General features: G+C 41.5%; 12 protein-coding genes across 23 annotated transcripts; 6 read left to right on the top strand and 6 right to left on the bottom strand.

Moving 5' to 3' along the window:
- Positions 1 to 8,079: 8,079 nt before the first annotated feature.
- pals2b (protein associated with LIN7 2, MAGUK p55 family member b) lies at positions 8,080 to 28,471 on the bottom strand. Its single transcript, XM_061664970.1, is given in 14 exon segments — positions 8,080 to 9,129; positions 9,283 to 9,411; positions 9,809 to 9,892; positions 9,894 to 10,012; positions 10,089 to 10,250; positions 10,321 to 10,389; positions 11,458 to 11,554; positions 11,632 to 11,763; positions 12,994 to 13,221; positions 13,324 to 13,476; positions 14,600 to 14,752; positions 15,207 to 15,307; positions 18,777 to 19,025; positions 28,336 to 28,471. Coding segments are annotated over 13 exon segments (1,734 nt in total). The 5' UTR covers positions 18,907 to 19,025; positions 28,336 to 28,471; the 3' UTR covers positions 8,080 to 8,952.
- Positions 28,472 to 30,001: 1,530 nt separating this feature from the next.
- On the bottom strand, positions 30,002 to 32,062 carry npy (neuropeptide Y). The gene is made up of 4 exons (XM_061664553.1): positions 31,734 to 32,062; positions 31,351 to 31,538; positions 30,453 to 30,542; positions 30,002 to 30,265 (listed from the first exon to the last, which is right to left on the bottom strand). The coding sequence occupies exons 2-4, from the start codon at positions 31,536 to 31,538 to the stop codon at positions 30,244 to 30,246; spliced, it is 300 nt and encodes a 99-aa protein (XP_061520537.1). The 5' UTR covers positions 31,734 to 32,062; the 3' UTR covers positions 30,002 to 30,243.
- A 7,535-nt stretch (positions 32,063 to 39,597) lies between these two features.
- On the bottom strand, positions 39,598 to 42,607 carry fam221a (family with sequence similarity 221 member A). The gene is made up of 6 exons (XM_061664974.1): positions 42,453 to 42,607; positions 41,642 to 41,815; positions 40,564 to 40,754; positions 40,383 to 40,453; positions 40,177 to 40,309; positions 39,598 to 39,798 (listed from the first exon to the last, which is right to left on the bottom strand). The coding sequence occupies exons 1-6, from the start codon at positions 42,515 to 42,517 to the stop codon at positions 39,695 to 39,697; spliced, it is 738 nt and encodes a 245-aa protein (XP_061520958.1). The 5' UTR covers positions 42,518 to 42,607; the 3' UTR covers positions 39,598 to 39,694.
- Positions 42,608 to 42,933: 326 nt separating this feature from the next.
- On the top strand, positions 42,934 to 48,347 carry ccdc126 (coiled-coil domain containing 126). Its single transcript, XM_061664877.1, has 3 exons — positions 42,934 to 43,250; positions 46,489 to 47,034; positions 47,107 to 48,347. Exons 2-3 carry the CDS (start codon positions 46,797 to 46,799, stop codon positions 47,346 to 47,348), a joined length of 480 nt encoding a protein of 159 aa, XP_061520861.1. The 5' UTR covers positions 42,934 to 43,250; positions 46,489 to 46,796; the 3' UTR covers positions 47,349 to 48,347.
- A 1,147-nt stretch (positions 48,348 to 49,494) lies between these two features.
- On the top strand, positions 49,495 to 59,837 carry tra2a (transformer 2 alpha homolog). Of its 3 annotated transcripts, none has more exons than XM_061665202.1 (9): positions 49,495 to 49,644; positions 50,956 to 51,089; positions 51,175 to 51,334; positions 55,689 to 55,736; positions 56,439 to 56,627; positions 57,020 to 57,135; positions 57,227 to 57,481; positions 57,552 to 57,622; positions 57,773 to 59,837. In XM_061665202.1, the coding sequence occupies exons 1-9, from the start codon at positions 49,615 to 49,617 to the stop codon at positions 57,781 to 57,783; spliced, it is 1,014 nt and encodes a 337-aa protein (XP_061521186.1). In that variant the 5' UTR covers positions 49,495 to 49,614; the 3' UTR covers positions 57,784 to 59,837. The 3 variants fall into 3 exon arrangements, with proteins under 3 accessions (XP_061521186.1, XP_061521185.1, XP_061521188.1); XM_061665201.1 differs by having other exon boundaries at positions 57,227 to 57,487; XM_061665204.1 differs by lacking the exon at positions 55,689 to 55,736 and having other exon boundaries at positions 57,227 to 57,487.
- A 5,156-nt stretch (positions 59,838 to 64,993) lies between these two features.
- Positions 64,994 to 81,623, top strand: igf2bp3 (insulin-like growth factor 2 mRNA binding protein 3). 2 transcript variants are annotated; one of them, XM_061664761.1, is made up of 16 exons: positions 64,994 to 65,168; positions 65,945 to 66,005; positions 70,193 to 70,241; positions 73,870 to 73,921; positions 74,088 to 74,151; positions 75,598 to 75,876; positions 75,965 to 76,099; positions 76,327 to 76,449; positions 76,532 to 76,667; positions 76,908 to 77,033; positions 77,201 to 77,269; positions 78,573 to 78,692; positions 78,780 to 78,854; positions 78,935 to 79,066; positions 79,168 to 79,281; positions 81,522 to 81,623. In XM_061664761.1, exons 1-16 carry the CDS (start codon positions 64,994 to 64,996, stop codon positions 81,621 to 81,623), a joined length of 1,812 nt encoding a protein of 603 aa, XP_061520745.1. The 2 variants fall into 2 exon arrangements, with proteins under 2 accessions (XP_061520745.1, XP_061520746.1); XM_061664762.1 differs by lacking the exon at positions 77,201 to 77,269.
- Positions 81,624 to 85,496: 3,873 nt separating this feature from the next.
- On the bottom strand, positions 85,497 to 94,840 carry gpnmb (glycoprotein (transmembrane) nmb). 2 transcript variants are annotated; one of them, XM_061664860.1, is made up of 12 exons: positions 94,611 to 94,840; positions 93,716 to 93,871; positions 92,736 to 92,879; positions 92,255 to 92,428; positions 91,324 to 91,485; positions 89,892 to 90,206; positions 89,234 to 89,275; positions 88,942 to 89,139; positions 87,450 to 87,555; positions 86,842 to 87,062; positions 86,676 to 86,766; positions 85,497 to 85,943 (listed from the first exon to the last, which is right to left on the bottom strand). In XM_061664860.1, exons 1-12 carry the CDS (start codon positions 94,678 to 94,680, stop codon positions 85,790 to 85,792), a joined length of 1,833 nt encoding a protein of 610 aa, XP_061520844.1. In that variant the 5' UTR covers positions 94,681 to 94,840; the 3' UTR covers positions 85,497 to 85,789. The 2 variants fall into 2 exon arrangements, with proteins under 2 accessions (XP_061520844.1, XP_061520845.1); XM_061664861.1 differs by having other exon boundaries at positions 92,736 to 92,876.
- Positions 94,841 to 98,938: 4,098 nt separating this feature from the next.
- On the top strand, positions 98,939 to 106,562 carry LOC133395684 (polypeptide N-acetylgalactosaminyltransferase 15-like). 2 transcript variants are annotated; one of them, XM_061664801.1, is made up of 10 exons: positions 98,939 to 99,461; positions 99,590 to 99,714; positions 99,801 to 100,005; positions 102,038 to 102,205; positions 102,361 to 102,478; positions 102,861 to 103,058; positions 103,142 to 103,273; positions 104,352 to 104,453; positions 104,529 to 104,666; positions 104,919 to 106,562. In XM_061664801.1, exons 1-10 carry the CDS (start codon positions 99,055 to 99,057, stop codon positions 105,102 to 105,104), a joined length of 1,779 nt encoding a protein of 592 aa, XP_061520785.1. In that variant the 5' UTR covers positions 98,939 to 99,054; the 3' UTR covers positions 105,105 to 106,562. The 2 variants fall into 2 exon arrangements, with proteins under 2 accessions (XP_061520785.1, XP_061520784.1); XM_061664800.1 differs by having other exon boundaries at positions 99,548 to 99,714.
- Positions 106,563 to 114,568: 8,006 nt separating this feature from the next.
- On the bottom strand, positions 114,569 to 148,423 carry kcnh8 (potassium voltage-gated channel, subfamily H (eag-related), member 8). Its single transcript, XM_061664458.1, has 13 exons — positions 148,347 to 148,423; positions 137,172 to 137,405; positions 133,872 to 134,003; positions 131,107 to 131,234; positions 129,818 to 130,055; positions 129,370 to 129,527; positions 126,649 to 126,853; positions 124,823 to 125,032; positions 122,524 to 122,723; positions 120,335 to 120,584; positions 118,000 to 118,214; positions 116,686 to 116,724; positions 114,569 to 114,703 (listed from the first exon to the last, which is right to left on the bottom strand). Exons 1-13 carry the CDS (start codon positions 148,420 to 148,422, stop codon positions 114,632 to 114,634), a joined length of 2,157 nt encoding a protein of 718 aa, XP_061520442.1. The 5' UTR covers position 148,423; the 3' UTR covers positions 114,569 to 114,631.
- Positions 148,424 to 154,249: 5,826 nt separating this feature from the next.
- Positions 154,250 to 167,712, top strand: satb1a (SATB homeobox 1a). The gene is made up of 11 exons (XM_061664843.1): positions 154,250 to 154,362; positions 154,900 to 155,129; positions 156,314 to 156,490; positions 156,975 to 157,101; positions 157,352 to 157,475; positions 158,398 to 158,506; positions 159,382 to 159,911; positions 163,511 to 163,708; positions 165,310 to 165,465; positions 166,422 to 166,622; positions 166,837 to 167,712. Exons 2-11 carry the CDS (start codon positions 154,913 to 154,915, stop codon positions 167,710 to 167,712), a joined length of 2,715 nt encoding a protein of 904 aa, XP_061520827.1. The 5' UTR covers positions 154,250 to 154,362; positions 154,900 to 154,912.
- A 2,106-nt stretch (positions 167,713 to 169,818) lies between these two features.
- On the top strand, positions 169,819 to 187,315 carry tbc1d5 (TBC1 domain family, member 5). 6 transcript variants are annotated; one of them, XM_061664855.1, is made up of 23 exons: positions 169,819 to 169,963; positions 175,993 to 176,044; positions 176,358 to 176,465; positions 177,424 to 177,475; positions 177,630 to 177,738; positions 177,882 to 177,971; positions 178,349 to 178,423; positions 178,939 to 179,006; positions 179,090 to 179,192; positions 179,724 to 179,812; positions 180,101 to 180,151; positions 180,679 to 180,748; positions 180,960 to 181,132; positions 181,207 to 181,349; positions 181,532 to 181,638; positions 182,250 to 182,308; positions 182,659 to 182,951; positions 183,038 to 183,088; positions 183,723 to 183,934; positions 184,025 to 184,124; positions 185,110 to 185,189; positions 185,264 to 185,515; positions 186,876 to 187,315. In XM_061664855.1, exons 3-23 carry the CDS (start codon positions 176,366 to 176,368, stop codon positions 187,161 to 187,163), a joined length of 2,565 nt encoding a protein of 854 aa, XP_061520839.1. In that variant the 5' UTR covers positions 169,819 to 169,963; positions 175,993 to 176,044; positions 176,358 to 176,365; the 3' UTR covers positions 187,164 to 187,315. The 6 variants fall into 6 exon arrangements, with proteins under 6 accessions (XP_061520839.1, XP_061520837.1, XP_061520842.1 ...); XM_061664853.1 differs by having other exon boundaries at positions 182,223 to 182,308; XM_061664858.1 differs by having other exon boundaries at positions 182,223 to 182,308; positions 186,857 to 186,997.
- A 3,156-nt stretch (positions 187,316 to 190,471) lies between these two features.
- LOC133395566 (inactive phospholipase C-like protein 2) lies at positions 190,472 to 216,273 on the bottom strand. Of its 2 annotated transcripts, XM_061664587.1 has the most exons (12): positions 215,902 to 216,273; positions 202,804 to 202,905; positions 202,523 to 202,672; positions 202,182 to 202,342; positions 201,078 to 201,543; positions 199,777 to 201,000; positions 199,428 to 199,677; positions 198,749 to 199,035; positions 198,460 to 198,663; positions 195,598 to 195,673; positions 191,539 to 191,648; positions 190,472 to 191,444 (listed from the first exon to the last, which is right to left on the bottom strand). In XM_061664587.1, exons 1-12 carry the CDS (start codon positions 216,157 to 216,159, stop codon positions 191,277 to 191,279), a joined length of 3,456 nt encoding a protein of 1,151 aa, XP_061520571.1. In that variant the 5' UTR covers positions 216,160 to 216,273; the 3' UTR covers positions 190,472 to 191,276. The 2 variants fall into 2 exon arrangements, with proteins under 2 accessions (XP_061520571.1, XP_061520572.1); XM_061664588.1 differs by lacking the exons at positions 190,472 to 191,444; positions 191,539 to 191,648; positions 195,598 to 195,673 and having other exon boundaries at positions 198,522 to 198,643.
- Between the last annotated feature and the right edge of the window lie 3,625 nt (positions 216,274 to 219,898).

Genomic DNA, 219,898 nt, shown 5'->3' with positions numbered 1-219,898 from the left:
TCCACCCTACACAAACTAACCGGATTGTACTACAGCTATGGTACTTCAACTGAAAATTGGTATGGTAGTCGTCGGGTGTGAGACCGCACCATACCAGTAAGATGCTGAATAATTCATTGAACTATGAAAAGGCAAATACAACAGTAGGTAACGTTTACACCTTCCACGAACGTACCACTGCGGCAGGCACCTCAACAGTGAGGGACAAGCGGGACGGAACAGATCAGATGTTTTGGAAATGCCATACCAAAACAGAATTGAACAGAATCGTGCTCTGTGGAAACTGAGCTTATTACCTCGACTTGTTTGAGCTTTGACATGTTAAATAGGGATGGGCATTTCACAAAACCTCCTTGACTGACTATAGGTGAAATCCATCATTATTTGTCTTTATAAAGGGATGGGAGAATCTCTCTGAATGTGTGAACTCCTGTTTTGATGCCGGTATGGGACTGAGTAGAATAGTTTCCGTAGCAGAGATTTGTGTGGATGAGGCTCAATTTGCCATAGCTGAGCCAATGTTATTCTTTAGACTCGTGTTTTCCAACCTTTATTGAGCAGAGGTACATATTGTACATGACACAAATTTTGTGGCACACCACTAAACAAAAATGTCACAAAGGTATATTCTTAAAACAGGTTCATTGTACCTTCTAGCATATAATTGTCCTGCCTGTCATTACGTTGCTGGCATAGCTGAACAAAGATACATGATTTATCGTAAACAACTCATCATTGGCTGGGAATTACTCATCTAGACCACAAATCAGTTGATGAATTAACAACCAATCAAATGATTCTTAGTGAATAATAGATTTATTATGCCCATCCCTAATATTAATATACAGCACGGTGAAGTCCCGTGTTTTTGCTTTTAGGTATTTCCAAATGCACCTTGTGAGGGCCGGGATCTACCCACTCACTTATTCACTGTTAGTGTGCTTAGTCCAAGTCCTGTCTCATATACAGTACAGTTATTGTTTTGGCATTATCTTGGGGCATCTTCATGCCAAGGAGCTATGTTGACATGAGTCGAGGAGCTTCATGTAGTGCTTTGCCACCCACCATCTTGTGGCATCTATAGGCAATTAAAGTATAACCCTTTTAAGGGGGACGTCAATTACTCATGGATTTGGATAAATGTGTTACGAGTTTACCGATGCCCGGGCTGCAGACATCCTATTATTTTTATTTACATTTCACATATTAATTTAAATGCACATATTCACCTTAGTTGGGCTGCTTTGGGTGTCCCTTAACCAGGACAGACCAAGTGGCTTACATAAGCTAATTGAAACATTTCACGATAGCAGCTCTTTGTAAAAATTAGTTCAAGTCGAGAGGAACATTTGTGTTTGGCATTCCATCACACTAGCAGGCAGGTTTCAACTGAAGCTAGAACGTCTAAATATCAATTAGGTCCAAACCATTACCGTTGGATAGTCACATATCTCCTCTCTGTGCTAGCGCTACTATGCTACAACCCATTTTCCTCACTCCAGGTAGCAATGAATGTATTTATAGCTTTTGTGTGGTTTGTAATAATGTCGTTTAGCCACCTTTTTACATTGCTTTTTTTTTGTTATTATTCTTACGTACGGCCTATTTTTTGTACTATTACTTTGGGGATTTTTCTCTTATTTATAGGTGTCGTTGTTGCTTAGCAGTAATATTCATCTATGGTTCTTTGACTAGATTTCCCCCTTACAGAGCTACACCTTTTCACATTGATGTTTCAGTGATCTCCCGCAACTCACAAATGGATTTTTTTTTTTTTTTGTACAAGCAGTTTGTGTATGTTTGATGGTTGTTTTGGTGTGAATCTGATTAGCTCGTGTTAGTTAGCCACCACTCTTGATACTCCTGCCTAGTCAACTTCTTAAGAGCTTTCGCCGACTTCTATTTACTCCCATGCCTGAAACACAGAGGATTGTTTTCGTTCAGGAGTCGCTCTCTTATTGTTGTTGTTGTTATTATTATTATTACATTTGGTGATTGTATAACACCACAGCTTTATTTCCTGTCTGATTCAAACAGCACAACTTCTCAGAAACTTTCCGGAAGCATCATTTTAGCCCACCTAGTTGTCCAAAGCCACATGGTCCTGCTCTGTTCTTCGCGTGGATAAGTTGGTCAGCTATAATGTTCGAAGCAATGAGCACAAATGAAAAAAGTTGCACTCGGGACAGAACTTGCCCAATAAGTGCAAGACTTGCATTTTTTTTTATTTGTATTTGTAAACCATTTTAACAACCGTGTGGCTTCTTCTTACCAGCTTGGGGGGAAAAATAAAAATAAAAAACCTACCTCAGAGCATAGTGCGGTGCTAGCTAACATATTAGCCCTGATTTACAATAACAGAAAGAAAATCACAAATTGTAGTGACCACTAAAAGTTCATATCATGTGCGAGCACTGTAAGACCGAGAAGCAAAGCATCGAATATGCAAAGAGACCAAATTTCAAGGGACAATGTTTCATTGAAGGATGGATTTACACTGCAGGTCCAAGTGCCTAAAACAGAATAATTATTTTTTTCCTTTACAATTTACACAGACATGTCAAGTGACCCTTTATCCAACACGGCTGTGTTTTCACTGACAAAAGACGCCAAATTGTAGAACTCCACAAGCGTCGCTAAATAAGAAAGTAAGCGATAAATAGAACAAATATTAAATGTTATATGGAGTTTAGTTGACATGGGCTGACTTGGCTCCTGTGGCCGCCGTCGACAAATATTTTGCATAATGATCGACTCACCTTTTAATGAACCATTTTTTTAGACCATTTACAGTGCTGTGAATAAGCATTTTCCCCCTTCTCGAATTCTTTTTTTTTTTTTTTTTTTTTTTTCCTTTTGTGCATAGGTTCTCCACTTGGTTTAAGATCAGCAAACATCAGACAAATATAACCCAAGTAACCAAAAACTGCCGTTTTTAAAGTTGATTTACGAAGGAAAAAAGAACTATTCAAAGCTTCTTGGCCCTGTTTGAAACAGTAATTTCCCCCTAAAGCTACTAACACCCTCAGCAGCAACTGAAATCAAGCGTTTTCAATAACTGCCAATGAGTCTTTCACATCGCTGTGAAGATACTTTGGCACACTCTCGCCCTCATCGTTTTAATTCAGCAAACACTGGAAGGTTTTGGAGCATGAACGCCCCTTTTAAGGTCATGCCACAGCATTTCAATCGGATTCAAGTCTGGACTTTGACTCGGCCACTCCAAAACCTTCAGTATTTTTTTTTTTTTTTTTGAAGCCATTCAGAAGTGTGTTTTGGATCGTCGTCTGGCGGCAGAACCCAACTGTGCTTCAGCTTGAAGTCACAAACTGCTTGCCGAACATTCTCCCTCAGGATTTTCTGATAAAGCAGAATCCGGTGTTCCGTCAATCGCAGGTAATCCAGGTCCTGAAGCAGCCCCAGACCATCACGCTACCACCACCACAATTGACTGTTATTATGATGTTCTTTTTCTGAGATGCCGTGTTACATTTACGTCATATGTAATGAGAGACACGCCTTAAAAAAAGTTCCACTTTTGTCTCGTCAGTCCGTAGAATGTTCTCCCAAAGGTCTTTGGAATCATTCAGATGTTTTTTGTAAACATAGAGCCTTTATGTTCTTTTTGGTCAGCAGTGGTGTTCGCTGTGGAACTCTGCCATGGATGCCATTTTTGCCCAGTCTCTTCCTTTTTGTTGCGTCACGAACACTGACCTTAACTGAGGCACGGAAGGCCTGCCGTTCTTCAGATTTTGTCCTGGGTTCCTTTGTTACCTCCTGGATGAGTCGTCGCTGTGCTCTTGGGGTAATTTTTATAGGCTGGCCACTGCTGGGAAGGTTCACCACGATTCCATGTTTTCTCCATTTCTGGATAATTGCGCTCACCATGGTTCGTTGGAGTCCTAAAGCATTACACATGACTTTGTGACGCTTTCCAGACTGATAATTACTTTATTTCTCATCTGCTTTCACATTTCTTTGGATCATGGCATTTTGATGCAGCTTTTGGAGATCTTTTGGCTGACTTCGTTTTGTCAGAAAGGTTCTATTTAAGAGATTTCTTGATTGAACGGGTCTGTAGGTATTCAGGCTTGGGTTCGGTCAGTGAAAATGAACTCGGCTTCCCATTAAATGTGATTAGCCGCAGTTAATTCACGATTTAACAAGGGGGTAATAACTTTTTCACACAGAGCCAGGTAGCTTTGAATAAATTTGTTCCCCTTAATTAATAAAATCACCATTTAAACTCTGCATTTTATGTTTACTTGGGTTATCTTTGTCTGATATTTACATTTGTTTCATGATCTTAAAATGGGGAAACTGCAAAATAAAATAAAAAAGAATTTGAGAACGGGCAAATACCTTTTCACGGCACTGTACTCGCTTACATACACTGGTTCTAGCCGATCTTGCCATTTACGCCGCACTCGCATTGACCGGTACCTGTTAAGTCCTGGTCGCACCCTAAAACCTCAATCGCTATTCGTATTGACGGTTATGAATGACCCGCGAGTCACCAAGCAAATCATTACTCCTTGTACTATTACAAAATAATAGTCCAACAAATGAAAAATCCAATTTGATAATTTGAAAACTGTATTGAACCGCTAAGAGAGAATGCTGGCACGTGTTGACTGACGCGTTTTTATCTGCCACATCTCTGTACAGAAAACTTTTTCTTTTTAGTTTAAAATTGCTTGCTTTAACGAGCATCCTGCGCTGTACCTTGGCCACAGGTAGAATCCAGGATCTATTTGCGCTCTTCGGTGCCATAAATCCTCGCGGACCAGACCAAGCTGCCGCCTTTCCAGCTAGCCTCCTGCTACTTAGCTTGCTGGCTACTTAGCTGCTCGAGCTTCACGCTGTGTCGGATCGACTTTCCCCCATGAAATCTGCCGCCGTGTCGCGATCCCCCTCTCCAGCGATGGCTCCTTTTCTGCTTACGTGGTGGGCCTCCCATGTTATCCGTGCAGCTCATTGGAGCGCTAGGCTAAACGCAAGGCTCCTTCAGCGGAGAGCTGTGCTTTTTATTTTTATTTATTTTTTTAATTTTTATTTTTTTAGATCTCACTGAAGGTACACTGTGTACATCCACAGAAGCGATGCAAACTACGTCAAAATGGCGGCACTTGTGGGCAGCATTGCAGTGTTTGTCAGAATAAAATCCGATTTTGTTTTTGGCTCATGAATCTGATTCAGGATCGTCTTCTCAGTGGGATTTGCGAGTCAATCCACAAATTTGTTCGTAGCTTTACCGATAAGTATTCACTTTGTAACCACGTTTAGGCCTGATTTTGATCCAAAGATATTTAAACCCATGTTTTTATTTTTGTTTCCCAATTTTGCCACTTGAGCAACAAATCAGAATTGTCAATTGAACCACGCAGTGTAAATCCAACCAACTGAACAGAAAGACGTACTATGTGACTATCTGTAAGCAAGCAACACAAATTGCGTAAAATTAAAAAAAAAAAAAAAAACACTTTCCGTTTAGTAATTAAACTACTTAATGTACATTCTATTGCAACACGGAAAAATAACATTCTCTGTCGACCAATCGACACAAACCGCTGAAATGCTACTCCAGCGACTGGTATTCCAGTGAAATGTTGATATTTTGATACCTTTACAATAAAAATTCAATCAGACCAAACCAAACTGACTGCTCGGTGGAATTCACGTTTTCCAGAGAAGAAAAAAAATCTACCAACCTATAGGCGCGTCATCGTTCGTTTATCTTGAGGCTTTTCGCCTCAATACCAGTCAGTGTTGGTAACGGTCTTCTGTATTTGTTACAATATTGAGCTTTCCTGTCATAGTCAAGCCAGTACTGCAATAAAGAAAAAAAACATTGTTTTCTACCCATTACCACTTACAGCAAAGCCGAGCAATCCATTGTAAACGCGACGAAACATCTGCGATGTTGTCGTAAGTAGTCACATCCCCGGCCGGGCCTTTCTCCGACGGTTCCCGCCGCCGGTCTGCCGTTTTTCTTGGAGACGTGGCAACCCGCCCCATAGATGCTGCGTACAGAACGATCAGTATTTGTGTTTTGCACTTTCGAAGCAGTCTCAAACACGGCCCGCTTGAAGTCGGCCGCAAAGTAATGAAAGAACTGACGAGGTATTATACGCTATCAGTAGGAATAAGACCTTTCTTCAAATAAAATAAAAAAGGTTGCGATTATATATACAGTATATATAGCTCTATACATCCATTCATGAAGTACCTCATAAGCCTGATATATGCTGCATTGACTTATTTCTTTAGTGTACTTCATTATGTCCAATAAAATTCAGATTTCATTTTCTTTTTTTTTTTTTTTTTTTTTTTGTTCCCCCCCCCACCCCCGTTGGGAGGTTTGAATTCAACAGGCTGTGCTGTTTTTACCTCACCAGATATTCCTCACTTTTCTGTCTTTGTAGCCCCAAAACTGGGATTTTGTCGGCAAAGAGGCGCAACATTGGCTTAAAATAGCCTCAGATCTCTTTGACAGTTGGTTGGCGTCTACATTTCACTTTCACCAACAATCGTAAGGAGCTCGTGTGTAATTGAGCCACTTTAGAACTACAGTGGGCTAACTCATTTTTTGTCATTTTGCAGGAGTGATTGAATTTTTATGGCTGCCAGAAAAAGTAAAGAAAGTAAACGTTTAGTGCAATAGTGGTCTATGTCCTTAAGTCCATTTTGTCATGTTGCAGGAGTGATTTCACGTTTTATGGCTGCCATCCTATGGCTGTCATAAAGTAAAGAAAGTAAAAGTTTAGTGCAATAGTGGTCTAAGTGCAAACATCCATCAAATCTATCAAGATTGAATTGAAGATGATTTACTTATACTAACATGCAGATGCACTGGCACCCAAGCTTAAAACAGTGCTATAATGGGTTATTTATTGGGGGGGGGGGGGGGGGAAATAGGATTAAACCTTGGTTTAGACCAGTATTCATCTGAAAGGTATGTCCTCTCTCTATTCATTTCTGTACTTTAAGATGACAAAAATAGAGGTAGCCCCCTCGTATTCTGAGTGGCTTAGTTATGGTCCACTATTCAGTCGTGCAGCTGATTCCAGGGAATCCATTTTCCTGTTTGCTCTTGTTATTTGTACATCACCCATAACGAAAGCAACCAAAGTCTCGGCCCGCACAGCCGTGGGAATTCTGACCTCCCTTCATTCTTGTGTTCTATTGTATTCTCTTCCCCCTTATTTAAACCATGACATGTCAAAAGTGAATTTGCAGTCATTCCTATTCTGATATAGGGAGGGGTTGTTCTTGGTGGTGGTGGTGGTGGGGGGGGACGGATGTCTTTATATATTGCTGATTTTGAATTCCTTCATCCACTTGCTAAGCTCCTTTATTTTTTTGGTGTTGTAAAGTTTGTAAAGCTTTTGATTTCTATCCTACGTTTCCCGTTTTTTTTTTTGTTTCGTTGTTGTTGACATTTACGCTTACAGAACACAAGATATGCTGTAAAACCCTGCTAGGACACAATGTGAATACGTATCACTTCATGTAGTTCTTTGGCTCTGGTCTTTTACTGTAAGTTACATTCATTAATAATAAAAAAAAAAATGTTCAAAACAAATTAGTGTTTGGAGTTTTTTAACCCCCCCCTCACTCAACCCCCTATCATTTTGGTACCTGTATTCTTTTAAACGTCTCATGGTTTTGTTTTGTTTTTTTCTCTTTGAATGTGGCCCTAATACTTTGTATTGTATTGGTTTATGTGCTGTGTCGACACAAAAGGGGGCTCCTGCCTCCCAGTACAGGGGTTGGCAAAGTAGGTCTTGCGGGACACACATGGCCCACTGTGTTCTTTAATCCGGCCCACAAATCATTTACTTTATCAAGAGTCACCAAATATTTGTTGCATTATTTTAGCTGTTTTTTTTACCCTTCAAATTGCTTGTTTGTATTTATTTGTTTTGTATGAATTTATCTCATTAAATAATTGGTTAATTGATTTATTGTCATTAATACAATCTTATGAGGCTCGAGCGCCTTGTAGCGACAGCGACATTCCACTCCTCGCCTCCATCACGTGCATGTTTTTATATTAACAGCTTGTAAAACCAACTGTTGCAATCCAATCGGCTTTATTCATCTTAACTTTGCAGATAAAAATTTAGAAACAACTCTTTTAAAATCCGGTGCTTTATGAGAACACTTTCAACAGGCAGCAGGTTTTCTACAATGTGGCACCGGGATTAAAAAGAAAAGGAAAAACATGAAAAATGTTAACTAGTTTTAATAAATAAAGACACATAACTGAAATGAATGATTTTTGTTTTTGCAGTCTAAAAGAACTTTCCCCTTAAGGTTGTAGTGTAGAATTTGTGCGACTTTCACATATATGAAACATACACATTGGCTTTAAGTTGAGGACAGTGTGAAGGTCACGTATTCCAGACAGGCAGGCGGGATCATTGGTAACAAAAAAAGTACACTAGAAACGATAACCACGTAAAACAAAAACTAAAAAAAATGAACAGTGTTTGATCATGAACGAGTGCGACTTTTCCACACACCAAAAAAAAAAAACTCCCACTATAACCACTGATTTGAAAAATTATGCATCCTATGTCAATGTTAACTCACAAGTTGATGCGACACAGACGGGAAGCTGAAACAAAGACATTTAACACAAAAACACACCCAAAAAAAAACCTACAATAAATGAATGCCTCATTTTCTTTTCTTTTTTGCTGCATTTCCACATTGTATAGAAATATCTTTCATAAAAAGTTATAAAATAAATACTAAGCACTCTTTCCCTTTGAGTCGAAGTAGAAAAACGTTGCGTGGCGTGCGTGCTCCAGAGAATGGAGAGCATTCAAATTTAACAGGAATATATATATATATATATATATATATATATTTTTTTTTTTTTAAACAGAAGTAGCTCTTGGTTCTCTTCCTTCTTTTGGGCCCAGGTTGGGGGAGGGAGTGTCCTCAATACACCCAGTTCACGGGAACCCACTGAGATTCAGTGCACAGTTTGTCCACGGCAGCCTGTAACGTGTCGAAGGCTTTGTCCAGGTTGTCGTTGGTGATGGTCAGGTCGAAGTAGTGGCCGTAAGCCCTCTGGATGCGCGCGCTCTCGTCCACTGTCTTCCTCAGGTCCACGTCCTGCCAACATTGACTTGAAGTTAATAAATGTGTTGTTGTAGACCAGGGGTGGGCAAAGGAGGGCCAAGGGATATACCTAACTTTGTGTGAGTATTGTATTTTACACGTTTTAAAACTCAAATGCGATGTAGAGCCAAATGGGGCTCGGTGTACCGTGAGCTGTTTGGTGGTGAGGCCGGCGTCCACGACGGCTTTATGCATGCCCTTGAGGGTGTCGAAGTCGGGCGCCGCAATGAACACCACGTAAGGCATGAACTCTGCCGTTTTCAGGACCTTCAGAGCCTGGAGGGAGAAACAGGAAGTGACGTCACTGTTAAACTGCAAGACCTACTATCTATTTAAAGTGTTTAGAATTTTCACATTGGGGCAGCACGGTGGGTATAGTGGTCAGCATTTGGCTCACAAATCTGATGTTTGGGTTCGAATCTCAGTTCTGGCCAACTTTATACAGCAAAGGTGAGTTTTTCTGCAAATAACGGGTAGGTTTCCCCCAAAAACCTGCAGTTAGATGAATTTGAAAATGCAGAACCACAAATATGCAGAGGTCCACTGTGCTGTATACAGTAAGCAAAATGTTTTTTAAATCAAATATTTATTTGCAATAAATCAATGTACCATAAATGAATACAACATAATTCCTACAGCTTCAATTTTCAATTTCAAACTCTCTTTCTCTCACCTGCGGGTTAACATCGAGGATGCACGTCCGCCCGGCGGCCACCACCTCGTGGATGGACTCGATCTTGGTGCCGTACAGGTTGCCCGTCGTACTCGCCGTGCTCCAGGAAGCGGCCGGCCTTCACGTCCACTTCCATCTCCGCCCTGGAGGTGAAGTGGTACGAGTTGCCGTCCAGCTCCTCGTCGCGGGGACGTCGGGACGTGTCTTAAACAACACGGCGTCAGATCGGTTAGCTCTTCGTACGACGCTGAGCTACAGACGCCGTGTACCGGCGGCTCACATGGTATAGTAGTGCCGAAGCGGGTCGGCTGAAGGACCATCAGCCGGTTCTTGAGGCTACGTCGGCCCACGCCCTGAGCACCGATCAAAACTAACGTCTTTCTCTGGAATGGAGGAACCTTTGCCACTTCTTCGTAGATCTGCAGCTCGTGCCTGTCAAACTCTATTTCACAGCATTCTTGTCAGGGTCAAACAATTAATTATGATTTCAAGAAGGACGCGACAAGCCAGACCTGCATTCTTGGCGGTTAGATACATCATCTTTTTCTTCTTCTTCCCAGCAATGGTGCCACAAAGGATCCCTGAAAAAAACAGATGGAACGCTTGAGCCTCTCACATGACCGTGCTTGTGCAGTAATTGGCCGCTAGGAGGCAAGCTGGACCACTTCAAGTTCCTCAGCGGGCCTAACTTGACTCACCAGATGGCATGCTTCACTAATCCAACTGGAAAAAGGGACAATATAACCGTTTGAAAATGAGTAGTCACTGACACAACATTGGGTCCACCTGCACAATCGTATCTATTCCAAATTCTACCTCTACGAAGAACATAATGTTCAGCCTAACAGTAGATTTATTCTGGTTTGCAGCAGTATGCTGTGGCACTGCATCATACTCAGAGCGGGTTTCTGCTTTGGTCAACTCCTTTTGCAACAGGAAGCCGACAAAATAGAAAGCAATGCAAAAAAAACGTTTGCATTTCCTTTGGGCAGTTTTTTCAATGCATGGAAATACTGCTAGAAAGCATGAACTATTACCATAGTGACTATTTCTATCAACAGGACACCTACAATAGTGTGCAGTAGAGTAGTTGAGCTCTATAACAGCAAAACATGTTATAAATGATAAATCATTCCTTTAAAAAAAAAAAAAGAACTGCTGTAACTCCCAGAAACAAACAAAAAAACTTTGAAAAGATGGTATTCCAAATGGTGATGCTGACATATAGTACAGGGGGTACAAAACTGGATACGCTACGAGGTTACGGCGCATAATGAACTCGTTAAGAAAATATGTCATCATGTGGCACAAGAAGGCACGTGCCGTTATGGCTCGACTTACCGGTTTTCATTTGACCGTTTTATATTTATGGCTTTGAAGTGTTTTTCATACAAATATTGACTGTAATCATGATTTTACTACCGCGTAAGCGAAGATAAATGATAGACGACGATGTGTTCTGACATTCATGGTACGTCGCTGCCTTTTGGAACTGAACTTGGCCATAAACCGGGGACCCGTTGTAATGATTTTGGCTTGTGGTTGCTTCTTGCTTTTGGTCGCGTAGCTCTTCAAAGCATGCTCATCGCTCCTTTTATGAGGAACCACAATCGAATTTGAAGATGAATGAAGCCAAATGTGTTGCCTACCTGATCCATCAAAGTCCCGAGGGACAAAAGCTTTCCTCTTCTCCTCCAAAAACTGACTGGGGATCAGTCCTGTCGCCCCGCCCACCACGTGACAAGCCTACGAGAGGTTACAGAACACACTTTTGTCCCTTGTCATCTTTTTTTGAACACTTTGTTAGGGGAACTGGAGTTCACCTGCCACCAGTTGGGATCTTCTCTGTTGACAATCTGAAGGATGTCACCGCGCTTGAAAGCCATGCCGGCCTCCCGGCAAGGGATCAAGTTGTCGTGGGCCGGGTCGTAGTCAAAGTAGGGCCGCACGTAGACCTGTGAGGGTTGATTACAGGACACTCGGTCGGTCTCGCACGTTGACGCGGTGATGGTCGTCACACTTCACCCGCCATGGATGTTCATCCTACGCTAAGATTTCCTCTTGCCAGGAAGAGCAAGTCCTCTGTCTGATTCAATTAAATCAGCAGCAAGAGGAAGCAGGAAGAACCACCCAGTAAAGAAATCAAATAAAAAATACATTGCCCCAACCTACAGAGCTCTCTCATTGGTTTTTGTTGTTTTTTTAGCCTTCACTGAATGTTCGCGAGGAAGGTGCCAGTGCTGACCACCAATTTACATTTAAATAGGCAAGTTGATTCAAAAATTGACATATGGTGGTAAGTCAGACAAATGTAAGTAAGATCATTAAGGGACTGGCTGATTAATTCAGGATATGGCAAGAAATGAAATGCCTTAACTTTGGTCACTGAGTGGTTCATTTGGTGAGTGATGCTGTTTGACTTACAAGCCGCTAGTCTTTGTAGATGGTCGCTTGAGCTCGACTTTTCTGTTGTTTGCTCGGATTAATGGCACAAACATAGTCTTTTGATGACAGTGAAACAGCTAGCGCGCTGTCGTCGACTCCGCTGGGCGTTCGCTCAAATTAAACGTGCAGTGAGGATGAACCCAACGCGGTACCACACATCGGTCGTCCATCAGCAGTGGCCTACAGCTATGTTTTGCTTTCCCCATTTCTTCCATTGACATTTGATGAGTAGCACACACGACACTGGAAATTCTCACTATGTTTACCGGCAGTTTCAGATCACCAGCGATGGTTTTGACTATTTGCACAGTAGCTGGCTGGATCACTACAGATAGCAGTAGTCACTAGCGTTCTACCCATCTGCTACCCAGAAGAATACTGGCAACCTACTGTTTACAAACACTCTGAAACAACCATTCACACATTTCACATTCACACCTATGGCCAATTTCAAGTCTTCAATTAACCTATCATGCATGTTTTATGAAGGAATGTTTGCATGCAAACGTGCGTTTACCGCTCCTATTAAGTCTTTTTAAGAATTGCTGAGCATCAGTAAAAGAACACAGCAGAATACCAGTGAGTGCAGTGTTCCCAGATGTAAGATCATGTGACCTAGATAGCAAGTGGAGTGTTATTAATAGGGTTCACATTCTGACGTACAAGGGATTGTGGGAATGCTTGCGGGACACAAGTGCGGTATCACTGGCCAACATCTGCCACTCATTACATCGGCGTACCTGCGGGGGCGCAGGAGCGTCACGGTAGCTCGGCAGTATTTTGAGGGTGATCCCGCCGCTGCAGTCCTTGAGCATTTCCTGTAGCTCGGTGGGATTGTTGCCCACGTCCTTGCCGTTCACTTCCTTTATTATGTCGCCCACGTGCAGTAGTCCTTGCCTGTCAATCATGCCGCCATGGAGGATCCTCGCAATGACGAGGTCATCTTTCTCCACGCGAAACGTTACGCCCTGAAAGGCAAGACGAAGGTTCGACTTGATCTTTGCTGACACGCGAAGATTCGGTTGTTCAGCCACACAAGGATGTCGCGAACACACTCAGTCTGGGCTCACCAGAGGCTCCCCGGCCTTTTTTCGGATGCCGATCATGCGCACGGCATCTGCCTGCATAAGCGCGCTGTTCACGGCGGCATCATTGGCCATCTCGGCAGGGGGCGGGACTTCGTAGCATTTGGAGGCCACCATGTCGTGCGCCTCCAGGAGGGACTGAGGAGAAAAGGACAAAGGGACAGTGCTTGAAGGAAAATTATTTAACATTATGTAACCTATAAACACACTTTGGAGTTTTTGGTCTGTGCTTGTGGAAGTCAAGGCTAGTGAAACCTTTAATTTCTTACACCACTGCTACAGGGAGCTTCTTAATAATAACTTCATAATTTAGATCGTCCAAATGAAGCTCGATGTGATGCCAAACGTTTGTGCAGACGTTCAATTGCTTAGATTTATATGTAGAATATAGAGATTTGCCATGTTGAGGCAGCGTGACGTGATGTCTCGTTCAACTGATAATCTAAAACCTCAAGTACTTTAGTATTACGACCAGTTTGAAAGATTAAGTGTGTCATAACAAGCTTCAACACGAGCTCATATTTATGCATTTCCACATAAACGGAGGCTGGGAAGCATTACCGAAGCTAGCAACAAACGCTATGGCTTGCTTATGCAAAATAAATGACTCATGACTGATGAGAATCAGGCTGTTGTTTCGGATGTGCCTTCTCAACACCTTGAAAAACTAATCATGTAATGGCTAAAATCCCAAATATGGATTATCAGCAAATCTATTTGATACATTCTTGGCCCATTTAACGTCCAATCTCAGCAACATTTCTGTCGTAGCCATTCAACATTTGAACAGAATAATTTGTGAAAATAGTGGGGGAAAACGTCAGTTGCCGATATGGCTTCTCTGCCTGCCTTGCTGCCTCTGCTGCTCTCACTCGGTCAACAGGGTCTTATCTTGCAGCTTATGTAACCAACATCTCTTCGTCGCACTTGTTTTGGTCTCGTCGTTGCAGAGCGACTGCTATGACATGGCTCGTGGCAGAATCATTTATCTGATGCAATGATTGGTTCATTGGTTTATTGTAAATAACAAAATAAAAATGTAAAATAAACATCTGTATATATATATATATATATATATATATATATAATGCCTTTATTTATTTATTTATTTTACAAATAAATAATGACCTGGGCCATCCGTCCGCTCGAAAAATCAAATGTGACCCTTAAACACGAGCGTTTACCCCCCCCCCCAGCTCTCTAATCAGGAGCACACTTAGTCGCAAAAAACAGGACTGTGTGTGTGCGTCTCACTGCCCACCTGAAAGTGTGGCTCCTGCAGGATCCTGGACAGTTCGGCCGCGCTGTCGTCTCTAACTTCGAGGCCGCTGATGTCGCCCAGGATCTCCGTCACCAGCTCCACATTGTTGTCCTGCACCGCCTCCAGCTTCACCTCCTCCAGCTGTTCGTGAGCCTGAGAGAAATACGCAAGCTCAGGAATGATTGGCTCTTGTAGAGTTCATGCTCTTGATTTATTGTTGTCAAGTCTTGGAATGTTGCCTGGGAAGAGCAAATGTGAAGCGGTGCATTGGCCACCTTGCGTATGGTGCAGATCAAAAGTACATTTTCAGCATGACTTAATGAATTGCATGAATTGGCTCTTTAAGCCCCGTATGTAAAATATGGCAAGGCTACAGTTTGTTTGTGTGAAGAAGAGCAGCAACCCATAAACAGACGACACGCTTAAGTTGCACACCGGCAGCATGAGTGAACTTGATGAGGCTCCAATCACGGTGCGTTTAGTTGATTAAGCCTTACGCACCTTCAAGCACGTCATTAACCAAAGTGCAGCTGGAAGCGGGCTAGCTTGCGATTTTAGTCTCCTCGCCCTCAGCTACGTGTGTGTGCTACCTTAACAGGGAGCGTACAATCGGGCTTTCCATGATCCCGCGTAGGAAGAGCAGGTCGATGTCCTTGGCGCCCCCGGTGGCGGGAAGTTCACTTAGATTATCCAACACCTCCTGCATGGCTGCTCGTGAGACAAGATAAGGTAAGGAAGAGAGAGAGACAAGTTGCATTAGTTAGGTCTCAAAAGCAAACAAAGCATAATCATCCCGCAAAACTGCCACATCACACAACTGTAACAGAAGAGCCGCAATTAAGCCACCTTTACTTTTGGGCACACAGCGACACAACTTCCCGGAAGCAGACAATTAGATGTGGTACGACGTCGCTTTCAGGCGGGCGTTTCGGTGTCAGTGCCGCTTTATACAGAACAACGGAAAATGTCCCGGCTTGAACAGGCTATATAAAGAGACGTCACTTAAAATCTGAAGGGGAGAAAGGAGCACAACAGCGCATGATTACTTTTATTCAAAATGAAGATCTACTATGTTGCCTTTAAATGTTAAAACTTCATTGTGTAAGTACCGTACAGTATTTGGGTACAGTAGGACTGTATTCTGTCGTCAAAGTGCAATCTCGCTGTCAAGTGAAAATGTAGAACATTTCCGGGTACCACCACAGTGACAATAACTTCTAAACCCTAAAAGTACAGTTAGATACAGTAGTAATAATATTAGTTAGACTTGAGAGAGAGTAAAGGGAGCCGAGGAATGAAGAATAGCATCCGAATGAGTGAAACATCAATCAGCTGATACGCGTAGTCTTGAAGGCCAGCTAAGCCTGTTTCGGATTCTTACAGCTCACGCGTGTGCATCTTGTCTTTATTCAGTTACTGTGTGTGGGAGGTAATCTGTCCATTCAAGTCACACTGTACAAAGTTGCTCCCCTGGCTGTGACACATTTGGAACTAGACTGGGCATGAAACACAAGACATCCGATGAGCAGCATTATGTATCATCTTATTCAGTCACTAAACCAGTTACCGCTGGTGGTGAAACACCATTTCCTATGTTCCTATGTCATAAATTCATACAAGGGAGCAAGCATGATATCCCATTTGAAAATACCTATTATAGTGGTAGTCATTGAATAATATGTCGTTCATTTTTTCTTTTTAAATTGCGATTGTAGTTTGCCCTGCTGTAGAACTACTCTGCATTACAGTGATAAATGTACTGATTTACCTAATATAAAATGGCTTAGAAATGTGTAACAAACATACTGTGTATTCTTGTTAGCATTTGTTAGCCGTTCACATTTCAACAACCCATTGAAATTCAAAGAATGTATTTGACAAACACAAAAAAAGCTTGACAGATAATATAGACGCATGCTAGTTATTCATACAAACAAAAAGCCACACTTGATGAAAGAGTTGTGGATTGTTAGGGGAAATTTTTTTTTTTACTGTGCACCCAGAGAACGCAATAAAGCAAAAGAAACATGATCTAACACTAGATTCCACACTCCAACTTCCTTCAGCTTTCCAATATTGATATTGAGTTGTTGTTTTTTTTTGTCAGACCCTTTCACAGGCCAGGATAAACACGGCGCAAACACAACACATAAAACAATCATTATAGTGCAAGCCACTCATTCACTCACAATTACCCAGGGTACGACCAGTAATTTGCTACCCCATTCTGCAAAAGTTTACTTATGAATAAAGTTGGAGATGAATCATTGAGCTTAAAATTACATATAACTTTGAAATTAACACACCTCAAATATAAAACATCAAATTCAACCGATCGCCACACGAAGGATCCCACTTTGTATTGGTAGTATTTGTGTAAACTGTTTTGACCTTTATCCACTGGGTCAGCGTCAGTGTGTCCTTGACCACGGGAATGTTTGCTGGTTTAATCCTGTCCTCTGCCTTGCTGCCACGTGGACTCTAGAGTTCACTTCTCACCCTAACGGGAAGTCACTGGATGCTTTTGTATCCAGTAAGAGATGGGAGTGAGCTAGCTAGCCTTGGCTCTCAACCACCCTCAACAATCTATTCAATTTGGCCTGAATAAGACGCTAGATAAATTACAATGGGGATGACCCCTGTCGTAGATTCATCCGGTTTACTTGGTTTTCAGTTCCGTCTCTGTAGTCTGCTTGTGGTCAAAGCAGTGCGACACCTTCCAGGAACAGTTCTGGAGAAAGCCCTTTTCTATCCCAGAGAAGGTCCACCATGGCACGCTTGATGTTTTGTGTGGATGCATTTGTCCTCGATCCCATTAGACATGTTTGGGATAAACGCTACATAAGAAAATGATTGCAAGCCAACCCCTCTCAAATAGACAATATTTCCTACCGACACACTGTCGAATATTGTAGAAAGTCTTCCACAAACAGAGTTGTAGCTGCGGGGACTGAGTCCATATTTACTTCCATTTTCATTTCCCGTAGGTATGAGGCCGTTGTGTCCAAGTACTTATAGTGTATTCAATACCAATTTAGATGCTCCACGGTAAGGAACTAGTTAAGGTGAGTGTGATAAATCCCAGTAGAACAGACCAAGAAACCTGATTATTGTGTGGTGTCGCTCTGGTTTCTCACCAAATATGGTAGAACCTCGGTTTTCGTGATTAACGCGTCACAAAAAAAACAACAACATTTGACTCAAAATTGATTCCTACGTCAACTGAAGCGATATTTCCCGATAATTCATCCATTCTAGACACCCAAAAATACATTTTATAGCGAATAACTATAGTTTAACATACAGAAAACAATGTGAAATAAATGACTGATCAAATGAATAAATTAACATTAAACATCACTTGGCGACACGGTGACCGACTGGTTAGCACATCTGCCTCACAGTTCTGAGGACCCGGGGTTCAAATCCCGGCCCCGCCTGTGTGGAATTTGCATGTTCTCCCCGTGCCTGCGTGGGTTTTCTCCCACAGCCCAAAAACATGGATGCTAGGTTAATTGAGGACTCTAAATTGCCCGTAAGTGCGAATGGTTGTTTGTTTCTATGTGCCCTGCGATTGGCTTGCGACCAGTTCAGGGTGTACCCCGCCTCTCGCCCGAAGATTGCTGGGATGGACTCTAGCACGCCTGCGACCCTTGTGAGGATGAGCGGAATGGAAGAGGAATGAATGAATGTATGAATAAACATCACTTTTACCTTTTATTGAAAAGTCTTAATGACGTATGAAAGACAGTGAGGAGGGGACAGAGGATTGTTCTCTTTTTGTTTGGAAGGGGAATCTGCCATTTTTGTACTTTACTATGAGTTATTTCTTGAATTATATGGAGTTTCCAGTCTTCTTTGTCAGAGGGAACTTCCTCCGGCGACATCGTGTCTTATTGAAGCACAAAAAACTGAACTGCGTCCGATGAACGTGCGGGGTGACACTCACCTCAGCAAGAAAACACTCAATTAACGTTGCCATTTTGGACTGTACCAAAACCAGCGGATGTACAAAAACTGGGAAAAAATAATTGAAAACCGAATCATACGGAAATTTAGGAAAACCAGGGTGTCATTGTACATATATCAGATTAGAGTCCATCATAAGTAACACAACCCGTAAATGTCCAGAGGAGCGTCTGTAGATGATTTTATAACCCCCTCAAAACCTTCTCACCTCCAGATGTAACTGCTTCCTGGTTGGCCTGGCTGACCACCGCAGGCACGTCCACCCCAGGCGGGGGTGTCACCTCTTGCGCCTCCTCCTCTGTCCGAGCCACATTGGCATCCTCCATGGCCGTGACCATCGCTGAGCCCTCCTTTCTTCTTCCTCCTCCCCGCTGGCAGACGTATGCGAACCACCAGCAGTTGTGCAACTACTGTACGCCTCTCCTCTGGTCCGTTTGCCTGGTTTTGACTACTCCGCCTCTTTGTGCCAAAAAGAAGGGAGGAAGAGAGCGAGGCAAAGAGAGCAACAATAGAGCGGGATTAATATGGGTTGGATATCAAGAGGTGAGAGAGGACAAATTACATTTTTTTTTTTGTAAACATAAATTGTGAGAGACAGGCATGAAAGCTGCAAAGAGGCTGAAAAGGCTGGATGGCGTACACAGATGTGCTCAATGCTTGTCAGTCTCCTCCCTCCACCTCTTTAATTCCCAAAACCCTCCGCCCCACGCACTCATACGCATTTATAATCCCCCAATCTTCTCCTAGTGCTGAGGGGTTGCTTGAGTATCCCTCCTCCTCTTTGCCCTTACGACCCCACCCAAAGTTCAGGTGCTGTGCCCACTTGTCTAGACATAGTGACACAGTGTTTTTATGTAAGTAATCTTACATAAGTGCTACAGAAGGGGGGGGGGGCTTGACCCTACATTCCTAGTCTCTTCCACTTTTCTTCCATGCATGTTCCATTGGGAGCCCCGCAGACCAAACTATGTGTACAGATTGTGTTTATGGGTCTTTAAACAGCAGTCATGAGTCTTGTTTTTCCCATTTACATGTCATATCAATGTGCCTCTTGCTATGTCAGGAGCTGCTGACTGGATTATGAGGTTGCAATTGAACATGCTCTTGGGGTCTGTGGGAGGACATCGAGGGGTAAAATTCCAGGCAGTGCGTCCATGTCATCTTGTCGTTCATCTATTTATTTATGCGCTCAAATTATTGAAAATTGTCCAAAAGAAGGATATCCACTTCTCATTTGATACATTCAGCTATCTAAGATTTCAAAGCGTCAACGTTGTTATTACTCACAATCCTGAGCGATGTGGACCTTCTCTATCACTCTGACAATGATCTTATGTTTTAACTGATATTTATATATGGGTAGGTATGCAGGTTTTCAATAAATGCCATTTAACATGTAAAATCCTCTGGAATTTGTACATACTGTACACTTCTATTTCAATGAAATCTCATCCATCCATCCGTTTTCTGTACCGCTTATCCATCTAATCTGATTGTAATTTGTTATGCTTTTGGAAGCCTTTTTATATGAGGCTCGTGCTATTACTGCAAGCGGCAGTGCTGGGACATCAAAACAAACTAACAACGGGTTGTACTGAGAAGAATTCTTAGCATGCCATTACTTTACTATTTGGATACCATGCATGCCCATTCATTATTTTCTTCTGTCGTCTCGTATATTAGCGAGGCTGTGTCATCCCAATACAGCCTGGGACAATTTTAGAGCCTCTCCCATACAGACACAGCTGTGCAAGAAGCACAGCCACAGGCTTTGATAGAACCTCAACTTGACCAGTCCCTCCCCCAACCTCAACGTCGGATTTTAATCCGACCACAAAAGCGCAGGATTACAAATCTCTGTTTGCCTTGCTCGCTCGCTATCGCCAATGTTCAATCACTACACTGCTGGCAGTGTTTGCTTTGACCACGTCTGGTATTTACTTCATAAGATTTAAGGCTCGATGTCGTTGTTAAAAGGGAAATGAACATCATGTGCGGTCTCCGAAGCAAACCCCGCAACACTACTTTATTGCTAATATTCACACTAAACACATCAAATAAATCTGTCAGGCAGTTCTCCCACTAAGTGCATAAAACCATGTCTGTATATAGAAACATTTTCCTGAAAATCTGCCATGTGCAGTAGTAGCATTAGAGAGGCAGATGCAGTTGTATTTTTTCCAGAAACACCCTTAGCGTCGAAGCCTGCGCAAAGAAGTGGAGCAAGAGAAAGGTTTAGTGGCTCCATACTAATAGAATCCATAAAACCTAATTGTCCTCTCTCCTCACATCCACTTGTTTCATTCGCCCTATAGATGACTCTTTCATCTCCGTGTCTCCCAGCCACGGTTTATTGCAGGACACCACAGACTCAAGGCTGCTCTTATTGCACCCAACCATTCAGTTTCATTGAGCCTTTGCGTTTTTTTGTTGGGTTTTTTTTGAGAATCTTGCATCACCAGTTGGCAAGCCACTAGAGACGTATGTGATCACTTATATTGGAATGCCAGGAAAACAGCAGTATGCATTCCTTTTGTCCTATTTGATCATGATTTGGATGTGTATAAGCACACATATACACTACCGTTAGGTAAGCCTGCACAAGATAAGGACATCCAATATTAAAATTGTTGTGACTGTGAAATAATAATGCTCAGTTTTGCGTGAATCAAAGAGCTGTTCATTTAAAACACAGGGTGTCCCAAAATTCACGATACATCTTTTTTTCCATTCCTTTCATTTCGGGTATCATTTGGACAGACGTGAACCCTTTAGCATTGGACAGCTTATGCTTTACGGTTTTTGTAAGCATACCCTTGACCATGGCTCGGGCAGTAGCCATGGTAGCCCGACAAGAAGTTTTTTACAATCCCCGAATGCAGTTTAGCACCAGTTTGAGATGTATTACAGCTGACACACTGCTACAACGTGTAGAACAATGTACGTTATTCATGGCAAGTTTCTCTGTTGTTAACAAACCACGCAGTGGAAAGCCTGCTACTACCACCACTGATGGAAACATCAAACACCGAGAGCAGGCGTTTGAAGCAAAGTCAGGAAAATTCTAACTGACGGACTGGAACCAGTCATTCAAAAAATTGTGATTCAGCGGATTCTCTGAAAAAGATGAAGCTTTGGCCGTACCGATTTCATGTTGTTGAGGATGATAAACTTTCGCTGGAAGCCTTTGAACATGCCAACGCCACACACGAAGGCTCGGGCCGACATTCAAAGCCAGGACCTCTCGTCTGCAAGGCAGACAGATTATCTAAGCCTATCTCAATTTGGACAAGAGCTGGGGTACAGTTTGGACGGTTTCCAGTCAATCTCAGGGCACATATAGACAAAAAAAAACATTCACTCCCATGGAGAATATAGTATTCAATTAACCTACTGTACCATGTATGTTTTTAGAATGCGGTATACAAACTGCACAAAGGAAGACTAGAGCTGAGATTCTAACAAAACCATAGAACTATGAGACAGACATACTGATCACTAGTTCAGTGCTGCCTGTCAAAATATTATATGATGTAAAAACAACGCTCTATAATGCAGAGGAATACATCACTGCAAACTGCATTCACAAGACTGTAATAAACACATTTCCAACTTAATTTCAAAAGGGATTATTTACTTAATTCACCTCCCATGAGGGAAATTAAATCAACATTAGGAAGCAAAGCCACATTTCGTAGGCTATTTCTCCACATACCTCATCACTGCTTTTAAAAAAAAAAAAAAAAAAAAAAAAAAAAAAAAAAAAAAAAAAAAAGCTGCTCTCTCATTCTTGCTGCTCTTAAGAGACACAGTGAAACAGACCATTACAAAAGTGATTATCCTCTTGACATGCTTCATTAATTTCAAACACCTTCTCTTTCTACTTTGACAGTCCAAGCAGTCACAGGTGGTATAAATGCTGAAGAGGAGATGACACTGGCATTGTTCTCCTCGCGTTTGACTCTAAACAAGTCCAGGTCAAGTCAAGGCTTGTCAACATCCTGCACTTTCCAGGCTTACATGTGATTACTTCACACAGAAGGAGCTCTCTCCTCTACTTGCACCATGCTGTCTCTTCATATTGGAGATCATGACTCCTTCGCTGAGTATTGCTGTAAGGGAGAGAGTGAGAGGTCGATTCATTACGCAACGATCAGGCTCGCCACACTTGCTGGAAGTGAAAGATAGCCCCTGGAAGAATGTTAATGGAGGGAAAAGCTACCAAGGGTTAATTCTTTGCCAAGTCATCCGCACCGAAAAGCAGCAGTGGAACCAACCACAAGGCCTGACAATAAGGAAGAGCAGACAAAGGAGGTGAAACGCCGAGAAGCATAAGGAGGGTTTGCAATCTTATGTCCGAGGAATGTATGAAAGGGGAAGGGAAGGAAACGTTCAGAGGATCTAAAATTTTATCCAAAACTGATTCATGATGAGAGAATAAGACCAAGTTATGCCGAAATGCTTGAAAAGATATTTGTCGTCATCTATGATGCTGATGATGCTTTGGAATAAGTGTCGCAAAAAAAAGCCCAACAACAATTATAACACAAGCCAAGGCAATCCTTTGATGCTTTTTGCGCCGTCTTGCGAGATTTAAAAACAAAGGCGAATTTTGCCAGAAAATGTCATACGAATTCCAACGTCTAAGATGTTACTGGGATGCGACTCCAGAGCTTCTGTTTGCAAAATACATCAGTGTCTGGTATGCTGAACCCTAATCTTCTTCTAGAAACAACACAATTACATCACAATATGTATGTATACATTCCAAGAGCTTATAAATGAGATGTGGGGTGAAAACACAGCAAATGATAGAACTAAAGCCGTTGCGTCATGTATTCATATTGCATCAACAAAGGGTGCTTAAGAGTCACAGGACTCCTTTTTGTCCTGTCACAAACTCACCTCCTGCTCCCCCACCCTTGGACAGGAAGTGGTCACTCAAACGCTAGCTGCTATTGGCCGGCCCAGTGGGAAGGAGGAGCCACAAAAGCACCCAGGAAGCAGTCAGATGATAGACAGGTCATGGATGGGGGATTATAAAGGCTCGCAGGGCTTTTTTCCCCCCAAATTCATTTTTGATACTTAGGTCCCACACATGTAAAATTTAAAAGCAGGGACTGACATCACCAGGCAGTGTCTTTTGTATTCCTCCCCAGTTTTGCTCTTAAATCAACATCTCAAGCTCACATTTTTGGGACTTTTAAGATGTCAACTGGAGAACAGTATTAGATCCAGCTTTCCTCTTTTTTTTCCCCCCACAGCCTGACACCATCTTATATTTTCCTTAAGCCTGCGCACATCGTAGAGCTGTGGGTTCAACGGGCTCTCAAAGCATCTGTCACTCCCGCTTCCTCGCAATGACGTGACAATCACAAAGAAGGTCAGGGAGCTCTGTGCATCCCGGGAGTCCAGATGTCGCTTGAGGGGGCTTGGTCCAGGAGAAGCAATTATAAACTTCCCTGTGTCGAGCCAGTCCGCGGAGAAATACAGTGCTCTTTGCTGATGTGTGCCTTCATGCACATTTACATACGTTCCGTAGGATACTTCACTCGAAGGGTGTTGACCGTATTTCTTCATTTTCTTTATGTATGATTACATCCTTTCACTGGGCCACAACAGGTGCACCATTGACAGTGTCAGTCAAGCCTGAGTATTGTCATCTTAATAACGGCAGATGTGTTTTCAGCTCTTGTCCTGGATCACATCAGATTACACGGCTGAACCTATGCTATATACTGTACAATATAGTAGATGATTTTTGAAACTGATTCCTACCCGACCACGGTTTCCCGCCTCTTGCCCATCTATCTCCTTCAGTCTCCACACTAACCCTATGTAGGTCACTCCACGAGTTAACGCAGCCGCACAGTAAGAGGATTACGCCGTCACCCCTAAGATGGCCGACATTGCAAATGATGGTATAATAATACTGTAACCATAACTATGCGCGTTGACCGGTTATCGCCATTGCATCAGTGTTAATGGAATTATGTTATACAATGAAACAATGGAGTTATGTTTTTTTTTTGTTAATTCATGTTATGAAAACATGACAAAATGTGATACAAAAGCCAAACCACCAAACTAATTTGAAATTATGACAAAAAAAATTGTGTTCTGGTTCGTGCTCTGTTTGTGGAGTGCATTGCTCATGCCTGTGAACATATGCAGGCGTAGTAATGCACGTCAATGAGAAACAGTCCAATTTGAGCATGAAAGCTGTGCAGACATTTTCCCCACTACATTTTTAGTCGTGCATCAGTGCGGTTCCTTCAACATAAGTGAATATGACCTCATTCTCCTTGTTCACATTCATGCCGGTGGAGAGTGTGTGTGCTCTGTCATGCAGCTTCGTGAGGATCGAATCACATGACACTCCACTACTACTTTGGCACGAAAACCACACTGAGCCTCTTGTCAGGTTGTATACATCAAAATAGGAATGAACCTAAGAGGTGTGTAAAACTCCGTGCATAAAGCACATCATAGAGGCTTACCAAACAAAGATATTCCTTAGAAGTAGCTGGATATGCGTCATATTTATTTGCAGTGGCCCTTTAAGACCACGGCCATGTATGGAACCTGGTGAATCAGCAAAATAGGTTGCAGCAATTTTCAGAAGGGTATTATCACTTTACTCACATTTTCAGTCAACGCTCGTCATCGTCACTTGACAAATTCACTCTGAGCGCGGCTTCGCTATTCAGTTGTGTTTTCTAGCAGTTTCAGACACTCCATAATTACCACTATGGGGAGTCGCTGATGTGTTAACAGGATAGGGAGGAGCCGGGCAGGGAGGGCTGATGATACATGTTGTTTGCTGGCAAGGTTGAATCACTCCTTTTATGCCTCTGTGTTTTGGGCCTTCTATCTGGGTCGATATCAGTGTAAAGTGCCTTTGGTGTCCTCATCAGAATCACTCAGTCATTATGAAAATGTAGCAGAATAATTCAACTCTGAGGTCCTTTTATAAGTGGTCAAACATCTGAACACATACCAACCAGTACAATGAAAGGTCTCCTTCGTTTTGTACCATTTTGTTATTGGATGTTTATGATTTTGGCGTGTCTCACACACAGTGTGTGTTTATAAGTGGTTAAATGATACCAAATTATTTTTTTTTAATTGTCCACAAAAAGTTATTTGACAAAATTAGTCATTTTCAATTCAATTCTCTTTTAAGATACAATGCTGCTGTCCATCCATTTTCTGGACCGCTTATCCTCATTCGGGTCGCCATTTAGAGCTAAATATAAGCTTAACTTCATCCACTCCATCCATCCATTTTCTGTAATGCTCATTAGGGTGACGGGTGAGCTGGACCATATCCGGGCTGACTTTGGGCGAGAGGTGGTGCACACCGTGGACTAGTCTCCAGCCAATCGCAGGGCACATAACCCTTCACGCCTAAGGACCATTTTAAACGTTTTTGGAATGTGAGAGGACACTCGAGTACCTGAAGAAAAGCCACACCAACATGGGGGAGAACACACCTGGATTTGAACCTCCAACCTCAGGACTGTGATGTGGCGGATGTGCTAACACCTCCTCCACTGTGCTGCCCTGAGTTTAAATCAGGCACATTTTCTAGGGAGCCAGTGCTGTAAAGCTAGTACAGGAGACATGATCTCCTTTCCTAGTTCTAGTCGGCACTCGGGCAGGAGACTCTAGCCCAGTGTGAGATTTTAGAAACTTTTTATGCAGCAGCCTGTCAAAAGAGAGTTACAATACGCCATCTGAGGTCGCATTGCCGCGAACTAATATGCAAAGTGCATGTGGGCTGAGATGTCTGGAAATGGGTCTTATTCCACCCCTGCAGAGCAATAAAGGTCATGCTGGATCCTGGCATAGGTCATTACGGGCTTCCCTGTCCAGAGACTCATATACCCTAATGCACTGTCTACACTCCTTCCTCCACTCTATTAGATTCAGCTCATCTGATTAGACTATTGTAAGATCGAAGGGAAGACGAGAAGCCCCATATACTGGAGAATATAAGTGCGCCCCCCCTCCCTTCTAGTGTGGCCTGGTGGCCCCTCCCAAGAAGGATCCCCAAGGAGGTTGCATCTGTAAATGGGCTTCCCTCGTCACATGAGGCCGGGCTAAACAGCTTATAAAAAGGCTGCCAATTGCTCATTTGCCACCCACATACCACAGCGGACCGTTTCCTGTATGCTCATATGAATTAGACCTGACATCGTGTTAGTCAATTATTATGGGTCGGCCCTTTCAGGGGAGAGTGCAACAAAAGAATCAATAGGGTCTCCTTGTTCACTGGACAAGCCAGAGCGGGAACTAAGCGACTGCTTGCCAGCTGCACGCAGGATTATTTTTAACACATTAAACAGATTGAGGAAATACCAAAATTTATAGTGGTCCCTTGACTTACGAGTGCCCCAACTTGCGGGTTTTTCAAGTTATGAGCCGTCACTTGGTCGATTTTTGTATTTTTTTTTTGCTTTGTGTTGCGAGCTTCAGATATGGCGCCGCTCGAGTTAAGTGAAGCGACACTCACCGATGCGCTTTCAGCCATTTATTGAACAGTACGAACAGTCAAACACACAAAGACGAAATGAGAACACTCACAAGGAGCGACAGTAGGCCAAAACTCACAATCAGAGCTCACGAAGAGACAAATTGCCTGTTTTTATGGCATACGGCATTTTGACTATGGCCCTCTACCGAGATCTCCGCGGAAGGAGGCGTCCAATAACCGAGCCTGAGGAGCTGCGTGGTTGTTCATGGCAGCGCCACAGAGGAGGTCGGAGGCGAACGGCGACCGCGGCAGATGACGAGCCAGCTAACTGCAAGTTAGCTAGTGAGAAAGGAGGCAGTTGGTTCCAGTCAGTGAGGATTTACGGCAACAAGAAGCGCAAAACCAATCCGGGTTCTACCTTTGGCCCCGGTATGGCAGGAGACCCTGCTTAAAGTATCCCATTTTAAACTTAAAAACAAAAACTTTTCCAGAGGTAGAAGCGAAGCTTAAACGAGCCAGCGTTCTCTCTTTCGGGTTCAATTGATAGTTTTCAAATAATCAGTTTGGATTTTTATTTCGGAATAGTACAAGGAGTAACGATTCGATTCTGATTCGGAAGTCATTCCTTACTGTCAACGTGAACAACGAATCGGGATTAAGAGGGTGAGTCCGAGCCCTACATTAATTCTCTGTTTTTATGTTTTATACAATTCTGTATGATTTTTCTTGATGAAAAATACATTTTAAAATTGCTGTGGTTTTTGGGGGTGGGGGGGGGGGCTGAAACAGACTCATGTAATTTCAATTCATCTCAATGGGGAAAATTGATTTGATATTATTATGACTAGTGCATGCAAGCCAAATCCTCGCAATTCAACTTGGACTAGTTGGAAACTTTGAAAAGGTCATAATGCAAAAAGCGCATGCATTTCCGTGATTATGTCGACTCAAAAGTCTTTAAAAGTTATTTTTGTATTAATTTTTTTGGGTGTCACAGCTGTACATTCTCCCAAATCTTGCCATACGTGCGGCCATTTTTTTTTTTTTTTACTCATCCATCCGGACAGCCTTTGTGGCGCGCACGCGTACCAACTACGACCCACAGTCACCGCGTTTCACCCCACGGACTAAAAAGACACACATCCATCCGAGCCCGCGTGCCGCATAATGACAGCTACCCTGCTCACGTGACCAACCAACCCGCCCCTCAAACTCTTCACACGGCCACAAACTGTCCGCGTTATTCCCATTCAATGGACGGTATGATACAAAATGAACTCGGTCTTACCTTTAACAGGCGTGTGAGTTCACGATAGCTCGCCAAAAGGTCCCGGGTGGACACTCAGACGAGTCAGAGCCCCCTTGTGCTGCCTCCGTCCTCGTCCCGCAACAGACTGGCAAGAGAACGCGGTGCCAATCACACATATAGGCCACGCCTTTGCAGTGACGTCACAGGGAGCACGGGCCAATAGCGGCCGAGGCTCCACCTTCACTCAGTCTCGTTCATTCAACATATGCGCGAAAAATCGTTTGAATTCGAGCATGCAACAACGTTGAGCAAAGCTAATATGACAATAAGTGTGAACAGGAAAGCTCAGGACTCTTTTGTACCTTGTATATATCTCTTTACCTTTGTCGTCGTCTATGAAAGTGCATCACAGTCATCCGTCCATTTAAAGATCTGATAAATATTTTATATCCAGCTCATCGACGCATATATTCGTGCCTCATTATGCATTATATTTGCGTAATTCATTTTGCACTGTAAGCCTTTAGCCAATGCCTAGTTGTTGTATGTAATATCAGATTTTTTTATTCTAATTCATTTCAATTATCGCTGTATAAATGGCACACAAATTCAAAGCTATTAACTACAAATATCACAGTAGCATAATTACATTAACTACCATACATTCCTTTTTGTTTGGATTACATTTAAATGTATTTCCATCCCTCTTCAATGCTGCTCTTTGTTTTTACCTACTTATACTACATTACTAATACAAGTGTGAATTTTGTAATCTATCTATCTATCTATCTATCTATCTATCTATCTATCTATCTATCTATCTATCTATCTATCTATCTATCTATCTATCTATCTATCTATCTATCTATCTATCTATCATCTCTACGCGTGTCTATCTATCTACCACCAGAGGGAGCCATACACTAAATTGTCGCTTAGAGCAACAGAAACAGTATGGGTACGACAATAACGGGAGCAAGAGTACACTACACTTCAAACAGATAGAGGGTACAACTTGAAGTTACAATGTGTCCCAACTTGGTTTGATGTGAATTATGTACTGTCGGCTGTGTGCGGAGTATTTGGGTTGCTTGCATCTTCCTCAGCCTCTGGCACTAAGAACCAGTCAATGTTGGAACAGTGGTTGAAATATTTTGATTGAGATTGACTGGCGATCAGTCCAGGGTGCACCCTGCCTCAGCTGTGATTGGCTCCAGCTCGCCCGTGACCCTAAGTGAGGACAAGCGCGATACAAAATGGATTGGATCACTTCCTCAGTTCAACTTTGAAATAAAAATTGCTTGATTAGATTTTTACCAAAGGGATTGGCCACACTGTTGTAATTGGCTGGTGACCGGTCCGGGGTGTTCTCTGCTTCCTACTCCAAATTAGCTGGGATAGGCTTCAGGTCACCTGTGACCCTAATAATAATGAATGGTGTAGACTGATGGTGACCACTTTCAAATATGTATTTATGTCTAAACAATTTAAAATGTCCCTCGGCACTGAAGGCGTGTTTATTTTTCTAGGATATTGTGGACATGTGAAACGAATATTGTGCAGCCTTTCTGAAATTATGATGAGTCTAGAAGAAATACATTGTTGAATGAACTGCAAATTATTTCGAACTGTGTTAAGGATTATTATCATTTCATGACCCTGCACCAGACAAAACAACACATTTTTCAAATAATGACTCTTTAATTGCACAAATATACAATACAATTGACAAACCTCGCCCCCCAGTTTACTTTCAACATTCACAGATGATGACTGTGGGTCAACTATTTACAATTTGATGGCACAACGCAGCAGAACGGTAGCAGATGGGCAAGGAGGGGAAGCGGTTGCTCCTCTGAGGAATGTGGCGGAGGCAGGGTGGTCCTTTTGGTACGTGTACGATGACATGAAGTTTAGACGTGGAGGTCAGAGCGGCTGATGACCTTTTCACCACAATGATGGGTCGTATCTGGTAAGAAACACAAAGGTCATCTTTCTGCGAGAATAACTGACACACTGACGGGACAAAAACATTAAGGACACGTGCACAAAATTGAATGACATCAAATAGAGCTTGCTTTGGATTTTAATAGATTGTGCAGGGGTACCTAATGATTTGACCAGTGAGTGTAGTTATCTTACTGCTCAACACGGACCTTGACTGTGGAAGAGCGTCTGTGCTCTCCTTCAATAACAGCTCTGACACCAGTGTGTCCAGTATCTCGGGATTGGACCTCTTGCCATACCTTGGGAAACAAAGAGAGCAGAATGAGATGGTATTAAGGAAGAATTAAGCAAGGATTATTTCGGCGAGGACATCTTTGCTCAACTTTGCTTCGTTGTGCATCTTATTCCTGACAAATAACAACACAATGAGATAAAACTGTCTTTCGCAGGAACAATTGCAACTCTTTTTATGTCATTGTATGGAATGCATCTTGTGTCCAGGCAGGAGCTTGAGTAAAATAGTTAGACCAACCCAGCATGCATGGATTAATCCATCCATGCAGGGTTCCATGATTCCTTGCCTGCTCCTCCAATGATAAGACTGTGGCACTGAATTTAACCCTAGCTGCCTGCAGAAGCAACTAACCAACACACACACACAATCTAATGAGATGCATTCTAAAATATTTAGAATGATAATGTAACATGCTTACTATTGAAGTTTGAAGTTATGTACATTTGCAAAATATCAAATTCAGCACATTTATTTACAATATTTTGGTTACCCACAGGTATTATATTTTCTATAACCCATAATTACACAGTGCCCATGACAATAAAAACATAAATATTAGAAACAGCTGTCAATGTGATGCAGTACAGTCTTACACAGCTACAAACGACAACCACAATAAATATATCAAATTATCTCTGAGAGTGTCAATCATAACGGAGCATTATTATATTTTTGATACATTTTTGTGTGAATAGGCGCTCCTGTGCAATCTATTACATGTGTAGTGTATGGTTGTTTGTATACTCTTTGCAACAGAATTGAATTCAATTACTCCATTAAATTACAAGTGCACACTTCATCCTCCTACCCACCTCTGTCTTGTGATGAGATTGATGTAGTGTCTCAGGGCTGAGTAGTACTTGGCCAGGTCCTCAGCAGGGGCGTCGTCCCCAGGATTCTCTGGTTTCACCGGGTAGCCGTTTGTCAGGGTGCCCAGGCACAGCAGTGCCCACAGCAGGAACCCCAGGGTCCCCACCCAACTGACGAAGTTAGAACGCATCTGATGGAGTGGAAAACAAGAAACCAATTCGTCCATTCTCTGGAGCCATAACAGAAGATTAACACAAGACGGAATCATCTAGTGACTTTACGCACAGTAAAGTCAGGTTAAAAAAAAACAAACAAAAAAGTCAGTATTTATGGTGTTCACTTAATTATAGTCCAGGTTTAAAGACTGTAATAGCAATATACTTACAATTTCCAGGGTGTTCTCGGGGTGTCTGTGCGCAATGCCGCTGCGTCTCCTCTGATCTGAAGTGCGCCTGGTGCGCACTGGGCTTTATACGTGTGCACCAGACGCGCCGCTGAGCCAAGCGCGTCAGAGCTGCGTTCAGTGCTGCTTTGCTTCACGCCAGCGTCACCGCCGATGCTGTCATTGCTCGTGTGTTTTCTTTCTCAGCTGTCCCAAGTCATTAAAACAACCAAGAATAGTCAATAGTCTGTTTCCAGAGAGATGTTTTTCTGCCCGGGATCTTATGAAGCGTAAAATACGACAACGGAGACCCCGGACTGTTGAACAGCTGAAGCTGTACATCAAGCGAGAATGGGAAAGAATTCCACCTACAAAGCGTCAACAATTTTTGTCCTCAGTTCCCAAACGTTTATTGAATGTTGTTAAAAGAAAAGGTGATGTAACACAGTGGTAAACATGACCATTTCCCAGCTTTTTTGGAACGTGTTGCAGCCAAAAAAATTCCAAGTTAATGATTATTTGCTAAAAACAATCAAGGTCATCAGTTTGAACATTAAATATTTTGTCTTTGTGGTGTATTCCATTAAATATAGGTTGAACATGATTTGCAAATCATTGTATTCTGTTCTTATTGATGTTTAACACAACGTCCCAACTTGTTGCGCTTGTTGTAACATTGTTTATGATTGTAGTGTTGTTTGCTGAGGTGTAAAACTGCACTACCTCCATACTAAGAGGTATTCTAACATCTTACAATCTTTTGCTACTTCTTATGTCATCTGTGATGGCAATAACAAGATTTTACAATCAACGTGATAGTGAGTCTTCCTCACAACAAAATAATGGTATTCTATAAAAAAGTCATAAAAGTGATGTTAATACACGACACTTCACATGAGGCCTCTCACCAGAAACGCTCCTGTTGGCGCCTGAATAATAAGAACATTTGAAACAGGCTCCCATGCGGATGAATGTTCTTTTTCAATCACTTGTCAATGAAATGTTCTCATATAGCTCCTCCCATCTGTTAGAAGGAGCAACAGGCACAAAGGACCTGCAGGCGTGCGCATCAAGCCAAAGAAGAGCCGATCTCAAGGGAGCACCCTTAGTATGCACACCCAAATAGGACTTAAATGGCTGTGTATCAGCAAGTGCTTCATTTACCTCCCATTCATCATTCTTTTGTATGTCAGCTCCCAGCCATATTATCTAACAAATCAGTCGTCTATCTGCAAAAGTGCTCCTTAAGTTGCGCAGAGGATGCTGTGAGGGCCTTTTGTGTCATACAGGATGCTCCAAGCGAGCTGGGGAATGAGACACAAGTGAGAGAACATGTCTCACAAAGTCGCAACCCCAATCATGACGATTACCGGCAGGAATTAGACTTTGCAGTCCTCTTCAGGAAGTCACGTCAATGGGCTCGACACCTTTTTTTTCTACGACAACAGCTTGGGTCTGAGTAACTGTCAAAACGTGTGAAAATGCAGCAGGATGTACAAAATATTGCATGTCGGAGAAAGCTGAAAGGTGAACTGATGTTTGCCTAAATATTGGAGGAGATGCTAGCGTGAAAAATATGTTAAGATGATTGGACAACTTATAGTCAACCTTGACGTGGACTTGCGAAAGCAAAATATAAACTATGAAACAGCACAATACCAGTGAGCCGTTATAGGACAAGAAGTGATGGTCTGTTGGCAACACTATTGTACTATGGTCCCAAAGGGTTACTTGCAAGTAAGCTCTGCTATTATTTTGAGCCTCTGCAGCCAACTTTGGCATGTTTCAAACCAAGGTGCAATATAGTGCACAGGTCCTCCTGTCAGGCTCGTATTGAGGCATGATTCACAGTGGAGGGAAGTATTTGCTTTGCAAGTGAGGACTTATTTCTACATTACTGCAGAAAACACAGGCAATCACAATTTTAACAAGCCCTCTTTTTTTCAGTTTAAAGTCATGTATTCTGCTGTCAATATTATGATCTGTGTAGGGTTTCCCCCCCCCCCCGCTGCGTTGCTCAGGTGAATGCAGTGCACGATAAGGTCTTCTGATAGCAAGCCAAGCAGCAGGTCAAGCCACATTGTAAGTGACATATTTTCTCGGCTCGGGTGTGACGTGCTTACGTCCTCATTGGAGGACACCTGATGGATGTCACCAGCTTTTTGATGTCCAGGTGAGACAGCTGTAGACAAGACATGCGATAGAAAAAGGTCATCGGTGTCAGAAATTTGATTTCACTGTCCAAATAAAGGAGAATCTTAAATTTGCTGCCACTTCATGGAGCAAATATACAGTCGATCACTTTTTGAATAAATGTCAATGCAATTCCTGCGAATAATTATCAGTTTCATGTCGCGTCATGTGCTTAAATGCATTGATGGAGCAAAACGAAGCAAAACATGAGGTATAGTTGTCCAATAATATCCAATGCAAATGTCTTCCTTGTCCAAAATAGCCATGCTCATTTTCACTGACACCGCCCAAAAAGTATCAAGTTAACAATGTAATTATCATATTGTAATTGTTTGCACCTGTGTAGACTTGCACTGCATCACTGGTGACACAAAGTATTGGAAACGCCTCTCAGTTTAATGCTGTGTTACAACCACAATAATAAACATCTGAAGTAGCTCATTATGTTGCGTTAATGTTCATGTCGCAAGTGAAGGTGTGCATAATGCTGATTCATTTATCAATGTGTGTGAGGCAGCAACCAAACTTGCAGGTACATTTTAGATTTACTGCGACTTTCTGTTGTAGACATCACTCGCCTAATCCAATCAAATTGAGTGCAAAAGTAAACCCAGCACAAACATATCACAAGGATAATATCAAGTTTTGATTTGACACTGTTCATTTAATAGTATGTGTTTTGCTATGGTCGTCTTGTGACATTCGTTTTTTTTTTCCTTTATGTAAAAATTGTCTCATAGCAACAACCACACCTTGTCAATATTATTATGCAATGGCAGAACTTATTATACTGTATAACATAAAACGGATCAGGCGCCAAATAAATAAATAAATGCTGCATTATTTCTTGATAATCTACGATAAAAATACAATAAACGAATTCATATGAATACAATTAAACTAATAATAACAATTAAAAATGTCTACTCCTGATTTCGCATGTTAACCTTGAACTTTTCACAGCTTGCCTGCCTCGCACGCACGCACCCACTTGCAGTGTTGCTGACTAAACCATTGGATGATAACAACGGACGAAATACCCCTTGTATGTTTTTTCAGATGAGACAGAATTTTTGAACACCAAAAGCTTGTAGTTTTTAGGCTAGCACAAGACACAGTGCATTTGCCATAAATCAGCCTCTTGACAACAACATCAATCAATTCTCTTAAATGAGGCTATAGGTGGGTAATGTTTTGCTTGTGTGAATCTCTTGCGTCGTCGTCGTTAATGTTCTCTCCAGCAAGTTGCTACTGTCCCTGTTTTCATTGACCAGAAGTTATTACAAGTATCAGAATCAGTTTAACTCTTGTGGTTACATTTGTCTTAGTCATGCACATGACACTGCATGAAATATTCACAACCTCTTAAGCACCCGTGCTATGGTCTCATTGCTTCACCACATAAGGGACGTAGCTTTCCTCAAACCCATTTCTCACAACTCATTCCAGATCCTCCTCCTCGTGTCAACCAACACAGGAGGGGATTGAATCTCAGCTTCCATGAAGTCGCTGCACTGTCATGCACTGTCAATTCGCTACTGTTCCTACCACAAAAGAGATGTTCACACAGCTAATGTGTCAGCATCATGTGATTGTGTGTGGTTTTTGTTCTGCTACGGAACACGCTGTACAGAAACTGACAATTTATGATTAAAAATCATTATTGTTGGAGACAAAAGAAAGGCTGGTACCAGTGTTGTGGTAGGCGAACTCTGATCTACTAATCTCCAGACCACCTTTGGGACTCTGACATGGGATTCAACTCAAACTCTAACCCAAAATCAAAACTGCAATGCTTCATCACATACACTATATAAAAAGACACACACTTTTTTTCCCCCTCACTGTCTGACATTAAGTCAGACAAAGCCTTTGCTGTTTGAGGTCAATTAGGATTATCAAAATTAATTCTATTTGCTTTCTGTCAGAATAACGAGGGAAGGATTTTGGGGAGGATTTTTTTCATTGCTTTTGTCAAAGTCAAAAGTTAATATCCATTTCATTAGTATTTCGTACCACTGTCTTGAAACTGTGTAACTTGGGTCAAATGTTTTGAATATCCTTCCACAAGCTTCTCACAATAGGCAGGGTTTCCCATAAATTTTCAATAGGATTGAGATCAGGGCTTTGGGATGGCCACTCCAAAACATTTACTTTTTTATCCTAAAACCACTTTGTAACCAGTTTGGCAGTATGTTTCGGGTCATTGTCCATTTGGAAGACCCATTTTCGCCCAAACCTTTAACTCCCTGGCTGATGTCTTGAGTTGTTGCTTCAGTGTTTCCACATAATGTTCTTTCCTCATGGTTCCATCTAGTTTGTAAAGTGCACCACAAAACAAACAACCCCACCCACAATGAACGTGGCAATTTCATGCATCTAGAAATTGCACCCAAGGATGAACCAGAGTTGTGTAAGTTCACAATTCTCTTCCTGACAGCTTGGCTGATTGCTTTTGACTTTCCCATGATGTTGCACAAAGAAGAAGCGTGTTTCAGGTGTGCCTAGTTCAAACACAGCCACAGGTGTGTCTGTAACTCCAAGGCTGTCAACAAACCTATCAGAAGCATCCAACGAAATGATCCCAAATTGTACTATATTAACATTATTGTAGGTAAACTTCTGACTTTGAATAAAGTAATGAAAAATGGCCTAAAAATTAGCGATTATTATTTTTTAAAATTATTATTCGCTCATTATCCTGACATTTAGCAAATAGAAATAATGATGGCAATCCTGATTGACCTAAAACAGGAAAAGTGTCATCTGATTTCATGTCAGACGGTGAGGGGGGGAAAAGTATTTTATATAGTTTATGCAAACATCTGGTTTCAATTGTATTTATTCTATGAATTAATTTGTCATTGCCATATTAAGACGCCGTGATAGGTAGCTACCCATTCATGTTAATACTTTGTGGTGCACTTGGGTTTACAGGGAAGTGTACGTCATCATATACATCACATCATAATTTCTGAAAAGCATTTAATGAAATTGGTTATGCTGATTTTCAGATGCTTAAAATACCGTTTATTTATTAAAACCATTTTCCTCAGTTTTTATTTTAATTCGGTATTTCTTTGAATAATAATTGCCAATTTAATCTTCAGTGCTGCGTCTCCTGATTTTTTAGCGCTTGGCCTGTCAGTCAAGCTTAGGTGTGGTCTCCATGGGGATCAGGCAGGGCTGGGTAGTAATTTCCTTCAGCCAAAAGTAAACTGTTGTTTCCTCCTAAATGGGGTTGCTACGCAGAGGCGATTATTTTTAATTATATGGTGTGACGACTAAATTATTTTGGGTTTCTATCGTTTCTCATGCTGCACCTCAACCTGCTGCCACTAGCGTGTGGCATAAAAGGGGTAACTTGTCTTTTTTTTCCAGTGGTGGGAAGTAACAAAGAACAAATATGTCCCTAGTGTACTTATGTAGATTTTTTTAACTATCTGTACTTTACTTGAGTATTGCTTTTCTTACGTCTTTTCTACTCCTTTGTCAAAATAAGCTTGTTACTTTTTTCAACCTCCATGGCTGATGGCATAACGTAAAAAAAAGATCTTTGACGTCCTTTTTTGAGAGAGGTAAAGTCAACTATGATTGAGATCTTGACTTATCTCGAGGTCTAATAAGGCCAAAAAACAGGAACAGCAGGGACATGGAGCAAGCACAACCAGAGAGCATTAACGACAACTGCAACACATTCGGAGAAGCAAGATAATCCCCAGCTATGGCCATATTAAGAGAAAAAGAGAAAGGCGAAATAGCAAAGGGGTGGGCGGGGTGGTCCTGACAGCCTGACGTAACAGTCGGCGCGTGGACAGGCCGGCTGGTTTAGAGTGCCTCGTTGTTGCAGTGCAGAAAAGCCCCACGACGGCCTGGTGGAATTACGCTCCAGCTACCGGAGGCTTTAAGCGGATATATTTTCACAGCTCAAACATGTAGTTATGTGTAGGCATAAGAAAGATGCTAGATGTAGCATCCATTTTTCCAGGTTGACAGCATGCCGTGGTTTGAGCGCATCCAGTGGACACACCCACAGCGTTCGAGAGCAGTTTGTTTTTTCATGATTTTAAAGCCTAATTTTATATACTTGATTTTTTTTAAATCAAACTTTGAAGGGTTGTTAACAACACTCATCTCTGTGGAGTATCAAATTTAGAAGACATTTATTTTCACTTCAGTGAGACTTAAAAGTACATTTCAGAGTTATTGGTTTCTAGTTTTTACTTTTACTCGAGTACGGGAGTTGAATCAGCCATTTTTTATTTTTACTCCAGTATCTGCACTTCTACTTGCTGCAAGTACAGTGTGTGTGTGTGTGCTTGCCACATTTTCTTTTTCAATGTAATAGTCAATGAATCTTGTCTGTATGTGTGTATAATGTCCGAGTATAGTCCATTGGTATTCATTGAAGATACACACTGGAATTGTCAGCTTTCACATGGGATCCCTTCCACTCACTTCCCCCTGAGCACTGGGCTGCAGAGACCCAGGTGCACCCATGACGTCTTTCACGCGCAACCCAAATTCCTTCCACTAAACACCACCTGTTCACCACCATCACGACACAGGTGAATCGAGATGCACCGGCCAGCATCGATGTGGACACTGATTGAGTATGACTGCGACATTATCGCAGTAGGTCCACTTAAGGGGGATAGGAACCTCATTTAGAGCCTGTGAAGTCTTTTTTTTTTTTTTTCTTTTAGGATAAGTGGGCCACCAATAGAGTAAGCAAACTCGCCTTACTCTCCATTCACAGTGCGGATTAAATCAGCAGTCGTCGCTGCTGATCTGCCGTGAGGAATAGGATTAATCAATGGCACACAGTACATCTATGCAGGAATTAAACACTAAACGCAGCACTGTGGTTCTGCTGTTATTTTTGGTGACAGTTTGAGTGGGCGGCTTTCTCTCCACAAGAACATCAGTCGCGCAAACCTTTAAATGTTTATACTGACCACTAATAGAACAAGTTGTATATTTTGGGCTTTCCTAGTATAGTAAACAAGCAAAATAAAAAATAAAAGACCATTGGTAGTGTCGTGGTTCACAATGGATGTGATGGCTGGCTGGAAGGTAGAAATTAAAACCGAAACATGCTTTTTGATGGTGTGTTTCACCTTTTTGCATTGGCTCAAATTGAAATGATCTGAATTAAAATTTCAAGCTTGGTTGTAGCTGTTCAATCGCCTGACTTCCGTGTAGGCAGTGTGGGTTCAGTGTAAACGTGAAGAGGTTTGTTACTTTTTTCAACCTCTCTCTCTGCATGTGCGGCTCTGTGATTGACTGGCAACCAATCCAGGGTGTAGTCCACCTTTCACGTAGTCAACTGGGTTAGGCTCCAGCTCCCCTTAACCCTGAAGCGGTATCGAAAATGAATGGATGGATGAGGTCAAATGTATTAATTCTCTTCTTCAGATTTAACAGGGCAAACTGTGGATTTGAATTTGCAAAGCATTTTTTTGAATCCAATTTATCACTATGTCGCTGATAATGTCTGGAACTTCAAAATCTCCATTATTTCATCCAAAGAGCATTCATGTGATTTGACATGCTGTCAAATTGTGATTTGTTCAGGCGTTGCTCATGTGTCATTGCATCGCATCCACTGATAACAATAAATGTTGACTGGCTGTGGCATATAATCACTATGTGACAAGACATCTTTTTAAAGATAAGCACATTCTCTGAATTTATTTGAAATGGCAACTCAACTGTTTTCCCATTAGTATTCAATGAACAGGTAATGCTGGGAACAATGACATCCCCTTTTATTTGGTCTTCTTCTTACAAATGGAACTGGAAGCTTCAGGAGATGCTTGTTTGATCCTTGATGCTGTGCATCTTTCTTGGCAATCATCATTTGACTCATTACCTGAAGAATACAACATACAGTACTCATAAAATGCTAGGATGTTCGGCTTCTAGGTGATATTTCAGGATGAACTTAAAATGCAATGTAACCTTTACAGGTGACCTTAATTTGACTTTCTCTAAACTTTTGAATGCACACGCCCAAACGTTCCATCTTTTTGCACAGCTTGCTGTTGTAACAAGGAGCTGAATGGCCAAATTCAACAGTTGTTTGACCCACGAATCGACCAATGAACAAGACCACGATTATCGTGAATTTTAAGTTCCTCCTTAAAATTAACCCGAAAGACATATATCCCTACCGTATTGTGAGTAGTTTTCAATGATGGACATTAGGTGGTCAATCCAAGAGATTCAAGATGCATAAAAGATTACTCACTTGACCCACTGGCTTCCAAAGCAATGTAACCATCCAACAAGGAGCTAAAACCAGTCAGACCTCCCATTGCAGCATAAGGGACATCTTGGCCCACCGGGCGACCCCGTGCCTCCCTCTCGGACTTTGTCTCAACCTGAGAGGATTGGTAAAGTACTGGTGATTGTGTCACTGAAATTCCATGTAGTGTTTTACAAGGCACGGCTGACCAGGGTCTGGTGATTAAAGCTGGGCTGGCCACACCCACACGTGTACGGACTCCTGAACCCAGAACAGTCACCTGAAAAGGAAACTTTTGTGTGACGTGTATTTTCTGCAGTCTACACCTGTATTGGTTGAACTACAAAATGGGTATACGTCGATCATTAAGGCTGGGGACTTTTGACTCACACGTTTTGCACAAATGTCCGTCAGTTTCGTTGTGATGCTCAGGTAAATGTTTACACTGGCAGCGGATGGGTATTGTCCCGATGTGGGGAAGATACTCATAGGTAGAACAAAGACATTCCTTCATTCGGCATGGTAGGAGCAAAGGTCTCTCAGAAGGAATTATCTCAAAGTCTGTCTTATGTAGCTTGTATCTGGAAGAGATCAGCCTTTTCATCAAGCCCACCTGCACAATCAAATTGATAAATGGTTACACTACACGACTCACAAAAGAAATAGACATAATCAGATTTTAGGTGTTGGGATGTGGGAGGAACCGGAGTGCCCGGAGAAATCCCACGCAGGCACGGCGAGAACATGCAAACTCCACACAGTCGGGGCCGGGGATTGACTAAAGTACATTTTAGGTACATGTTGAAATTTCACCAGATAGCTTACTACTGTATCCCTAAATGTGAGTAACGAGCAGAATGGCAGACACGGGTGGAACCAGATGTAGATAAAAACAATCAGGAGAAAAACAATCATTGTGCTCGAAATTCGTCACTTAATAAGCACTGGAGGAAGAGCGCTCCAAAAATTCTAAACTCATATACACAGGAAAGCACAACAAGGAACCGTACAAAACCATGAGCTTAAACAAGACTAACTAATGGCACAATGAGGGACAGCTGGGGGAAGACGCATGGAAAAGGAACGAGTCGATTGGCTGACACAGCGGGACGAGATGACAGAACTCGATGAAACTAATGAGACCAACGCATGGGGTCCACAGATAAATACTTTACCTCAACCTGAATTTCTGTGACTACAACGGAAAATTTTACATGATAAAGAACTGCACTGCATATAACCTTAGAGGTGTTTCTAATATTTTGCTTAGTGTTTATAGCTTTATAATAGAAAGAAATGCGGTCCCTTATACAAACAATACATTTATAAACAAAAGTGTGAATGCATACCTCTTTATTATAATTGATTGAAATGGATCGCTCTGTATTGGATCCTATAGTGCAGGTGCACCTACTTGGTCAGTGACTATTGTATCAAGTAAAATGGAGCATGATTAATTATATACCACCTATGCGCACAGAAGCACGGTGTCTCTGGACCAACTAGTTTGCAGTCGATACCTCCTGGTACGCCAAAGCTCACATACAGTCTGTTTTTCGCTCGCTGTGGGACCATTTTCCTCTTATACTCCTCATATTGCTCAGGAGTAAACAGTACGCCTCTGTCATCAACGCCGACAATCCTACAAAATACAACAACAAAGAAGAGCTTTCTTTCAATTAAAAATATGTCATTTAGATAATTATGTGTTAGTGAGCAGGAGTAAATGTTTCAAGCCATTATAACATATTTCTGTCTTTGCCTATTTCTACCTGTGTGATGACATAATTGTGGTGACGTGTGGTGTTATTTGTGCTGAAAATGGCGCTGATTTCCACTGAATGATTTAATCAAACACTTTCAGTTGTTGATTTAATTATGATTGTGTACATTAATATCCATACTTCTGTCGAGACGAACACAATTTGCTATCTTAATGCTCAAGTTGATTAATTCAAACTCATTAAAGCCACTCAACGAGGCACTTCATTGGTGGTGTGGTATGGTATGTGAGAGAACATGACCTCTTCTGTTTAATCAGATGTAGATATGATGCCAGCCTTACCAGGTCCATAACTTAAAAGAAACCATTGTATTAATTGATTGTAATATTTGATTATTTTTATGATTTGATTGATTATCAAAACCTTAAAAAATTTGTTTGACATGATATTGTTTATAGATACATATTTGAAGCATTGCTAATCCGAATTAGATTTTATTCAAAAGTATCAAGGCTTTATTTAATACATATACCAAAAAAAATGAAAGCAACAAACCGTCTGTACTCGCAATAGTCATCCGCTGCTTTTAAGGCTGATCTATCCAATAATTCAGAGTTCATAATTAAAGTGGTGAATCCAAACTTGAAGACTGTTTCTTTATATAACTGGCCTTGACTTGTATAAGAGACCAACGTACGGTATTGTATAAGAATTATCCCACGAGTGTTATTGTCATGTTGCTAGGGAAATGACCCAGGGTCCATCTAACGGCCGGAAAATGTACTGCAAATGTCACACAAAAAGACTGCACTAACGTAAACCACCCGAGATAATCTTATTAATAAAGTTAAAATCAATATATCGTAACGTTTTCATGTTTTAAACTCCTATTGAAGAGTTAAATGAGTTATGTATCTGTTGTTTTACAGCTGGGGGGCGAGAGAAAGGCAATACGACTACAAGTCCCACGATGCCTTGCGATGACGCACAGCGAACCATCAAGGGACCCATGACGGTCAGCCCAGTTGCATCTACATTCTATTCTGGCTGTGCACTTTCGTATACTGAGCTGCCTACAGTTTAACGGAGCTCAGCAGAAGAACAAAAGTATCCGACTGACGGCTTATACTCAAAAGAAAGGGTGGAAGACACAGCTGCTTTTTTCCTCCTTTTTTTAAAAATGTATTTTCATTTACTCATTTATTTATTTTTTTACACCCGGCGACAGAACCAATTATTTCACGTCACATTTTAAGCCGTCATTCTGCGTTTGGAGCCCTCATACGTGGTTTGGCTGCAACATGGCTATCGTAGCTTCAACTTCAACATAACCTCAGATGCAGGAACACTGAGGTAAATTCGCAGACTGCTTCGAGGTCACGTTTGAATCTGTTCATTTGTATCGTGTTGTTAGCGAGCTAACGTATGGAGCTAACAATGAGTTGTAAAAACTTCCCCTTTTGCAACTGTAATAATATTCTTTTAAAGTACTAAAAAAAAGGCCCTACTATATATCCCCCCCCTGCCCCCCTTCTTGTGTCGACCTTGACATCAACATTGCGTGGTAGAAAAGTTAAGTGATCGATCCTCGATCATGTTTGCCAAGGGGCAGTTGATTTGTTATGCTAGGTCAACTTTACAGTAATACTTTGCACTCTTCTCGTTTTGTTAACGATCTGCTAGTGGTATGACTTCACAGTGTGTATGGCAGCACTCTGCAAGGTGTCAATGTTTAACCTCAGTATTAGCTCCTGTGTGTGTGTGTGTGTGTGTGTGTGTGTGTGTGCGTGTGTGTGCGCCTTAATCACTATCCATCATCTCATCTGGTGTACACTTAAATTAAAAACCTAGTGGTGCGTTCAGTCATACCAAATCAAGTGAGATCTAAAATAGGAACATACAATTATGCAGATCACGCGTTCTTTGGTTCAGTGTCGTTGTCAGACAGAAAATAATTCTGTAGTCTTTGGGATTCTAAAACAGGGATACAATAGCTCATCCTACTTGTAAAATTAAATATAACTCTGCCTATATGGCCACCAAGTTAGGAGATGGTTAGATATTATTTGCAGAATTTTAATTTTTTTGTAATTTTTCTGATGTTTGACCTTGGAAAGTGATGGCATAGATCGCATGGGCTGACTATGAAAGAATAGCATACAGTGTGACTTAAATAAGCCAGATGTATTTCTTGGAATGAAATAAGAAAAAATGCAAAGCGGTCCTTGGCTCCTTCCGTTGTATAAAAAAACAAACCTATGCGATTTAAAATCTTTAACAGATTGTATTATATCCTATCACAGCAACTAAAAATTAGCTTGAAAGTTGTTGGTAAATGTATTCAATGCAGTGCGGTACTGCGCTGAAAAAAACAGCAATGACGTCACCAATTAATCGACTTTCATCACATGATAGTCGACTACAAGAAACTTTAGTCGTTCAACTCAAGTCGTTCAAGTTGAAACTTGCGACTCCTGTGACTGCAGACTTGATAGTTATGCGGCCATCGGACTCCACAAATGGGAGTAACACTATACTGCATAGCGATTGGCTTGGGCACTTGTGTGGGGCATGGGCACGCTTCCCAAAGCGGGGTCCATGTAACAAAGTATGCCATCATTTTTGCTGCGTGTGCAGTTTGGCTGCCATGCCGACCAACTTTGCTCTGTAACATCGTGGACAGTGCACAGTCCAAAAAGTGTCGGTCCATGGCTACTTTAAAATTCACTTTTTTTCCCCCCGGAAAGTCTAAGATTTGGATTACTTGAAAATGCTGTGGTAATGCACAATTGCTTGTGTTTTTTCGAGTACCTGCACCAGCTTGACCAGTTTTTCTTCCTGATGCATTGCACCATTATGTGGGTTTTGGGATGATCGGCTTGACTGTATTTGTGTTTATTAAATGGTTAACTATAAGACATTTGTCTAACGTTGGGCCATTTGTTGACAAAGCTTGCTGTTGGAGCCGGTGAAGCTGAGGTGCAGGAAGGATGATGTTTATGCCATACAGCTCTTCTTATCATTGTGACTCAGCCCCCTCTAAAACAGACACACTTTATTGGCTTGTGTTGCTAATATTGGCGTAATAATTGCAGAAGCAGGGAGCGTGGTTCGCTGATTCTGCTGTGTTTTTGTTTCATTGGCATTTTGTGCTTGTTGTTGATTAAAATGTGCTAATTAAAAAGGTCTGACGAAAGGTCATGGACCCTCTCTTAACACTTCATAGTCTCCACCTGCATAATCTAAGCCTGAAAACAAAAGATTTTGCCTTTACAAAGATTGTATTCACCTTGTCAGAGAGATATTAATTTAATAGTCTTTTAGTTTTTAGGGATGTAAAACTGAGAAGTGTTTTCTACAGTCGTATTGTGCCCCTGATATATATCTAAATAAATTTTCCCTGTCAGTAGTTTGTGCAGATGTACCTAAAGTCTCATGAATGTATGACTATGTCATCAAAAGATGCTGGCACCGAGCACAATGGATTATGTTACTGTTTCTGTTGTGACAGTGGCACACCCAACGCAGAACGTAGAGAATGGACCTGTTGACAAAGATGTAAAAAGCGAAAGATGATCGCCTAATTTTCCCTGGGTATGTGCACCCGCAAGCAGTTTGTCCATTGACCGACCATAGTGAAGGTGGGATTAGAAAGTGAATGTCCTCAATGGTTGTGACTGCTTCTGTGAATCCTATCAGGAGCAGCAAAGTGGGTCCAGTTACAGCTAAACTGGTAATTAGGTTTCTGGGCTGAAATGTCACAATGTGTGAGAGAGAATGGACGCCGGGTACAAATTGACCAAGGAAGTCTGTTTTGATGTAGGGCTGCAGCTATGTCATGTTTTTAAAATTGAGTGTTCTACTGATTATCCCTATCAATTAATCGGGGTCGGCATCCTCACGTGCGACGCTGCGGTTATCTGTGAGTTTGAGTCTGATCCATGACCACTTGCAGGGACAATACAATACGGTGTAACTATCTGTGGCAGGCTATATTAAATGAGATAATAATAGTTTACCTTGTGTCAGCTATCGGAGACACACTGTTGTGGCAGTAGACACATTACATTTTATCTTCTTTTTTTAAGTTTGAAATGATCCCAAACTTTGGGAAAATCTTTGTCTTTTACAGACTGTTGCATCCTGACTCGCCTCCATCAGGCCAATTTACAACTACATGCAGCGGAGCCTGCGTCCGAAGTAACATTAGTCTGTAGAAAAATGACGAGGGATCATTTCCACACAGATGATCCCTGCTGCAAGGGAGAGATTTTGTGTTCGCCTTTTTTTGAAATCTCCCCATTCGATTAATCGTTTCTGCCCTATTTTGATGTCTTCATCAGCAACTTCCTCATTCGCTGCAACTATCGACTATTTTAATAATCGATTAATCTGTTGATTATTTTTTCAAGTAATGGATGAATCAAATTAAAACAAAAATCAAAATTTCCATTCCATTATTAAAAAACTAGACAGAAAACAAACATAAATTCCCTATTATTCAGTTACTGATTTCCTTCTGAGGCAAGTCTGATTCTTTTATTTTTGGTGATAATTTATTTTCTCTATCTCTTTATTTTGTTCTGTATAGGTTTGTCAACAATGTGTGCGGACTTCCTATCTGAGCCCGCATTCTGCTATAGTAGATTACCAACCGCCTGTCTCTGAGGATCACCTGACCTAGGAGAATCTGAGTGGCGAGCATTCTTCTGTTCTGTTGCTATAAAAAGACTGCTTCATATTGCACCGTTGTGAACGCTGACTTCTCTTTGTGGATGTCAACAGCAAAATGTAGCAACTATCACAATGAACCAACATTATTGAGACTATTCACATCCAACAGCAGTAAGTCTCTGTCAGTGCTTTCCATTTTCTTGCTCCTTCACCATCCCCAGTACCATGCTGGGCACAGTCCTGAAACGCAACATGTCCCAGAAGCTGAGTGTGCTGCTCTTAGTCTTTGGCCTGGCGTGGGGACTCATGTTGCTACGCTATACTGTGCAGCAACCTCGCCACCAAAGCAGCGCTGAGCTACGCAAGCAGATCCTGGAGCTCAGTCGGCGATACGTCAAGGTCCTGACTGAGGAGAACCAGAACGTACCCGGTGGGCCACAGGGGACCACCATGGCGGGTTACGGTAACTACTTCACAAGAATTCCTTACTTTGCACACATGTAAGTTACGTGATGATTTATATTTATTCACACAGCGGATTTGAAGAGGACGATAGCGGTGCTGCTGGACGACATTCTGGAGAGACTGGTCAAACTAGAGGGAAAACTTGAGTGGGCTGCCAATGTTTCGGTCACCAACACCTCCCACGGGAGCGTCCTCGCTTCCACTCCCACTGCCTTGCAAAGAGCCACCAAGCAGGGTGGCTCTTTGCAAGAGATCTTTGGGAGATCACGCTTCAACCCACAAACCCTCAACAGGCGTCAGCCACATCTATGAGCTTTGTTTTAGTAGATGTATTGACTGTTCTCTTAGCACATCCCACTTTTCCTGAATTTATCCCAGGACATCCACAGACTTGAAGTAACTGATGCTTCTGGGAAAGCCAGCTCAAAAAGAAGGAGACCTTTTTGCCTTTTCACTTTTTTTGCCATTGTATTTATTTTGTTTGATCAAGATTGTAGAGTGTGTTTTTATATTTCAATTTTGCATTTTTATACAATGGCATATGTGAATTGTAGGACAATTATTGGCTGAAAACAATGTATCAACCTTTGTAGAACTGCAGTACAACACATTTAGGCTCACAATATTCACGTACAACGTATCAATATTACATCAACCTGCTGAACTAAACAGATAGCTCACAATATGAATTGCTGTATTTGGGGTGTGATCTTGCTAGATACAAAATAATATTAAAATCTGTCTCTTAGGTAACTTGTAGTGATGTGTGTAAATAATCCAAAGAATGTGCAGCCTCAGTGTAAGGCTAGCGACACATCTGCTGAATCCTCTTTTCCACTGAACTTGTGTTCGTCTGCGTTGTCTCAGCTGAAAACCAATGGTTTTGTTCCCTTCCCTTCCCTTCACTTGCCTTGCCTTGGATGTTATTTCACTCTCAATGTAGAATGGAATGAATGTACGGCAAAGTCAGTATCTTTGGTGCTGTGAAGACGACTGACCATCTGCTAACACACGTTCAGGGTTCATATTGCACTGTGACTGTGGAGATTTTCTAAAAATAATGGGAGTAATCCACTTTTGGTAGTGGTGTTTTATAGTATGTTGGAGGTGATTGTAACATGCTGGAATAGTATTTCTGCTTGGTAAAATATCTCTTGCTGAAACATTTCAAATGCTCATCATAATGTTGCCAGTTAACCATACCAGACTAACCAACAAATATGGGCAATAGCTGTGATGTCTCATTTATTCTGCTTACATGCCACAGTTGTAACTGTACTTTAAGACCACCAGACTCAATAAACTCTGGTTCAAATATGACTGGTGCAATAAATGTTGTACTCCACTGTATGTATTGTACAGCGAGTAAAACTAAAAAAAAAAAAAAAACAAGTTTAGTGTACAAGCCTGAGCTGAATGGCGAAGCGTGTTGATCAAGACAGTAAATGTTCCATTCGATATTGTAATAACATGCTGTACTGACCCAGTGTGTTGTTAACCTTTGAAACCCCTTTTAACATTACACAGCTCGACTGAATATGTGTTGCTGATATCTGTAATTCAGTTTTGCCTAGTCAAAAAGAAAATTTAAGACTAGACTATTTCTGACTAGAAGTAGTTACATTTTGAATATCATATTTTATTCACGATATATGTACAGTAATTGTGACTCATCAAAATGACATAATCTGTCATTCCGTTTTGCCTAGTCAAAACTGAATTAGATATCTGCAATGTCATTTCGCCGAGGACGAATAATGTCTCTTGCCGTCCATGTGTATGGATTTATCATTACTAATATCTACTATTCAACAGCCAATATCAGATAGTAAGTTACAGATACGTAACTCCTGTTTGAGATATGTACAATTTTGATTTTGTCATAATTACAGTTAGTAATAATAGTTACAAATATAAACATTCATTTCGCCTATAGTTAAAACTTGATTGAAGATATCTGAAAAATAGCCCTCATTCACATGGCAACTGAGTTGTAGACAGCTGTAATTTAAAACAAAATAATTGCATATGAATGGTAAAAGTGACGTTATTATGCGAGGCTCAACGACTGCAACACAGTTTTGCCATCTCCATCTGTCGTTTCGACTGTAGTCAACATTCTGTTAGATATCTTGGATTGAAATTCCAATTACGACTAGACAAACATTGTTGATATCTACATGTATGGTTTGCATTGTTTTTATATAGTCAAATTGACTCAAATATATAGTCTAGTATTTACCGGATAGTCAAACTCAGCTTGTAAATGTTGAATCCGCTTGCCATTATTAACTGCTATTTTCCTATTGATACTGTAATACGTCATTCGTCGCACAACACAAGGTTTGAATGCTTTAACACAAAAAACACATTTAAACGCCATCTTTTATATGCAGGGGGGGGGGGGGGCGTCGTAATGGGAAATGACGTACGATAGTTTCGTACCTGAACGCTCCGCCTTCGCGCGCCATTTTCTCGTCGGAAACCTTTCAAACCACAAAATTTCGCATTTAAACGTTAGCTTGCCTTTTTTTAAAATCAGATACAACTTGGTTATATTAACGTAGATGCCCTGAAAATGAGCGACGAGGGAGATCACATAAGACGGGTGAGTATTGACATTTAATGGTGCGGAACATCTCCTGTACTTTGCTCTTTTGGAAACCGACCACAAATAGTAGCTTGTCCCCAAAGTTAACCCACAATTGAGTTGCCTTGTGTTGACATTTAATAGCTTTTGGCCGAAAATCAGCTCTCCTCAAAGCTACTTGTGGGGTCTCCAGTCCTTTACCAGGAGCTAGTAAACTTAAGTAACTTAACGTTAGCTTGAACTACCTCCATGGTGTTATTCTTCAATAGTGTCTTGTCTTTTATTTCCAGCTATATTTTCTGGCTTTTGAAGCCCAGTGCTCGTTATGTGTTGTCGTAATATGAAAATTCAAGTGCATATGCTGCTCACTTTGCTTAATAAACCTGTAATGTTCGCCTTTAGCTACTTTTCCCTCCTTGCTTTCAAGCTATTATCAACGTGACACATTCTGTAGCCATTTAAAGTCCAGTTGTATTTGATAAATTCAAATGTATCTACGATGCATCCAATACTTTTTAAAATATTTGTCTTATTAAGTATATCTTTTTCATGCATTTAATATCCTGTTATTGGATGTTCTTTTGTTTTGTTTTGATAAAGGTATAATGGTCGTGAAGGATTTGAAGAATTGTATCCAAGAATGATGGAAGAAAGAGCAAAATTCGAAAATAAAAGAAGGCTAATGACAGAGCAAAACTGAAACGTTGGAGACGGAGGAAAATGTGATGAATATTAGCACACTAGCGTCCAAAATTTGGGTTGAAGAAAATCACAGAAAACTGAAAAAAAAGAATAATGAAGAATAGAATGAAAACTTAAAAAGAAACTGGAAGGATGAATGTGTCCCTAGGTTATGTAAATATATTGCTTGTTCCACATGTCTCCTTTCTTTATCATGCTACCTTTTTGTAATGGAAGTTCATGCTTGTTTTGATAGATGTGCAATCTTGCTTATTATATGGTGAATGTTAGGTCACTCTGAATTTAAGATGTTTTTAAATTACAGTTACGAACCCCTTTCTCCACAGTTACACAAGCTCACAAGACATAAAATGGGCTGCAGGTGCACAATCTACAGATATCCAAATGTATACCAGAGAATCACCTCTTAGTATGATGCAAAGTATTTTGAGTCACAACCCTGACAATCAAAACAGCTTTTTTTTTATTTTATTTTTTTTATACCGCAATTATATACTCATTAGCTTGTGTATGTGTACCCAATAAAGTCTCTGGTGAGTGTAATTTGTACAGTGTGTTAAACCCTTGTTATATGTTATAAATACATATGTTTGTAATTAATAAAGTGTTTAACTGCTGTGGCAATAGGGTTCTCGCTCCCCATCTAAATCGGAACATGGCAGTCCAACTCAGGCCAAGTCTGAGAGCAGGTCAGGCTCCCAGAGTGGATCCCGAGCCTCCAAGCATTCCGAATCCAGATCCCGCTCTCGATCAAAATCAGGGTATGTTGTTATTTATGATCATTTGGAGGTTCTCTCCACTTAATGAGAAAATGAATTGCTTTACTGCCTTACACCCTATTTTCAGGTCTCGTTCTAAGCATGACTCTAACCGACATGCTAGCCGTTCACGCTCTCCGTCTCATCGCTGCCGACAGAAGTCTCGTTCTCTTTCCAACAGCCCAGAGTCCCGCCGCAGGAAGAGCACTTCCCCAATGTCAAACCGCAGCCGTCAGGCTGAGCGCAGGGTGAGTGTGAATGGACCTGTACATAGTAAAAAAAAATATATTAAAAAGACGTTTACACAGCTATCTTCTGACATTTTAAATATAGTGTATTCATATTTTTGTATATTGTGTTAGTGGACTTTGTATCGGTCCGTTGTGGTAAAGAAGGAGCGAAGCCCTCAAGTTACCGGTCACCTGTGGGTCGTGACAGAAAGAACGAGATCCCAGATACAAGCAGCGGAAATGAGTTTCCTCTGCAGGGTATCCGGGCTCTCACTTAGAGATAGGATGAGAAACTCGGTCATCCGGGAGGAGCTCAGAGTAGAGCCACTGCTCCTCCACATTGAGAGGAGCCAGATGAGGTCGCTGGGGCATCTGATTCGTATGCCTCCCGGACGTCTCCCTGGTGCGGTGTTCCGGGCACGTCCCACCGGACGGCGACCCCGGGGATGACCCAGGACACTGTGGAGAGACTACGTCTCTCAGCTGGCTGATCTGTTTTTTGCCCATTTATAAAATGGCAACTGGAAGTAAGAAAAGGAAAGTTGATAGCGAGGGCCGACGTTTCCAGGACAAATGGAAGTCTGAATATTTTTTCACTGAGTTTAGAAACAACTGCGTCTGCCTAATTTGCTAAGAGACTGTGGCTGTGTTCAAGGAGTTCAATATAAAGAGGCACGACCAGACGGAACATGCTAATTACGACAAGCTAACTGGGAACGAACGCAGTGAAAAATTGACGCAACTGGAAGCTGGTTTAACGGCACAGCAACACTTTTTCACAAGAGCCAGTGAGTCGAATGAAAATACAACAAAGGCAAGCTATGAGGTGGCAACGCTGATTGCCAAGCACTGCAAACCTTTTACTGAGGGTGAATTTATTAAAGACTGTGTGATGAAAATGGTGGAGAACATTAGTCCTTAGAAACAGCAACAGTTCGCCAATGTTTTCCTGGCTCGTAGCACTGGGTCACGAAGGATCGAAGAAGTTTCTTGTTAAGAGACAGTTGGACGCAAAAGGAGTGGAGTTTGAATTTTTTTCCTGTGACGAAAGCCCGGATGCATCCGACAGCGCTCAGTTACTGATTTTTTTTAGAGGAGTGGACAGTGAAATGAACATGCGTGAAGAGCTACTTGACCTCCAGAGCCTTAAGGACCAAACAAGAGGGAAAGATTTATTTGCTTCTGTTTGTTCCGCCGTACATGACATAAAATTAAAGTGGAATAAAATCACGGGGATTATTACGGATGGCGCACCTGCCATGGTTGGCGAGCACAGTGGATTATCAACCCTAGTGTGTAACAAAGTAAGCGAAGAAGGAGGTAAAGCTACAAAACTCCATTGTATTATTCACCAAAAAGTTCTATGTGCCAAACCGTTTCCGTGGATCTCAGTGACGTTCCAGCCCACCTGCAGCTGGAGCTCATTGAGCTGCAGTGTGACACAGAGTGTCGCAGCCGGTACCAACAACAGCCTCTTGTCAACTTTTACCAGCAGCGGGATAAAGACAGGTTCCAAGAGATTCGTACATTTGCTAAGAAAATGTTGAGCTTGTTTGGCTCGACATACTTGTGTGAGAAGACATTCTCAGTCATGAACACGAATAAGAACCGTGTGAGGACAAGACGAAGTGACTCTCACCTGCGTGACATCTTGCACATTAAAACCACCGCTTTTGAGCCAGACCTGCCCCATTTACTGCAGTCGAGATCTCAGTATCACCCTTCACATTAATGCAAACATGTTGATTCTGATGAATAAAGTTTGAGTCAAATTTCATAAAAATACTTTATTTTGCATTTCATTAATTTTTATTTTAACCTTCATTTATCCAGTTCAGGCAGTTATTAGATCTACCTAGCAGCAGACAGCATAGTAAAACAAAGTAAAATAAAAATACAAAAAAGCATTCCCCTCGTCGGTAGCATGTAAAATTAATGCTGGCCCGCATGACAATTTTTGTACGGCAATGTGGCCCCTGAGCCAAAAAGTTTGGGCACCCCTGCTCTAACCAGTCGCTACTGTGCCGTCTGCTTTTTGTAGTATACTGAATAATATAACTTTCAAGTTAACTGTTCTTCAAACAACTCTGTTGATAATAATAAACTTATTCTTTGACTAATTAGCAGGGGAGCCAAGATAAATGCTCCGTATTGAATTGAATACATTGTTTGGAATAACTTGATACCATTTTCTGGAACAAATGTTAGAACTTAAAGGTCCCATATTTGATCAAACTGACTTTTTCTCGTATTTAAGATGTTATATTGGCTCTGTGATGTCTCAGTAAACGTGAAGTATGAATTAAAATCGTCCACGCATTCCTGAGTACCAGACGTTTTTCTGCCGAGAGGCCTAAAATCAGGTCATTTGAATTTCTCGAGCTTATCTACGTCACTAGCGAAGATCTTTGCCTTACCTCTCCAATCTCGAAAACTGGGTCAAACAGAAATGGCTGTCAGAGGGGCCTTTTCTGGACACTCGTGTGACAAAACCAAGGTGTTTTCTTTTAATTAAATTGACACTTTTATACTAAGTCCATGTTAGTGAGTCACTCGCTGGAGGTCTAAATAGCCCAAATATGGGACCTTTAAGTTGAAAATTTAGGGCACTGCTTCTGATAGTGTTTAGGCCAACAGAGAAGGCCTTGTAAAGCACGCATACAGTATGTAGCCCTTTGCCGAACTTGGCAAGCAAGCCAAGAACCTTGGCAGTACAGTGGACCCCCGCTATTTGTGGGGGATGGGGACCGGGGCTGACCGCAAATAGCAGAAATCCGCAAATAATTGATGCCCCTTATAATTGCATTGACAAAGGGGGGACAATTACAGTGGAATCTCGATAAAACAGACCCCAATATAACGAATATCAGGTAAAACGAACCGTCGGGACTGAACAATGTGTCCAAAAATAGTTTCCATTTGTCACTTAAACTCCCATTGACAAAGTCTGCTGGTTCCAGAATTGGCCGCCGTTGTTTAATGGCGCTGTGGCGCATTGCAGGCAAAGAATGGGACTGGCGTATTTCTGTCTTACAGATATACAACAAAAATTAGATCCAATTCCAAAAGAAGTGCCTCCTGTGCCTACGTGTTTGCCATTTTAAATGTGAGGCATTGACATGGCGGCCATGTTATGATGGATATATTTACTGTCCATTGTACATAGACTCGCAGTGCAGAGAGAGTCTTGAAGACGCTATTTTCCGTACAGGAAAAACATTTTCGTCAAGCCGTTTGCCTTTGGCAACAGATTTGGAGTTAGGAAGCACACTAATTCCTCGCGGCTCATGAAAGCCACTCACTCATGATGAGTACTGTCTGTCAACAATGCCGCCATGACCAAGCACACCGGCGTGATAAGTTTGGATAAAATGTGAAACTTTCAAACATTTTCAAGCTCTTTTTATATTTATTTAAAAGAACTTTGCTACTGTGCTTGGGTGTTTTAGGCCACGAATAAAACCCTACAAAACAATAATTTTGGACTGTACTGTATTATAGGTGCATATGCCCTCAAAAAGTGCTTAAATGTAACGAACAATATAATGCCAATAAGCGTTTTCTACAAAAAATGGGTTGGTTCCAAAAGAAAAAAGTTCCTTAGACAGGTGAACCACGGTTGCCAAACCATCAATATGTAGCGGTCCACTGTACTACAAGATCCAATGTGTCGATATTTATTGGGTGGCATTTATTGCATGCAACTGTCTTTGTTTTTACTAAAGATGAGCCAATTTATATACTGACTGTTCTATGGAGAGGGGAATTTTTTTTTCATTTTGAACATCCATCCATTTTCTGAGCCGCTTCTCCTCACTCGGGTCGCGGGAGTGCTGGAGCCTATCCCAGCTGTCATCGGGCAGGAGGCGGGGTACACCCTGAACTGGTTGCCAGCCAATCGCAGGGCACATACAAACAACAAACAACCATTCGCACTCACATTCACACCTACGGGCAATTTAGAGTTGTCGATTAACCTACCATGCATGTTTTTGGGATGTGGGAGGAAACCGGAGTGCCAGGAGAAAACCCACGCAGGAATGGGGAGAACATGCAAACTCCACACAGGCGGGACTGGGGATTGAACCCGGGTCCTCAGAACTGTGAGGCTGACGCTCTAACCAGTCGTCCACCGTGCCGCCTCATTTTGAACAGTCCATTTAGACTGCTGTGATTTAGTCTAGTGTTTCAAACCTTTTTGAAGTTATCTTGTGACGAATCGTGAAGCTGACATACTTTCTTAGTCTTAAGCACGTGAATGTTTATGAGGCACACAGGATTTTATTTATTTTTTTAAATGTGGTTAATGCTGTGGGAAACCATTCTGACATGACATTTAATAACCTTTCCCCTTATTTCATTATATCAACAGAGCCACGAAACAAAAGAAGTAAACAGTTATGGCAGTGGTGCTGATAGGGTATGTGGACCTTCGGGCATAACATCGTGTAATAATTGTGTATGGATATATGTGATTTCCTGAGGGGAAAGGAAATTTGTATGTTTTTCAGATACAGTATTACAGTAAACCAGGAGTCCTCATTTGTTTGAGTTCTGTGTAATCTTGGGTTAGTCAAAAACTATGCACTTTTCTTCCCCCCTCTACATTCGAACTGCACTGTATTTCCCCTCCTGATTTACCACGATCTTATTTTCATTTCAGATCAAACTCATAATGGTAATCAGGATCCAACCTCTTTTTTTTTTTTTTTCTATACCACTGTAACTGTATTGCACTATTATAACATTTGGACTACTGGAAGTATGCAGGTTCATATGCAGGTTTTCATGTTTTTTGCTATACGATAAACGGCAATTGTTTTTTTGTTGTTTTTGTTGTACTTTTTTTGTGCTGCATTTTATTGTATTTCTAGGAAGTTCTGTAAACAAAGCTAAGGTTTTATTCGATGTGTCAGTCTTGATAAGGTATCGTTTTCTAAATTATTTTCAGGGTTTATTAATCATGTCATAGTTAAGCCTAATTTAAGCATTTACCATTGTGCTTCTAATTATAGTAGGGTCAATGAATAGAATGTAGTAGGTGTACATCTTGGTTTTGTATGCACTGAATAATAACAGGACAGTGTTATCAACCAAAGACCTTTATTGTTGACCCTTGTAGGCAAACCCCGATCCCAGCAAATGTTTGGGAGTATTTGGCCTGAGTTTGGACACCACAGCGCGAGACCTGAGGGAGGTGTTTTCACAATATGGTCCTCTGTCCGGGGTCAATGTGGTGTTCCACCAGCGTTCGGGTCGCTCGCGGGGCTTCGCATTCGTTTACTTTGAGAGACTTGAGGATTCCAAGCAGGTATGTTTGAATTATTTTTACTTAAATGTTGTTGACTTTGTCAGTTTAATTACATGCATCACAATAGAACAAAATTGCTTCTTTACATGACAATAATTACAGTAGTGTAGATGCAGTACAGTGTAATATTGCGAAAAAGAGATAAATTGTGTCATTTTAAGTATAGCTGTGTTCAGATTGTGTTATGTGTTTTACTCTTTCGGTGGCTGTAATTTTTACATGGGAGAAAACAATTTCCACTTGTGCTGTGCGGCTCATTTTTATTTGGCTGTGATTACTCGAGTCCACCACGAGATGGCTGCCTTGTTACAGGCATCTCCGTCTTTAAGCCATCCATTACCTTTGTGTATGTGAGTGATGCTGATCATTGATTTTTCTCGTTTGTTTCTCAGGCTATGGAGCAAGCCAATGGTATGAAGTTAGACGGGAGGCAAATTAGAGTAGATTACTCTATTACCAAGCGTGCCCACTCCCCGACACCTGGAATCTACATGGGTAAAGACATTAGGTAAGAGCCATACCAATGTTAAACCTTTTGTAAGAGAGTACTTAGCAATCAGTTTCATTGCCCTCTTGTTTGTTTCTGTCTTTTTAAATAGAGATGATGGTGGTGGTGGTGGAGGTACCTGGAGGGGAAGAGGCTCATTTTACAACAGAGGTGATGACAGAGGCTACGAGCGAGGCTACGAGCGAAGTTACGAGCGAACCTATGAGCGTAACTACGACCGTGGCTACGACCGGAGCTACGACCGAGGCTACGACCGTGGCTCTGACCGAGGTTATGACAGAGGCTGTGACCGAGGCTACGACCGAGGCTACGACCGATACGACAGATGTGATGAGTACGACTACAGGTACAGGTAAGCCATAATTGTCAATGTCAAAATGTTGCTCTCCATTTCAACTCTTCATGTCATGATGCAGTCGGAGGCACTCCCCATCACCGGACTATGGTAGATACAGATCATCCTCTTGGTCTCGCTCCTACAACCCAAGTAAGTGTAATGCAAACAACATTAATGCCCTTTTACATCGTATGACTTCGACATTCTCGTTAGCGTTTGTCAGAATATTTCGCAGGTGAAAGCACATCTGTTCAATAATGTCATCGACTTGCTTTGACAGTGTGCGTTTTCTTTTTGCAGGGCGCTACTGAGGTGTTGCAGCTGATTTGATCTAGCACATCAACGCTTTGAGTTAAAGGCAGTTGTGTTTACATGCAGAGGGTGTTTTTATTTTTAAATCTTTTCCACTTCCACATTTAGTGTGAGCACTGAACTCAGACTCTTTGTGATGCATCTTCCTTTTCTATAGTTGTAATCCACAAGGTATTTTTTTGCTACTCTGACCTCAAATTTTCAATGTTACTTCTTGTCTTCTGGTAAGTATCATAAAGTTAGTGTGAAGCTCTGTGCTTCCGCTTCTTAATGGAAAGGTCAATAAGGCCATCATTTGAGATTTGTGATCGCATTTTTGTTTTGTTTTTTTTTTGTTTATGTATATGGAAATACAAACATCCACTCTCCAAAGTTTCTCATTCTTCTGGCTCTAATATGCATTAGAATTGAAGTTGGGTTTCACTTCTATGGGTGGAAGTTAAGATGTGTGGGTGAGGTGGGGGAAACAAATTTAAAAAGCAAGTGGTGTTTCCCAGAACAAGCCCGATGCCAGGATGTTGTTCCATGTTCACACACATTTAGGTTAATCTTGGGACCAAGTGCACAATGACTTCTCTAAAAGTTTTAACACTAATTCATTCAGGCAACACCAATAAAACAAAGTGAAAAAGACCCTGAATAGGACTTTATTGATTGCGTCTCATTTCATGAAGTCAAATGTCACAATAGATTAGGCAATATTGCAAATAATTATGTAATCCCGTACCAAACAAGTTAATTAAAAAAAAATTAAAAAAAATTAAAAATAAATACCATGTTAACTGCAATTATGTGAGACACTTCACATGATAACTGCAATGCTTTTTACGTGAACTACCTTAGACAAGGGGGCCAGAAACGTGATCCACTGTCTTTGCATTCATTGTCCTGCACTGAACAAAAGTGGTTCACTTTGTATCAAGTCCCCATACACACAGATGATGATGATGATGATGATGATGATGATGCATCTTCAGAACAAACACAAGTTTGAAAGTCTGGTCATAATCACTGAACTAACCTCAAGCTAACAGTCTGCTTTTAACCCATAAATGCTCTCTCAAATAATGGAGCATCTTATTCTAATGGGGTTGTAATAACTGCTAACATGACATGTCACAGGGCAGTTATGCATCGGTTCACTTGGACACCATGATAAGTTCTAAAGTTCAAGGGTTAAAAGTATGAGACATTTCACCACAAAAATGGAAGTCTCAATGTTGTCTTCATCTATTTTAGCAATTATGAAGTTTATGCTTCCATTAAGTCCTCACTTGGATTAAAATGAACTTTTAAGTGATTTATGAACAGATTGCAGTTCTTTTGTAGCCTAAAATGAGCAGTTTTGTATTTCACACAACTAATACCAGAAAGAAAGCCGATAACATGATTTTATGGTTAGTTATGACATCTAAGGAGCATTCACGCAGGTTCCTTTTCAGGGATCATCTGCTGGTGGGCTGATAAATTGTAGTCAGGATTGATAACAGGGTTAGCTGTCAAAGAAGTGTACTGTATAACCATATACTGAACATATTGTATGTTGGCCACACAGACTTTGCCCTCTTGACAGTGGCCTTGCTTTAGGAGGCTGGATCCATCTAATTGACAAATAATTGTTACGTAGTGTTGTCAGGCACAGGGTGTGATTTATTTCACAGAACTCATCTTTTCTATATGGTCTTGAAATACTGTAGTTTAACATTTCATTTTCTATGGACCAAATTCACCCAAATTGCTGACTCGTAACCTGTAGTTGCAAGGCCTACTTTTAAAGTGAAGTTTAAGAGGGAATGATTACTATTCTTTGTTTTGGATACAATTTGACTATGCTAAACTGCACTACTACTACTATGGCCTGTGTTTACTGTAAATCAGTTATTAAGTCAGCTAGTTATCTGCCATAATATTTAGTTACAGAATACCCTTTTTTGTGACTTTCATCCTATCTGTTTTCTTTTCTGAAAATCATGTATAGAGCTTTTTCTCTATATTTGCATGTAAAAAGTATGGGTGTTTTGTACAAATTGGAAATTTTGAATAAAAAAACAGTTTCAGGTACAGCTGGTCTTACAAAATCATCTTTATGAAACATTGTTCTCATGTGGCATTACAAACAAAGCATTACTACATAAAACAACTTTAAAGGCCAGTTTCAAAATATAATGAAGCAATACAGATTTGAATTACCTAAAAATATATTTAGCCCATTAACAAGTGGCCAGATATTTTTAGAAATCGCTCTTTCTCAATATTCATACAAGAAAACAACTAGAAATAACTTGAATATACAGACATTTAGAGACTTCTCCACGCCACACAATTCCACTTTCAATAAATCCTGCATTTTTATTGCAGTGCTGTAAACAAAAGTACAAGTGTGAAAAGTTGAGGTGCCACAACTCACGTTTTTGTGTTCGTTGGGTTAAATAAGATAATGAAGAAAGTGGTTGCTCACAAAAAAAAAAAAAAAAAGTCATTTTACTAACAGATCACAGTGTGAGTAATAGCTACATTTTTTAAAAGATGCTGAGAAGAATGAAATAGAAAGGACGGTCAAATTACGCCCAAACGTCACGGTTAAATACAAAGTGTAACACGTTTTTGAAAATATTAAAGGAAGTCTGTGAAAATACTTTTAACAAAGTTCTAGTATACAATGGAGGGTTGGCCGGGTTTATTTCATAAGCTGTATAAGAAAATGAAATCTTATTTAACAGAGCAACATAGTGTTGTCAACAGATGTTTATTCACAACCCACGTTTTGGGGAAATGATTTTTAAGAGTGAGTCAAATAAATATTACGTCATATTTCGCTTTCTAAATATGTAATACACTTCAATTAGTAAAGTTGACTTCATAAAACATGCAGAGCTTACGAGTCTGCTATTATGTTATTGTGCTGGGTAACAGAATAACAGCAGCAACATTTCACTATTTAAAAAAATAGACATTATTCATCCTTACCCAACAAGACGGACTGCATGTTTTCGTATGAGTTAAAACATTGGAATTTTGACACAAAAACCATACGAGAGAACAAAAAAAAAAGGGAGGGGGTATTTCCCTTTCCCTGTTAAACATGCGAGAACTATAACCCTTTAATTTGTTATTTGATGTTTCAAACGTATGATTTTACCCCATTTTAAAAGAAAATCTGGCTGTTTGCTGGCATATGTTTGGAGGGGCTACACAATACACACACACACACACACACACACACACACCGCCATTTTACTACTGACATGAGGGTTGTCATCTAGACGCTTAGGAGGAGCAAAAAATGGAGGAAAAAGGCATCCAGTGAGTTTGTTGTTTTTGGAGCTTGCGTGGATCCACTTGACATGCATCGATGCATGTTAAGAGCAAATAGACGTTTTGCATAAAGTGGATCAGGAGGCGTCAGTGAACGTAACCGTCAGGTCTCAACATGGCGTTCGAAACGATCACTCTTCAGTGGAAGCTCTGCTCTACACATTTAAACACTGCACAAAGACTCGGTAATCATGGAAATTGGACCATAAAATAATAAGAGGGAAAGAAATCTCACCGGATGACAGAATCCATAGATTGTGTAGCCTAAGTGGGTTTGTGGGAGAGCGTTGGCGATGACTTAACATGAGCGAGGCCAACAGCAACAACCCAAAATTCAGCTACAACTGCGATTTACACCAACAAGATACCTGAATCTACCCGAAATATCCCCCAAATGTGGAAGTTTTTGCTCGCCACTACTTGCATGAACCGGTCAAATCTGGCCCCCAACATAGGAAGTAATGCACTCTCCAACTTTATGTTACTTCGCCCCCTATAGAAGGAGTCCATGGAGGGGTGGGGGGTGGGGGGGTGGTTGGAGAGATCTGGAAGTGTGGGGGAGGCGTTCTGTACATTCCTCAGCGATACATTCACCCGTCGCGTCCATGGCTGCACGGAGCCTCGCACACACGCACACGCACGCAACACGGCTGCAGCCATGCATGAGCTCATTCAAGCAGACTCGCACGGCCCAAAGAGCTCTCAAAATCTATATGCGGCGCTCCCACAATCCACCTTTTCCAGTGTTTCTTCTCACGCACTCGGGCCTGATAAAATTGTTACAATTTGTGCAAACGTAGCCGCATCAACGGAAAGTGTCATATAAGACAGATATTTATAGTAAATGTACTTATTCAGTCAGCTCGCAAAAACTATTTTTAGAAACTTTTCAAGCGGTAACCAATGTTTTGCATATCAACAGATTAAATGTATGAGACTCTGGCAAGTGGGCGCACTCTTTTTTCAACGACCTATAGGTCCACAATGTTTGTAAACGTAAATCAAGTGAGAGGCAGCCTACAGTCGAGCAAGAACTCGATAAAAAGATGTGGAAAGTGCCTCGTGTTGGTTGGCTGGCTCATATTTCGTTACATCCCTGTAGTGTCAGCCGAAATCCAACAGTCTCAACGTGGATTTAAACGCGTCATTGGCGGGCTTGTTCATATAGAATAGTCGCTCTGCGCCAGCCAACCAACGAGCGCGCCAGCGGCAGTAGTAGGAGCGGCCGTGCTGCCCTCTGATTGGCTTGGAGAGCCGACCAATCAGAGGACAGCGTGTGGTGTGGGGCGGAAACCCTTTGAGGCAGACATGGCCCCGCTCTGATCACTCATTCAAGGGCCCGAAAACTCCTTACAAAAAAAAAAATAAAAAATTAAAAGTAATTGCACCAAGAATATGCACTATATCTTTGTTTTTCCCTCGTCCTGGAAATTGGAAATAGTCCCCATTGTAACAAATTATAGAGTTTTTGATGGCTCACTTTTATGTATCACATTTATACTTGTTTAAAATGCATGGATATGTACCTATAGGAACATACCCTAGCACACTATATAAGCCACATAACAAAAAACATATTGATCACTGATTGCATAACATTGTAAAAAGAGAAATTAAGTTCAACTGAGAACGTATCAATGCAGGATTTCCCGACATACAGGCTAAAAGACCATTTTACACCAGTGCACATTTCCTTACAATAATAATTTTACATTTAGAATTAGTTTGGATTGTAACTGCCATATATATATATGTATACATATATATTCTGGTATTCCGTTACACAGCAGACAAATGAGTAAATATACAAAATATAAAGCAAAAACAATTGAACAACAATTGTTCAGTGACTGTAAAAGGGGGTTTGTGTGAATCTGAGATGAGACAGCTGACCGCATTCGCAGTATATTGACAGAAAATGTAATGTTTACACGAACCTTTGCATACAGTAGCTCGTATGTGTATTAGTGGACGTCTGTCAGGCCAGTCATTATGTACACATGTGCAAGCTAATGAGATAGCACACTGTCAGAGGGTCGTGTTGGTCGTCGCAGCTTTGCGGTGCACTGCATCATGCTCAGAGCTGTCTAACATTTTATCTAAAAAAAAATTACTGGAAAAATCTCAAAAGAGTAAACGTCCAATAAACTTAGTGTTGTCAATCTAAACTAAGTATAGGTAATATAAAGGCAGTACTTTTATACTGGGTCTCATTTGTGTTTTCTAGCTGTTGTGAAATGAGAGGTCATTATCTAATTTCGCTTAATGGTTCCGAAGGTTTTTATTTTCCAAAAATACTGACAGGCAGAATAATGAAATGCTATTTCACTACCCACACACATCATGATCATAATTTCACTATGTATACTTTTTGTGCACTTTGGTGTTAGTGGTGTGCTGTGAGATTTCTCTCATGCAAAATATGTGAGGGAACATTGCATTAGATTGTGCAGGTGTCCCTAATGTTGTGGCCTTTGACTACACCGACCAGATGTGTACATTTTGAAAATGCAAGCCCTTGTGCCTCAGTTGAGCCGTACGTTAGGACGCCATGTTTGAAAACCCCTCCCCCTTGCAGCCAACATGGCAGCCATGAAGGCTCGCCTCCATGTGCGTGGACCACATGGCCGAGCCCAAACTGGTAGCGAAATATAACCGTGGAAGCATTTATACTGAATGAATACAACTAAATATAGCCACGGGGTGGTTATGGCCCACTCGGGCGAGTTGTTTGACTTTGCTTGAGTATTGAGGGAGGGGAGGCGTATGAGGGAAGATGGACGCCCTCATTTGAAAAGCAATACGTGTCATTCCCACGTTGCGCGAGGGCCCAAGTGAGGACTACGGGTCACACTTTTTTTTTTTCTCTCTCCCTGACATATTTGTCTTATTTGAGCAATATAGTAGTGCAACATCATTTATGAATGGCCCCACCCCCCTCCAACCGTGTGTGTGTGTGTGTGTGTGTGAGATCACTCCACTTAAGCGGCGTCTCCAGTGCGCGTGCGCGGCGCGCGCACGTTTTACTATAGCTCCGGCGACCAATGAGAACGAAGCAGTTTTTTTTTTTTTTTAATGCAGAGAAAGGCACACGAATGTGATTGTAGTATAGACACAGCAACTTCTAACGGAACCTCCTTTTTTCCCAACGCTGCTCAGGTTATTTTCCTTTTCACGCCAATCTACTCTTCTTCCCCTCCTTTAGGAAAAAAAAAAAAAAACATTCACTCCCCGTCAGCTGTCCCCACCCCAGATTCCCGAGCAATTTTCCTCAATCCCAAACACTTAATTGAGCAATTGGGTTTCCTCACGTGTCGGCTGATTTGTAGTTTGAACACGTGGCTCATTCAAAAAAAAAAAAAAAAAAAAAAAAAAAAAAAAAAAACCGGAATCGCAGCGGATTTTTTTCCTCCCCTCCTTCTTCTTCGTCGCTTCTTGTTCTTCTTCTTCTTGGTTGTAGTCGACCCAGAGGCGGGTGCCTGCCTTAGCGTGTGTCTGACATTGTCCGTCTCTTCGGAGGAAGACACAAAGTACTTTCTCCTCCTGGTCCCCCCCCCTACCTTCCCTACCCGGTCCATCGTCGTTTGGAAGAACCTGGAAGATTAATAATTAAGCGTTTATTTATTGTGCGGTGAAAGAGGCAGAGAGAAAGCAGCGAGGGAGCGCGAAGCCACTACGAGGCTGCCAGTTTAAATCTATCTGTCCACTCCGTAGTGTACTGAAGGGGATTTCTTGCTTTTTTTTTTTTTTTTTTTTTTTTTTTTTTTTTTTTTGAGGGGGGGGGGTTTGTTTTGGGGCCACTCCAAACGCTGCACACCCGCTGTCGGAGCCGTTAGGTGCTTCTTTTTTTGTTTTTTTTTGTTGTTTTTGTTGTTGTTGTTATTGGTTGTGAACATGAATAAGCTATATATTGGCAACGTGAGCGCCGAGGCCAGCGAGGAGGACTTCGAAACTATCTTTGAGACGTGGAACATTCCTCACAGTGGTCCCTTTCTGGTCAAAACTGGCTATGCCTTCGTGGACTGCCCCGATGAGAAGACTGCAATGAAGGCCATCGATGTTCTTTCAGGTGAGACGTTTGGAGCGGCGTAAAAGTGTGTTTTATGGGTGTGTGTGTTTGGCATTATGAGAAATGCACGAGAACATTGTGTTTGGGATGAATTACTCCATTTATATATGCATGCACCTCATTGTGTGTTTTTACACTGTAATTTAATTGATTAATTAAAATATCTACTGGATTCTGCTCTCGAACCTTGCTGCGGGCCTTCGGGTTAGAGGTCGTCTTCGGCTGTGTGTGTGTGTGTGTGTATGTGTGTGCGTGCGTGCGTGCGTTGCTCCTTTTCGAACCATCCCAAATGGTAGCAAAATGCAAACGTTTTTTTAAATGTATTTTCTTTTTTGGGGAAAAAGCCCACCAAGGCTTGTCCTGTTGCCACAAGTCTCTCGTTGTGTTGCCGTGTAGCCATTTTGCCCATGCTGACACACCAGGTGGTTTAATTGTGTTGCTCAAATGTAGGGCAACGATGAGGCGCATACACTTGCTTTTTTTGTTTTTAAATCGCTTTGGGTACCCGAGTTTTAGAACGATAAATGTTGCAGTTGCTCTTCGTAACGAGGAGTAATGATATTTGAGCAGAATGCCTTTGAATGGAAACGATTTCGTCGTTGCTATGCTCGCCTTTGTAAATTAAGCCATTTGTGGCTACCTGCTAATATATTGCTAATCCACTTCTGTGGATTAATTTTTATTGAATAAAACGAGGAAGCGGAAATGCCTCACAAGCAGCGATTATTGCCTGATTCTTCTTGTCCCTTTTTTGTTTCCTATTTTTTTTTTTTAAGGTAAAGTTGAACTCCATGGGAAACTTCTCGATGTGGAACACTCTGTGCCAAAACGTCAAAGGTAGGTTATGATTTGTAACGTGGTTCCTTTGCAGAAAGTTAGTGTCATTATTTTTAAGTGTGTTTTCTGTCGCCCCCTCCCCCTAAATGTTGTGGGGGGTCAATAAAAAGGGGCGTATGGCTTGTTGTAGCTACTCCCTCCTCTCAGCCGTGACTGTGGGGTGCTGCCTTTTGGGCTCAACCGTCACGTTTTATTAATTTTTTTGGTACTTATGTACTGTTTTAAAATAACTTAACTGGGTTCCCCCCCACCCAAATCCGCTTGACGTGTGAGGGCTGCACAAGATAGTGCGGTTCTTGGAGACTGCAGGCGTACGTACAGGCCTCATGGAGTCGTCCATTTGAAGGATCTGCTCCGTCACTGCTGGCTTCCGCCCTTTTTTTTCTTTTTTTCCTCCTTGCATGAGATGGACGCTAAAAGCGGAATGGGAAGCCTTGGGGCCCCCAAAGTCACGCAAAACCTCGTTGCACAACTGCACACTCGTTGCCACCACCTCCATTGTTATTGTAATTTAAAGATTTGCGGCATGTTCCCTAAAAATGCTTATAGGTTGATTCCTTGTGTGCGTATTTTACAAAGATGGCGCACCCACAGCCTGAGTCACGTTTTTTTTTTTTTTTTTCATCATCATCATTTTGTAAATTGATTGTGTAAACTTAACGTTTGATTTCTCATCATGGCTCCACGTAAATGTGCTCTTTGTGCAAAGTGTTGTCTGTTTGTATTATCTGCCAAGTTAAAATGATTAGTCACGTTGGAAACGTTCAAAAATTAATTTTAACCAAAATAATGTTTGAAAATATTTTTGGGACGTGTATATATTACCTAAAACTAATAGTACATTTCCTCTAAGTTTATGTTCCACCAGAACGACGTGTAACCGTTTTCTGACGTTTTTGTTAAAAAATAAAAATAGAAATCTTGAAATAATTACGTGTGCTAAATTCATAGATTCTTCACGCAAACGTGCCTGTGTCAATTGTCTGCTAAAAAGAGTGGACTTCCAGCCCCCCCATTCCACAAACCTTTACAATGTGAAATAAAACTAGTTTTAATTAGTACAAATGTATTTGTGTATAGTATAGGCAACACACACGCACACACTGGGCCATTCTTTGCATTCTGCTAATATTAGCTGGGGGGAGGGATACGAGGAGGGGGCTGGGCCAATCACCACATCTTTAACCTTTGGACTCCTCAGGAAAAGGGAAATGCTATAAAGTCAGGAAAGATGCAAGCATGTTCAGTGTCCATTTTGGGGTTAATAAAGAACATGGGGTGACAGTCTATTAATTGTTTTTTTAAAATCTAAAAATAATAAAATGTTCATGATATGAATATGAACTATAGTAGTTATTGTGGTAAATATGAGAAATTTGGTCTCTAGCAATACCAAACTTCCAATTAGGGGGGAAAAAAATACACACCTTGTTTTATCAGGGGGGAAATGTGAAAGAGGTTAACCTTTAAGTCTTGTGTTAAATAGAGAGGCATTTTATGACCAATCCTGTGTTTTCAAAATATATATTTTTTTATCTGATCACCATTTAGTTTTAAGATAAATTTTTGTTTTGCTACCAGTTCATTTTAATGTACAAAATGAATTGTATGTAAAACTGTGAGCCGCGAGGTGGTTGAAAATTATTTGTGATTATAGTATACACAGTATGGGTTAACTTCCAGGGTCAGGTTTTTGTCTGGGGGGGGGGGGATAAAAAGTGAAGCAAGCACATAAAAAAAAAAAAAAAACGGTCAGTCACATGTACAGAAGCGGGGGGCGGGGGGGATGGTGTGACTATACGAGGGAAGTGTGTGTGCGTGCGCGTGTATGCGATACTGCTGTTAAACTCACTTTCGGGGTTTTACTCATGCTTTTACTATTTCACTCTTATCACATTTGAGTTCTCGTGCACGACTGTTTAAATAAGTAACAGAAGACAGTGCAAAGATGGTTCTTGGGATTAAGAGGTTTGGGTCACAAGGTCAGCGTGGGGCCCCACCTGCCAAAAAAGAAAAAGAGGGAAGTGAATTTATGGCTCACGTCAACATAGCCTTTGCATTTGACTTTCTCTGTATTTTGTGAATGAGGTTTGGGGGGGGGGACGAAGACTCAAATGTGCAACAGTCTTTTCAGTTGAGTCACCTCATAGTGTCTGGCTGAAGATATTCAACTCATTGGAATGTTCTGAGGGAGCTACAAAGCAAGTCATCCCAAAACTCAAGGCCCTGAATGTATCTCTCTCTTTAGGGGGGTTCCCAGCGAACATTTCAGGCAGTCTGTGTAGAGGAGGCGGCTGGGACGGCAGAACTTGGCCGATGTGGAGCTCAGTCAGTCAGAACTAGTACATACTTGAATAGTGTGGCTTGATGAGCATTGACTTTCCATACTTGTGTCGATTGTAGTCCTTCCATAATGTTGGAGACAAACTGAGGTGGATATAGGTGCCCCCCCCCCTTTTTTTTAAAACAATAAAATAAAAATCTAAATGTTTAGATTATCTTTTTACACCCTTTTGAAAATTTGGGCCCAGTGGTTAGCTTGTACAAAGCTGGTTTATTCAAAAAGTAGATAAGGAGCCTGGCTTGGTCTCGGCCATCACATGACAAACCAGCCCCAGTCACTACTCTCCCTCCCCCTCCCACTTTTAGCCCAGCTCTACATGTTCCTGTCAGTGGACTTGTCCGTGTCCATGGTAACAGGGCCCCACCCCCACCGAGTAGAGTGGGCCCTTGTTACCCTTGCCTGAAACAGGACTAGTCCCCCTCCACCCTACATCACCACACCCCAATCACCCATCCCCAAATCAAAGGCTGCATGGGGACCAGGGAATGTATAGAGAACCCAGCCCCCACGCCACGCCACTCCAACCCACCCCACCCTCCTAACCCTGCCTGACTTCTTCTGTCTGTGGAGCTATAGGTCGGCCCTGGTGCATTTGCACAGTTCACATCGTGTTCCCACTGCAATGCAGAGCATACAGAATGTGTGGGTAGGAGGTGGGAGGGGGTGCTGGTCGTGGGACGGATCAGCCAGGAATGGCACACAGTTGGCCGGAAAGGGCTAGAATTCCTCTTGGAGGTTATCTGTGAATTTTCTTTGCAATTTGCCCGTTTTAGATTCGAGTAGTCGGTGTCGAGTGTGAGTAATGTACATGAAGTTGATGCATACTCCAGGTTGAATTGTTGCGTTACATGTACAATACACTTTTTTTTTTGTTTTTTGTTTTTTAAATAGAAGTGCACAAGCAACTTAAGATGTCTGTTATTTAGCTTAGAAATATACTGCTTTTAATTTTTTCTCAAGCTGGTTTTGGGTCTCTCACATTGTGTGCGCATGAGGCTGCCTCATGTACATTATGGCCCTTCAGGTTTGTCAACAGGCAGCGGACTTTGGAGTGGCCTACCATTTCTATACAACGTCCTCCTACAGGCAAACACTCCAAAGCCTCAAACAACCATTGCTACTCTTTAGTCCAGTGGTCTCCGTGTATCCTTCCTAATTATGCTGCCGTCCCCTGAATGTTTTTAATGACTAACGTGACTTTAGAACCAGTCAGCACTGTTAGTTACGCTCATCTTCGTTGGATGAACAAGTGCACGAATTTCATTCTTCCCCATTTGAGTTGGCACCCCACCCCCTTTTTCCCCTGACACAACAGTTGGGTGATCCTGGAAAAGTGCGAGTCACTCTCTGGGACATCATTGACTCCACTTTTGTTTAGTGCACTGTTCCCAATGCAATCATTTTGAAATTGCCTCCAAACTCTTCCTTTGCTCCCTGTGTGTGTGGTTCTGACCCTAATGGGTGTGGTACAATTTTAGCTTCTGAAAAAAGGAGCACCCTCTTCTCCAATTAAACCACCCTATTGAATTCAGTCTCTCTCTCCTTAACGTGAGGCTCACTGCACCTGCTGATGTCATTCTGGAAAAAATTGCACATCATAGCTGCAGTTTCTCGACTAGATGCCTCGCAAATAATGGCAAAGGCAATTACTTTGCTGTTTTCTCCTTAAAGATGTAAGAGACTTCACAAATGCTGCTGCTCACAGGGCCACTATAGATATATATATATATATATATCCAGATGATTTTTATTGAACACATAAACTGATCAATAAGAACTTGTATCAAGTTGTCTCACCCATTTAGCTATCCTTCACCATCATCTTCCCTTCTTGTCTCCTCAGGAGCTGTAAGTTGCAGATCAGGAACATCCCGCCTGACATGCGGTGGGAGGTGAGTGCTAACAGGCTACTGAATGTTTCTAGGATTTGGTACATCGTGGGGCACCCCAACTGGCCTCGTTCTAATTCAGACGCCTTTTGGAATAGTCTTGCTTTTTTTTTTTTGTGGGGGGGGGGGTCGACATAGCACATGCTTTATTGGTTTACACATGGCTGCAGCTGCTCAGGCCAAGCGAGCTCACCAAGCAGTGGGCCAACTGTGGTTGGAACAAATGATTTGACATTGTGACGCTCAGATATTGAGCCGCAGATTTTTAATGCACAACAAATTTGGAGAGGCAACATGTTGGTTGTACTTGAGGAGAAATGTGCAAAAATGCATCTTGTCAATGGTTCTCAAAACGGATTGGCTCACATTTTTGTATATTTGTGTATTAAATCTGTGTGTCTGTTTCTTGAGCTAATCAGTGTCTTGTCTTTCAAGACAAATGATAGTGCTGTTGTTAAATCTAAAGGTGTGTGCGTACACATGTATACAGTTGAGCAGACGCACAAAAAGCTGCAGTTCAAATAAATTGTCTGAGATTCATGAAAAATTATGATTGACCAGACCAATACAAGAGGGAAAAGTATTTTTTGGGGAAATAACTTTGGCTGTTTTGCTACTTACTCCCCTAATGCATGAATTAATTTAATGTTGAAACATCGGCTGTGTGTGTGTGTGTGTGTGTGTGTGTGTGTGTGAGAGAGAGAGAGAGAGAGAGACACAGACAGTGTGTCTGGGGGTATGTGCATGAGTGAGATTTTAAAAAAAGAAAAAACATATCTACATAGTTTTTGAACCATTACAGGACCATATATAAAACGCTTAACTGCTTTCATGGATACTGGTATAGTCCAAAATTAAAGGGTTCAAGTGTTTGTGGTACTTTGTACTTTACCACTACAAGAGAATTTAAAAATAAGTCTTGGAGTTGCAGCAATATGACAAAAATGTCTGTACACTTATTATAGTGCACCATTCAACATGCTCTGTAGGATCATGTCAAGTGTTTTTAGTCAAATAGAACCCTCAAAATTTCTCCAACAAACTTACCAGAGAGCAGTGTGCGTTAACTGGTGCAAAGGTGTCCTCCACAGCAATGTTAGATTTTAACATGCGTTTTTTAAAATTAATAAATTTATTTAATTCACTATAAAGGGTAGTATGAGTTGAGCAATAGTGTGTGTGTGAACGGAGTATGTATCCTTCTGGGCTCCACTTTCTCATATTTGCTTCACTTAGAAGTTCACAATATACTTACCATGCCTATGTTAAGGTATCTATCTGAAAGTTAAATGTTCAAATAATGTTTTTAATTAAAACATTTTTAAAAAATAAATCCTGTGTATGGCCCGTCTCTTTCAATCTTAAATCACCAACTGTGTCTTTAAACTCCTCACTCTCATTTTCTGTGTACAGAGGTTGGGTTGTGACAGCGTGTGCTTGGAGTATTGTTCCGTTTGGGAAAGAAAAATTCAGAATTTCCTCAATGACACACACTTGTTCATATGGTAACCGTGATGCGATGATTTTACAATTTCAGTCTGCCATCAAATGGCCACAGGCCGACTGGGTGTTTTTTAAAGTATGGGCTGGCGTCTCCTCTACCCATGCCTCTTAAACCGCAGCTCCACACGTGTTACTAGCATGTAGCCCAGGGAGGTGGTTGCCTTCTCCAAAGGTGAGGACGAGGTCTCTCTCTCTCTCCCTTGGGAGGAGGGCGGGAGGGTTAGAAAAAATGGGCTAATCTGGGATCTTCTGATGCCAAGGCCTCATATGCATTTTAACAGGTAGATTAGACAATGGCTCGTGTTTTATGCAGCCCCTTCAGGGTGAGCGTGCTGGTGAGAATAGTGGCGTGTTCACAAGCTGTCGTGGGTGGGTGGGCCTGGACAGTTTCCTTCCCATCCATGTGCTCTGATTCATAGAATGTGTAGCATGAGCTCGCACCCCTCCCCCAGTCACTGCTTCCTGCTGGAATGCACCCCACCCTTTTCCTGAATGGCCTGGATTCCCATTGGCCAGCCCCCGCTGAAGGACGGGCAGGCCAGCCAGCCAGCAGCCAGCGTCAGGCGCCGCATTTTGTTGGAGGAACAGCCAATGACTTGGAGTTGACGCGGCAGAGAGGTGGGAGCCTGCTTGGTTTTGTGGGTTGTCTCGGGTGTGTGTGTGCGTGGGTGCGTGCGTGTGCATGTACGTGGAAGGGTGGGGGGTGGGGAGTTTGGCGGCAGTCTTGTTGGCTAGAAAGTGGGGTTGAGCTCTTTGGGGGTGTGGCCTCAGGTTCAACAGAGCATGGTCAAAGGTCTCGGTGCAGCTTAGATCCTTTGCTCCCCCTCTGCCCACAGTTGACCAAATCAATGAATTCCAATCCTGGGGTCTCCAGGTGGCCAGCTTGATGAGTCGCTCCATATCGGAGATTTTCGTAAAAGGAAGCTCCCACTTCTCCCAGTTGGCGTATTGTGCGAATGAGTCAATTGTCTTAAATTAGCTTTTTTTTTTTTTTATTTAAATTTATTGTAGGATAAATGCAAACAAATTCATCATTCCCAAGCTGTAATGTTAAATACACTTGCCCAATCTAATGAAATGTAATAAAAGTGCTGTATAAAATTTCTGCCTTTTACAAAGATATTGCAAGCTGTATTAATTCAACTGTGGTTGTAGCGTGCAGCAGTGTAGAACACAGATTCTCACTTAGGTGTTTCTAGTATTTTTACACTCTCATGGTTAAGATACAGTACATATCAAAATTGCATGCATTGTACTTCTATACCACTGCAAACATCTACCTGTTCAATCAAATCCAGCTCTCGTATCGTTTGATTAGATTCTGTAAGTGTGATTGGTGCATATAGTCACTCATTTATTGTCTAAAATGGTTTAGAATTCAGCCAATTTACAAAGACTCATTATGGATGTTTTTTTAATGGCATGTTGCATCTATAGGGGTAATTGAAAAGTGGCTCCCTATTTCGAAATGCTCATTATGACTTTTTTAATTTGTGCTTGTTCTTTCTGTAGAAAAAAAAATGGATACGAGAATAAAGCATTTAGCATGGTTTTATTCAAAATGAAATGGGCACCGGAATTAGCTAAAACCAGGAACCCTTGTGGGTTGAAAGCCGTAAGTTCTCGTATTCACCCCTAACGTTTTTCCGAAGTCTTGGTATGGTACGGCAGACTTACTCCTGTAACCGACCTCAAAGACGACCACGCATACGGGCCTCTATCCCATCCATCTCTCCCAAGAAGTGGGCATTAAGCCATTCATGAACAATAGCAAAATGCTGGAAGGGCACCTAATCGTTAACATTCTTCCAAGCGCTGGTAACTCGCATCATGCTAAGGTACCTTTTCATGGTATCGCAAAGACTGAATGGACCCACAATCCGGTCCAAAGTGATCCCACACCACAACTTGCAGTATATTCTCATACATTAAAAAACACAAACACCAAAAAAGAGGAAAAAATAAATAATTCAGTAATCAAAGGTGGGGAGTTATTTTTCCATCACCCTTTATGTAAACCCTGAACTCCAATAGTGTTTAATGTTGTGGCTCATCTGGATGGGCTTTTGCTCAACGACAGTCCCAGTCAAAGCTGACATCCTAATCATGACTAACCTTTTTTCCTTAGGTCTTGGATGGTGTGCTGGCCCAGTATGGTGCCGTAGAATGCTGTGAACAAGGTGAATACATGCTTGGGCTTTAATGGTTGCTGATTATTCAGTGTACATTGCATGCAGATTGTGTAGAACTTCAGAAGGTCCTTTTTATAAATTGAGATTGAGTTCCATGTGGGAATGGTAAATGGTCAATGACGAGTGAATGTCCCTGTTGTGTGCTCCTTTACAGTCAACACTGACACAGAGACTGCAGTTGTCAATGTTCGATATGCAGCCAAGGACCAGGCCAGGCAGTGAGTACGCCTGCACACGCAGTCCCCTCTGAACTTTCCTTCCTTCTTTGCTGGAAATAATTGTCATTGTTTTTACAATACACTTAATTAAAAGTCAACTTGACGTAAGATGCAATGGCAGGAAGGCCAACGTCATGGAACCAAACGGTTAAATTTACCATTTAGTGCCCCCTAGTGTACATAAATCACACTTGCTTGGCAATTAGTTCATGCAACGTTATTATAGTTATTGTAAATTTATTCCATTTGTAAGTATGAGCATCAGCGCAATTAATGTGTATAAATCAAGGTTGTCAAAATTAAGCAGCTTTGATTGATAAAATAGGACCAACTAAAATTCATTTTCAGCCCAGTGGAAACACTGGGGAAAAAATAAAAATAAATGAATCAAAACACACCAAGGCATACATTTACATTACAGAAAATCTCACCAGTTAACAAAAATGCTACAAAGTGGGTACATTGGTTAATGTACCTACTGCCATTCTAGTGGAAGAACATGTAATTGTTCTGCCTGTCCATATACGTCACAGGCATCGTTGAACAAAGATGCATTATTCATCTATCCATTTTATGTACTGCTTATGCTCAATCCACATGTGGGTGTTTTGTTTTTACAAACTGTTGAGCAATCGAAAGTGTTGAAAATGGCTTGCTCTTGTAGACAATGCAATGTTAATGGCGCAACAAACATGTTTTTTTTGGTTTCCTATAAAGTGATGGTTTTGGAGATGCAAGATTTCTGCCCGAAACCAGCAATTTACAAAACCATTCCCACGCACATTTACTCTTACGGACAATTTCGTCTTCAATTAAACTAAGAAATAGTTTTTTGGGAATCTGGGAGGAAGCCGAAGTACCTGAAGACAACCCACACAAGCATAGGCCGAACATGCAAATTCCACACAGGAAGTCCAGAGTGCAGATTTACCCCCCCCCACCCCCAACCTCAGAGCTGTGAGAGCGATGTGCTAACAACTCACTCTCCGGGCCACAAGACACATTCATTATAGTAAATATATAAATTTTCAGGTCACTTTGGTGAAAGCTGCACACCTGATGCTCTCACGGCTCACTGCTATTGAATCACTGTTCTAGCCTATCCAAAGGCTGCATTAGATTTGATCTAGGTGTACCTAATTGGAAAGCTTTATTTTTTTATTTTTATGCATTAGAACATATGACCACTTCAAGCCAGTGTCTCTGACAACACACTGGTCTTAGGATGCTGCTAAGTTGTATTATTTTGTAGCACAAAAGTGAGTGTTTGTTTAGTAAACAAGGCATATGTTGCAGCCTGAGCTTTACATTATTTCTTGGATTCTCTGAGATGTTTATCTTATCTAACCAGGAGCGTTCTAGCCCTACTGTGTAAAAGAAATCCCCGTATGCTTGGTTCATAACCCCTCCAGTGCAAGCAAACGGCAACATCTCTTTGTTTCCTAGGGCGATTGAGAAGCTCAACGGCTCCATGATGGAGAACTGTGCTTTGAAGGTGTCTTACATCCCAGACGAGAACGCAGCACCAGAGGGTCCTCCAGCAGGAGGTCGGAGAGGCTTCAATGCCCGTGGACCGCCGCGGTCGGGGTCTCCGAGCCTCGGCGCCCGGCCCAAAGTGCAATCGGACATCCCGCTGCGCATGCTCGTTCCCACGCAGTTCGTCGGGGCAATCATCGGCAAGGAAGGCGCAACAATCCGTAACGTCACAAAACAGACACACTCAAAGTTAGTCGTGAGAGGCGAAACTTCCTTCTTTTGCTGTGGTGTTAACTCCACAGCTTGGAATCTCATCTCTTTTAATCCTTCGTTTCAGGATTGACATTCATCGGAAAGAGAACGCAGGTGCTGCAGAGAAGCCCATCACAATTCACTCCACAGCTGAAGGTTGTTCGAATGCCTGCAGAACCCTAATGGAGATCATGCAGAAGGAAGCACTAGACACAAAGTTGTGAGTTTGCTACCTCATAAGACACTTGAGTAACTTAAACAGTTGTGCATGTGAAAAGTCAAGCCAAACACACTATTTGACTGTTTCCCCCCCACCTCCCCCCCAGTCATGCTATCCTCTAAGTAAACAAGGCCACTCGTAGCCTAAAAATAGGCAAACAGATCAGTTGAGGTCTCTAGTCATGTCGTATTTAATGTGAAGTTGAATGTATCATGTTTGTCTTGCAGTACTGAGGAGATCCCACTGAAGGTTCTAGTACACAACACCTTTGTAGGAAGATTAATCGGGAAGGAAGGCCGAAACCTGAAGAAGATCGAGCAGGATACGGGGACCAAAATCACAATCTCGCCGTAAGATCTTTATTAATGCTTGCCGTAGAACTTCTGCTGTGTGCTCAATGTTTTCTATTGTCACACTGCTTGTTCTGTCCAGTCTACAGGACCTGACCCTGTACAACCCGGAGCGGACCATCACAGTGAAGGGCTCCATCGAGGCTTGCGCGAGAGCAGAGGAGGAAGTGATGAAGAAGATCAGGGAGTCGTACGAGAGCGACATGGCTGCCATGAACGTGAGTGTTCATGGCTGCTTGTAGTTTGGTCGGAGAATGTTGTGCAAGTTATACCCTGTAGCCAACTACAATTAGAAACCTCGTCAAAGCGGGTTGTTATTAAACTAAACCGGATTTGATAGATCTTTTTTTTTTGCAATATACTTAATGTTGTGACCCGCAAGTTTAATTAGCCAGGCATTGTGTGTTCATAAGACATTCATACTGTTGATTTTGTTAACTGAAAATGTTTCTCTGCAGCTCCAGTCTAACCTAATTCCAGGCTTGAACTTGAACGCTCTGGGTTTGTTCCCTAGTGGCGCACCTGGCATGGGTCCATCCATGTCCCATGTCCCGCCTCCCGGAGCTGGCGGCTCTGCATTTGGAGTAAGTTGACAGCCTGTCAAAAACGGTTTCTTAGTGGGTCTTGTAGACTCTGATCATGCAGTACAAGCAGGTGCTTCAACTCACTTGGGCGTGATTGGGTCAGGCCATTGACATCTCTAATTTGTTAGCTCTTAGCAACCCCGTTTCATGTTTCTCTCTTCCTGTAGTGCAGTCCTTATGGGGGCGAGGGTCCATTTTGGGCTTCTATGATGTCGGCGAGCAGCGAGCCCCTCGCCGTAAGTCACCTGTCCCGAACAGCTTTGCACGGCTTATGGCTGCTCGCTGCGGGATGACTTGACAAGGGTGGCTTGCAGCTAACACGGTCTCTAGCTGCCCAGCGACCGCTGAGCTTTCAGGCCCTCATCTGTGTGCAACCTTTAACCTGCAAGCACAGGCACCAGCAGCTTGGCTACTTAATGTCTTTTAGTGGAGTCAGAGATAAAGGATGGGTCCTTGATATGAAGGCAGTCAAAGCAAGTTGTTGGCCCCGAGCTGGCATATTGATTGGTGTATTGGTCTCAATCCAAAATCAATCATGTTTGACTGTGTGATTGACTTGAGTACTGGGGAAACTTGGTTGTGTCTTTGAGCAGGAGCAAGTGATGTGCTGTGGCATTTTGCATTAGAGCACATGTTGTTGTATTAAAGTGTCAGATTCTCCGGAAGCTTTTTTGCTGATGTTTTTCGCAAATTAAAAACAGTAGTGGTTTCGCATATTTAATTGTAAAGCCATATCGTTAACAAATGAGTGTTCATATAAAAAAAAAAAAAAAAAAAGCTCGTTGTCCACATGCAAACCTTTTAGATGTTATATTGCAGATGGGGAAACAGCTTGCCTCTGTTCTGTTACATTGTAGAGTTTTCTCATTATGGAATTGAGGTCATTTTAAATATTTTTACTTGAATGTTTTGTTTATATTTGTGTGTAATGTTTGGGGTCAGTCCACTGTGTTTAATTTCCGTCATGCTTTTCTTAAGGCTGAAATAAGTTGGGTTTTAGCGCCACCTGTTGCTTTGGCCATGTGCTGAATGGCTTATGAAGTGCATTTTCTCGTGAAGTAACATTACCTTTGAAACTTTGTTTTTTTTTCAGTCTTGAATGTGTGTGCGTGGGGGAGAATGGTTTTGTCTACTCGGGGAACCCCTCTTCTGATAAGTTTCAGTTAAAGATATCCACCAATAAGCTTATACAGGGCTGAAATTCTGAGCGGTTCTCCTAGTTGATGCTTCATTTGTGACAAGACCAGAGTGGGCAATTGGATAGATCATATGCTTTAGTAATCAATTGTTTTCCATCTTGAATTTGTTTGTTATGGAGGATTTAAAAGACGTTTGAGGTGTTTGTTTAAAATTCCACAAAGATGGTGGCCACTTGTGATGTTGCTAATAGAAGTACTGTACTGCAGTAGTGTTTGCAAGCGCAACACAGATGGACTGGTCACACCCTTAATCAGCCAAAAGATGAGCTTGTGTTCCTCAGTGGTGCTTTGAGTGACAGCATCCAGGCTCAATTAACAGTAATATGTTCCCACTCACCAGGTACACCCGGAGTCAGAGACTGTGCACCTGTTCATCCCTGCGCTTGCCGTGGGAGCAATCATTGGAAAACAGGGTCAACACATCAAGCAGCTGTCGCATTTTGCCGGAGCCTCCATCAAAGTGAGTCGGCCGAGAAGCTTAACATAGTCGAGCATTTCCTCAAAACGTTGTCGAAGTGAAGATTGCATAATGTTGCATCTCTTTTAGATTGCCCCCGCAGAAGGAATGGATCCCAAACAGAGGATGGTTATTATTGTCGGACCACCAGAGGCTCAGTTTAAGGTGTTGTACACCCACACAAACCGAGGTCTCTTTAAAACTTACTTCACTGGTTAATTGCTCTTTTCCCTCTTCCGCGGCAGGCTCAGTGTCGCATCTTTGGCAAGCTGAAGGAGGAGAACTTCTTCGGACCCAAGGAGGAGGTAAAGCTGGAAGCCCACATCAAGGTCCCCTCCTTCGCCGCTGGACGAGTCATCGGAAAGGGTGGAAAAACGGTAGATAAAAGGCGTACACTTTAAACTGAAAACATCTTGATAAACTCTCTTCAGTTTGGTTCCACAAAGTTTAATTTAAACGGTTGTTCTGATGGTTGCAGGTAAACGAGTTACAGAACCTGACCTGTGCGGAAGTGGTGGTGCCCAGAGACCAGACTCCCGATGAGAACGATCAGGTCATCGTCAAAATCAGCGGACACTTCTTTGCATGCCAGGTAGGTCTTCTCAAAGTCGTCTTTCATTGCCTTTATTCTGAATAAAGATCAATGTTGGTTAACCCAGTACCCTGTTCAACAGAATGGTTTGCCAAATAACTAAAACACTTCAGAGGATGTAGGGTTTAAACAAATGCTTTATCATGTATGTACACTCATCAGTTACTTTATTAGGTACGCCTGCACCTTTTCATAGTGACGTCAATAACGCTTCGATCAAATAGATGCAGTCCTTGTATTTTACTTGGTTACTTAATGTATTTGGGGGCCGCAGGCTAAGCCGGGAAGCCCAGACTGCCCTGGTGAGGTTCTACAATAGAGTTGTCTACTAGCTGTGAGAGACACACTGAACCCTCGCTATTCGCAAGGGTAAGGGATCCAAGCAAGCCCAGACGCAATTAGTGAAAATTCACAAGCAAAGGAAGCCCCTCCCCATTAAAAATGTTGAATATATTAAACCCCAAATATACCTCAAACTATGATCCCAAAACACAATCATTTCAAATTGTACAACATGACCCTTGGTTATGAATGGTTGACAAATTTCATTAAAAAACAAAATGCACCAGAAGCGTTTTTGTTTCTGCTTCGCAACCTGTGAAAATACCAATCACTACTTTCCTCTTAGCCATTGTATTAAGTTTTTGACTCAGTGACGCAAGGATGCTTTAAAAGTACCTATCGTAAATAACTCTTTAGTTTGACACTTGCTTTAAACTAGCTGTTACCAGACGATCAGCTGTTAATTTACACCACTGTCAACAGTAATCCAGACAATTACCTGCAGCAGGACAGATGGCTGTTAAATTCTACAGGAACAATTTGAGTTGGGGTGTTCGTGAATTGGCCGGTGTTTACCGTAATCCCTCCACCGCGGCTCAACTCTGTTCATAGGCCTTCTCCCAGAATGTCGTACCCAGAGAACTTCACCAGGCAGGCGTCAAGTCTGCATCTGTAGTCTGCAGTTGAGGTGGAGGATCTGTGGCTGCCCATCCTAGCAGAAAGAGCCATACCTTGTGAAGGAAACTAATTTCCTTCAATTGTCACTATGTCCGTTCTTTGCCCTGTTTGACTGGACTTTTTCCTCACCACAATGAGACAGTGACTGCATCATTTATTGGGTCTGTCAAGCCCCAGCCTTCCTCCACTTGTCGATCAGTCTTCAAGATACTAAATCTCATCTGATTGTGGCAGAATTTCTACTCCAGTGCTATCTGTACTTGTCCAACTGAGAACCTTCAGGTTTGGAGGCGCTCATTCTGATCTTTACAGCTTCCCTCTGTGAACTGCCCCAGTGACAGCTGAAACCGATAAGAGTTGGCATGTTAGTGCAAGGCACTTCCAAACAAATTATATGAAAATTCATCTCCTTCCAGCTCCATCTCCTGTAACATTGGAGTTTTTGCTTAAACTAGGGGTGTGCTATTAATCAATATTATGGAGCAATTTGAGTTTATTGCTTGATTTTCTTTCTTTTTTAAATATTTTTTTTTTTAGCATCTTCCATAGTTTAACGCGCTTCCGTAGTTTAATGCGGATCCTCACAGATGTGCACTGCTTGCATTAACATGTCTCCAAGCAGAGAGGAGTTGGTTTACAAAAACAGTCAACATTGCCAAGCTATTGACTTTTCCAACTCCTCAAGGGGCATTTTTTTTTTTTGTCAAAAACAATCATTTTCACATTATTTTTCATATGACGGTAAGCAGCCCGATAGAAGGCAGTCACTCGTTCTTAACATTTGCCAGACATAAGGTCAAATCTCCTCACCTTTATACCGCCTGTCCTTAACCTTTGTGGGAAATTATCATTGGTCAAGGTGAGATGAAAAAACAATGTTTGAAATGAATTCAACTCCACTTTTCCTAACTAACATAATTACGCGACGAACAGTGTTGCTGACGTAAATCTGTAATGTAAAATTACAATTTCGCAAAGATGGACTACAAAAGAACTTTTTGGGGAATATTTTGTGATAAATTGAGAAGGCAAAGCATGCCTTCAAATTAGTAAAACAGTATGTTTATTATTTCTCAGCGTATCTGCTCGACCGTTTGGTTCATCTGCTACTGGGGGAACCCGTTCTCCAATTGGCTGAGAGGTTTCCACCCATAGCTTGTACTGGCCGAAATTCCGAGGGGTTCTCCAAGTTGATCCGTCAATATTATTGTGACGTTTCAAACTGTGTCACTTGCCCTAAAAACTGACCAAGCCGTACATGTGAACTTTTGGTCCTCTAGCTGGCCCAAAGGAAGATTCAGGAGATCCTGGCTCAGGTGAGGAGACAGCAGCAGCCCAAGCCTGCTCCCGGAGCCCAGCCTCCACTGCCCCGCAGGAAGTAACGTCCCAGCGTGCGCTGGAGGAAACGGTGACTGAAGCTGCCTCACTCATGAAGACGGTTGGCTGGACGGATGCAGCGGAGTCCAGGGGTTAGACGACGAGGTGTTACGAACGCTCATCTCAGGGGTCGAAGGTTATTAGAAGCCTACCAAAACATCCAACCCCTCTGTGCCTCACTTGAACGTTCAAGTGTGGCAAAGAGACCAACCCTCCCTTTACTCCTCCTCCTCCTCCTCCTCTTCTCTAAACCTCCACCAACCTCACCTCTTTGCATCACTGTAGGAATGTATCGGAGGGCTCCCATCGACGTCACCTAGCCCTCACATGTACGCACCCCTCGACCGCTCTCCTCCTCCCCCCAAGGGCGTGTCTATCTTTTTTCCTCCTCCCCCATTTTTTTTTTTTTTTTTTTTTTTTTTTTTTTTAAAAACTCTTGCAACACAAAGAAGAAATGAGGATCCCCCTCCTATCACCTCTTTGGTGTGGTACTTTGAACCCGACAAAGATGTTTTGGTTGACTTCAGATTTGGTTGATACTTTTCAGTATTTAATTGGTTAATGAAGCTTTCTCATGAGTTTTCTGGCGAAAAGAAAAAAGGCATTGCTCTTACGGTCCTGGTGGGACCGCCAGAGGTTTATTTGGGGGGAGAGTTGGCTCAAATTGGTAGGGCCGTGTTTAGGGGAAAGATTGTTTGAGGCCAGGACCCCTGAAGGGGTGGATTATAAACTGGGTTTCCTGCCCGTGTAATGAAAGTGGCATTTTATAAATTTGGATGCATTTTATAGATAGTCCTAAATAAATAGATGAATATATATATATATATATATATATATATATATATATATACATAAACACACCACACACATATCTATATCTATCTATCTATATATATCTATATATATATATCTATATGTATATGTATGTATGTGTATATATATGTATGTGTATGTGTATATATATATGTGTATATATATGTATATATATGTATGTGTATGTATGTATGTATATATATGTGTATGTGTATATATATGTATGTATATATATATATATGTGTATGTATATATATATATGTATGTATATGTATATATGTATGTATATATGTATATGTATGTATATGTATGTATATGTATGTATATATGTATATATATATGTATATGTATGTATATATGTATATATATATATGTATATGTATGTATATATGTATATATATATGTATGTATATATGTATATATATATGTATATGTATATATGTATATATATATGTATATGTATATATGTATATATATGTATGTATGTATACATATATATGTATGTATGTATGTATACGTATATATATATGTGTATATATATGTATATATACACGTGTATATATATATATATTAGAGGTGTGGGCAGCGCTGTGACTGACACTTTGGGAAATGGTGCTGAAATGCTGCTGCCCAGGAAAACCAATTTAATATGCATTTTACTTAACTACCTCAGGATCTAGTACCTCAGAAGAGAAAAAAAAATGATTATATATAACTATATAAGAAAAAAATGTTCCTTTCCTTTTTTTATTTTGCTTTTGTGGTATTTTGTATACTTTATAAAGCTGATAGTCTTTGAACATTTTTATTTTTTTAAGAAAAAAATTTAAAATTTTGGTCGGCTGCCAACTGACCCTTGCCTTCAACTCTAGTGCTTTATGGTGGCATTGTACATGTGTGTGAGTGACTAAAATGACCCTGTACATAACGTCTATTTGTACATAGCAGCCCCAGAGCCGGAGTTGGCACGCCTCAGCTGGCGGCTGACACGAGTAACCAGAGAGAATCGCCTCAGTTTTTCCCCTGAGGGTCCAACCATCTCTTTTGAAGAAAATTATAAAACACCATGCGAATCAAAGCCAACCGTACATGACTACAGCAATGCCATTTAGTTTTGGGATTGACCTGATTGGGAATGTTACTTTAATTTGTCCATCAAATACAATTCCTTTCTATGGTGCGGGTTAGATGGAGCAGGGTGGACTCGAATGCTTCTGTGCCCGCCCCCATCTTTACATCAAGGCCCGAACACGACCAGCTCAGCAAACTTAATCAAGTCTACGTTAACGTCGATCACTGCATGGTGAGGGTAGGGGGAGTCGCACTGACGGATGCATTTTTCTTTTTAGTTGCTATAGCGAAACATGATTTGAATATTCTGTGACCCACAAGCGTAACGTTTTTGTTTTAGTGACACAGACTGACTTGGGAGGGATAAGGAAAGCGGAAAGAAAGACAAAACCTGACAAGAAAAATTTTATTTCATTTGTGTCTTCATGCCGAATGTAAATATGTTGATTGTGGTAGAAGTTGAGTGTATCCATGCTTCCACAGTAGAACGCCGTCTACCTCAGCTAAAGGGGGCGGGGTGGGGGTGGCTGTTGTGCTGCCAAGCGCACCCCCCCCCCCCCCCCACCCTGTCCCCACTGAGCGCCAGCGCGCACGTATACCTCAGCCCACCCCTCCGCTTCCAGAACACTTCTTTCCACACGGGCGCGCCATCCTAACATCACGCTTAACTGAGTGGCACAAGTGATACTTAAAATGACCCCCCCCCCCCCCCCATTTTTCTCCGCAGTTTGTTTTGATCTACCTCTTTAGACAAGTATTTGAAGTAGAGGCATTCTATTTGTTAGAATTTAAACCCTCTCCTTTCTTCCTCGCATATGAATGAAAACGTAAAATAAAAATCATGTACTCTTTAGAATTGAGAAAATTTATCGAAAGTGATTAAAAAAAAATTCAGTATTTATATGTACTCTTTTTGGCTTAATTGAACTCCTCCGACCATCACCATGTCTTTCTGCTTTTTCTTTTTGGTGGTGTGGCTTCCTTTTGAAATTTTTGCTTTTTTTTTTGTGGAAAATAGGTCAAATCACCTATTTTGATTTAGCTTTCAATAGTTGATATGAGGAAAATGCAGTTTTTCTAAAGGACCTGCCTTTTTTTCTAACTTGTAAGACTACAAAATAGATACAAGTCCTGTCTTGTTTCCCTTTTGTCTTTCACAAATGCTACTCAATGCTGATAATTTTTTTTTTTCTTGGTAGCTATTTTCTTCTGTTAGCAATTCTTGGCTGTGTAACACTCTTATGGGACTGATTTCAGGGATTGGGGTTCCCCCCCTCCTTTTATTTGGGAAAGTGATCTAACTACAGCATGAAAATCCCTTCTCCCCTGTCTGCAAACATGCTTGTGCCCCTTCACCTCCCCCTCACACAGTTCCACTTGTCAAATGCCTCTGAATAAAGGACAAAAAAAAATAATAATTCTGCCTATCTGCTTTGAGTGACATTTTTGTTTGCTGCCGTTTTATTTTTGCCTAGAGCAGTGATTCCCAACCAGTGTGCTGTGAGAACTCTTCAGGTGTGCTGCGGGAAATGATCAAAATTCATTTAATTGGTCACAAAATTATTTACGAAGAATAATGGATCTTTGTTCATCTATCCATGCAAGCGATGTAGAGTGACAGCCAACAAATGTTCTATAAGATAGCACAAAATACATAATTGAATCCAATTTTTTTGTAGCATTTTAGTTTGTAGGGGTGCTGTGAGATTTTTCAAATATAAAATGTGCCTTGGCCCAATAAAGGTTGAAAATCACTGGCCTCGAGGATTGTTGCATTGTCTATAGAAAGTTTTTGTTCTGGAGATTAGATTTCCCACTTAAAATCGATGCTCTATAGTTACAAGTAATTCCTTTATATATTTTGTCTACTCAAATTTCAGGGGGGTTTGGCAAAAAAGTACCACCGCTCAATGTAAAATTAAATGTACTTTAGGCAACTGGAAAATCTTGGGTTGCTAAATAACTTTCTTCTGGACAAGGGTTTGTTAGTTGACAGCTTTTATTAGAGTCCATGTTCTTTTAACATCGAATTACTAATTCAAGCTTGACCGCTTTACACTTAACGTTAGAAACTGTTTAAACACCATATTGCGTAATATACTTCTGCAAATTGATTACAAAAAAAAAAAGTTGATGTAGACCTTTAGCCAACAGCTCAACACACAATTTCATACGAATAATGTCGTCTTTAGTATTTAATGGCGTTTGATCCTCATTTTCTATATGCAGTGGATTCACCATTCAATGTGTATGACCCTTGGCATTAAGTGCCATGACAGAGGGCCACCTAGACGGGACCCCTCTCTGTCAGCAGGTGGTGACTCTCCTCGCTTGAGGGGAAGAGAGCCTCCCTCAAGCGCATCACGCCTCCTGCAACCCCAGCACGGCTGCCGGCATCCTCCGCCGGTGACCTGCGAATGGGCTGGTACACCTTGTAACGTCTGGAAAGAGAGGTAAGATGTGTGGCGTATCATCACAAGTGCATTATTGGCCGTTGTCATCATTCAAATGTTAACTGTTAGGGGGGAAAAAATCTATATTTTTCAAACTTTTACTGCCAAAATGTCTTTAACTGTTGTGTCCCAAATGAAGTTTCATGATTAGCAATATGTTTTCCGAAGATCATTCTATATATATATATATATATATATATATATATGATTTTTCTCCTATATATTACTTAATATGCCTCTTCCATGAAAACTAACGCAAATGTCTTCAGTTTTTTTTTTTTTTTTTTTTTTGGTTCTTTTACAGTCTGTCAGTTACAGTTTATGCTCCTGCTCCTGCCTGCAATTGGTTGGCGACCGATTCAGGGTGTACCCAACCTCCCGCCCGAAGATAGCTGGGATAGGCTCCAGCAGCCCGTGACCCAAGTGAGGATAAGCGGTAAAGAAAATGGATGGATGTTTGTCTTTACCGTTATGCAAGACGTTTATATCAATGGGCCACCACTATTTGCTCTGTCAATAAAGATTGCCTTTAATATAAATGTCCCAAATAATAATAAAAAAATAAATACAAAAACAATAAAAAACATTGCTAAATTAGATTAAAATATTCTCTGCCCATGTTATTTTGTTACCCAAAAAATATATCTAAGAATTTCTAAGTGACAACAAACCTTTGAACCATATGAAATATTCAGAATTTTTTAAATTGGTTTTACTTACCTGTAAACAACACATGCAATCAATGCAAAGAAGGCTACCAGTACGGCACTTGTAGAAAGGATCACCTCAGTTGTATGAGGGTTTTTAGACTCTAGGGGAATGAAAATTGTCCATCAACTTTCTTCAGTTGAGCACGTTTACTCTCGCACTTTCTGTCTCAACTCACCAGGGGCCACTTGGGACTTGTTGATGGTGATACTGGTGCTGGTCAGGGTCAGGCTACGAGAGTCCTCCAGCGTGATGTTGACGCAGTAGGTCCCCGGCTGTGGAAAAGTTCTCCTCAGGTTCACCGCGCACTCTGCGGACGGAGGAACTTCGTTGCACATGATGCTGTGCACCCAAGTGCACGTGGGGTCCGACACAATGGTGCACGCCGAGGTGGGGATGCTGAAGAGGAGAACATTTACCGATAAGACCTTCTGTATAAGTGATTCTCAAACTTAAAAGAGTATATTTAATGTATTGTAATCCACTGCAACAAATATGCACAGTTTGAACATTAATAAAGCAGCTAAATGTGGGAAAAGTAAAAAAAAAAAAAACATAATGTAAATAATGATTCAATAAAAATGTATTGCGTATAAAAGTCAAACAAAAATTGTACCTAAATGTTTAAAAACCAGACAGTTCTTAAAGATTAAATGCAAATGTTTTTAATTTAAAAGTTAAATACAACTGAACCGTACTGATGCAGGGATGCTTTTGCATAACACTAGAGGGAGCCTGTGTACCACATTTTGAGAATCATATGTAAAGGCAACGTATGGTACATACCTGCCGAGGCATTTCACCAGGAAGCTAATATCAGTCTTGGTAACTCTGGCAGCCAGCACGTCAACAATGCGGCTGTTGGCCTTGCTCTTCACTGGGTGCTTGGGCTCTGTGGAAAATCATGTTATTGTTTGTGCAGAATGAAGCGCTTTGGAGGCGGCACGGTGGCCGACTGGTTAGAGCATCAGCCTCACAGTTCTGAGGACCCGCGTTCAATCCCCGGCCCCGCCTGTGTGGAGTTTGCATGTTCTCCACACCCCTGCGTGGGTTTTCTCCGGGCACTCCGGTTTCCTCCCACATCCCAAAAACATGCATTAATTGGAGACTGTAAATTGCCCGTAGGTGTGAATGTGAGTGCGGATGGTTGTTTGTTTGTATGTGCCCTGCGATTGGCTGGCAACCAGTTCAGGGTGTACCCCGCCTCCTGCCCGATGACAGCTGGGATAGGCTCCAGCACGCCCTAGTGAGGAGAAGCGGCTCAGGAAATGGACGGATGGATGGATGAAACGCTTTGGGTAAATGTCATGTTTTAAGTGTATGGCAGAACGTTGGCTAACAAACGAATAATAGAACAATTCAGTTTGCTCATCTTCGATTTATATTTATCAGTATTTTGTTGTTGTTTGCATGCTTGAAAATGTTAAGAAAGCTAAAGTTGAGTGTACTAGATGGGAAAATTGGGTGATTGTACAATATAGGTTTGAGCACCAGATGGCAGTATTATAAAACTGCCAAAAAGCGCAGCACTGACCCAAAAATTCTCACTGTAATTTGAATATGTTTTAGCCACTGGGAACTTGTGTTGGCTAACTAGATATTTGTCATTTTGCCTGCTAGTGATTTAAAGTTTTATGGCTGCAATAAAATCTTTGATATCTTGGTGACTTATACGGCAATGATTACTTCTGGATACAGAAATTGGGGTTTTCATCAGATTTTGGCATTTTGACAAATAAGAAAATAGTTACAAATTAGTTTAATAATAACAATAATCGATGTAATAGTTGTATATCATAACATCATACATGTGAACAATATTTCATTATTTGTTGAATTTAAAAAGGTTTAGTGCACTAGTGTTCTATGTCCAAACATGTTTCAAACGCAAGATTTCATGGAAGACGATAACATTCATGTATACTAACATGCAGATGCACTGGCACGCAAGCTAAAGCACTACTTACTTTCTAAGTCTTGTATCAGTCTCGGAACCTCACTTTCAGGGATGTTTTTTTTTTCGTGAGAGGCAAAGGCTGGTTTCATGGGTGAGGCCATTTTGGAAATGGGACTTGGCCTGGTGTTGCACCAATGAATCAGGAAAGGTGCTCAACGTGACAGTGGACTGCCCCCAATGTTTCTCAAAATTGGAACTAATTGGGTAAAGATAGGCCTTTTTTCTATTAGCCCACTCTAGCTCCCAGTGTCGCTGACTGTCCTTCAGCTTCCAGATCAGACCACACCAATAAAAAAAAAGAGGCATGTGCCTGACACCTACCGATGATGCTGATGTTCCCCACGAAGATCCCGTGCACGTAGCGGAAACACCTGTTGCCCTCGAGCACACGCTTGCTGCGAAGCAGAGAGTAGGGAGTCGACTCCGGGGTCGTGCTGGATACATCGGACGGGAGGACTTCTGTGATGGTTAAACCCGTTGTCACGGTGACAGGAGATGAGCTGGATATCACTGAGATAGCTGCAGGAAGTGACATGGTAGCATGAACTCATTGGGCAGGCGTGCATGTTTGGGGAACATGCAAATGAGCTGCAATGGGCATTTCCAAGCTCACCTTGGCGGGTGGTCATGATGGCTGGTGGAGACGTGGAACGTTCTAGAGGAGGACACACATCAGGAACATAGTGCACTTTCGTTATTTACGTTTTTATGACATGTTGCGTTATGAGTCAGAGGAGAAAATTTTTTGCAAAAGACAGGAGGAAGCACAGCTGATAGTCAATATGCCAATCAAGTGAGTTGAATTTACCCTTGAGGAATAATGAGTATAATAAATAAATATCCCTATTTAATTGTAAAGTATGAAATATGAAAACTTCCTAAAACGGAACTATAGGAGCGTGCTATACCCAGAACCTTATATTGCTCCTTCACCTTGAAATTATTATATTTAAGTTATTTTAGTCAGAGAGCCACATTATTTTTTAGCTACAATTAATAGCAGAAACAGCATCAAGTAAAAAAAATACATTTAGCGTGTAACCCCGCCTTGCACCCAAAGTCACCTAAAAAAATTTAAAAATTATTTTTATGTATATTATGAATAATAATAAATCAATAGATATTGACAATGGTTTATCTATATTATGCAATATAGTAATAGTAAAAATATGAATTATTCTTATTCTGTTCAAAAATATAACTAATTTGTGATTTTATTTATACATTTTTTTTCCCCATTATTATCATTGTTCTTATTGTGCTCGTATTACCAGTAGGGGACGGTGTCGGTGTGGACGTGGGGGCAGCAGGTGGACACTCCATTGGAAACGCCGCCTCCACCACCAGCTTGACGGTCACGTTGCCCACCTTGCCGTAGGCGTGCGTGGTCACGTCGCGGTGGGTCACCAGCTGGTTGCCGTCCCTGAAGTCCCACATGTAGTCGATGGCCGCTGCGGTCTTGAGGTAACCGCTGGGGTCGTGGAGATGCACTCGAAAGACGACATCCTCATCGCGGAAGAACACGTTGTTGTCAGACTCGTTGAACGCGGCCTTCTGGGAGATGTCCACCACCACTGGGATCATTTCTTAAGCACAGATAAGAACAGACAACATTCATGCACATATTTTACCAATACGAGTTTAAACCAGCAGTGGGAAAACTTTTGTGCTGATTTGATGTTTAAAACCTATACTCAGAGAGGTAATTTTAAGATGGAAAAAAAATAATAAAAAAAAAAATCTTAAAATGAAATGTGGAGGGAGGCCAGAATAGTGTTCCCTCATGCAATGGGCTGGCTGACTCCAAAGTCAAGAGCATTCCATTAATGCAGCCAAAATGTGATGTAGCATTGACTACTGTTTAGTTAAATCAATAAATTAACCAATTATTGAATCAAGAACGGTTCAGGGTGCACCCCGCCTCTTGCCCGGAGTCAGCTGAGCTTGGCGCCAGCACGCCGCGACCCGAGTGAGGATAAGTGGTATGGAAAATGGATGGATTGATGAATGAAGGAATGGTAAATGTGTTTGTATTTTTATCTTTACTAATATTTAAATTTCATTACTTGCAATACATAAAAATAACCAAATATTTAATGAAATAATAAAAACTAATACAATTGCAACATATGTAAATTTTTTATTTTTACTGTACAATTATAATTCAACCTCATGTTTGGATTTTATTAATCTTAATGAATTTAATAACAATTAATTTAAGTATTATTTAAAACAAAAAAATCTGAAATGTACTGCATGTTTTTTTTCACTTATATTTTTCATTCTATTATTTGTAAAAAAACAAAACATTAAAATAATATAAACAAATGAGATAAATGAGTAAATAAATTCATTCATTATAACGAAGTAACCAATTATTTCATAAAATAATTTTAAACATACTTATATGTTTTAAAATGTCATTATTGTTTTTTTTTTGTTTTTTTTTTTACAATAAATAACCATTTATTTAATGAGATAATCAAATAAATAAAATGACATTTTAAACATTGTAGAATATGTACAATTTGTTTTATAGATATATAATAATTCATTCTCGTGTTTTATTTTATTAATCAGCATGAATTAGAATTTTTGAATGAAAAATGGTCAATTCATATTTAATACATTTGAATTGACCAATCTTAGGGGGGGAAACAGGCTAAATGAAGGATAAAAAAATGAAGGAAGAGTGTATTTGACCTGTGACGTAGAAAACTGTGTTGTCAGTACTCAAGGGGCTGTACTTCCCGCGTTCACGTTTACGGTACACCATGACCTCCATGACCTCTGCTCCCAGAGGGATGCTGGAGGTGTTGAGGGTCAGGCTGGACGAGTGGCCGTCACATTTCTCGAAATATTGTCCTAGATCCAGAAAAAAAGTCAATATTAACAAAAACTATAAAAAGCATGTCAGTTATCAGTATAGGCATGATGAGTTTCACAAACTCACAGGCCATAACATTAGGTACAACTGTACAATCTAAAAAAAAAAAAGAAGAAGAAAAACTAAAGTATAAGATGATATCTGGTCATTGTGGTTTATAGATTGTATGAGTAAATAAAATATTAGGAAGACCAAGTAATCAGCTGATCGATTAAATCAACCACGACCAGCCCTTTTCAAATTGACAAAAATCAGGCAATTTTAATTAATTTTTTTAACACATTACAACATGAGCCAAAGACAAAAATTGAAAAAAAAAATCAGCAAAAATCACCTCAATTGTTGTTTTTTTTAAATTATATAGGATTAAATGTTGTTTGTGTCACCTCTTTCATGTGTTGTGTTCAGAATTAACCAATCACATTCAAACTCCTGTTCAGTGGGAGTCAGCACACACTTGCCACAATTAAAGTTCCTCCGATGAACCCCAAATGAAGTTCAGTTGTTCTGGTAGGCGTTTCCTGACATTATTTTTACTTTCTAGCAGAATCCTGAAGGTTTTCTGCTAACTCTAACACATTAATGGTGGATTAAAACTTAAAAAAAAGATGTATCTTGGTCTCATTTATTATATATCATGAAAAGCTAGCATTGGAACTGGGGTGTGTAAACTTTTTATGTCCACTGTATGTTTGAAGTTATAGTTGAATGAATGTGAATGTCATACAGTATGTGAAGGTGTCTCACCCATCGTGTGCCACACGTAGACGTAGTTCTTGCGCCTCCAATCGTTACTCTGGGGGAAGGGCTTCCCATCGGGGAACACGTTACACTTGGTAGGGTCAGTACATTTCCCAAAGCCGTAGTCCTCCCTCAAGGACGTCCAGTTGTACACGTAGCCCGAGCGCACTTGTCCGTTAGCTGCAATAAAGCAAAGTGCGATCTTGTGACTGGGAAAAGTGGTGTCTTTAACATATTGCTCATTTTACAAGCACAGATAGGAGATGTGTCAGAAATGTTCCACGGACTGGTGTCACAAAACATATTTTTCACATGACTTTTGAAAACGTCACCAAATTTCAGTCTGAAGGAATAACATTTTTTTTTTGTTTTTTTTATTATTGCTGTCAAACATCAAAACAGGTCAAATTTGACCTGAACAGTATATAAGGGTAAGGAAGGCCTGGTGCGCCTATTTCGGCAGCACCTGAGGCCTCCAGCTGCGTACCGTCGTCACAGTGTTCATCCCACACCAGTTCCCCGTTGTCGTCTTCCTTCTGGCACGGGGGATACTCCAGCTTGGCCGTGAATGAGATGACGGAGCCGTTGAGAGCGGGGCTGTCGCTGGTGAGGCGCACTGTGGGCTTGCCTTCTGAGACGTACAGTGGGGTCAACAGTTTAACACAGTGTATATAGGCCAGCAATTTCCAATCACATTCGCTTTGTGAACCCACCTATCCCAGCGACATACAGTATAGTGACTGGCACAACAATTAAGCTCTTCCACTAGCACTGGCGGAAGGTACAAATAACCCGTGTATCCACGTGTTGCAATTCATCCAATGAAATAAAAGCTTTTCGTTCAATTGAACTGGCCCAGATGTCACAGTGAGGAAGTACATTTGTGAGTAAATCGAGAAAAGATCATCATTATTTCAGTATACAGTATATACTTTTTGAGTCATCAGTAGATGAGGTAAAAAAAAAAAAAAAGGTTAAATGTGGATAGAAATTGTCTAAAATAGTATATATATATATATATATATATATATATAATATTAATATCAAAATAACAATTCATGCTCATTTTTATTTTATTGTTTTTATTTAATTGAATTATACTTAATTAGTTAATTAATACAATAATATTGTTAATTTTGTTTTATCTAAAAAATAGTTTGATTCATTAATACAACAATAATCCATGCAGATATTTTTTAAGTCTCTAATTCATTTAATTATAATAAATTAGCCAATGATTTAATAACCTACTCCTATTTTACTCCTTTTTATTTGAAATAAGTAATTGAAATAACAACATAATTCGTGCCTATTTTTATTGAATTTATGATAAATTGATTTACACTTAATTAACCAATTAATGTAAAACATTTGAATGTGTATGTTTTTTTTCAAATGTAAAATATGTTACTTGGCCTACTAAACGTTGGGAAACACTGGTAATGCAAGAAGTTGAGCCAAACTCGCCTCGTCTGTGCATGAGCTGCTTGGGCTTTGGTTTAAAGGGCGGGTAGAGGTAATCGTCCCATGGCATGGTGTCAGGATTCCAGACTGGGATGGGTGGGATGGGGAAAGGAGACATTCTTGCTGCGGTGTGCTTGTGGGGGAACATGTCAGCATATGCTGGAGAGACAAACGGCAAGAAGTTGAAAAAAAAGGCAAAAAAAAACCATTCATATTCTGCTTGGCTGTAGTGAAGCTTGACAAACTCATTTCAAAATCATATTCCAAAAGGTGCATTTTATTTTAAAATATTTCCCCCAGTCGTTAAAAAAACCCAACAATAAACATTTTCATTGATTTAAAATCTTTAAATTTGTTGATCCAATGGAAACAAGTAATATCGATACAACTATAATACAGTACTTAGCATTAAGAGAATCTACTACTTCAATGTTGAAAACACACAACACCCCAAAATGTATTTTACTGTATATATGATATACGGTATAATAGACATAACGAACAAAATATACAAATATTCGGCCAAATATTAGGCCAGAAAACCTTTGACAACTTCATCCCGTTGCTTAAAATCATATCTAATGATTACAATTTAATGTAACAACATTAATCCAACATTGGTGATGCTTGACATTGACAGAAATCACATGTTTCTTAGGAGGATGAAACGTATGCAGTAAATTGTCTTCAGCGGAGACTCGGCTAATGAAACTCATGAGACTGACCGCAACAGTGAGATGATGGAGAACGTCATCACAGTGAGTAAAACATTCAACATTTCAAGTACTTATACCATACTCTGGACAATAAAACTATAGGCGTATTCAATAAGTACAGCAACCAATAGAAAGCTTCACTTATCTCACTGACAATCTTATTTTAAAGTTGAACATCTTACTTTTGCGTCCATCCGCTTGGTAAATGAAGGAGATGCAGGCGAGAAGAAAAATATATTTCAAGACTCCCATCTCGAAAATCAGAACCAACAAAGTTACAGTCGTCCCCGCGTGCTTGAGTGGATGTTGAGCTCAGGCGTGATGTTCTCCCACTACTCCGCTCGCCCTGCTGTGATTTGCGTGTTTGTTTGCAATAATTGAATCTAGTGCTGGTGAGCACATAGACATGTGACGTTTGTTAACGAGACGCATCTCATCCCCCATTAGAGCGCATGAGGCAGGGAAGTCATGTGGGGTGAGGTGCATCGGCTTCCTCTTTGCTACTGTCCGCTTCTAAAGAAGGATCAGCAACGTAAAGCCGAGTTATGACGTGATCAGTAGTGCAAGATTATTGGTTAGGAAGTCAAATGCATATAAAGGTTTATATAATAGAACAAAAGTCTGCTATTTCCGTGTAATATCTTTCTCAGAAATGTGATCAAGTCAATTGAATAATACTCAGAATCAGAAATCGCCTGCAACGTGACCCACCAGATGAAGTCACGATAACCCCAAATGGTCCAATTGCTTCAATGTTATTGCATTTTCTCTTGATTCTAGTGAGGCATGTTGGCGATATAACCCCGAGTAGTGATTGGTGTCCAAGGGATTGTGACCTTACCCACACTGACCCACCGATGTGCCCGAGCTTGTTGCGCCACAGTGGGCCAAAAAGCAGAAGGAAAATGTGCAAACTGTTGTTGCGGATTTCAGCGTCAACCCAACATGTGATGGCCGTCGTCGTTTCAGTGCTGCTGCTCCTCCTCACGAGGTTTGCACCCAAATTCCTTTTCATCTTCAAAAGTTAAAGAAAAAGCAGCACAGTGGAATAGCGCTTCGCATGCCTCACAATTCACAAATACACAAAAAAGATAAAACACCCTCAATTTGAATCTTAGGATTCATGTTTTTTTCTCCTTCAGTATTTCGTAACACACGATATGTTATTTCACTAGCCGAATAGCCTAATTGCCCAAGTCATTTTTAACTTACTGTCACTATATCAATTAGAAAATACCAATTTATGTGGTAAACATTTAAAAAAAAAAAAAAAAATAATAATAATAAAAAACCCTGACGCATAATTGCAGAACGATACATGAAAAATCCAACAAATTACAAACCTGCACTTCTAACCAGTGAGACAATATCACCATTTTTTTGGAGCTTTTGTTACTTGACTTTAATAGAACATACAATCCAGCCATTCATTTTCTATACGGCTTGTCCTCATTAGAGTGAGCTGAAGCCTATATCAGCTGATTTTGGGGGAGTGGCAGGTTACACCCTGTACTCGTCATGTAACACAGATTTCCACTATTTCCATTCTACGAATTGATTATCCTTTTCATGCTCATGTTTTCAACAATGTGCTGTGCGCTGCTCGACCGTATACAGTGGTAACACCTCTGTTCCCCCTCTGGGGCTCATTAAAGAACTATCGTATTTTATCTTAAACACTAGGTCCACTGTGCTGCGTATTCGAGTCAATAAAGACGTATTTCTACCATCATAAAGCCCCAAAATATATTATGAATCTGTTCTCTTAGCTTGTAAAGAAGCAGCTACAGCATTCTTCCTGAATATGACAGATTATTTCTACCAATGAATGTATTTCTAAGCATTAGGATATATGCAGCCCTTGCATTAAAAGGCCTCTCTTTTTCTCTCACTGTGCACACACGGTGTTTTTTTTTTTTTCATCGATAGGCGGAATGCAGACACATTCCGTGCGTGCGTGCGTGCGTGCGTGCGCGGCTGCTGCTATGTGCTGGCAAGGGAAACTTGACTTCAGTGTATTTTGGCCCGAGCAGAGGACTTATGGGAGTGTTCGCTTCTGGAAATACATGAGGAACTTTCTTATCCCCATTCGCCCTACGAACATGTTCCCACCAGAACACATTGAACTGACCTTCCACTGACCCCTTGTCATTTTCCACCCAGGCCTCTCATTTGAGGTCCACCCTCTCTTTCTTCTCCCTCACCACATAAGCGTCTCAGAAAAAAGGTCCTGGAAAGAGGTACAAACAATGATCCATATGCACTACATTAGCGTAGACTGCACATTAACACAGAAACGAACGGCTGTTTATCCCAACGGGTGTTTTTCTCAGATGTTCCCTTCCCTCCTCTTCCTCGCTGTAATCACAGCCATGAGAAGACACGCCGCCCTGTCATCCTGGGAGGAGGAGGAGGCAAGTGTGCGTCTTTGTACTTAACGCACGGAAGGTGAGCTGCTCGCTCGTCCCACTCGGCAATGTCTCATCACAGACCCCTCGCACAACTGTCCCGTAACGCAACGTTTGCCGACCTTTATCCGGCCAAAGCACCCGCGTCATATCAAACAAATCTCATGTCACGCCCCGAAACAATAATCGTGAAGTTACACGCAAATTGCATGCAGTCATTGTGAAATGTGGGCCTGCTCGATAGCACAAAGCTATTATTCCGTTGTATGAACGGCAGTAGGTGGATGCAAAGGTTTATTGTAGCTTGCGGTGTCTAATTGAAGAGCATTGAATTGTTCTGAATGTCATGATACGTCATCAGCATACACAGATGAGAAAGGATGCAATTGTAATTAATAAAGCATATATATATATATATATATATATATATATTTGTTTTAGTGGAACTGAATAGTTTCTTGGGGCACCCCTGATGAGCTATCATGGCACGCTCTCGTATTTATTTATTTACACTACATGAACAATGCATCAACACATTTTTGCATGTGTGTTTGAAAAACTAAAATATACACATAACTAACGATAATCATAATAACAGATATTGTATTCAGAAAAAAATGGTGTACGAGTTATTTTAAAAACATCGGGGAAAAAAACATCCTATAGGAATGTCCAGTCTTTCAATGTGTGTCCACTAAGAGGTTAAAAATAAAAATAAGAATTAAAAAAGAAAAAACATACAAATATATTTATGACTGCCACTAGGCAGTGCTATAAACATCTAAATCAGCAACTTCAGGGAAACCCCCCCCCGATTTTTCCTGGTCTTTATCCTCTATCCAGATGAACTCCCAAACTGCCAAGCTTGAGCCATGAGATCCAAGCTGGACTCGATGTTTTCCGGGACTGACAGATGGCCTGCAGCCCTTCAGCATTGCTACCACCAAAACTAAAAGACTGTCATGCACTCGTGTGGCTCGATGCTGGCAAAAATACTCGACTGTTGTCATTGTTCAGTAATGTTAACTCTTTTAAAGACAGGGTTGTAAAAGTTGTCCTCCCCCAAAAAATGGATTCACGGTCTTCTGCTTTTCCATTCAGCCATTTAATACTCTGCTTGTCCGCATTTAGGGTCACAGTTGAGACGAGGCCTAACCCAGCTGAAGGTGTGCAAAAGACTGATCGCCGGCCAATCAACAGCACAAATAAACAAACAAACAAAAAGCATTCACTCTTACTTACTCTTATTTTATTCATTTTAAATGAATGCATCAACAGGAGTGTTTCCTAAAAAAAAAAAAAAAAAAAAAAAAAGATTAAAATCATAGATCATTATTTCGGAATGAACCACATATTTGTTCTTTACAAAAATCATAAACTGATAATAAAACTTTATGAAATGCAAATACACAATAAGAAAATGTGTTTGTTGCATTATATGTATACAGCATGTGGAAAACCACATTCCATGTTGACCTGATGACAAATCGCTTCATGTGACAAACCCGAGAAGTGAATGTTCCAGAAGAAAAGTCCAAAATTAGAAATATGAAACTGTTCAAAGGTCACTGTTCTTTTATGTGTTGAAAAGTGTAATTAACTATTAGTCTAACCTTTTTCAAAATCACAGACCAACTAATAGATTGCACCGCAAGGTGCACCACGTAGAGGTGATATTTGGAAAAAATACGTCACGTTAGAGACTACCGCAACCGTCGGCAGTGATATGAAAAAAAAAATCAATCTGAGATTTTGCAGCTCCTTTTCAAATGTAACCAACATTGCAATCATGCCAATTTCCAAAAGCAACTCATTTCACGACACATTTTCTTCCAGTAGTCGCAATTGCATACATTTTGAAATGAAACGATGTCATTTACGAGCCCCCAAACACTGCCCAGCCATCTCATCTTGTATTGTTCCTTCGAGATTTGTTGCCAGTGAGCAGCAGGTAGATTGTGCACATGTGGAATGTGTTTTTGTTTGGTGTTTTATGTTTTATTTTTTGGGACGCTGCAGGCTTTAGGACCTTGGGGTGCGCTCGACGAGAAGCGACCAAGTCCACTGTTGTGGAGTTTTTGGGGCTCTTGGCAACCCGCTTCTCGGATCTCGTGGAGACAAATGTGCTTGTTGCGTGTATGGTGCAGCCGATCGCGTATGAACGGGCATTATGGAAGTCAGGAGAGAACTGGGCTAAGTTTCGGTGCCTTCCTCCAAAATGGGGAAGTGTGGCGTGCGCAGGAGGATGCTGTGTTTGTGGTTGTCGCTCCTCGGATTCGCCTTGCTTCTGCTGATCGTTTCTGACCTTTTCCACCGAGGGCAATATCACTCTTACCAGACAGTTGGCTCCCGACGCGACCGCCTCCAGCGGACCCAGGCCCCGCCGGACGACTTTGAGCTCATCGGAGACGCAGCGTCCGAGCTCTTGCCCGAACTCGTCCCCATCAACTCGCTTAAAGAGGACCAGCTTTTGTTCGTGGCGTCCACGCGGGGCGCGCGGGACCCTCCGCACAAGAAGTGGAATTACAAGGTGCTCTTGCCCGCGGCGAGGAAGGAACTTGCGGGAGAAGGAGCGCGGGATCGACGAGGCAGCCACGCGTCCCCGCCCGAGGCGCGACACCCCAAGTGAGTGAGCGAGCGAGCGAGCGAGCGCGACCGAACACACTTTGACCGATCAATTGCACAGTGCGAAATGCATTCGTGCGCGACAGGTGCCTCGGCGAGCAGTACAGCGAATCTCTGCCTTCTGCCAGCGTGCTCATCTGCTTTCACAACGAAGCCTGGGCCGCTCTTTTACGCACGCTGCACAGCGTCTTGAACGCAACACCCAGCTCCTTCTTAGCGGAGCTTCTCCTCGTGGACGACCTCAGCACGCACGGTACGCCTACCGCACCCGTATGTACGTGCGCTCGTCCTCTACAGTAGCTCGCCATCCACCTCCAAGTCTCGGCGCCCCCTTTCCAGATCACTTGAAGACAACGCTCAGTGAATACGTGTCCCACCTGGACGGGGTGCGTTTGATTCGCAGCACCGAGCGCCTCGGGGTCGCAGGGTGCCGTAACCTGGCTGCATCCCGAGCTTCGGGGGAGGTGCTGGTGTTCGTGGAGCCGCGCTGTCAATGCCTCGACGGCTGGCTGGAACCGCTCCTGGAGAGGCTGGCCCGGGACAGGCGAGCGCAATCTTCCTCCCGTATCATCGCGTTTCCTTCAGCTTTAGCAACAAACCTTTGAACGTTTATTCCATTTCTCCTCAGAGACAATTGAGACAATTCAGTGCAATAGTAGAAGGACTAAATAAGGTGCGCTCGAGTAGAAGTTTCTTCGACTACTAGACGACTTTCTGGCGCAACTAGACAAGGGCGCACGAGTACAACAACGACAAGTAGAATGACTACATCTTACGTTTGAGGGAAAACTGCACTAGTTTACAGCTACGTGCTACGAGTAGTACTAGTGACATTATTCTACTACTTCTAGTTAGTACTAGTAACTTGCATATGTCAACTCACGCACATTTTATCCTCGCTAGTACCGTAGTTGTTCTACTAGTGTGCCCTCGTCGTTCTACTAGTGCAGCCTTGCCATTCTACTGGTGGGCAGAAAGGTCATAGAGTAGTGAGAGGCAGTAGTGGGGGGGTAGGGGGGGGGGGGGGGGGGTAGGGGGGGGAAACGACAAGACAGTTGCTTTACTAGTGAGCCCTTATTGCATCGTCTATGTACCGGTATGCGCGTTGTCCTCACTCGTAAGACTATTCAGTGCACGAGTATAAATATTGTCTTACGAGTGATGATTTTTTTCCACTACTGTATGACATTTCAGTGCACTAGTAGAATGACTAGGGCGCACCAGCAGAACAACTACATGTTACTAGTCGGGCAAAACTACAGTTTGTGCTCCTAGTAATAGGCGTGACATTACACTGCAAACACTCAAAATGTTACCAATAATATTTGCCTAATTTATTTTATTGATTTGCTTTTTCTATTTACTTGCTTATTTATTTGCCTCTAGTCCAAACTAATCTGATGACACTTAAAATAAGACTAATAACTTGCTTTTAGACCATTTTCACACTTGAAATAAGCAGAGAAATTTGTCATTGTAAAAAGAAAAAAAAAACGGACTCCACTGACAGTTTTTTTGGTTCTAATTATTCATTCATCCATTCATCATCCGTTCCGCTTCTCCTCACAAGGGTCGCGGGAGTGCTGGAGCCTATCCCAGCTATCATCGGGCAGCAGGCGGGGTACACCCTGAACCGGTCGCCAGCCAATCGCAGGACACACAGAAACAAACAACCATTCGCACTCACATTCACACCTGGGGGCAATTTAGAGACTTCAATTAACCTTCCATGCATGTTTTTTTGGGGGGGGGGAGGAAACCGGAGTGCCCGGAGAAAACCCACGCAGGGTTGAACCCCGGTCCTCAGAACTGTGAGGCGGATGTGCTAACCAGTTGTCCACCGTGCCGCTGTTCTAATTAGTTCAAGTAAAAATGAGCTTGAAATAAGGGAAAATGGTCTAAAAGCAAAGTTACTTTTTAGGTGATGAGTCTTAATTGAAGTGTAATCACATTAGTTTTTAGTCGAAATAAGACAAATATTGTTGGTAAGCTTTTGAGTTGTCGCAGTGCATTAGAAGCTAGCATTGACGAGTAGTGCTAATAGTGTGCAGATTTCAACTGGTACACATTTTTGCCTCAATAGTAATATGCAGTTGTTCTACTAGTGCGCTTTAGTCGTTTTATTAGTGCACAGAATTGTCATCGAGTAGTGGGAGGCACTAGTGGAAAAAATGTCACAGGTAAGCCATTCTTGTAGTTCTATTAGTGTGTCCTAGTCGTTCTACTAGCGATGACAAAGCGTGTAGTAGTACGTGGACAGTTCAGCGCACTAGTAGGATCTTAAATAAATGCTTAAAGGGCTTTCTTTAGTAGACTCTCCTGAGCTGTCCCATTTAGTGGTGCTACTCGGTCTCTCGCAGCGCCGCTCCAATTAGAAGTCCAATTAGGCGGCGCTCTTTGGTCTGCAAGTGGTCACATGATAACGTGCGTTTCTGTTTTGCTCTCTGTCAATTCTTAGATTAGACCACGTGATGGGAAAATTTCAAACACATGCTAACCAGAGCCGTGACTAATAAAAGACGTGACGGTTTTAGACACAGGCGCACATGTCACGGATGTGGCGTTCCTTTGTGCAGGACCAGAGTCGTTTCCCCCATCGTGGATGTGATCCACTGGCAGACATTCGAGTACAACGTCACCCAGTGGCCAGTGTGGGGAGTTTTCAACTGGAATCTGGACTTCTCCTGGGAGGCCAAACCGCAACTTCTGGACGAGGACTCAGACTTGGCGATTGAACCTGCACTGTGAGTTTATAGCCTCTGTTATGGCCTTTTTGTGCCATGACGACAGCCCGAAGTTGAACCTCCGCTGTGCAGCCATTTTAACACCGTCGCGGAATGTTTTTCTCAATTCTCTCTGCTGTGATTACTTCCTCCTGTTTTGCTTTTGACTGCAATAGGAGTCCAGCTTTAGGAGGTGGAGTTCTGGCCATTGACAGACATTTCTTCCACAATGTGGGAGCCTTTGATCCTGGTATTCAACTGTGGGGAGGGGAACAAATTGAGCTGTCCATCAGGGTAAAGGAAGTATTATTAGTTTTTGTTTTAAATCCAGCTCAATCAATATATCCTCGTGATGAAATATGATACATATTGTAATCCACACAGTTTTTTTTTAGTGTGCTTGGGTGATCCAGTTGCCTTTTGCCAACTTGTTGGGAATGTTGTGCTCAAGTAATGGTCGAGGAATGTTTTGCTTTCCACCAACGATCAACATAACAAGAAAATATTACTCGACCATTCGAGCCCATTTTGGGGAAATGTGGCTCGTGATGAATTAAGGATGACATTTTGCAGCATGTAGAAGCAAAAGAACACTTTTCGCATTCTGTCAAGTGTTTTTGAGAATAGAACGGGAAAATGAAACCGAATCCTGCTGTTACTGCTGATGCTGTCCAAGGTGTGGTTGTGCGGGGGCTCCATGGAGGTGGTTCCCTGCTCTCGCGTGGCCCACCTAGACCGCGACCCTCGCCTCCCATCCCGCTTCCAAGAGCAGGAGCAGCTCGAGAGGAACAAGATCCGCATAGCTGAGACGTGGATGGATACATACCGCAAAATCTTCTACAGGCGGGACACGCTGGCTCATTTTATTAGGCGGGTGTGTGTGTCAAGTGATATTGTTGAAAGTCAGAAAGTGTACACCCGTATAAAACGTACAAATATGTGCTTTATTACATGCAGTCTGAGACGCCCAATATTACAGAGCGCCTGCAGCTGAAGAAGACTTTGGGCTGTAGGGACTTCCATTGGTACCTGACGAAAATCCATCCCCAACTTTACGTTCCACAGGACAGATCAGGACTCTCAGGCGAGGTAGCAAGGACACGCACGCACACACAAATTGGCCATATTTGGAACTACGTTGGCTCGGTGTTTACTTCCTGTCTAATCTAAACATGTCGGGAAAAAACATTTATAATCATGAGATTGGAAAGAACACACACTGTTTTTGGCCCCTCTTTGTTTCCCAAATACATAACACCCACTCATATATTAAAAAAATATATCAAAATCTTTCAAGTCAAAATAAAGTCATTTTTCTGTCTTAATCCCATGAGATCTGGTTTTAAGTGTAAAAACGGTGAGTCGCAAATGAGTGCGGCATTGTCAACAATCGCTCCACTTTGCCACATTCAGTATGGCGGAACCATCGACATATGACTCAGCGCTCAAGGTGGGGTATATTTACATATGATGTCTGTTTGTGTTCGTGCAGCTAACTCACGCAAGTGCAGATACCGAGTGCAAACTGGCTAATGTGCAAAGAAATGTAACTGAGCAAGACTGTGTGACTTGATTGATGACTTGCTTAATCCAAGCAATGACCTGACTTGACTTGCTTGAAGTTTAGCAGGGATTCAACGTGACCTACTTGATTTGTGCCCTAGTCATTTAGGACTTACGTAATGGACTTACTCGAAATGTGACGGTTCAAACTTCAGACTTACCTGTGACTTGCACATAAGGTATATCGCAAACGTTAGTACACTCACATTTTGGGAAATATTTCTCCTATGTTTTATATGGGACAACACTGAACCAAACTTTGCCACAATGTAAAGTAGTCAGTGTAACAGTGTCATCGTGGAGAAGTGGAAGAGGATTCCAATAGCAACATGCCCGAGAGGATTCAATAGTGTCCCTTTGGCCCAATTTGGGCATTTTCGCTTAGGGGGTTCACTCACTTTTGTTGTGAGTAGTTTTGACATGAATGCATGTGTTTGGAGTTCTTTTGAGGGGATACGAAATGTACACAATTATACAAGCTGTACACTGACTACTTGACATTGTCGCAATGTTTCATGACTTCAGTGTTGTCAGAAAATGACGACAAAACTGTAAGGGGTGTCTCATCTTACTCACCAACTCTGGTGTTTACGTCTCTTTAAAGCTGTACAACGTCGGAGTTGGCGGCTGTGTCGACCGCCTCCCGGGTCAAGGGGTGCCTCTTGGATCCATGATCCTCGCGCCATGCGGCGGCACGGGCAGTCAGGTAACCATGACAACGGTCTTTTCAAGCTCTGAACGAAAGATGCCGGGCACAAAGATGACCCAGGGGTCATTGCAGCACTGCGATCTCAACTCTGACGGGGAAGTGAGATGGGGTCCCGCGGGGGCTTTGTGTTTGGACGCCGTCGGCGAGCGGGTAGTCCTCTCTGAGTGTCAGAAACCGATCAGCGACAGGCTCCAGTGGACGTTCATAAAGGTAAAGCAGCGACGTATTGACGTGGATCAATTCAGGTCAAGCATTCTTGACCTTTTTTTGTTGATTTAAAAAAAAAAAAAAAAAAAAAGTGCTCATACCATGAGGTTACATAAATCCATAATACAGATATAGGTACATATTTACAGAATGCAAAGAAAAAAAAGCCACCACACAGCACATTTGTATATTGATTTATCTTACTGTAACCTCTTGAGATCACTTTCAAGTCTGCAAGGTTGTGTTCCTTTCCAGCCGAGTGGCCAGCTGCTCCATCGACTGTCCCAGTTGTGTATGGAGGCTGTGAAGGACGGACGCCCCCCGCGGAGCTCCCCGTCAAACGAAGTCGGCGCCCGCTCGGGTGCGGGAGAGCTCATCCTGCGGCCCTGTAGGCGTCATCCCACACAGCAGTGGCGCTTTGAGCAGCTCGTGTCACCTTAATTAGCGTGACAAAGAGCAATTATGGACTCACAACATGTCAATGCCAAATATTATTATGACTGCATAGTGGCTCACTGTGTTCATCGCGGAGAATCTATACAGCATGTGGAAAAAAGTTGTTGAACACATCCGTTGTACATTTAATTAATCAATCAGTTGCTGGGTTTGAGCCCTTAGAAGCCCCCTGGATCTTAATTCTACATCTTAGGCACGGTGGGATACATTCGGTGTGGTTCACTAATGTTCTTCTGGATTTATTACCCACTGACACACTCCAAACATCGGAAGCGTGGAGGCTGTTATAGCTGCAAAAACTACTACTAAACCCATATTTTTGTTACTTTTTAATAATACAAAAAACGTATATATATATTTACGGATGTGATGGAAAAAAAGGTTACATTATTTTGTTTCTTCCATAAAATGTTATAATAATGCATCATTTTTTAGGATAATTCCTTCTGGTAACAGGTTTTCAATATTTGTTCCTGTTTTAAGGATTTCTGGTTGTATCCCTATAATTGAATCAACTTGTGAAAGACTATATTATCTCACACCCAAAGAACATGACTGTTCATCAATTCAAGAAGTAGAAAGTACCATTATACAGTGCATCCGCGTCACACCGCGACATTGTCCATGCAAAACAGCACAACATGTGAGCTTTCTGACAGGGTGGACTTTTTTTTGTTTTGTTTAGCTCATGTTAGCATTTAATGAGCACATGGCGGACTTTCACTTAGCACCACGATGCAGTTAGTAAGCTGACTACGTACTGTTGAACAAATACATTTCCAATTTCTGAAAGGGTTTTTATGTCAATTGATATTTGACTACGACAGAGTGGACATGTTTAGTATGACAACATTCAACTTCACACATAATATGATGAAAAGTACGACAAACACAAGTGGAAACATTTATTCTTTAACTATACACTGTTTCAGCCTCCAATGAAGAAACAATTTGCTTGTAGAAATGTCACTGAAAACATCAGTGGGTTTCCTAATTAAACTCTTCGGTCTTATTGTAAGTGGACAAACTTTGGCACGTCGCACACACTGCTCCGCTAACTACAGTGGCTAAATGATATTAAATGGAAAAAAAAGAAATAAAACAAAATTACAGGGTTTTATTGTCCTTTTTTTGGGATGAAAATGAGTCATTCTGATCATGAATATTCTATTTTCATTATCATATTGAACATTTTGCATATGTCCCTGAAATTGAAACTGCCGCAGTGTCATTATGGGTAATAACTGCTACATTTTCTTGACGATTGGGTAATTCTGACTTGGTAACCGGAGGCAATTTCTCGGGATTTTGACCCAAGCTACATTTCCTTTCACCAGCAGCTGTGGACAGCAGAGGGAGTAGTATGTCTTGATATTCTCTCCATTTGATTGCTTTGTTGAACCCACGTGTGTCCTGAGCTGAACTGCACTGTAATGTAATAAAGTCGACCTCCTTGAATAAGTTTCACCTTCAATTTGTTTCTCTGCAAGGTTCCTGCATTACAGATCAGTTTAATAGTTAGCGCTTGAACAATTTTCATCCGAAGCATGCATGTGACAGTGATCCTGCCTATAATGAAATTAGAATCCAGTAAACAGTGTCATGTGACTAGAAAAAGTCAAATAGGGATTTCTAAAAGGTCGGGGACATTGTGGCAATGGGAGAAGACCCTGACACTGTCTGAGGGGGAGTGAAGCTCCCCTTGCCTGGAGATCGAATTGTTGCTTTCACTGTGTCACAATTCAAAGGCTCTTGGCGCACGTAGGCCTGGCGAGTACAGTAGAATGTCTGCAGCTCGGAGGCAAGGAGGTCAAAGACTCAGGCACTTAACGTGATCGGGATTAATACTGTACAGTAGGGTGCAATCGCTCCCCCGAGTTACATAACTATATGAGCTGTGGGGATGCTGTCGAAGATGCTCGGTTACTGATTTGGGTCCTCGAGGGGTCATAGAGAAATATTGTAGTGTAGATTATGGAACTCTGACGAATAATTGTTGGTTATCAATAGGTTCAAACACCAACTGGCCACAACATTAGGTACATCGGGGTGGGGGGGGGGGGGGGGGGGGGAGAGATTGAGTGTGGGACAGAGAGAGAGAGAGAGAGAGCATGTTTAAAGGCACAGCAAATCTACAGTGTGTGTTTGTGTGTGTGAGGCTTTTGGCTTGATTACACCTCAAAAAACCAGTAACCAGCTTTATGTTATCTTCTATTATGTTTTAATAATAATAATAATAATATCAATGATGCAATTGATTCATTGACGTTGACTCGACTTTCATCACATCATAGTCGACTGCAAAAAAATTATTTCGTCATTCAGCCCCTGACATGCAATTGTAGGCAATTAAACCATACAGTAAACTACTGCGCTGCACTAGTAGCAACACTACAAGGCCCAACTATGTAACACACTAGTAGTCTCCAAGACCCTGCTAGCAGCACCAAAATGCTTGCTAATGGTCATGCCTTAGTAATAACATGTAGTTGCCCTACTAGTGTGCAGAAATGTCATACAGTAGTGGGAAAAAAAACGTTATTAGCAAAACACAGTTGTTCTACTAGTGTGCCTTTTTGGTAAGCCGTTTGACATTTATTCAGTATTACTGATATTCAGCTTAAGGTCCATGTACTAGGACCTTATACAGCGCGGTACAAGTACATAAACCTGCAGGTGAATAGCAAGGATATCGAATAAATGCGCAAACCGCTTGCCATTCAACTGCTTTTCGCTCAAATACGCAGATTAATACACAATTTAGGATCATTTCATTGTGGTGATCTTGCTATCCAGCGGCAAAAAAAGAACAGGTCAGTTCCCGTTGGAGGAGAAGCAGACGTGATCATTCGGCAGATGCTCCAGTGTCTTCACTTGACGGCACAGGGAGGGGAGGCCACCGTGAATCTCCGACTTCTGACGTAGCAGAATTGTGCTGCCGCCCTTTGCGGCAGGGCAGCTTGTGCCACAGCACCCGTGGGAGCAACTCAGACTACTTTATCAAACGCGCAAATGTCGTGTGAGCCCCAAAGCAACGTCCACTTTCTCTCCTTTGTCTCCAGTGCAAACACAGCAGCTGGCATCTCGCACTCAAACTGGAAAACACTTACTTAATTGATTTGAGCTTACCACTCAACCAATGGACAAGCATATAAATCTACGAGGTTCCAAATAGGCCAAAAATAAAATCTATCTCTCACACTCACCAAAAACCTCTCACACACATCATAAAAAAACTCTCACACTGCAATAAAACCTCACACTCACTTAAAAACCTCTTATACCCATCTAGAACCTCTCATACACCAAAAAAACACTCATATATCAAATAATCTCTAAAAAAAAAAAAAAACACTCACTCATCCAAAAAACCCTCACACATTGAATAACCTCTCATGCAAAAAAAAAAACAAAAATTCTCCAACAATAAAAAAAAACCTTCCCGCTCACCCCAAAAATATCCCACTGGGTAAAAAAAAAAAAAAAAGCAAAATGATACTGCATTAATATGGATAACAGGATAGCAATGATGCACGGTGTGATAGTTTAACCTTAGTCGTCAACCAAATCCATCTGGGAAGAATCTGATAGAAAGTGCTTGGAAAAGGGGCACATGCTTGGAAGGGGATTCTGTCTTTTAAATCCCACAGTGCTCTCAAACGAAGGAAATGTTGTCCAGATGAAATTCCATGCAGTGGAGAAAACACGCTAAAGTGTGCACTTTTGATGAATATTTTTGTAACGCCGAATAATAATACTAAAAAAACAATAGACTTTGACATAACAGTCATATTTGTCATTTATTAGCATAACAATTCTTGTATACCTAATATCAAAATCGGAAGAGAGGGTAAACAATTCATTCCAGTACATTCCATGTGCAGATTATCTTAATCCAACCAACTGTACATTAATGCAAAACATCAGTAGATCTGCTGGGATGAGAGTCAGGACCTTTTCCCGTTTCGGACCCCGCTGGCGCCGCGAAACACAGCTGGCACTACCTCGTATACAGAACCGCGATCCTAAAACCTTGCATTCTTTGCGGTAAAAAAATACACATTTTGTTTTGATACATTCATATAAATATAAAAACTTAAAGTCTTAAATGTTGTGCATTTATATGGGAATATTGCCTTCGCTCTTCACCTGCGAAAAACTGAATCTCACGCCCTTGATCAGAATCAGGGAAATGGCCTACAACATGGACCAGGAACCAATTTATTATCAGTCTGCTCCAAGCCACTTTACAACAAGGATGCATCTGAATACTTTATGCCTTAAATTACCTGGCTGTTTCAGAGTGAAACCACATCCAATAAATATGCATCAGTAAATGTCAAGGTTGGCGCTTCATTTAACTGGAAGGATAAATGGCGTGCTGGATTTCCACAAAGAGACATGCGGCATGTTAATGTGCATCTACAGGAACTACTCAAAAAGTGCTCGGACAAGCATGCGGAGAGAAGGAAGGAGGGAAGGAAGGAAGGAAGGAAGGACGACTGAGAGCCGGTGATGGTAAAGTGGGGAAATATCAGATAAGAGCCAGAGAGTGTGACAGACGACAGCACGGCCCGAGTTGCTCGAGGCCGACCGTGGCCGGCACCCCCGACCCTTCTCCAACCCACAACCCAACTCCCCCTTCCCTGAGGACCAGTGGTAAAGGGCACGATATGTCCAGCCTCTTGTTCCTCAAACCATCCCTCCAACTCATTGGATAACCACGACCAATCAGGGATGGCGCTTGGAAAAGAGAACAGCAAAAGGCGAGTAAGAACAGGAGGGCTGGGCAAACAAAGGGTTGGGCGGAGATGGCTGTCGTCACCAAAGCCCACCTCCACGACAAAAGACTTCTCATCCTGTGAATGGCTCCTTGTTTTTTCATATCCTTTGGCAACTTACCTGTATCATTTTGGCCCTGAAAAAGCCAAAAATAAATCCCATGCGTACAGTACTAGAAATTGTACTTTTAATAAGATAAAGACTTACTGTGTGTCTATTGCTTTTAAAAATGCTAAGGTGCCTCAGGGGTAGTTGGGTGGCAGAAGGGAGGGATGGGTTTGGCTGTTTGCCAGAAACCTTTCCACCCTGTCTTGATAACTACCAAAATGCTGTAAGGTAACGCTAACACATCTAATTTGTTTTCATGCAATTGAATTTCATTGCGTGTCTCTGAAGCAAGAGTGATCTTGCATCCCTGCAAATATCATCCAATGATGTGATCATTCCCCAAAAAGGTCTATAGCAAAAAAGGCAAGCAGACTTCAGATGCAGGCCTACTACAAAGTTTGGTTCTGGTAGGTCTCCACAAGTCCACACTGAGGGGAGCACCCGGAGCTCCGATGAGGGCTTGCGTCATTCCCGTCCTGCGGAGGTGACCTTGACCTGATGGAGGTAGAAAACCCGTCCTTACATTGGTAAGTCTCTGGTGAGCTGAGGGGCGAGGAAGTCAGGCGAACCTCAGCCATGATGGAAGAGGAAGGTTGCGTTTGAAAGGGGAGGGTGGCGTACTCGAGCTGAAGGTCCCGGGGTCTATGCGCACGGGAGTCCACGTGCTGCGAGGGGGTCATGAACCGAGAGGGGGGCAGCGACATGGGTGCGTCCGTCCAGACGGAGGGAGTCCGACACGCGGGTGGGGAAGGGCGGCACGGAGGCGGGTTAGCGTGGGGTGGGTGAATGCGGAGTGGGGAACGATGTGTGGGGCACACCACTGTTGTTTGGGGCCCGGATAACATTAGGGTCTCCATGAGCTGGGCCATCCTCTTCATCACCTGGCCAAGGTCTGCTACTTCCCTGCCCAGGCTCAGCACCTGTGAATTGAAATGAAGGACATGTATTTAATCACGCAATCAAACATTAGATTGTCTGCCCGTTCATCAGTCGATCCATCTGTCCATCCAACCATCAACTTGTCCGTCCATCCATCCGCCTTTCTGCTACCCAACATGAGTCAATTTTGAAAACTATTAGGCATTAAAATACCACTATCCCATCCTCTTTTTTTAATGAAACAAGCTAGCTAGCTACTAATTACATTAATGATATGTGTGTGGGGAGTGGGGAATTGCCTCGCCCCCAACATGTCGACTGAGGGCCATGAAACCATGCCAACGTGCCATCTGCCTCTGCCAGTGGGAGCACTCATTGGCATTCATCAGGCCAATCATGCACAGCGGCAACCAGGAAGGGAACACCAGGCCCTCCCAGCAGTACCCACCACCGCAGGTGGGAGGTCAGGCGGTCAAGAGATGACCACTTTTTGTGAACGACACTCACCGGCCGCAACATTAAGCACATAAGTATAATGTTACTCTGCCCTTACAAAGATAAAATTGCTCAGTCGCCAGAAAGGCCCCCGGAAAGGGATTAACTGAACAACATGTTCAATATCTTTCGGTGCTAACGCACTCTCCTGGTCTGATCGAAGTGGCTGAAAAAAAAGCGCCATCCAAACTCGGGCTTTGATGAATATAGAAATGGTGAGAGCGGCAGTCCAATCTGACACGCCGTCAACGCGGTGGCAGTTCTGCTTCGAGAGGAATTGTAGGAGGTGGTCAGCCATGCAGCTGCAAGCAAAAACACAATCACATGAGATGCCAAGAGGCACGAGTCACACCATTAGGTACACCTGACCATACTAATGGGCTCGATTACAATGCTCCTTTTTGACACAGAGAGGTATTAATTTCAAGTGTTTGGGTAGTCGGGGTTATCAAGGCTTTCTCTGCTGGCCTAAACACGACCAGAAGTACTGAACTACATTTACAGCCAAAATTCTAATACCTGTTTCATGAAATGATATCCATTTATTCTCAAAAGTCCATATTCTTCATTTCCTAGCATTTCTCGGGGCTGCGCTGCTTCCAGTTTTCTATGTGCCATATAGTCAATGTGTGTCTTCAGCAACATTTTTTTCAAGGTCCACCTCAGGTCATTTAATGCTTTGCAAGCCTATTCTCATCATTACTGTGCAATTATTCAAGCTGCTTTTGACCCGGCCCCTCCGAGGACTCCCAAATGATGTTGTTGTTTTTTATTACGCAGTACGCAGGTCACCATATTAGGCCTTGCATACGCTTTATTAATGCCTTAGTTATAACCCTGCAGAATTAACCTTCAGAGAGATGTATTGTAAAAGAGGAAGTGTATTGATGTCAGTGAAGATCCCAAAGCCCATCATGTTTACATCTTCTCTTTGTCTTTGTGCAACGCACACACAGACACACACGCACAGTCACACGCACACACGCCTACACACACGTACCTGTTGGTTGAGATGCCGGAGTTGTCCTCTGGTCTCCTCCGCTTTTGCCGCTAATTCCGCCGTGCTGATGTGTGGCATGGCTGTGACGAAAATAGGAACGCTACAAATCAGTCCCAGAAGGAAGTGCGGACGTGCATATTAAAAACAGCATCTGGCTTCGAGAGATGTCACATTAATCGTGACTAAACAGGCCAAGGCAAGTGAGCATTTCCACTATATGAGATGCGTTATGTGATGGGAGGACCTGTGGTGGATGCTGAGGCACTGGTGGGATCATTGTCATGGCAACCACAGTTGGAAGAGAAGCCACGGAAGGGTAAAGAACTTTCTGTCTCCCCATTTTCCTCTGTTCCGTCCACTATCCTGCACAGAGGAAATAATGTGTGAGCTTCTGGGCGCCAGCTCAGGCGTGACGCGTGAGCTGGCAAAAAGAAAAAAAAACTACACCAATGATTTGGACAAAACCTTGTGGATAGGTGGTGCATGAGCCCATGAAGATTCCAATAAATTTAGGTGTAAAGCTAGACAAAAGATGTGCATCCCTTATTGTCAATTTTTCTTGTTTGAGTCACACACAAAGTTACAGTCCACCTCAGAATATGTGATCTCCTTACAGATACTGTTTCCTCAATGACAGTTGGTTTGCAAAGCCCTATATTGAACTATGCTCATACCTGGACAAGTTTTCCGGAAATATCTATGATGACATCGCACCACATGATCTCTACGAATAGGCCATAAATCCCTTCAGTATATGTTCAGTAATGCTGTCCTTTCATCCCTTCCGAAGAGATTCAGTAAATTATCCACTAACAAATAACAAATGAACACAGCCGCGTTTGTCCTTCAGGTGCCTCCACGACCGTAATAACTGAATGCAATATTAAAACAACGGTCATTTCCTGGCAGGAAGCCTCTCTCCAATGTGTCTTAGCAACTGTCGTTTTTGCATCCCAAAAGAGTGAAACCATTCTTGGTTGGGGTGTGCCACTAACCTAAGGAAAAATATTTGGGTTTATAGAACAACACTCAGACCAGAGCTGTTCTTGCGAGCCTTGGTCATCCTGACTCTGTCTCCGGTCACGTTTGAACTGATGAAGTCTGCCCAGGTGAGAGGCGAAACATCATCCAAGACGACCAAAAAAGCCCAGTTCCGATCAATTCAATGCCGTGAGAATACAATTGACAATGGATGAGTGGTGCCTTGACTTACGAGTGACCGGATGCACACGTTTTCCGAGAAACGAGCCATCACTCGGACGATTTTTGCTTTAGATACAAGCAATAGATGACAGCGGCAAACTCAACTCAACTCAGTTCACAACAAGAAGCAGGTTGTGAACATTGTGAACAAATCTTTGACAAAAAAAAAGACTTCAAGTTGTTTACTGCCACTTCAAGTTGTCGTTTACTGTGAAACTAAATGCAAAACAAAGAAAACTACACGCAACAACAACCGTACAACTTTGCCTAAGAAAACACTGCTAGTCAAATGACAAGACACAATGCAAAACAGCGTTGACTGGAGAAGGAAACGCAATCAAAGTTGCAGTGTAATAACCCTCTAAGCAAAAGATATTTGAACACAACCGGTTAAGCAACACATGCAGACAGACAATAAAACAATACTTAAAGGCACATATTCTTTATCCTCTGGGGAAAATGATTGCTATTTCTATTACTGCAGCTTTTGGAGTCATTTCGAGTGTGTCTCTGTCTGTATTATACTCCACCCTGCTGTTCAAGGCGCGCACACAAGAAGGAACACAATGCGGGGCTGGAACAGATGAATGGCATTTCCATTCATATGAACGGGGAAAATGATTGGAGACACGAGCGTGGTCAAGGAATGAACAAAACTCCTCACAACCAAGTACTCCAATGCTGAAAGAATATATTTTGTTCAGATCCAGGGCTTAATGTTAAGTAAGTACAGTAAACCAAAAATACGTCTGTTTCCTACAAATTATAGTGGGTTAGATGAGGTACTAAGTCCTACTAAAGTCTCACGAGAGCACATTCTAAAGGCAGCCCAAAGAATAGCTATCCAACTCACCTGGGGCTCAGGTTGGAAGGGTCCAAAGTAACCAGTGTCATATCCTGGCTCATCATGCCACATTTGTCAGAGCTCTGTCCTGTGCTTCCCTGATGGGGTTGGCCTACAGGAGACGACTCGCCGGCGCCCCTGAGGGTCACTGCTCTGTTCTGCTCCGATGACAGACAATCATCATCCTCCCTCCTGTCCTTGTCATGTCCCCCCCTGGGCCTCGGCGAGAGGCGCGCAACCCTGAGCAAGTCGGCCGTTCCTTTTCACACCTGACTGGGGAATGGAGGGAAACAGTAAAGTACCGAACTGTTTACAGCGTAAAGTGTCAATCTTTTGTGGACAGTTGAAGGCAAGGCAAAGTTATTTACATAGCACTTTTCATACACAAGGTAACTCAAAGTGCTTCACATGATTAAACGCATTTGAAAACAAAGAGAAGAAGACATTTAAAAACAAAGTCCAGAAGAATAAAAGACAGTTTACTAAAATTACTAAAAGAACATCCATCCATTTATCCATTTTCCGAACCGCTTCTCCTCACTAGGGTCACCGGCGTGCTGGGGCCTATCCCAGCGGTTTTCGGGCGAGAGACGGAGTACGCCCCGAACTGGTCGCCAGCCAATCGAAGGCCACTTATAATCAAACAACCGTTCGCGCTCACATTCCCACTTACGGGCAATTTTGAGTCTTCAGTCAACCTACCACACATGTTTTTGTGATGTGGGAGGAAAACGGAGTACCCGGAGAAAACCCACGCAGGCACGGGGAGAACATGCAAACTCCACACAGGCGGGGCCGGACTTGAACCCGGGTCCTCAGAACTGTGAGGCAGCTGTACTAACCAGTCGCGCATTGTGTCGCCCTACTAAAAGAACATGCGCTTCAAAAAGACTTAAAAAAAAATACAAATGCTGTAAAACGCTCAATCAATAAGCATGAGAAAAAAAGAATAGTTTGAACCTAGACTTAAAAACATTTACGCTTGGGGCTGACTTCACTTCTGATGGCAAAAAAAAAAAACAAACAAAAAAAAACAGTATATTTTACAAGACTGCATCATCAGTTGATTTCAAATATAATAATTATAATAATAATAATATGATCATATTGAAATAATATAATAATTAATACTACACAACGTACCTTGTATGCTAATAATAATGTATTATGAATAATTCATTATCCACCCCTCCGTCCATTTTCTATTGTGCTTGTACGAAAAGCCATTTGAGCATCTATTCGATATTCTAGATATCAATCTGAAGGTCCGTGTACTAGGACACACATAATTCAGCACACTAATAAACAGCACAGAAAGTGCATAAAGTGTATGGCTCTTCCACACAATACCGAGGTTCCTGATTGTTAAATGAATAAATTGTTAATTGTCATCTGAAGACCAAAGCCCAAATTCTCGCACCGCTCACTGCCAGCAACCTCTCAAAATATCCACACTCTCTCCTTTATTCGCGCCAGTTCCCTCTCTTAGCGACAAGCCCCTTCTTCCATGACAATTGCGCCATGTTTTTGTGGTTCAATACATGACAGTGTATTTTATATGGAATCGCAAAACGCAATACTGGGTCAGAATTTCTCAAATCTGTCAACTGTCAATATAACGTGTCTGCAGGGCATGAATCGATTTTAACCACATAAATATGCATTATAGTAAACTCTTCGTGTGCAGAGGTGTACAGACGTGACCAAAAAAAAGTGCTTATCAAAAGGTACGATAAAACTATGACATGACATTGCAACCGAGGTGAAAGTGCTGTCCTATGTTTCGTCTGCATTTGTACATGATGATGATGCGTACAACACTGTAATAGCAGTTATGGTAAAGGCTCCAATATGGATCGACCTGACTCTCTGAGGAAAAAGTACATAAAAAAGTTCAAGACTGCTGGATGGATTTTCTGGGTGTTAGAAAATCTGCTGATTATATTTGTGTGTTTGTGCAGCCTGACAACATGTGCAGTCGAACTGTTGGAGCCCAGTTTCAGTGAGTGTTAATTGACCCCACATCACAACAGCGAAGTCATTTTGCCCACGCCGATGGAGTCCATCACCAGCAATTGATCAAGAATCAAATGTTTCATATCCTGTTTCGAGCTGACAAAAAAATTCCAGACTGCATACGCTGAGGATAATCTTTTGAATCACGGGACACAAAACTGAGGATATTGCTCTTAGATTGGAAATAATCAGTCAATGTCTGTTTGTTTATGTGTGAGAGATTGTTTGTGGTGTCGTACCTGAGGATCATGCGCTGCTGTGGACAGTCTGGCCTTCACCTGGAAGACAGCCAAAGAGGGAAAATGCCTTCAAAGGAGCAATCTGCTCTCTTCTTTGGTTTAATCAATAAGCAAGCAACACTATCTGGACAAAAGGTCTCGGCACACACCTCTTGTTAGTTAATTAACCCCCCAAACGGATCCTCCCCTAAATCTCAATTCAATCCTCCAACTTTGTGGGAACACGAACCAACTCCTGCCTCCTCATTTAAACTTTGCTCAGTTGTCATACTTGACTTTCAGTGCAAAAGCTTCCTGTTATCCGTTTGCTAGTGTGTGAAAGTGGGCCAGTGTTGTGAGTGTACACAACACACTCTCGCCAGATCGTGATTACAGTAGCAAAACCTTCACGCGAGCCCCGACTCCCACCTGTCTATCATTCTCACACACTTACAGTGTGCCATTTATGGATCACAATATCATGATCCTATCCATATTCTTTGTTTTGATGTTCCTGATTACACATCTTTAGTTGAAACAATATATATATAAATATATATATATATATATATATATATATAAATGTGTTTAAATGATTGTATCCTGTGTTATTTTCAAAGTGCGGTATGCCTACTACTAGTTGTACGTGGGCTCCTTCTAATCATATGCAAAAGAATCGCTAAATTAAATGTTCAAACTTTGCATATTTGCGACAGTGGATTAAACATTTTTAAAAAAAAATCCAATACAGTACATTTGTTTAGTACAGTTCAGTGGCATTTAACTTTTAATTACAATACCTTAGTATTTAATCTTTTAGAATTGTTTGTTTTCAAACATCTATTTATTTTTTACACAATACATTTTAATTACATTTTAACACATTTTACATACATTTCATACATAACACATTTTACATACATTTTAATATAATCATTTTTTAATTTTTTTATTTTGCTATATTTAAGCGCTGTGTTAATGTTCAAATACTGGATAATGTTACAATGACTTACAATAATGTTAAATCTACATTTTAGGAACAAAATCTCATTTTTAGAGGTTCAACTACACTTAAGCCTACTAAGTTAGTCCTTGATGTTGGTCATGACGGTGCTACTTGGAGAGTTAAGTCTTTTTTTAAGGTGGTACTTGATGTAAAAGGTTATTGAAGCACTGGACAATTGGAAAGACGTGAGACGTCACTTCTAATCTAGTTTAAGTTTAAATGACAAAATATGGTTCCTTGCCCCACAAAGGACTCCAAAACAATTTTCAACTAATTCCATTGCGTAAAATCCTACAAAAATGCGTTAAATACAAATAGGGATGACTCACATGTGTTTCTTGTCCCTCCCTCAGGTTGTAGGTGAGATCCTGCTGGATGTCCTGCACAAAGTGATGCGAGTATTCCGGGTAGAGGTCCAGCACCTCATACAGACCCTTCAAGTTGATACACTGCAGGTCGCAGTAGGTCAGCGCTTTCACGTCCGCGTTGGTTTTTATCACTCGGTCGTCTAAGGACACGTTTGCCCCGATCAGGTCCCCTTTACCTGCTCGTGAGACATACGGATCATGCATATCAGAATAGGGGAGGCTGTATGAGGTGACATATAAACATTTGTCTCTCACATGCAGTATGTACACCAACAATCCTCTCACTCATACAAAAAAAAACAACAACAACAACCTCTCATTCACTTGATCTGACCGAGGGAGGGACAGCCAATCAGAATTTGAGATTTACTCAGACAGCTTCTGGTCTCAGTTTTGAGCTTCCTTTCACATTCGCCATTTTTGATTCTCACACAGACAAAGTTTGACTGAAAATCACTCACTGTCTCACTTGGGCAAGAAAGGTCTCACAAAGAGATATATATATATATATATATATATATATATATATATATATATATATATATATATATATATATATAGGTTTATTTCCATGAAAGGAGACAGTATCAAAGTAAAAAAAAAAAAAAAAAAAAAATCAACAACAAACAAACAAACAAACAAAACAAGAATAATTCAATTGTATTGTAATCTTAAGGGTGACTGGTTCATCAATTATTATTGAGCCAAACTGTACAAACAATGCGCTCTTAATGATGTGCAACTGTCACTATTTCGGCATGATTAACATGTTTCATTGTCACGGAATAAGGCAATAAAACAGCGAAACAGTGTTTATCCAAATGCAATAAAAAGGGTTATTATTTATAGTAATAGTGCGTCAGGTAGTGTTTTCTGCCTGCTGTCTCCAAGAAGACCACCACTGCTTACCTAAAATGATGTTTTTCCCCTCCATCTGTTCCCCCCATTTCTTTTTCTTCCTCACTTAATCCTTGTCCTTTACGTAACATAAAACTTCCTCTTACCGGCCGTACGTCGTCTTCTCTAACTTTTACTCTCTTGATGCTTTGCAAATTCTGTCCTCAATTGACTTTGCTCCAACACAATTCAATTATCTTCACTCACGAGGGACTTGCAGGGAATAAACACACACGTCATGCATTATAAACAATATTATTATTGATTCAAGGCGAGATGTTGTTTTCTAGCAGATGTTTGCGTCCAAGGAATCCGGTGGCTTTGGATTATGTTTTAGATTAACTCTGTGAATTGAGATATTTGGTGTAATTACACCGCTTCGCTGTACAAATCATATATTTTGTATATGATCGTTACTTCTGAGTACAAAACGGCATATTTCTCAAATTCCTGGTAATGAAGCACACTATCAGAGTAAAAAAAATACTAAACGTGGATGGTGGATTACAAACTGCAGTTCGTCCTAAACCAAGTGAGTATTATTTGGAGCAGTCTATTAAAGTGCCACATTTTCCCATGCTCTTCTTTGATTTTAATGCGTCGTATAATTTGCTTTTCCTCTCATTAAAACTTCTAAAAATGCTTTGGATAAAAATACATTATCATCATCATTACTTTTCTGTATAAATACACCTTACTTTTAGCAGAATTGCCTCTTTGGCTAATGTTTTGCGCTCATTAATGAGTCGTTGCCATTTTATTGCTAACTGGTTTGTGTATGTTATCAAAAAGGTATTTCATCACGTCCTGAGTGAGCATGTCCTGTAAACATAACTAGTACACATCAAAGCAAATAGACTAAACACTGATGGATGTGAATGTGAGGGTCTGACTCCAGTGAACTGAACAAATGAAATGATGTGGACAGCACAGATTGGATTGGACATGATTGAAGTACATTGCTTTCAAAAATATTATCCAGCAGGACGCGTGGGGCTAAACCCGTGGGAACGCCTTGATCTTGCACCAGCCCAAATAAGTCGCCAACGTAAAAGGAAGTTCATTCTGCAGTGGGCGAAGCGTACGCCATCAAGTAAAAGCATGGCAAAAGTACCACAATGAGCGGATCTTAAAATGGATTTCACAGCCGAAGCGTGTTGAAAAATGACAACTGACTCAATTTGATTTCATGGGAGCTTTCTCTAAACAAAAGGCTAATTTAAAAGGACCCAACTTTATCACAGTGAGGTACTCGGAGCTTCACCATCAAGGCTGCTGCTGCACTTTTCCTTTTAAAGGCCGAATGAAGCCACCGAGGGACGCGTACACCATACATTGCACATGATAGGATATATCGAGTGGACCTAGTACAATATATCTCGTGTATCTAGTATCTTACCAAGAATTGCCAACACCATGCCATCTTTCAGGACCTCCATGCTCCCAGAGCACACAAAGAAGATGGCCTGCAGAGCATCGCCCTCTCGGAGGAGGTACTCTCCGGGAGCGCAGAAGGTGGTCTTGATGTGCAGCGACAGTGAGCGCAGACAGCCCCGGCTGGCGGAGGCGAACAGGGACAGCTCCAGGATCTCCTTGTTAAGGTGCATGGTGATGTCAGAGCGTAGCTCATCCGGGAAGTCCTTTAGCAGCTGGGAAGACCACCGGAAGGAGGGCTTGAAGCTTGGAGTGCATTTCTTTATTTCTGAGCAACCATCTTGTGGTATAACGTCCGTTGTAACTGGAGCATCTCCACATTCTAGCTTACAAAAATGCCAATGTTAATCTTTAATAAACATACAAAAGTGAATGGTGCTTAGAGAAAATATTTATTGAATTAATCATTTATTATTATTATTATTATTATGTATTTATTTATTTAAAAAATATTAATATGGCCATTATATTCTACAATATATTATATATGCATCATTATTTATTATTTATGATAATGTAACTCATTTATACAAAATAAATTATTGGCTTTGAAAATAGTAATTATAGCATAGATTTATATTGGGCCATTCAAGGGAACCCAAGGACAATTTTCCGGTACTATACAAGCATCATTCTAAATAAGTATTATTATTCACTCTACATTTTAGTGTTACTCTTTCTAAGTAGTAGTAGTAGTAGTAGAAGAAGTAGTATTACTTGAGCGAGAGGCTTCTGCCTTGGAGCTCATGAATGAACAACTGCACACTATTTCCACCTACAAAATACAATCCAAAAAAGTCTCTCAATCTTATATAGATTTTAGAAAATGCTAAACATACAGTATGAGTTGTCTGTCTCCTTCCGTGTCTAAAATCCGGAGCTCGGCACCCAGTAAGACTGATCAATGAGCCATCGGAGCCTGGCCGACTGTAATCAAGAGGCTCATCTTTAATTCATCTGTCTGAGATTCATCAGCATCGCTCCATCTCAGCGTCGCTGCGACATCGTGACAGCTGTCTCGCGCGGCCATTTGCAGCCTGGAGCCAAGTGCTGCTATTACACTTACTCTTCGGGGCTCGCTCAAGATGGGAACGAGACACTGTTCCTCACAATTCACGGATGTCCTTAAGAAACCTCTGTAATGATGCTCCACCTTGAAGAAAACAATGTTGACTCCACCAATTCAAATGGGACATATTTGTGTTCATACATGTTTATGCATGATTTTATCACTTCTCCTCAATATTTAGCAGAATTCAAACATTTGGAGAATTAGACCCAAACATTGTTCTCAAAAGGATTAGCTTTTCCCTTTATTTTTAGCGACATAGATAGATACCAAACATGTACTGTAAGTCACTTATCTCCTTTAATCGCTTCCTGCGGCATTAGGATAACATTCGATTGTCCGATTTGTGTAATATGGTGCAGTGCGTAAGAGTAGAACGGAATTGGTTGAACAACTGAAAGAAACAACTGAAAATGAGATAATGCCATCATTGCCATTTCACGGCAATTTTGAAAATAATCCACAAATGCACACGGTTGTGTCAATTTTATAAATTAACAAGTATTTTGCAAAAAAAATAAAATAAAATACAGTGGTTCCTTAACTTACGAGAGCGCTAGACAGAGCGAGAGAGAGAGAGAGAGAGAGAGAGAGAGAGAGAGAGAGAGACAGAGAGAGAGAGAGAGACACAGAGAGAGAGAGAGAGAGAGAGAGAGAGAGAGCGAGCACCAAGGCAGTTTGTAGCACAAATGTACTACATAGAATGTGTGTGACCTTTGGCTTAAATATACTTCATAAAAAATGTTTATTTCTTTACATTCTCTTTTAGGATGATTTTTAGGTTTTAATTTCTATTTTACAATACAGTGCTACTTCTTTTATTAAAAATATGTAATAAAAACATTGTGGTGTTTTGTTGGGGAACTGGAACGAATTAGTGGCATTTCCGTTCATTTCAATGGGGAAACTTGATTTAGGATACTAATGATTCAGCAAATTCAAATTCTTACTGTACAAAACAATTTTTAAAAAATACAAAAGTTATAAAACTTTATGTTTTTCCCAAATGATGGAACTCATTTCATGACAATGACACCTCCAATCCCCTTTGACCAACCAAAGGAGATGGGACCTCTTGTTTGTACCTCATTACAGTCGATGCCGTTGTTGACTGACCAGGTTGTCTGAAAATACTCCAACATTCGCTGCTTCAGGCTGCGCGGCAGATGATGAACTCGGATGAAGTCCTTGAGGTCTTTGGTCCTGGTATGGTACTGGGACCAGCGGGAGTACATCCTCTGGATTATGGCTGTCACATTGCCAAAGACCAATGCGTGCATCAGAGCTGCAGGAAACAGAGGGGGAAAATAACTCATGCATTTGGGTGTCAGTTAAGGAAAGTGAGAGAACCCAACGGGGATCATAAGAATTCCTTTGAAAAGAAAGTGGCGGTGGCTAGTAACTGTGATTTCAGCGGCAGGCAGTGGATTTGGTATTTGGGCCTTCAGTGGGGATTTACCCAACATAATCCAACTCGTAATACCAACACTATCGTCAAAATTACACAAATCATCAATACGACACAACAGAGGTTCGCAAAATCTTTATAACCCCCACCTTAGAACATACTTAGTTGCGTCGGCCAGCACTTCTTTCTGATTACGGAGGCGCAGCGCAGATTTGACTGACAAGGCAGCACATACTCGCTGAAATCTGATTGGACAACAAAATAGCAACACACACGTACTGGAAGCAGTGCAGCAAAGCACCGAAGGGTTTTCTCGACTGACTGGATGTTGTCACTACTTGAGGCAAGACGCATTTTTTATCAGTTTGTGCCTCATAACTCGCAAACGTTACAATTTACGTCCCAAACATGTCCAAAATTTTTACCATTGTCGCTGTGCAGCACAGAGTCATGTACTGCAGCGTGTGTTTCTGTAAAATTGAGTGCTGGTGATTTCAGAAGCCTCCAGGCGTTCGTGAACATTTAACATTTTGCAGGCGAGAGGGTGAAATGTCCACGGGGAACGACCCCGCCACGGTTACCTCTCTATACCCCCTAAATGCAAACGCTGGCTCAACGAGCAGAAACTGGATCAGACTGACCTAATTTGATCTACTTGATTAATGTACCTGCAAAATTAGAGTCAAACTACAGTGCGTGCGTAATTGTGCAGGTTCAGCATTTGTGATGGAGCTACTTGGATTCTTCATTCACTAATTCGATATCCAAAACATTAGGACCGACAAAATCTCACATTTAAGTGGCAATTTTAAATGATACTTTTAGAGCCGTTTGAAGGTTGGCCTTTTCATAGGGAAGGGGACCATATTTGGTCATGTAAGAGGGTGTTTGAAATTGACCCGTCTCACTATAGGAACCATGTCAATAGGCAGCAATAAAGATTCTTAATTGTAAAAACAAAACAATATCAACCTATAAATACATACATTAGAACAGTGTACATATTCTCCATAGTTCAACTATAATGATAATGCAGTAGTATATAAAGTTCAATGTATAAATACCAGATTTTCCATGTTCTTGTGCAACTCCCTATTGTTGAATTTTCTTGTACAGTGGCGCCTTGAAATAGAAGTTGATTTTTTTCTCTTAAGACGCTCGTATTTGAAATCATCTTTCCCCATTGAAATGCCATTAGTCATTTCTAGCCTGCCCTATACAACAACAACAACAACAATTTTGGTAATTTTTTTTTTTTTAATAAGACATTTGTGCATCATGATTAACTCTTTGCAGCTCCTTCTAGTGTCTTGTCAACCTGGCCTCTGGGGAAAGTATATCAAAGTCATGCAGACACAAAAGAAGAGTTTCACAACTACTGTAAGTGACTCAGTAAGCTGCAGTAATACTAGTATTTCTTTGCAGAGGATGAAGAATATATGCTTGTAAGTATTGTTATTTTGTTTGTCTACATGTGTTGATGCACCATTAGTGTTTAAGTGGTATAACTCTTCCGCATAAATGCTATTTGTTAGCATGTCCATGGCGTTTTGCAATGTTAAACTAAGCAGACTTAAGGCAAAGCCATGTGGTTGTTTTAAATCCACGTGTAATTCTCTTTGTTTTGTGTCGTTTTACAGCAAACTTCAACTGGGAGTGTCAATAAACAGCTTGAAACCTCTTTTTTGAAGACTTGTTCACTATCTGTCAAACAGCTGCTTGTTGTCAAGTGAGTTGAGTTGCGTTCACTGCAGCATACAGCACTTGTATTTCAAATTTTTGCTCGCAACTCAGAACAAAGAAATTGGGTTACTCATGCAATACCTCAAGGCACCACTGTATGTGCCCTCAAAGCGTAAACAATGTTTGTTACTGTTTTTGGAATAAACCACAATAATTGTGAAATAAATACCTCTCTGACAGCATCAACCAAAGCTCAGCAAAGGCAATCTTTTTAGATCGTGTCTTTTGCATACCTCCTATAAGCATGACGCAAATGGAAAAGATCTTCTCAACGTCAGTGTTGGCCGACACGTTGCCGAAGCCTACGCTGGTGAGGCTGCTGAGCGTGAAATAGAGAGATGCGACGTAGACGCTGCGGATGGGGGGGCCGCTGGTGGCGTTGTTCACGCTGCCGACGGGGTAGTACGGCGACTCCAGACGCTTTGCCAGCTCGTGCAGCCATCCTGGTTATATTACATAGTGATGGGTACAAAGAAAGCAGACACATTAATATTTATATTTCCAATTAGGGCATCTTTATAAAGGGTCGTTGGCAGTGGCATCGTTAGGCCTATTTTAGGGGGGCTTCAGGGTTAGTTTATTAGTCGTGCCATCGGAGAAGCTTCGGCTTTTGTCACCGGGAAGAACGCGTGCCGTCATGGTGAAATATATTTTACAAGTTCAAACTAGTGTTGTACTTTATAGGACATGTAGTCTGTCCGCAGTGACCAGTACCTGACAGAGATAAATGTGGGCTCACTATTTGTCAAGAAGTAGGTCTCCCCGGCTTTTCTTAGCTAACGCATTGGGGCATTTTATCAAGTGTAAAGATATAATAAAAAAAATAATAACAATTTAAAAATGTTCCACAAGAGTAAACTGATTGTAAACTGGTACTTTCCCTGCGAGGAATACCATGCTGTTTAGTCACAGCATGTAGTTAGACAATAATGCCGACTTCGGTTATTTTCACAATTTTCTGCTGTATTATCGGACTAGTCACATCCCAAATTGTTTAAGTGATTAAACGGGACTTTCCGATATTTTACCACACAGCATGCTCAGATGATCAGTATAAAAGTCAGTATAAAGCCAAAAGCAGCAGGCTCTGGACATCGTGGTAAGCAAAAAAAGCTCCGTCGTGGCTACATCTAGAACAACGGATTCAACAGAAGGGTATCCGATAATTGGAAGCAGAACAAATCCCTGGTCAAGTCAGAGTGGAGACACGCAGCTGATCCCTGGAGAGTCCGCTGCAGACACTGATGAATGGTAATTGGATGGAAGCCCCTCACCGCTGCCTAACTTCAGCACAGGTTCGCCATAAAAAATGCATAATTATGAGACAACACATGAATTCTGCCTCCTGTATTTTATGACACTGAGATGCAGTAATTGCTCAAACGGAAACGGCGTCGTTGTCATGGCCCAGTCAATGCTGATCCGGAACTGCTTGTGAGGACAGCAGGAAGAAGTATTTGCGAACGGCGCACCTCATCGATACTGACCAGAGATCAACCCAGGGGGTCTCATTATATGAGGGACCTGCGTACTGAGGGGAAAGCCTCATTAATTACCAGAGGAATCACACCACTGTCTCACTTTTACCCCACGATCGCCTGTCTACACAAAAACGGAATAAATAAAACTGAAGATTCATCATCATCTAAATGTAGATGCTAAAATGCACCATTAACTGCACATATTTAAGGTTTGCGACCTTTCGTGTGCTCATAATATCATGGCGTGTCCAACCAAAATCGTTGCGATTATATTTTTAGCACTGTACTTCAAATGCAATCCCTGAAGAGAAAAACACATGCTGGTCAACTGATGTGAAAACACTGAGAAATTACACCGCAATGCAATTGATGTTTTTGTGGAGCCCTGGCTATCGAGTGACAGCTGAGATGAAGCTGAAATGAAAGCAAAATGTAGTTAGGAGTCTCCTAACAACATTCTCCTTTTAGTGCATCATTTTGACTTTTGAAGAGTAATTGACTCAGGTTACTGGAAAAGAATCCACTTCAAAGCAAAATATCAATGTTTTTCTCCAAATTCCTCATTTAACATTGCTCACCAATATCCCAGTTGTAGGCGTTGGCCTCCATTTCCATTTTACCGATGATGTACCAGATGCAGGCCATCCAGTGGGCCAGCAAGGCGAACATGGACATGAGCAGGGTCAGAACCACGGTGCTGTGCTGCGAGTAGCGGTCCATTTTCTGGAGGAGGCGAAGCAAACGCAGCAGGCGCACCGTTTTCAACAAGTGCACCACAGACACCTGGTGAAAAAAGATAAATGGCATGAGATCAAGTCGCACATTTGGCAGATGCAGTTGTTGAGATGTTAAGTTTCCCATTTACACCTTTCGCTCGGATGAAATACAAAAGTCATCTAGAGTATTTCGCAGCTGCTCCTCATGCAACGCAGCTATTATTTAGCGGGATGTAGGACAAGGATGATGGGTAACGTTGCGTTGAGGACGTACCGTATGTTCCATGTATATTTGTGTGTGCATACGGGAGCCCGACTGGGGAATGAGCGTGAGAAAGTGGGACATAAATGCTACAGAAGATGTATATACCTGTATAATGTTGCAACTGGGGGGAGTAAAGAAGGAAGAGAGGGCAGATGTGCCTGCGTGAGTGAGTGTGTAATGGAGAGAAATACATGGTGATCGCGTTTGAACAATATTAGGAAGAAAAATGTGTGCTCACTTCTTTTCAGAGTTGCCCCTACGTGCATTGCTTCCCCCCGCCCCCAACACACACTTTCGCTGTGCAGGACGAGGGGTAATGAAGCCTCCTACCGAGCCTTAGGGAGGAGCTTCATCTTCTCACCACCATCTATCACCACCCTGCATCCCTCCTATGTTGAGATCACTTTCCCCTCTCCTCCACGAGTAAACAACGCAAGCGTACATACGTTCTGCCTTCCTCTTTCGTCTCGTCCCTCGTCCATCTCGCCCTTGTCACCGCTTTCCATTGCCTCTCAAATCTACTATTGCAACTTGATTAGTCACCTTTTCTTGGTGGTATTTGTACACGAGAATGTAATGTTAAAAACAACACTCATTTATTTTCCACCTGTCGGCAGCAATGCTTTTTCCCCAGCAACTTTTACAGATCGTTCTTTTACAGATCCCGCACTATCTGCAAATATATCAGCATCATCAACATCAGTTGAGGTACCCAGGCCCAGTTTTCATTATACGGTATTAAGCACCAATCGATGTTAGTCATGGTGCTTCGCGTTTCATTATTAGTATTAAAGCCTTTGTGTCATGTACAGTAAAAACAACATGTGCAGCTGAAATAATGAGATGGAAGGGAATCGATTCAGTATATGAAATCAACATTTCAGCAATTACAGGCCATTTCTAGATTCTGGTCTCCTTTGCGGCAGAAGGCCTCAGGCCCAGTGGCCCTAAACCTAAATTGTGATCTCCTGGGAACGTGTGGTATTTCCATTAATAGAGTCTGGAACCAAACAAGAACCTTTGCCTAGGGGCAGCATGTCAATGTGCCCACTCCTTCCTTCCACTATTAAAGCTATATTTAGTCTTTGCTTGGGAGGTGTGCATTGCCACATTTATAATGGCATCCACCAATAATTGGGACCTGACTTTTTTTGTTGAACAACATTAATGGTGCATATACATATACGGTATCATAAACAGGGCTCTATTTTAATAGACTAGAACTGCGGGGGCAGTATTATACTGTCATGCAGATACAAACGAAGAAGACTTTAACAACTAAAGTAAGTGACTCGGTAACTGCAGTTATATTCGTCATTTTTCACAGAGGATAAAGACTATATGCCTGTGAGTATTGTTGTTTGTCTACATGTGCTATTCCACCATTTGTGTTCAAATATCTGTTGCTTAAAGGGTTATAGCACCGCGACACCAATGATTTGCTAGCATACTATGGTGTTTTGCATTGTTTGTTTGTATCAAGATAGGGGACTTTAAGGCAAAGGCATGTGGTTGTTTTCAATACACAACTTGTAAATCTCTTTGTTTTATGTTTAGTTTGACAGCATATTTCGACTGGGAGTGGCATTAAAGCTTCTTTTTGTTTGAAGAAGAAGAAGAAGAATTGTTCTCTGTCTGCCAAACTGCTGCTTGTTGCGAAGTGAGTCGAGTTGAGCTCACTGCCATCGGACCTCAAATTAAGTGCGAATAAGTGCTGAAGCTGTTTTTACATCCGATCATTAAAACACGTGTGACTGAGATGGCTATATAGTGAACCTGAAGACTCGGAGGATCCTGTAAGTGAAAGCAAACGGCATCGTAAAGCAAAGTATCAGTCGGCGAGGGTCGAGTCATGCAGCTCCACCTAATTGCTCCTCCGCTGGGCTTCCCCTTGCACTGTGCTCTCCTTAAGGGCGTCTTGCGTTTGAGTCAAGCTGTGCAGAAAATGTTTTAATGATGCAATAAAATACAATTGAAAGCATCTGTATGTGCAATCAATAGACAGAATCAAAGAGGCAGCGGAGCAGCAATGGGAACGATCCATGTGAAGTTGCCGTGGCGGAATGTCAGATGTGCTTTCCAATCCACACGCATGTTGACAGGATTAGTGAGGGTCCCTGTTCAACACAACATCAATCAACAGGCTTTGGCATACTCTACTGATGTGTGGGTGTCTTAAAAACTGGTAAACATTCATTCTGTTATATATTTTGTAAATATTATTATAGGCTAATTTTCTAGTTGATCATCGAAGGATGTTTATGTTCTATTTTATTGTAAGCCATGGGGGTTGAGCAAAAGTGCCATAGGCTACTCACCACGCTGACTTTGAAGGCATAGAGCAGGTCAAAGGGCAAGGCGGCCACCAGGTCGATGATGAACCAGGTGGTCAGGTAGTGAAAGCAAATCTGCCGAGCGTCAAAGATCACTTGGCCTGACTTGCTGACGTAGGTGGTGCGGAAATTGAAAACAATATCTGGGGAGAAATACAGCATACATTGATTGAATTGATAACAGCCATACTAAGAAAGTGCCGACCTCAGCTAAACAGTTAAACACACCTAAGCATTTGTCACCTGTGTAATCGATGACTGACCAAACGTTTTTGCACCATGAGGACAAACAGGGATTCCTTTTAAATGTTCATTCATCAATGTGTAGATTCTCATCAATATGTTAGGAAACCATCCACATACCAACGAGCAAAGTCTCAAAGCCACACTAATGAAAACATGGTGGAGGCCAATAAACTCAGGCCCAACTCACCCAGGATAAAGAGAATCTCCACGGCGATGTCACTGACGGTCGTGCTGCGAGTGAGGTCGTCGTCGTCGCCGATGAAGCACACGTTGTACGGCACGGTCACGGCCACGTAGAACGTGGCGAGCAGGATCAACCAGTCCCAGCCGGCCTTGCACGTGCTGTAATGCAGGAGGATGAATTTGGACGTTTTGGCGTCTGCTACCTTGTACTCTGGCAAGGCGGGAGGGTCGCCAAATACATTCTGGATAGGACACATAAGAACATTTAAAAATAAAAACACCTGAAAAATTACAATTACAATTTCTGCTGCTGTGATTTTAAATTATTATAATAATGATCATAAGCCACCACTTCAAGCACGTATGCATCATACTAATTTCCAATAGGGAAACCCTAACTAAGGGTTTATAAATGGTTTGGAAATCAGGTATTAACCCATTATTATGATACAACTCACATTCAGCACATTCATTTGACCTGATTGGAACCTGATCATTTTGATAAAGAAATCATTGACATAAATTAGTGTACCCCTGTTTATGTTCCATATGTTCCAGACCCAACCATAACAAGTCAAAATCTGTAATCTCGAGAAACTTCTTTATATATAGAAGACGCAGTCTTTAAAAACAATTTAACTCATCAAACACACTCTTCAAACTTTCGCTTAGCAGCTCTTCTCACTCTCTCGCTTATACTGTTCTCCAAATGCGTGCTTGCTTCAAGCTGTGTACTGGATTTGTCATTCCCAGTTCACGTTTACTGACAGTTCACGTTTACTGACAACAAAAGAGAATAAAACATTGTATATTTAAACAACAAAATGTTCACCCAAACCATCTAATTTCATATAAAATAGCTTAAAGCTAAAAAGCAGAAATTAGCAATTAGCATCATGGCAATTAAACAAACAACTGCTACTTTTAACACACACATACATTTTTTTTCACATACCAGCAGAGCATACAACAATACTCACAGGCATATATTCTCTCTTCTCTGTGGGAACGACTTTTACTTGCTCATTGCTCAGCACAACACGGGACTAAAGGCGCACAACTCTAACTCTAAATTCGGACTTGCCTCTATACTCAAATAAGCCATAAGAAAGATTGCTTCAAAAAATCTGTGATATAGCAGATGATGAATCACAATTTGGTGGGGGCTATTAAAAAGTGTCTGCTGTTCACATCAGGTTTCGACCTTCCACTTTTTGCTTCAAACACCCTCAAATAGATGGCCTTTTATTACGTCTCCATCTGTCTGGTGGTCTGAAGAGTGTGAAGATATACCTTGTTGAGCTTAATTTTGCTCTTCTCTCTGCTGTGGAGGTGCCCAGAGACGTGGTACAGCACGGTGCTGCTCCGCATACGAGCAGAGCTGAAAGGAGAGCCAGTTTTGATCCTGCCACGCCGCCGCTCTGTGAACACAAATTCAACTCTTGTAAAATTTGTGCACTTATAGAAAACACATCCCAACAAATTCTCTGGCTTTCATTACATCTTGATGATTCCTTTTAGCATGGAGCAAGCATGCAGAGCACATGACAGCAAAATTAGTGCTAACGCCACTCAACGTGAGTGATGTTAAGACAAAAATTGCATCCAGATGAAATTGGTAATATCGTTGAATCTTGAAAATAGTTCTGGGACAACAGTGGCGCGGTAGGGTAGTTAGTACTGTTGGCTAGCTTTATGGATAGTTTTTAAACAGAATTCAGGGAAACATTTTGGTACACTTTCACAGGGGCATCATAAAATGATACGCAGGGTCGGCTCTGGCTCGCGGGCCTTGAGTTTGAAGCATTAAAATGTAAACATCCATCTGTCTTTCCCCACCAAACACTTATCTTAATATGAGCTATTGCATCTTTTGTACTGGCCCAATGTCTTTGTTTCCTATTTTGAATTCAGACAGATTACGCTACCCAAGGTATTGATTGATGAACGCGTTCTCCAACAGGGCAGGGCAATGTTCGGCAGAGGCAGTTAAGTCAACTATGATAGATTTGTTATGGTAAATTGCTGCTGCTGCTGCTGCTGAACTGCTTTCGTGTGTACGTGTACAGTATGTGTGTGTAATAGTCGTACGTGAGATGGATAGTTGAGAGTGACGTGTTGAGAGTGGAACTTGGATAGGCAGTGTTATTGCTGGCGTGCTCTGAACCTACTGGAATGGGTTAAGTCCAGATTGGCTTGAGCGCAGATAAAGGCAATAAAATAGAGGAAGAACTGAAGTGCTAACTGCTTTGCAGTGTCCTTTGGAAAGCGTGTGCATTTTCTGGTGTGTCATTGAGTGCCGACAGACCCCAGATGAGGGGAACAGACAGGGCCCATCCATAAAGAGGCACCGCCACGGCAGGAGTGCGGAGAAGGAGAAATGCTTTATTTTTAGACCTAATGAATATCGCTTTGCTGTTGGAAGCATTCTTGTGGGGGACGTGGGGGTCCAGAGGTGTTGTGGAAACAAAGCTGGAGAACGGAAGCATATGGCTATGTAATAGATGCTAGTGTGGATTAACGATGTAAGAAAAGCAACATTAGGCTAGAAATAGAAATGAGGGAGTTAATAGTGATTCCCAACCAGTGTGCCTTGGCACATTACTATGCTACGAGTGATCATTAGGAGTGCCGTGGGAAATTATCCAATTTCACCTTATTGGTCTGAAAACTATTGTTTACTACAAATAATGTGTCTTTTTTCATCTATCTACTGTATGTCACAATGATTCCCAAAGTGTAGTGGCAGTAGTGTGCGAACGAATCACTGCCTAAGAAGAAGAAGAAGAAGAAGAAGAATCATCTTTTATTGTCATGAACATGCATGCATGCACACGAAATTTGTTCTCTGCATTTAATCCATCACAGTGAACACATACACGTGAGTGGAACACACTGGAGCAGGGGGCAGCTGAAGCGGCCGGGGAGCATTTCGGGGTATCAGTGTCATGCTCAAGGACACCACAGCCGTGAGTCCGGGCGATGTTGGCGGATGGTCCAGTCGGGTACAGTTCGGTTGTATTTAACTTTTAAGTTCAATCCATTTGCATCAGATCATTCAATGGGATGATTACTCGTGTTGATACAGCTGCTGTTGTGCCCATTGGTCTCTCATCCCTTTCCCGGATGCTCAACCCCTCTAATTCTGTTTTCGCTTTCTATCTACCCTTTGTTGCGCCACTCTGTCTCCCCATCTCAAATCAACCAGCCGAGGCAGACGGTCTACTGTATTTCATGTTGGTCACAATAGTGGTACGTGGAGAGCCAAGTATCTTTTAGGTTGTGGTCGAAGTTGAAAAAAGAATAATAACAATTGACCGTGCAAAAAATATATTTGAAGACACGTTTATCATTAGGGTTGTCGTTTTAATCACTGCAAACTATCAATAGAATATAGTTTTTAAATATACAAACGTAGAAGCATGATGCAGCAGATGGGGAAATCAACTTTCTATTACGTTCCAATTTAACAGGTAAAAGTCCCTGCTACATTTCCACATAGGCAGACATCAAAATGCAAATTATCCTTACTGTGCATATTCTAATTTCAGCAAGCTTGTCATACACCGAGTTATTACAGTGGGGTGTTTGTCTCTGTCTGTAGACGCATGCTGTATCAGCCACTTTCATTTTAGGTTGAAAAGCTTTTCATTATGTGAGCAAAAATAACTTTGGGTTGATGCTTCCTGTTCTGTCTTAGCTACGGTAATGAGCGCAATTAGGTAGATGCAGGCGAGGAGCACACAGACACACACATGCGGGCACACATACACAATGACCTCATTGCTAAATAAATAGCTCAATCAATGTCATTCATGTCATCTTTTCTATATGAAAAGTGACTTTAGCAACTAATGTAAATTCCTTCAAAATGTTCAAGGGTAACAGGTGGAAAGGTTCTAGCGACAAAAATGATGATATTGCATGTGTTTTTCCTTCAAGAAAAAGTTCTTGGGTAGGGAAGGGAGAACCTGTATAAGGATGTTTCCTTATCTGGTGTCTTGACCCTTTGAATCCCTTCAGCAGCGGGGAAAGAACACCTCCATGCATTCACTGACCTTCCTTTTTGTCCTCCTGAATGGTTTTGGCTTTAATGTCAGTGATGTCCTTAAATGAAGCCAGAAAGAGCACCACGTCTCCCTTCTCGTTCTTAATTGGTACAATGTCCAACAGGCACCAGAAGAGCACAGCTGAAATGGGAAAACACTCTTATTAACACTGACCATCTTTTAGTCAGAGTGGTTTTATGGTCTGTGAGTGTGTGTGTGTGTTTAGCAGTATAGTGCAACAATGTACTGTACCACAGACTGCCTGACTTATTAGTAAGCCCATCTACAGTTGGGTCCCCTTTGGGAGAAACACAGCCTTTATATTGACCCATGTATGGTTTGTGTTCAAATAGCCGTTGCTTAAAGGGTTATAAACACGATCTATGTTCCTACCCTCACCTTTGGTCACGAGTTGTGGGTCGTGACCGAAAGAACAAGATCCCGGATAGAAGCACCCTTCCTCCGCAGGGTGAGAGATAGAGATAGGGCGAGAAGCTCGGTCATCTACTCTGAGGATCTCAGAGTAGAGCCGCTACTCCTCCACATCGAGAGGAGCCAGATGAGGTGGCTAGGGCATCCGATTCGGATGCCTCCCGGACGCCTCCCCGGTGAGGTGTTCCGGGCACGTCCCACCGAGAGGAGACCCCGGGGACGGCCCGGGACACGCTGGAGAGACTACGTCCTTCGGCTGGCCTGGGAACGCCTCGCGATCCCCCCGGAAGAGCTGGATGAAGTGGCTGGGGAGAGGGAAGTCTGGGCGTCCCTACTAAAGCTACTGCCCCCGCGACCCGACCTTGGCTAAGCGGTAGAAAATGGATGGATGGATGGATGGATGGATGGATGGATAAAGTATGCCAGTGTACAGTATTTAAATATAGTATATTATTACGTTTTGTATTATAGGTTTTGGACAAAAGACTAGAGGTTCATAATATAGAAGAGAACATGAATTTTCCAGCTTTCCTGATAGGACACTATGAATGATGTGGACATAATATGGAAAGCCAATCCAAATGTAAGTTTTTGACCCAAAAGTATTTGTTTTTGTAAAGAAAAAAAAAAAAAAAAACTTACATTCTTTTCTTTTTGTGGTTTTCAGACATGAGTCAGTGACGGCGTCATGGTTCACTCGCTTGACTTCAGTGTAGGCCAAATGAATTCAGTTCCCACTCGGTGGCAGTGTGAAGGCGACTGTGAATGGTTGTTTTTATCTATGTATGTGTTTTGATTGGCTAGTCCAGGGATTGTCAGCTGGGCTAGGCTTGAGCCCCTTGTGACCCTGAACAGGATAAACTGCATTGAAAATCCAAGGATGGATGAGTGCTTTAAAAAAAATAAAAAAACTTTTCATTGGGCAGTGACAATACTAAGCAAGGATCAAAATGTCAGAATATCATACTGACATTTTGACAGTAAGTAAAAAAAGATGATATAAAATCATCATCATCATCTGAATAAATAAACTCATTTTGGAGTGACAATAAGCATGTGTCCCTCTTTTTGAGGAAACTGTATTGCAAATATGACATATTTATTCCATATATATATTATATATTTATTGATATATTATTCCGTCTAGTAATTGTTCCTGTTGTGTTATGCTATGTGTTCATATTTTGTCAGTTCAGTGTGAGTGCGATTAACACAAAGCACCAAACACAACGTTTTGACAGGTGTTGAAAAATGCAAGAGTTTTTCTTTTTCTTTTTTTCTTGTCTTCTCATGGAGTAGCAATGAAATGCAAATGACAAGATTCTCCCATGGAGTTCCCTCCCATCACGCCCACTCATACTCACACTTGCTTCCCTGCTGATGACTCAGGCAGTGTTTGCTTGACGCTGTGTGCAATTGTGCACTAAGGGAGACATTTTACACATCAGACCCATTATTTGTGGAAAGCTTGCGCCTCCATTCAACCATGAATCAATTGAGTGTCACACCTTTTCTTCATTCATTATTCGGTGTTAATTGAAGATAAAAGCAATCTTAGACCTGGAATCCCCAGCTCAGTGAAGCGTTTCAAGATTGCAGCAGTCGGAACAGCAGGGTGTCGTCGGCATAACAATTAGCTGATGTTTTGGTTTCAAGCTGAGACGACAACAAAAAGGACTGAAACGGGGAACGATGTCGTAAACTGAAAAAGGATACTATTTGGAAACAGTGGATGCTCAACTTGGAAAAATACATTTTGAAACAGGAGAAAGTTGAAACACTAAGAGACAGGTGTTAGATACAAGTGAAGGAATAAATTGACATAGCTGTAACAGAAACAAAAGTCATATGACACTATGACTGATTGTTGATTTAGTGGTGAGTATGTTTGTATTTTTAATGATTAGACCCAGTGTGGAGCACAGCCATCTGACAAGTGTATGTGAACTCATCCAAAGTAAATTCTTCTCTTGACTTGACTTGACAACACTTGTCTACGAGTCTACATCCAATACCTCGACTCTTTCCGAGCGGAATGACGTGCCATTGATTATGTTTAATAACCGAATAATGATGGTGGAACAGAAAATGGCACATCATCCCTTTCGTCAGCCTTAATTGGATCCATCCATGGCTGCTGTACATCAATGACAACTAAAATGAAGTCTCGACCAAAATAGACGCTGAGAAATACCATAATTTTATGAATACATATATGTAAAGGAGACATGGTGATTATTCTGAAAGTGCGCTCTTCAATGGATATTACATTTACTGTACTAGACATTATCTTATAAGAATCTTGTAGGATTTTGTACTAACCGTAATGTATTGTATTTGGTACTGTATTTTGCACAGCACTCACAATTGACATTTTTTTTTCACAAGCAGGTCAATATATTTGTATTTTATTCCTTCTGCAATAGCTTTTTGACTTGCTATTATCTTATTTTTGAACTTTTAATATAATGGATGGGGAAAGATCCCATTTCAATCCCTGCATGTCTTGCCCACAGGATTATTTGATGCAGCAAAGCTGCCTGACGAGGGAAAAAATAAATACATCTCAGAAAACTATTAACTATTATTTTATCATACCCATTATTTTATCATACCCCAAAAGGACGAGAGAAACTATTAATCTGCTAATAATAATAAAACAATGTGCTCTTCCGCAAACCCTAAACATACTTCAACATTATAGCAAAATATAGCACATTTGGTGGAATGTGTTGTGATTTTGAGATGACTGTAAGAATTGGACAGGGAGCCCACACAATTGTATTTCCGAGAAAAAGAAACCCTTTTCCGTCTCTTTTGGTACACTTTCCAACAAAAGTCAACAAAATGACAGCCGCTGAACAACTCACACTTTACCTGTCTTGCTGTAAAACATGATCTCGTCCTTAAACTCCTTGCGCCCCTCCAAGGCATCGTCGATGCCGATGATGATACTTTCGCTGGTCTCGGGGCCGTAGAGAAACTTACACACGCAACTCTGTTGCATGACTTCGGCCCTGGAGAAGCCTGTGAGCTCACAGAAGCCATCTGAGCAGTAGACGATGGGGAAGCCCTTGGACACCTGAGCGTTGGCCAGAATGAAGTTGCTGTCTGCGGGAGGAAAGGGATCTGGGGTAAGTGACTGTCTCATCGCTCTTAAGATAATAGGCAGATCGGCCAAATTCATCAGGATAAGTAATACAGATGAGACATTCCAGAGCCAACCACAATTGGTGAAAATCTGCAATTTGTAATATTTGTTTTTAAATTGCATGACTTTAAAAGGGAGCCTCCGCTATGTGGGTAGCAATACGATATTTGGAGATTAATGCTAAACTGTACAGATAAGATATAATAATGATGAATAGTTTCTTATCATAACTGTTATAATGTGGGCGTTGGGACAAGAGTGTGTTAAATACACTCGGAGCAGGTGCTTAATTGCACAATGAATACTCAATCACATACAGTATGGAAAAACCCAACTCACATTCAAAGCTGTTACGTAAATCAGACAAGGGTTCCAACTTGATAATTCATTGCACGAGTCATCCTGCAAAGTGACTTGTTCTCATCATTTGATTACAAAAATCTATTTTCTGCATCAGTAATTTCATTTTTTCCCCCCGGCAGCCCTGGTATTTAATTGTTTTATGTTGCACGTCAGGCTTTGTTGAAGGAATCCACCCAGACTCAAATTACGTGTGGGAATATTGCAAGCTAAGAACAGAGGCCTTGTATATGTCCGTTAAGGTTTTGTGCTCTATCATTTTGGGGCTTTCATTTTACAAGCGAGAGTGACAACTATGTGATATGTTGCAATATAAGTTAGGCTGGTCCCATATTTCTTGTTTTTGATGTGAACAAATACAATGAAAATACACATACAGTATGCCGTTGTAGGCACTCATGTTGTTTTAACAAACTGACCAGACACATCTTTCGGTATAGCTGCACAATGATGATAATGATAACCAGTAAAGGAACTATATGACTAAAGGAGGGACGCACACACAGAGAATGTGTTGTCAGCAGCAATACACGGGTCAGACAGATGGTCAGAAGCGGTCACTGCATTGGGACCAGCTGTCAGTCGTGAGGCCCCTCAGGCCCCTCTTGGTAAGCAAAGACCAACAGGACCGTTGGCCACTCAGTGCCCTGGTACGAAGGCCTGTAGCCTGTCTGATGGCAGCCTCGCGTGCATGAGAGACAGGCCTTGACAGGAAACTGAAATGTTAACAGTAAAATTGCTGCATTACTGTGTTGGACAGTTTAGAATGTTTGGAGAGAACAGACAATGTGGATTGTGGATATTATTGTTTAAAAGTATGCAATATATACACTGTAAAATACATGTATGTGTCCTCAAAAATTTTACGTTATCATTTCTATTATACACAAGTGTATTATTTAAAGGACGACACTCTAGTTTCCAAATCAGTTGTGAAAACCTTGGCTGTTTTCCTTACAAATCAAATGTTTACGATGGCAATGTTTTTTTTTTTTTTGTCTTTCTTGGGGACAATTTGCAATATGTTTAGATGTGGAGGCAGCGGTGAATGGAACTCTTATTCATCAAAGCACATTTCAAGTCCGTCCATTTTATCTACGGTTTATCCTCATTAGGTATGCAGGTGAGCTGGAGCCTTTTCCAAGTGACCTTGAGCAAGAGGCTAGGTCCACCCTGGACTGGCCGCCAGCCAATCACCAGGGCAATCACAGCGTCCAAGGAAACCATTTAAAAGACGTGTCAAACTCAAGGCCTGCGGGCCAGAACAGGCCCACCACGTCTTTTTATGTGACCTGCGAATGCAAAACGTGTGTCAACTTCCATGATTCTTGCTAAGGTCTGTACCATAGTTTCAAATTGCCATATGTAATGAATAATAACTTTGAAATATTGCAAGCAGTTTTTGTTACTAAAACCCTTTTGACTGTAACTTAAACTATAGTTGAACAAACTATTAGCCCTGAGCTCTGATTTCATAACGAGCCTACATGTAATACTATGATGAGGCGATGAAACATATTTACGGTTTCACAGTCTTAACGGCCCTCTGAGGGATACCGTAAATCCAATGTGACCCGCGACAAAAATGAGTTTGACACGCCTGAATTAAAACATCACCTCAGTTGTGCAAAAATTATTATTTTTTGCCCTCTATACAAACAGTTGATAAATAAGAATGCGGATATTTCTTAATCCTTGTACCGACAATATCATCACTTTTACTCCTCCAATGTCTATCACTCCCCACAAAACAACCCACACGCAGCTTCCTGTCCTATTTTCCAGGCCCCCTCCCATTGAAATACCCAATGTTAGACCCCCACCCTCAACTGTAAGCCCCTCAAAGTTTCCTCACGTTCTTACTTTGGCACCCTTTTCCTTCTCTTGATTTCCTTTGCTCTGTCCTGCCTCCTCCTCCCAGCTTCATCCCTCCTACCGTTTTGGATCGCTCTGCCTAATTACTCTTCATTTTCTCTCTACCCTTGGGTAGCCGTCCTCTCCGCTAGCATTTATTTCCCCCCCTCTTTGCACTTACACCTTCTCTCACCACCACCTGAGAGCATTTGCTTTGACCGCTTCCTTTCACCTAGAAAAGGCCTGAATCATCTCTTTACCACACTTTTTTTTCTCCTCTCCTTTCCATTTCAACCTCCTCATCTTCTCCAATTCTCCTCTCTCCCACTCTCTCTCCCCACTCTGAATTTCTTTAGCCTAATGGTTCCTATGTGGAAGCCCATATATCATTTCCTATCATGCTCACAATAGTGCCTGACAGCTGTTGAGGAAACTCCCACAGGACGGACAAAGAAAGTCGGGATGGCGGCAGAAGTGAGAGAGGAAGGAGGGAAGAACAATGTGGAAGGGACAAGTAGAGATTGGCATGGAGGCTTTTTTTAATCAACTTAAATGATGCAATATAAATGCAAAAAAAAAAAAAAAAAAGTGAAACTCACAAGTGGAACGGCCCAAAAGTTGCTTGAATTGGATTTCATCCAAAATGCTCTGGCAAACAAAAACCTGGGCTTCAAAGCATCATCATGCGTGACATTACGTGAGACGTCAGCAAATCTTGTGACTTCTGTACAGTGAGCATGTAAAGGAATAATACCACAAGAAGGTTTTGCTTTTTCTTTAACGCTGATCTTTTTGTGAGACCACCGCCGAAAATACCAACGGTGCATTGAAGATGAAAAGTGGGATTTACTGGTAAACTGGTTACTGGTAACTGGTAAATCCCACTCCAAACTAATAACTCGCTGCAGGAAGGGTCCACATTTGTCTTGTCTCGAGGCTCACTCTATATGCACATTAGGTCACTCCTATTTCAGCATCTAAAGTAACCCAAAGCTATTTAAAGCACCACAATTCACGTGATGCAAGGAAACCGCAAAAGAGCCTTGATGTCAAAGGTGTTAGTCAAACAGCAGGCAGAGCAAAAGATGGATGGTGAGGAAGAAGAGATGCGGTCGGGTAGAGGAGAGACAGACGGATGAGGGCGAGGGAGGGACTGGGTTGACATGAAGGGAGAGCAAAGGTTGGATGTGAGAGAGATGAAGCTTTGAGACAAGCAATAATATAAGACGGAGATGGAGTGTATGTGAAAAATGTTGGGAACAATGGAGTGACGGATGGAAACATATTCTCACTCTTCTGCGAGTTTTCATGACGGCCCCTCAGAAAGTAATACAGAGCAGTCACATATTGTAGCGACCAAAAAAAAAAGAAAAAAAAGAAAATGCCATCCTAGAGTTGCCAAAGTTAATAGTGAGACATAACGTGACACCCAAGGTTACGGCGAGACAGTTTTAGTGGTTGGTGACAAATATCCAGCAGTGTTATAAGGAGCAGCACATGTCCATTGAATTGAAGCAAAACATTGGGCCAAAATTGTTTAATTGTGTACATTCTGTTTAATTATGTCATGACTGTATGTTTTCATGAACTACAATATTATAGAATGCTATATTTGTTATTAAAAATACATCCCAACATTTTTTGCTCTTTTTTGTGTGAGGCTGGATTAATGGCATTTCCATTTCCGTTTGCATTCTGGGATGGGGGAATAAAATCTATGACTCAATGAAGTCTTCTATTCCCATTATTATTCATATCAATAACAACAACTAATTCTCAGTGGGCAACCCTTCACAAGGTTTAATGAAAATTTTGTTTTGTGCTTCTAATAAACAAATCAACAAAAGATGATTAAAACAATACTCCGTGCACTTTTGAGCTTGGAGGAAGTAATAAATTGCGTCTCAAGTACAGCGACGCACACACACACACACTGCTCATTTCCAAAAATGAAAATAGCCAAAGAGAGAAAATCATTCAGCAAAGGCCTAATCGCCTCCATCCTGTGACTAACATTAAGTGAAAAATGACAAAAGTCACTGCATCACAGAAATTAGGGAGCCAAACTTCTTTTGCAATCTTTCTGAGCAAATATTTTCATTGGCAACATATCTGTCATTATTTCTGGCCACCCAAGTCATTTTCTTTCGGGATGTAATTGAGGCTAAAAATGTGCGACTTGCCCCAGAATTCCGCTGGTGAAACCCCCGTTCGTCGATGGTTGCGGACAGGCCATTAGATGTGCTGAATAAGGGTGGAATCTGGCTAATTAGGCAATTTAACAAGCCACGGTGCCCGTGGCGACTGGGGCTGCTCTCATTCCGAAGTTTGTCCATCTTAAGCTGACAGCAATAATTCTGTTTCGTGACCTTATAGTGAGGACAGTGCTGGATGTGATGTATTTTTAAATGAATATTTACTACACACTTGTCATAGGAAGTCAATATCCCCAAACTGCTGTTAAGGACATGTAGGCTCCGTGTCGTAAATTAACAACTTATTTCTAATTATTATTACAAGGTAATGTATGTTGTCTTGAGGCGGTATACTGTAGCTATAATTGCTGGGTTTGTTAATTAAAAACGCTCGATGCCCATGGGCCGATGTACATATATTCTCGATTACACGCGATGTACATTAAATTTCTGTCTCTTTGACAGAGTCGATCAAAATGGAGCATTATTAGCAATATTTTAGAGACAGCTCTTGTATCCGATATCATTGTACAGTGAACGCCCACCACTGTATATCGCGGTTCATCTTTTGCAGCACTTTCTGTGCACAAATACATTTAAAATGTGTTTAAAAGTCAGTATTTTAATATGTTTAAATGTGTTTAAAGTGTGTGAGAAGGGTGAAATTATTTCTTTTTAAAAAATGTTTATATATATACACATATATATATATATATATATATATATATATATATATATATATATATATATATATATGGTCTCACTGTATTATGGATTTTCACCTAATGCAGGTGGGTCTGGAAAGTGTGCCATGTTGCGGGAGGTCTATTATGCTCAAGCACAGCAGAGCATCATTCTCCCATGCCTTCCTTATAAACAAGACCGGCTCAATATTAAGTGGGATGGGAGGGAGGAGCCGAGGTAATCCGCTGGCAGAAAATGAGAGCCCCATGTGCACCCTGCAGCACTAAAGTGTCATGGGTGTGTGTTCCCGTTGTTGTCTTCCCCCTGTCTCGTACACACCTGCTGCTGAGAGCATCTTCACCACCTGTGCCTCGTTCTCCCTAATTACCCCTCGCATTTAACCTCGTGTCTCGTTCTTTCTCGTCGCCAGTTCGTTGTACCTTGTCGTCGCGTTCCAGCATTCCTTGTTTCCACGTCCAAGACCCACAGTAAGACGAGACCCTGTTCCGATTATCGACCTCCCCTTTTGGCCTCCCGTTTTTGGATACTGTTGCCTTTTTTGGATTGCCTGCCTGTGTACTGACCTCTGCCCGTATATTAAACCTCTCATTTGTTTTGGACTCGTGCATTTTTGGGTCCTATCCTCTGTTCCGTTCATGACACTCTTGTCAATTGATTACGCCCTCGCAGGGTCATAAATACACTCATTTCTTCCTTCAGTCGTCACTCTCTGCCTGCAGACAACTTTAGATCTGCTTTCACACAATTTTGCTTAATCCAATTGAAGAACACAAAGACCACAACCGTCCAAAGATGAGAAGAAAGAAAAAAAAAAAAAGATTGATGTCAAAATCCAAAGTGTTACACAATGGAACCTGGGCAACCTTGAAGCAAATCCTGATTAGGGCCTCTTGTTGAATGTTAAAAAAATGGACTAAATTTCACACTTAGTGATGAGTTCCCACTCTTTTTTTCCTGTGGGTCGTAAGGTTACATTTGAGAGTGAGTCAGTGGTACCACAACACCTCAATCTCCGATGGAAGGATGGAAGGATGGAAGGCAGCTGGATTCTTTTATTGTGCGAGATACTCTGATGAGTTTTTACGCAGTCTTCTGAAGGGTTGTAGGAGTGGTCATTATAAAGCGGAATCCCCGCAGAACCTTATTAACAACTTCATTAGAAGTGCTGCATTGAACAAAAGTTCCTCATGGGAGAGTAAAACATGTTCTTCTGTGGCCTTCTATTCAAAGACAGAGACAAATGAGCTTTCGCGCGCACTCAGAGCGAGTTCGATGACGCACGAAAGCAAAGCGCTGAAAATGCATCTCGCTTTACTTTTTGGTCCTCGGTGACTTCGTCTCTCTTTGCACACATGCACTGACTGTTTTTTTTCTGACAAACAAACACCACAACCTCCCCGTAAATGCAAAAGTCTTTTTGTCCGTAATTATAAGGAAAAGTACCTGTAAAAGAGGAAGTGGAGCTCAGAGTGATCAACTAAAGATCTCAACAAGCGGTCCAGTGTGGCATACGCACACACGAGGTGCACTGCAGGAGACGTTACTCAAGCCTCGATTACAATAAAGTGTCAGTTAGATTTGGCTGGAGGGGGGTCTAATATGGACTCCAGCTCTCCAATGAATGACATTATTGCTTCACAGCAAGTAATCTCCGCTGATGCCATTGCAGTGATAACACCAACACAAACACACGGAGAAGCAATTGGAGTCCGTATCGCAAAGAATGAAGACGCAATCATAATTTCAGTGGCCTGACATTTACTCACATTTGCATCCTAACATCTTCCTTTTAGGCCTTTTTTCCCACATTGTCAATGTGCATTTACTTTCTGCTATTGAAACCTCAGATGACATCTATTTGTGACAACTATGAGAGGCACTGTAATATTTTACTTGATAAAAACATAGAAATAACATAATTAAACAGAATGAAAAGAATGACACACTTCATCATAACAAATCCTTTGCGACGCCTTCTGGCGTGTGCAACAGTATCAGACAGTCACGGAGGCGCAAACAAAGAATGGTTTTACAACTCCTGTAACTCTGTAAACTGCAGTGATATTATTAGTTTCTTTGCAGTGGAAAATGAGTGTATGCCTGTGAGTATTGTTATATTGTCTGTCTATGTGTGTTACTGCACCGTTTTTTAAAATATCACTTGCTTACAGCTTTAGACAACCCCCATTCCAATGAAGTTGGGACGTTGTGTGAAACATAAATAAAAACAGCATCCAAACAATCAGTGACCCTGAACAGAAGTGGTATGGAAAATGGATGGATGGGTGCTAAATATTTCTTGTTTTGTCTGGTCATCTTCAAGCTAGAAACACATTCAATTGTACCAAAATAATGATCCTGAAAGTAACTTACAAGGGAATTTGATGATGTATCCATGTATACATACAGTAGCGGACTCATGGCCTTTTGATTAGTGCTAAACTGAGCTGTGATTCTTATCAGAAAAGCATCCTTCAAGGAGTCTAAAGTATCGCTCATTAAAGTGGCTTGCCCAGTCAAACAGCTTATAGATTTCAGCATCAAGCTTCATCAGTGTTATTTCACCGAGCATGTAGTGATCAGTGCCGTTTCACAGCGCTCAATAGAAAATATAATGAGCGTGTGTTTAAAACACTGGCTGTATTGACACTAGTTCCGTTACACCAAACATACTTTAGATGCTGTGAGATTCTAACTCACAGAAACTATCAATTCGTACAGTATACGTGGAAAAACTCTCCAGTTAAAGCCTTGCATCCATTTATCATGTTGTGTCCAAATGTGACCGGCTTGCTTGGGCTTCAGGTGAGGGCGGAGGGGGCTTGCATAACAGTGAACCCCTTTAGATTTGCTCCTGGCAAGGCCATCACGGCCCATTTGTCCCGTCAAGCCCTGCTGCCACTCGCGCATCTTCCAGTTCAAATTCAATGTTAATTTCCTTCCTTTCTACTCAAGGACAACACTTTCCTCACAAACTAATGTGCTATATGGCCAGGAACAATTCCCTAGTGTCAGAATGGAGCTGCTGCTCAGGAAAAGTCACAGTTTCACACGTCGTCTGCTTTAAGTCATTGTATGATGCTGAAGCTGCAGAATGTTAAGGAGATAAAAATAAAGACTAGGTTGGGAATGGTGTCAGAGGTCAGGTGGTGTATCTTTGAATTGGAAATACTGTGGTGACGTGTTTCTTTTCTTACAACTGCAGTTATAGTATTTCAATATTATTTGACATGCAGTATTTAGCATATTCCATCTTACATTCATGTGCAAATTCAGCTTGTAAAACCTTTTAACTGGCCAGATTTCCTAGTTTGTATTCGCTGTAAAAGTGCTAACCTTAGTCTTACTTACACCACATTGTATTTTAGTATTGTGACAGCTTATGTTAGTTTTGCATCTATGAGGCCAAAAAATGATCATCTCTTGTTCACTTACAGGATAGTTTACTCAAGTGAAAAGTGTTAGATCTGAAATGTCAACTCGCAAAGGTTGCGTTGGCATTTTCTTAATTCTAAATGTAAGGGTATTTATACTTGAATGAAAATCCCTTGCCCAGACAGGGACACACAGTTTGCATATGATAGAATGGTCACAAAATTAACAAATTGTACATCATAAGCCTTCCTGACTCAGGCGTCTCAGGGGAAACAGCTGATAAATACATTAAATAATATAACGTGTAGACCGATGTTTATACAAATTCCTCTGTTGCAGTACAATTCATTTTGATAGATGTTCTTGCTTGTTTAAAACCTGCAGGGTCTTTCAGGTAAAAAGGTTCACAAAATAAGTGAAGACCGCTCCAGAAGTGATATTGATTTGTTGTATGATTTACATACAGAAGCCTGTTTGTTTCTGTCCATGGTGCTGAAGGGTAACTATGGGTTATTATACTATGGGTTCGCTTTAGCAGTCTAAACCTAAAGGTAGATGGAGACTGTATTTCCTCCAACAGCTGCCTCCGTTCTAATAGATGCAGCGCTTCAATGAATCACCAAGTTTGTCATCTGACTGAACAAATAAAGGCCTCAGCTCAGATCAACAGCATTTGCAACCGAGTGGCTGTAGTACCTTTACAGCATCAACAAAAGAGCACAGTGATAGACAAGATACTGATTGATTCATTCTGAGCAATTTGTACAAAAACAAACATCCATCCATCCATCCATCCATTTTCTGAGCCGCTTCTCCTCACCGGGGTCGCGGGCGCGCTGCAGCCTATCCCAGCTGTCATCGGGCAGGAGGCGGGGTACACCCTGAACTGGTTGCCAGCCAATCGCAGGGCACATACAAACAAACAACCATGCGCACTCACATTCACACCTACGGGCAATTTAGAGTTGTCAGTTAACCTACCACGGATGTTTTTGGGATGTGGGAGGAAACCGGAGTGCCCGGAGAAAACCCACGCAGGCACGGGGAGCACATGCAAACTCCACACAGGCGGGGCCGGGGATTGAACCCAGGTCCTCAGAACTGTGAGGCAGATACTCTAACCAGTCCTCCACCATGCCAAAAACAAATCATTCTTAGATATTTGTATGCATTCTATCTGATGAATTATTACAATACTGTCCATGGGTATAATGTCATAATATACACGTTTAAGCAAAATTGTTGGTACCCTTACCATTAAAGAAAGACAAATCCCACAATGCTCTCTGAGAGAATTTTAAAATGACAAAAGTACTGCTAAACAAAAATGTACTGAAAACTAACTAATGGAAATCAGACACTACTTTTTTTTCTGGTCCCAAACAAACAACAACAGCAAAATGAAACTGGCCTGGATAAAAATGATGGTCCCCTTAATATTTAGTCGCTCAACCTTTTGAGGCAATCGCTGGACTCCGCAACTCTCAATTATGCTTCTGCACCTTGTCAACAATTTTAGCCCACTCATCGTTTGCAAGCATTTCCTGCTGTCTCATGTTTGATAGGCTGTCTCTTAGCCATTCTTGGGTGTTTTTAGTTGTCTGTTTTGGGTCATTAATTTGGAGGAGCCAAGACCAGATGATGACACCAAACGTTTTAGAATGCCTTCATAGTATTTAGTTTTTAATTGCACCCTGAACAATTTCCGTACACCCTGTGCCAGATGTGACTTGTCAGAAAGGATAAGTTTTGTCTCATCTTTGTACAGGACAGTTTCCTAGAAGCTCCGTGGTTGCTCAATACACCGTTTTGGCAAACTCCAGTCCCCTCAAGTATAAAGTAGTCTCAGTTACCGACCACCCATCTTTTGATTATATGACTAATCTTCACCTCGGACTAATCGCCAGTCCGATCACAAAGCACTTCGAGACAGCCAAACATTCGCACCGTCACTCATTGGGAATTGACTTTGCGTGTGATATTGTTTGTAAATTCTTGTTTAAAAATCTCATACTCATTATATTGCATTTTGTAAACTACTTTTGTTTAATTATTATCTATTTGAGGCAAACTAATAAAATCCACATCAATAATAATTAGGGAAAACAACACTTCCTCCAATAAATGACTGGTGCACTCTGCAGTTGAGTAAATAAACATCCTGGTTATTATTTGAGTAATATGTAGGATGTAATAAGTATTTGCATCATGAACAACACCGAAACATTGACAAAATTCCATAATAAGTCATCATTGAAATGTGAACCACGTCACTATAGTCACTTTCCAGCCAGTATGTTATTAAATTATCCCAGCAAGGATAATTTCCTAACATTCCAAAAGTCACAAGACATCATCTAGCACAGCTAGAATACTCAGGCTGTGTTGGAATATCATTAAAAGGCAACTTACGAGTGCCATCAAAGCGTGTTGCTATAGTGTCCAGAAAGGTGTTCTGCGGTGCTAGTAATCCCTTCATCACAGGCATTTTCCCTGCTCAATGTCGAAGTCCCCATTAAAGTGAATGAAGAGAAGCCGTCTTAACGTGTGAAGTGCGCCCTTTAAAAGGTTGCAGACAGAGCTACATGCACAAGACGCTTTTCCGCTCCACTCAGCGCAATACGCGACGCTCGGCCGAGGAGATGCGCGCGCCAGTGCGTCTGGAGCTTCAATTGCGTGCGTAAATGAAAAGAGGGGGAGAAGCCCACCACAGGTGCGGGACGGGTAATAGCCGGGGACGAAAGCGACAGGGTGAGGCTGCCTGTCAGCGGGCGGCATTATTGTCACTGGCTTCAATGATCGTCTGTCCGCAGCGTGCAATGGCGGGTGACATCCATCACGCTCACTTCTCAGCCTGCGCACACATCTAAAGTCGCAGGCAAAAACTTGTATCGACATTATGGATTTGTACCCTAAAAGCCAATCGTTTAACTTTCTTAACATCACACAATAAAATAATGAAATCGATGGATGCACAGGCCACTTATAGGCACAGTCTACTAAGAGACCACCCAAAGGCTGTGTCAGTATTTATAAAATAGAGCTGAGTAATAACGACACCGCCAGGTGTGCCGAATAAAGTGTTCAGTCAATGCATATATTATGGCAGAAAAGGGTTTCAATAGTCAGGGAGCAGCTCTCGTTAAGCACAATGACAACAGGGTCAATACGCCTGCATATCCTAATGTTATGGCCACTGCATTCAATCTAACCTGCACTCAATCTGTATTTGATTTTTCAATGTCTGTCTACTGCTAATTCGTTCATCACAATGTAACTATTTTAATTAGTTTGAGACTTGTATGGCCATTTGCTGTAAACCGATCATATTTTGTCATATTTCAAAACCAAGAGAACGGATAAGCAGCTTTTCCCCCAATAGCAACATGACCAGAATTTATTCATTAATATTGAAGTCAAAGGTGAACTGGGTTGACCCCACTAATGCACTTCCTTTGGAGACAGATGGATGGCTCCTGAATATGTTTGTGTTGATAGTGGGACTGTTAATCTCTATCTCGCTCTCTCGCTCTCTCAAGCAAACACACCTGTCCTCAGGTGGACAGCTGCTGGACACAGACGCAAATTTTGAGCGTCATCTGGTGGTAAAAAAAAATAACAAAAACAAAAACCCGAACGTGACCAGCAGCGAAACAGCATTAGGCCTTGCGGTGTATAACAGCGTCCTCTTGTGGACATAGAAGAGAGGTTTCCTTAGGCCGTACAATCTGAAAAAGAAACATTATGGAGAGTACAGTACACACCACAGGTGGCAGAGGTACTCACACTTTTAACTTGAAGTACACATACTTGTGGGGGGCAAAAGACTTAAGCAAAAGTAGTGATTCAACTCCTTTATTTCAGTAAAAGTTTTTTTTTTTTTTTTTAAAGTACAGACTCTACAATGTTCTTGAGTACAAAAGTAGAGAGTAAAAATAGTTGTCAATTGCATACAATGCAATTACATTACGATACGAGTTTTGATAATTTGGCACATTGAGAAAAAAAACTCCTTTATTAACTCAGCTTGTATGCTATCAAAACAATACGTTCCCATAGCTTTGCTACCATTGCTAATTCAATAATAATCATAATAAAAAAGTGTAAATGTAAAAACGTATTTGCCACGAATCATTCTTGGAGCCAACAACATCAAAAGGTTTTCTAAAATAAGGCCATGGATGGTGAATATCTTGCTTCTCTGAATCTGTTGCCGTTGTCGTTCATTCTCACTGGTTTACGTTTCTTCATGACCACTGTTGCACCTGTTTTTATTTTTGCCTTGTAAGAGCCCAAGATGAAAATCTCAACCTCAGTTGACTTTGCCTCTCTCTATTTACGTAAAAGGCCCATTTTGAAAAAGTAAGGAGTAGAAAAGTATAGTATATCTGTTTCAAAATGTAACGAGTAAAAGTAAAAAGAAAAATAAATGCTCAAGTAATGTACAGACACCTGAAAAATATACCTAAATACATGCTGTAACAAAGTACTGTTGTCACAGTGTGCCATTTCTTCTGTCACGTCAGCCAGTCGAGCTCTACCAGATAGCTAATCTGTCAACCAATCACGTTCTACTAGTCAGCCAATCTGTCAACTAATCACGTGCTCATAGCAAGAGTCAGTGACACCTCCCTATGATGCAATCGCTGTTAGAGTGTTTGATCAAGATGCAAGCAGGATGCTTGAACTTGAGCCAGTGAGATGTCTGCCTTTTGACATTTGCCTCTTCCTGTCTGTTGGGGATTCTGCTAAGAGTTTGAGTTCCTCATTCTGCTCTCTAAGAATTGTGGATTAAGACAACAGGGAAATTTGAGCATTTCCAGACCTGCTATGTGTGGATTACAAAGTCTTGCATCACTTTGGCCGATCTGGAAGTGTGAATTTGACTGCCCTTAACTGAACTGTATGCTGGCTCTGATTTGACCTGTCACAGTTGATCTCAAATGGATTCTTAAAATCCTTTCCAATTTTCCCAGTGTACTGTATTTGGGTCCAAAATCACAATCGCCCCGTGTCACCTGTATCTGTACTGCGCTACTTCCCACTCCGCACACCTTCATCTCCTTCACAATATCAATTAATTTCTTATGACTGTTGGGTCATTTAGACAAAGTGAAGTCATTGGTGAATGCGGCGCAGTGAAACTCTAACCTAATTTGGAGAGATACACGACTGTGTGAATAGTTGGGTGTCTCCCGAGATGAGGCTTACAGTGCTCTGCGTTCTGTGCCATGCACTGGTAACACGCTCAGCAAGCGTGTAATGGCCTTAATTATCATTTAGCGTGGCAGCCTCATTGACAACGCTTCGAGCCGGCAATAAAATGGCAAGATGATGGAGAAAAGAATGTCGACATATCAAAACTTAAGGTACATTTACACACAAAACACATACTGTACATTTCCACAAAATTAGTGACGTCTTTCTCCATTTTACCCACAATGAATGATGCGTAACCAGCCAAGCCACGTTCTGGCTGGAGAGGTTGCTAATTCACTTTGTTTAATTACTTCATAGTAGTAGAGCATGCTATCTGTTCTTAAGTATCTGTAATTGGTCGTTCATCAAGACACACACAACTGCACGCACACACGCACCTACACGCATACACACACACACACACACAACACACAGTTAAACTGGTATTAATGGAAAGTAAGTCCGTTTCAAGGTACATTTTTGTGTATTTTACTGGTGCAGTTTTGTGGTGTTTAGTAGTGTAATATTGTATCGTTTTGTTTGGTACAGGTCACAGCAGAGACTGAAGAGTAGATAATTGTAGGTAACTACTGTGATACAGCATGGACATGGTACAATATACTCTGGTATATTTTAGTTGTATTACTAGTATAGTATAGTATAGTATAGTATAGTGTAGTATAGTATAGTTTATGCTGACTTTTGTGTCGTACTCTATGAGCATAGTAAATTATAGACAGTTTAGTATAGTATATCATTATATAGCATTGCACCGTAGAGTAAAGTAGAGCAGAGACTGAAAGAGGAGATAATTGAAGGGGACTATTGTGTGATACACTACAGACGTGGTCTAGTATGGTACAGGAAACTGATGTCGTATAATATAATGTAAAGTACAGTGTTATAGTGTCCTTTAGTGTACTGTAGCGTGGTAAACAGGCCACATCATCACATCAACTGCAATATTGTCGAATACTATGCGATAATATTGTTGGTGAAATACAGTGTGAGGAGTGAGCATGTGAACCCTTTGGAATGTCTTGAATTTCTGCATAAATTGGTCAGTCTGATTTTCATCGAAATCACAAGAATAACCAAACCGAGTCTGCAAAAACTAGTAGCACACAAACAATTAAGGAGGAAAAACTAGGTAGTGGATTTAAAACTGGTTGACCTTCCTTTGTCAGCAATAACCTCGACCGAACGTTTCCTGTAGTTGCAGATCAGAAGTGCACAATGATCAGGATGAATTTTGGACATTCGTCTTTCCAAAACTGGTGCAGTTCAGCAGGATTCCTGGGATGTCTGGTGTGAATAGCTCTAACGAGGTCATGCCACAGTATCTCATTCGGGTTTACGTCAGGACTTAGACTGGGCTACTCCAGAACACCTTTTTTCCCTTTCTTCTGAAGCCATTCTCTTGTTGATTTGCTTCCTGTGTTTTGGATGATTGCCCTGTTGCAACACCCATCATCTTCTGGGCTTCACTTGTTGGACAGGTGGCCTCACGTACTTATGCAAAATATCATAACAAACTTGTCAATTCATTTTTCCATTGATGATCGCAAGCTGTCCAGGCCCTGACGTAACAAGCACACCCAATACCATGAGGCTCCCGCGACCGTGCTTCACAGTTGGGATGAGGTTTTGATGTTGGTGTGCTGTGCCCTTTTTTTCTCCACACATGGCGTTTTGTGGTCCTCCCAAACAGTTCAACTTTTGTTTCCATCTGTCCACAGAATATTTTGCCAGTAGTCCTGTGGAGCATCTAAGTGCTCTTTTGCAAACATCAAACATGCAGCAGTGTTTTTTAGACAGCAACAACTTCCTCCTTGGCGTTCTCTCATGAACCCCATTCTTGTTTAATGTTCTTCGGATGGAAGCTTTGTCAACAGAGATGTTGGCATCGGCCAGTGATTTCTGCAAGTATTCAGCTGACAGTCTAGGGTTCTTTTTATTTTAATTTTTTTTTTTTTTTTTTTTTACCTCATTGAGCATTCTGCGCTGTGCTTTTGTAGTCACCTTTACATGCTGGCCAATCCTTGGAAGAGAAACAACAGTGCTGCTCTTTCTCCATTCATAGACAGTTTTTATAACCGTGGACTGATGAACATCAAGACTTTAAGGGATACTTTTGTAATCTTTTCCAACTTTATACAAAGTCAGCAATTCTTAATCGTAGGTCTTCTGAGAGCTCTTTTGGGCACGACATGGTACACATGAGGCAATGCTCCTTGACAAGAAAATTCTAACCTGGTGTGTGTCTTCTAACTTTAAGCCCCACCTCCAATCTTGTCTCATTGACTGCACTCCAGGTTGCCTCACACCTGACTCTGATTAGCACTCGGAGAATCCGTAGCCTGTAGGTTCACTTCAACTTTGCTCCACCATGCCATGTGAATGTTTACATTATTTTCAATCAAAAGATGAACATGTAATTGTTCGTGTGTTGTTAGTTTAAGCAGCCTCTGTTTGTTTATTTTTGTAGTTTAAATGAAAGATCAGCCTCCATTTTATGACCAATTTATGCAGACATTTAAGAAATAACTTCACGTAGGGTTCACATAAGTTTTACTCCCACTGTGCCAGTATTAACACTCATAATATTAAAAGTTCAACAACACCTACTTATAATAATAATAATAATAATAATAATAATAATAATATGGCTGCTTTATAGATAGCAATATCACGTCAGCAATTTAATGACAGTCAACGTTTACTTCTCATCCACTTTGTTACCATGGAGAGCTCCAATAGCCTCAAGCCAATAATAAGTACGAGCGTGCACAGCATGCTGCAGAATTTAATAAATAGATTTATGCGCAATTGTCACATTTAATACATTTACGGGGCGCGCTAGTGAATTCATTATTACACCATATGTTAATGCAGCTGGTGAGTGTGCGTGTGGGTGCATCTCTCTCTCTCTCTCTCTCTCTCTCTCTCTCTCTCTCTCTCTCTCTCTCTCTCTCTCTCTCTCTCTCTCTCTCTCTCTCCCCCCCCCCTCGGGTGTGCACTGTGGTCTTTGGGGGAGAACCAGCAAAACAACTGGCCGTGTGTGCACGCCTATAAATACGATAAGAGGGTGCACACTGCAGGCTGTGCATGCATTACGTATTGTTCTCTGCACGGGAGTGTCCGAGTAGATTCTCATCGCGCTCATTCATCGTCACACCACAACAAGGAGCCGAGCGGCGGAACGGAGCAATGCGGAGGGCATATGGAGGTACAGTAAAACTACTTGGACTGTCAGTGTCTCGATGTTTAATCATACGATCGGTGCTGCTACAACAAGAGGCACGAATCTAGACCGAGAAGTGATTCTACTGATACTGACATGCATTCCGTGAAGCGGTGTGTCGAGCGTGCACGTTGTACGGGCAAAAAAACAGGTTGGTTTCGACTAAACTTTCAGGAATTGCATCGAACACGGGACTATTAAACTGCAGATGATTTGAATTCCCGTCGCTTGCACGACAGCAGGAAAATTGCACTTTTATTGGCTGTGAACCGAACTGATGCATCCGAGAGAAGGTCATAGCCAAGTAGTGTGACTCATTATATGCAATTCTAGTGTTTTCAATGGAAGTCATATCCAATAGCCGGAGATGCAATACAAAAGCTACATCAACAATTTTGCTAAGTTCATAATGCAGGTCTCGTGTTGCATGTGTACCTAATATGGTGTGTATTTGATGGGCATGAACGCTCACCAGCAATACAGTCCTGGTCCACTCAATCCAAATGTCTTGTGTGTATGCAGCGTGACTCCACAGATGGACCCCCTGTGTAATGGAGCCAAGAAACCAGAGGGCGATCCCATTGCAGACCCTAGGCCCCCTCCTGCCAAGATGGCCCGTCTGGAGCAACCCGGAGCTGGATGCTCAGTGCAGGAGAGGAACAAGCAAGGGAGTCCTGGGACTAAAAACCCTTATCTGGTCCAGAAAGCTACCACAGGAAGGGATCAGCACAAGAGCTCTCATCAGCCAAGAGGTATGTGCAAACACATCATGTCATAGAGGCCCATACCATAATACTTTTACGCTTTTTTAAATGTGATAGATCCATAACGTAGTAACTGGCTACTAACGAAATAAAACTCCTGAGCCTATAACGTAATAATTTTGGGCCAGTAAAATATTGGATCGTTATTAAGTTACTGGTCTGATTTAGAAAATAAATAAATAAATAAAAAACCAATCTCTGCAAATGTAATAACTGGGCCCATAAAATAATAATATACTGTACTAATATCACTTTATTGAACTTACCTGTGGAAATGCATATGCTTTCCATCTCTGCCTGTCTCTCTCGCTCTCCCTCTATCCATGTTCAGGACTCGGGTTCAGGACTTTATTACGCTATTGGCCAATTATTACATTATGGGCCGTTATTACGTTACGGGCTCCTACAGACAAATCCATAATGTAATAATGGCCCACAATGTACAATGTAATTATATATATATATATATATATATATATATATATATATATATAGGACATGGCAAAACGTAAAATGACGAAGCAGGAGCGGAGGATTTGAGAGACGAACATTTTAAGGAAACACAAAGAATACAGTGTGACCAAGCTTCTCCTGTGTTCATTTCCTGATATAACATTGCTGGTATAACAGTCGAGTAACTGAAAAAGGTAACCCCAGAGAAACATAAGCGTCTATTGAGTATGCGTTTGAACACACCTACTTATGTGTGTATATACATTATATCCATGTTATTAGGTTATTTATTCTATCAAATTGAAAAAAAAATGGGCATAGACCTTATGACATCCTTGAATTTATTTTAAAATCGAGTGTTTTTGAGGCAACATGTGTTTTTGACATGTGCACGAGGATTGTGGAGTGCGTCGTTGCATGGCATTGTGCCTTATGAACAAAATGCAATGCAGTGCTTAACTTTAAACATGTCTTGTTTTGTATTACCTTTTGGTGAAAATACATATTGTCTAATGCACAGAAGCAAGATGTCAATCATTATTTGACATCCTCATCATAGTTAGAAAAAGGAGTGGTTGCAATTATATTTGAAAACATGTCATTGTCAGTTGAAACCAGTTAATTTTGAGTGCAGTCCAAATATTCAATATTTGTTTTGCAAAGGGTAACTTAAAGGCATATTCATTTCAGTTTCACGATATCCTCTACTTCCACGTCAGGAAGCTCCCTGCCTGTCTTCTGTGTGGTGGAGCACATGGAAAGTCCAGTGGAGGGAGAGAGGAAAGAAGACCATGCTGAATTTGTTCTGATCAAGCGAGATCTGCTCTTCAACCAGCTGATCGAGATGGCCCTGCTGACATTGGGCTACTCACACTGCTCTGCTGCTCAGGCCAGAGGTCCGAAAGACATCTCTTGTTCTACATTCGCTATTACACGCGTTGCAGATTACGGCGGCACAAATCTATGACAAAACTGGGCATCTTTAGCTACAGTATGCGGGTGTAACCAATGACGGGTCTAGAGAGAGTCTTTAGGAAGAAGGCTTTTGCAAAGACAACATTTGGCGACAGTTGGGGTGAAACAGACACTTGTTTTAATCGAACAAATCAGTCTGTGCGGGAGGCTATCTGCTTCATGAGAAAAAAGGCAAGGGGGATAATAATGGTAATAGTAAAAACTATCATTAAAAAGAAGACTTTTGCAGTCGGTGTTTAGCAGTGTCATGGGGCCTGTAAGTGACTTGCAGGCAACAGCAGAGGAATGAGAGGAGATACTGTTAGTCTGGTTGTTTTAATGCACATAGTAGGGATCAGCTTGGTTTTGAAACCTTCAAGCGTTCTCTAAAAGTACTGCTCAGTAGCGCATTTGTGTGTGTGTCAGGTTTGATCCAGGTGGGCAGGTGGAACCCGCTGCCTCTTTCGAGTGTGACGGACGCTCCGGATGCCACGGTGGCGGAGATGCTGCAGGATGTCCACCATGTTATCACGCTTAAAATACAGCTGCAAAGGTACGTTAAACTCCTATTTGTTTACATTCTGCTTGCTTTCTGTTGGCTTTTGCTATTTGCTCATGCAAAGACGTGGCCACAGAGAATTCATATTATAATAATAGTAAAAATGAATTCCTTATAACATTGAATTGACACAAGGAGTGTATGACAACTTTATACTTTTCTTTTGTCATACACTTGGGCAACGTTAATGTATTTTTACTTCCCATCGCAAATTTGATCTATACATCTATCAAAAATGGTCTAGCTGCCCGAAACTGGAGGACTTGCCAGCAGAGCAGTGGACGCACTCCACTGTTCGGAACTCGTTGAAGGAACTTCTCAAGGACATGAACCAGAGTTCATTGGCCAAGGAGTGTCCTCTGTCTCAGGTACTTGCACACGCACACAAACACATACACACTTGTGTGTGTTTGCACCTATCACTGACAAATGAGACTGGCTGTGTGGGCCAGCAGTTAGACAGGAAGTCCAGATGCGGCGCTAGATAAGGTGTGAGGGAGTGTGTGCGTGACTGAAATAGATTGAGATGACTATCTCGAACTTAGCCCGACCATCACGGTGCCGATGCCAGTGCCACCTACTTTTTATTTTTATAACATTCCTCAACTGCAAACATAACTACAAATACCAGCAATTATCAACTGAATCTGTTATTCCCTCAAGGTTTAGGACACCTCAAAGATAAGAGAAATCGCTCACTATCTCCTGTCTTCCTCATATTCCTTCCATCTCAGCTGGCGATAAGATCTAAGATGAGCAAAGTCCTCCCTCCCCCATCTTTTCTCCCACTCTCTCTATCTCCATCGCTTTCTCTTTTGCTCTCTCTCTCACTCGCGCTCTCTCTCACTTCCTTTCCCCCCTGCCTGTTTGCAAGACAGATTAAAATAAATATGAGAAGATGAAAGGTGTAATCAGATGTAAAGATTGCGCAGGATGGTCTTGAGGGAAAATGTGTGTGTGTGTGTGTGAGAGAGAGCGAGAGAGAGAGAGAGATGAGAGAGAGAGAGAGAGAGAAAGACAGAGAGAGCGAGGGATGTACATTGTCTCACGTGACCCCTGATTACATGCACATGTGCAGCAGTAAGCATGAATGCACACATAAGCACCCGTGCACTGCTCACACACACATATCCATCTTTATTATCCCGTTTTTGTCATGTTTTTTTTTTTGAATAACACAGACATGAGTTCATTAATATCAGCTATGTGAACAGCTGAGACACATTGACACAAAGCCACGAGTGCTGCGAATGTGTTGAGCATCTATTTTCCTTTCCTTATCTGTTTCAGAGCATGATATCATCTATAGTCAATTGCACCTACTATGCCAACGTCTCAACCGCCAAATGTCAGGAGTTTGGACGATGGTACAAAAACTTCAAGACATCCAAATGCAACAGTAAGTCATTGCACTGAATCTGTACAGCATATGAAAAACATCTCGGGGAAACACGTCTCAAAATAAATTGATCAACCGATCAGAAGTAGAGACCTCCTTGTTCATTGATAAAGCAAGGTCCAGGCACGGTTGAATGAGTTTCTGTCATGTCCCCGTTCTCTGCCTCTGCTGTTTTTTTCTTTTTCAGTCTCCAGTTTCCTGGCTGACTGCTCGTGGGCGGAGTCTCCTGTTGCACACCTGATGGCAATGATGATCAGTTGGTTATTTGGGTGCAACAGAAACAGAAGGAGGGCGCCGGATTATTGTATTGCATTGCTCTCCCCCATTGGTCCTCGTTGTTCCACACCTATGCGTATTACACTATTGCTTCTTGTACCTTAGTATTAGTTTTGGTACCTTCTGTGTCTGACCCAAACCCTGAGTCACTTCTAATCTGGTGTGGATTAGATTCCCTTTAGTTTTTTTCTTCTTTTCTTGGCGTCATCCTTCTGTTGTGGCTCCGTCCACCGAGTTAGTTTAGAACCGGATAGTTGGTACTTGTTTCCTTTTTGTCAGCGTCTCCTATGGTTTGTACTTCTACTACTTGTACTCGCGTGTTACGTGCACTTTTAGTTCCCCTTTCTCCACGTATGTTATATACAACTTTGGTTATTAAATCGAATGTACGCAACCTAACCACGTGTCTGCTTTTGGGGTCCTAATTCTGTTGATGTTGCGTAACGGTTTAGTGTGTATTAACTTGAGAGACCTAACTTGAAACACATTTGGAATGACTGGAACATACCCTCTTCAAATACTGCACTCATGGTACGAATGTTTACATTTTGTGTTAACAATTGCCCAAATATGTCTGTACTGCATTTTTTCTTCACCAGACATTGACAGCTTCCCAGACCAGTCATCGCACATTTCCAACACTCAGCAGCCCATCACCAGCAGTGCATCTGATCAAAGCTCCAGCCTTCTTTACCTCCATGGAGGGATGGCCAACATGGTGACTGGAGCCTCCCCTCACAGTATTTGCAACTCTGGGTTGCTAACGCAGACTCTCAACAGATCTCAGCAACAAGTCATGACTCAAATTCTAAACCAGCAGTACGCTGTGCGCCTCATGCTAGCAGGACAGGGGCTTTCACCAGCATCTCCACAGTATCTCAACCACCCCTCTGTAGGGAGGTCTCCTGCCAAGGTCTTTGCCCAAGCACCTGATCCCCAAGCCCCTCAGCAGGCCCAATGCGGACCAGATGGATCTCCTACCGCCGGGCTGCAACACCAGACGGCGGCTGCGTCGTGTCTGGGGTTGGTCGATGTGCCGAACGACATCTACCACTGTGTGCGTGAGGAAATGAAGAGAGCCGGAATTTCTCAAGCCATCTTTGCTCGAGTGGCTTTTAACAGGACCCAGGTATGCAAAGAGGGAAAGTGAGTTCACCAACAATTTACTTGTGTTTTAGTACTTTATCTAATCAGCACCAGTTGAATGTGTGTACTCGTTTTGCCCTGTTAATGCCCAGTTGCAGTATCGAAACATTTGTTTCTATTGTCAACAGGCGTAATGGATAGGAAATATACACTCTGACTCAAAAATATCGGAACAGTTTGCCAATTCCTTTATTTCTGCTGTAGATGAATACATTTGCGTTTGACATAAAAATGCAAATGAGACTCAATATCAATATTTCAGCTTTTATTTACAGCGTGGCCCTCATTAGGGTAAGCGGTATAAAGATGGATGGATTCATGTACATTATCTGGAATGAATACACAACTAAGAGGATGGCACCTTTCGTTTGAATCGACCCATTTTTCATGTGGGCAAAAGTATGGAACTGAAGAAGTAAGAAACATGCGAGTTATGCTTAACTGCCCAGATGTGTCCTATTACATCTATTATTCAAACAATAAATAGCACTGAATGTCTATGGTCGTTTTCAGTTAGGGATTTGCCTGTGAAGACATATCAAGTCAAGTCTCATTTATTTAAAGCCCCTAATCACAAGAGTCTCAAAGGGCTTCAATCAACATCATCAACGTCAGGGTTATATCAGACACATTTATACCAGGTAGATGTGTTACCAACATGACAAAAAGAGTTGCTTATGCGTGAAATACAAGCAATTGTAAAGTTGATAGATCAATAAGAGCAATTGCATAAGCTCTGGCCTTAGACAATACAACCATTTATGATGTCCTAACAAAGAAAGAAACCACTATTGTACTACATAACAGACGTCGAATGGGTAGACCAAGGAAAACGACAGCCGCTGACCAAAGAACCTTTGCGAGAGCTGTAAAGGGAGACCCTAAAACAACTATTAGTGACATCAGCAACAACCGCTAAAGGGCAGGAGTGAAAGTAACACAATCTACTGTTTTCAGAAGAAAACTGTAAAAAGGTACAGCAGTTCCACCAGAAGATGCAAGCTACTCATTCACAAAAATAATAAGAAAGCCAGGATGAAATTTTCCAAAGCTACAGAGATGAGCCTCAAAACCTCTGGGACAATGTTTTATGGGTTGATGAGACAAAGATGAACCTTAACCAATGTAATGTAAAGCTCCTTAATCTTCCTGGATGATGTAGGATGGCGGTCTACAGAAACATTTTGTTTGTCAATTTAAAGAAAGATTGGCACATCCTTCCTAATGCAGTAAGATTATGGACCTAAACACACTGCCAAAAATACAGGGAGTTAATCACGGCCAAGAAGCAGACGGTTTTAGACGGGCACAGTCAATCTTCAGACTTAAACCCTAGCAAGTATGTATTTTAGATGTGGATATTTATTTTAGATAAGAGGGCAGTTAAGAGCGGCACGGTGGACGACTGGTTAGAGCGTCTGCCTCACAGTTCTGAGGACCAGGGTTCAATCCCCGGCCCCGCCTGTGTGGAGTTTGCATGTTCTCCCCGTGCCTGCGTGGGTTTTCTCTGGGCACTCCGGTTTCCTCCCACATCCCAAAAACATTGCATGGTAGGTTAATTGACGACTTTAAATTGCCCGTAGGTGTGAATGCGAATGCGAATGGTTGTATGTTTGTATGTGCCCTGTGATTGGCTGGCAACCTGGTCAGGGTGTACCCCGCCTCCCGCCCGATGATAGCCGGGATAGGCGCCAGCACGCCCGCGACCCTAATGAGGAGAAGCGGCTCAGGAAATGGATGGATGGATGGAGGGCAGTTAAGAGAGTAAAAGCGCCAAAGAAGAATGCAAAAGTTTGGTGATGTCATCGGGTCACTGATGTAGTTATTGCTAACGAAGTTAAAAAAATAAAATAAAAAATACATATTATTCTTATATAGTTTTTACTTTTCTGTTCCAAAACTTTTGCTCACCTAAAAAAAATGGTGTCTTGTTACAAATAATAAGTACCTACAATTAAAATCTGGACTGTTGATCCCTTCTCTTCAAAGGGTGTCCAAGTCCAACAGCAATACTCTTCATTCTTCTTCTATAATGATATTTTTATAGTTGACTTCTCATTTTCACTGTCCCGACTTCATAACCTACGGTGAAATGCATGCCAGGTCAAGGTTGGCCAGAGTTAACACTCAACTATACCACTTGGTGTTAACACCGCCGTAGATGGTTGCCACTTTGGTGTGGCATTTGCCGCAATGCCCCCTCCCCCGTTTGCATGTGCAAGCATGGTTGTGCCAGCTCTCTGCAGCAAAAATCTGGTGCCAACACTGAAGCAGCTGCTGGCTACCTAATCACAACCCCTTGGAGAGATCCTTTCTCCTTTTCCACCTCTGATTCCTTTTCACTAGCCCCCCCCCCCCATTTTGTCATCCCTCAATCTGTTTCTATTCATTTGACCTTTTATTGTCAATCTGTTTTCTAATCTTTCTTCCTTTTCTTTTTTCAGTCTCCCTCATTTTCATATCCAAATCTCGTATCGCCTCTAATATTAAAATGCCACATTAGCTGAGGCCACTTTACATTCACAAGCACACCCAGAGAAATGAGGCTCAAAGGAGGCTTGTTAATATTATCATCATCATCATTATCATTTTCATCACAATAAGCAGAGCTAGCTATTATCCATGCCCATGTCTCCCGACTGCCAGCTCCAGGGTTCCCCAGTGTCATCCGTACAAGTTGGCATTATTCCAAGATGCCATCTAGTAGTGGAGGGATCATTTGTCATCTTAAGACTCCACTCTGTTAGGAAGACAGTGGGTTTGTGGGTGAATCTGAGGATAATATGACTTGGAAGTGTGTTTCCTCCCAAGCTTTCTAATGCCTAGCATGAAATGTAATTTATTTTTCAGGAACAAAATCCCTCCACTCTGCACATCATGTTTGATGGTTTACGCATATAGACCCACAAAAGACCCAGAACAATACCAGCATGTAACTGGCTCACAACTATGCGCGGCTTTGAAATACTCAACTGCAGAGGCATGCCTGGCCAAATTAGATTTGGAGATGAATATGGAAGACTTTTGAATATGTCTTATAGACCAAGGAGAAACTTTAAATGTGTCGTATGATGGAATGTTCAAGAAGCCAAGGCAGCCAACTGTGGATGAATATTTTGTCATGTGCCTTTCTACATGCCTGAATATTGATTTGAAGAAACAAAACATGACAAGAAACTCACAATGAACGGCTTTTGAACTTTCCTTATTTTGCTGTCCAAGAATATTACTGGTGTCAACCCAAATATTCAAAAGGTTACTACTTTAGAATTATTATTTTTTGGGTGCACTTAATTGTAGATAAGCATTCTTCAACCTTTTGAGTTAAACAAATGGCCTAATTACAATTAATAATAGAATTATTATTCAAGCATTTGCTTTCCTTGTGTGAATGGACAGGTCCTGTCTTTAAATAAATTATTGGTTGAGGGGTTTATCATCTCACTTACCTCTTGGCAAAAGATTTTGAAATATTTAATTTGAATTCCTAGGTGATTTAAAGGTAGAAAGTAGAGATCAGTAAGCATCGAATATATCGTAACAAATATGTCCCTAAATGAATCTGTCTTGCGTGTTTACTAGGGCCTACTCTCTGAGATTCTACGAAAGGAGGAGGACCCTAAAAATGCCTCCCAGTCTCTCCTGGTCAACCTGCGGGCCATGCACGGCTTCCTGCAGCTGCCCGAGGCAGAAAGAGAACGCTTCTACCAGGAGGAGAAAGAGCGAAGCCTGACTGGATTTACACCGAGCTGCAACAACACTCCACCGAGATGCACTCAGGTCTCACAAACCCGCAGTGAAAGACCTCTGAAATAGTTGCAGTAATTATGCCAATGTTTTGCACAAATATTGCAGTACTGTGGGCTTATTATGTTTATTTATGTGTGCCACTGCAATGCGTATACATTACTATTCTGCAAGCTTAGTTTCATTTATTTAATATTATACTCTATCGCTTATAGGGTAATACAGTTTCTGCCCAAAATGATTTTTTTAAATTTCACACTATAAACAAATAGAGATGACTGTGATATAAATAATACTTTGACATCCTTATTTTATATATATATATATATATATATATATATATATATTTTTTTTTTTTTTTTTTTTTTAAAGAGGTGTATCTCCCTCTCACTTTGGCTCTACCACTATAGCAAACAACAATTACATGTAATATTCATTTGTATCAGCCAAAGGTATGATACTTTTCTGCAGCGTCTCTCACGAATAGAATCCAATAATGAAAATTTTAACTTTCGGTTTGGTAGCTTCCTCTTAAAACAACACCTTGATGCAGACGATCAGCACATTAAAATGCTCACTTTTCCTGATTCATTTGAGCTTGCCCACTCCCTAGCTGCATTACCATGGCAACTGCCAATTACACATATAACAAGTGCTTTTTAAATCAGTGAACAATGCACATACAAATTGCTCTTGTGTAAAATTTGCTGTAGCTATTTTCGGAGACCAAAAGTGAACTCAGTCCATTCACAAACGGTGCTAAAACTAATACTGCACATAAAAAAAAAAAAGAATAAAATAAAAACATGTCATGAATGCAAAATCCATATCAAATAGGTGGCTTTAGTTCAAGCAAAAAATCCCGTCTAATTCCACATCGATCAGAATTAAAGTCACTGCTAGCAAGTAGTGTCGCATAGTCGGATTATCATTTACTAGACGCTTATCATCCACAATATTTGGATTACACCTGCAGAGACCACTGAGACAATTTTGGGCAAAAGACTACAACCCTGGACTAGTCGCCAGTCAATCACAGGTTAACGACAGACAACCATTTATACTCACATTTCCGTCACCGAGTGTGAACTGAACCGACGCTGTCTGCACGGAATTCAGGCGAGTGAACCACTACAATATCAGAAACCATTTTAATTATGCAGGAGGATGAAAGCACAGAGTACAGTTGCGCAACCTAGTGGACAGCTTGATAAAATGCTTTTCATCACACCTTCAACCCCTTCAAAAAATGTCGTGAATGAATAAAAAATTCAACATTATAGATACTATTCACTGCCCAAGGTGAGAACTCGATTTATTGTTATGAGACACAAAATTTAAAAAAAATGTAAACTGCGTTGTCAAGGCTGTTGCAAACAACCAACTTTAAATCCAAAGGGTTTTAAATTAACAATAGAGAGGAAATAACTAGTATTCAACATTGTGTTTTTATAATGTATAAAAATCCATGAGGGTAACAGTGACTTGGCCAAAAGTGGATCCTATTACCATTCTTGTTGCACTTTTTAATTACTTCTATTATATAGTTTGGCCAGCTCCCAGTTTATAACAGCTAATTCCCTTTTCACGTGGCACATATTTAAATACAGTGACATTGTGTTTTCTTCCTGTAGGCCAGACTGTCACCAGTTACAACAGACAGAAGTGTGAGGACAGATAGTTGCATTCTCAATGTCAGCTCCTCTATCTATGAAGAGATTCAGCATGAAATGAGGCGAGCCAAGGTGTCTCAGGCTTTGTTCGCAAAAGTGGCTGCATCCAAGAGTCAGGTACTCACTTGTGTTCTCAATATACTGTGATGGAATTACTCTTTGAAACGCGGCAGCTGTACTCTGCAGCGGACTATCATTAGCACATATGACTGCTATTGTGTCGAAAGTAATGACTGTAATAGTTGCCATTAAAAAAATACCCAAAAAAATAAAATAATCGCAAATGCTCACATATACATTCTATTTATTTACATCCATGTATACAGTACCAGCACATGCATGCACATGCATTCGTGTATGCTGCAAAATACACACAAGCATGATATGAATGTTTATCGTTCTCATATTTTATGGCAGCCGCCATAAGCTTGTTATTGCTTTTGTTTGGAGGATAATTTCCCGGCGTGGATTGGCGGGAATGTTCTTTCCTTCCTTTTTCCACTTCTCTCATTCTCTTCTGCTTGTTGTCTTCTATCATAAAGATGTATAGAGGTCATTCAGCAGTCATCGGGGGGGGGGGGGGGGGAAGCAGGGGAAGCAGGTGGTCCAAAACTCCTTAGTTTTTATTTCTTTTCTTTTCTATGGTTTTAATTCTAATAATACTTTTATTTACCTCGCTATTTCTCTCTCCCTCCCTCTCCTCCTCTCTCTGTATTAACCGGCTGTTTGGCAGGCAGATCCATGCTAGATCTTTTCTGTTATATCTTCCCCTTGCATCTGTATGGCATTGTGTGCTGGTGTTGGGCAAGGGCCATTTTTTGTGTTGCAACGGGGCTATATTATTTGTGAATTGCTTTCAGACCATTTACAAATACAAGCTTGAGAAAGTAATTTTCTAGAATTGCTCATTTCATTAAAACAAATAAAATGGAAAACTCTTACTTACACACGGGCAATGTAAACATTGCATGTATAAGGGTGTGACTAGGCAAAATAGGGATAACTGCACAGAATTTTGGGTTATTTTCCAATGTATTACCAAGCTATAGATTACATGTGGTTCTGGCCCACAGGGTTGGCTGTGTGAGCTGCTTCGTTGGAAGGAAGATCCCAGTCCAGAGAACCGAACCCTGTGGGATAACTTGTGCATGATCCGCCGTTTCTTAAGCCTGCCGCAGACTGAACGAGATGCAATTTACGAGCAGGAGAGCATAAACACCCCCGCACAGAACTGCACTGAGAGACGTACACTTTTCGGCAATGAAAATGTACCGGTAAGGTGGAAAAAAACATGTTGGCTCTATTTTATAATTAGATTTAATCACATCATGGATTCAAACAATCCACCTACGGGTGTGCTTTAGCTATGAATTATTAAATCAAATGAGGTTAAATCCCAGCATTTAGATGAGTTGACAATAAAATCTAACATCTTAAATAAGTCATTGTTTTTCAAATGTAATGACTGATTGTTTCTTCCTCTCCTAGTATCAACGTAACGCTCTGCTGTCTCAGCAACACCATCTACAACCCCACCAACCTTTGCATCCAGAAGCAGGACCTCATTCGTCTCCACGGCAACCATGCACTGCATCACCCGCTGAGCTGGAGACCGGGAGCAACTGGGGGCTTTTGAGAGTCAGTGTGCAGGGCCAGAGCAGTAGCAATAGTGAGGACTCAGTTGAGGGAGGAGGTGAAGGAGACAATGGAAGTTATGGTGTGGACTGGAGTTATCCTATGAAAGTGAAAAATGTTGAAAGCAATGAGCAGGTGACTGAAGTCGATGAAGGCGGAGAAAGCGTAAAGAATGCAACAGTCAAGGAAAAGCTGCAAGTGGAGTGGCCCAGTTTGAAGGATGAAGACGGTGATGGGTTTGGGATTTGTGCACAGGCAGATAATGAAGGTGAAGTCCAACATACGGGATTACGAGTGTCTCATGAAGCCTTGGGCATTTTGCAGAGCTTCATCCAGGATGTGGGCCTCAACCCAGACGAGGATGCGGTCCACACCCTGTCAGCTCAGCTGGACTTGCCCAAACACATCATCCGTAGCTTCTTCAACAGCCAAGACCTCATATCCGGTCGACCCCACGAGCAGCATCAGTGCTGCAGTCAGATCCTAAAACACAAACAAGAGAGCCAGCGTGACTGTGCAGACGGGACCACGTCGGTCAAAAGAACTGAGCAACACGAGGAGGTAAAAAGTGAAACAGAAGAAATGAATGAGGGGAAAAGACTAATGGAGAGAAATGACACAATGAACATTATTACTTTGAAAGGGTTGGATATTAGCACTCAAACCATTTCCACAATGAAGGAAGAAGATGAGAACTACAATATATCAAACCATAATATTAAGCCATAAGATGCTTCTTTTCACTAATGCATCACCTTTGTATGAATCCTTCAAGATCAATTTCATTTTGTTTACTTTTTCTCCTATTCCTCTTGTGGCATATTACACTTACAAAACTGTTGATGTAATTTCAGTCGCATTTTGAATAGAAAAAACTTTGTATGTGCAGTTATTATGACCCACGGTGTAGCTACTTCATCCATGAATGGGACCAATAGAAGAGGCTCACTAAAAGAACTATTGTAGCCGTCATTTAGCTTTTCAAAAATGTTCATACCAGAATAGTGTGTCCCTCTGTTATCGTGTAATCCATATCTCTACTGCATTTGTTAAAATTATACGTAAAACGTGTTGTCCCCCTTTTTTAAATAGTCTTTTTCTGTATGTTTTCCCTTGTTTTAGGTTGAAGTTCTTCGTGTTGTTTTTTGTAAAACATAATAATATACATTAATATCATATAACCGCAACACTGATAGATGGATCAGTGAGGTTTTTGCATTTGGAGCTTAAGCAATGACTCTTGCAACCTGTACTGCCGTGCTTAATAAATAACTTGAATAACTATATAATAATAATAATAATATAACAACTGATCCGAGGAAGAATCATGTTTTGTTAATAATCACAGAATCTATCAGAGATAAAAATGTATTCATGAGTACATTCAGTCCATATTCAGTAAATATTTTGTTGCATGGTTCATCCTCTCTGTCTTGTCATGTATTCTTCTGAGAGTTTGCCTGTGTGCCCCTGACAAGCAGATTATTGCTCGCATACTGACTGAAAGACTTGACCTCCAACATTGAAGCCCCATTTGATTGGTGTAGAATTACAGAGCAGATATTTCCATGGTGATACTTTCATCAGGGCCAGCAAGGGGTCATGAAAGCATCATCATCAATAATATTAGCAACAACAACGATGATGGCACTCGTGAAATGCAGTGTTGGCAAAGGTGATGATCATAACGCGCCCCCTTTCCCCCCAACATTAGCTTTATTGAGTGTTTGTTAAAAGCACCTTGACAAGAAAGTGTTTCTCAAAGCTCATCTTGCTGCAGAAATCGCGATAATTAGGGTCTTCATAAAACTGTCTTGATGAATCCTCACGTAGTAAAGTAGAAGCCCTTATGTCATGTGCACGTCTTTGGCATTTTGCAACAGCAACACTATTGACAAACACACAGGCATATTGTGTTTAATCTACCGTGAGCTCTATTGTACCTTTTTTTTCTTCTTTTTTTTAACACAACGCTGAAAGTCAAGATTTGAGTACCATAAAGTGCAGTGTCCAAAAGGTCTCTTTACAAAAGCTACAACTATTACAAAAAGCAATTGATGAGATAATCAGATTTGTTCTATATATTAAAAATGCTTCCCTTTCCCTTTATTCAACATTGTCCCTGACTTCATAATTTTTTGTGTTGCGCACAAGTTGACGAACGTGTCGGTGGACGTCTTCCATACATAATCCTCCGATGGACGTTTTTGTCCTAAATCCAAATGTCAAGACGGGGTGGGGTGCTGAGGGCACTTTTTGGCGTGCCACCACTGACAAGGACCATTCTAATACTGTATTTGTTCCATATAATCGTATCAGTTTTTAATCCCAAGAGTCTCTTTATTTCGTAGTGTTTGTCTTGGCTGCATTGCATCCACTAATGTGTATGTTAAGTGTTTTTGTCCAATCAGATTTCACCTCCATGTGTTGCCATGTCAATCTCATCTGACAAGGGACTTCAGAACCAGTAGTGCTGGCCGATGTAACTTCAACTACATCAGATTTCAAACTCAAATTCACCTCACAGGGCCAGCTACCTGGCTCACAATAACGTCAACATTTTCCCATTCTCTGATTGGTTGGCCAGATCAAGCCAATTCAGACTAGCAAAACAGATCTGTATTGATCTGCACACATTAATACATTTAATAATCTCTGGTAAGCACACGATATGTCTATTTTCTTTACTCCAAACAAAAAACAAAAAAACATGATTCAGTGATCAAGTGATAGCGTAGTGTAGTTGTAGTAGTTGTAGTCGTAGTATGCGTTGAACTGGCTTTTTATGTTCACCTGCAGTCTCTGCGTCAGCCAGCTGGTCACATGACTGGTCAGCTGGTCTCCCTGCACATCCTGATTTAGCCGCAACTGTTTACAAAGCTTCATCTCTTCCAAACAGCCGAATTCGGAGTCCTGTGTGAACAGAACACCGTCAGAGACATGCTTGCGTACGGACCAGCCTCCGTCTGTTAACACTTGGGTGAGTATTTGCTGTGCACGAGAGAGTTTGTTGCGACTTGTCACGTAGCCCAACGGCAGTGCGTTAGCTAGCCGTGTGTGGCGGAAGTAACTACGGGCCGTACTAATAGACGTGCTAACGTCGCATTAGCTTACGATTTTCTTTTATCGTTAGTCCCTTTCAGACTGCAGTGGCAGGTATATGATGCATTTGTCATTCATTCCAAATAAGGTACGCGTCTTCTGGCGGCGTAAAATTGGTGCTTGTTGTTGGGCGTTTTATCCTGCCGTCAATGTTAGTGCTTGTCACCAATGTTCTATGTGCAGCTAACATTCAAATGTATATCAGTGATCTATGATGACCACGTTATGTATGAGGAAATGCAATTTTCAGGGCGACCTACCGTCTGTTCGTGTTGTGCCATAGAAAGCGATGAATCTATGCGTGACATTGCAGAGTACCTGCCGACATGTATGCACTTTCAAAATCATGGCAACCTATTTACGAATGAGTTTGCGTCTAAAATCTGTGCAGGTAGACTACTCAGTGTTTCCCAACGTTTATTGAGTCAAGGCACATATTTTACAATAGAAAAGTATCACACGCCAGACCACTAAACAAAAAGTCACAAATAGTGGCTACATTGGTTAATTGCCATCGAATGGAAGAGCATTTCATTGTTCTGCCCGTCACTAGATAGATAGATGGACAAGGACACATAATTTGTGGTTTGGCATTCACCTGTTCGCACATTTTTTGAAGTGCAAATGTATTTCTAAATCTATTTATTGTTGTTGCGCTCAGGCCAAAGCAATATATAAGCCTTTTTGAGGGTGAGGGAGAAATTGCAAATTTTCGTTTTTTGCGGCAGCGCTCGGTCCTTATCCCCCACAAATAGGTTAACACTGTATTGTTATAATGTATTGTTAACCACAAATTGAATTTAGAATCAGAAGTTATGCAAATATTTTAATATACAACTATTGTTCAGTTTATGTTAAGAAGGGATTTGATAGGTGGAAAATGCTTGCAATATCTGTTAACAGTGAAGAAAAATTGCAATTTCAGAACAGAAACACAAACCCTGAAGTAGACACACTTAATTTGCTTCAGTGGGCCACACAAAGTGATCCAATGGGCCAGATCTGGTCCCGAGGCCTTGAGTTTGACACCTGTGGTTTAGATGGCTCGACTTGGGCGACTGTTGTGGGTGACAATAGCAGGCTTTTGTGTTCCTGGCGACTTGGAGCTGCTCAGTAAACTGGATCCATTGTATATAAACAAATGAGTAAAGCACTAAAATCATGACAAGGGCTTTGTTGAATCATTTGATCCCACTACTTTGTTTTCTGAGCGCTTAATGCACCACTTCTTAACTTTTTCCTGGACTTCTAGTTGTCAAAATGGAGCAAAATCTCCTTATCCAACTTTTGAGTATGTAGCATGAATAGTCATGCCTGTTCGAGTGGTGTTTGGGCAGCTGAAAAGGTCGAATTAAATGCTAAATGTGTGATTTATTTGGTCCTTTTCCTAATTGATTGATTTTTATCTGCCCCCCCCCCTCCCCTCATGTGATGGATTCACTGCCAATCAGTTGAGATTGAGTAAGTTTATGATATTTTCCAGGCTTAAGGTCCTACACTTGTTCTCAGCTTGTTGTGGAACATGTGACCGGGTGAGAGCTCCTGCATGTGTGGGCTCTTAGCTACGTATTGAAAGAGAGGCATGTGAGTTTGTTTAGCTGGGCTTTCTGCCATGTACCACTCAACTCAATGCTCCTTGCTGCAATTCACATTGAGAAATGTCCAGCTATTTGATGAAACATTTACATCATTACATAAGTATGATGGGGATTCTTCTTAAAGTAGACCTGAATACCTTTCCAGCACTGATTGATGTCTGCATAGTTAATTCTACACTCCTCCTGTTGTAGAAATGTGGTTATCCCTTGAGCAAAACATTCAATGGGATTGATTGAAATGGCATTTTTTTTCTTGGAAATTTAGTACTCGCGCCTTCGAGGCCCAAAGGGATCAGGGCATATTTTTCAGAACAAGCTTTTCCTTGTTCTTAATGATTTAATCAACATTGATCACTGGGTCTTTTTTGTGTGGGCTGCCTGCTTGTAAAAGGGGGGGGGGGAACACCACTTGGAAGAAGTAGTGCTTTTGAATTTGCAATGTACTGAGGTGAAACCCCTGAACCATCAGCTGATCCGTCCGTTCCCAAACATTCTCATGACGCTGAAGATTGTGATGCCGCGACTTTAATCAAGTGGAAACACAAGGTTAGTGTTGGACTGAAATCCATGGGTATTTCTGGCAACTGTCAAACTCAGTAGAGGGATGTGAAAGTTCAGCTATCATGCAGTCGGTGTTAGTTGTTAAGAAAGAAACCAAAGAATCTGTCATGTGTGCAGCCAAAGAGGTTTAACAGCATGTTTAATACGGTGGTTGTCTTATGTGGCGGTGTAGAACCACAATGCATCATCATGTACTATTCTGCAAGGCAAATTTATCTATATAGCGTATTTCACACACAAGTGTGCTTTACATGATTAAAAGTATTTAAGAACAAAAAAGGTAGCCAAAAGATTAGTAATAGGAGCAGCTCTCAGGATGATGGAATGTATTTCTGGACCGCTGCAAGTGAAAACTGCATAAAGTCAGTGCCTCTCAAACAGCGTCAATCAAAACTGATTGATCTAAAAATCTGGGTTTTCAGTTATGTAGAACTCGGTGCAGTGGTCGCTCTTATAATGATGATAATTTGCATTATGTAATCAATGCTCTCTCTCATGTCTGCTCTAAGGAAAATGTAACAAGAAAACAAGATTTGTTCTGTGAATCATCTTTGTGTTGCCCAGGCTGCCAAAGACACAAGCTTCTATTAAGCCTGTATGAAAGAAAAAAAAATAGCAATTAATTTCATCAGAGCACAAGTTGAGAATGACTTTTTACTTTTGGAAATATGGGACAAAGCTTTGTGCGTGTGAGGCCTGTTGGGACAGGTACACGTCAAAATATCTTTTTGGTATTTTAATTTTGGCAGTACTGCTGAATTTATGGAGCTACATGAGAGGGCAAAATATAAGAACCAATGCAATTCCACTCTGCTTTAAACTAATGAACATACAGCGGTGCCTTGATATGTGCGTTTTATTCATTCCATAACCACGCTGAAACACTCAAATTGCAAATCATCTTTTTCCAATGAAATGAATGGAATTCAGTTTCAGTCTCCCAAAAGAAAAACACAAAATGAAATGTAAAGAGAGAAACATTTTTTGCCACATTTTTTGCTTTGGTCCTATGGCCATTGTGCTGCTCCCTCTGGTGTGCATGCCTTGGCCAGCTTGGAGCAGTATAAGACAGACATACTGATATACATGGAGACGGTCGCAGCTCTTCAGTAAGCTGCAGTAATGTTTGTCTTTCTTTGGAGAGGATAAAGAAAATATGCCTCTGAGTATTGTCATAATATCTGTCTACATTTGTTGCTCCCCCGTTTGTGATCTAACATCAGTTTCTTAAAGAGTTATAACACTGCAACACCGATGCTATTAGTTAGCCTCTCTATGCCGTTTTACATTATCTATGAGCATTAAGCTAGCAGACTTAATTAAGTCACAGTTATGTGGTTTGGTTGAATGCACAAAGTATAATTCTTTTTGTTTTATGTTTAATGTGACAGTAAACCTCAACTGGGAGTGGAAAAAAACACATTGAAGCCTCTTTTATAAAGAATTGTTCACTAGCTGCCAAACTGCTGCCTGTTGTAAAGTCATTTGAGCTCATTGCTACCATTATAAAGCTCGAATCTCAAATTTTTGCTCTTCAGTCAAAGCAAAAAAAATCGTCTGAACGATTACTCGCATCTTAAATAAGTTGTAAATCAGGTCACTCGTATCTCAAGGCACCACTGTGTTGTTAAATGAATTCCTCTCACAAAATGGAGCATAATATCTTTTTAAAGTCAACGTTCCCTGCGACTGGAGAAACACATTTTTAATCTAATATTGTCGACCGCATTAATGCCCATCCAAGTGTGTTTTCTACAGTTTTAAATTAATTGCTTTTTATAATTTTCATGGGGGGCGGGGGGGGGGGTTGTTGGTGAACTTTGAGGACCGCATTAGTCTTTGAGGATGCGTCCAAAGACAGCACAAAGGCACATACATTATGCATATACAAATATTTCTATTTTGATGACGCATGTAGCTTGATTTATGGAGCACTGCTCCATTCACATGGTTAATAGGTTTAAGAGATTCCTTTGTTGTCTTATTTCCACAATTAATAAATGGAAAGAGAACATTAGGCTCAGTGGAGGCGCGCTATTCTGTCGGTCCCTGTATTAGGGTAACCATTTTCATAAACGCGCCATAATCCCAAGCCGGATAAAGACTGGAGACAGAATTGGTTAGCCTAGATTGCCTTTGTTCTCAAAGAAAGTTCTCTGAGCCACGTAGATGAGAGTTGGTTTTCTTTTACCCCTTTTTCTTGAGCTTTCAGGATTGGTATTCATCACATATTTCTTTCTTTATCGTTGTTTGTCATCAGATACCATGGTCCAAGACAACATTGTTAATAAGGAGTAATGATTGGTTTGAACGTACCTTTTTTCCGGATCATAATCCTATCACCGCACTTGGCCCATGCAAAGAAAACAGTAGTACTGCCATCAAGCAATAACCCCATCATTTGATACTTCGTGTCTTCATAAGTGTCATCTTCTACTAAAGCTCTGCAAGTTACTGGCACATAACCACCACCATTGTATTGGTAGTGAAATCAACCTGGTATGTAAAAAGAGCCTCAAAAGTTGGTAACAGCAGTTAAATGTATTTGCTCCTGGGCTCCCTTTACAGTTATAAAATGTAACTAAAGTCTGTGTGGTTAAAAATAAATTGACAGGGTGATCATCTGTCAGAATTGTCAGAATTATGAAACGACAGAAATAAACGTCCGTATTAAGAGCTAAAATTAATATTCGTTATGACATGATCAATCTTTGTGTAATAGTTGGGCTGATGCTTGCACAGACAACACAAGAGACTGTTTTGCACCACTAAGGAGACTTGTCTCCTTATTTTAAACTGGTGTACTACTATCATTTTAAAGCTGTCATTGCTTTCAAATAAAAACATAACGCAACATAATGAATGCACCTTTCTGGAACAATCTGCACAAATGTTTTTAGTAAATGGCATACTTCTAAAACTAATTCTGAAGCTATTATTTTAAGGTAAAAGAAAGTCATAGTTTTGCTGTTATAGAATAGAATCATCTTTATTGTCATGAACATGCATGCATGCACACGAAATTTGTTCTCTGCATTTGACCCATCACAGTGAACACACACTTGTTAGAGGAGCACACTGGAGCAGGGGGCAACTTAAGCGCCCGGGGGGGGGAGCAGTTCGGGGTGTCAGTGTCTTGCTCAAGGACACCACTTTCTTATAAAACATGTCTTAGCATATGGTACTATGTAGGAAGATTAACAAATATAGAAAAAGTATAGAATATATTAAAAAAAAAATCAGTTCATGCATGAACCAGTGAACTAACATGCACCAATTGATGCCAAATTCGTAACCTAATAGCATAATTGCCCAAGTCATTTTTAACTTTCTATCACAATATCAATAAAAAAAAAAATAGCAATGCGCTTGCTAAAGATTGTGTTCTTTTGTTAGGTCTGTCTAAAGTCGCAATTATGCAGGTCATGGTAAGCCGCAAAGGTTGAATGGACTGGAGGCAACCGGACTTTTGTTGGCAGAATTTGTTGCGTTTTTCTTGTTTCCCCAAAACAACGAAATGAACAAATGACTAATGTATGAGGCAAAAATTATGTGTTATTTTGGATAATTGTGTCAGGACATATTTTTGAAATCACCATTCACAAAAGCCACAGGTTCAGTCTGCTGAAGCTACAATTATTGTCATGTTATCTTAAATGATCTCAAATGAAGTTCCTTTTTGTATCTCTCTGCTGCCTTCATTTCTTACCTCACTCTGATAGTGTCATTGCTCTCCCACCCCATGCAGACGCATCCTCTTCTTCTGAGTCTTGGCTGAGAGGACTTGCGAGGCTGTGATTGTAAGTCGTGCAAACCGGGACATTTACAGATGGCAGCAGTCTTTGTCCGCACGCTTGCGCTGAGTGTTCAGATGTCGACGTCACTTTCTCAGAACAGTCTTTAATAGATGCTTGGTGAACTTATCTTCTGAAATGTTATTTGGCCACTGCGCTTTATCACTGCGGCTTTTTAGGAGGTCTAAACTAAAGTTGGACGTTTTGAGACATAGCTCTTAATAAATGACAAATTAACTAGAAGGGTAATTCAGTATTTTGAATATATTTGCTGTACTGTTGTTGCTCTACCAGTGTGATTTGGGTGTTTCTGTCACAGATTGGGCCATGCAGCACCCCAACTTCGAGACACCCCACCCGCTCCAGGCTGACGAGCAGCAGGAAACGGGCTTTGACCCGCTCAACAATATCAACAAGAACCGCAGCAGTAGGTCATCTCTTCGTAAGATCGATCAGAATAAAAGTTACTTGTGCTCTGTCTTCAGACTACCTTCTTAAATGTTTTCCTTGTTCCCTTAACATTTGAACATGGCGCTTTTCAAGCATCTTCTCAGTCCTCTGAGTTGAATATTTACGCTGACTGACTGTTTTATATGAGTCGCATAAGTGACTTGTTCCATCCAGGGGCTGTGGGTGTTCTGGGTGTATGTGTGTGTGGCAGTGAACGTAGGGGCTGGCATGTTGCGGCACTGATGAATATTCATACTGAGTGTCCCTGTGGAATGATCCACTCCTGTAATTAATGTTGATAGACAGCTCCCCGACTTGAGCGCATGTTCACCTGCAGGCCAAATTAGACGCATTACCGGCAATAAAGACAAATAGAAGTACAGCTCTGAATCATCAAATCACCTGCTACTGGCTCTTTGAAAGGCCTCAAGCATATTTAAGATCCAATATTTGGAAGCACTGGAAATTCAAGTTTCCATTATTGGATTTTACTTTTTTTTTTTTTCCTTTTTCTTTTTCTGCTGTTTTTGCGGCGGCACGGTGGCCGACTGGTTAGAGCGTAAGCCTCACAGTTCTGAGGTGCGGGGTTCAATCCCCGTCCCCGCCTGTGTGGAGTTTGCATGTTCTCCCCGTGCCTGCGTGGGTTTTCTCCGGGCACTCCGGTTTCCTCCCACATCCCAAAAACATGCATGAATTGGAGACTCTAAATTGCCCGTAGGCGTGACTGAGAGTGCGAATGTTTGTTTGTTCCTATGTGCCCTGCGATTGGCTGGCAACCAGTTCAGGGTGTACCCCGCCTCCTGCCCGATGACAGCTGGGATAGGCTCCAGCACGCTCGCGACCCGCTTGAGGAGAAGCGGCTCAGAAAATGGATGGATGGATGGATTTTTTTACAACGCTTGACTACCCTCTTGTGGGCATGTTTGTCTCAACAGGAGGCTCTCTTGACAGCAGCACTCACTCACCGTCAACCTTCCTCCCATACAGGTGAGCGTCTGCAATGTTTACTTGTGTGAGCGAGCCATAAACTCCTGGCCCGCCTCACCACACCTGCCTCTTAGTTTTTACTGCCGTTGGCCGCTTTAGATGAATAATAAGTTGAGATCCTCATAAATCTCCCTGCCCTCCCTTCCCTGTGCAGGAAAGAATGGGACGACTTGTTCCTCAACAGTAATTACTTGGCCAGGATCCGGCAGGCAGGCGTCAGCGGTAGACTGAGGAGCAGTCGCTTTCGGAGCATATGCTGGAAGGTGACTGCCAAATGGATCAAGCTGTACTATTAAGTTTGACCACAGAAAACTGGTGGCTCTTTCACCAGGTTAACTCTAAAAAATATATAAATGACTTTAATTAAATCACAACTTATTGTATGCATATTCTGGGTCTCTAACAGTTGTATCTGGAGGCTCTTCCAGAGGACAAGAGTCAGTGGATCAACAAGACCAAGGAGCTCCGTGGCCAGTATGAGAAGATCAAAGAAACAGTGAGAGCTTTTCTTTGTTGCCATTTAAGGTTGCATTAGGGTTGTTGGGGAAGACGCATCTAGACGTTAAACAAACTCTGAGTATGATTATCTAATTGCAGAAAGGCACATGGTAATAAAATATTTTGCGTAATGAAATTATAAATTAAAAGTATTCATTATGTAATATAATAATTACTGCGCTGTAATTATTAAAGTATAATACATTTATATTTGTAAAACACATTTTCCTCAGTTAGGCTTTGTTGTGTTCTTTCCTTCCGTAACACAGACATTAGCACATTTCCCACACACACACACACACACACGCACATTAAAGGGTCCGATTGTGTTATTAATGTGAAGGCTGACATGTCATTTTTGTTTTATTGCCACAGCACATCACCAACCCTCGCAAGGCTGCGGGCCAACAGGATTTGGTGGTCAACAACCCGCTGTCCCAGGACGAGGGGGTGAATAAAACACGTCACGGTTTCCCATGTTTTAGGCTTGTGGCTGATCATTAGCACATAATGATTTTTATGCGTGTGACTGCGTTCATTCAGTCTTTCTGTCAGTCACTTTTTCATATTTGCATATACGAATTGACCTTAATACAATATGCTCCCTCCAGACTGTTTATTTGGCATGATTACAAACCATTTTAGTGCTTCATTATTGATTCATTAACAGCTTTTAGTCATTAATTACAAAACCGGTGGATCAGTGTTTGATTAGGAAATTAATAAGATATTCAAAAATATCTGGAAACCTACAATAATTTTAGTCTTTTTTTATGATTAACCAAGTCATTCCTTTGCAGTACTGTCACTGACACTTTTTTGTGATAAAGCAAGAACAATACAGAGTTAATAAATGTTATTAAACTTGTGATACTTCAAACGACCTTCAAGCATTCCATGTCCTTTGCATTCTGAGTCGTATTTGTATGGTTCCTTTTTTTGAAATGTTTCATTTTCCTGCCCAGAGCCTGTGGAACAAGTTCTTCCAGGATAAAGAGCTGAAGGGAATGATAAAACAAGATGTATTGAGAACGTATGTAACGTTCCACTTCCTTTTGACTTACTGTTGAAACATTGCTGTTCAGCTTTCTATTGATTTATTTTTTCATGATCAAGGTTTCCTGAGATTCGTTACTTCCAGGATGGGGATGTGCGGACCAAGCTGACAGACATTCTCTTCTGCTATGCCAGAGAAAATGAACAGTTACTTTATAAGCAGGTATGTTCAGGCCTTGATACGCCTTAGGCCCGCAGCATACCAACTTACTCAGCCGAGCACGACTGCTTTGTCGGGCAGTGTGCGGGATTCGGAAGCTATTTTTCATCAGTGGCTGAGCGTCTTTATTCTCGCCCATTTCCTCTCTTCTTCCTTGACAAGCTTGCCATGTTTTTGTAGTTTAAGTACGGTGTCATTTCTAATGCGTTGGAAAAAAGTGAATTGTATTCCCGAAAACTTCCCATGTGTTTCCAGACAAAAGTAACAAAATGGCTCCGTGATCTAATCATTATCTGTATCCGCAACAGGCGCCAGGAGCAGGCTAGTTGGCAAGCAAAGCATCTTTTTTGCAAAATGGAAGTGACACATGGCGGGGCAGCCGCTAACAATATCGAAATTAAACCTGTCATTATGGATTATAAACCTTGTGCATCACTATTAAAGGTCGACTGACCACAAATGAGCCATATTTTGTCTCCCGCCTGCCCCCTTAAAAACCTCCACACCCTTGTGTCTCATCCTGTCTGTCCGTAGGGGATGCACGAATTGCTGGCTCCCATCGTGTTCGTGCTTCACTGCGACCATCAAGCCTTCCAACATGCCAGTGAGACGGCGAGCCCCAGGTCAATTCCTATTTCCTGTGAAACAGGAGCTTCCACCTAATTATCTGTAGACTCTATTGTTTTGAGGCAGAGGGTTTTAATTTACACTCTTATTACATGCATACAGCGGCTCCACATATGCACAGTTGGAAAAATATCGGAGTGAGGGTACTGTGTAAATGGAGTTACGCCCCTGAGTAGTTGGGGATGAGGTTACATCGTTCAAGTGATTCTCAGTAGCACTCATTCTGCTTAGGTCGCGCGCAATCCTCATGGGTGGCTCATGCTCTCTCTTTCCCCCCCCCACAGTGAGGAGATGAAATGTTTGTTGAATCCGCTGTACCTTGAGCATGATGCCTAGTAAGTATGGGACAATGACTTGATGAACAAGAATATGCTCATGTCAAGATTAATAAATGTCACTACTTTTGAAACATTATGTGAACATGTTAGTTAAAGACCGCGCAGCACCTCTGCCTCACAGTTCTGAGGTTCGAGGTTCAGAAGTGTGCTCCGGCCTTCCTCTGTGGAGTTTGCATGTTCTTCCTGAACTCGCGTGGGTTTTCTCTGGGTGCTCTCGGGCTTCCTTCCACATTCCTCAAACATGAATTTTAAGTTCATTGAAGCCTCTTAATTGTCCATAGGTGTGACTGTTATGTTAGGCTATAAAATACTGTATGTGCCCTGCCATTGGTTTGTGACCATTCCAGAGTCTGCACTGCCTCTCGCCCAAAGTCAGCTGAGATAGGCTCCACCTCACCAATAAGGATAAGTGTATAGAAAATGATGGATGGATCGTTAGACCCATGTCTTTGTTTCTTATTATTTACTGCGTATCTCTTGGCTTCCCCCCTGTCTCACACAGACATATCTATATCTCTCTTTAGTGCACTCTTCTCTCTACTGATGGAAACGGCAGAGCCGTGGTTCTCCTGCTATGAGAGAGAAGTGAGGAGGGTGAGTTTTATCCAGACACAGTGGATGAATGGCGTCAGTCAATTGCTGCTGGTTGTATGGTCTGCTCAAGCGTTAGGATTCAGGAGTAAATTAGTGGTCTATATGAAGCCATTCATTCATAAATTACTTTAAGACGTCACACTACAACTACTACAGCAACAGTGTCTTTAAGTGCCATTTGATACTCGGTAATATGACTTTGTGTTTTCAGGGTAAAGAAGAAATGCTTACCAGCATCCCTTTTGCTCGGCCCCAGGACTCGGGGCCATCTGTTGCCATAGTTACCAAAGTCAACCGCATCCAAGATCAGCTGGTGAAGAAGCACGACGTGGAGCTGCACATGCATCTCAACCGGCTGGAAATCGCCCCACAAATCTACGGAATGTCAGTTCATCCAGTTCACTTTAGTAAGACCTGTGCTGTACAAACTGTACATTGTGCATTTTTGTGCCCTTCAGCCGCTGGGTGCGTTTGCTGTTCGGTCGTGAATTTCCGCTTCAGGATCTGCTGGTGGTTTGGGACGCTCTATTTGCTGACAGCATCACCCTGGATCTGGTGGATTATGTCTTTGTCGCCATGCTGCTCTACATCCGAGACGCTTGTACGCTCCACTGAAATCCAGTAAAAGCTAGCCTGTTGACTTGAAGAATGCGATTCAATATTAAGACTATCAAATGTTGATGATCATCGGCGTCTTGTTTGAATCATTTTCTCATTGTGAGAATTATCGTTGTGTTTTGATGCTGATCTGAATGCTATTTGTTCGTCATGTGTGTGTTTCAGTGATTGCGAGCAACTTCCAGACTTGCCTCGGCCTCCTGATGCACTACCCTCCACTCGGAGACATCAACTCTCTGCTCCAGAAAGCTCTCTTTCTCCGAGATCCCAGAGTAAGAAATGCTTCCGCCCGTGACGATTTCAAATGGATTTTACGTTTCACAGAGATGTTGTCGTTTACAGACGGTGTTCATGCCATGTTCCCAGGGAGCTTTACTATGATGGATTAGGGACTTTCACTCCACTAATTTGTCAGAAATTGAAAGGGAGAGGAGAAATTTATTTTCTATTTTGGTTCTACCATTCAGTTGAACTTAGTTTGCTGTAAAATAAACTTGAAGGCAAAATGCTTTAAATCAGGATTATCCAATTTGACCGCAGAAAACCCCAACTGACCCAGACACAGTAGCTTCTCACACTCCAGTCCACTCCTCTCCTGGGATAAAGATCCCAGACAGAGTTGATCCAAAGTGACAGTGATGTCCTGGGGTGGATGACCATGTCACACCTCCTATACATCATAGTTACACCTGAGGGTTGGGGGCATGATGCACAGTAACAGACGTGTACGATGACAGCAAAGAGATTCAATGCTCAGAAGCACAGACTCCGGTGCATGTATTTACACCGTTATCTGACATGATCTACACTTGTGCGTGACTATCAAAATGATCGACGCTCTCCTTGCTTCTTGGAGAGCCATCCTCGACCTGTCAACTACCAGTTCCAGCAGAACCTGGATTACTACAAAACGAGGGGAGCCGACCTGATGAATAAGACACGGTAAAATGAACACGCGCGCATTGACATGCGATGTTGTCATTTTGTCTTTCACAGAACAAACATAATCAGCTTGATTTCCATATTTTAGAAGAGTTTAGATTCAATTTTGTTGCAATTGTTTCTTTACAGAATGTGAAATAGATGATGAGTCAAGTGGATAATTTCTTTATTTATTGTTTAAATGTAAGACATAAGATGGGTGTTTTGGGTGACAATTCAACACTTAATAGAGGATTCCTTTATCGCTTATTTCCAAACCAGAAGGCAGATAAATATTATAATTGATATGTAGGATTATTATTATTTTTTTTTTCAAATTTTGTTTTCCTCTCCTCCCTCTGCGACTTAAGTTCGAGCACAAAAGCATCCCCCCTCAACATCAACAAAGTGTCCAGCAGTCTGCTGAACTTCGGCAGGAAGCTCATCGCTCCGACCGTATCGGCAGGCACCAGCACCGTGTCGCCCGTCAGCGGGGAGGTGCACTCCCCGTCATATTCGTCCACTTCCCCCACCTCGACCTCAGCGCCCGCCTTGCAGCACCCGCTCGCCGAGCCTCCGACGAGCCAGGCGCCGCCGCAGACCCAGAGCCACGCCCACTACCGGCTGCTGAAGTCTGAGAGCATGCCTGTCCACCTCGGCAAAGGTACGCAACAGAACGGAATAGAAACTCCTACTTGGCGACAGCGCCACTTAGCCTGCGCACACTAGATTGATTATGGTGTATGTTAGATGCAGTTTCAGGTGGAGCTTCTCAGGTCCCGACGCAGACTGACACTCAAGGTAAAGGACAACCACTCGTGTGGCACTGGCCCCCGCTGTCTGTGCTTGTGTCTTTGCATGCCAAACAGTTTCACTACTCGACTGATGCTTGGGTATACAGCACAGTGCCAGCATCCACAACATTGTGGTAGCAAAGTCAGACTAGCAAAGGGGGATGACGCAGGAGCATTAGATGTGGGGGGTGGGGGTCTTTGCTTTTGCTCTTGCTCTACTGAAGAAAATGGGCTGCGGTCCTCCCTTCTCCGGATGGGTTTATTAACCGTAGTCAACACAATCACAGATCGGAAGCAGACAAGTTCGATTTGGATTTAAATGGAGACGTTATCAGCTCTGATTGGTCAGATTCTACATCACTCTTGCTTTAGCTCTTGGGGTTTTTATTTCATTTATTTGAATTCGGTGCTTAGGCACGCTAATTTAGAGACAGCAGTTCTACTGGAAGTATTCCTCTAGTTTTTTCACTTAGTAAGGATTACAGTTGTAATTCTGAATGGAGGGTGGAGGTAGTTGGCCTCCACATCCTTCATGAGCTCTGTCTGCCATTAAAAACACCCAGTAATATGAAAGAATGACCGACCTGAAGTAATGATCTTTAGTTTCTTCTCTACTAATGGTGGTTCATATCCTCTCTTAGGCCAAAGCTCCAGGAGGCTCAGCTCCTCTCCCAGCATTGAAAACCTCTCCGCTGGCTTTGGTCAGTCCTCCGCCTCGCCACCCCTGCCGCTCTCCAGGGGAGGCAGCGATGTGAGCACCTCGTCGCCACCCCTCCCGGCCCCCAAGAAAGAGTTGTTTTTCCACATCGCTCGCTCGCGTTCCCACAGCAAGACCATGTCCAGGAAGGAGACGGTGAGACACTTTATCCTTCTCAACATCAGTTGCTTATCTTCCTCCTCTTTTTATTTCATTTTTATTTTTATTTTTTTGAATTGGTGGCAGGAGGAGGACTTGGAGGCTCAGGTGTCGTTCTTGCAGGGACAGATCAACGACCTGGAGGCCATGAGCAAATATTGTGCTAAGATGATGAACAGCCACATCTGTAAGTCCAGCAACAGAGGGGCCGTCATCCGAATTCAATATTTCATTACTTGCTATCATTTAAGCAGGATGCACACACATACCAATTTAAGTATCAAGACTCACCTGTGAGAGGCAGCCTCGTGCCGCAGGGCATCCAGACTGCCAGTGAAGAGTAAAAGCCTGTATTGCCTTTCTACTTTAAAGCATAAAAGAATACCACAAACTGATCGCAAAACAGTTAACAGATCATTTGAAACTCTATTACGTTGCGTGTTTTAATGGTACTTTTGTTTTTTTTCTTCCTTCGTTTTAAATGTTTATAGGTTTTTTTTTTTTTGGTTTTTTTTTTCCTTTGTTTTTAAATGCTTTTAATCATGTAAAGCACATTGAGTTACCTTGTGTATGAAATGCACTATATAAATAAATTTGCCTTTCTTTGCTTTACCCTGGTTTACAGATTACACAAATAATCGAGTTTTTCAGTGAACAACAGAGGCTAGGTTAAAAGAAACACAAATAGTGAAACTTAAGTGTGAGTGGGGGATTACTGTACAGTCATAAAAGATGAAAAAAATAAGATAAGCTAATTGTTAGCTTCTCAGGTAGCTACATTGCATTGGCAACCTATATTCCTTGACATTGTTATGGTGAATAACTTGTGAGATGCATTATTAGGACTGCAACTAGTGCTGGGACTCTCGCTCTAAAATTCCAATCGCTATTCGTATTGACGGTAGCAAATGACTAGCGAGTCAAAATCGAATATTTACTCCTTGTACTATTCCAAAATAATAGTCCAACAAATGAAAAATAGCAGAACAGAAAGGAAAATGCACTCTTAACCCACCCAACACTACAGGGTAATTAATCGCTCAGGATACTCTTTTAGAGACATCTGAGAATCTAGCCTTTTCTGACGTTGATCGCAAGGAAGGGAAAACTCTCAAATTTGACCTGATTGTCAGTATGCGAGTACAACACTTAAGTGGAATCCGTCTCTGCAGGTAAAATTCAGGAAGTGATTTTGCAAGACCACTTGGAGAAAGAGGATGAGGTGCTTGTTTCACTGGCGGGGCTCAAACAGGTGAGTCGCTGAAGTTTGAGTGTCCGCGACACACCTGAGTGACCCCGTTCTTCACCTGGCTTACTTCCTGTCAGATCAAGGACATCCTCAAGGGGGCACTGCGCTTCAACCAGAGCCAGTTGGAGGCTGAGGAGAACGAGGTGATCAACATTGCGGACAACCACTACACCTCAGCGGTGGAACCCGCCCTCGGCGGTCCCGGCAGTCACCGCGGCAATCAGCCAGCGCAAGGCGGCAGCGTCTGCAGGCGAAGGCGAGGCCCAGATGGAGACGGGAGCAAGATGGCAGAGGAGCAGGAGGAGGAGCAGACGATGACGCCGCACGAGGTTCATTGGCGGTGACACTACTGAATGAATGATGTGCATTGGTATTAAATTCAGACTGGAATAATTCCGATTTGTCTCACTGTTTGAAATCTTCCTCTCGTTCCTTATGTCTTCAAATAGTGGCCTCGGTTCTGTTAGAAGCTTTGTCTCGCTTAATGGCCAGATCTGTTGAGCCACTAAAACAAATAGTGGCCGATGTCTCTCAAGATGAGTAATCAAATGCTCAATGAACAGAAAAAGTTGGGAATATTTGGCTTTCGGATGAACACGTGCATGGATCAAACACCTGTTGTGAATTCTGCCATTCAGCTCCTTGTTAGAAAACAGCACGTTGTGAAAAAAGTACTGAAACAATGAACAGCTGGACTTTCAGCAAACATTTAGAGGTTGTTACGTTAGGGTCAACTGGAAAGGATTCATGAATATGGAGAATCCATAGGTTTTTGCCACCCACCCTAAAGGTGTATTGTGATTGCTTATAGATGCCACAAGATGATGGCAAATGACTACTTTTGTCGAAATGAAGTTCCTCATCTCACTTGTTTCCTTGGCACGTAGATGAAATCATGGAGGATAGGTTCCCCCAAAAGTCTGCAAACAGGAAAATTTGCAAAATCGGAACCGCGATTATGCGGGGATTCACTGTCGTGCATTTTACATTGATCCTGAAATTTCACCCCAAAGCCGAATATAGCCAACGTTTTTGTGATTTTGCCGTCTCTGGTCCTCTGTTGTGCATCTAATAATTTGATAGGCAAGAAATCACAGCGGCTGAGCAAAAATCAACCAATCACAGACAGAAGGCGTGAATTTCAAGGTGTCAATCATTTGTCGCACGCTCATCGCGTTCACACCCCTTATGCGTAATGGTGTGTTTATAACGTAAACATTCTTTTTTTTTTTTTTTTTTTTTTTTGCGAGGCCGCAGGGGGTGTGCCCTCTATGATTGGGCCCGTGAGCGCACGACAAATGATCGACATCCCGTAAGTCATGCCTTCTGACTGTTCGGTTGTTTCTTGCAAATCATACTAGAGGTACAAGATGGGGCCAGGGAGAGCTGATTTTTCACAGATTATATTTATCATGTATTACTGACCGGTCATAATGACTGTTACAAATATAACTGATTTTATTTTTTAAATTGAATTCCAAACTTCCTCTTGAAGTGCATCCTTTGTGGGATTAAATCATGAGTCAAAAGACCTCCCACCCAAATGTAGACCCTATACTGAATAGTCAGTAGTGCTTAAATGCCATGCACCCCAAAGGCTGACTTGCTGGGGATCTTTTTTGTTTTTGTTTTACCTTTTTCAGCTGACTCAGCTAAAATAAAAATGGCAGACCGTACTCTCCTGTACAGGTGCAGTCTTCCACGGGCTCAGAAGCTAAGAGCTGGGATGACTACATCCTCGTACCCCAGGAAGGAGACCTGCAGAGCGCGGGCGCAGATGGAGGCAGGGCCGGATCGGAGCCCACCCCTCCCGTCAGGCGAGGCCGCGGCTTGGTCCGCATGGAGCCCGAAGGAGCCGCCGGGACCTTTGACGACCCCCTGACGGGAGCCGGCGCCTCGGGCTCTTCCAGCCCGGATGAAGGCTCCACCAACAGCAAGGACTCTGACTTCACCATCGTCAACCCCAGTGATTTTTGAACAAGTAAACCACTCCTCGGGGACCTTTTGAGAAGCTGCTATCCTTTTAAAAGCTGTACATGATGACTGTGACACAGAGGGGCGGCCATTCCCATATTCCCTAAAGTACTGTCTAAGCCCATGTAGAATAAAGGTGGCACCTTGCCTTAGAAGTTTATGATTCCATGACCATGCTTGTAACTCAAATCACCCTTACTCACATCTTTCCTCATTGAAATGAATAGAAATACCATTAATCTCTTCCAGCCCCCAAAGAACAGTTTTTCTTAGGGTGGGCGAGTACCGATAGCAGGTACTGCTGTCAGGCCAATACCGGCCTTAATTCGAGGTATCTGGTAGGATGGCGATACCAGCCCCCGATACTTGAGGCAAAACAAAAAGTCTAACGTTGAGCAAGTCCTCCTTGCCAGTAGTTGGCGCTACACTGCAGCAGTTTGACACACCGATGAACCGTCATGTGCGTCACAACGAAAGAAAGAAAGGCCACAGTGGTCACAGCTATGTGTCAGTGTTAATTGAAATGTAATGTATCAAAAGTACAAGTGGAATTGATATCAGTGATTACACACAAGAAAAACAGAAAATGCAAGCACAAAACACAACACTGACTGCGAGGTAACCCTGTGAACTGATGGTGACCAACTGTTATGAAGTTTGCTGCCATCTAGTGACTGAGTGTTTGAAGCGCACCGACTTTTCGCTCGCAATTTTAGGAAATGGTTCACAGCCCAAAACCTGTAACTCACGGCACCGCTGTATTCGCTCATCTGCCTGAAGGTACATCCAACCTTCACACCTGGCACTCATGTTTTGCTGTAGCCAAATAATGACTAAGTAGCTAAGGTGCAATTTACTATATATAACAAAGCACCCTCTCCTCTTGAGTACCGATGAGCCTGATTCCTAGCGTCTTCTGTTCGATACGATGTGGCTGTGTTGCGTCTGTGTGTGTCCCGCAGAGGACATTTACGCCTCCGTTTGGAATGACGGATGACGTCCTCCCCAAGGACATCGGTCTCCTCCATCCTTAAACCAGTGCCTCTTAGCGTTAATGTTCTCATAACCAAACAAAATCCTACTGTGATCTTATTCCTGTTTTTTTTTTTTTCCCTTTCACCCTCAAGACGTCCATCAGTTTCCAGTGAGTTTATAAAATTATGTAATGTACTTTTTTTTCTTATTGATTTGAATGTGTAGCTTTTAAATGAGTGATGTACTGTTTTGTTTCTGTTCTTTCTCACATCAATAAACTTGGTTCTGGTTTCCAACGGACACCACAACAGCACACACAACCATCCCCCACCCTCAACTGTCCACTCAGCATTAAATCACTACAAATAAAAACTGGCTAAACACTTAAGTTAGCGTGTTTGCTTGGTAAGTGATTTAGTTAAACAATGCAAAGTTAATTAACTAAGTTCTCACTAATGTAGCTATCGGTCTTGAATTTTATAATTTGACAAATCTGTTCAAATTCATTACAAATGCCACATTTTAGTCCAATTCATTATCCAGCTGATAAGTCAATTATTTCAGTTGAGTATATAGATTGGGTACTTTGCATTAATAAATGCCGCAATCATTGTAAAGATGTTTCAGAATTCTTTGTTATATAGATTGTGATATTCATTTATAATATTGAAGTGGCCTTAAAATTCTTCAATTTGATGTGTTTGTTGTGAATTGAGCACCGCAACCACTTTACTCCTATATATATATATATATATATATATATATATATATATATATATATATATATCTATATATATATATATATAGGAGTATATATATATATATATATATATATATATTTTTTTTTTCTTTTTTGACAATTATTTAATTAGATATTTATATATATATATATATATATATATATATAAATATCTAATTAAATAATTGTCAAAAAAGAAAATATATATATATATATATATATATATATATATATATGTATATAGACGCAATACCTGTAGATCCAAAATGGGAACAAAACATTTTATTAAGAGATCTTTCTCCAAATCACAATTGCATGTACTTTCCAAAATGTTGCCCATTCTTTTCCCGAACTGGCCTACCTTACTAAAAGCTAATCTTATATGAAAGTAAATTGTTCTAAATGAACACATATTCTAATCGAAAGACATCAACACGTGTAAGTGCTTTTTGAAAAACTAGTTTATTCTCCACTTGTAAGGAAGGTTCTCATAGACATGAGCTGCACAGATGGACCTGGAATGTTTCCACTTTATTTAAAATCTTATTTTACAGCAAAAAGAACATCTTATTAAAATACTGTACAATATTTAGCACGCAAATGAAGCAGTACACAGAAAGCAGACGTACACAATGCACTGCAGTGACGGGTTGACGTAACAAGACAACAATATTTTGCGGGTTTCATGGAGGCTGGATCAAGAGAAGTAAGTCACACGCTTTTCTGGAGGGAGAAACGTGATTAAATGTCACCATATAGACTAATGTTTTGGGTCATTGAAATCTGAGGGGGGGAAATATGAATGGCTTCATTGATATACAGTAAAACGATCGGGGTCAAGTTCTTGATAGGGACTGTAATCTACCTCTTTGTGCACTAGGGAACAGCTCTCCCCAAAAACTGTTCCCACATAGAATTGTCTTGGCATACGGAAGAGGACTTTAGATTCAGGGAACTAAGGGGTGGGCAAAGTTTTGTGCCAACAGGGCCACGTTTGATTTTTTAAACAAGCAGATGTATAATATTTGAAAAATGTTGAATATGTACAATTGTTAATCTTAATAATAAAATGGATTCTACGTTTTTATTTTGTCATTTATAATTTAACTATACTTTACCAAAGAATTGAATGTTAGCTGTTCAGTAAATATACAGTGGTGCCTTGTGATAAGTGACCTGACTTACGAGTTTTTCAAGATACGAGCTGTCGATTCTTTTATAATCTTTTTTTGCTTTGACTTACGAGCGAAGGTTTGATATACCAGCACTGTACGGTGAGTGAACTCAACTCACTTCACAAGCAGCAGCTGGGCATATAGTGAACAATTTTTCCAAAAAAAGAGGCTTCAAGCTGTGTATTGCCGCCCCTAAAACATCAAACAAAGAGGATTACACGCTGCATTTTTAAAATAACCACATAGCTTTGCCTCAGGAAAGATCATTTAGCTTAATGCTAACAAACAATGCAAAACACCATACTCAGGTACCGGATTAGCATTGGTGTTGCGGTGTTATAACCCTGTAAGCAATGGATATTTGAGCACAAACAGTCAAGCCAAACGTATAGAGATAATACAACAGTACGTACAGGGATATATTTTTCATCCTCTGTGAAGAACGATTAATATTACCGCAGCATACTGAGAAGCTGTGGCCGTCTCTCTGTATATCGGTGTCTGTATTATACTGCCCCCAGGTGGCAATGGTAGGCACACCAGTAGCAGCACAATGTTCACTGAATGAAGCAGAAATATCTGGCAAAAACGGTGTAACTACTTACATTCTATTTAATCATGTCATTACAGTATGTTGTTTTTTAAAGTCAGATATTATGCAGTACTATTTTGCTTGTTTAAAAAATATCTAAGAATATTTTATTTATTTATGTATTTTTTTGGGGAGGCAGGAACAGATTAATGGCATTTCCATTCATTTCAATGGGGAAAGATGATTTGTTACGACTGTTCACATTAGAAATTTTAATTCTCAAGACACCACTGTATGTTTTTTTTCGTTTACCATTATGTTTAATTGGGTTAGTTACGGTAAATTAATTAACCTATATTCAATGAGATAAATACAAAGAAAATGAATACATTTATTTTAATTCACTAATTTAAGGGGGGAGGACAAATTACTGCAACATTAATATTATAGTACTCTTGATAATGATGAATATAGAATGGACCATACTTTGCCCACCCCGAGTCCAGCCCAACCTTGACCTGCAAACATGATGTACAGACTTCTTCTGAGAAAGAAGACCTGAATGTGGCACAATACCAAACATGAAACGGGATATTCCTTGGCCCTTGACGGCGAGTGCGTAGTATCGTGTAGTCGACAGACAAGACCTATGAGAGCAATTGGGTCAAGTCGAGTCACATCGTTGTAATCCGTCGTCACACACTCATGGCGGGGTTGTCGTGCTGACTTCTCCGTGACTGCGAGCGACCTCTCGTAACTCTTTGACCCTCCCGAGCGAGGTTGCCTGTGAGGACGGCGTCGCGCACCTGCTTCATGTTCTCCTGAACTTCAGCCTTGGCGTGCGTGAGCAGATCAGCTTGACCCTGCGAAGGACGGTAGAAAGGCCACGTGTCAAATGGGAGAGAAACGACTAAAGGCTTAAAAGTGGATTTTTGGTACAAAGTTTGCGTTTCTGACCTTAAGGATGGTGATGTTCCAGGTGAAGCTCTCCACGGCTCGAACCACCTTTCGACCTTTCAACCCCTCCTTCGCCGCCAGGCTCTGCAAATGCTCGTGGAACGTCATGGCTGCAAAAACGCAACTGGCAAAGATCAGGGGGCTGTGCTTTGGACTTTGGTAAAATCATCCCGAATAAAACCATGATGGCTCATTTACTTGATGGACATGCATAGATCAGTGTTTCACAACATAAAAATAGAGGGTATATAAAATATTCTGGTTTTACAAAACCAATGCTCATTTTTGATGGGTCAATTCTTTGCTACAGACTTACAGTGCGTCATGCTTTGGTTACCCTTTAGAAACACCTCACCAGTGCAAAATACAACCACCGTAGTAAACACACTGCCAAATGAATCCCTCTCTGACAGCGTCACTCAAAACTGAACATTATTTTGGAGAAGCTCATCGAGATCTCATACACCGCGCCGAATGGTAAGTCAACGGGTATTGCTGATATGCAAAACAATAAATAAAAAGAAACCGCTGTCGAGTTATGCGGTTGCTGTGAATTCTGTGTTGTGTATCTGGTTTCCTCTGGCCGCCCCCGGGCCGCTGTCCCACAGTTGCCATGGAAACAGAGAGGTGGGTTAACATGGGGTGCACATTAAACTGTGAAGCATCGACAGGAGTCCAGACGTTACACATGCATGGTAGTGGACCCACCCACACACACACAGAGTGAGGAATAAACAGCTTGGAGTACAATTGACCCATCGTGCACACACAACACACTGCTCCACATACTGTACACACTCCAGAAGTTGCCTGAATTCTAACTTTTATGGCTGTTTGTTTTTCTACGTGCCCTGCGATCGGCTGGCGACCAGATCAGGGTGTACCCCGCCTCTTGCCCGAAGACAGCTGGGATAGGCTCCAGCACGCGCGCGACCCTAGTGAGGATAAAGCGGTACAGAAAATGGATGGATGGATGTCTGCGTTGCGAGGAAACTCAAAACCTATGGACCAGCTTTGCAAGTATATATGAGTGATTGTTACTCAGTAATGGCAGAAGGTAACAAATAGTACAGAAGCACATACTTTACACACAAACACACAGACCTGCGACCCGAACATTATCCAATCAGGCCGAGTCTAGACGTGTGTCACTTTTACCTCACGTCTCGGTTATAGGTCCAAGGATGAGGAAAACAAAATTGACCCAACTTTACGAAGCATATAGTCACAGGGCCATACTTTGCGCACCCCCGATCTAAAACTGCACAAGTGTGTTTTTCTTTTCCTTTGGCTTTTTTTCACGATACCATTGAACCCGAAATGGAACTTCCCTCTGACCACAGGAAAGAGTTCAGTACAACATCCATCCATTTTCTGTACCGATTGTCCTAATTAGGTCAACGTACAGTACGTGTCTACACAGTTTCATATCACCTGGGAAACCAGCATGGCTGCATTCCACCACCCTCGTATCTGTTTATGTAGTTTAACTATAAGCAGCTGTTTATTTATCACATATCCGATGCACTCTTTCTACTCCACGGTGTGAGGTTGATCAGTTTTATCTCTACTCTCCAGCTGCTCCCAGACATCCCAGGGCTCCCCTCCGAGTGACCCTCCGCCAAGGGATTGCCTGATTGGCATCTACGATCTGACCTCGGGCTCTGCTGAACCTCACACAGCAGACACTCGGACACACAACCTAACTATCTTGTCTTTAAATGTCGCTTTTTGGTCAGAAATTGAAAAAAGCACACTTCCCATAACATGGACTGTACTAGTAACAGAAGCTCAAAGAATGCAAACAAATATGTGTCACATATGATTATTAAAGTGAACCTTAGGAGCTGTAGAGAGATAAGTCGCTTGGGAGATTTTTGCTGATTTACAAGCACTACATTCATCTCTGTCAAAGCTTTCTCTATTCAAAACAGCATGCATGTGAAACCCACTGACGCACAACAAAAATATCTCACAAGGTCTTTTTTTTTTTTTTTTTACCCTTAAACACATGATTTGCTGTTTAATGGCCTTGTTCTGACAAGTCTGGAGTGAGAATGCTGAAGTCAACAAAACTGTGATCATGGGTGAAAATACACGACATGGACAAAGGTATTGGGTCACTTCTTAAAAACTATATAAAGTGAATTCAGAGATTTGCTTTTAAATACATTACACAAGTTTGAAGACAATTGCTGCAAAGACTGAGAACTATGTAATACTGAATTGGGGAGATAAAGCATTAAACAGTTTTTCATCATGCAGGGTTTTTGTCTTTTTTTGTGGCTCAAACAGTGCCAGTGACGCACTTCAGCTCGGGCACGAGTCCCTCGCCCCCCACTATGTACAGTAGGAACTTGCGCGCCTTCTTTCACATCAGTGGTTTTGTAGCGCAATTGCGACTTGCAGTTCGGTAACTAGCTATGCCACAGGTGTCAAATTCAAGGCCCGGGGACCAGTTCAGGCCCGCCGGCTCATTTAACGTAGCCCGCAAGAGCAAATCATGTGTGTGGACTTTATGTATCTTGCTAAAATACCAAAACTGCAAATTGGCTTCACTTTTAATAACATTGAGATATTTCAAGCATTTTTTTACCAATCCCCCTTTTGAAATAAATTGATTAATAGTTGAACAAGCAATGTTTTACTGGCTTCTGATTTCAAAACAAGTTATCCATTAATTTGTAGTGTATGTGTAATAATATGAGGCCATCCTATATTCATATAGGTTCACAGACGTAATGCCCCTCCGAGGGAAACCCTAACTACAATGTGGCCCTTGACAAAAATGAGTTTGACACCGCTTTTTGGGGCCGATCACCGATCAGCAAGTTTAAAAAAACGATAACTGATCACCGATCTGATCACAAGACAGAGGAATGTGTCTATTTAAATGACCTGTTCATTTACTGTATATAATTGTGTACTTAATTGCTCAAAAAATTATATTTACAATAAATAATGTATCTTTGTTCCTCTAGTTATGCCAATGAGGCATAGTGACAGACAGAACAAATGATAAATGGTCTTCTATTAGATGGCAGGAAGTACATATAGTAATTAATGTAGCCACTTTTTGTGACATTTTTGTTTGTTGGCGTGCTGTGAGATTTTTCAATTGTAAAATATTTTCCTTGGCTCCATAAAGGTTGGAAATCACTCCTCTAGTCAGATCGTGTATTCTAATCAGTCAGGTCAAACCAACATTACAACATGACAGAACTAATGGGTGCTAACCTACTGTAATTAAATTACTTTATTTTTAATTATACTACTTCACCCACACCGAAACGTTATAGCATGATTCGACAGAACGGCAGCATGTTTACGTCCAACCGTTCGTGGTACCGCTAGCTTGCTAGGCTGCATAACGTTTTGTTGCCTGCTTGCGAGCCGTATCGTATTAAAAGAACGTGAACATACATCAAGCAAGCCTTAAACGAACGTCCTCTCCTGTCCTGAGCACCGGCGACCACCAACACACGTTTTTCCCCATTTTGTCCTTATAATACCGTCGGTGCGCTCCACTCTTGTTGTCATCGCCACGGTAACGAGTGTATCCGGTCGCATTTGAGATGAGAAGATAAAGCCCAATGATTGTAAAACATGTTGTTGTATCGGTTGGTTGTATCGGAATATAAGATTTTATTGCAGTAGACTGACATAGTGCAATCTTGAAATAACAAATTTATCTTGTAGTCTGATCCGGGCATTACGTGTTGTCTCTCTCAGACGTGTTATCTGTTCCACACCGCCGACGTTTTTAAAACAAATTGTTTTTAATAACTTCATTGGCCGACAGCTATTTCCAATACTACGTCAAAAGACGCAACAAGGCTAAAAATAAACTCGCTTTTTAATTCAAATATACTGTGCACGATGACGATCACTGACGTCATTGATCAGCGAATTATGACATTAAAGCCGATCAGCATAAAATGCTAAATATCGGCCGATACCGATCAGCCCGATAAAGTCTATTTTTTTTCTATTCTGGTGTGCCCGTGATCTATTAAGTCACGCTTAGATGAGTTTGGCTAACGCAATAATTTCACTCACCTGTCGTCTGGATATGCAGAATCCTTTCATAGATTCCGTCGGAGAGCTCGAACACAGCTTTGCTGGCCTGGACCATCTGCACACACACACACACACACACGTAGGTTCAGTACATACTCTTTTATTGTGTGCCGGCTACAAATCAAATCGTGAGAAGAGGTTAATGTACATTTCTAATGCAGTCAAACAGTCAACGCTTTTGAATTTATCTGTGTTAATTAAAATAATGACTACGCCAGATTAAAATCATATATGCTTCTACAGATAGGCGCATAAACATTGTGTTGGAATCCTCGGAGACCAATACAATCACTCAGTTAGAATAATGACCACACACATGGTGGACAGTAATAACATTAGTTGCCTGTGGCTGATTAATGCTTGGCCTCAGCTTGCAAAGCCTGCAGGGACTCTTTAACAAACTAATGATTAACATTCACACACACAGACACACAGGCATAGATGACACATTCATAAAGTTTAGGATGGAGGTGTGAAAATCCATTTAGCCAAACCATATTCAATTCTATGCTAATGAGATTCAACACTGCCGTGATCCTTTTCAACTCTGCTGCGCTTGATTCAAAATGAAAGTAGCTCCAAATACACACTCATAGTAACCCACATGTCTCAGTTTCTACTAAAACGGCACTGACAAACAGCTGTAATTAAATTAGGTCTACGCACCAAAGCCTTCATTACAAATTAATGAGACAAGATCATTTCAAGAGAACGTTAGTGTCCTCATTCACAGTTCACAACAGAGTACATGATTTCACCTTTCTGCTGTGCGACACAAAGAAGTATAAATATATGTACACTATGTGTTGCAGGTGCAGCAGACCCACAAATTGGTATAATGTTCAGCAAACAACATTATACCAATCCCCAAATGCACATCTGCGTTGAGTCCCCCTTATGTGGGTCAGCCACAGTTGAAGCAGGCCCGCAGGGAAAAAGGAGGAAAGGGCAGGAACTATGTAGGTTGGAGGGTGATAGAGTGGGAGAATTAAAAGCAAAATGACCGTTTTCTACAGTGCTTGTCCTCATTAGGGTCACAGGTCAGCTGGAGCCTGTCCCAGCTGACTCGATCTGGTCAAGAGGCGGGTGCACGCCGGATTGGTTGCCAGCCAATCACAGGGCACATACTGTATGCACCATGGTCAATTTAGAGTCTTCAATGAACCTAACGTGCACGTTTTTGGAATGTGGGAGAAAGCCACCAGTAAGTGCAGGAAACTCACACAAGCACGGGAGAACATGCGTCATCAGCGGTGATCCGGCGCAATTACAACATGCAGTTAGCGAGCGAGCTAGGCCTACACCCCGAAAATACATCTTGCCTTTGGATTTTCCACTGGCGCGGTCGCTTAAGATCGCCTCGTTGTCGGCCGAGAGTGTCATGGAGGGAAGAGGGAAGAGCGAAGAGGGGAACGTTTTGTTTTATTTCATTTATTTTTTTTGTCCTGTTCGGCTGTTAGGTCAAGCAGAATGGAAAATCTGTATCCCTTTCATGCCGGAACAGTTTTACTGTGTCACAGTGGAGTTTTTAAGCTTCCGCTGTGGTATTATAATAGAGGTTTATTGAGAATCGGACCTGATCAGTCGAACAGAACAAAGTTTCTAGAAGGGAGAGAGAAACAGACAAAAGACAAAGCACTAATTGTATGTAGCACTATGAGAGAAGTAAATCATTACATTATCTACAACAATGAAACGTTAATTATGAGTGTTGCATGTAGTGCTACTACACCCTGTGAGGGAAGGACAGGACAAGAAAGAACAGGACAAGGACAGGAGAAGAAGCATGCAGGACAAGGGTCGTGAACAACTGAAGTGTGGTGGCATTAATTATGTGAATTATAAAAGTCTACAGGATGAGAGTACAAGTGAGGGGATACACAAGCGATTTGCATATTCATGAGTTATTTGTCGCAGTAAGTGCGTGAACCCACACCCAGTGAAAGAGTCCTAGGGGTGTGTGTCTGCGGATACATGCAAGTGAATTGATACCGTTTTACTTGCACAAAGACACTTTTTTTTTTTTTGAAAGTCAGATTTGACATCCAGCGTGTGGATCGGGGCTGGCGTGGCCACTTTAGAGTGCCTCTTGTCGCTGAGTGGAAAAGCCCCGCGATGACTCTGTGGGAAATATTCCAGGCACCAGAAGGCATTCCAGGTCTTAGTCACGGTGTTTGATTGAGAGTTGACAGTTAAGTGGGGTTATGGGTTGACTTTCAACCGAAACACCAACAATGTCTGAGAGTGGAGAACGGATTGATTTATTTCTGATTTTGAAGCCTCATTTTATATACTGTTCAAATTTGGTCATGAACAACATTTTGCTATGACGTGTCAAATCTAGAGGTCATATTTCATTTTCACTTCAAAGGGACTTTAAATCCAGTTTGACAGTCAAAAGGGAAATGATTCTAAACAACTTAACTAAACAAAACTCTGTGTCCACAAGGGCTATTTTTTTATTAGCTGTTATTTCTACAGAAATGAAATCTACTAGATAACTTCCTCGTAGGAAGAAAGTCCTGCCTTTCTTTGGGTGGAAGTATACTGGATTCAGGCCAAGGTAAAAAAAATAAAATAAAATAAAAACAGCCACATTTCTGCATAACAACGAGGGTCAGTTTGTTTTGGGGGGAAATATGTGCTCAAAAGGAAGCTCTATCTACACGAGGGGGGTTCATTGTTGTGTGAAGCAGACAGGAAGATGGGCGGTGGCGCATTGGTGATCTTTGTGGCTTTTGTTTAGTGTTTCCTTCCTTTTCATGTACTTCAGAGATATGTTGTCTATCTGGAAGGGGAAAAAAACAAGCATATTTACTGGCAGCTCCTTTCCTTCCTCACCATATCATATGTGGAGACAACACGACGAAGGACATCAGGCAGGGGTCCCTGAGGCTCCAAGGTGGGGTAGTGTGTCTGGAGGTCAAACAGTAGTAAAGGCATCTCATCAGGTCCTCTCACCCTGGAGCCCAGCGCGAGTATGCACTGCATGAGGTTAGATACAGCCGACACCCCACATAGGTCTCTGAACATAGCCACAGAATTCTGTTTAGGGGGGAAAAAAGGCCAAATCCTAATGAGAATCGAATGAGAGCCAATGAATATGCTGTAGGACTCAGGACCCCCTCACCTGCATGTTTTCCCTCAAGTCCGTGGCCTCTTTCAACAGAGGACCAGCCATTTTGAAAACCTCGTCAACAGACCGCATTTCCAAGTCCCTCAGAGCTGTGTAGTCCCGCCTCCTCCGGGCTTTTCGCACAGAGAGGCCCCTTTTGTGAGGCTTCCCCCCTCCTCTACGATTGGTGAGGGCCACATGGACGAAGAGCTTGGAGTGACGAAGATCCTCCCCGGTCAGTGACTGAAGCGGGACGTGACGGTAGCCAGGTTGGAGACACTCCAGCGGGATGGTGTACTGACCTGTGGCAGAGAGATTTTATTCACACAACGTAGAGACCTTTTCATAATGTTAGTAAACAATAGGCACCAGGGCACTTCCAAGTGGCAGAAAGTGTTTGACTACCGCTGACTTCAACTGAAAATCAAACTTAACTCAAGATTAATCTGGTGGAACATGTCAGTGGGGAGGATAAATCGAGTGGATATCATAGAGAAGAGCAAGTGGCAGAGTAGCAACTTCTAAAAAGATTGAATGGGAACCAAATCGCCATCATTGGGTTTGTGGAAGAGATTTTCTCACAGGTATGTATAAAATACCGTAGTGATGCAATCAGAGGTTTTGCCAGCCGGATGTACATGTGACGTCGTGGTAAAAAGTCTATAAGAAACAATTCCACTCAATCTTAACCGACCTATGAACTCATCTCCTATGAAGTCGTCATCCAGCACCACAAAGCGAACCATGGCAAGCTCTGGCAGGTTGATTTGGAACTCGAAGCTTTCGTCAAAGATTGGGTTGTCGCTGTTCTGGGAGACGGTCCTGGTGCGACGCTCTGTGCAGTCAGCTGGGATGCCGTGGATCTCCACATATACATAAGGGTCCACCACATCCCCTTTGGCCACGGAACCCCTCGGCTTGGGAAGGTTCTGTCCGCTGATGACCTGGGAGGAGTCACCACATGGGCTGTTTTCAGAACATAATCACGATTATTTGATAAGCTACCAAGAATTCTATGTTGAGCTTGCTGTATTCCCTCACACCTTCACATGGAGCAGCTGAGGCGACACCCCGGGCACAGTGTCTCTGGTATCTGCACTGAAATAAGACACCTCCTGGCGCATGATGGCTGGCCGCAAAACGTAACCACAGTTTCCATTTTGCCGGAACCAGGCTGTGTTTAAGTCCATCATCAGTCCAGCTGTCTGGAAGTTCATTGACACAATTTGGCAACCGCATTTCCACAGGTCCTGAGGGTTCACATTGCCGGAATCAATGCGCATGGGGTTCGGGTATACTCGTGACAGGAAGTGTTTGTTATGGTTGACGAAGTCGCCGGGGCTCTCGCCAGCGAGACGCCCGGCCTGGGTCTCATGAAAGGAGCACAATTGCCAAGGTTTTTGTCTTTTGGCTGATGTCGGGAAGTCAATGAAGTGGACTGACTCGCAAAGCGTCACCAAGTCTGAAAGCTCCTTCAGCAGAAGGAACCGTTTGTGAGGAAGATGAGGGGGGATACACTGCGTGGCGGCTGTTGAATGTATGCTTCTCTGCTGTTTTTCTTTCTCACTGTCTCCAGGTGCTGCCCCCCCATTCGCCGCTGCCTTCATCCTTGGACACATCTCAGCCCCTTCATCCTCCTCACTTACTTCACCATCCTCCGCTTCCCAACCCGTCCTCAGCTTCATCCCCTTCAGCAGGATCCGACGCCTTAAGGCTTGTGGCGAGGGAAGGTATGACTCCCTTATGTCTGGGGAGTGTGTAAAGAGCTGATCCCCGAGTATTTTCACCAGATGCTGCATCATCACTTTCTGCTGTCGAAGCGAGCAGTGGTTCTCGATGCACACAATTAACGGATACTCTGACGCAACAAAAGCAAACTGTCCAATTGCTTCTAAAACATTGCGCAGAGCAAGAGGGGGGCAAAGTGTGTGTCCGGTACACACCACTGGCTCCTCATCAGTACCGTCCCATACGTCCACCTCTACACATCGACAGCCCATCTTGAGCGCCCGTATGTAGCCGGAAATGTCAGAAGGTCCTTTATATTGGTCCTCAATGAGGTAGGTGTTGTGAGAGGAGTTGATGAAGTAGTGAGACAAAGGCTGGGACATGTCCTGACACACGATGTCGTGCTCCCGATCAAAGAGGCGGCACTCTGGCGAAATCAGGTAGCTACTGAAGCCGTCCATCGACAGGTAGCCCTGCTGCCGGCCCTCTTCTGATGGCTCATGGGACTGGATGAGGCTTAGGCTGTCTTCCTCTGTCACCTGAGTGAGGGAGGAATCACACGTAAAGACGATGAAACGCTGGAATTCTGCTCGAGTGTGCGGATTAATTTACCGACCTCAGCAACACCTTGCTCAGCCTCGAGGAACCTCATCAAGTCTTTAGTGTCCAGGAATTCCTTGTTGCTGGAAAACTGCACCAAGAGAAAGTAAATCTCCGGACGGGTGCAAAAGTCATGAAAGACCTCAATGAACTCCTGCTGCGTGACCCTCTCGTTTCTCGCCCCCAGTGTTGGTTTGACTTTGGTGTGGTCTTTAGCTCCTGATCCATTATTAAGAGAAAGACGCTCATCTCGACCCCTCTGAAGCTCTTTAAACCTCTGCTCCACCTTTGCACTGCTCACCCCTGGATTCACCGTTTGTATCAGTTTGATGGCGGACTGCAAGCAAATACCTTGCTCAATGTCCTTGTGAATTTCCGAATCAGCAGCAGAGGAGAAAAGCTGCTCTAACCAGCCAAGACGAAGTCTGTGCTGTCTCCTGGCAAGCATGTCCAGAGCATTTTTCCCATATTGTATCAGATACCTGGAGGTAGAGATGAAATGACGATAGGTTTGAGTGTAGTGAAAGAAAATCTTGTTTTCATTCTTGTTATTGTTCGAAGTTTTGATGAACAACTTTTATGGTACATATACGGAATTATTAACGGTTGAAGGATGCACAATGGGATGCTGTATATTGTCGTTTTCTTGGACCATGTATTTGTCGTTAAAAAATTATATGACCGTAAGATAAAGAGCTGAAAATTTGGTATTTTGAGGTATGTTGTTTTAATTCGAAAGTAAACAAATGTTATTGACACTTTAGGGCAAAAGACTGCAGGTAGAAAATGTATTCTAGTCGGTCATGTATATCAGATACAGTAGTAGGATTTTATCCAAAATGTAATGTTTTTAGTAGAAAATTACAGTTGTGTTTTTATGTAACCTCAACTAAACTCAAAACTGTATGAACATAAAATAAATGAACCAGACCTCCCTTGTCATTTTCAAATTACAACCAAATATAGCAATTTTGTGGAAATATTGTATTAAAAAATAAAGATGAAGCCTACTGTTTTCAGTATTACCTATTGCCAAATGAAATGTTAAGTAAAAGTTCTTATCATTTTTCATTCAATTTAGCATAGCATTACCACACTTTTTTTTCTTTTTTTTTTTTACCTTAGGCCTGTCATCCAAATATTAGCCACTTCTGTTGAGGGGGCCACAAGGTCCAGGCTCTCGTACAGCTCTCCATAGATGATGGAAAATGCGCAGTCCTCAGAAATCTGCTCATAGACGCCACTCGTGCGGAAGATTTCTGTGTTACGACCCGTTCGCACCTAAAATGAGAGGCCATAAGCGATACGCCCACGTCAGACACAATAAAGGCAAATCAACTGCAGCCATTCGTGTCGTTCGTAATCATTTCCGATAAATGAACGGTCTAAAAGAATCAATGAAGTCACTGGGAGAGGCAGTAACCGGCAAGACCTGATTTAGCATTTTGACTGGATTCTGACCTCTCGGATGGAGGCGAGTGGAATCCTGGCTTTGTCCGAATCTTTCTTGGAAGGCTCCCAGCACAGAGCCTGCAGGCCTGCGTCAAGAAGGTAGTAACGTTGGTACACGCGAGAGTTGGGACGCACTTTCTTCAACTCGCTCCCCTCCACCTGGACATAAGTGAGTTGGACATTTTGAACAGCTACAATGTCCTTTAACATTTCAACATTTCATGCACATGCAAACTATGCGAACTCTAGAACAGTTAAGCTTGCAAGGGGTCACGTAGCAGCAAACCCACCATTGAGTGAATACAGTCGGCCGCACTACTGATCTTCTTCTCTGATAGGCTGCTGCTAAAGGACACGGTCTTCTTCCTCTCTCGACCCCCCCGGGAGCCATCCTGATGACGAAGGAAAGCACACAGAATGAGACCAAGATTGAGGTAATGAGCGGAAGAGGTGTGTGTATAATACCATGGTTGAAAGAGATTGACAGAAAGACAATGCTCCATCTGAGTGTATTCTTTGCATAAGCATGACAAAACACTTTCCCAGGAGATCAGAAAGGATTAAAAGCCACTTCTATAACTGTACATAAATACAGATTATTTAGCCTACACACACTGGCTCTTCCTACCAATCTGTTATTGTTTTTATAGCATGCTTAAAAGCCATTGCTTGCCCTTGCTCTTCAACATTACACCATTAATCATTCCTGACGAGACCGAAGCAGCAGGCTGCGGTATTCTAATTCTACACCTTCATGACACTGTTGCTCGATCTGAGCTCAATTCATCATGCGATACATTGAACACCCCCCAGAGAGTCCACCGTATACAAAACAATAACAAACAGCATATAGGTGTGGATGTCTTCATTCAATTACCTCCGTATTAGTGTGCCGAGAAAATCAAATCAAACATTTATTTTGACGCTAATCTATCGGAGGATGCAACATGTAATGCAATTCTAGTTCATTCTATTCAAAGTAAATTCAATACAAATGCAAACACCCACATATTGTACACTCGAGTTAGGTGTCAAAATTGTTGCAATTTATAGCCCGCCCCCTCTGAGTAAATTCAGCTGGAAAGTTTTCATTCCTGTTCTAAATGGTAAAACATTGAGATCTCACTGAAATTGAAAAGAGTTAACATGAAAGCTTTTCATGATGCTGGATGCTTTCTTCTTGGAAGAAAAATTAAAATATTAAGCATGTTACATGAATAAGATAAAATTCAAATGACCAACTAAATTATTACTCACTATTGCAGTGTTAGAGCTGGCCTATTACAGTGCAATTCTTTTCATATACACAATCCCACGAAATATTCCTAAGCAACTTTTCTACATGTCGGCAATAGTTATACGTACAATTCTTGACCTCATGAAGCCACGCAGCACATAACTAAATAAACGTATTCATGGCTAGTGGACAACAAACAAATCCTCTTTAATCTTTTAGCTTTAGGTTGATTCAATTCTTGTTTAGGAGAAGAAGAGAATTCATTCAGGTGCAGTGAATGAATGAGCACGTGAAAGAAGGGGAGCACAATTCCCAGAAAACCCGAGTCAAGTCACCGCTTATCCTCATAGAAATAATATGTGTATATAAACTGTATTTATATATTTTATGTATTTTTAAATCCATATTTTTTTATCAAAACAAATTTGATAAACAAGTCCATTGAACATTTATAAGAAAACTAGGGAGCTGATCAAGACTTTTGCACCTTCAAAACCAATTGTCATTATTTTATTGCCCCTTCAAAACCAATTGATAGTAGGTTTTCACTTATTCTATGAAAATGCTATGCTAGGACTTACTTTTTGTCACTTTATTTCTGAAGTGACATTAAACAGACCCGTCACAAAAATAAGAATTTGTATCCAAAATAACCCCTGCCAGCAGATTTGCAGCCAATTTGAAGATCTGGTCACTTAATGACGTTAACATTTCAGGGACTTTTTAATTACCAACCTAAGAGTGACAGTTGGATTTACCGTGGGTTCAATTGGTCATGCCTGCACCCCATGCTTAATCCAACTGTTACACAAATGGTGTGTTTCGTTTACATTTTTACATTTGTTTTTTCAATTTGTTGTACATATTTTATACGACTGTACCGTCTCGTGTATGTAATTAGTCAAGAAATAAGAGGCAATTTAATATTGAAAGAGTTGTGTTTAATGGTTAACTTGAAATTATATTATTCTGTACAGTATGAATTCTCTATAAGCACAAAACCACGCACCCAAAATGTACTGAACCGTGGCCCAAAAACTGAAGTACGGACCATACCGTGGGTTAGCTTAACCGTCCCACCCCCAGTACACACATTGTCAACAACAGCTCGGCCTTTACATAATACACACTTTCTCTCCCTAACGTGCAGGGGCCGGCAAAGGAGATTGATGATCAATCAATCTATCTTTCTGTGTGTGTGTGGACTATAGGCATAATGGAGGCTGTATGGATGAATCAGCACTGATCCCGCATGGTCTGTTACACCACATAAATAACACGCATAGAAATGCTCCTGATTAACAGCCGGTCAATTGACAAAAACTCCCATTGAGGCCACGGAGGCCCAGTGTACACGTTTTCTTCTCGTGACACCTTTATCTGCAAAGATCTAATTACTGCAAATATACATGCTGTCATGTACCTTTGTGGACCTACAACTAAGAATTAATTATGCTCACAGAGTAAAAGGGGGTAAATTAACCTACCAGCAGACAGACTGAAATGCAAAGGCACTCTTTCATACATCAGAACAAAAGAAAGATTTTGAAATGGATCAGAGGTTCAAGCTACATGCCTGATCCACTTTGATGTGTTCAGTAATAATATAGTGACTGATTCATGGGACAAAGGTCTCAATGGTCCGCTTCTCACCAAAGGGGGACGATGATTGTTAAGAAATCCAATTTGCGCTTTTAAAACACGATGCGGCGGATGCATCAATGTGAAGCTGTGAGCGGCGTGACAACGCAGAAAGAAAGAAAGTGAGATAGAAAGCTAAAGAAGGAAAAGAACAAAAGCAAGGTGCATCCATAATTCACATTGGATATCGGTGGCATTGAATTCAACTTTTTGATCTCCTTAAAAGCCATGTGCTGCAACACTTCCTCTAGATTGTGACAAATGAAGACAACCTAAATAAAGTGAAACATGAGGCAAACAACTATCCACTCAGCAAAATGTAAATACAGTACAGTACACTACTATCGGTATACTTATAATGGAATCTCCAAATTTGAATGGATTAAAGGAGACTTCAGCAAATCTTGTGAGATTCCACCTCATTGAGCAGGAAAGGTTTGACTTCACAATTATTTTGCATTTGCATTTGCATTTTTTTTTTTTTTTTTGGGGGGGGGTTGTCAGGTTGTCACAAAAGGATAATAGCAATGGTAACGAGAAGATGTGTGATGTTACCCATGAACTAGAAATTCAATTTATTGTGATACAGGTAAGCTAAAACATCCGTACGTCAACAGTAACTTTAAAACATGCCTGGGCATCGAAGTTCCACTGTGCAGTACATTAATTATACATTGTAATTTATCAATGACAAAGTAGAGTGTTTTTATTCATATTTAGTGTTCCATTGGCTCAATCATGAATGCTTACGGATGGCTGTTTTTTATTTTCTGATTTTACAAACCACTGGATGACTGTCATTGTAATGAGATTACCAGGATGGACCTGTGTGGACTGAGTGAGCGGCCCATGGACACGCAGAGTGTGGAGATGGAGTGAAAGAGAAACAGGCAGAAATAACTGAAGGGATTATGTTCAGTGATCAGTCACACCTGACAACAGAAGAAAAACAAGGGGGGTGTGGGGGCGGTGTTCAGAAAAATACATGCTGGAGGGAGGAATAGAAAACTAAGGGGGGAACTCTGTTGGACATTAATGTGGACTGTGTGTTACTTATTGTTTGTAAGCCACTGCATGACCTTGAGTGCTTATTAGCCAGCTGACCGGCAATATTGTATGACACTTGGTACATCGTGTTAAGTGTGTTGGCTTACATACTTGTATTCATTATTTCCCATGTCCGAATGTTAGTTGAAATTAATTGTCCATTACAACTAAACTGTATTTGTCTGTGTGTGTGTCGAGGGCTAAGAGAGAAAGATGTTTTCAGAAGCATGAAAATAGTATCTTTGAGAACATGCATGAGGATGTCGGCAACCAGCAGCACATGGCCATTTGGGACACAGAAATTTGCCCAGAGGAAAATGTTGTGCCTGCTCACAATATTCTTAGATGAAGTCAGAGCAGATAAAATGTGATTTGATCATAGTGGCTGGCGATTCGAAAGATTTGCCAAGCACCAGTCAAATGTCCACAGAGTAAATCACAATAAATCATGAAAAAAAAAGGTTATGAACTCTAACATACAAGCTTCAAACTAATGTGTAACAACAACAATAAGCATTATCAAGTATTTTAAATTGAGATGTCTGCTAATTAGTTTTTGTACTCAAACGATCCATTCATTTTCTATAACGCTTGACCTCATTAGGGTTACAGGTGGGCTGGTACCAGCTGACTTTGGTCGAGAGGTGAGTACACATCCTGGACTTGTCATGGCCCTGTGTTTCCAATTGTTTTACTTTGTGTTGCAGTGTCTGGGTGATCGATGGTGGGCGTTGACATCGGTGACACGTCTGTCGTGAATTGTAATCATCAGCCTTTTTAGGGGGCAACGTGGGAGTGTGGGGGCGTCGGAATATTCACTCGTTTTTGCCCCGTGTTCGCCGCCAACATTTGTCCTCTGTCTCAACTTAGGTACTCTACGATTATACCACACGGACCTTTTGTCGTGTCCCCGTGTTATCCGTTTTTTGATTCTCTCTGGTTGTGAGTCCCTTTGGCTTAGTATGTCTCGCCATCACATGCTCTGTCGTTGAATTAAAAATTATTTTTGGACATTTTATCGAGAGTCTATTTTTTGTGATCTGCTCTTACGGTATTGCCGTCCGCGACAGAACTGGTCGGCAGCCAATCACAGGGCACAACGGTATAAGTACTACAGTGGTGCCTTGAGTTTAACTCGTTCTGTGACAACGCTTACAACTCAAAACAAATCTCAAATCATCTTTCCCGATTGAATTGAATGGAAATGCCAATAATCTGTTCCAGCCTTCCCAAAATATCTCCCAAAAGGTTTTGTAATGTCTCTTTTATTAGGAAAATTACAGACCATAATACTGTAATTTATAAAGACATTAAGTAATGATGTAATTTAATACAACATAAAAAAATTTTTTGTCTTCAATACAATACAATACATTGTGCTGCTCTGCTTTCTGGTGTGTGCGCCTTCACCACTTGGGACCAGTGTAATATAAATGCACCTACTGATAGCCAAATATTTCACGCATGACTCTCATTGAGTAGTTGTCTATTAAATTCATCCTTAAATTGCTGTTTTCACTGCAATCTGCATGTTAACCCCTTCCTTCTTGTAATCCTCATTTCCAAAATAATGTAAATGACATTCAAAATAAGACCAATCACATGTGAACGTGTTGTTTGGACTCTTGAGATTAAGTGGGGCTTTGCAGCACTCTCCTGCAATGGAACAGTCAATCTGTTGATTGGAAGATACTGTAAGAAGTCGTTGCAGCCTGAGTCAGGTTGAACCGCTTTCTGGTGAATTGTGACACGACTCTGTAGTGTCTAGCTACATAGAGGTCAGGAAGTACTTGTGGCCATTCAGTGTGTGCGAAAAACACCTAACAGACAATGTGGTGAGCGTTCTCACAGTAACTGAGCTTCTCTGATGATAAAAGCTGCCCTTTAAGACCTTTGGTACACATATGGAATGAAACACACACCTATATATTATTGTACTCTGTTTAGTGAAAGTCATCAGGACCACAAAAACCAAAGACAAAAGACTTCCATTTACAAGAAGTGATCAGGGTGTGAATTGCAAAGAGACACTTCAAAATGTATCCGGTATAGGAAATCATGCAAAGCTAGACTGATATTTTCCCCATACATTTCTCATTTCCAAAGAATTTGCCAATTGTGGGATAGTATGCACTCACTGTACACCTTATTAGATTCATCTGTACATAAGATAATACAAGTGTTGTGTCAGAAACATATACATATCTTGACAGATCTAACAAGAATGACAGCTGGGTTCTGGCCTACTCCAAAACTAAAACAATCTTTATCAAACTTAAAAATAAACTGAACTGTTGCACTTCATAAGCGGTGGTAATGTGCATTAGATGAGTGCCAGAATTATAACAGATAGAAGTTCCTCTATATCACAGGTGTAAAATTCAAAAGGCCCACCACGTCATTTTATGTGTCCCGCTAAAGCTTGCCACAATTTTTCCTTGACCTCAAAACTAGTTCATCCCTCAAAAAATATCACTAATGATCAAATGCAAGGGTACCGTAATTTCTCGTGAATAATGCGCATTTTCCCCCCCAAAAAATTGGCAAAAGTCAATCGTCACTATACATAGGTATAGGGGAAAATGGATAAAGCTTTCATATTTTATAAAGGTATGTCATCTAGAGGTTATGAAAAAGCTGTGCACTTTCATTCCGAAATGCCACCGTCACCTAGTGGTTATAAAAAAGGTGTAGCCTACACTTTCATTCCAATATGACAGGGGTACGTATGACTGCATATATGTACAGTTCTGCCTATACGTTTTCATACCCTGGCAGAATTTGTGAAATATTTATTTATTTATTTTTAAATATGACTGATAACTGAACAACAACCATCATTCATTTCTTTATGGTTATGGGGGGGCATTTTCTTTATTGACTGTACCAAATTCTGTTCCTTTACTGTACCAAATGTGAACAAAATCCTGACCTTCAACCCTATGTACTTTCTGCAACTGTGATTTTTGGTGTACTGCTATAACAGGCCCCCTGAGGGACACCCTGACACAAACTCTTGCTCTGTATGCAACTCATTGATAAATTATGGAACTGTTCATCAGAACGATAATATGTCACTACAAATAAATATGTATATAAAGTAATGATTTTTTTTCTGGGTTCTCTTTATCTGTAAATGTATCTTGTATGTTAGAGTGCATAACTTTTTTTTAATGATTTATTATTTTCTATAGACTACCGCTTCTCCAGTTCAGGATGACGGGTAACTGGAGCTTATCCAAGCTGACTTTGGGCAAAAGGCAGACTACACCCTTGATTGGCCACCAATCAATGACAGGGCACATAGAGACAGACAATCATTCACACTGTCACCGAATAGAACCTGAATCAAGGCGGCCTGTGCAATAGTCAGCAGAATGTACCACTACACACAACAGTGCCATCTGTAAATCGTTTGTGGATAACCGTGCTTACAAACAGTGATTAAAACAACCTTGGAGGAAGTAAAGCTCAATTTATCCCTCAGTGGCCAAACTACAACCACTATAATAAACATCTTGTTAAATAAATTCCTCTTTGACAGTGTCAGAACTAGACATTATCGTCATTGGAAAGGAAGGATGTTTTATTGTATATGCAACTTTTAATGAGCACTGTGCTGTACAGGGCCATGCTCATGCATGCTAAAATGTTTTAAAGCACACTAAAGATGCTGAGCCAAACTGCAGGCTGCATATCCTCCACAGCTCAAAATATCCAAAACACCCTACTACTGGAAGCAGTGAAGCCATTAGAAACGCTATGAAATGAAGAGAATAGTCTGTTGGGATTGGGGGGGAAATGTATAAAAAACAAATTGGAACAAAATATTACAATCTAAATTGGGAATGTGTCTCACTTTGATTTGAGAAGTCAAACAAAGCAAGAGATGGACACTTGCCAGGCAAGTAATTCCACAAGTGTGCGACAGAATTAATGACAAGGTTGCCGTCCTGCACACTGATTAGAGGCCCTGAGCTGCCATTGGGTCATACACAAAGACCATAAATCCCTTGGCTCCACTGGAAATGGTCCGTAATCAAATGTTTATAGGTGTGTGGGGATGGGCATAATCATTGATTAATTAGTCTGTAAAAATTTTACTGACTGTATTGCTGATTAATCATGTGTTGAAGCAAAATGGAGTGGACTACTTGGCTGCAACAAGCATAGGCCATGTTGATTCACTCTCAACTACGATTGAGTTTAAGGACAATATGATCGTTACGGCAATTCAGTACAGTGGTACCTTGACTTACGGGTTTAAGTTTTTCCTTATTGAAATGAATAGAAATGCCATTAATCGCCAATTAATCCAGGGTTTGTGCACCATGTTTCATACATTCATACAGACACAAATGAAGAGTTACACAACGAAGTGACTCAGGAAGCTGCAGTAATATTAGTTTTTTTTTTTCTCCAGAGGATAAAGAATATATGCCTACGAGTACTGTTATATTGCTGGTCTTGCCTGTGCCTAAAGCGTATACCACCACCAGATAGTGCTATTCGTCAGCCCATCTATGGCATTTTGCACTGTGTGTTAGCATTCAGCTAGCAGCCATTCAAAGTGATGTGGTTGTTTTAAATACACAATGTGTAATTTTCACAATGCTTCCAAGAGGCTTAAACTGTTTATTGCCACTCACAGTTGATGTTTACTGTCAAACTAAACATAAAAAAAAGTAAATTAAAAATGCTGCATTTAACCAAAGCACCTTTGCTTTTACGAAATGTCTGCTAGCTTAACGTTATCACACAATGCAAACCATCACAGATGGGCTAACGGAACCAGTATCGATCTGTCGGTAGGTATAACCCCGTAAGCGATGAATATTGGAACACAAACAGTCCAGCAACACAATACACAATATAACACAATATAACAATACTCACAGGCATACAGTATATATTTTTTTATCCCCGGCGAAAAACAATGTTACTCAGGCCTGTGAATATTCTTATTTATCTAGGTCATTTCATTGTCAGGGCCTTGACTCTATCGCAACTGGACTGTACTGGTTGTCTTAGAAGATGTTTCACCTGTCATCCGAAAAGGCTTCATCAGTTCATGGAGCAAGACTTAGGAGGCTAGTTTAACAGTTCAGTTGTGATTGATTCAATGCCCATTCAATTATCATGATGCAAAATGTGTTTAGTTCTTCACATTCTGTTCAACTATTATTACTGTATGTTTTTATAAAGTACAATACTATAGAGGGCTAATTTTCTTTCTAAAAAAATACATTACAAAAACTTCTATTGCTGTGTTTGGATGGCTGGACCAGATTAATGGCATTTCCACGGTTAAAGGTGACTATAGATAGGATGGTTTTGAGTTACGAGCGTGGTCACTGAACAAATTTAACTCGTAAGTCAAGGCACCACTGTAGAACACCAAGCCAGCTGCACTATCTGACGATAGTCCCTGCATGTGGGAATAGAAAGTGAGGGGTGTGTGTGAGTGTGTGTGTGTAGAGGTCCACAGTGACAGTGAAGCGTCATCACTGAATACTGATGAGTTAACAGCAACGTTGCAACATGAACTATGTGAGGAAATTGGCCAACTGTTCAGTTTCCTGCAGTTGAGTTGTTTCTACACACACACACATGAAAGAAGTTAGGCTGCAGACTTCCACTAAGAACCTTATTTTATGAGAAACTAAAACTAGCCACAGATGTTATTAAGACCACAGCTTTTATTTGATTTCGTTTTTGTTTTTTTTGTTTTTGCTTTTGCTTGAGAGTATCGCATTTGATATGCGGGATATACTGATTACATCACAGAGATGTCCGAAGCTGCAATACATGATGAAATAATGCGTTACAACAATAACATGAGTCGCAACAGAAGTTCAACTGGCAGAAATGCCACAATCAGCTGGATTCCGCAGCAGGTCTTTACCAGTTGCCGTGGTGATGCTGACTGCTAAATTAGTTGTGGTTGATATGAGAATTTTGTCGTTTGAAATCTGCTGAACCCCTAAAGGAGCATGACTTCAATCACATCCATTTCATTATGAATGAGAAGGAGGAAACGAATGTAGTTCTAGCGTGTGAAAGAATTGTTTATTTTACAAATAGAGATGTGATGTGACTTCCTGATCGATTATGCGGCATATGAACAACAAAAAAATACAATAACTGTGTGTGTTTTGTTTTTTTGGTTTTTTTTGTAATGGAGTGCCGTTACCATGCCAATGTTCCATTAAACAGAACCATGCTGCTGGAAGAGTTCCGCCATAGCTTCCCAGAGCATGATGGCATGTTGCCCTTCTGTAGCTGACAAAGGATTTGAGACAAAATCAACAGCACCTTTGCTTGTTAGAACCAAGTGTTAACTTGATTTTGGCTCAATTGCTTCAACATACATAAATGACTAATCGCTTAATCGATTTATTGACAAACTACAGGAAGAAATCTTTTCTTTTTCTTCCCCACCTGAAAATGCAGGTTGCACTCCAGATTGTTGGGAGATATTTCCTTGATATCTTTCAGAATAATGCATTGATCTGAAAGACTAAATTTAGACTTGTGCAGATGTATGAATATGTGCAATTCTATGCTGATTCAGATCAGGATTTTTCTACCTTGATGGAGGTTTTGAAATGGTTTACATTTTTACCTTAACACTCCAACATTTAGTCAGTTAGATGCCCTATAGTTTAATGTTTAAGTACAGTGACTTACGAATGTAAGAAGTGACTTACAAATGTGAGACTTATGTCATAACTACCCTAAATTACCAGCAGTGGTATTTACCCAAATCATCATTTTGTTTAAACATGTATGAAGAGAAATAAAACGTGCATTTTTTTCTTTGTCTTGTGCTAACCTATCCCTGCCCTCTCTGAAGCTTACATACAAAACAAAACCAAAAAGCAGAACCTTTTTTTTTTTTTTGAAGCTCAAATCTATGTCATCAAGAAAGTGTGTGATACGCCATACAGTATGTGAAGCAAGTCAAGATTTTTTCCATAACAATTAATACACCACCAGTATGGAGAAGCTCTTTAACCAAAATGATATTTTTTATGCTAAAAAAGAATTACTATTGTTTTCAAATTTACTGTTTTACAAATGAATGGGAACAATAAGTAAACATATTATTATTGCTTGATCATTGGGATCTCAAATTATAGATATTTTACTGTACTTTCCTGAATAAGAACATTTTAGTGGTTGAATGGGGCAGTCCAGTGAGCTGGTTCAAATTTGGGTATAAATGATGATGTCTTTGTAGGCGGTTGCTTTGGAGACGAACCGCTAAGAGAGATCAATATAGAACCAAACGTAGGTGAGGGCAACGTCAGGAGAGGAGAGTTATTGATTAGATGTGCTATTACTACCACCAACATTTAAATGTTTTTCAGGTCCAAACACAGCACACCTTCTATACAAGACATTAGGACATCAGAAGCTTGGAATCACTGATAAACTGAAAAGGAGTATGGGGGTCGGTGTAGCCTTGAGGCAAAGTGATGACTTCACACTGCAGCAGGTGGTCCAATTCCTTCAGCTCCTCTCTTGTCAGTCAAGCGCTGAGTGACATCACCTGCTGTTATCTTGTGGCCAGAACACAACATGCCAGCTCGAAGCATACGAGAACATATTGTGCCTCTTAATGTACACCTTGCACACAATGCACGTGACATCATCGTCAACTTCCTCTGCAGCTGGTGTGGTTAAACAAGGTGAAGCGGAACGAGGAGAAAACAGAAGCTGACGCTCACCACCCACAACATTAGGTACACCTACGTGACCCCATGAGTATATCGTATTCTGTGATAATGAAGATAATAATGCTGGAGCTTTTGAGTGACATTGTCAGACCAGAATTTTTGTATGTTTCTTCATTCATAGAGTCAATGTCATTACATACATTATACATACAGTTTCATAAATTGGAGGTTGCTTGGCGGGATCCATCGGGTCGTCCACAACCATGCATTTATTGTACTGTAGTTGTAGTTATAGTCATACTGAGATGTGTTTTGAATATGTTGCACCCCTCAAACGTAGAAATCATCCATCCATTTCCTATAAAACGTAACTCTTCTCAAAAATAAAGATTGTATGCGCAGTACCCAAATGTAGTTCTGAGGTGAACCGGTTTTGGGTATTATTTAGCATCCATTCTTAGTGGTTCTACATTGAACCAACCATTATCCTATGGTTCTACATAGCACCAAAGTGAATCCCGATAGAACCCCAGTGGCGGACAATGGTGATAGAACCAGGAGTGCAGTATAGAACCTCTGAGGCACCTTTACATTTTAGAGTGTTGTCCTCATAAGGGTTGCAGGTGAGCTGGAGCTCAAGGTAGACCAATGACCAAATGCAATTTTGGTGTATTTTATCAGGGCACAGGTAGATAATGAGGTCCGGTGACATATTTAAGTCGTTAGTGGATATCACGAGCTCCTTCTTTCTACCCACACACATTTTCTGTTGCCACACCAGCCAAGAGCAGTGACAATGCTTCACTCACGCACAGATCGCTGCAATTACTGTGAGTACATCGTCCTCTTCTGCACAGAGATGTCTGCATCCAGGCTGTCATTGCGTCACAATTAAAGGGAATGAGAGGGGCCGCTTTGATTGGCTGTAAACACAACCACAGTGGCGCAACATCCCCCACCACCCACTCTCGGATCCTCCGGACTAAAACAACATCGGTTTGGCTGAACTGCAAGCTGTCAGTTACGCGGAGGAACAGGGAGGGGAATCGAGCAGCCGTGAGAGAACGAATTGATGGTTCGCAAGTGGAGGAAGCAGGAAAACGCCGGCATCATTGCTGAACAGCCCCCCGGCAACGAGACCGACTCCGACAATGACGAGAGGGAACCCGGCATGTTTGATGGAGAACTTGCCCAGCTGTTCATTTGGGATACAGAAGATGAGGACTTTGATGGATTTGTGGATGAGGATTGATAAATAAAGAACTTGAGTACATTGTTAAATACTTCAATAAAGTACAACCGAACTCAGTTTTGCTCCTGCTGCCTTTTTAAAAACATACGCTAGCATGCATGCTAGCGTATGTTTTAAGATAGCGTATGTTTTACCATGCCTGCGCCCAATAATACGGTGCACCTTATGTGTGTGTTAAATACAGAAATAGACCCCGTAACTGAGACTGCACCTTTTAATACGGTGCGCCTTATGGTTTTGAAAATACGGTACATGCTCTTCCTGTAGATGGCAGACAGTTCATAATTAATCTGTGCATTTACTTTTCGTGACATTTTTGTTTGGTGGTGTGCCGTGAGATTTTTCTAATGTAAAATATGTCTAAAAAAAACTTTGTATTGTGTGCCATGATCCTAGTAATTTACCAAACAACTTTTAATCTCACATAAAGATTGTTTCTTTCTCATTTGAATTTGTGGCAACAGTAGTAACAACCGAAATGAGCTTTTCTTATATTTCAAACCAAGCTGATTGGCAGAAACTGGCCTACCTTAATGAGACTGCTGCGTCGAGGTATTGCTTTAGTGGCTGAATCCAAGCCCTCCCACGTCGGGGACTCACAGAAGGACCCCCTATGGAGCCTCCCCGCCGGGTCTGTCGGGTTGCAGTTGCCGTTAGACACCGGCTCTTCTCCGCGGCGCGTCTCGGGGCTCCCTGCGGCTCCACCTGGCGCTGCAGCACCAGCAGCAGCAGAATCAGAAGCAGCAACCGGTGGACCGACGCGCTCGATCTGCCCAAATTCGGCCATGGCGACTCGTGCGTTGAGGTTCACAGGTCACTCTGTGCGGAGACATGAACACAGGCCGCACATGTATGCAAACGAGCCATGGTGGAAGGAAGGCAGCCGGCTACTGTGAGCGCAGGAAACTTGGCTCGCTTACCCTCTCTCTCTTTAACGCCTCCCACCTTCACGCACGCGGAGTGTGCATGGCAAAACCCTTCAAAAAAAAAACCCGAGTGACAGCAAGAATCGACACACCTCCCAGACATGCGCTGACAATCCAATCACATTCACCCCACAGCTTAATGGATGTGATGTGAACTGAGGAAACTGAGATGCTTTTAAGGTCTCCTCCAAATATCAAAATCCTCCACACTGTCAACCAATTTTGTAACAACTTTTCTTGTTTTCTTTCTTTCTTTCCTTCTTTCCTTCTTTCCTTCTTTCCTTTTCCTTCTTTCATTCTTTCCTTCTTTTTCTTCTTTCTTTCTTTCGTTCGTTCGTTCGTTCGTTCGCTCTCGTTCTTTGTTTATTTTGTACTATTTATTTGTCCCACGAGTAGCTAAACTATTCTTCTTCTTCTTAGTACAAGCGGTAGCAGTAGTAGTAGTCGTAGTTGCTCTCTTTTTCTTTTTTATTTCTTTCATTATTTCTCTCATTCTGTATTTGTTTGTTTGTTTGTTTGTTTGTTATACTATTTTCGTTTGCCCCACGAGTTGCTCCAAACTAGTATTATTATTATTATTAGTTGTTGTTGTTGTTGTAATAGCAGTAGTAGTAATAAATTACATTTGTAAATTAGTTATACCTAAATGCAATTATAATATTATACATTTAACAATAATAATAATTATTATTTGTATTTAAACCCCATGACCTTTGACCCATATAAACAGTACAGAAAATAAATGTAGGATGACTTTAAAAAGATCAAGCTCATCATGATCATCATGATCATCATCACCATCATAAATAATGATTATGGAGATGATACTCCCACTACTACAAATAATAATAATAATAATATTATGATGATGATGATGATTACTATTAATAATATTATTAATGGTAATATTATTATTATTAATAATTGTAATAATAATTGCAATTGACAGGTGACAGGAATTAGAAAAATTTGAAAATATTATGGAATTTATGCTACCACTACGACAAATGATAATAATAATATTAATATAATTATTATTACTATTATAAATCATATTAATACTACTGATAATATTAGTACTAATAATTGTAATTAACTGGAGACAGGAATTGGAAAGATTATTAGAAATTATGGAATTCATACTACCACTACTAAAAATAGTAATAATAATCCATCCATCCATTTTCTGAGCCGGTTCTCCTCACTAGGGTCGCGGACGTGCTGGAGCCTATCCCAGCTGTCATCGGGCAGGAGGCGGGGTACACCCTGAACTGGTTGCCAGCCAATCGCAGGGCACAAACAAACAAACAACCATTCGCACTTAGAGTCTCCAATTAATGCATGTTTTTGGGATGTGGGAGGAAACCGGAGTGCCCGGAGAAAACCCACGCAGGCACGGGAAGAACATGCAAACTCCACACAGACGGGGCCGGGGATTGAACCCGGGTCCTCAGAACTGTGAGGCTGACGCTCTAACCAGTCGTCCACTGTGCCGCCAGTAGTGATAATGATAATAATAATACAAATAATCTTATTAATAATAGTAATAATTGCAATTGACTGGAGACAGGTTCAGCGTACCCTGTCCCTTGCCCAAAGTTAGCTGATAGGCTCTAGCTACTGTGACCTTAATGAGAATCAAAGCCACACAATACTTTAGAGATGTCATTAAAAGGCAAAGGGAAATTAAGTCAATTCATTCAATGCATGCTGAGAGTAGAAAATGGAAGACTATTACTGTTATTAACACAATACACAATATTAACTATCCATTTTCTATAGCGCTCGTGCTCTTTTAGGGCCACAGCTAAGGTAAGACCAAGCTGATTTTGGGTCAGAGACAGGGGTCGTCTCGATCGTTCACACTCACATTCACACCAATGGACAATTTCGAGTCTTGAATTAACCTAACATGCACGTTTTGGGAATGTGGCAGGAAGCTGGAGTACCCAGACAATAGTCATCATCTGTCAGCAGCTGTCCTTATAAAGGGTTAAATGTTTCACACAAGTAAACCTTCAGTGTTCATGGGATATAAATCTCATTGAGCGAATAGAAAGACAAAATTCCAGCATTCGTTTTATGCAAATGTTTAAATGTCAGATCCTCTGAAGTTCTGGGCTGCCACTTGTCTATTCAAAAGGAGCTTCGTGCAATTGTTTTGATGCTTTTAAAGCAGGACTTTCATATAAAAAAAAAAACTTTTCAAATGCATGAGAAAGAAAACACCTAAATATCGGCCAAATGCATTGACAGAGGCTTGCTGAGTTTTCTGTCTGCAAAATTTCATCCAATGTACTTGGATTTTTTTCAGGCATAATCGTGGCCACAGCTTTTGCTGGAACATTCAGGGGAAATTATTATGATGCATTGCTTGTGGATGGATGCCAAGGCAGCCCCCTCAAGGGTAAATGCCAGACAAAATGAAAGTTCCTCTTTTTTGCTCTCTGACTGAAACTTTACAGCCACAAAATAAAGTCAACCTGCAGAATTTCAGGAGATTAAATGTAAATTGTATAAATGATTCTGCCTTTCCAAAGTAAAGAGTGCTCATTTTTTTTAATCAACACTGTCAGCGAGCAGGATACATAACATTGCATTTCATCATGCCGAGAGATGTAGTTTGGTTTCTGGTCTATTTGTCAAATTTGTGAAAGACAGCTCTACTGGATCACATTAGCTCCCACAGCAATACCTTGTGATGTGTCTTGTGTGTCTAAATTAAAAAATAGGTCTACACATGCCAGACAAGTGCACACAAAAATAACTGCAGTTAATGTACACAAAAGTCATGAAATTTATGAGCATAATAAAAGTCATCACCGGCTACATTTTACACGAGCCTTGTCTTTTGTCTTTGTTTACAATATTTTTATAGTCTATAATCTGGGGAGGGATCTGATGCAATTGCTTTACTGAGTTGTGAATACAGATACGGCCTCCACCACAAAGGCTGACTGATCACTAACAGGCAGCACCATACAAGTAGTACCAATCCTTAACTGGTGAACATTTTTTTTAAACGTCCCCATCATCTGGAAAGAAATCTTTGTAAGTGTTTACCGAATATTATCCAGAAGCATAGGTGTTAAATTAACACCCATGCAACAGAAGCAGCAACTGGTGGTAAACATTGTTAATTGTGTTTGAGATGTTGATTATAAACTGGATTAATGAACGTGTGGATTAAAATACTGCTTTCCCTTTTGACCATTAGTGATGAATATGATTGTCAGGGCAGAAAACAGGCGGCACGGTGGCCGACTGGTTAGAACGTCAGCCTCACAGTTCTGAGGACCCGGGTTCAATCCCCGGCCCCGCCTGTGTGGAGTTTGCATGTTCTCCCCGTGCCTGCGTGGGTTTTCTCCGGGCACTCCGGTTTCCTCCCACATCCCAAAAACATGCATTAATTGGAGACTCTAAATTGCCCGTTGGTGTGAATGTGAGTGCAAATGGTTGTTTGTCTCTGTGTGCCGTGCGATTGGCTGGCAACCAGTTCAGGGTGTACCCCGCCTCCTGCCCGATGACAGCTGGGATTGGCTCCAGCACGCCCGCGACCCTAGTGAGGAGAAGCGGCTCAGAAAATGGATGGATGGAGGG

The sequence above is a fragment of the Phycodurus eques genome, chromosome 20, assembly GCF_024500275.1.
Source record: "Phycodurus eques isolate BA_2022a chromosome 20, UOR_Pequ_1.1, whole genome shotgun sequence".
NCBI classification, from domain to species: Eukaryota; Metazoa; Chordata; class Actinopteri; order Syngnathiformes; family Syngnathidae; genus Phycodurus; species Phycodurus eques.
Note: the sequence above shows the minus strand (reverse complement) of the source record. Positions and strands in the feature narration are given on the sequence as shown.

Bases quoted from the DNA above. Each gene is read 5' to 3' on its own strand.
- npy (XM_061664553.1), bottom strand. From the start codon at position 31,538: ATGCGTTCTAACTTCGTCAGTTGGGTGGGGACCCTGGGGTTCCTGCTG. The intron at 30,543-31,350 runs GTGGGTAGGAGG...TTGTTTCCCAAG, and splicing joins AATCTCATCACAAGACAGAG to GTATGGCAAGAGGTCCAATC. The intron at 30,266-30,452 runs GTCCGTGTTGAG...GTTTCTTACCAG, and splicing joins GACGCTCTTCCACAGTCAAG to ATACGACCCATCATTGTGGT.
- fam221a (XM_061664974.1), bottom strand. From the start codon at position 42,517: ATGAACTCTGAATTATTGGATAGATCAGCCTTAAAAGCAGCGGATGAC. The intron at 40,755-41,641 runs GTGGTATATAAT...GATCTCTTCCAG, and splicing joins CCGTGCTTCTGTGCGCATAG to ATACAAGCTACATAAGACAG. The intron at 40,454-40,563 runs GTGAGTCAAAAG...TTTCCTTTTCAG, and splicing joins CGGACATTTGTGCAAAACGT to GTGACTGTTCTGGGTTCAGG.
- ccdc126 (XM_061664877.1), top strand. From the start codon at position 46,797: ATGCTGGGCACAGTCCTGAAACGCAACATGTCCCAGAAGCTGAGTGTG. The intron at 47,035-47,106 runs GTAACTACTTCA...TTATTCACACAG, and splicing joins GACCACCATGGCGGGTTACG to CGGATTTGAAGAGGACGATA.
- tra2a (XM_061665201.1), top strand. From the start codon at position 49,615: ATGAGCGACGAGGGAGATCACATAAGACGG. The intron at 51,090-51,174 runs GTATGTTGTTAT...CCCTATTTTCAG, and splicing joins CGCTCTCGATCAAAATCAGG to GTCTCGTTCTAAGCATGACT. The intron at 57,488-57,551 runs GTAAGCCATAAT...GTCATGATGCAG, and splicing joins GAGTACGACTACAGGTACAG to TCGGAGGCACTCCCCATCAC.
- igf2bp3 (XM_061664761.1), top strand. From the start codon at position 64,994: ATGAATAAGCTATATATTGGCAACGTGAGCGCCGAGGCCAGCGAGGAG. The intron at 74,152-75,597 runs GTGAGTACGCCT...TTTGTTTCCTAG, and splicing joins GCCAAGGACCAGGCCAGGCA to GGCGATTGAGAAGCTCAACG. The intron at 75,877-75,964 runs GTTAGTCGTGAG...CCTTCGTTTCAG, and splicing joins ACAAAACAGACACACTCAAA to GATTGACATTCATCGGAAAG.
- gpnmb (XM_061664860.1), bottom strand. From the start codon at position 94,680: ATGGGAGTCTTGAAATATATTTTTCTTCTCGCCTGCATCTCCTTCATT. The intron at 92,880-93,715 runs GCGAGTTTGGCT...TGTACGTCTCAG, and splicing joins GCAGCTCATGCACAGACGAG to AAGGCAAGCCCACAGTGCGC. The intron at 85,944-86,675 runs GTAAGTAAAACC...CTCTCTTTCCAG, and splicing joins ATTGCATGTGTTGTTTACAG to ACGTTACAAGGTGTACCAGC.
- LOC133395684 (XM_061664800.1), top strand. From the start codon at position 99,055: ATGGGGAAGTGTGGCGTGCGCAGGAGGATGCTGTGTTTGTGGTTGTCG. The intron at 100,006-102,037 runs GCGAGCGCAATC...TCCTTTGTGCAG, and splicing joins GAGAGGCTGGCCCGGGACAG to GACCAGAGTCGTTTCCCCCA. The intron at 104,667-104,918 runs GTAAAGCAGCGA...GTTCCTTTCCAG, and splicing joins TCCAGTGGACGTTCATAAAG to CCGAGTGGCCAGCTGCTCCA.
- kcnh8 (XM_061664458.1), bottom strand. From the start codon at position 148,422: ATGCCTGTGATGAAGGGATTACTAGCACCGCAGAACACCTTTCTGGAC. The intron at 129,528-129,817 runs GTGAGTTGGGCC...ATTTCTCCCCAG, and splicing joins GGAGATTCTCTTTATCCTGG to ATATTGTTTTCAATTTCCGC. The intron at 114,704-116,685 runs GTACGACACCAC...TCCATTCCCCAG, and splicing joins CAGCAGCGCATGATCCTCAG to TCAGGTGTGAAAAGGAACGG.
- satb1a (XM_061664843.1), top strand. From the start codon at position 154,913: ATGGACCCCCTGTGTAATGGAGCCAAGAAACCAGAGGGCGATCCCATT. The intron at 155,130-156,313 runs GTATGTGCAAAC...CTTCCACGTCAG, and splicing joins GAGCTCTCATCAGCCAAGAG to GAAGCTCCCTGCCTGTCTTC. The intron at 158,507-159,381 runs GTAAGTCATTGC...TTTCTTCACCAG, and splicing joins CAAGACATCCAAATGCAACA to ACATTGACAGCTTCCCAGAC.
- tbc1d5 (XM_061664853.1), top strand. From the start codon at position 176,366: ATGCAGCACCCCAACTTCGAGACACCCCACCCGCTCCAGGCTGACGAG. The intron at 178,424-178,938 runs GTGAATAAAACA...TTTCCTGCCCAG, and splicing joins CGCTGTCCCAGGACGAGGGG to AGCCTGTGGAACAAGTTCTT. The intron at 180,152-180,678 runs GTAAGTATGGGA...ATCTCTCTTTAG, and splicing joins TACCTTGAGCATGATGCCTA to TGCACTCTTCTCTCTACTGA.
- LOC133395566 (XM_061664587.1), bottom strand. From the start codon at position 216,159: ATGGCCGAATTTGGGCAGATCGAGCGCGTCGGTCCACCGGTTGCTGCT. The intron at 201,001-201,077 runs GTCGGTAAATTA...TCCCTCACTCAG, and splicing joins CTGAGCAAGGTGTTGCTGAG to GTGACAGAGGAAGACAGCCT. The intron at 191,445-191,538 runs GTCAGAAACGCA...CGTCCTTCGCAG, and splicing joins GGAACATCACCATCCTTAAG to GGTCAAGCTGATCTGCTCAC.